Source organism: Callithrix jacchus, chromosome 1 (assembly GCF_049354715.1).
Source record: "Callithrix jacchus isolate 240 chromosome 1, calJac240_pri, whole genome shotgun sequence".
Lineage (NCBI taxonomy): Eukaryota > Metazoa > Chordata > Mammalia > Primates > Cebidae > Callithrix > Callithrix jacchus.
Genome location: NC_133502.1, coordinates 184,643,999 through 184,900,901, shown reverse-complemented (window position 1 = coordinate 184,900,901; position 256,903 = coordinate 184,643,999). Strand labels below are relative to the sequence as shown.

General features: G+C 58.4%; 9 protein-coding genes, 1 long non-coding RNA gene and 2 pseudogenes across 76 annotated transcripts; 8 read left to right on the top strand and 4 right to left on the bottom strand.

Moving 5' to 3' along the window:
• Window positions 1-2,707: 2,707 nt before the first annotated feature.
• On the bottom strand, window positions 2,708-16,149 carry PMPCA (peptidase, mitochondrial processing subunit alpha). The gene is made up of 13 exons (XM_035263066.2): window positions 16,052-16,149; window positions 14,310-14,512; window positions 13,948-14,027; window positions 13,602-13,684; window positions 11,662-11,756; window positions 10,402-10,502; window positions 9,289-9,552; window positions 8,034-8,126; window positions 7,781-7,899; window positions 7,542-7,632; window positions 7,361-7,423; window positions 4,753-4,897; window positions 2,708-3,348 (listed from the first exon to the last, which is right to left on the bottom strand). Exons 1-13 carry the CDS (start codon window positions 16,120-16,122, stop codon window positions 3,179-3,181), a joined length of 1,578 nt encoding a protein of 525 aa, XP_035118957.1. The 5' UTR covers window positions 16,123-16,149; the 3' UTR covers window positions 2,708-3,178.
• Window positions 16,150-16,223: 74 nt separating this feature from the next.
• On the top strand, window positions 16,224-25,364 carry ENTR1 (endosome associated trafficking regulator 1). Of its 19 annotated transcripts, none has more exons than XM_078332094.1 (10): window positions 16,224-16,449; window positions 16,580-16,687; window positions 17,382-17,450; window positions 18,197-18,309; window positions 18,591-19,196; window positions 19,899-19,972; window positions 20,801-20,912; window positions 21,323-21,385; window positions 21,826-21,965; window positions 22,944-25,364. In XM_078332094.1, the coding sequence occupies exons 1-10, from the start codon at window positions 16,380-16,382 to the stop codon at window positions 23,038-23,040; spliced, it is 1,452 nt and encodes a 483-aa protein (XP_078188220.1). In that variant the 5' UTR covers window positions 16,224-16,379; the 3' UTR covers window positions 23,041-25,364. The 19 variants fall into 19 exon arrangements, with proteins under 19 accessions (XP_078188220.1, XP_078188258.1, XP_035118998.1 ...); XM_078332132.1 differs by having other exon boundaries at window positions 16,538-16,687; window positions 18,591-18,992; window positions 24,145-25,364; XM_035263107.3 differs by having other exon boundaries at window positions 16,538-16,687; window positions 18,591-18,992.
• Window positions 25,365-26,794: 1,430 nt separating this feature from the next.
• Window positions 26,795-50,519, top strand: SNAPC4 (small nuclear RNA activating complex polypeptide 4). 32 transcript variants are annotated; one of them, XM_035262991.3, is made up of 24 exons: window positions 26,795-26,849; window positions 28,488-28,625; window positions 29,806-29,852; window positions 30,958-31,125; window positions 31,303-31,428; window positions 31,848-31,926; window positions 32,364-32,445; window positions 33,795-33,899; window positions 33,977-34,049; window positions 35,344-35,508; window positions 38,392-38,539; window positions 39,494-39,600; window positions 39,762-39,856; window positions 41,850-41,944; window positions 42,555-42,634; window positions 42,925-43,401; window positions 44,210-44,293; window positions 44,434-44,683; window positions 45,067-45,137; window positions 45,583-45,693; window positions 46,426-46,453; window positions 46,960-48,644; window positions 49,669-49,807; window positions 50,334-50,519. In XM_035262991.3, exons 2-23 carry the CDS (start codon window positions 28,496-28,498, stop codon window positions 49,798-49,800), a joined length of 4,338 nt encoding a protein of 1,445 aa, XP_035118882.3. In that variant the 5' UTR covers window positions 26,795-26,849; window positions 28,488-28,495; the 3' UTR covers window positions 49,801-49,807; window positions 50,334-50,519. The 32 variants fall into 32 exon arrangements, with proteins under 32 accessions (XP_035118882.3, XP_035118854.3, XP_078188053.1 ...); XM_035262963.3 differs by having other exon boundaries at window positions 42,465-42,634; XM_078331927.1 differs by having other exon boundaries at window positions 28,485-28,625.
• Window positions 50,520-52,568: 2,049 nt separating this feature from the next.
• On the top strand, window positions 52,569-62,610 carry CARD9 (caspase recruitment domain family member 9). 6 transcript variants are annotated; one of them, XM_078332051.1, is made up of 13 exons: window positions 52,569-52,654; window positions 54,118-54,317; window positions 54,754-54,891; window positions 55,064-55,368; window positions 55,502-55,681; window positions 55,780-55,923; window positions 56,331-56,456; window positions 58,616-58,807; window positions 59,196-59,237; window positions 59,575-59,623; window positions 61,375-61,451; window positions 62,045-62,121; window positions 62,206-62,610. In XM_078332051.1, exons 2-13 carry the CDS (start codon window positions 54,134-54,136, stop codon window positions 62,303-62,305), a joined length of 1,614 nt encoding a protein of 537 aa, XP_078188177.1. In that variant the 5' UTR covers window positions 52,569-52,654; window positions 54,118-54,133; the 3' UTR covers window positions 62,306-62,610. The 6 variants fall into 6 exon arrangements, with proteins under 6 accessions (XP_078188177.1, XP_078188170.1, XP_078188162.1 ...); XM_078332044.1 differs by having other exon boundaries at window positions 54,118-54,891; XM_035263046.3 differs by lacking the exon at window positions 52,569-52,654 and having other exon boundaries at window positions 53,821-54,317.
• Window positions 62,611-62,824: 214 nt separating this feature from the next.
• Window positions 62,825-67,472, top strand: DNLZ (DNL-type zinc finger). Of its 2 annotated transcripts, XR_013520166.1 has the most exons (4): window positions 62,825-63,061; window positions 63,733-63,872; window positions 64,698-66,057; window positions 67,103-67,472. XR_013520166.1 is itself a non-coding variant. In XM_035263118.3 (3 exons), the coding sequence occupies exons 1-3, from the start codon at window positions 62,834-62,836 to the stop codon at window positions 64,864-64,866; spliced, it is 537 nt and encodes a 178-aa protein (XP_035119009.2). In that variant the 5' UTR covers window positions 62,825-62,833; the 3' UTR covers window positions 64,867-67,472. The 2 variants fall into 2 exon arrangements, 1 of the variants encoding a protein (XP_035119009.2); XM_035263118.3 differs by having other exon boundaries at window positions 64,698-67,472.
• On the bottom strand, window positions 67,352-96,975 carry GPSM1 (G protein signaling modulator 1). 8 transcript variants are annotated; one of them, XM_035263017.3, is made up of 14 exons: window positions 96,799-96,975; window positions 90,203-90,424; window positions 89,053-89,188; window positions 88,117-88,259; window positions 87,648-87,771; window positions 87,253-87,368; window positions 86,524-86,679; window positions 85,456-85,564; window positions 84,289-84,412; window positions 76,668-76,738; window positions 75,681-75,857; window positions 71,004-71,160; window positions 70,319-70,527; window positions 67,352-69,566 (listed from the first exon to the last, which is right to left on the bottom strand). In XM_035263017.3, exons 1-14 carry the CDS (start codon window positions 96,864-96,866, stop codon window positions 69,309-69,311), a joined length of 2,070 nt encoding a protein of 689 aa, XP_035118908.1. In that variant the 5' UTR covers window positions 96,867-96,975; the 3' UTR covers window positions 67,352-69,308. The 8 variants fall into 8 exon arrangements, with proteins under 8 accessions (XP_035118908.1, XP_054094054.1, XP_035118928.1 ...); XM_054238079.2 differs by having other exon boundaries at window positions 67,352-68,999; XM_035263037.3 differs by having other exon boundaries at window positions 67,352-68,980.
• A 1,843-nt stretch (window positions 96,976-98,818) lies between these two features.
• LOC144578721 (uncharacterized) lies at window positions 98,819-100,166 on the top strand (annotated as a pseudogene).
• A 15,163-nt stretch (window positions 100,167-115,329) lies between these two features.
• On the top strand, window positions 115,330-166,564 carry CCDC187 (coiled-coil domain containing 187). Of its 3 annotated transcripts, XM_078331706.1 has the most exons (26): window positions 115,530-115,709; window positions 116,103-116,584; window positions 119,432-119,530; window positions 122,133-122,234; window positions 127,735-127,869; window positions 128,410-129,563; window positions 129,974-130,068; window positions 133,512-134,038; window positions 134,647-134,740; window positions 138,470-138,567; window positions 143,997-144,073; window positions 144,408-144,515; window positions 145,787-145,911; window positions 146,331-146,422; window positions 150,315-150,391; window positions 150,909-151,036; window positions 151,923-152,010; window positions 154,176-154,535; window positions 155,455-155,606; window positions 158,067-158,215; window positions 158,857-158,942; window positions 159,200-159,296; window positions 161,026-161,162; window positions 161,543-161,655; window positions 162,136-162,212; window positions 162,730-166,564. In XM_078331706.1, exons 1-26 carry the CDS (start codon window positions 115,591-115,593, stop codon window positions 164,277-164,279), a joined length of 6,321 nt encoding a protein of 2,106 aa, XP_078187832.1. In that variant the 5' UTR covers window positions 115,530-115,590; the 3' UTR covers window positions 164,280-166,564. The 3 variants fall into 3 exon arrangements, with proteins under 3 accessions (XP_035118731.3, XP_078187819.1, XP_078187832.1); XM_035262840.3 differs by lacking the exons at window positions 115,530-115,709; window positions 143,997-144,073; window positions 144,408-144,515; ... (12 more) ...; window positions 162,136-162,212; window positions 162,730-166,564 and adding an exon at window positions 115,330-115,438 and having other exon boundaries at window positions 138,470-138,732; XM_078331693.1 differs by lacking the exons at window positions 115,530-115,709; window positions 143,997-144,073; window positions 144,408-144,515; ... (12 more) ...; window positions 162,136-162,212; window positions 162,730-166,564 and adding an exon at window positions 115,330-115,523 and having other exon boundaries at window positions 138,470-138,732.
• On the bottom strand, window positions 147,967-150,969 carry LOC144576995 (uncharacterized). The gene is made up of 2 exons (XR_013520059.1): window positions 150,871-150,969; window positions 147,967-150,553 (listed from the first exon to the last, which is right to left on the bottom strand). It is a non-coding gene; the product is annotated as an uncharacterized LOC144576995 (long non-coding RNA).
• LOC108593593 (uncharacterized) lies at window positions 165,853-167,092 on the bottom strand (annotated as a pseudogene).
• A 4,096-nt stretch (window positions 167,093-171,188) lies between these two features.
• QSOX2 (quiescin sulfhydryl oxidase 2) lies at window positions 171,189-210,096 on the top strand. 2 transcript variants are annotated; one of them, XM_035262824.3, is made up of 12 exons: window positions 171,189-171,531; window positions 189,747-189,847; window positions 191,725-191,773; window positions 192,475-192,580; window positions 192,729-192,819; window positions 194,727-194,872; window positions 196,854-196,988; window positions 197,206-197,335; window positions 199,096-199,218; window positions 200,702-200,852; window positions 204,452-204,640; window positions 207,256-210,096. In XM_035262824.3, exons 1-12 carry the CDS (start codon window positions 171,204-171,206, stop codon window positions 207,801-207,803), a joined length of 2,097 nt encoding a protein of 698 aa, XP_035118715.1. In that variant the 5' UTR covers window positions 171,189-171,203; the 3' UTR covers window positions 207,804-210,096. The 2 variants fall into 2 exon arrangements, with proteins under 2 accessions (XP_035118715.1, XP_078187807.1); XM_078331681.1 differs by lacking the exon at window positions 171,189-171,531 and adding an exon at window positions 184,750-185,336.
• A 1,295-nt stretch (window positions 210,097-211,391) lies between these two features.
• On the top strand, window positions 211,392-220,189 carry LHX3 (LIM homeobox 3). 2 transcript variants are annotated; one of them, XM_017977396.4, is made up of 6 exons: window positions 211,392-211,550; window positions 215,683-215,854; window positions 216,576-216,778; window positions 217,413-217,564; window positions 217,663-217,831; window positions 218,718-220,189. In XM_017977396.4, the coding sequence occupies exons 1-6, from the start codon at window positions 211,472-211,474 to the stop codon at window positions 219,134-219,136; spliced, it is 1,194 nt and encodes a 397-aa protein (XP_017832885.1). In that variant the 5' UTR covers window positions 211,392-211,471; the 3' UTR covers window positions 219,137-220,189. The 2 variants fall into 2 exon arrangements, with proteins under 2 accessions (XP_017832885.1, XP_009003663.2); XM_009005415.6 differs by lacking the exon at window positions 211,392-211,550 and adding an exon at window positions 213,325-213,552.
• The last annotated feature ends 36,714 nt before the right edge of the window (window positions 220,190-256,903 follow it).

The window sequence follows — 256,903 nt, the reverse complement described above, 5'->3', positions numbered from 1 at the left end:
CCAGGAGTCAGAGGTTGCAGTGAGCCCAGATGGTGCTACTGCACCCCAGCCTGGGCAACAGATCAAGATTCCCATCTCAAAAACATAGGTAAGTCCTGCATTCCTAGTTCACTGCCCCAGAGATCAGCAGTAGTTGGAAAAGAGCCTTTTGAGGAAGACACAGACATAATACTTCAGACCTGATGAACCATGCTGGTTATCAACAATTCATCGAGTTAAAACTTTTATCAGCAGCAGCTTAAAAAGTACGGAAACAAGAACACTCAATCTCTTGATAAAAATCAGTCTCTGAAACAAGAAACACCCAATCTCTTGATAAAAATCAGTCTCCTGGGTTGGGGGCAGTGGCTCACACCTGTGATCCCAGAACTTTGGGAGGCCGAGAGGGGTGGGTCACAGGGTCAGGAGTTGAAGAAAGCTTGGCCAATATGGTGAAACCCTGTCTCTACTACAAATACAAAAATTAGCCGAGTGGCCTGTAGTCCAGCTACACGGGAGGCTGAGGCAGGAGAATTGCCTGAACGCAGGAGGCAGAGGTTGCAGTGAGCCGAGATCGCGCCACTGCACTCCAGCCTGGCTAACAAGAGCGAAACTCCGTCTCAAAAAAAAAAAAGTCTGATAGTAGTGGATGTTAATTAACTTAATATTAGTGTCAACTTTGGTATACAATCCCCCACTGCTAAATTTGGTAAAAGGAAAAAAAAAGTGGCCAGGTGTGGTGGCTCATGCCCGTAATCTCAGCACTTTGGAAGACTGAGGCAGACGGATCACCTGAGGTCAGGAATTGAGACCAGCCTGACCAAAATGGTGAAACCCCGTCTCTGCTAAAAATACAAAAAATTAGTCAGGCATGGTGGTGGGTGCCTGTAATCCCAGCTACTTGGGAGGCTGAGGCAGGAGAAGCCCTTGAACCCGCAAGGCGGACATGGCAGTGAGCCGATGTTGCACCACTGCACTCCAGCCTGGGCAACAAGAGCAAAACTGTCTCAAAAAAAAAAAAAAAAGTGAAATAAGACTGTGCGCAGGCGGTTTTAAAAATTCAGCTCTCAGGGCCAGGTGTGGTGGCTCACACCTGTAATCTCAGCCCTCTGGAGGCCAAGGCAGGCTGACCACCTGAGGTTGGGAGTTCAAGACCAATCTGGCCAACATGGTGAGACCTTGTGTCTACTAAAAATACAAAACTTAGCCAGGTGTGGTGGCACGCACCTGTAATCCCAGCTACTCAGGAGGCTGAGGTGGGAGAATGGCTTGGACCTGGGGAGGCAGAGGTTGCAGTGAGCCGAGATTGTGCCACTGCATTCTAGCCTGGGCAACAGAGCAAGATTCTGTCTCACACACACACAAAAAAGACAATTCAGCTCTCATTCTCTCAAGCATGCTCTGCCTGTGTCCTTCATTCAGCAAGTGTTTTCCTCACCCTGCTCCATGCCAGACGGTCTAGCCACCAGCAGGGATACTAGAATGAACCAAATGACCTGCCTGGGGTAGATGTCTGTCCTAAAAAGGCAGCGAGTGCGAACAAACTCAAGTGCACCTTAGTTCCTAAAAGCAAAGTGGGAGGAATGTGGTGGGAAGGTGTGCAGACTGCGGTCAGAGAGGCCGAGGCAGCGGTGAGGGAGACCCTGCAGTGGGCGGCAGGGAACACAGAAAACCCGTGCTGGCCTTGGCTTCCAAACCACCAGACCTGGAGAGCTAGCTGGTGGCAGTTTCTAGAATGTCCTTGGGCTACACAGCCTCTGTTGTAGCAGGCCCAGCTTCACTGGAGTCAGCTCACCCCCAGGCCTGACACCCACGGCATGGGAGCCGTGTTCCCTGCACCGTGAACATAGGGGGGCGGTGTGCTGCCAAGAGCTCTTTTGCCCCAGGTGTGGTAACAGCAGGATGTTTCTAACAAAATCCACGGTCAAGACATCGCCGTCCTCTGGCTCCAGCCCTCCAATCCCGCCAGGTGGGCGGCAAGCTGACACTTCCCACATGGGCAAAGTCAAGCAGTCCTCTTTCTTGGTATGTGTGTTGTAAAGGCACCAGATCTTAGAGAAACTACAATAGCCAGAGTACAGTCAGAGGCTGGGAAACCAGTAATGCTTCCAAGTTTTACTTCCTGAAAATATCCACTCCCTCTCCCATCTGTCCTGCAAAAAGGCCAGGCTTCTCAGCTACTTACTCAAAAGCAGGAGTAGAGACTGTTCTGACAAACGATGCCGCACAGCTCTGTGCAGTCCACGACTCGTGTGCAGTAAGCCACCCTGGACTGTGGCAGCATGGGAACCGGCCAAGGCAGCCCATGCAGGTTCCCAGGCCCCATCTCCCCACCACCCCTTGGAGCCTCTGCAGTTTCTATGGACATCTGAGAACTTGTATAAGTTTTTACACCACATAAAAAGTTACCCTGTAGCAGCTCCTCCCTAAGCCCTGTGGCCTTCCAGGGCTCCAGAAACACCGTCTGCGGCCACTCCTTGGCGTGGGGGGGTGCTCCTACCCGGAAAGCACCTGCAGGCTTTGCTGCGCTCGCCGCCACCCTGTCATTCCGCCCTGTGCACGCTGCACCACCTCTGAAATCAGCCCATCGCGCAAGCAAAGAACAGGCTTCACAACACTGGGTGAAAGCGGGTGATTCTCAGGAGGAAGGTTTACATCCTGGAAAAGCTGCGCATTCAGACGGCCTTTAAGAACCATGCCTCCCCAGGCAAGAAAGAAAACACGGCGCTAAGAAAGATGCCAGCTCTTTATTACCAGGGAAGCGGGCGTGCACATGCAGGATGGGCCCTTGCCTCGCCCCGTCTGTCAGTGAGTCCTGGCACCCTGCACAGGAACCCAGCGGCCCCTGGGAGGCTGAGATAGGCTGGCTTTGGCTGTTTCCCCTGCTCAGGGCCGGCTCCTCTCAAGGAACCTGAAGGGCTGCACGTGCCAAGAGCTCCTGAGAGGGGGGACCCGACCGACCTGGCCTCCTGATAGCAGCTGCGCCCCAGCCTCAGCACTTCCTGGCTTGCAGTGGTCAGGGGGTGACCCCACTGACTGACACGTTCAGTTCTGAAGGAACGCAAACTGTGTGGGTGCGCTAGTGACAGTGTGCTGTTTCTACAACCAGACGGCTTCTTACACTAAATTTGTGTTCAAACTAACGTGTGGGAAAGAGCTCTGGCAGCAGCTCCTGGGTCCATCCGGCCAGGCAGCAGCTCTACCGGAAGAGCCGGTACGTCCTGGGCAGGCGCCCATCCTTGCTGGACAGGGCGGTCTGGATGTGCTCGTAAGTGGGCAGGTCGGTCAGGTCGCCCAGGGCGGCCACCGCCGGCTTCCCTCGGAGCATCTTAGAAGCAACTCTCTTCACATCTTCTGGCTTCACGTTGCCTAGTGCAGAGGCAAATGTGCGTCAGACAAACATGCCACAGCCTCCATGCCAAGGCTACGTCACTAAATGCACAGGGGGGGCTGGTCTGCGCCACTCACTCACCCTGCACTGCTTCTGGGGGCTCCTGGGCCCAAAGGCAGCCACTGGCTGTGGCCAAGGGTGTGCCCAAAAGTGACAGAAGTGAGTTCTCACTAAATGAGGACGTGGCAATGATTTAAAACAATTTTTGGCTGGTGTGGTTGCTCACGCCTGTAATCCCAGCACTTTGAGAGGCAGAGATAGGCAGATCACAAGGTTAGGAGTTCAAGACCATCCTGGCCAACATGGTGAAACCCTATCCCTACTAAAAATACAAAAAGTTAGCCAGGCATGGTAGTGGGTGCCTGTAATCCCAGCTACTCGGGAGGTCGGGGCAGAAGAATCTCTTGAACCCAGGAGGCAGAGGTTGCAGTAAACCAAGACTGCACCATTGCATTCCAGCCCGGGTGACAGCGCAAGACTGTCAACAACAACTACAAGGAAAACGATTTGTAAATGCAGGACGCACCCACGGAAGAGGAGTTGTATTCAAAGAACTAGCTCCTCGTCTCATGAGTTAACTTCGCAATGGGCCTGCAGAAAAAAACCCAAGCCCTGAGGGGTACATGGAAAGAAGGTGGAGTCAGACAGAGGACAGAGGGCTGCACCCAGGAACCCCAGGACAGGGGTGATGGGGACCAGGAGGGTCTGTTTTCTGTGCACTCGCTGGAGGGTCTCAGTGGGGGCTCCTGAGTGGGAAGAACAAGGACCCACGGTGCAGGGGAAGGGCCTGTCCCCCACAGGACTCCACCCTGGCCAGGATATGCCCACGGGTGACACCATAGGCCCGAGCCACCCCAACTTAAGCAGCCTGTGCTGGGGTTTGAGCCTGGGGCCCAGGAGAGTCCCATGCACCCACAACTTGGCACACATCGTGAGGAAGTTCAGACCTCCTAAAGTCATTCCTAAGAAACCTGGGGCCGAGACTCCTACCGCAGCCACCGCGGCACAGCGCCGTCCCGAGCCTTGGCTGCTCCTCACACAACACGGCGGTGTTCACCTGAGCCCATTCACCCACTAACTCGAGTCCTCTTTAGCAACTCAGGGCAGTACTGACAGCCCCTCCCAGGGGCACAAAGAGTGGGCTCACCTGCCAAGGCATCCACAGGTACACAGTGGGGCTGAAAAGTGAGATCAGGTCTGCAACCCCACAGCCTGCCCTTGGCCACCCCCGGTTACCCCTGGTGAGGACAAACGGCAAAGGCCTCGGCTTCTTGGTATGGGAGACACAGCACAGGCCCACCACTGTCTTCGGGAGTGCGAGACGGCCCCCTCCGAGTCTGGCTGAGGCCTGCAGCAGCGCCACACTGCCCCTCAGTACTCACGGATGAGCGTGCACAGCTCATGCGGCAGCTTTCTGGAGCGAGTGGCCAGCACCTGCCTCCCCACGTCCTCGAAGATCACGGGCCTGGACTCCAGGTTCATCATAAGCATGGACGTTAGCTGTGTTTTGGCTCGCTCCAGCTCCACCTGGGGCCAGGGTCAGGTGAGGTGAGCGCACACCCACCGCGTGCTGCCTTCCATCCCCACTTGAGCGATGGCAAAAGGCCATCTCTGTGCCCAAAGCTGAAAATAAGAAAGGGAAGGGCCTCCCTACAGGTTCCAGGTCCCAGCCCCAACTCACAAGCAACCCTGCCGGTGTCCCCTTCGGGTTTTCTAGGGAAGGGCTGTGCTGCATGTCACCAGGCTTCCACCACAATCGAAGTAAGGGAGAAATGTGCCTCTTTTCCTTCTCACTCACTGTGTGACATGCAGCAGGAGAGGGCAAAACAGTAACCTCCTAAATGCCAGGACCCCAAAGTGGCCACACAGCAAAGTCGGGGGAAAACAAATGAAACAGTTTCTGGGGCTTCCCCAGACACCCTAGTGCAGGGCCCAGGCAGCTGAGTTTAGCAATGCCCCTGAGAGGTTCTTGGGGACAGCAAGAGTCACAGGCTGCGGTCTCAGGGCCCAGGTAGGGGTGCTGAGAATGACATGCTGGCAGACCCAGGAGCCAGCACACTGAAACAAACGCCAAAACTGACAGGCCTCGGAGATTCTACATTTTTTAATAGACACACGATCTTGGTATGTTGCCCAGGCCAGTCTTGAACTCCTAGGCTTGAGTGATCCCCCACCTTGGTCTGCCAAAGTGCTGGGATTGCAGGCATGAGCCACTGCACCTGGCCTCTATACTGTTTTTTTAAGTAATTTTTTTTCTCTAAGTAAAATAATTTTAATTTCGACAAATCTTTTTTAACTTTAGGCAAATACCTAAATATATTTCAAGTTGACTTCACAGTAGTGGAGAAAACTGTTTCTAGCAGTGCACTAGTGGAACTGAAGATTAGTTTTAAACACAATTTTTTTTTTTTTTTGAGACGAAGTTTCGCTGTTATTACCCAGACTGGAGTGCAATGGCATGATCTCGGCTCACTGCAACCTCCGCCTCCTGTGTTCAAGCAATTCTCCTACCTCAGCCTCCCGAGTAGCTGGGACTACAGGGGTGCACCATCATGCTCCTCAGCTAATTATTGTATTTTTAGTAGAGCCGGGGTTTCACCTTGTTGACCAGGATGGTCTCGATCTCTTTGACCTCGTGATCCACCTGCCTCGGCCTCCCAAAGTGCTGGGATTATAGGCGTGAGCCACTGCGCCCGGCTTAAACACAATTTTATTTCTTCAATAACACTTCTTTTCCTGAGAGGCCGAGGAGAGTGGATCACTTGAAGTCAGGAGTTCGAGACCAGCCTGGCCAACATGGTGAAACCCCGTCTCTACTAAAAATACAAAAATCAGCCACGTGTGGTGGCAGGTGCCTGTAATCCCAGCTATTCGGGAGGGTGAGGTAGGAGAATCACCTTAACCCAGGAGGCGGAGATGGCACCACTGCACTCCAGCCTAGGAAACAGAGCAAATCTCCATCTCGCGAGGAAAAAATAAATTAGCTAGGGGTGGTGACGCACACCTGTAATCCCAGCTACTCAGGAGGCTGAGGTAGGAGAATTACCTGAACCTGGGAGGCAGAGGTTGCAATGAGCTGAGATCGCACCACTGCACTCCAGCCTGGAAGACAAAGTAAGACTGTCTCCAAAAACAAAAAAAAACTTATTTGTACCAGTTCTGGTCCAGGAAGTAACAAGTTTTCCAAACACATAAAACATCAAAAACTAAGCTTTAACACTTAGTAAAAAGGCAGGCACAGTGGCTCACGCCTGTAATCCCAGCATCTTGGGAGGTCGAGGCTGGCAGATCACCTGAGGTCAAGAGTTCCAGACCAGCCTGGCCAAAAAGGTGAAACCCCATCTCTACTAAAAATACAAAAATTAGCTGGGCGTGGTGGCGGGCGCCTGTAATCCCAGCTACTCGGGGTGCTGAGGCAGGGGAATTGCTTGAACCTGGGAGGTGGAGGTTGCATGAGCCGAGATCAAGCTACTGCACTCCAGCCTCTGCGACAGAGCAAGACTCTATCTCAAAAAATAGAAAACAAAACAAAAGTATTGGCAAACAAACAGTTTCTAAGTTAAAATGGAGCCAAGGAAAGGCTGGAGACACCCAGCACTGCAGCTCACCTGTGGGAGCTGCTTCCCTGCCCCACAGTCATCTCGAAGGGACGGCTGAGGAGGACCCCAAACTCCTCTAGCTTTTCCCCAGCAAAGCGGAAAGGGTCACGTGGTCGGTCCCATGACTCACACAGTGGCTCAGAGGAAGAGGAAGTGGAAGTGGATCCAGCGCTGGGGGAGGGCACTGGTCTGTTTTCAGGGAAGAACAGCCCCAGTGGGCTCCCAGGTGGAGCAGCTCAGCCCCAGGCTGGGCTTCCTTGGCCACCCTGCCCTGCTGGGACCTTGGCCCTGAAGCTTGGGGACCAGGCTCACAGGTGGCCACTCCTACAATGTGGCTGTCTCCTGTCAGACACCATGGGCATGCCTGGGACTGGTGCCACACCTCACTTACCACGTCCACGGTTCCGCCCATTAAAATAAACTCCTTTGTGATGATTTCTACCATCTCTCGAACCTGCGAAGAAGGGCAAAATGATGAGTGTGGCCTGCGCCCACCAGGCTGCTGACCCGTCAGGCCAGGGACGCCCAGGTCAGGAAGGGCACTTGGAGGACGTGGCAGGTGGAGCCCTCACCTGTCTTGGGTCGGCACTGGCATGGATGCACAGGAGGCCAGTGTCCTCATAGCTGTGGTGATAGGAGGTCGCGTTATACATCCAGTGGTGCCTGGGAGGACACAAGAGTCATGGGAGGTAAGAAGGACTCGCCAATATCAGGCCACATGAAACTGGAGAATCATTGAAGGGGGCCTCGCGGTTCAAATACATGCCTGGCCTGGCCTGGCCTGGCCTGAGGGTACGGAAAAGCAACCAACCTGTTAAGCACGTTAAGGTAGAGCCTGGAGAACATGCCCTTGCCGGGCCCACCGGCTGAGAAGGAGCCGCCTCCCCCCATCATCATGTTCAGCACAGCAAAGGGGATGAAGTCCTCCTCCTGCGGGACGGAGGAAAGAGCTGAGCAGCCCACGCCGCGTCAGGAGCACCGTCAGACTCCAGGGACGAGGGCAGAGCTGGCTGAACAGCCAATGCCACGTGAGGAACGCCACCGGACCCAGCTCTAAGACTCACCATGAAGGAGCAGCTCTCCAGTCCGACCATGATGTGTGTGAGCTCGGGGATGGGGGTCGGCCCCAGGCTGACGTTGGACATGTCCCTTTCCAGCTGTAACCAAGAAAACAAGCAAGCATCGCCATGTGAGAGACAGCAAGGACTGGCAAACCCCAGATCAGGTCATATTCAGAGTGGTTATGCAGGAATCCAGTGCCAGCCGGGCACAGTGGCTCATGCCTACAATCCTAGCACTTCAGGAGGTCACAGTGGGCAGATCACTTGAATCCAGGAGTTCAAGATCAGACTAGGCAACATGGCGAAACTCTATTGCTACCAAAGAAGTTAGCTAAGCATGGTGGCACACACCTGTAGTCTCAGCTACTTGCACAGGCTGAGGCAGGAGGCTTGCTTGGGGCCAGGCTGCAGTGAGCCAAGATCGCACCACTGCACTCCAGCCTAAGCAATAGGGCAAGACCTGTCTCAAAAAAAACCCCAATTAACTGGATGTGGTAAAGTGTGCCTGTAGTCCTAGCTACTTGGGAGGCCGAGGTGGGAAGACTGCTTGAGCTCAGGAAGCTGAGGCTGCAGTCTGCTACAACAGCACCACTGTGCTCCAGCCTGGGTAACAGAGTGGGACCCATCTCAAAAAAAAAAAAAAACCAAGCCAGGCACAGTAGCTCATGCGTATAATCCCAGCACTTTGGGAGGCGGCGGATCATGAGCTCAGAAGTTCAAGACCAGCCTGGCCAACATAGTGAAATCAAGTCTCTACTAAAAATACAAAAATTAATCGGCTGTGGTGATGGGCACCTGTAATCCCAGCTACTCGGGAGGCTAAAGCAGGAGAATTGTTTGAACCCGGTGGAGGTTTCAGTGAGCTGAAATCACACCACTGCACTCCATCCTGGGTGACAGAGTGAGACTCCATCTGAAAAAAAAAAAAAATTGCAATGCAGACCCTGCAGATCCACCCCCTTAAGGTAAGAACGGTGGCCACCTTCTGCGGGGGTGGGGGCGCTGCACTCAGGCCCAGCAGTGAGCAAGCACCCTCAGCAGGGGCACAGTACATGCCCTGCTATGAACCGCAGTACGTGGTCAGGCAAAGCCACAACTGCAGTCAGGGCCCACTGCCCTCAGAATCAACACAGAGCGCGCCACCAACACCGGCCCAGGCACAGTCTACTACCAGAGGCCATGAGATGTTCCCGCCACCACAACACAGGCCCAGACACAGTCTACCACCAGAGGCCGTGAGGTGTTCCCACCACGTCACCTTGGCAATCCCCCCAGTGTACTGGGCCACGGATCTGTCGACATCCACGGCCTCCACGCTCCCCCAGGCCGGCAGGACCCGCAGGAGGTACTTGCGGGCACATTCCACCAGGTGCTCATGCTCCACGCCCACGCCGGCCAGCACCATGCGGTCAGGGGTGTAGTAGTTCCTTAGGTAGGAATGCAGTACTTCTCGACTCATCTTTGCTATGTTTTCTGCGGGGCAGAAACGGTGGAGGCCAACTGTGTTCTCCCTGTAAGCTGCCTAATGGGGAAGAGACAGACACAGGTGACTGAGACAGCACGACAGGCTTCCTCCGGCAAGCAGCACCACCACCCGCTCCAGCCAGGCCCTGGGAAAATCCTATGCAAGCTGGTATTTTAGTTAGTTTGGCAACAGCGGCTGTGTGTGTATTTATAAAAATAATAAAATCTGTCTCTCAAGAATAAAAATTCACAAAAACTGTAAGATTAACTGAAGTAAAAACCTAGTTACTATAAGAATTGGAAAATACAAACACTGCATAAATAACAGACTCAGAAATCAAGAGTGGGCCAGGTGGGGTGACTCATGCCTGTAATCCCAGCACTTTGGGAAGCTGAGGAGGGTGGATCACCTGAGGTCGGGAGGTTGGGAGTTTGAGACCAGCCTGACCAACAAGGAGAAACCCCGTCTCTCCTAATAATACAAAATCAACTGGTCATACTAGCGGGCACCTGTAATCCCAGCTACTTGGGAGGCTGAGGCAGGAGAATCGCTTGAGGCTAGGAGGTGGAGTTTGCAGTGAGCCGAGATTGTGCCACTGCACTCTAGCCCGGGCAACAAGAACAAAACTGTCTCAAACAACAAGAATGTTTTAAGCTGGGCGCAGTGGCCCATGCCTATAATCCCAGATACCTGGGAGGCACAGGCAGCAGGATCACCTGAGCTGAGCCCAGGACTGCGAGACCAGTGTAGGCAATATGGAGAGATCTCAGCTCAAAACACAAAAACTAAAGTGTCCTGCACACCCATAAACTGCAAGGACAAGAGAAAGGAGGCAAAGCAGCCCCTCCCCACCACCCCGGTGCCACTGATTGGGAGGCAGGGGCATTCGCCAGTTTGACGTTTTACTTCGTGAATCATCTCAGTGAGGAGTGGCTCTGGGTCAGGCCGCATGTTCAGGTCTTCCAGCTCAAACTGGACCGCCATCCGCGTCATCTCCACCTCTTCATCTGCAAGAGAACCCAAAGATGAGGGCTTGGTCTGCACAGGCACAGATGATGAACACAGCAGCGACCCAGAGCCTGTGTGCTGGGCTGAGTGTTGCTTGTTGGTGGCTGCTGGCAGTCACTCTGCCTTCATCTAGGGGCAAGCTGGGTGCTTGTATAAGTGAGGGGGGCTGCCATGGGGAGCAGGAGCTGGGGGGCTGGGGCCTAGGCCTCTCATCCCACCTCAGCCACGAAGCAACCACGTGGGCCTGCTAAGCTCTGGCTTCCCTGCTGGTGAAAGGCACTGATGATACTGACCTGTACATCCCAAGTGCTGCTATGAGGACACAAGAGCAGATATCGAGGTGCTTAGAAAGTGAGGCACATTCTGGGGACGGTGGCCCATGCCTGTAATCCCAGCACTTTGGGAGGCTAAGGCAGGTGGATTACCTGAGGTCAAGAGTTCAAGACCAGCCTAGCCAACATTGTAAAACCCCATCTCTACTAAAAATACAACAATTAGCTGGGCGTGGTGGCAGATGCCTATAATCCCAGCACCCCTGACATCTGTCTGTGCCTCTGTTTCGTTTTTTTTTTTGGAGACACAGTCTCACTCTGTCGCTCAGGCTGGAGTGCAATGGCACGATCTCCGTTCACTGCAACCTGGTTTCTGGGTTCAAGTGATTCTCCTGCCTCAGCCTCCTGAGTAGCTGGGACAAGTATAAGCAACCACACCCAGTAAATTCTTTTATGTTTTTTGTTGAGACAGGGTTTCTCCATGTTGCCCAGGCTGGTCTCAAACTCCTGGGCTCAAGCGATCTACCTGCCTAAGTCTCCCAAAGTCCTGGGATTCCAGGTGTGAGCCACTGTGCCCAGCCCCAGCCTGTTTCTCATGGATCTCACTGTCACTCTGTGTTGGCCTAAAGCTCCAATAACACAGAGCTCTTCCTCACGGCTGCAGCGCTTCCACAAACCTTTCTGGTCTTCCCTACGTCCAGGGATTCCAGGTGTGAGCCACTGTGCCCGGCCCCAGCCTGTTTCTCATGGATCTCGCTGTCACTCTGTGTTGGCCTAAAGCTCCAATAACACAGAGCTCTTCCTCACGGCTGCAGCGCTTCCACAAACCTTTCTGGTCTTCCCTACGTCCAGGCCCACCTCAAACACCAGCAGCTGGGATCCGCACCTGTTAGCCGGGGCTGCAGAACCACATCAGCCAGTAAGCCGACCACCGTGTCCAAGCCTTTGCTGTCAGCAGACACAGCATACATGGTAGTGTCTCTGTAAGAAAAAACAAGCCGACAATGCCGGGTCCTGAGCTCACACTCTGCTGAACAGGTGGGGGATATTCGGGCCTGGCATGCCAGGGGCACTTCCTACCCTTTTGTTGGGGACCAACAAACACCTTTCCCTTTCCCTTTTCCTGTCTTAAGGTGTAAATGCTTCGGAGGCAGGACTCACAGCTACACACAGCTTCAGTCAAAATGGAGCCACTTCTGAAAGAGGTTTTTCTAACTGCAGTCTCTCTCAAAAGGTCAAGTATTCATCCCAGCCTCCCGTTTCCTGAACGAGCCCCACTGGTCAGTGTGGAAACATGCCCGGCCTTGGATGGCTCGAGGGACAGCAATGGCTGGCTTATACGGAGCTTCTGTCTTGATTTAACATCTGTTCACGGCATGAGACAGTCAGAAGCGCACAAAGCTGGTCCGTGGAACAGGCACAGAATCATGGGGCGATCTGAGATCAACTGTGACCAAGTGAGACCATGCAGAACAGACACAACAGCCTCGAAGAAGAGGTAGTGTGGCAGGCAGGATGTGGTCACCAGTGCCTCTGAAGAGGAGACTTGGCTGGACCTTCACCCTGAAGAGGAGCCAGTCGCAGTGACCTCGGCCCACGTGGGGAGAATGGCAGGAACAAAAGCCTGAGCTGAGGGCGAGGGGCTGGGTCTGAGTCAGGACACCGGCCACCTGACCGGAGAAGGTGTTCATCTGGGGGGAGTGAGATTCAAGGCAAGAGTGGGAGGACCTCACACACCAGGCAGGGGCAGCCTGGAGGCAGGGGCAGCCTGGAGGCAGGGGCAGCCTGGAGGCAGGGGCAGCCGGGAGGCAGGAGCTATCAAGAAGCCTTGATTTAGAATGTATGTTATCTCCAAGCTAACTTAATTCTTGGCATTTAACGTGGTTTTTTTTTTTTTTTTTTTGAGACAGAGTCTTGCTCTGTCACTGGGCTGGAGTGCAGTGGCGCAACCTCAGCTCACTGCAACCTCCACCTCCTGGGTTCAAGCAATTCTTCCGCCTCAGCCTCCCGAGTAGCTGGGACCACAGGCACATGTCACCACGCCTGGCTAATTTTTGTATTTTTAGTAGAGACGGGGTTTCACCATGTTGGCCAGGCTGGTCTCCATCTCTTGACCTCGTGATCCCCCTGCCTCGGCCTCCCAAAGTGCTGGAATTACAGGTGTGAGCCACTGTGCCCAGCCATGTGTCTTTTATGTGTAATTTTTTTAGCATTCAAACTTAAATAATCAACCATTTAAAAAATCTGTATCCACCCATCTCACATCGCCCAGCACTTTCTGAGCAAGCTCCTCGCCTGGCATGCCGAGACCACTCCACCATGCTCCAGGCATCACCTCTCTCCCTCTACCAAGCAGCCAGCACCTCCCCAGCTCAGAGCTTTGGCCCCTGCTGTCTCCTGGTTGGGAATGCCTTGTGCCCACTGTGTCCAGCAAACTCCTTCGGAAACAGCCCGATCCTGCGTTTTCTATGATTCCCTTCCAATTCCAGACCAAGTCAGCTGCTCATCCTCCTGGTTCCTGCCACCCTTGGCTACTGGGTGCAGTATGTATGCAAGACCCTCTGCTCTCTCTGGGAACAGGGCCTGCTCTACATCCCTGACATGCAGCCAACAGCCCAGATCAAATGACAGGGGTGAAATGGGTTCCTGGGGACCGTGCTTCTCTGTGTAAGCGCTGCCCACCCAACTCTCCACCCAGGATGGGGCTCACTTCTCCCCATGAATCTCCACAGCCTCTCTGATGGGAGGGGCTCAGAGGGAATCTAACCAACAATGAGGTCAGTTCATACGGACACGAAGTCAATTTGTACATAAAAGATGGTGTACCTTGATGTCTGGCAGTCACAAATACCCCCATGCTTTTCCAACGTAAGCAGAATTTCATCTTTGCTGTCAAATCGAGCAGTAGACTAGTAAAAATAAATAAGAAAACCTAAGTAAGCAAACTTACTTAGTAAGTTGTTTTTAGGGACAATGTTTACTGTCCCTAAAACATAATTATTTTAAAAATTTACTTTTGCTTTCAAAACACACACACAAAAATTATCTTTTAAGTCTTTTATTAGCATTAATTTAGCAACTTAATAGTTTACTAAAATAACCATTAAAAGAAGAAAAACTTCAAACATCCTTCAAAAGTATAGTCTAAAAAATTATAAAACTGGACACTGACCGAAAATGCCAATTTTTCCAAAAAGTGAGCAATTCCACTAAGATATTTTGCTTCGTATCTTGATCCTGAATTAATAAGAACTAGTAGTAAAAAGAAAATTGACAGGTTAAAGCATATATTCAAAATAAGATTTATCAAGAGAAATGTTTTAAAATTTCAATATGATATGATCAGATTTAATTACATAAGTATGACTGTGCTGCTGACAGTTTCACAGGTGTATGTGTAGGTCAACCTTTATGAAATCATACACTTAGTTTCCACTCAGGGTACAGTTCACAACTGACAGGCTAACCAGCAGTCCACTAAAGCTTGTGCATGTTCAAACAGCAGGGCACCCACAGCAGCATGACAGTACTTACTTCCTACTGTACAAAACTGTCCAAACTTATTTTGAGATGCCACACGAAGCCCATTATCCAATGTGGTGACTTTGGTTTCAAACTTTTCCTGTCCATCAACTGTAGCAAAAACAGGCTTGGGTACTCCAGGTAAGGGAGAAGAGAGGGGGACGTTGGGATAGGCACCACCACTACTAAACCGTCTGTGCGCAGGAGGCCCAAACCTAAAACAGAGAAAGGGGCCCAGTCACAGCAGGCTTGGGACCACAAACCGGTGATGCCCTCTCAGATGAAGTTAGTTTTGTTTTGTCTGCATTGAAAGTGAACATTTGCCTTTCTAAAGGACTTATTTCTACAGACTTTGTGAGACAGCAGAGGCTAACAACAGAGGCTCAGCCACAGGACCTGGAACAAGCTGGTTCCACCCTTTGGGTCTTAGTTGTCATCTCCGTAAAACAAGGTTTATTAACAGCAGCGCGCTCCAAAAGTGCAGTCTGTCCACGTAAAGCCCTCCAACTGCATCCCTGAGGTCTTAGGTAGAAGCCACACCCCTTATTACCCTAGTCCAAAGGCGAGGTGTGACTTGGCCTCTGTCTCCCTCTCCACACTCATCTCCTGAACCCCCCAGACCCCCACAGGCCGTGGTCAACTGATTCTTCTGTTAATTCCTGGAACACAATTTGACTCATCACCCCCAAACCATTTTCACTGTTCCAGGCCTTGCCCTTTGCCCGTGCCTACCCCTTCTTCCATTCTTCATCTCTTCCCTTAAATGTCACCCTGAGAGAGGGCTACCCTCATCAGTCTACTCTTTCCTGTTCTTTTTTTTGAAACGGACTCTCACTCTGTCTCCAGGCTGGAAGTTCAGTGGCATGATTTCAGCTCAATGAAACCTCCACCTCCCGGGTTCAAGCGATTCTCCTGCCTCAGCCTCCGGAGTAGCTGGACTACTGGCGCGTGCCACCACACCCAGATAATTTTTGTATTTTTAGTAGAGACGGGATTTCACCATGTTGGCCAGGATGGTCTCGACCCCTTCATCTAGTGATCCGTCCGCCGCGGTGTCCCACAAGTGCAGGCGTGAGCCACCGCTCCTGGCCTTTCCTGTTATTTTCTATCACTAAAGGCTGCTTGTTTACTCCAAAGCATTTGCACGATTGCGGATATTTCGTTCACGCTCCTGGCTGTATCTTTCTCCTGGGGGCAGCACTTCCGCACCCCTGAAAAACCTCGTTGTGTGGGGAGGGGCGATGCCTGTACTGCCGGAAGAAAGTTCCACCGTGGGGAAAGGTAGGCCCGGCCACTTGGGCGGGAGGAGCGGTGGGGACGGAAAGGGTCCTTAAACGTCAGGGATCAAGAGACCAACGGACAGAGCGCCGCAAACGAGAGCCTGGATTCTGGTGTCAGAACCCTGCGGGTCTAAAAGAGCTGGGCCCCGCCGGCTTAGCCTCCAGAGGGAGCACGCCGCAGGAGAAGCGAAGCGGCAGAGACGAGACAGGGCCTCGGACAAGGCCCGTCGGCCCGGGAGGTGAGGGAGGGAGAGGACCCGGTAGCCAGGAGAGGAGAGACAGATGGGACTGCGTGCCCGGGCTCGAGGCCCAAGACAGAGCGGGGCTCCCGTCGCCTCGGGGACGACGACAGTGTCCCCAACTGGAAGCCCGTTCGACGGACGCCGTGTCTTCTATGGAAACCAAAGACGGAGCGTCCAGAAAAACTCGAGCCGCCGCGGCCCTAGGCCGAAGCACGGCTCGCCTCTGGCTCACCTCAACCGCGAGCGGCCCCAAGAGCCCGAACCCCGCAGCATCCGCGTCGCCGCCAGCACCACAGCCGCCATGTTGAGTCTCCACCCTCTGGTTCTGTCGCCACTTCCGCTTCCGCATGTGGCGCCCCGCCCCCTCGACGACGGCTCTAGGCGTTCGGGCACGCGCTTCCGGTGGTCGGAGCGGAAGCGGCAGCGAGAGGCTTGGAGGAGCGGCGGCTGCCGAGCGGCGGGAAGCGGGCGGGCAACGGGGGCCGCGGCCCGGGCTGAGCCAGGGCCATGGAGCCGCCGCTGCCGGGCTAGGCAGGTGCAGCCCCGCCGGGCCCGCGGCGATGTCGGGCTACCCGCGCCGCTTGGGCGCCACCCCGCTGTCCCGCGCCCGGAGCATCGTCATTCCCGACGGTAAGCGGGGCAGGGGCCGAGTCCAGCGGTCAAGGTGGGCGGCGGCCGCCCCGGCACGCAGTAAAGTCGCTGTTGTCGTTGCTTCCAGCTCCAGCGTTCTTTGAGCGCCGGTCTTGTCTCCCCCATCTAGACTGTGAGCGCCCTCATGGCAGGGACCTGGACTCCCCCTTCTTCGGCATTCGGCCGGCCTTTATGTGCTATGTGCCCAGCCTGGTGCTGGCTTCCGTGGGAGACACAGGTGAGAAACGAGGGCGCTGGCCCCGGGGACGCCTCCAGTTCCCGCGCCACCTGTGGCACCTCCGCTGCGGCCGGAGTTCGTCCATTGACCGGACAGTGAGCACAGCGCTCACTGCGCGCCACTCGGCGGAGGAGTCCCGCTGCGAGGAGCTCACAGTCTGGTTGCGAGGAGACCTCCCTTCAGACAGACAGTTCCGATACAGGATGGTCAGTGCCCAGGGAAGCACAGGAGCCCGCCCGCTTTCCTCGTGGAGCTAGAGTGGGGGTGTCTTCACCCATTGGGCGGTGATTAGAAACCCAGCTGGAGCAGTCCGTCTGACTCCCCAGCTGGGCAGTGGCCAGGTCTGGTTCATCCCTGTTCTACTCAAGAAGTGCTGCTGGGTGCCCGGGGTGTGCAGGAGTGTTTGTGCCAGGGTCTGAGGACATTCGGGGGTGTCACGAGGCAGGAGGACACACTGGCCCCAGCTGGGCTTCAGAACCTGCGGAGAGCCTCTTTCAGATCACAGACACCAGAGCCAGTCTGTGCGAGTCACACCATCTCCAGGGTCACAAGTCCGGGGGCTTGTGTTTTTTAAAGTTCCCTAGGCTGTCAGAACCACTGTAGTGGAGACTCCACGTGTAAAAAAGAAAAAAAAAAAAAGATGTGAGGTCATAAAGGCTTCCCACCATCATGGTGGATGACTGTTTCTTTGCAGATTTTGGCTATGGAAAGGGGAAATGTTCTAAGCAAAGCCCATCAGGAGCCCATCAGACACATTTTGGAGGTAGAGTAGTTTAGAAACCTTTTCTTCCTGTCTCCATCCAACACAGTGTAAGGCACGTGTCTGGTGGTGGGACAGTCGATGTGAGGGATCTGTGTCGTATCTGGAGCCGCATAGAGCGGGTAGGGGTGGGATTTCAAGGGTTCAGTCTTTACCCTAGAATAGAAGTGAGGTGCACGGGCAGAAGAACCTGAGCAGGGTGGACATCAGGGAGCAGAGAAGTCCCATCTCAGGGGCTGGACCACAGGAGCCAGCTTTACATGGATCTCACAGCTGGGAGGGCCAATTGTGGCTGCTTAGGTCCCTGTAGAGTGGGAAGGTGGGCATTATCCATGTTACCTAGGTGGAAGAGTCAGGAAGAGGGTTGAGCCGTGGCTTCCCCACTTGGCAGCCCCTGAGGAGCTTTGAGCTCCCAGCACAGTTTGTGCCAATACCACTGAACTCCATGTGTGCATGCAGTGGAGCGGCCTGGGTCGCCTTACAGCTCCCCAGAGGGTTCTTGTGGACAGCAGAGTGTGGGAGCAGGGGCGGAGGGGTGGAAGGAGAAGATTTCAAATGCAGATGCATGTCCACGTCACTGTCCACCTCCAGTCGCCTTCGTGATTCCCAGGGCTGCCTGAATCATGGGAGAAAGATTCACTTGGCTACCCCACCTCACATGTGGCCGGGCTCTGGAAAGAGGGGAACAGGAAGGTTCCCTTTCAACAATCTCCAGTAGCTTTATGCATTTGTGACGTCTGTTGTTTCAGATGACAAATTTGAAGATCTTGAAGAGGCAAATCCGTTCTCCTTTAAAGAGTTTCTAAAGACCAAGAACCTCGGCCTGTCAAAAGAGGACCCGGCCAGCAGAATTTATGCAAAAGTAAATCCACAGCGTTGTTGGCGATGGTTTGAGACAGAAGCAGCCTTGTGGGGCTGGTCCGTTCTGGCCTGCAGCCTCCTTTGGAGGAGGTCGTGCGAAAGTGTGGCAGGGCAGGGCAGGGCAGCGGCAGTGCTGGGGGCAGCTTTGGGCTCAGAAGCTGCTGGGCTCCTTCCAGTAAACGAGATGGGGCCTTTCTCCATGTTCTGAGGCAGAACCTAGAGATGGGAAGGAGTGCGTGGCTTCTGAGTCAGAAGCATGGCCTCTGTATTTTTTTTTTTAAGGAAGCCTCGAGGCATTCGCTGGGACTCGACCACAACTCCCCAATCTCCCAAACCGGGGCGTATGGCTTGGAGTATCAGCAGCCGTTTTTCAAAGACCCAACAGGGGCCAGTGACCTCCTGGATGAGGAGGAGGACGAGGACACCAGATGGAGTGGGGCCTACCTGCCATCCGCCATGGAGCAGACTCACCCCGAGAGGCTCCCTGCTGGCACATACCTTTCCTTTCTCTCCACCCCAGCAGAGCTGTCAGGGCCTGAGTCTCTGCCCCCTTGGGCATTGAGTGACACTGATTCCCGAGTGTCTCTGGCCTCACCAGCAGGGAGTCCTAGCGCAGACTTTGCGGCTCATGGAGAGTCTCTCGGGGACAGGCACCTACGGACGCTGCAGATAAGTTACGAAGCAGTAAGTGAGCTTTGTGGCGCCCTGGCACAGCACCTGTCTGAGCGAGCTTCTCCGGAGAGAACCTGGAGCTGCCCTGCTTCCTGGGTGGCCTGGTTTGAGTCCCAGGACAAGACGACTCTTGTAACAGACTACTATCTACTGTTCACTTTCCCTTTGACTTTGCCTTTGGTTACACATGGGAGTAGAACCGGCAAAAGAGGACTGGTGAGATAGAAACTGTGAATTGGATGCAGTTGAGCACTTAACGGGCTGTACCCTAAGGAAAGGCTGGCTTCAGTTGTCAGCCCAGGGACATCTTGCTAAGTATTCTAAGAGGAGGAACATGTTTTAAAAATTATAATCACCTAAAAGGTGGTAAGCTCTGAGTAAAACAATTTTTTTTTTGAGACAGTGTCTCACCCTGGTGCTCAAGCTGGAGGGCAGTGGCGCGATCTCACCTCACTGCAACCTCTGCCTCCCAGGTTCAAGTGATTCTCCTGCCTCAGCCTCCCGAGTAGCTGGGACAACAGGCACCCACCACCATGCCCAGCTAAATTTTTTTTTTTTTTGAGATGGAGTTTCACTCTTGTTACCCAGGCTGGAGTGCAATGGCACAATCTCAGCTCACCGCAACCTCCGCCTCCTGGGTTCTGGCAACTCTCCTGCCTCAGCCTCTTGAGTAGCTGGGATTACAGGCGTGAGCCACTGAGCCAGCCTCTTGAGTAAAATGAATTGGCATCTGTGACCACAGGTCTTTAAAAAGCTCCACCTCCACCCATGGTGTTCCTTTGTAGTGTGCTACAGGTCGACGCTGCACTGACCCAGGCATCTCTGAGTATCAGGAGGTTCTAGAGTTAGACCGCAGATGCGCACCCCTTTTTGAGTGAGACATGCCAGCTTTCTAATAGGGATGTTCTTTCTCCACAGCTGAAAGATGAAAATTCTAAGCTGAGAAGGAAGCTGAATGAGGTTCAGAGCTTCTCTGAAGCTCAAACAGAAATGTATGTAAACTTTTAGTTAGGAATGTAGTTCACAACATCTAACACGTAGGGAAAGCCATGTTTTGTTTGTTTTTTGAGAAGGAGTTTTGCTCACTTGTCCAGGCTGGAGTGCAGTGGCACGATCTCGGCTCACTGCAACATCCACCTCCTGGGTTCAAGCGATTCTTCTGCCTCAGGCCCCTGGGAAATCCATTTTTAAATGATGTTGAGGGAATCAGAATCAAACGATCTGGCTTTTAGTTTATTAAAAAGTTCAGCATGAAACACATTTCCATGTTCTGCATAAAATTTTCTTTCTTTCTTTTGAGACAGGGTGTTGCTGTGTCACCCAGGCTCGAGTGCAGTGGTGCAATCACGGCTCACTGCAGCTTTGCCTTCCTCGGCTCCAGCAAACCTCCCATCTCAGCCTCCCAAGTAGCTGGGGCTACAGGTGTTTGCCACCACACCTGCCTAATTTTTAAATTTTATTTTTGTGGAGACAGGGTCTCACTGTGTTGCCCAGGCCAGTCTCAAATTCCTGGCCTCAAGCAATCCACCCGCCTCAGCCTCCTAAAGTATTGGAATTACAGGTGTGAGCCACTGTGCTTGGCCAAGACAAAAAAGCCACCAGACTCCTTACTGGGGCAGCAAAGGTGTGAGAGCCCCTTCCTGCACGCCTGCCTCGTAGCCGCTGCAGCTCCAGACCTGAGGATGCCGCTGTCCCCCTCTGTGTCTGAGGCCCGTCTGTCACAGGCTCTTAGCGGGTGTTATTTGGCTAGTGAGGTATCCTTTTGTAGTACTCTTTAAAGTAGTTACAGAAATTAACAACTTGGGTTTTTCTTTAACAAGGGTGAGGACACTTGAGCGGAAATTAGAAGCAAAAATGATCAAGGAGGAAAGTGACTACCATGACCTGGAGTCAGTGGTTCAGCAGGTGGAGCAAAACCTGGAGCTGATGACCGTACGGGCGGCTTTCTCTGAATCGGGGGGAGCTGGGTGGGGCAGGAAAGCTCCCAAGAGAGTGCTGTTGTCCTCAGCAGCCGGGTGGGTGTTGTGGAGCCAGTGCAGACTGCCCTTGGGAGTGGGGCTATGTGGCTCTCAGGGACCAGCCTCCCTTGGTGTGGCTGTCTCGCTGTGTCCCAGCCAGCCTGGGAGGCCATCCATGGAGGGTGGGGGTGGAGCACAGGCGCTGCACGGTGAGCCCCTCCCATGAGCGGTCTCAGAGTAGGGGCAGGACTGGGTGGGCAGAGGCTGGGAAGGACCACAGCCACAGTGGGTGGCCTCCTGTTCCCTGGGTTGGGCCCATGTCCTGTATGGACGTGAGGACGTCAGTGATGCCTTTTCCTGTTTTTTTTTTTTCTTTGGTAACAGAAACGGGCTGTAAAGGCAGAAAACCACGTCATGAAACTGAAACAGGAAGTAAATTTGCTTCAGGTAATTAAAGGACCTCAGTGTTTTCCTCTGATTTGTGGAGGCACATAGATAAGAATTCAAGAAGAAACATGTGAAAGACCTGCTGGGATTTCCCGTGTCCAGGCAGATAAAGGACTTAAGACGGGGTCAATGGGGACCGCACCCACTTTCCATCAGGACCTGGAGCAGAGGGAGTGCTGGATCTCTGTTGGGAGTTTGGGATCTGGCACGGGGCGTCCACTGGCCGGAGTCCCTGTTTCTGTAGTCGGGTGCTGGGCTTATACTGGAGTGAAGGGGAAGCTGTTAGGTCCCCAGTCCCAGAGGCAAGCCCCCAGTTAGGCCAGAGCACCCATCCTGAGTGTGCCTGGCCCCCATGGGCAAGTCCCTACTTTGCCACGTGATGCACTTTCAGCTGGATGGCCTCGGAGATGCGCTCTCCTCAGCCCTCACCTTCACCCCAGGCGCAGGTCTCCAACTTCCAGCGAGAGAACGAAGCCCTGCGGTGCGGCCAGGGTGCCAGCCTGACAGTGGTGAAGCAGAACGCCAACATAGCTTTGCAGAATCTCCGAGGGGTCATGAGCGGTGCACAGGCTTCCATCAAGTGAGTGCCTGGGGTGCTGGGAAGCCTGGCAGAGAACTGGATGAGATTGGAGTGGCCATCAGTGGTCCTGGGTGGGGATCCAGGCTGAGGGAACCATGGCTGGCGGACTAGGGAGCCGCAGGGGGGAGCACCTGCTCAGTGGTCTGTTCGCTCTCTGGGTCACTGTGAGCAAACCACAGGCTCTCCGACCTGCTGGACAGTGTCCAGTCACAGCTGGGAGGTGCAGACAGTACTACCACCCGGAATTAACTCCCAGCTCTACCACCTGCGGACTAAAGCTCTGAGTAAAGCACGTAGTGGGAGTTTCCCTCCTGCTGAAAAAGCAAATTCCCAGAAGGTCCTCACTACTGTGCCTGGCTGGGGACACGTCAGCCACCGTCACTGTGACAGTGCTGAGTGTCTCTACCCACTAGGCTGAGCTCTGCAGGGTGGTGTTGGCCCCCCCAGAGAGCTTCCTGTGGACAGGGGAACCCGTTCTCCTGTGAAGTGAGGTATGGATCTCTTCACGGGAGGTGAAAACCTGTCGTTCTCCTCTGGAGCCCCTCCCTTTCTCCCCCCAGAACCCCTCAAAATGCTTCTCCCCAGAATGCTTCCCCTTTCTCCCCCCAGAATTCCTCCCATTTCTCCCCAGAACCCCTCCCCTTTCTCCCCAGAACCTCTCCCCTTTCTCCCCAGAACTCCTCCCCTTTCTCCCCAGAACCCCTCCCTTTTCCCCAGAACTCCTCCCCCTTCTCCCCAGAACCCCTCCCCTTTCTCCCCAGAACTCCTACCCCTTCTCCCCAGTACTCCTCCCCTTTCTCCCCAGAACCCCTCCCCTTTCTCCCCCGGAACCCCTCCCCTTTCTCCCCAGAACCTCTCTCCTTTCTCCCCCTGGAACCTCTCCCCTCGCCTTTCTCTCCCCCACCCCAACCAACCCCGTTGCTGCAGAGTAGCTGCTGAGTAGCTGTTGCCCATCCTGATATCTATGCTTGCTTTCAGGCAACTGGTTTCGGGAGCCGAGACGCTGAATCTTGTTGTTGAAATCCTTAAATCTATAGACAGAATTTCTGAGATTACAGATGAGGAGGACCCTTGAGGACCCCTGGGTGTTTTCGGCTGTGTGTATGCCCTGAGATCACCACCGCTTGTCTAAATGTGCAGTTGTGCCCTTGGAGTAAAGTGTTTATCGTGAGCGAGGTTCCAGTGTGGTGCCCTTGGCCGGTTCTGGCCACTGCAGCGGGAGCAGCCCCTGGCTGAGTTGCCCAGGAGTTTCTGTGCAGCCCTTCTTGGTGAAATCCCTGCAATTTTATGGATTCTAATGTGCTCTGGAAGACATTGTTATAAAAGCCAGTCATTTTAAGAAATTACTAAACACCAGAAGAGCGGTTCTGTCATCAGCGTTTTCCTTCTGATCCCAGAACAGCAGCTGTAAAATAACTACAATTGATTGTCCTTGATTTCCTAAGTAGAAAAAACACTCAATGAGCCTCAGAGGTGGCAGCCTGGGCAGGGACCTGTGCCTTCCGCTGGCACTCAGGGCTCCATCTGGCTCCCAGGTCACTCTCGCGGCCCCAGCGGGTGGTCTCTGCAGTCCTGGCCTGAGTGTGGAGGGGCCACCGTGTGGCTGCTGGTGTCCTCCCCCCTGGACCTGGGGACCAAGACCACGCATTCCGTGCTAAATGGGCCTCATTGGCTGGGGGTTCTAATTGTTTTCAAGCAACATTTTGTACGTTTCGGCTGAGAATTCAGGAATTTCAAGTATGAGCAGAGCCTGCCCAGGTTTGTATGAGGTCCCAGCTGCCTTTCTGACCGCCTCCCACAGAGGGAAGGCCACACGCACTAAATGCCTTTTAAACTATTTTCCTATAGATGTTTTTTTAACAAGTTTGTTTCTCCTCCTTTCCAATTGATAGCTTTCTTATTTAAATAAATTCTGCAGTTCACCCCAGTCTCTTCTCTGCTGACTTAGCCAGGCCTTGGAGAATACCTCAGCCGTCCATAGCTCCCCTGCTTCTCCCTGATGAGTGCCTTGCGCTGGCAGGTGCTCTCCAGGTCCTCAGCCCTTGGGGTCAGGGGCAGACTCAGACCACAGCTGCCTGGGCCTGAGTGCAGGGACTCACACATGATGCACGTTTCAGAGTTGGACAGATTGGATTCCAGCGTTGGGTCACTCTTTCAGATCATGTGGTTGAATTTTCAGACAAGGTATCTGAACCACGAGACCCCTGGCCTCAGCCACAGGTGAAGGTCAGCCTTCCAGGAGGCCCTGCGGAGCGGTCCTGCTGCCCAGCCCCGTGCGTCTGTGGTCCTGCCTGTCGGTGAAAGCAGAGGTTCTGGATTGTGCTGTGGTTGTAAGGTGCTGGAGTCAGCTTCTGAATGTGCAGGAGCTCTGGGAGTGTGGGCAACCCCACACAGGCCCGAGGAAGGGGAGCTGTGCAACCCCAGGCACAGTCAGTGTCTGGAGAATATCTTAGTTTATGGTGTTATTACACAGCTGTTAATATAATCCTGCATATATAATCGTGCATTAGTTTATAATCACAACTAGTGCCTGAAGTACAACTTACAGCTTATATATATCTAGCTTATGTAGTCATACTTAGTACTTCTATCTAGCATATTGAGTTCCATATAATGTTTCTATGTAGTCATAGTCTACATAATTATATATTCTATATAATCATACAGGCATTATAATCGGAGCTGTACAGACACATTTAGTGCTGATTTATAGAATCCTTCTATATAGCTAATAGTAGTCTGTAGTGGGAGGAATGCCTAGAGCAGTCACAGAACAGAAGCAGTACATGGGAAAACAGCCAGACCAGGACGAGAACCAAAGACCCAGGCCGTGGCGTCCCTGCCTAAAAGGGCATACGCTGTATGGCAGTCTTGGAGCAAGAGCCTCTCCTCCTGATAAAGGAGCTGTAGTACCTTGCATCCAGTTCCTGTGGAAGGTAGGCCTCAGGCCTGAGATCCTGCAAGTAACCGAGGAAGAAGAACCGCTCTGGTGTCATCAGTCACAGCGGCTGTACACACTGTCAGTCTTTTCTCACTTCTGTGCTAGCTCAAATCATCCTCCCATAAATATCTTAGAGAAGAGCACAGGTCTGTCAGCTCCCACTACATTGGCCTACAGTATCCTATTAGAAACACTGAAGTTTTCCAGCCCCCAGATAAGTGTTGAGCACGACACCTGTTGCACACAGTCCACCTCCTTGCCTTGGTGACGTAATGGGGGTGGACCCTTTTTTGTACACAGCCCTCTATTATTGCGTGTGGCCCACTGCTCTTCCTAGGTGACATAATGGGGTGGCCCATCGCCTGCTACTCAAATGATTATGTATGTCCTACCGTTAACCCTATAGATGACCTCACAACCCTTCTGCCTTGTACCTAATAAATACAGATGCTTCTGGATGTTCGGGGTCTCACCTATCTCTGCTCTTCTTAGGTGGCGTGGTCCCCTGAGCCCAGCTGCCTTTTCCAGTCCTTCTGTGTCCTGTCGCTTTACTTCCCGGATCCTGCGCCTCAGCACAGCTATAGGGGACACCCCATGACCCCATAGGGCTGAGGCCCTACATGGGAGCCCTGTAGCAGCAGGATTGGGGCTTCCAGCAAGGATGCGTCATGCCACAGACCTTCCTGGAGGCCCTGTGGGAAAGACAGCATTTTATGGGGTGGGGGTCACAAAGGCCAGATCACCAGCCAGGCCCCATCCACCAGATGCTTGTAAAGCAGGGTGGCCACTGGCCCTCATGCCCGCGGCTCATGGAGCAGATGGGGCCCAGGGAAGCAAGGGGGAGATGGACACACCGGTTTTGCACACTCCTCTCTTTTGGTGTTTGTGTTTGAAGCATTCTGTAGTAAGAAATTTAAAAATACAACTCACAGCTCTGTATTTAGGGCCTGCATCTGCCTCCACCTTTTGAGCCCTGCTCAGGCAGTTCCCAACGATGCAGGGACCTATACAGGAGGTACTCGAGGAGCCTATGGCTGTCTGGTTCCATCTTCTCTATCTGTTTCTTGCCAATCCTTAGCTCCCAGCCTGGCCTCTCCTGGGCCTAGCCCTTTGCCACCAAAAGCCCACTTCCTGGGTAGATGGGGCAATCCCCCTTTATAGTTCCCCAGCTGATGCCCCCAGCTCAAAACTCAGGCTGGAGTTGGGGCCCCCTCACTGGCCAGGCCTCAGGATGTCTCTGCAGCACCTGTGGTGCCCCCAAGCTCTCAGGAGCCAGGAACTGTAGGCCCTGGCCCAGCTCCCAGCGGAGTCAGCCCTGGCATGTTCCTGAAAGAATGAATACCCACTTAGGGTAGGGCCCCAGGGCAGGTTTCCAGGCCAGGCCACCCCAGAGGGCCTGGAAGTTGTGCATAGGTGACCAGGGAAGCAAGTGAGTTCAGCGTGGTGCGGGCCCCACCCCTTCTGGCCTCGGTCTCCTGCACGTGCCTGGATATTGGCCTGGCCTGGGCGTCCTGAGCATGCAGGACAGGCTCGGGAAAAGCCCTTCAAGTAGACTTTCTCCTTGGTTGTTTAACCAAACCCCAAGATGTCCGTTAGCAGAGGATGAAACAGGCAGAGAGAGGTCCAGCAATGGCCGAAGTCACAGCCAGTGAGGACCGGGCTTCCGGATCGTGACCAGGTGGCCAGGTGCCTGTCCCCGCCTGTCCCCTGCCTTGGGATCCCGCGTCCTCCCGCGCCCCTCCAGAGCGTGCGGAGGCGGTGCCCAGGACGGCCACGCGAGGGAAGCACTGAGCCGGTAGCCCCTGTGGTCCCGGGTGGCTGTAGCGGCCGTCCCGGCGTGCCCCGCGCATTGCGGCGGGACTTCCGGCGCGCGGCGCTCAAGTTCCCCAGCCGGCGGAAGCGTCGAGTCTGCGGTCGCCCGGGAGACGGCGGGGTTCGCGCCGGTAGGTAAGGGCTGCGCCTGTCAGGTAAAGCGCGGGCGACGCCGGCAGCTCCCAGCCTCTCCCCGCGGAGGGGGCGCTGTCCCAAGGTGCGGACAGCCGAGGCCCGGTATGGGGAGAGGTAGCGTCCAAAGTCTGGGAAACTGAGGCCCGGCGTGGCCCCGTCTGGCCGAGCCCGGGCCCGCGGGGATTCCGGCCCTGGGGGGCCCTCTGCTGGGAGCCGGCTGCGGCCCCCGCGGGCTCTGAGGAGGCTCTGGCGGGGCCGCCCCAGCTGCAGGGCTCCCGTGTGCGTCTCGGGATTGCGCGGCGGCCGAGCCTCGAAGGGGGCTTCCCCAGGTCCCGCAGCGAGCGGGAGGCGGATCTGGGCCTGGCCGGATGTTTCCCAAGCCGGTGCCTAAATGCCCACCGCCCTGGCTCTTCCTGGGGTTCCGTGGGCTCAGGCGAGTCCGGGTGGCGTCCCCGCAGCTGGGGCTGGAGGGGCCGCCTGCTGCGCTCCGTCCTGGTGGGCAGCCCTCAGGACCAGCCCGTGGGAGAGGGGTGCAGGCAGAGGGTCAGCCCCTTAAGTCAGTGGCTCAGGACGTGTGACTTTGACCTCATTCCTGCTGAATATCACTCACCTTAGCGACACGGGGAGGGGAGGCAGCAGCCTCTTGTGTGAGGCTCTCTGGGGAAAGCATCTCCGCCGGCTGTTAGCTGAGTTGTTTACAGGTTCACAAGCATTTGGGTCATAAGCAGGGGCCTTGTGCAGGAGTGAAGGCCCTGAGCTGCTGCAGCTAACGGTGCTCGAGGGTGGATGCTTCGGTTTTGTTCCAGCTGGGCAGGGCCCCTGTCACTCTGCGGCGCAGAGCCATGCCAGGGACAGGGGAGGGTGTTTCTCTGTTGGGTAGTTTGGGCTCCTGGGTCTAGTGCTGCTTTGAGATTTTCTCTGCTAACGCTTTATTCTTCCACACTGTCATCCAGAGTCCTACTCCCTCCACACTTCCCAGACCACCGTTCCTAAGAAAAAACCTTGACAAACATCTGTTCAGAGTCAGGCCCGACCGCGCTCCAGGTACCCCTCTGGATGCGCAGAGAACAGCCAGCCTTGCCTCTGGGAGCTTCCTTCCCCTGTCCCGTTGGTGCTGTCGCCTGGACAGTCTCAGTTCATGTCTCTCTGAAAGTTTCTCAGAGGTCCTCTGTGGGTCCAGCTCTGCACCATGGGAAAGCAGGATGGCCCGAAGCTGTGGCCGTGGGTTTAGTTTTCACGGGGGTCACAGGCTGTGTCCTTGCCCTGTGGTGACCTCGCCGCTGCACCACAAACCTTCTGCACTGGGTGTCGAGTTTCCGAGTGGCTTGGCGTGCCAGCAGAGACTGGACAGTGGGGCCTGTCCTTGTTCATCCACTCCCTGCCTGTGCTGGCTGTAGCCTCAGAGCAGGCAGGAGACGTTCTTGGGGCTTAGGCTCTTGGTGGAGCACATAGCAGGAGTTCGTGGGGTACACAAGGATCTGAGGTTGTAGCCCCAGGGCTCCCCGGTTCTGAGCCTGGCCTCTTACTCTTTCTCTGAGGAGCTCAGTGCCCACCGCCGAGCAGGCTCCTGCCATCCCCTGCGGGCAGGTGTGTTTGAAGGAGAGCGGGATCCTGGTATGGTGTTTTGGAAGCAGCCGAAGTCATGGACGTAGATGCTGAAAGAGAGAAGATAACACAGGAGATCAAGGAGCTGGAGAGGATCTTGGACCCCAGCTCCTCGGGCACGCGCATGGGAATCTCAGAGTCAAGTTTTGAGTCAGATTCTGAAGCAGGTGAGCCCCTTGCACCTGGCCTCCTGGGGCCTAGCTAAGAACAGCTGGTCTGCCCGCCCTCTGGGTTCCTCTCGGGTACATTAGGGTGTGATGGTAGCTGGCTGTGATCTCTCTGGCCTCTAATCCCAGGGACTACAGAGGCTGAGGCAAGAGGATTGTTCAATCCAGGAGTTCGTGTCCAGCCTGGATGTGACGCAGCAAGAGCCTGTCTCTAAAAATAATAATGATGATAAAATGATGGCTGGTGCTGCTTGGACCAGGCCCAAATTTTTACCAACACTGGTGTCTGCCAGCCAGAGAGCTTCTGACAGTTTTACCAACACTGGTATCTCCAGCCAGAGAGCTTCTGACAGTTCCTTCTTTGCTGGCCCCTGAACCTGCTGGCTGTGTGTGTACTGTGGGCTCTAGGCCTCCCAGGGTCTGGCACTGGCTGCCTCGGCCCTGTGCGGGGCTTCTGGAGTGGACCATCCTGGGAGGAGAGGGCGGGCCTGGAGCTCACCCAACGGCAGCATGGACAGTCCATGCCTGGATGGTCACCACAGCTCACACCCCCAGGATCTCTTCTCCTCTCAGCCTCCCCTCCCCACCTGACCCCACCCCACAGCCTCCCCTCCCACAGCCTGCCCTCCCAACCTGCTCCCCTCCCGACATGTTCCCCTTTATGGTCCCTTTGGCTTTTGAGCCTTCCCCCAACCCCACCAGCTGCTGCCTTGCTGGGAGATCTCCCAGCCTTGCTGCCCCCTCTCCCCAGACCCAGGGCCTGCCTCTGAGGCAACCTGCTGTCTTTCTCCTGTGGTCAGGGCTTCTGTGTCCATGCCTCCCCTCTGACTGGCTGAGCTCCAGAAGGACAGGCCCATTTTCCACTAAAGCTTCCCCGTCTGTCTCTTCAGTGCAAAACAGCCTGTGCCATCCAGTGAGCCCTGTGTAGCATTGTCCCATGTGCCTGGGGCTCCCCAGCATGCAGTCAGAGTCTTCTCTGTCTGGCTGACCCCGCCTTGGTCCAGTGCCCACCCCACTGTAGGGGAGGGAAGGTCCACTCACTGCAAGCTTCAGCCTGAGGCTCTCGTCACCAGACGGCCCCAGGCCCATCCTCCTCTGCCCTGCCCAAGAGGCAGTGGTGAGCTGCACCCCACCCCAACCCAATGCTGGTCCCACACTGTGTTGCTTGTATTTCTGACAGATTCGCTGCCTTCTGAGGACCTGGACGCTGCTGATGCCCTCATCTCGGTAACTGCTGCCTGACCTGGCTGTGCCACTGGGCCAGGCCTGCCACCACCTTCCCCAGTGGCCTGGGAGGAGGGGGTGTGGTTTGAACCATATTGGTGGTTTTTCTGCATTATAAGAATGATGTACCTTTGTTATAAAAGAAATCAGATAAAGCAACTATCACTGTAATTGTCCCTAGAAATAACCACTGTTAACAGCTTGGTGATCACATCCCTTGGCTTTTTTCTGAGCTTATACCTGTATGCCTCTATCTCCAGTGTGGCATCTGTCACTCATGGACAGCTGTGAGCCTTGCACCTGGGTCCTGCCTCTCACAGCTCACCTCTCTGTGCCTCAGATTCCTGTGGGATAGTGGGGACATTTACAGCACACATCAGTTAACACAAGCAGCTGTATAAAGCTGGTACAGTGGCACACACCTACTTGGGAGGCTGAGGCAAGAGGATCACTTGAGCCCAGGAAGTCGAGGGTCCAGTGAGGTGTGAATGCACCACTGCCCTCCAGCCTGGGTGGTGGAGTGAGACCTTGTCTCAAAAAAAAGAGAAATACACGAGCACCTAAACAGCACGTGGCGGCCACCCAGTAAGGACAGCCACTAGCAGCTGCCTTTTGTTTCCTTTGGAAAACGTTTGCCATTTGCTGCTTTTTTCCAGCAAGTCAGTAGGTACTGAGTTAGCTCACGTTTTAGCGGCCATGTGGTCCATCTGTTGGCGAGAGCCCACTGTAGCCAGGTGTTCATTGCATCTGCTTCCTGGCTCTGCAGAGACTTGCTGCCACACGTGCTTACTCCCCGTGCGTCGCTAGTGATGGACACAATGGCTCGGGGCAGACTTCAGGTTCTCCCCAGTCCTGGTGCGTTCCAGCAGGGGGCTCCACCTGCCGTGGACTAGGAAAGGCTCACACGGGCCACCTGGAGAGCGACAGGCCATTCCCAGGCTCAGACACCCTCCTGCTGCCCACTAGGACCTCTTCCTGCTTCCACATTGGCTGTTGCTGCGCCGGAGCTGCCTCAGTGTCCCAGAGGCCCAGCAGCAGGTGACTGGCTCCCGAGGACGGGACCATCCACGTTTCATCTCCTTATGTGCCGTTTCTGGCTCGTAACTAGGAAGAAGAAAGGTGGGGTGAAGCCAGCAATGATGAGGGCGACCCCAAGGATAAGACCCTCCCCGAAGACCCAGAGACCTGCCTGCAGCTGAACATGGTCTACCAGGAGGTCATCCAGGAGAAACTGGCTGATGCCAACCTGCTGCTGGCCCAGAACCGGGAGCAGCAGGTAGGATGGGCCGTGGCCCACAATGCCCACGCCTCCCCACCCCAAGAGCCTCCCACAGCTGGGCCTCCCAGGTCCAGAGCTCCCCAGTGCTCTCTCTCCCCTGCCCTGGGTCCCCTTCTCCACAGGCAGAGTTGTTGCTGCCGGCCCACAGGGGTCCTTGCCTTGTGTCTGTCACAGGAGGAACTCATGAGGGATCTGGCTGGGTCCAAAGGCACCAAGGTGAAGGATGGCAAGAGCCTGCCCCCAAGCACATACATGGGGCACTTCATGAAGCCGTATTTCAAGGACAAGGTTACCGGCGTGGTGAGTAGCCGAGGCCCTGCTCTCATCAGCGAGGCTCTGGGCCCCACAGGAAGGGCTCTTGTCCCCGGGTCCTGCTGTGGGGCGTCATGAATTCCCTTGAGTTCAAGATAACGTTGGTCAGCCTCCTTAAAACCACCTCATCGTGGTGGGCAGGCTGACCTCTGTGCTGCGTTGTGCTGGGCTCCAGGGCCTGCCCCTGTGAAGCGCTGCACAAACCCTCATGCAGGTGCCCATGTTGCGTTCGCAAGGCCTGACTCCTCAGCCTTGTTGGGGAGCCGACAGGGTTGCACCCCCTCAGCCTCAGTGGGGGCGGACGGGAGGCAGGGGCCCGAGTCCTGCTGTGGGCTCCCGAGGGATGCCCTGGGCCTGCAGGGAGCACGCGTGGTCTGTGCCTGTGGTAATGTGGTGTGCCCTGACAGGGGCCCCCTGCCAACGAAGACACGCGGGAGAAGGCTGCCCAGGGTATCAAGGCTTTCGAGGAGCTCCTCGTGACCAAATGTAAGAGCCCCGGCCAGCCCCATGGCACCCTGGAACTTGGCGACCCCTCACCACAGCCTTGCCTTCTCTGGTTTCTCCCCAAGATGTCAGACTTCTCTCTGCTGTGACCTCATGGTTCCTTCAGGCTTTGACCATTGGGACTGGCCCCTTGACTCCTGCCTTTCCCACACTGAGCAGGCCCTTTACAGAATGCCACCCCACCCTCTTGGTCTCCCTACCTCGTGTTGGGCCGCAGAGCCCTGGTGACTGTGCACTGAGCTGGCACCAAGCCTTGGGTGGAGCTGTGTCTGCTGGATGGAGGGGCTGCATCTGTGGGCCTGGCGTGCTGCTCACTCGCTGTGGGCCCCCCCACCGCCTCGGGAAGTGAACACTGACCACCGGGCTGGGCCATGGAGTGGACCCAGACCCTCAGTGATGGCACTGTGGCTTCTCCTCAGGGAAGAACTGGGAAAAGGCCTTGCTCCGAAAGTCAGTAGTGAGTGACCGCCTGCAACGATTGCTTCAGCCCAAGTTACTGAAGTAAGTCTAAAAACAAAGGTCAGAAACAGCCTTCAGGCTGGGTGCAGCTCATGCCTGGAATCCCTGCACTTTGGGAGGCCAAGGCAGGAGGATCTCTTAAGCCTAGGAGTTCAAGGCCAGCCTGGACAGCCTGGCTTGTGAAAAAGTAAAATCAAAAAGTAAACAAATGAGCTGGGTGTGGTGGTACCCGCCTGTGGTCCCAGTTACTTGGGAGGCGGAAGTGGGAGGATTGATTAAGCCCAGGAGGTCAGGAGGTCAAGGCTGCAGTGAGCCAAGACTGTACCACTACGTTCCAGCCTGGGCGACAGAGCGAGGCCTTGTCTCAAAAACAAACAAAACAGCCTTTCCCAGCCAACAGGAAAAGTCCAGGCCTGGCGGTGTGGGCTTGGTGGGGGTTCAGCTTAGCTGCATGCCTCTACCCTGCAGCGCAGCTCCTGCCAGCCATGGCAAGAGGCTGATGCCTGGATTTTTATGCCCTTTACCCCTCAAGGGGGCTTCCCCATGGCCAGGTGGCTAAGTGTGGGGTCAGTCCACACGGCCACAGTGAGGTGTGCAGCTCAGGCAGCTTCTCCTCTCTGGGCCTCTCTTTTCCCCATTCCTGAAACCTGTTTGCTGATGGGGTGATAAAGCGTGACTGAAGCGAGGCACAATGTGGCCTTACTGTCAGCGCTTGATGGCAAGTGCTGCTGTCTGGATGACTGCAGTCCAGGACAGAGGGGCTCCCAGAACCGGGAGACCCAGCAGCACCAGGCTCGCCGCTCCCTCAGCAGCGCGCGGTCCCCACGTATCTTCTGTGCGACCACCATGAGCTCTCTAGGCAGAGACGGTGCCGTGAGGATCGAAGCAGCCACGGCATCTCTGGGCACTGAGAGGCCTTTGCCCAGGCCTGGGGTCCCAGGACCCACCTGCCCCACGTGGCTTGATGTGGGGGGTCAAGGTTTGCAGTGGCAATCACGGACCCCTCCTCAGGCTCAGGGAGAGCTGGGTTTTCCTCCCTGGCCTGCACTGGGGAGTGGTTCTTCACTGTGGCCTCACAGCCTCCAGCCTCCTCACTGGGCATGAGTCAGGACATCTGCCCACAGCTGCGTCTCTGTGCCAGGCATAGGCTAGGAGCTGGGGCACTGAGGTTTGGGAGGACTGTGGCGAGCTCTGAGACATGGGGGCCAGCAGGCAGTAGCCTCTGCTTCAGCAGGCACTGCAGCCCTTCTGACTCGGGTGGCAGCCTAGAGATAGATGCCACAGCTTCCCTCATGGGTGAGGAGGCCGAGGCAGGGAGGGTGAGGAAGACTCAGAATCCCAGCCAGCAACCCTCAGGCCCATGGCCCCTCCACCTCTGTTCTGCCTCACAGGCTCGAGTACTTGCACCAGAAGCAGAGCAAAGTCTCCAGTGAGCCAGAGAGGCAGGCCCTGGAGAAGCAGGCCAGGGAGGCCGAGAAGGAGATCCAGGACATTAAGTGAGGGGTCCTCCCGGGAGGGCCCAGGGGAGCCCCCAGGCTAGGCATGGTGCCAATGCCCTGATCCCTTCCTCTAGCCAGCTTCCTGAAGAGGCTTTGCTGGGAAACAGGCTGGATAGCCACGACTGGGAGAAGATTTCCAATATGAATGTAAGTTAGGGGCAGCTCTAAGCCCCAAGCAGCTCACAGCGCAGCTGCTTGTAGCCTGGGTGCGGTTGGAATTGGGGGTTAAGGCCACACACCCCTGAGCCACAGTTTCCATGTGACCCCCCTGCCACCCTGGTGAAGTGCACTTCCAGAGGTCGGGAGTGGCGAGCGGCCTCATGAGGGCCTTCTGGTGCACGGCCCCTTCTGAGACAGTCGCAAGGTTCCCGGCCTTGCATTTGGACCCAAGTCTACGTGTTTGGCTATGCAAGGCCCAGTGAGCCGGACGAAGATTCCGCTTCCTGGCAGCCATGGAAGCCTGCAGCTGACTGGCGAGAGCAACGGCTCAGCCTGGAGCTGCGTCAAGGGCGCCCCTGGGGTCAGTGGCCTGCAAGGCTGTAGGGTCCAACCCTACTAGGGTCGTGGGGTGTCCCCTATCACTGTGCTGAGACACGGGATCCAAGAAATGAGACAGAACACCGAAGGACTGGATAGGAGCAGCTGGGCTCAGGGCCAACGCCACATACAGGCAGAGACAGGCGAGGTCCCCAGTGTCTAGGCGTGTCTGTATTATTAGGTACAGGTTGTGGGGAAGGGTAGTAAGGTCATCTTAAGGACAGTGATAGGGTCCAGACAGTCACGTGAGCGATAAGCAAGGGGTTCTCCCCCATGAGGCCACCGAGGCAAGGAGGTGGGTGGTGTGCAGCCAGGAGGGTGCAGTGTGCAGCATCTCTGATCTAGGGGCAGGCTACTTCTAGGCATTTCTACAGGAGGGTACTCTGAGTCAGCACAATTGCAACAGAGTGGACAGGGTGTAGGACCACCTAGGCGCGATTATACCGGAGGGGTTTTGAGCCCTCGGACATAACACGAGATTGCCAGCCTGAGGCCAGCTTTCCATAAGAACCAGATACAAGAAACTACAACTCCCTTTCAGGAGGAGTGGCTTGCTGCAAGCCTGCCATACAGCGGGTATCTTTATGATATTGAACGCTGCTGCCTGGGCCAGCCTGCCATGTAGCACATGCCCTTTCAGGCAGGGGCACTACCGCTTGGGCCATTGATTCCTGTCCTGGTGTGGTTGTGGTACCCTAGTTCGTGCTCTGCAATGATTCTGCTCTAGACACTCCTCTGACTATAAACTAAGGTGTGATTATTTATGAAGAGATATGTACAAAAAGAAATAAATGAGCAGTAAGATACTCTTGAGGCACCAATTGTGCCGGGGGTCTGCTTAGCTCTGCTTCCTCTGCCCAGAAGGGAGGTTACCACACAAGGCTGAATGTCTCTGTTGGTGTAGTTTGAAGGCAGCCGCAGCGCAGAGGAGATCCAGAAGTTCTGGCAGAACTCGGAGCACCCCAGCATCAACAAGCAGGAGTGGAGCAGGGAGGAGCTGGAGCGGCTGCAGGCGATCGCGGCTACACATGGCCACCTGGAGTGGCAGAGGATTGCAGAGGAGCTGGGGGTAAGAACCCACCCCGGACTCCGGGGGCAGGAGGCCTGAGGGCGTGTGGGCTCCATAGTGGGAAGCTGCCGGACAGGTGCGGGGTCCCCGGTGCTTGCTAGCCTTCAGGTTTCTGTATGTTGCCACCTCTAGGCTGTGGCCCTGGGGAAGGCAGCCCGCCCACCTCTCTGACACATGCGGCCATGCTCCCCTGGGCCTCTCAGGCAGCCGTGCAGGCTCAGCTTACCGGCGATTGTCGCCTTTCTTATTTTTACTCTTTTGTCTCCATCAAGCTCAGGAGTTGATTTTGTTGATGTTTCTAAAGAATGCTTTTTCCTGGTTTGAGTTATTTTTGCCATTTTTCTGGTTTCCTGTGTGAGGACTCAGTTCTTGACATGTGGGGCCTTGTGTCTTGATAAGGAAGGCTTTTCAGGCCACTTCTGCGAGCAGCTTGGCGTGAACCGGTTTTCCATGATTCCAGAGTAGCCGCCGTTTCCATTGTTACTGTCTCTTTGAACCCAGGTTCATCTAGAAATCTGTGTTTCCATTTTTAGATAGTTGGGTTTCTGGGAGTTTTTATGGTGGTTCTTTATCTGAATTTGACTGGAACTTGACCTAGGGCCATAATTGGTAGAATCTCCATTTTTCAGATGTGTTACTTTATGGCCGAGCACCTGATTATAGCAGACCAAGCTAAACTCGTCAAAACTGTTTTTAAGAGAAAGTTGTTTATCTCTGTACATAGGGCCTGGTCTATATCAGTTACTGAATTGAACCAAGGCTGGTCTTGAACTCCTGGCTCAAACAGTCCTCCTTGCCTCAGCCTCCCAAAGTGTTAGGATCACAGGCCTGAGCCACTATGCCCAGCCCACATAACTTTATGATGACTTTGGTGTTTTGGGATTTTTTTTTTTTTTTTTTTTTTTTGAGACAGAGTCCAGCTCTATTGCCCAGGCTGGAGTGCAGTGGTGCCATCTCGGCTCCCAGCCATGATGACTGTGTTTACTTTGCAAATTATGTTTTTTTTAAAAGTCATTATCGACTGGGCATGGTGGCTCACGCCTGTAATCCCAGCATTTTGGGAGGCCGAGGTAGGCAGATCACCTGAAGACAGGAGTTTGAAACCAACCTGACCTTCATAGTGAAACCCTGTCTCTACTAAAAATATAAAATATTAGCTGGGCGTGGTGGCATGCACCTGTAATCCCAGCTACTCAGGAGGCTGAGGCAGGAGAATTGCTTGAACCCTGGAAGTGGAGGTTGCAATGAGCCGAGATCGTGCCACTGCACTCCAGCCTGGGCAACAGTGTGAGACTTTGTCTAAAAAAAAAGTCATTATCCCTTTATCTTCCTTATTCTTTTTAAGCTTAAATTCCATCTTCCTGGTAAAGATGTTGCCACTCCTGCTTTATTTTATATTTTTTACCCATTCCTGTATTTTTGGCCCTTTAAAACGTCATTTGAGGCATTTTCATGAAAGCAGCATGTGGCTGGGTATTGTTTTGTCACCCGCCTGGCCAGCCTCTGGCTTCACAGGGAGGGTTGGTGTTCCTGGTGCCCTGCCTGGGTCTGGTGTGTTGAGCTGTGTTACTTTGTGGCCTCTTTCCCTTCCACTCTGTCTTGCTGGTTTGATGAAACCATGAGTGCAGTTTTTCTCCTTGTGAACCCTCTGGTGTCTTCCATCCCGTCAATGGCTTTTTCTCCTTGGAACATGCAGTCAGACATGCTTCTCTGTGAATATTGGAAATCGCGATGCCAGCAATTCCCCCACCAGATTCTTCCTCCTTCCAGGAAAGTGTTCTGGCCCTGTCACAGCCAGGCTAAGGCCTCGGCAGCCTCATTCCAGCCTCCTGTGGGGCCGCTGCTCTCAGCTCCCCCAGCAGGACCTGGGCTCTGAACCCCGCCTCACCCTCCAGTCCTGTGCCTTCCCAGATCCTTCGGCAGGCTCAGGATGGGTGTGAGAAGGATCTCTACTTCCACTGTTGGGAAGTGCCAGCTTGAGTGTAGGAGTACAGATGAGGCCTTAAGCCTGTCGATGTCCCCGGAAGTGCTCCCGTGTGGGCCTGGGGGCTGGGGGAACAAGGCTCACACATATGACTAGGATTGCCCTGTGGCTCACACAACTGGGGGCAGTGGTTTTCTTTGTGGTGAACGAGTCTCAGATTGAACTGCGCTGAAACAAGCTGGGAAGGACTTGATAGGGAAGAAAGCCTTGGAAGCAAACCTCACAGCTCAGCGACACCACGTCCAGCCCTGAGTGCCCTCTGTCACCCAGCAGCTCACTTTAAGAGAACAGGGTTCAGGTAACACTCATTAGCTCTTGGAAAACCCCTTCCAAGATTTGGGCACATGGTCTGCCATGTAGACGGAAGGTGGGCTTGCTGAACTGAGCCATGCAGGGAAGCTGGGAGAGTCATTTCGGGGCTCTCCCTTCTGAAGGCGTCTCCTGAGACATGGATGCCACACCAAGGGTTGTCCCTTACCTCCCCCCCCAACACTCCTTAGCTGGAGACACCCTGGGGCTGGAGAAGGGAGAGAAGGTGCTAGCACATGCATTAAAGAGCACACCACATGCAGAGCAGCACGTTTCCTGGCCCCTGCCCAGCTGCCAGTTTCTCTGTTGAGTGAGCTGCAGTGTGGTTTTGGAGTCACATCAGTCACCTCCTGTGAATTCTTCGTATTTTCTTAAGCAAAGGTTTGATTCTTCTCACCTGGTCTTTCCGGTCTTCTTTAGTGGGTGTAGTGTCTTCCCACCCTGGGGTGCGCTCCATTAGCCCACAGGTCTGCAAAAGGGTCACCCCAGTGGCTGGTGGGCCCACCTGCGGCCTGGAGCACTCTCAGAGCCAGATCTGGATGTCCTGCAGCGCAGTAACACCCATTTGCTTTTGTTTGGGCCTTGGGAAGACCAGCCGCAGCGCCTTTCAGTGCCTCCAGAAATTCCAGCAGCACAACAAAACCCTGAAACGCAAGGAGTGGACGGAAGAGGAGGACCGCATGCTCACACAGCTGGTGCAGGAGATGCGTGTTGGCAGCCACATCCCCTACCGCAGAAGTGAGACCCCCCACATCCCCTCCCGCAGAAGTGACACCCCCCACATCCCCTCCCACAGAAGTGAGACCCCCCCCACATCCCCTCCCACAGAGGTGAGACCCCCCACATCCCCTCCCGCAGAAGTGAGACCCCCCACATCCCCTCCCGCAGAAGTGAGACCCCCCACATCCCCTCCCGAAGAAGTGAGACCCCCACATCCCCTCCCACAGAAGTGAGATGCCCCCCCACATTCCCTCCCGCAGAAGTGAGATGCCCCCACCACATCCCCTCCCGCAGAAGTGAGATGCCCCCCACATCTTCTCCTGCAAAAGTGAGACCCCCCCACATCCCCTCCCGCAGAAGTGAGACCCCCCACATCCCCTCCCACAGAAGTGAGACGCCCCCATATCCCCTCGTGCAGAATTCAGATACCCCCACCACATCCCCTCCCATAGAAGCGAGATGCCCCCAACATCCCCTCCCGCAGAAGTGAGATGCCCCCTCACATCCCCTCCCGAAGAAGTGAGACCCCCCCACAGCCCCCCCTGCAGAAGTGAGACCCCCCACATCCCCTCCTGCAGAAGTGAGACCCCCCATATCCTCCCCTGCAGAAGTGAGACCCCCCCACATCCCCTCCCGCAGAAGTGAGATGCCCCCACCACATCCCCCCCTGCAGAAGTGAGACCCCCTCCCCCACATCCCCTGGTGTCCCAGCGTCTCTCAGGCTGTCACGGGCCCCACATCGGACAGTGGAGATGTGTGGGGGAAATTCACAGAGGGGCAACAAGTTGTGCCAAGGCTTAAACAGGCCTGGCTATTCCACAGTTCACCTCTTGATGACTAAAGTGACTCTTTCTATGTGACCCATCTGGAGGGTGGGTGTCTGGGCCCCATGGGACCCCCCTGTCCTTAGCTGTGTACAGTATGGTGTGTGACTTGGCCCCACGGGACCCCACCCCATCCCTCTGTTTCTAGTTGTCTACTATATGGAAGGGAGGGACTCCATGCAGCTGATCTATAGGTGGACCAAGAGCTTGGATCCTGCCCTGAAGAAGGGGTGTTGGGCCCCAGACGAAGATGCTGTAAGTATGCTGTGCCCTGGGAGAACTGGCTTCTGGGAAGTGGCGGGACTGTGCTCAGTGGCTGCGGGGCCCCAGTGGGCCCTTGTCTGACTGGGTCCAGGGTGAGGAGGCTACAGCCGTGCCTGCAGAGATTTCACTTGTCTGCCTGTCCCTTCCTGTAGAAGTTGCTTCAAGCTGTTGCCAAATATGGGGAGCAGGATTGGTTTAAAATCCGGGAAGAGGTGCCAGGTAGGAGCGATGCCCAGTGCCGAGATCGGTGAGTTGCACAGTGCTGGGTGAGGGAGGGTCTGGCGTGGGTTGAAAGTTGACCCTCATATAGGCCATGGAAATCAGGAGGGATTTGCTATCACAGGAGCAGAGCGCAGCCCATGGGGCTTGATGTGCTAGGGTTGACCTGTGTGGGAAGCAGGATAAGCTATTTTTTCTGACCTTGACCTCTTTATTGCGTGTTTGCCATGAGCAAGGCACAGGCTGCACTGGAGACAGCGCTCTGGTCAGCCTTTCTCGACCCTTGTTGTCAGACTCTCCAAGACTGCTGGTGGGCAGGGTCCCTGGGCAGACGCTGCAGCTCCCCGCTTTACTTGGTCCTGGTCCTTTCAAAAACAGCATTACTGAGATAATTCACATACCCTATAGTGCGTTCATTTAAAGTATGTCATTCAAAAGCTGGGCGCAGTGGCTCATGCCTATAATCCCAGCACTGTGGCAGGTGGATCACTTCACTTGAGGCCAGGCCAACATGGCAAAACCCCATCTCTACTAAAAATACAAAAATTAGCCTAGTGTGATGATATGCACCTGTGGTCCCAGCTACTCTGAAGGATGAGGCAGGAGAATCGCTTGAACCTGGGAGGCGGAGGTTGCAGTGAGCTGAGATCACGCCACTGCACTCCAGCCTGGGTGACAGAACCCAGGCTCTCAAAAAAATACAAATAAATTAATTACAATGAAGCACAGAGTTAAGTGGTTTTCAGTATTTAGTATTCGTTGAGCTGTGCGGCCATCACCAAAATCAACTGTAAAACATACCACCCCAAAAAGAAAGCTGTTCAACAAAAACCCCCAATCTCAACACGGGCATAGAACTTGAGTGGCTGTCTCTCCTAAGAAGATGCACAGGTGGCCAGCAAGCACGTGCAGAGATGCCCAGCACTGTGAGTCACGGGGGAGGCGCAGGTCAAACACGTGCATTGGGATGGCTGGTAATCTAAAAAAAAGTCACCGTGTTGGCAGGGATGTAGAGAAATTGAAACCATTGTGCATTCTGGTGGGAATGTAAAATGGTCCAGCCTCTGTGGAAAAGTATGGTGGTTCCTCAAAGAGTTAAACATAGAATTATATCCCCAAGATTGATAAGCATAAAATCCGAAAGAATTGAAAGCAGGAACTCAGATACAGCAGTGTGCACAGTGCATCTTTCACCAGAGTGAAAGTTTGGAAACAGCCAAGCATTTTTCAGCAGATGAGTGGAAAACAAACTTTTCATGCAATGCAGTATCATTTAGCCTTAAAAGAGTGGAATTCTCACCTAAATATACTTCTGCAAATTCTGGCACAATGTGGGTGAAGCCTGAAAACATTCTGAACATTCCCCTGCCCATTTTTACACAGACACGTTGTTCATTTCTCTTAGGTGTATCCTGGGAGTGGCATTGTAACTCAGTGTTTAACCTTTTGAGGAATGGGAGACCGTTTTCCAAAGGGGTTGAACTGTTTCATGTTCCCACTAGCTACGTCTTGGGTTTCCGGTTCTCCACATTCTCACCAGCACTTGGGATCCGTCTGTGATTCTTAGCCACCCTCTCTGGTGTGAAGTGGCGTCTCACTGTGGTTTTCACATGCGCCTCCCCGTGGCTAATGATGTGGGACCACTTGTCATGTGCTTGGTGACTATTCACAGAAATAAATTTTTAGAGGAATGTCTGTTTAAGTTCTTTGCCCATTTTTAACATTATTTGTCTTGGTGTTATCGACTTGTAAGAATTCTCTGTGTGTTCCAGATACAAGTTCCTTACCAGACACATGATTTGCAAACATTCTGTCCTAGTCTGTCTGCTGTCTTTCTACTTTCTCGACAGCGTCCTCTGGGACACAAAGCTTTGGACTTTGATGAAGTCCGCTTTATCTATAGTTTCCTTTTGTCGGTTGCACTTTTACTGTCATCGCCAAGAAACTATGAAAGAAGCTGGGGCAGCAGCGGGCGGCGTTTCAGTGTCCAACAGGTTCTTTTCTTTCCATGTCACTTTCAGGTATCTCAGGAGATTACATTTCAGTCTGAAAAAGGGGCGGTGGAATTTAAAAGAAGAGGAACAGTTAATTGAATTAATAGAAAAATACGGTGTTGGTAAGTTGTTGGTAACTTTTTTTTTTTTTTTTTTTAGAAATGAGATCAAGATCAAGACAGAGCAAACTCTGTCATCCAGGCTGGGGTGGGGTGGCATGACCATAGCCCACGGCAGCTCAAGCCATCCTCCCACCTCAGCCTCCCAAGTAGCTGGGACTGCAAGTGTGTGCCACCACCCCAACGAGCTGAGTGTTTTATAGCTAAGTCTGCTTATGTCTGTAATGTCTCCTTAGAGTAAATTCTAGCTGTGGTATTGCCATGTGCCAGGACACACCAGCTGCTAAGGCTCTGCCCTGTGAGAGAAGCACCTGTGCCCCCGTCCTGCTGCGTGGAGAGTGTGAATCATGGGGAGGGCTGAGGCGAGCAGATATGTGTGCTTGGGATGATTTTCCCTTCTCACATGTTTGCCAGAACTTTCCTAAGGGCCTGAGCATCCACTGAGAGTCAGATGCGCCCACCATGCTTGACCCTGCTTCTTACGCAGTGTGAGGGTGCTCAGGAGGCCCCATTCTGATGACAGGGCCCATGGCGAGTCTCCTGGGGAACAGCGAGTTCGTCTTGGGGACGAATCTTTGGATGACACCATTTCCATGGGGTTTGGCCTTTGTAGGTCACTGGGCAAAAATAGCTTCTGAGCTGCCCCATCGGTCCGGCTCCCAGTGTCTGAGCAAGTGGAAGATCATGATGGGGGTGAGGCACTCACTCGTTCTTTACCTGAAACCGACAATGGCCTGGTCCACTGGGGGACCCAGTAGGAGGAGGAGGGAGGGAGGTGGGTGGAGGGAAGGGAGGGCATTTGGTTTCTGGCCCTGGCTTTTCTTCTGGGTGGCCAAGGGCAGAGGGAGACCCTGACTTGGCAGCAGCTCTTGACTCCCGAGGCGCCCCAATTGGACCTCTCGCCGAAGGGCTGGCCTGCTTGCTGCTGTCTTCGGCAAACCCCGGGAAGCTGAGACCTCCAAGTAGCCCCTTCCTTTCCTCAGAAGAAACAGGGTCTCCAGAGGCGGCGTCGGAAGGTCCATCACAGGGTCCGCTGGAGCTCTAGCAGCAGCAGCAGCGGCGGCAGCAGAGGCGGCAGCAGAGGGGGCAGCAGCAGCAGCAACAGCAGTAGCAGCAGTGACGAGGAGGAGCCGGAGCAGGCGCAGGCCGGGGAGGATGGCCGAGCGCTGCTGTCCCCACAATACGTGGTCCCGGACATGGATCTGTGGGTTCCTGCCAGGCAGAGCACCAGAGGGGCAGGGGGCTGGCTGGGATGCCCCACTGCCTCCCCCTGCCCTCTCAAGGGGTCCAGTGCCAGCCAAGATGGCAGCAAGGAAGCTTCTGCCACACCCACGGCTCCTGGAGAGGAGAGGAGCCCAGCACAGGCCCCTGCCAGGGCCCACAGCCCCATCCCGAGAGCTGCCCAGGCCTCCCACTTGGCAGACACTCGACCAGCGGGTGCAGAGCAGCAGGCCTCCGAGGTAGGCCCAGGCCCAGGTGCACCATGGGAAGTGCACTCCTGGTGCTCACCAGGGCGGGTGCTCAGGGACCGTGCAGCAGCTGGGTCCCAGAGTTTATGTGATCAGAACACACTGCTTCTGGCTGAGCTCTGGAGAACTGTGGGTGGTGGGGAGCTTTTGGGGAAGCCTGCATTTTTCCCAGGTTGTTGAGGATTTCAGGGACATGGCTGAATGGGCACTTGGGCCTGGAGGCATTTCTGAAACATTTCACCCCTAAGCCAGGGTGGGGGAGGGCAGAGGCGGCAGCGGGAGGAGCCCCCTTCCCCGCCATGTGCCTGCGCACTGGAGACCCTTCTTGGGGTGGGCCTCTCCTCCGACTTGGGCCCAGCCTGGCTCGTGGTGTTTCTGCCTGTCTTGGTTGGTCTTCGCCATGTCAGGCCCTGGGCACAGGCCCAGCTCTGGCGGTGTCTGTGAAGCCATCAGAGTTGAACAGGCTGGTCTGTCCTGGGAGGTGCTGGCGAGGACAGTGGACACTGAGGCTACCAGCAGAGCCATGGGCATGGCACCCACTGCCGCACAGCCAGTGTCTCCCTGGGCTGGGGCCTTACCCGGAGGAGCTGAATGGGGCATGGGACCCTGTTACTGTCCCAGGAGCCAGGCCTTGGGGGAGGCTCTGCCTAGGGACCCTGTGCTTCCCATGGTGAACGTTCTGTGAGGCAGAGCTGGGCTCTGCACAGCCACACTTTGGAGCCTGGGTGAAGAGGCCACCATGTCTGGGCAGTGTGGGGAAGACCCCCGCATGCCTCACCTCAGGCAGGTTTTTCATCAGTGTGGGAGGCGTCTGCTGACGGTGCCCATGGAGACCGTGCTGAGGGTGCTCAGGGCCAACACAGCTGTTCCGAGCTGCACACAGGTGAGGCCTACTGTGGACATGCACACCCACACCACCACCGATCACACCCTGACGGGGATAGAGGGCAGCACTGGCCGCTGAGCAGGGTCCACTCCAGGGGCCAGGCCTGGCTAGGGGCTCCAGGTGCCACCTTCTTACAGAAAGAGCAGCTGAGGCAGCCACCCCTGCTCAGCTCATCCCCAGAGGTCAGCCCTGGTGACATCGTGGCCCGGTCCCATGTGCGGTGGCTGCGGCACAGAGCCGCCCAGAGTGGACAGCGGCGCTGGAGACAGGCTCTGCACCGGAGGCTCCTGGACCGCAGGCTACTCCTGGCTGTGACCCCCTGGGTGGGGGATATTGTCCTGCCCTGCACACAGGCTCCCCAGAGACCTGCCACAGTGCAGACTAGAGGTATGGCCTGGGGCTTCCTTGGGAGCCTCCTAGGGGCCAGGGGTAAGGATGAGGAGTACATCCAGCCTAGCAGATGGTGGGGTGGGCCCCACCTCTGGTGAGCTTTCTGTCCTTGAAGGTTTCCAGGGCACCCAGTCAGAGCCAGCCCTGCCTCCCTGCCCCACCACTCTTCCTGGGCCAAGCATGTGGCAGCTAGGCTGACTCTTTTGTGTGATGACAGGGCTGAGAGGGCCCACCCTTTGTCTAGCCATGGTTGTGTAGTGCTGCTGCCAAGGCCTCTCCTCCCAGCCCGGCCTGGCTCCGAATCCTGAGGGTTCCTGGAGCCTTCCCAAAAGCCACATGGGAGCTGAGGCTGCTTACCACCTGTCCCCCTGTGCCCGCAGCGGATGGCCTCAGGGAGCAGCTGCAGCAGGCCCGCCTGACCAGCACCCCTGTGTTTACCCTGTTCACTCAGGTAAGCCGCTCAGACAGAGCTTCATCTCCCTTTGCCTTGTAAAAAGATTTTGGTGAAGTTTTGAAATCTGCCGTGTATTCATTCCTTAAAATCCAATTACCTCGTTTTCTGGCCTTGAAAATGCACTTTCCATGCCTTACACTGTCAGTAAGTGAACGTGCAGGGGCGCCAGCTAGAGCCCGCTGCCATCATCGAGCCAAACGCTGTCTGGAGAGGGGCACCTGGGGTCCCACTGTGAGCAGAAGGCAGAGAGGGAGGAGAGCAGGCTGAGGCACGGGGGAGGCTTTGCTGGGTGTCCACAGCCTCAGGGCTACCCCAGGCTCTGCCCAGCCTCTGGGGCTTCGGAGCTGCCCCCGAAAGCAGCTGCAGTTAAGGCGCCTCCTGAGTCTCGGGCGTAGAGTCTGAGCAGGGATGGGCAGGGAGCCCTTCCACCTGTGTTTTTTAGTTATTCCAGATCGACACTGCCGGCTGCTTGGAGGTGGTCCGAGAGAGGAAGGCCCTGCCGCCCAGGTTGCCCCAGGCTGGTGCTCGGGACCCACCACTGCATCTTCCGCAGGTAACGGGCACTTGGGCTGAGAAGTGAGGGTGACTGCTGCCCTCCCCAGCATGGAGTGGGCTTCCATGAACACTCCATGCCTGCCCCACCCACTCTGCCACACCCCCAGGGAGGCATCTGCACTTCTCACCTGAGGGGACGCAGCCCTGAGAGGTCCCAGGGAAGTCAGGCAGTTGCAGATTGGGGCTGACACTGGGGTGCCCATGTGCCTAGCCTGTTTTCCCCCCTAACCCCACTGGGTGGAGGTCATGGACATGGGCGCTGTCTGCCACAGGTGCCTGGTTCTTGCCTTTCTGTTCCAGGGACTAAACTCACATGAGTTCACCAAGGCTTCACCCCGAGCCCCGTCACCTGGGGATAGGGGGGACAAAGCATTGTCACTTAGAGGAGCAGGGACAGCACTGGGTTGCCTCCTAGTCCTCTGTGCTCCCAGCCCCCTGCCTCTCCCTGTGGACCCCACCCTGCCCCCAACCTCCCAGAAGAACTCTTGAGGGCACCCTTGGGAGGAGCTGCAGGGGGACAGGAGGCTAGGCCTTTGCCTGCTGTGCCACACGCTTGGCCACACCCGTGGCCACGGAGTTCCTGCAGAGGCGTGTGTGAGGCCACACTAACCCTTGGGGCCTCGTCCCCGTTGCAGGGAGTGGCAGGGGACAGTCCGGATGCTTAGACAGGTGGTTCAAGCCCACAGATGCCACCTGAGCTGCTGACTCCTCTCCTCTCTTCCTTCTCCAGGCCTCTTCAAGTGCCCACAGCACCCCAGGTAACACCTCTGCTGCTCTGCCCTGGTGGGGAAGAGGGCTCACCGGCCCTGGCTCTCACTCACAGCCCCCAAGCAGCACAGCCTCTGGCCCCTGGTGACAGAGCCCCCTCGAATCCCACCACAGGGATTCAAGTCCAGCTGGGCCAGCGCCCTGCAGCCCTGAGGCTTCCCCCACATGGGGCCTGGAGGCAGGGGTCTTCTTGAGTGAGGGTCCACGCATGCTCCAAGCCAGCAGCATCGGGTAAAGCCTGGGCTCCCGGCTGGTCTCAGCCAACATTAAATGGGCTGGGCTTCCCAGAGTGCCCAGCAGCCTGGCTTTGGCCGGAGCACTGGGGTCTGGGGTAACAACTGTGACTGGCAGACCCAGGACATGCCACTGGACCCCCTCTTGGCTCCAGATCTCGGGCTGTACACATGGGTCCTCCTGATGAGGGATGGCAGCGAGGGGCTGTCCCTGGGCCACATGCGTGGGGCTCCTCCTCAGATGTGGTCTGTCTTCCCCATAGGCCGCCCCTTCCCAAACGTGCTGGCTCAAGAAGCCTCAAAGAGCACCAGCCACAAAGGGAGCCGGAGACAGGCATCCAGCCGGGCAGAGTGCACCCTGCCCCAGGTGTCCCCACTGGCTCCAACCGGCCCCCGGCCCAAGCCCAAGACTGTGTCAGAGCTACTTCAGGAGAAGCGGCTTCAGGAGGCCCGTGCCAGGGAGGCTGCCCAGGGCCCGGTGGTGCTGCCGTCCCAGCTGCTGGTCTCCTCGCCTGTGGTCCTCCAGCCCCCTCTACCACACGCCCCGCACTGCCGCCCAGCTCCCGGGCCCGCCATCTTAAATGCACCACTCTCTGGGCCTGGGACCCCCGCAGCAGCGAGGCCTGGCACTTCTGGCTTCCGGCAGGAGGTTGGGACTTCAGCCACGGACGAGAGACTCTCCACCCTGCAAGCCCTGCCCCTCACGCCTGCCTTCACGGGGGCCGAGGGCACAGCCCCTGCTGCTTTTAGAGCCTCTTCCCTGGGCCCCGGCCAGGTCTCTGTGAGCTGCCCCGGGAGCAGTCTTGGACAGTCTCAGGCCCCCGCTGCATCCCGGAAGCAAGGCCTGCCTGAGGCACCGCCCTTCCTCCCTGCAGCCCCCAGCCCCACCCCACCGCCCATCCAGCCCCTCAGCCTGACGCACGTAGGAGGACCAGGTGTGGTGGCCAGTGTCCCCCTGCCTGTCACCTGGGTGCTCACAGCCCAGGGGCTTCTCCCCGTTCCTGTGCCAGCTGTGGTGGGCCTTCCCAGGCCCGTAGGGACCCCTGGCCCCACAGGGCTGCTGGCCACTCTGCTGCCTCCCCTGACTGAGGCTCAGACAGCCCAGGACCCCAGGGCTGTGGCCAATATGAACGTGGAACCAAAGCCTTCCTGCAGGACAGATTCACCAGCCCCTCCCACACAGGCCCCCTTCCAAAGTCCTGCAGAAGTGGATGGCAGTGTGGCCTTTGTCTCTGGAGAGGCCCAGGTGGCCAGGGAGATACCTGCACCCATGACATCCACCCAGACTGACCCCCCTGAAGCAGAACTCCCCTGGCCCAGGAGGCTGCCAGACTTTGGTGGTGCCATCCCAGCAAGTGAGCCAGCAGGGACACCAGGGTCCCCCTCAGGGACACAGGAGCCCAGGGGTCCTCTGGGCCATGAGAGACCACCCCTGCCACAGCCTGGGCCTGAGAAGGGGGTCCTGGACCTGGGCCTGTTGTCCCAGGAGGGCGAGACGGCCACACAGGAGTGGCTGGGGGGTCAGCGGGGGGTGCATGTGCCTCCCCTGGTGAGCAGACTGCCCTACCAGCCCCCAGCCCTGTGCAGCCTGCGAGCACTGGCCAGTCTCCTGCTCCAAAAGAAAGCCCTGGAGCACAAGGCTGCCTCCCTGGTGGGCCTCCCGGCTGGGGTCAAAACTGAACAACCAACAGGAGCGATGCAGACCTCACGGGGGCTGGTGCGGGGGCAGCTCCAGGACAACCCCGCCTACCTCCTGCTTCGGGCACGGTTCCTGGCAGCCTTCACCCTCCCTGCACTCCTGGCCACTCTGGCCCCCCATGGCATCCGCACCACCCTCTCAGCAGCTTCAAGGGTGGGCTCGGAGAGTGAGGAAGAAGACCTGAGCGAGCTAGAGCTCGAAGACAGGGCCAGGCAGCTGGGTCCTGTGGTGGCCACACAGCCCGTTCAGGTAAGGTGGGTGCCCAGCCCCACTTCCCCATGGCAGGTGGCAGTCCCTGGGGCGCCCTCGCCCGCCCAGAGCGGCGGGGTGGGGGTCGGTGGAAGTTGTGGGCAGGAGGGCTGGCTGCTGGGTGTCTCAGGAGGAGGAAGCTGGCTCCTGGCCTGCCCAGTTGCGTGTAGATTCTGCAGAAGTTGCCGCCCTTTGGGGTAGTGTGGATAATAGGAGAGGGGCCTCATTCTCCTGCTGGTGCTGCCCAGCCAGGTCATCTTGTCTGAGCAAGATGATCTGGGAGCGGATGCTGACCCGGCTCTGAGCCACACATGCCACGCCGTGTGCTCCAGGGCAGGCCCCAGGCACAGCAGAGGGTGGGGGCTGTGTTCGTCCTGCATTTCTAGGGTCCCAAAGGTCCCTCTCGCTGTCACCTCTCTGAGTATACTTGGGAAGAGTTTTCCAAGTTCTGTAGGCAAAACCACATTCGGAACCCTGGAGGAGAAACTGTGAGGAGATGTGGCCTGGGAGGCTTCCTCCCTTGCCGCCAGGGTGTCAACTTGCAGCCACCAAGGGGCTGGCCTCCCTGAGAAACTGCCAGAAGCAGGCATCCTCCGCTGGACTTGTGGGCCTGCCGTGGGGAGGGTGGCAGGGGCCGTCCATCTCTTCCCACGGTTGTGCCTCTAGAGTCCCTAGGCTGAAGTGAGGGAGAAAGCACTGCCCGGGAGCAGGCTGAGGACCCCGGCCAGCCAGGGGAAGAGGCTCCCGTGCCACAGCCATGTGTGATAGCCAACCTGTGGGGGAGCAGAAGGCTGGCCACAGGGACGGCTTAGACGGGGTTGGAGCCCCAGAGGGAGGGAGAGTGCAGTGGGAAGTAAGTCATACGTGGCCTCAGAAGTGCCTGGAGCAGCTCCAGCCCAAGCTGAGGGGGCCCCATCTCAAGTGGGACACTTGCCCACAGGGCCTTTCCTCACTCCCTGCCCCTTCCCTGCCCATCATGGCTTGGGGGGTCACTCTTAGCCCCATTGCCTGGATTTTGTTTCAGGGAGCCCCAGACTCTGGCAAATGCTCCGCCTCCCCTTGCCAGGGTGCTTCTGATGACCTTGATGTTGACGACCTTGATGTGCTGAGAACCCGGCATGCCAGGCACACCCGGAAGCGGAGGTGGCTGGTGTGAGCAGCAGGTGAGCCCGAGTGGGAGGCCACTGCCCTGCAACCCAGGGGAGAGTGGCGTCTGAGCTGGGGGACGCCAGCTTTCTTCTGCTCTGTACTTTGGTGCTCACAGCAGGTGTGTTGGGTTAGGTGGGGGGGATTGGGACTATGCGGGCCTTGAGGGCAGGTCCAGAGTCATGGAGGCCCTCTGCAGAGAGAAGCATTGAAGCTGCCCGTGCCTCAGGCCTTGGCACCACTGCCCCCTGACTGCAAGGCTCATTCCCTGCCTTTGCTGAGGTCTTGGCTCCTCCCTGGCCACTGTACTCTGGTGGCACGCATTCCCGGGCGTCCCTCCATCCTCTCTCCACCATCACACTGGGGCCCTGGTTCCCAGATGGCAGGTGCCCTGGCCCTTGGCACATGTGGATTGGATTCACCAAGCAGACTGGGAGTGGCTGGCGCCACAGTGGCCTTGGTTCCCATCTGTCTGTCCCAGCACTGCTTGGGGTCTGGCTGGGCCCAGGGGTACCCCACCACCTGGGTGTTCTTGTGTTCCAGGACAGATACTCCCCAGAAACCCATGACCCTGCTGGCGAGAGGCAGCCACAGGCCACGGAGCTGCTGGCCGCTGACCAACCAAGTCTGCGGGGAACGGGTGGCCCTGCAAACTGAACGTGTGGCTGGTCCCCAAGTGCACGTCTCAGCCCTGGGAGGAATAAAGTTCTGTTTCTGACTGTAGAGCCAGACACAGGCTGCTGTGGTTTATTGTCCTGAGATACTGGGCAGTGTACAGGGAGCCTCTGCCCGGCCAGGGTCAGGCCACTGCCCGGTGGCCCCGCCACTCTAGTGCAGGCAGTCTGGGGACAGCAGGGTGCTGGGGCTCAGCGCTGTGGTCCTTGAGCCCCCTGTACCCTGGCTGCCCTCCTGGCAGAGACGCAGGCTTTCGCCCATTTCTTGGAAAGCATCTGTGGCTCTGTCCTTCAGACTGAGCCAGTGCCCACCCCAGACGGCCGCCAGCCTTGCGCTGCTCCGGCTGAGCCGGGGGTTCCCTGGAACAGGTGACCTGGCTACCCAAACACGGCATCCCCCCACCCACCTTCACTGTTCCTTTTGCATGGCCCTTTCTTGGCACAAGACCAGGCCTCATCTTCCCTTTCTGACCCCTTGCAGCCTCTCCTTTGTCTCCATGCCAACATCCTCAGGCTCTTGGTGCTCCTGTGGGCTTCACTCCTTCACTGGAACCATTGTAGGGACTCAGCTCTGGTCACCCGGGCAGCCTGGCTCCCGAACATGTGTTACTGTGCCTGGTTCTTTAGTAGCTGGTGCCTCATCTTCTGTGGGCCCCTGTGGCCTGTGGGTGATTTAGAGGTATATTTCATTTCCAAATACTTACGGATTTTCCAGATACCTGTTACTGATTTTTAGCTTACTTCTGATATGGTTAGAGAACATGATACATGTATTAATTCCTAAAGACACTCAACACAAGGAAGATACTAGGGTCCTTGTTCTACAAGCTGGGGAAACACTGGCTCATGAGGGCCTGGCACCAGCTTGCACCCACTCTCAGCAAGGCCCAGGATGGCACTTCTGCCCGCACACTCGTGCTGCTGGTCAGGGGCACAGCCCCCTGTAATGTGGCTTTCCCAAGAGCCCATGAGGACCCTAAGTGTTGGTCCCGAGAGCCCAGGATGACCCTAAGTGTCTACCCCGAGAGCCCGGGAGGACCCTAAGTGTTCACTCTGAGTGCCCAGGAGGACCCTAACAGACCACCCCGAGCGCCCGGGAGGACCCTAAGAGTTCACTCAATGCATGGTGTCAGGTGCTGTCCCTGCAGAGGTCTGAGGGCTGGAGGCTGGAAGGGCTAGGTGAGCGCCACACCAGCTTCCTGCCCTTCCAGCCTGGTGGCCCCTTCTCAAAGCTGCTGGGTGGCAACTTGGTTCAACCAGCTTTACCGGGTGAGCCAGGGCCTGGGGGTTCCCAAGCCTGCAGGGATGAAGCTCTGGCAGCCCACATGCTGAAGTGCACAGTTCAGGGCAGACTCTGCTGCCTGCTGTCGTGGATGAGGGCGGAGCTGTGCCCTGTCATCACCGGCCCTTCTTAAGCTGGTTTGGGGGACCCTGGGAGTGGCCTTAGTCCCCATGTGCATCCTGGTGAGGCAGGGATGCCTCATCATGAGCATAAATACCAAGGTCGAGTGACACTTCTGGAAGGGACGTTTCTCCCGTGTGCAGCGGGGGTGGTGGCTGGTGCCGTGGCCCTGGGCAGGCTGCAGTGGCCTCCTGGGGGTCATTAGGTGGGCTGCAGCCCTTTTGTGGCCAAGGTGAGTTCTGGTCATGCTGTGTGGCTGTGTGCTCCCCTGCACGTGCCCTGAGGGCATGGCCATATCAGCTGGCCCAGCCCTGCCCCACTGTCCCGAGATGCTGGTGAGGGCGAGGGTGTTTGCATACAGCATGCCCAACTGAAGAAGCCTCCAGAAGTCTGTGACCAGGTCAGAGCAACTGGGTGTGGGCCGACCTTGTCGGGCCCTCTAGGAGCCTCTGCTTTCTCTTTTACTTGCCAGGCGCCAGGGCTAGGCCTCTAAGGCAGCCCCAGGACCCCTGGCCACCAGACAGGCTGGGAGTGCTGGGAGCAGCTTCCCTGGAGGGCAGAGGACTTCCACTTCCTTCTGCCCCACCTCTTGGGGCCTCCTGGGCTGGGCGAATCAGAAGGCAAGCCACCAGGGACTGTCCCCCTGTGGGAGGACTGGCGGGACTGTGGAGTTAACCAGAAGCCATCAGGAAGTGCCCAGGCATCCCAGCGTGCTCCTCTTCCCTGCAGTCACGGGTAGCATCTCCCAGAGGCTCTGCAGCCCAGACTCCTGGTTTGTCTTCGGTCAGGTGGGTCCTGGACCCTCAGGTGGGTAGGTCTGGTGCTTTTCTGAAAGGTGGCCAGGAAGGTTGGTGTCAGTCTCATTCAGGATCCTGGCGCTGATGCCCCAGAGCAGCATGAGGCTTTCCACAGGGAGCCGGGCAGCCTCCATGTGCGGCCCCATCCGTTTCACGGCCACTGTGTACATTTCAGTGGCATTACCAGCCGAGGCAGGTGGGACTCTGGATTCAGGCTGGAGAGGCAAGGCAGGGGCCCAGTGTTCCCAGGACTGTCTGCCGTGTGGGTGGTGCTTCTATTTAGTCCCTTGTCTGTTTGTCAAAATTGGCCTGAATGGGAAGACAAAGCACGGCAGGAAGTTGAGAAAATCCTCACAAGACTAAGCCTGGGGCAACTGTCTCCAGGAGAGGTGACCCAGCTCCTTTGGGCTGGAAACCAGCTTTCCCAGCGGGGCTGGAGGCTGTCTGAGGAGCAGGGTCTTGCGTGGGAGGCAGGACCATGTGGGTGCTCCCCGCCTTGGCCCAGTCACAGTCCCGGAGGGAGTGGCTTTCAGTGGCGGAGGCTTCTACCATGCTGGCAGAAAGGGACAGCAGTGGCTGGTCCCAACATGGGTAGTTCTTTTGTTGCAGTGAGCGAGATGGTCCTGGAGGGGGTGGCTGGGGGGCAGAAGAGTCCAGGAATTCACTGGTGCCCAGCACCTAGGAACCTGGAGAAAATGCCACAGCAGCACTCCTGGCTGGCCAGGGCAACACTGACAGCCCCTCCCAGGGTTGTGGGGCCAGGGAGTGGGGGGGTGACAGAGACACACTCCTGTGGGCAGCTCTACCTGGCTGGTACAGTGACCCTGGCAGCTGTGGCAGGGCTGGGCGGCAACTCTTGCATCATCAGCAGCCGGCCATGGAGGAGGGAGGGCACAGCCCGGGATGTGAGCGGGTGTCGGTCAGGGGAATGAGGAAGTCCCAGAAGGACCAGCTCCCCCAGCTGCTGTGCTGGTGGGAGGGTCACAGGCCAACCTGCTCTCACCCAGCTTGGCCTGGCCAGAGTGCCAGGCAGGTGCTCACACCACTCCACCCATGGAGGTGGCTGTCCTTGCAGGCTCCAGGGCTCCAAGGTGAATTGGGAGTGTCCAGGATGCAGAGGCCAGAGTGGGGGTCATGCTGAAGGGGGGGTTCCTCTCTCGGACCCATCTGTGCCTCCCTGGGTGCATATCTGGGTGACAGGATGGCCAAGGGGCAGCAGCAGGGGCTAGGAAAGGCTGTGGAGGGACCTGAAGGGGAAGGTGTCACTGTGTCTCTGCTGCCTCCCTGGGGGATCTGGCTGTGGGAATGGGCACCTCTCCTAGACGCCCCTGGGCTGATCCCCTTGACAGCCCTGACAAGAGCCCTGGCCCAGCATCTGAGAAGGGAGTGGGAGCAGGGCCTGGGTGGGGGCAGGAGGCCGTGTCACGCTCAGTGGCTGCCCCAACTCTCCTCAGCCTGCCTGCTGGGGCCATGTCGGACTACGAGAACGATGATGAGTGCTGGAGTGCCCTGGAGGGCTTCCGGGTGACGCTCACCTCGGTCATCGACCCCTCACGCATCACACCCTACCTGCGGCAGTGCAAGGTCCTGAATCCCGATGATGAGGAACAGGTGCTCAGTGACCCCAACCTGGTCATCCGCAAACGGAAAGTAGGTCAGTGCTGTCCCACAGGCTCCTGGCCCCAAACCCAACCAAGGAGCCAGCTCGGAGGTGGCTGCAGGCTCTGCGACCCTGACCCTCAACTCCAGAGGAACCCCACCCAGCTTTGCCCCTGGCCACCCAGTGAGGCCCAAACTCAACCCTGACATGTGGCCGCCCCACCCCCCAGCCCTCTCTTGCTGGCTCGGTGCTGCCAAGAGGGGTCATGGGGCTCCCACCACAGCAGGGACTCCTGAGACAGCCAAGGGGTGGGTGGGCAGCACTGCCCCCAGCCTAGCACCTAGACCCTCAGGGTGCCTCTTCCACGATCCAGACAGCAGCACACCTCCTCTGCGTCCCAGCCTCCACCTCTCCCCGCCCCCGGGCCCACCCATCCCAGCCCTCTGCCCCGCCAGCACCCCGCCCCTTTTTCGGCCTCTCTGGCCTGCAGGTGTTCTCCTGGATATCCTGCAGCGGACAGGCCACAAGGGCTATGTGGCCTTCCTCGAGAGCTTAGAGCTCTACTACCCGCAACTGTACAAGAAGGTCACGGGCAAGGAGCCAGCCCGAGTTTTCTCCATGATCATCGGTGAGTGACGGGGAAGGCAGGGCCAGCAGGGAAGGCGGGGCTGGGCAGTGGTGCTCGGTCAACCGACAGGCCCACATGCTTAGGAGCCCTGAGCTCCTGCCACAGCGCGAGGCGTGATGGAGCTGGACTGCCAGGGAACAAGGGCCCTGTCTGACACTGGCCCGGTCCACAGATGCGTCCGGGGAGTCAGGCCTGACACAGCTGCTGATGACTGAGGTCATGAAGCTGCAGAAGAAGGTGCAGGACCTGACTGCGCTGCTGAGCTCCAAGGACGACTTCATCAAGGAGCTGCGGGTGAAGGACAGCCTGCTACGCAAGCACCAGGAGCGTGTGCAGAGGCTCAAGGAGGAGTGCGAGGCCGGCAGCCGTGAGCTCAAGCGCTGCAAGGAGGAGAACTATGACCTGGCCATGCGCCTGGCGCGCCAGAGCGAGGAGAAGGGCGCTGCGCTCATGCGGAACCGCGACCTGCAGCTGGAGGTGCGCCTGCTGCCCCAGGGAACCAGGGTGGCCCCCCTCGCCTGGCCTGGTGGGGTCTGCGGGTCGGGGGCAGCCCCGTGGGTCGGCTGTCAGCACCTGGAGTGGATGGCTGGGCTCACCCGGCCTTCTGCAGATCGACCGGCTCAAGCACAGCCTCATGAAGGCCGAGGACGATTGCAAGGTGGAACGCAAGCACACACTGAAGCTCAGGCACGCCATGGAGCAGCGGCCCAGCCAGGAGCTGCTGTGGGAGCTACAGCAGGAGAAGGCCCTGCTGCAGGCCCGGGTGCAGGAGCTGGAGGCCTCGGTTCAGGTGTGGCTGCGGGCAGGGCGGGCACAGGTGGGGCGGGTGCAGCCTGGCAGGGTGGCATGGGCCTTCCCAGCTGGGCCATTGCTTTTTGCCCCCTTCAGGAGGGAAAGCTGGACAGGAGCAGCCCCTACATCCAGGTGCTGGAAGAGGACTGGAGGCAGGCGCTGCGGGACCACCAGGAGCAGGCCAGCACCATCTTCTCCCTGCGCAAGGACCTCCGCCAGGGCGAGGCCCGTCACGCCCGGGTACGAGCGCAGGCGAGGACATGTGGCCCCTGGGGGCCATGCTAGGCTAGGTGGGCTGAGCTCCGCCCACTCTGTCTGGAAGGTGGGGTGCGGGGACCCCAGTGCAGCATCTCCACTCACCCACTCCTGGAGGCACAGTGGATGGTGATCACTCCTTGCTCACCTGCACCCCATGGCAAAGGCCATGGGCTCCTTGTAGCTGGGCACGGCAGTGCCTGAGGCCTGGGGAGAGCCCTGCGCTGCTGTGGTCTGGAAGGGCGGGGTAATAGGGGCCTGGGGGCTCCTATGGCCTCCCCCAACATCCCGACTGACCTGACCCATGTTCCTGAGCTCCTAGCTGGAGCACCCCCCAACTGGTCAGAATGGGGAGCCTCAGGCCTTGGGGGCTGAGCTGCTACCCCCTGCAGTTCGTGGAGGAGAAGGAGATGTTGGAGCTGCAGTGTCGGGCCCTGCGCAAGGACTGCAAGGTGTACAAGGACCGCATCGAGGCCATCCTGTTGCAGATGGAGGAGGTCGCTGTCGAGCGGGACCAGGTGGGTGCTCACGGTGGGGGCTGGGGAACAGAGTGCCCCATTCGAGGTGGGTGCACCAGGGCCACAGGCCTTGAGGGCAGTTGTCAGAGGGTTTTTAATCTTTATTTTGTTATTTTTGAGATGGGGTCTCGCTATGTCACCCAGGCTGGCCTCAAACTACTGGCCTCAAGCAAATCCTCTGGCCTCAGCTTCCCAAAGCGCTGGGATTGCAGGTTAAGCCAACACACTGACCTGTTTTTTAAGTAACAGAAGGAATATCTAACACTAAAAAAAAAGTAAACTGATGAAGTCAATACTCCCTCATCCCAGCCTGCTGTCAGGGGAAACTTCTACCATCCCGCTCCATCTTAACAGATATTCCCCTCCCCTCCCCCCCTTCCCCTCCCTGCCATCTTCTTCCTTCCTTTCTCTTTCTTTTTTCTTTTCTGCTTTCTTTTTTTTTTTCTTTTTTGAGCCAGAGTTTCGCTCTTGTCACCCAGGCTGGAGTGCAATGGCGCAATCTTGGCTCGCCGCAACCTCTGCCTTCTGGGTTCAGGCAATTCTCCTGCCTCAGCCTCCTGAGTAGCTGGGATTACAGGCACGCCACACCATGCCCAGCTAATTTTTGTATTTTTAGTAGAGACGGGGTTTCACCATGTTAACCAGGATGGTCTCGATCTCTTGACCTCGTGATCCACCCGTCTCAGCCTCCCAAAGTGCTGGGATTACAGGCTTGAGCCACCACGCCCGGCCTCTTTTTTGCTTTCTTCCCTTCCTCCCTTCCTCCCTCTTTCTTTCTTTTTTTCCCCTTTAACATGGATCATAGGAAAGAACCTTTTTTTTTTTTTTTTTGCTTTTGTTTTATGAAAATGGAAGCCTTCTGTCTTGTTTTACCAGTAGCTTTTTTTTTTTTTTTTTTTACTTTTAATTTGTCTTACCAGTAGCTTTTTTTAATCTTGAAAAACAATCTTGGCTGGATGGGGTGGCTCAACCCTGTAATCCCAACAGTCTGGAAGGGCGAGGTGGGTAGATCACTTGAGGTCAGGAGTTTGAGACCAGCCTGGCCAGCATGGTGAAACGCTTTCTCTACTAAAAATACAAAAATTAGCCAGGCATATTGGTGGGCACCTGTAATCCCAGCTACTCAAAAGACTGAGGCAGGAGAATCACTTGAATCCAGGAGGCGGTGGTTGCAGTGAGCTGAGATCGTGCCACTGCACTCCAGCCTGGGTGACAGAGTGAGGCTCCATCTAAAAAAAAAAAAAAAATTTGACATGGTGGCCCACGCCTGTGGCCCCAGATATTTGAGAGGCTGAGGCGGCAGCAAGGACAGGGCTGTGTCTGCTTCCCAGGTCCCGTCCCAAGTCCCATTCTGAGGTTGTTTCTGATGGACACCATTGCTGCTTCAGCGAATGCTGGACTGTGGTTTGCCTGAATCAGGAGCCTTAAAACGAGACCCCTGGGGCCATAAAGGAAGCCCCTGCCCCCGAGAGAGAAGCTCAGGCTTGGAGCTCCTGTAGGGGCCCCACCACAGCCTCACTCACACCTAGCCCACCCCAAGTTGGAGAAGAAAGGGCAGGTTCAGCTGTGCTGCGTGGGGGTTGGGGCTGCTCCCGAGACAGGACCTCCCTTGGGGCTGTGCAGGGAGGGGGAGTGGGCAGGGATTAGGGAAGCTGAGTGGGCAGGCGTTAGGTGAGGCCCTCTCAGCCTCTGCTGCGTGGGTGGTCAGGCCGTCTTCTGTCTGCATGTTTGCTCCTGTGCCTCAGCGTCTGCGGCAGGGACAGGGATGGTAAAGCATGCTGCGTTCATGAAGGAGTTTTAGCTATGGAGGGTCAGGTTCTCCATATCAAGCTGCATCCAAAATTCATCCCGTGTGCATGTGTAGGGGTGCATAGCACACGCTGTGTCCACCGGGGGTGCAGGCATGGGAGGAGACAGAGGAGGGCTGCAGGGCCTATTCTGAGGGTGAGCCTTCCTTATATTGTTTTAAGTGTCACCTTTACAATCCCTCAAATGCTGGCTTCATGTCCGCAGAGCACAAAAAGGGAGGGACTGGGGCTGGCCACTGCAGCCAGCGGCTGGATGTCCTCGGGGCCTGTGCTGGGAGTTGGGTGGTCAGGCTAAGGACCCAGGGTGAGCTTGGGGCCTCACTGAGGGTTGGTCTTGCACTGTCCTGTCAGGCCATCGCCACACGGGAGGAGCTGCACACCCTGCACGCCCGGGGCCTTCAGGAGAAGGACGTGCTGCGCAAGCACGTGCGGGAGCTGGGCGAGAAGGCTGATGAGCTGCAGCTGCAGCTGTTCCAGCGTGAGGCGCAGCTCCTGGCCGTGGAGGGCAGGCTCAGGCGGCAGCAGCTGGAGATGCTCGTCCTGGTGGGCCTGGTGCATGGGGCAGGGAGGGGAGCTGAGGGGGTACAGGGCTCGGGGAGCATGGAGCCTCAGGATACCCTGGCCCTGGCCTTCCTTACCCAATCCTCCTCTGTGATGGGCCCCAACCTAACGGAGCCCCTCCTCGAAGGGGGGTGAGGGCAGAGGGGCAGATTGGGGCCCCAGTAGGAAGTGGGCTGCAGGGCTGGGGTGGGGCCTGGGCCTGGCCATCAGGTAGCCTAGCAGGTGGTTCTGTTCATGGAGGGGGTTGTTGTGGCTGAGGGCATGCCCAGGGCCCCCCGGAGGATCCCACTCTTGTTCCCTGTCCACTCCATGTCTGGGGAGCCCTAGGCCCTCACAGCCTGCCTACTCACCCCATTTTCTATGACCGCAGAGCTCCGACCTGGAGGATGGCTCACCTAGGAGCTCCCAGGAGGTGAGTGAGACCCCAGCCAGCATAGGGCTGCCCCTCCTTCACCTGAGCTGCCACCAGGCATAACCCCACACTTCCCGTCACATGGTCCTCCTTGGTGGCCAGGCTGGGTGGAGGAAGAGCAAGCAGCCACACACTAAGGCCTCCGACAGCTCAAAGGGTAAGGACAGTGCCCACCTCCTGGCACCCTCATGGCAGGACCTTCCTGGCTGGGTGCCTGAGTCGCTGAGAAGCTCTGTGCAGGGGGTGACAGCGATGGCCAAGAGCTGGGGTGGGCAGTGTGGCCAGGTCCAGTCCCTGGCAGAGGGGCCTAACAGGACATCTCGCTTCTCTTCCGAAGCTCTCGCTCCCCCAGGACCTGGAGGAGGACACCCAGCTCTCAGACAAAGGTGAGGAGGTGATGGCTGTGCACCCGGAGGCCTCCCAGCTGCCCCAAGCGAGGCCCATCTTCAGTGCAGGCAGCCGTGCGTGACACACGCCTGTCTCGGCCTCTACCACCCTCACTCCACAGATGGGGAAGCTGGGGCTGGGGGATAAGTAAAATGGACATGGCACCCAGAGAACAGACCAGAGTCCAGTTGGAACCCAGGGCCCTGGTTGGTGGGACAAGTGTTCCCTGTGGTGGGGAGTGTGGTGCCCCTTAGGGCAGCCCCCACGGTGCAGAGTCCTGCCTGCTCCAAGCTTCCTCTTGGGCAGAGAGAGGTGGCAATGAGCAAATGCCCAGGTGCACGAGGCTAGGGGTGAGAAAGAAAGTAGGGTGAGACGGGACTCCCTGGGGCTTGAGGGACAGGGCCCAATGAAGGGGTGGCCAAGGGCCTGCTGTGTCCCGGGGCCATGGGGCGGGGCAGTGTCGGGGGCTTCTAGCGGTGGGGCAGGACCCCTCTGCCTGTCTGGAGAAGGACTGGGGTTGCTAGCTGGGAGCAGCCTGAGTGCCCAGAGTGGGCCGTGGTTATGGGGTAGGTGTTTGCTCTGAATGTGGTATCAGGCAGGGGTCGGGGAGGGCCCGGGGGAGGGGCCCTGGGAGGCTGCATGGGAGTCGGACAAGCTTCTTGAGCACCAGGCTGTGGCCTTCGAGCTGAGGCGGAAAGGGAAGATGGAGTTGCAGATGGAGAAGTGAAGACCAGCACCTTTGGCCGCAGCCCAGAACAGTTGAACGTGGGGATGCTGAGCCCCCACGTGGGCAGAGGCGAGCAGGACCCAGGAGTCCAGCTCAGGCACTACTTCCATCCCCTGGGGTGGCTGTGGCAGAAGCCCCAGGGGGCAGGTGTGAAGGTCAGAGGGTGAGCAGGGGAGGATACTGGCTCTAAGGAGGGGCTGCCAGCCACCAGGATGGCCCAGGTCTGGCCCTCCCTGGGGCATAGCTGAGACTGGACGTACGTGGTTTCTGCCCAAGGATCCTGATCCCTGGTCTGCCCAGGTTCTGGCAGGTTTTGAGGGGTCCAGCCACCTGAAGGTTTTCTCCCAATTGCCGCAGTACCCCAGCCCCCCCTCGGGAGGGCCAGGACAGCCAACGTGGCATCCCCAACCCTCTCCCCAGGGCTGACATGCCCACAAATGCTTTGGAGTGATGGGGGGCAGTGCAGCTCAGGCCCCACCCAGGCTTAAGCTCCCCTGAGGTCTGCGAGGCCTTCCTGCCTGGGGGGCAGCCAGCTCTCCGACAAAGGTAGGAGGTGGCAGCTGTGCACCCAGAGGCCTCTAGGCTGCCCTGAGCAAGGCCCATCTTCAGCACAGGCAGCCCATGACATGTGCCTGTCTCTGTTTCCACCACCCACACTCCACAGATCTGGAAGCTGGGGCTGGGGGATAAGTAAAATGGCCAAGGTCACCCAGAGAACAGACCACAGAGACCAGGTGGAACCTGGGGCCCCAGTTGGCAGGACAAGTGTCCCCTGGGGTGGGGAGGGAGAGGCAGTCACTGGTGGGAGTGCTGGGCCTGGGTTGCTGTCCAGCGGCCTCCTGGGGCAATGAACAGGCAACCTACAGAATGCAGTCTCCACTGGACCCACGTGGGGGTCCCACCAGGCCTTGGAAGACAGCCCCACAGGGTGTCAGCAATGCCGAGGAGGGGTGTGGCAGCCTGGCTGTGCGTGGCCCTGCAGGTGGGGTGGGCAGACCCCGCAGGAATGACTCTCCTTTCCAGGCGGCCTGGCCGGCGGTGGGAGCCGGGAGCAGCCCTTTGCAACTCTGCACCAGGAGCAGCTTTCACTGATTCCCCATGTAAGGCTGTCTCAGGATGGGCTCCCCCAGCTGGGGGCCTCAGGGTGACTGATCACAGGGAGGGTGGCTCCTCACCCTGGGCACCCCCTGCAGTGGTCCCAAAGGCTGAGGGGTGACCGACCACAAGGTCTCTGTCCTCAGTGCTTGGGGTGCAGTGTCTGGGATGTGAAGGGGACCACCCTCCTTTCTCGGGCACTGCAGCAGCTAGTGGAGGCTTGGAGGTGGATGCACCGGGTCCTGGTTTCTTGGGGGCCTTTACAGCAGATGCAGCATCAATCCTGAGTAAACTGGCACAGGAGCCCTGACAGCAAGGGCTGCCTCAGGCTTTGTTGTAGAAACGAAGGCCTGGAGCCCAGGCTGGAGCTGTGGCTTGGCCTCCTGGGTGTGTCCTGGCATCTGAAAGGCAGAATGCCCACACTGGCTCCCCTCCTGGGGTACAGGCAGGTCCCCCGGGGCAGACTTGGCCCTGAGCTGGGCTGAGGCTGTCTGGGCTCCCTGCTTCCCCACCAGTCTTCAGTTTCAGGGGCCAGTGGGGGGTGCGTGACAAGGGTGGGGTCCTTCGGGGTGCCGGCAAGAGCCTTCCCCTTCTCCAGGACGCAGGCCTGAGCAGCGGGGAGCCCCCAGAGAAGGAGCGGCGGCGCCTCAAGGAGAGTTTTGAGAACTACCGCAGGTAGGCAGGTGGCCCCCAACCTCCTCCAAAGTGGACTGGGGAGGGGTAGCCGGGTTTGCGCCTGAGACCCCTGTGTCTTCGCAGGAAGCGTGCCCTCAGGAAGATGCAGAACGGCTGGCGGCAGGGGGAGGCGGACCGGGAGAACACCACGGGCAGCGACAACACCGACACCGAGGGCTCCTAGCCACAGCAGCACGGGCCCGGCCCAGGGCACGCCTACCGGCCCTGCCACCCACGGGTGCCGACGCCCTGGGCTTGGAACCAGGAGTCTGGTGCCCTGAAAGCCCCAGCCCGGCCCCCGAACGTTGGGGTGTTCTGTTAAGCGACCTTCAGCTTGCGGAGCCCACGCGGGTGCTCGCCACCCCGTGCAGACGCATTTGCGTAATGTCAGGGTCTGTTCTATTTCACTATGTAACACACGATACATGCATGCATTGTATAAGTGTTAGAAAACGCGGCTACGTAAATAAATAACACGGGTGACCCGAATTCCCGCTCCCACGCTCGGGAGCAGCCCTACGACCGTCCCTCCTCGCTGCGGACCCGCGATGTCCTGGGGTGCGGGCAGCACGTGGGCGCAGAGCCCCCACCAAGCTGCCAGGGGGCGGCAGATCGCAGCGCGCCCCAGCCCGGAGGCCCAGATAGGCCGCTTCCGCCCGGTGCCCGCTTCCAAGATGGCGGGGGGGCGGGGCGGGCTGAGTCCGCGGGCGGGATGCTGCGGGCGGCGCTGGGCAGCACGCCGAGGCTGCTGTACCGCGTGCAGCCCCGGGAGTCCTGCCTGAGGCTGCTGTGGGGCCGCGGGGCCCGCACGGAGGTCGCAAGAAGGCGGCGGGCCTTGACCTGGGGCTGGCGGCGCTCAAGCTCCGAGCCTGGGCCGGGGCCCGAGGCGGTGCTGGGACGCGTGGAGGTGGCGCACTACCAGCTCGTCTACACTTGCAAGGTGGGCACACGGCGGGACGGAGCCGGGGCCAGACTCACACCTGGCCCTAGACGGCCTGCGGGGAGAAGCAGCCCGGTGCGGGGAGGTCTTCCGGGGGGGTGGGGTCAAGTCACAAGAAGGGGTGGAGCCATCCCTTGGGGTCTGGTGGGTGTGAGGCCTTCTGGGAGGGAGCGGGGTCGGACCACGAGAAGGGTTGAAGCTATCCCTGGTGCGGGGCCTTCCCAGGAGATGGTGAGGCTGGGGTGGGTGGAGCTATCACTAGGGAGAGGGGCCTTCCCTGGAGAGCGTGAGGTGGGTGGAGCTATCCCTCGAGGGGCAGGTCTTCCGGAGAGAGGGTGTGGGATGGGTGGAGCTATCTCTCAGGGGCGGGGCCTTCCCCGGAATGGGTGAGGCGGGTGGAGCTACCCCTCGAGGGGCAGGTCTTCCCGAGAGAGCGTGTGGAGTGGGTGGAGCTATTCCTCAGAGGCGGGGCCTCAGAGATTTTGAGGTGGGTGGAGCTATCCCTCGATGGGCGGGTCTTCCCGAGAGAGTGTGGGGTGGGTGGAGCTATCTCAGGGGAGGGGCCTCCCCCGGAGAAGGTGAGGTGGGTGGAGTTACCCCTCGAGGGGTGGGTCTTCCTGGGAGGGGCGTGGCGGTGCTCACAGCCTCACCAGCTGTCCTGTCCCAGCCAGATCTGTGGGACTAGGTCCTCGAAGCGCATCTCCAAGCTGGCCTATCACCAAGGCGTGGTCATTGTGACCTGTCCAGGCTGCCAGAACCACCACATAATCGCAGACAACCTTGGCTGGTTCTCGGACCTGAATGGAAAGAGGTGAGGCCTGTACCCTAGGGCTGGGCCAGGAGCCCACCCAGAAGGACCCTGGCCTCCCTCGGGGAAAGTTCCCCTAGTGTGGAGGTTTATAGATCCCACCTTGGCAATCCAGCCACCTTGTCAATACAAGACACACAGTTAAATGAGAATTTCCGATAAACCCCAGACAGCTTTTTAGTGTAAGTCTGCCCCATGTAGGGGGTACATTTTAGATGCTAAATCTTGCCTCATGGCCCTGCCTCTTTGCCTACCCTCTGCCCTCACTGCCAGCCTTGTCCCTCTCTGGTGTGGTACTTTCTTGCCCTCTGCCATCTTGGGATGGCTGGGCCATAGCGAGGCTTGGGGTGTGGGCCCTGGCTGCTGGGAGAGCAGTGGAGGTGGTGTAGGGAGCCTGGTCCGGGTCTTGCCTGGCCACCACCTGGCTGGGAGGTCTTAGGCAGTACCCTTTGCCCTCTGAGCTCCACGTTCCCATCTGAGGACAGGACAGTAACAGCAGCAGCAGGTCTGAGACCAGCATGCCAGGTGCTTGGTGGTGCCTGGCCCTTGGGGCTGGGGCTGTCCTCCCATCAGACCCAGGGCTATGTAGACTTCCCTCTGGCACATAGAAGGTGGGACTGGTTTCCTGAGGCAGCGCTTACCAGCTGAGACACAGGGCTGGAGGGGGTGCACAGGCCAGCGTCTGAAGTGCCCCTGTGGCCTGATGCCACAGGAGTGCTGGGCATGGCGCTCACAGCTCCAGCCTGGCCATGGGGTGCCCTGAGGGGACTGAAGTGCAGGGTAGGGGTAGGGGGACCTGAAGAGCCACATTGCCTCCCTGCCTCTCAGAAATATTGAAGAGATCCTGGCGGCCAGAGGTGAGCAGGTGCACCGTGTGGCTGGCGAGGGAGCCCTGGAACTGGTTCTGGAGGCTGCAGGGGCCTCCACATCCACTGCTGCTCCAGAATCGGGTGAGGACGAGGATCCCACCCGCCCTGGCAAGACGGAGCCGAGCTGACCCCTTCGCTCCCGGGTAGTGTGGAACTTCTGCCTTCCAGAAGGATATTTTGGTCCTGGGCCTCTCCGGACTTGGCCTGTTTTCTATCAATAAACAAACATCCCTTCCGGGTGCTGGGGCCTGAGGCCCCGGTGGCGTTTCTTTTTCTGGAGTTAGAAGGACTGCTCTGAATCCCTGGTGCTGCTGGGTGGGACATTGGAGCCGCAGGACCCTGGGCCTCACCCTGGTTTCTCCTACTCGGAGCCACCTTGCATGGGCCCACAAGGGCCATGGGTGTGTGGAGAGGGGGCTGGATGCAGAGTCAGACCCCCTCCTGGCTGTTGCTGCGTGGCTTTGGGCAGGTCACCACCCCTGTGAGCCTCAGCCTTCCCCTGCAAGCCCCTCGCCATCCCCTTGGACAGTGCTGCTAATCCATACTTCTGTGAGCCAGTGCAGACCTGAGCCCTAGCCCACACAGGACTAGCAGCTGTGATGGCCGAGGGTCAGGAGCTCCAGGCCCCTCCAGGGGAGCCAGCTGGGCCTCCCTCCCTTGGTGGGCAGTGTGCCCCCAGGGCCTCTGAGGCTTGTGGGGTTTGTCTCCAGCCTTGTTTGACTGCCTGCAGATGTCTCTGTGTTTATGAAAACGAGTGAGCAAACGCAGGGGCCTGTTTATTTGCAGAAATGTTCCATGCTTTGTGACCTTCAGCATTAATCACCCACCACACTATGGCAGGGAAGAGACGGGATGGGGTGCCGTGGGAGGTGGAGGAGGACAGCGCGACAGGGACCCAGTGCGGCCCCTCCCAGTGGGACCTGGCTGGGATTGCCAGCTCACAGCCAGCCGTGGGAGGCCAGGGCGCGGCCACATTGTCCCCAGTGAGCTTGTAGCATGGGATTTGCCTCGATCACCTGTCCTGTCAGCCAACAACCCTCTGTTACTCCCTCCTGGAGCCTCTGTGCCATATGTGGAAACTATCTTCCTCCGGGCTGAGCCCCCGCTCCCTGGCCTGCTCCTCCATAGAGGCACTGGAAGTGCAGGGGCCAGTAGGGCTGGGCTTGGCCTGGCTGCCTCACTGCCTCCAGAGGGCCTGGACCAGCATGTCTGGAGGTCCAGGGAGCTGTTCAGACCTGGAAGTGCAGAACTGGACGGAGGAGAGCTGCTCAGGCCAATCGTCCTCTTACAGATGGGAGATGGAGGCCGGGAGTTGGGAGGTAGACGTTACCATGTCTTTTTGTGTCTGATGCCGGCACCTCTGGGCCCAGGCTGGCCCTGGAAGGACACCCCTTCCAAGGCTGGCACATTCCTAGGGAGTAAAGTTCTATTCCACCCCTGAGCCAGATGTGTCCCACCAGCTCCTGCCTGAGGTACCCTGGAGCCCGCCATGTCCCTCTGCCCTTCCCTCCCCGAGCCCCACTCCCATAGCCAGGTTTCTGCCAGGGGGTTTGCCATCCTAATCTCCCCTATCTGCACCCGCCAACCCTCTGGGACATCCCTGCCTACCAGGGACGGCTGCTGGCCCAGGCATCTGTTGCTACGGCATGCCTCTCCAAGAAGGCTCCCCAGCCGCACCTTCAGAGGCTGTCCCAGGTGCCAGCCAGCCAGCAGCGTGGGGGCATGGCCACACCTCCCTGGCTGTGAGTGGTCCCAGGCCCTGCGAGGTTACATGGACCCTGTGTGCCTGGGCCACTGCCCACAGCTGGCTGGGACTCCAGACCTGGAGTACTTGTCCATTCTGGTTCCCAAAGCCCCTTCAGGGGTGAGGTGGCAATGGAGTCAACCAGCACACACGGGCTGTGGCTGCCAACCTGGCCACATGGGCTGAGTCGAGTGGGAGCCCGATTGCTCAGCTCGGCTGTGTGTCCCCTGATGGGGCCCCGTGGGGGTGCTGCCTGCCACAGGCATCGCCCAGACAAGCCCTGAGACTGCCCATCTGCCTCCAGCTCCTCCATTGCACCTCAGAGCCCAGACCCTGAGCCCAACCAGGTCAGGTCAGACTCTAGGGAAGGACCTCCCTCCCCTAATTGCAGGTGGGTGGCAGCAGTGGGGCTAACGGGGGAGGGGGAGAGGGGAGGGCTGCTGGAAGGCCACCCCCAGCAGCTCAGAGCATGTTCTGTCTCCCTAGGGGCCGGGGGCGTGAGGAGGCAGGTGCAGGGGTCAGTGGTGACAGCTAACAGCCACTTCACCCCTCTGCGCCCCAGCTGCCCCATGGGTTAAATGCAGTGGGAACTCCATTTTTTTTTTTTTTTTTTTTTTGAGATGGTGTCTGTCTCCAGGCTGGAGTGCAGTGGTGTGATCTCGGCTCCTGACAACCTCCACCTCCCGGGTTCAAGCAGTTCTCCTGCCCCAGCCTCCCGAGTAGCTGGGACCACCACGCCTGGCTAATTTGGGAGCTCCATCTCTCTGAGGTCTCCGGAGCCCAGACAGTGGTGTCTGTGGACACTGTGCTCAGTGCAGCCTCTTTACCTGGGCCAGGCCACCCTGGCACTAAGCCCACATGGGCCACACTCACTTGGCCAACTTTATTTTTCAGGAAAAAACAGAAAAACAAATGTACCTTTTGGGTTGGAAAGGACCCATTGACAACGTGGCACAGACATGTGAGCAATAAATATGCATGTACATTCAAGTATGCAAGTGCCATATCCGGGAGACCCTGTGTTTGGGCATCTGTCCCTGCCCTCGGGTGTGGCCCTGCCCCTCCAGAAGTGGGTCACCTCGTCAGTCCCAGGACTCCTCTCCACACCGGCCTGAGAGCGGGGCCTGGAGGCACCCTCCTGGATGGAACTGCCAGCCCTGGGGGGTGTGGGGCCATGGTAGGGCCTGAGGCACTCTTGGGAGGTGCCAAGGCTGGGCATGGACAGGATCAGGCGACCTCAGGCCCATCTCAGGCTCTGGCAGTTCCTTCAGGTCGCAGGGTCTCAAGCTTGGTGACCTGTGGGCCCCTCCCCATGGGGAGACAGCAGTGATGTCATCTCCCCCAGCTGGTGGGAGGAGGGGGTTCTCATCTGGGGTTCTGTAGGGTTGAGCTGAGTGAAGCCTCCCCAGCTTCCATTGACCCCCCACTCGGGTGAGAGTTACAGAGCCTGGTGCTGCCTCCCACCCTCACTGGGCACTGTTCCCGTTGCCAGCTAGCATCCCTAGGGTCAAACCCTGCCCTTCTTCCTAGCTGGGGGTTTTGGAAGGCCACTGTTCATGGCCGGCTGTTTCCTCTGCTCTAGAGACAGGCCCAACCCCCGTCAAGGCCCTGGCAGGGTACTGGGACTTGGGTGGGGAGACCCTCAGGGCTGCTGCTGCAGCCTGGTCTGCCATGACTGGTCTGGGGGGGCCTTCTGTGGTCTCTGACCTCTTCCTCCTCCAGCTGGGGCAGGAGTGGGGAGACAGGCTTGGAGGGAGCCCTGCCTGGGGACAAAGCCAGAGGGGAGGAGCATGCCTGCCATAGGGCCGTCCAAGGGTCAGCTTTGGGGGGACAGAACACGGTGACCCTGAAGAGGCTCAGAGACACCTTTGGGGAGGGTGGGGGAGACACCAGGGCTTCACGTTTGGCAGGGCAGGGCAGAGTGGGAAGGGCTTGGGGAAGAGGGTGGGGGAGTCTGCACAGCACCGGGTTGGGGCTGATATGCCAAAGGCCCTGTTTGGCGTGTGGCGGGGGCAGGGGAGGAAGCCAAGAGCCATGGGGTCCCAGCCCAAGATGGAAGCACGCCCTCCCTCCATGGGCAGCTTGGCCTGAGCCTGCCACCCTGGGTCAGGGAGGCCATGGGGCTGCATGCCCAGTGCCTGTCCTCGGCGATGGCCTCTGGAGGTCATGGCTGTGACTGTGAGCCCAGCATCCGGAAGTGGGGACAGGGTGGGCCTGGCGGTGGGCACAGGGCCTTAGCTGGTACCGGGCTGGCACTGCTGCTGGGGCTCGGGCAGGTCACCTGCCGCCTGCTCCAGGCCCCCCGCGAGGTCCACCCGCTGCTCGTCCATGCGCTTGGCCTGCACCCTCTGGATGAGGCTGAAGAAGTCCTCGTCAGGCATGGTGGGGCCCCGGGGCAGCACGTCGGGTGGTGGGCAGCGCTGGTCATCGATCCTGGAGGACTGGGTGGACACGTGCAGTTGGCAGCCTCACCCTCCCCAGGCCTGGTGGTCCGGGGGCTGGTGGACAATGGCGGTTCTGGAGGGCCGGCGTGCACTGCTCACAGGCCTGTTCTGGGCCTCCCCGTGTCCACCCAGGAAATTGGCTCCAGGGCCTGCCTCATGCTGGGGTCTTGTGCTGGGAGCCCGGACTCTGAGGCAGCTTCTGGAGGCCTCTCTCTCCCCGACCCCCAGGAGCCCAGGGCAGGCCCACCCAGAAAAGCAGGTCCAATGGTTCCCATTGGGCGTGGGTGTGCCAGGCCCAGGAGACAGTGACCAGGGCAGCGTTGGAGGCTGCCCAGCCCTGGAAGCTGGCATAGCCTGGGGCTGACCCGGCAGGCCTGGGGTCTCAGCTCCCAGAGCCCGAAGCATGGGACTCCCCAGGATTCCCCCTTAGGTTAGGTGGCCGACCCCATGGGCCTCGCCTGCTCCAGCGTGAAGGCCAGGGGGCCAAGGGGGCGTCTGGGCTTCTCTGAAGGACCTGGAGCAGGAGGGTCGGGAGCTGGCGCAGGCATGCGTGCGAACGGGGGGCTCTGGGCCTCTTGGGTGGGGCTGGTTTGGAGGTGGCTGGTCGGACGCCTTGCCCTGGGCCACGGCTTCCTCTCTGCTGTGGGGAGGACAGCAGACCTGGAAACTTGCTGGCTTGGTGCGTGGGTGGGCCAAGCTGCCTCCACCCCCAGCTTGCTCCTGAGTCTATGGGCCCTGAAACCCTTCCCAGCAGTGGCTGCATCCCCGCAGGGACGGCAAGCCCCCAGAGTTTGCGGCCCTGGTTGGGACAGCTTAGCTCAGCAGTCCCCAGTCCGGCCGCCCTACCTGGCTCCCCCTACACAGGTGGGGAGGGCACCCCCGGTGTGGCTGCCGGACTGGAGCCGCAGCCCTGGCTCTGCCCTCTGTGGCTGGACCTTCTGCCCCTGCTGTCCACTGCATGGGTCCCTGGATGGTCCCTGCCTTTGTCCTGACGGCCAGCCGGCAGCCCTGGGTCCCCCTGCCCTCCCCACTCTCGGGGTGTTTTCCCTGCTGGGTGTGGAGGCTGTGGAGGGATGGTGGGGAATACTGAGGCCACCAGATGCAGGACCTGTGACCACCCCAGTCCCCACTGAGTTCCTGTGCAGCAGGGGGGTGGCCCAGCCTGGGGGTGTCCTGGGGTTGCCTTCTGTGGGGATCTCTGGTCTCCCCAGCAGCCTGGGGCTCCCAGGAGTAGGGTTCCAGGGTCAGGCACCCCTGGTCATCTGGTGATACTAGCTGAGTCCCCCACACCTGGCCTGGGATGGAGGAACCTCACTCCCCAGGACCCATTTGCTGCCTCCACCATGGATGGCAAAGGGGCCATGAGCCAAGCCCGCCCCAGCCGCAGCCCACCTGGTACTTGATGAGCATGTTGAAGAAGTCATCCTCTGGCTCCTGGGGCTCGCCGTGGCCTCGGAGGTGCCCCGCATTGCTGTGGGTAATTCGCAGTCCCGGCAGGCTGCCCACACTGGCCCGCTGGTCGTCCAGTCTGCGGCTCTGGGAGCTAGCGATGAGGTCGAAGAATTCCTCGGTCTGGGGTGAGGCAGTCATCGAGGTCTGAGCTGTGGGGGTGGAGGGTGAGGCCTGGAACCCAGTGTGGGTCAGGTCTGGGGCTCGGGCTGTGGCCACAGTAAGCGCTGACCTCTGAGCCCAGCTCATCTCATGGTGCTCTGGGGCCCACGGCTCCCGGGGGAGTCTCCGCCGCCTGGCTTAGGCGGCTCTCAGCTGCTGCCCCTGCTTTGGCTCCCACGCCCACCTCCAGGGCTTTCAGGGGGTGACAGGAGGAGAATGCGGCTTCCCACAACTGCTCCAAGGCCGCTCATGAGCCCTGACAGCGTTTTCTGGAGGGCGGGCTGATTACACACTTCCTGGGATGCCGCTCTTTGGAGGCTGGGAGGGTGCACCCTATGACGGGTGCTCTGCAGCTGGCCTGCTGGTCTGTCCCCTGAAAGCTCCTCCCTGGAAGCAGGATGGGAGCCCTGGTCCTGGCCCCTGCAGATGAGCCCAAGGGGAGGGCCCAGCTGAGCAGGACACTCACCGATCCTGTCCTCCAGGGTGGGGGCGGCCGTGGCCTCGGCAGCCCCAGCCTGGCCGTCTTCCAGGGGACAACGCTGGTCATCCATGCGGCTGCTCTGGAACTTGGTCAGCAGGTCAAAGAAGCACTCCTCGTCAGAGGACGGGACCCTCGGGATGCTCTGGGGAGGCAGTGGGGTCACTGTGGCCAAAGTCCCACAGCACCCCCCTGCACAAGACTGGGGCTGCTTGCCAGGGCCACACACTTCTGAGACCCTGGCCAAGGTCGGGACCCGCACCTGCCCCCTGCCGGCTATCCCTCCCCACTGCTGACTATCCCTCCCCAGGACGTGCCACCCCCTGGCACCTGCTGACTCCCCTAGACTTCTCCCTTCCTGTGGCTGCCAGCTCGGTCCAGGCCTCTGTTGTCACCTGCCCACCCTCCCCAGACATCCTGGAAGCCTCCCTCACCTCCTGCGCTGTGCCTGCCACGCCCTCTGTCGGCCCTACCACCAGCTCCCTGCGTCCCTGCCGCACTTAGCCCTCACCAGTGTCTGCTGCATGAATGAACATGGAAGGAATGGACGCCGCCCTGGCCTCAGTCTACACATCCAAACAACGGAGGCTGGAGGGTGTGTCTCCTGTGGCCACCTGAGGGGCTCAGCCGAAGCAGGTTCACCCCGTGACCCAGCCTCAGGGGGCCTGGTCGGGACCCCGGGGCTGAGGGGTGGCTATGATGGTTCCAAAGCCCCATCCACCTGCCCACCAGTGCTGGCACACACTGCCCGGCCCAGCCTGTCCATCTTCCAGGCCCGCTCAGTGCTGGGCTCGCAGCTGAACGAAGTTATCAAAAGACACGATGTGGGCAGAGATGCTGCCTCCTGGGTGCCCCACGCTGCCTGGAACTCCTGACAGCTGACCCCCAGCCCAGGAGACAGGGCACAGGAGAGTGAGGTCCAGAGATGCATGTGACCTATCCAAGGTCACACTGGAGCAAAAAAGACCCCTGAGCTGAGCCATGGGCCCGTGGGCAGCCCTGTTTTAGGAGAGACCCCACAGGGCTCCAGGCTCTGGAGTCACTCCCCAGCTGTCACGGTTGCTCCTGTCCCTGAGGCAGAGCTGGGAGGGGGAGTTCTAGCACCCCCTTCTCTCTCCTTCGGCCTGGCTCAAGCCTGTAGCAACACCCCCACTGCCCCCATTCCCCAGCCAGGAGGGTGGGGAGAACTGCCCCAGGCTGCGGGGAGGGCCGCAGGCACAGGGCCGGGGCTCCGGGAGCTGCAGGTCCAGGCAGAGGGTGGCAGTGGGGGAGCCACACAGGTAACTCCCAGGGAGGATGTGGCCTCCTGGTCTAAAAGGGACTGGCTTCCCGGCTGTGGTGACCTTGGATACAGCTGCATCTGGCCCAAGCTCCGCTTCCCCCGGTGACGTGGGGCCCAGTGAACTGAGCAAGGGCCCTCCTGGGAAAGGCAGGACCCATCAGGGGCCATGTCCCAGGCGCCATGGCAGAGCCCCTCCCAGGGTCCCATGCCAGGCAGCCCTTCCCTTCCCTGAGGCCATGCATCCCTCACGTGGGCAGGGGTTCAAGACCATAGGTGCAAAACCTCGGCTGGTATGGGGAGAAGCTCCAGAGAGTTTTGAGCCCCTGAGGAGCAGGACCCTGGGCCCCAAGGCCAGCTGCCCCTGCATTTAGGTCCCAGTAGAACATGTCCAGGGGGACTTGGGGTCCCACCTCCCTGCTCTAGACTCTCCCTTGTCCAAAGCCCTGGCTCCCTCCTTCCTGAAGCTCTCAGAGTTCTTTCTCAAGTCTGACTCCAGTCTCTCTTGCTTTAGTGCAAGCCCAGTTTCTCCCACGGAGGGAAACATTCCCTGACCAGGTCCACTCCACTCGGCTTCACGGAGGATGTGTGCTCCTCGAGCCTCCACCTGTCAGGAACCCAGGTACCCTAGACTTACGCAGATCACAGGCTCTCTCCACAGCAGCAGGAGCCATGCTGGGTGCTTGACCACACAGAGCCCAGGTGGGACCCAGGGTGCCCAGGGCCACCACTGCCCTGCCCAAAGTGCCAACTGCAGCCCCGAGGCTGGGATGCCTGAGGCTTAAATAGGATCCTGGGCGAGGCTCAGCCCTCCTAGTACTGCCCCTCTCACTTGAGCGCATGCACACACTCGGGCTCACACACACACCCACGCACATGCAGGCTCACACACGCGCTCACACACACAAGCTCCTGAGAGTGTTTACTCCCCAGAGAGTGCAGCAGCGAGCCTCCCCCCACGCCTGTGGGCAGACATGCTGGAAGGCTGTGTGGGCGGACAGCCTGCCAAAGAGCCCTTTTTCCGATGACACCCGGGCCTCTGGGCCTCCCTCCGGAGCTAGGCCAGCTGGGGGAAGCCACCTCTTTCTTCAGCCTGACTCTGGAGACAGGTGCAGAGGAGCTAGGTGGGCTGCTGTCCTCCTCATCTGGACTCCTCTGTTTGGGCCGGCCCTTCCTGCCCCACAGCCCTTGATGGCTCCCCAGTGCCCTGGCTTGGGCCTCCCGGCCAGCTCAGCTCCAGCCTGCTGCCTGCTGCCCCTCTGTCTTGTTCCTGGCTGGACCCACACTGTCCCCAGCCTCTGAGGCCAACCCTGCCCTGCCCCCTGCCCTCCACCCCAGGATGAGTTCTCTGACCCGCAGACCACACCCAGCTGCACCTGCTTAGACCCCAAAGCCCTGAATGCGCTGGCTGCCAGGCCCCTGCACTGTCAGCACAGGGTGTGGAGGGGCAGGGGCTGGCTGGTCAACAAGAGCAATGGCACAGTGTCAGCATCAGCTGTACTTGACAGACAAGGACCTCAGCTCAGAGGTGAACACCCTCCCCTGAGGACCCCAGCAGAGGGGGCAGGGGGCCCACCCGGCCACCACTGCCCAGGGGTGTGTCCCCCACCCACCCACGCAGGCTGCCACCAGGGCGCAGACGGCCCTTACTAGGGGAGTACCCAAGGCCCTGACCTCAGGAAGGCCAGTGGGGTTCAGGTCAACAGAGAACCAGGAGGCCCTGGCACATCCTCAGAGACCCAGGGACCCGGTCTGTCTGGTGCCAGGATCTTGACTGGAGCAGCCTCCCGCTCCTTCCTTGGTGGCCCAGATATGATGGGCAGGGCTAGCTGTGGACAGGGCAGGTGCCTGGGTCCCAGTCCTGCTCCCCCCTCCAGTCCCAGAGAGGCTGGGGGCCACTGGGACCCCTGGGAAGGCCTGACCAGGTGCTCCCTGGGATGAACCCAGCCCAGAGGGTCAGGCAGTGCTAGGGTAGAATGAGGGGAGGGTAGGCTGCGCCCTGCTGGTGGGAAGGACAGGCATCCCGGCCTGGCACCCATGCCCTCTGCAGGTTGGAGCCACGGGGGAACTGTTTCAGACTCATTTCTGGTGCTTTGGACCCAGCCGCCCTGTTTGGGGGAGCTCCAGGATGACCTCTGAACCAGGACTTGGCCCATCTGTGTCCCTGAATGCCAACTGGCTCCCCTATGGCTGGAGAGGCCCCCAGACAGTGGACACCTGCCAGCAGTCAGAGGCCCGGCCTGTCCCCCATCCCCCCGCCATCCCTGAGCCTGACCCTCGTCTGTCTGTCTGTCCTGAATCCATCCCCCACACGCTTGGCAGTCAGTGCCACTGTCCCACCCCTCCCCCACTGCTGTGTGCTGCAGCAATGCAGGGGCTCCTGGCTAACCCTGAGGACTTGGGGTGGCCCCTAGGCTGCACTGCTGATGCTTGCTGGGCTCTGACCCTCTGCCCCACCAAAACCTCCAATGCAGCTCAACTCGTGACCCTGAGCCCGGGTGGGGCAGGGTGGGGTGGGGCCTCCCAGTCCCTGACCAGGAGGATCCCTGGGTGGACCCAGCCCTTGCTGTTCCCTCACCAAGGGCTCTGCAGCCATCCACAGGCCACGCAGCTGCATCCCCTCCACAAGCCCCCTGGCCATCGGTCCTGCCCTGGCCCCTGCCAGACTTGGAGAAGCCCCAGCACTGCAGCCTGGCTGGAGCTGCCGTAGCTGGTGTTTCCACTCCAGGGCCTGACCGTGGACATGGCTCGGGCGCTTCCCACCTGCCCCTTAGGTGCCCCACAGGCCCCTCTGCTCAGGGACCCCGGGATTCCCCCAGGGATTGCGGTGGCTTTGTCCACCTCTCCAGGGCCCTGCCAGGTACAGGCTTGACCTCACTGACCAGAGCCTCCAAGAGCTGCCTCAGGAAGGGGTACCCCATTGGGGCATCTGTGCGGCCTGGCTCTCACAGTGGAGGCAGCCATTCCCCTCTTTCAGGGACATGCTCCTGTGACTAGCAGATGGGTCCGGAGGATCACAACGAGGGAGGGTGGGGGCTGGGGTCAGAGAGAGAGGCCACCTGGAAACTGGGAAGAGCCAGCCCCCAACTGGTGAACAAGAGGGAAACTAAGGCCCAAAGAGAGACAGGGCTTTCCATGCGGAAGAGCCCAGGGAAGTCTCCGGGAGGCTCTTCGGTGGCCTGGGCCTGAGGCAGGTGCACCCACAATGCTAAGCCCACTGCCCTGCATGGAGCCCTACCAGGGTCCCGGGACAGCCCTGCGCCAAGTGTTCTGGGGAGGGACCCCTGCTCCTGGAGTGCCTGGCCTGGCCCCACCAGCTGGCAGTAGAGTTGGTGCCCGGTTGCCAAGCTCTCCTCTTGGCCTGGCTCTGCCGTCAGGGCACCTACTGTGCGCAGCACCTGCACCCGTACGTCGGCGCTGTCCAGCGGGGAGTGGCTGCCCTCCTGTGGCCTCCTCTCAGCGTCAGCGCCTTCCTGGTACCTCCTGCTCCTCACAGGGATGGGGAGCGAGTCCCTGCTGGGCCCCCGCCAGTCCCCCGAGTGCTGGCTGTCTCCATTCTGCTCCTGGGGAGGGGTAAGGCTGTGGGTTTCCTGGGCAACTATGAACCCATGTCCCCTCCCAGGACCCTGAAGGGAAGGCCAGACTGCCTCCACTTCATGGACACACATAGTAGGTGCTCAGTCTGCAGGGAAGCGGAGAGGCCTGGGGCTGTGGGCCCTTGGCTGGAGCCGGGAGAGGCTGGGGGGTGGTGTCTGAGGGCCAGAGGCCTCCACCGAATTTCAGCTGGCTTACACCAGCAATGACAGTGACCGAAGGCATCCTCCGGCCTTGTCCCCACAGCAGAGCCCCGACGGCCATCCACAACTGACCACATGCCACACCAGAGAAAACAGAGGCTCAGAGAGGTCAGGCTGCTGCCCCAGGCCACACAGCACCCGCCACTGGCAGGCACAGAGCCAGCCGGGCAGCCCCTGAATCTGTCCATGTGGGTTTTCTGAACCCCAGCTGGCATCTGCACCAGGAGCAGCTGTCCCCACTTTGGGTACAGAGTCCAAGAGGGCAGAGAGCAGGCAGAAGTGGGTGTTCCTGTGTGTGGACTCTGGGGGATGCAGTCACTTAGAGGCTAGGTGGGGCATGGGGGCCCAAAATGTGTGAGGACCACGCCTCACCTGGGGCACAGCTGGCCAGAGGCTGAGGGACGTGGGGAAGCAGGTGGCAGATGGGCCCTTGCAGGGCCTCAGGCCGAGGAGGGCACATTTGTCTCCCAGCAGACAGGGGCTGATGTGGGTGGCGGTAGTTTGGCCTCATTAACCCCGATGCCCATGCTCTGGCTGCGGCTGTGCTAACATCAGTCCCCTGTGTCCCCAGCTCACCCTCTCCAGGGGGAGTCTCAGCAGGTCCCAGGGCTCCGTGCTCAGCCTCTGCATCCTCTTGGGTCTGGCCCCTGAAGACAGAGGGGCCCAGTCAGTCCAGGGCCACCCTGGCACCTCGCATCGGCTGGGCCAAGCCAGGGTCTTTGGGGGGCCAAGGACCAGCCTAGCCATGGCTTTCTGACCGCCAGCCCTGCCCGTGGAGGCAAACACCATGTCCAAGTGTCCTCTGCATCCCCCCACTGTACTGTCAGAGCCAGACAAGCCAGCCAGAGGGGGACAGACATCGAGATGGGGTGCACCCAGGGTAGGTCAGGTAAGGTCTGGCTTTGCACCCCCTCCCGTCCTGGCTCTGGACAGGGCTGTCCCCTGTGACGCATGGGGCCTCCCCCCGTAAGCACCTGCTGTTCCCTCTGCCTAACATCCTCCCTGTGGACCTTGGCCACCCCTGTGAGGCCACCCGATCCCCCCTCCTAAGGGTGAGTCATGTTGTGCTCCGGAGGCAGGTGGGGTGGGCCTCTGGGTGTTCCCAGCTCACCAAGGCCAATCCAGGCCAGGGTGGGGGAGACAAAGGCCTCAGATGACTCCCCCAGACCACCTCTGCCGTGGGGCCTTTCCCTGGCTCCTGTCCATCCCTCCTGGCCCTGCACTCACCCTTCTGGCTGTGTGTCCACCCAAGGGACCCCTATCTTCTCTGCCACAGTGGGGTGGGGAGGCACAGCCATCTGACCCAACACTGGCCAGCTTTGGACTCAGTGGAGCCCCCAGTTCCTGTCCTGGAGCCCTCGGACAACCCCACAGCCAGACCCACCTCCAAGCCCGTCCCGGCACGGCCCTGGCAGAGGCAAGTGCTCAGCCTTGAGGGGCCTGACAGGATTTGGGAGTTTGGGAGAGTGGATCCTACCTCAGCCCGGCTGCTCCCTGAGCACTTGCAGGGGCCCAGGTCCACGGAAGAACAGACCTGGCAGACCAGAAATGAGGTGGCAAACAGAAAACAGGGGTGGAATCCAGGATGTGGGGAACAATCCCAACCAGGTAAGATGCCTCCTTGAGGAAGCCTGAAGTCCTGTGGGAGGGGCCTGAAATCCTGTGGGAGGGGCTTGGTGGCTTGTGGGAGGGGCTTGATGACATGGCTGGGAGCCAGGGTCTTTGGGCACTTCTCTGAGATGGAATGGGTGGGAATGTGGCCGCTATGGAAAAGGCAGCAGAACATTCCAGGCAAATGAGATGATGGCAGAACGAAGCTGACACTGAGGACCCTGTCTCTGCTGTCTCTACTCATGGCACATCTCCAGGAAGCCTCTTGCAGCCGGGAAGACCCTGGCTCTCTTCCCCTCCTGCCCACAGCCCCCAACCCCCCATGCCCACCCTTACCCAGTCTTCCTAGGAACCAAGCATCCCTCCACCCACAGGCACATGGGACATGAGCTGTACCCCACACACAGTGAGTGTGTGTCTGAGGGCGGGGACAGAGCCAGCCCTAGCATCAGTGGGTGCTGTGAGAATCCCATCCTGGCACCTCCAGATCAGCAGACTTGGCCCCATTACTATGCCTTGGAGCTCAGTGCCCTCCTCATCAGACTGGGCCGGCAGGGCTGGGCTGGGCAATTCCCCTCTGCTGTCATCCCCCCAGGGGCTCGGGTCCTAAATCGAAGCTGCTTGGTGGCCGCCTGTACCAGGCAGATGTAGGGGGGCAGGCCCTGACACCTACCTACCCTATCCAGGTCCCACTGCATCAGAGAGCACAGCCACCAGGGCTGGAGCACTCATCACAGCAGCATAAATGTCCAGGCAGGGCGCTGGGGCCTCAGCTGCACCCAGACCCCACGTTAGTCCTGGGTTCTGGGCCCGCCAGGGAACACAGTGTCCATAAAGGGAGGCAGCCGGCCCAGGTGGGCAGTCTCTCAGCCACTTCCAGCACCTGGCCCCACACACAGCCCCTCCCAGCCTCACTCACACCCCTGGGTCACTCAGCCAGCATCCCCTGCCCCTGGGCTCATCAGCACCCTGATTTAAATATGAGCCTGGCCCTGACCACGAGGGAGGGAGGAAATGCGCCAATGCCAGGGTCTCTGAGGGTCCCCCTTATAGGCCATGCTGCAGGCGAGTACAGGCCAGGGCTTGCTGGGGGGCCACTGTCTGAGCATCGTGCCTCCACCTCCCACGAGGAAGGGGGTCCTGCCCCACCCAGTGAACGGCAGTGATGAGGGTGTGTTGGGGGCTTCAGATGGCCAAGAAGGCACCTGGCGGGAGCCCCTGGCCTGGCCTGGCTGTTAGCACCCCTTCCCGAGCCTGTCCATGTGACCCGTTTAAAAGGTGAGCTTCCTAAACATGGCTGGGGGGAAGTGGACAGGAGCAGAGGGAGCCAAGGACTTGGGGCTCCAGGCTGGTCCTCTGCCTCCAGCTTGCTGGCTCCAGACCAGCCCACAGCGAATGTCTAGGGCTTCCTGAGAGCCGGGCAGGGATTCCAAATGTGGGCTGTGCGCTTCCCTGTCCCAGCTCTGAGGACACACCCTGGGCTGCTCTCCAGTGGCCTGGGATGGAAGCGTCTGGAGCCAGAGGCACACCTGGGGCTATCAGGGGCCTGAGCAGAAGGACGCCAGGACCTGAGGCTGTCCACTTCTCCTCCCACTCCCAACACCAACACCCCGGGCAGGGCTCCCATCCCCACCCTGTGGCCACAGTGGTCTGTGGGACTGGGGTTTGCTCCAGCACATTCAGGCTCGGCCGGGCACTGAGGTGGGGCTGTCCCAGCCTCGGATGGTGCAGCCTGAAAGGGATGAATGGGGCTGGAGTTGGCGTCCTGTTCTCTGAGGGGCTGCCTGCTGCCCACCCCTACCCAGATTAGCAGGGCAGCTCTGAGGATATTTCCCCACCCCATGCAGTTCGGGGCATGCTCCCACACCATGGAAATGACAGAGGGGGCACATCTGTGCCAGAGCGGGCCCTTTGGTACTTACCACACCCAGCAAGAGCCCCGCTCCGTCTCCCAGCATGCATGCCTGAGGGCCTGGCTCTCCTTCTGCCACCCCTCACTGCTGTGGGGGCCTGATTCAGTTTCCCCACTGCATCCTCCAGGTCCCGGGCCCAGCCCGGCTGCTTTTGCCAGGCCTGGCCCTCCACCAGGATGCTGCATGGATGGGCCCAGGCTGCGGCAGTGGCTGAAATGCCCTTCTGAGACACAGCCTGCGTCTGGCTCTGGGATGGGTACCCTCATGGCCAGGCATAGACGGCGGGCAGAAGGCCCGCTGCACCCGGCTCAATGCCCCCTCTGTCTGCAGAGTCGGCTGAGGTGTTGAGTCTGAGCCCCACGCCCTTGGCTGAGCTGCCCAGATGAGGTGCCCTCAGGCCTGGCCCTCTGGCTTGGCTTCCTGTCTCTCCCACCTACGAGGCAACGTTCGGAAACTTCTCCCAGCTCCGGCCCATGGCCACCTGGCACTGACCATCATGCTGTCGTCCTCATTTCTGTCCTCACCCAGCTCCAGATGTTTATGTGCCATGGCCAACGCCAGCCCACTGAGCCTCTCGCTCACCCTGTGCCTACCTGACCCCTCAGAGCAGCACCCGCCCAGCTGGCTTGGCTCAGACCTCAGCAACCCCAATTTTCAGCTGCTCCCCACAACATTCCTTCATGCCCACCTCTGGTCTGAGATCCAGGCAGTCCTCGCCTCACTGCAGAACCAGAGCCCCACCCCTCCTTGCCTCCCTGCAGCCGGATCACCTGCCCCTCACTGCCTGCTGCCCCAGCCATGTCCCTAAGTCCTCTCTCCAAGCAGGGACCGAGGAGGGGAGTGGTAAGGGCTCGCCCAGGCCTTGCTCCTCTGCTGGGTCCTGAGGATTCCACCCCACTGGACAGGGGCCTCACACAAGGGCCCGAGAGGCCTCCCTCCTTCAGCCAAGGCCCTCTCCTTGCTCCATCAGCTCCAGGTCTCCCCTGCCCCTCCACCCACTGGGCTGGCCCTGCCTCCAGGCCTTTGCACAGGCTGTTCCCGCTGCCCGGATGCTGTTCCTCCGTCTTAACTCGAGGCTCACTTCTCTCCAGTTCTACTCATTGCTGGAACATCAATGAGTAGAACATTAAAGCCCTGACTCCTCATGGGATGGTGTTAGCAGGTCCTGAGGTTTACATGAGGTCATGAGGGTGGAGCCCCTATAATGACTAGTAGCCTCAGGAGAAGCAGCATTCTTAAGCTCCCCCTTCTTCCTCTGTCTCTCTGCTATGTGAGGACACAGCAGGAAAGCACCGTCTGCCAGCCAGGACGAGGACCCTCACCAGTGCCCCAGCACCCAGCACCCCGACCCTGGCCTTGTGGGCTCCAGAGCTGTGAGGAGGCAACGTGTGCTGCTGCTGCCCTGGCCTGCGGTGCTTTGTGAGGGCAGTTGGAATGGACAGTCACGTCCCGAAGCCCACCTGGCTGCTGTAACCCACCTCCACGTTCCTATCCACACCGCCCCTGTGGGGCTTTTCTTCCTGCCACAGTCTTCCCTGTGGCTTGCTCCTGGGCTGCCCGTTCCTCACCTACCGGATGCTGGACGCGGCTCAGTGCTAGTGAGGGCCCCAGCAGTGCCTGGCACACGGCAGAGGCCTGCTGACCAAGCAGCAGGCATTTACTGTGGGCCTGATGCGTGCCGGGCCCTGTGTACCATTTTCCACGCACTGTCCCCTCTGAGCCCTCCTAGGTATGTGGACAGAGGGTGCACCCTCTGTCTCTATGGATGCCCAAGGGCCACTGGGCTGCTGGAAGGGGAGGATGGTGCTGCAACCACGCCTGCCGCGCCCGAGCATCACACCAGGGCCCGAGCGTCACACCAGGGCCCGAGCGTCGCACCAGGGCCCGAGCGTCGCACCAGGGCCCGAGCGTCGCACCAGGGCCCGAGCGTCGCACCAGGGCCCGAGCGTCGCACCAGGGCCCGAGCATAACACCAGGGCCCGAGCATAACAGGGTCATGGGCTCTCAGGCTGACTGGCCTCTTACTCCTGCCAAGCTCTGTTCCCAGCACAACTGGTGGGCCCCTTTCCCAGATGGGGACACTGAGGCACAAGTGGGTAAAGTCACTTTAGTTGACCAGGGCTGGGGCTCACAGCCTAAATCGCAGGGGACGTTATGCCAGGCACATCCTTGACCCTGAGGTCACCCACTGGGACGTTCAGGGAACTTCTTCCATGGAGGCTGGTTGTGTCCTTCCCCAGCAGCTCCTGTGTACAAAACTGCTGCTCCGAGCTCAGGATGCCCTGGGCAGGGCCCAGAGACTGTGGAACACTGTCAGCAGGGCCAAGGGCAGCCACACGCCTTGTGGGACACGCAGGGCCCAGGGGACCCACCGAGGGCAGGCAGTGGTCCTGCAGGGCTCAGGGCGGGCTTCCTCCTCCTAACATGCCAGTCATGCTGCCCGAACCAAGAATGGCAGCAGAGCCTCCATCTCCTGCCCTGCATCCCTGCTGGGATGGGGGGTGGGGCAGCCCAGGAGCAAGTGTGGGAGGCTGGGGCCTGTGCCCTCTGGCCAGGGAGGTGGGGGCTGGGAGCTATCAGGGTCTCACAGAGGCCACATACCCAGAGGAGCTGGACAGGGCCAGCAGCTGGCAGGGAGGGGCCCCCCAGTCACACTTCTGGGGCCTCTCTGCTGGGTGGGGGGCTAGCAGAGGACAGTGAGATTAACACGCTGCCTGAGCCCCGCCAAGGCTCTTTGTCCTCCAGCCGCACACAAGTCTCCCTGTATTTATCAACTTGACACCAAACCCACCGGCTTCGGCCACGCCCACCCTCCACAGCAACGCCACGCCTCAACCACGCCCCCTGGGTGAAGCCCCTCCCCCGATGACTTCCTCCTTCCCGCCCCTGCCCCGCCCACAGCCGGCTGGGCGGTGCCCTCCTGTGCCCCCAGCGCCCCCCCCATCCGCACGGCCAGGCTCTAGAGCGGCTCTGCACCCCCTTCCCTCCCGCAGCGCGCAGATCCACCCCGCGCTTCGCACCTGCCGAATGGGGAGGCTGCGTGGGTCCTTCCGTGGCGTCCCGACCCGCAGCGCCAAGTCTCCCGGCCTCAAGGCCTTGCCCCTGCCAGGCTCACCTGAGAGGGGGTCTCCCGCCCCCGCCCCCGGCCACCCAGACTCTAGGAGTGCAGCCGGCCTCCTGCAGCGGAGTCGGAGCTGCGGCCCCAGCCAGGAAGCAGGGTTGCCCTGGGTGGGGAGGAGGACCCTTCCCCAGCCCTGGGGCAGGAGGCATTGCCGGCTGGAAGGGGTCCGGCACGGAAGAGCCAGGGAGGGACAGAAGCTGCTTTGTCCCAGCGTCCTCCCACTCCGGCCCCCCTTTTCCTTGGCTCCGAGAAAGAAAACGTTAGGAGGACCTGGAGCCTTTCCAGAGCTGGGCCCAGTCCTGCCCCAGTTGCTGCTGGGGTCCTAGATGGTGGTAGTGCTTAGTCAGGGATACGGGAGGGGCACTAGAGATCTCAGCAGAGCTCCCCACCCTTAGAAAACCCAGGCTATAGGTAGATACAGGCCTGGACATCCTGGGGGGCACATTCCAACCCATTCTCCACCCACCCACTGCCATTGGTCACAGCATGCTGTCCCATAGGCTTGCTGAGAGCCCCAGAGCTCTGCTTCTTCCTCTGTCCTCAGCCTCTGTGGCGGCTGACATGCACCCCCAGTTTCCCAGTAGAGGTCATCGTCAGAAACCCACGAGCATCGTCAAAAACCAGGGGGACGGCTGGGCATGGTGGCTTGCGCCTATAATCCCAGCACTTTGGGAGGCCAAGATGGGAGGATCGCTTGAGGCTGGGAGTTTGACACCAGCCTGGGCAACATAGTGAGATCCTATCTATGTAAAAACATTTAATTATTAAAAATAAAATAAGAAAAAGAAACTGCAGAGGCCCAGTGCCATCTCCAGGACTGGCATCCCCAGCCTGGTCCTCAACAGGCCTGGGGACCCCAGGTATGTTCTGGGCAGCAGACATCCCTTCTCAGGGGCTGGGGCTCAACTCCCAGCAAACTCAAAACCCTCAGGGGTGAGGGACACAGGGGGCGGTGGCTGGCTTCCCCAGGCCTGCCCCTCATCCTCCTGCCAGCTGCCTCATGAAATCAGCCCAACAATGGCACCACCCCCATCACTTCTCAGTGTATTTACTTTACAGGGGCTGTCATGTGTCTGCAGCACTGCTGACCTGCGTGGGATACCAGCGGCCCAGGAATGAGGTTACCCCGTGGCCTCACCTTGCCTTTGGCTTTGCCTGATTACAACCCCAGGCACATGGGGCTCCCCCAGCCCAGCCCAGACCTCTAGCCTCCCAGCAGCTCTCCCGGACCCTGGTATGAGGATAGACACTCTCCCTGCACCGAGTGCTCCAGGGGCAACTGGGGGTGGGGGCCCTGGAGCGGCCAGTGGGGCAATAAGCGGCCACTTCCTGTCCTTCTGCCAGCAGCCCAGCGGCACCACTCAGGATGCGGGTGGGAGGGGCTCAGGGTAAACTTCAGGCCTGTGCTGTCCCTGAGGCCAGGAAGAACTGGCTTGCAAGGGGCATTTTCTGGCGGCTGCCCCTTCAGACATGCTGGCCATGCCTCTATCCCACCCCTCCCCAGTTCCCCATCCAGTTGGTGCCTGTGAGCCCCCACAACCCTAGAACTCACCCTGGGCCTCATAGCCAGCCAGGTCAGGCTTCTCTGAGGCTGCCGGGCAGCTAAGGCGGCTGAGTACCAGCTGCAGCTGTGCCACATTCATGCGGGCCGTGAGCTCCCCGTGGCGGTCCCCGATCTGTGGTGAGCGAAGTGGGAGGCAGAGTGGGCAGGTGTCGCTGGGGGCCCTGCTTTGGGATCCAGGGGGACCTCGATGGCCCTCAGCACACCGTTCCTGACCTTCTGGGTGGCCTGAACCTGTCACTGGCCCCTGGGCCTCTGAGGGAACCAGGACTCACTGTGGCCCCTGAGGTGGAGTCTGGGGGTCTGTCCCTGGGTAAGGTGGTCCCACAGGTCCTCAACAACCCCTAGTCCCACCCAAGAGATGCTTGGGGTCCCGGGCGGCCGGCCCTGTGCCCTCCAGTGGGCAAGGGGCCTGGTCCTGCCCACTGCACATCTCTCAGCCCCTGCCTTGGGCACCGAGGCTTCGTGGGGGACCCTCCCAGGAACATCCACATTGCTTGGGAGCCAACAGTTCGCTTAAGTGGAAGAGGGGGTGGCACGGGGAGGAGGGAACTGTCATGCAGAGCCCTGAAGGGCCCTGGAGGCTGTGGCCTGCACTCAGAGGGACTCGGGGGCTGCCTGCCAGCCGCTAGTAAAAAAACTCTGTAGACAAGGCCTTTGCTGGCCTTCACGTGCCTGCCCCTCTCTACCCTCGCCCAGGCACCTGCAGACCTCCCCACCCGGCTGCCTCCTACCCGGGCTGTGGGTCAGCAGGGGCTGGCACCGTCTTTAGCATGGATAGACTCCGGGTGGGCAAAGGGCGGTGGCATGGGAGTGTAAGGACAGGCCAGGATCTGGGAGGCCCAGAGTTCACCCGTGACGTCCCACTCTGACCACAGTGGGAGAGTGCTGGTGGGCAGAGCCCCTTGCAACCTCTCCAAGGAGGAGGAGACACAGCTGCCCAGGAAGGCACCAGCTGGGGGGTTGCAGGAAAAATCCCTGGGTACAGTAGACAAGTCACCAGCAGGCCTCAGAAGGACCCGGTGGCCAGGCAGCTGCAATGGGTCTGGAAGGATGGGGGTGGTCCAGGCACTTGAAGGCTCGATCGAGGCGGAGCGGACTCGCCCGTCTGGAGTGGGCTGGACGATGCCCGGGGCCTCTGGTGGCAGGCTGGCTCACCTCCTGGGAGATCTGAAGGTGCTTCTTGGCGAAGGTCAGGGCCTGCGCCGGGCGCCCCATTGACACGTAGGCATTCCCCAGGCTCCAGCACGCCCGGCCCTCTCCCACTCTGCCAGAGAGCGAGACCGTGTCCATACCTGCCCTCTCCAGGCCTGCCCCCAGCCCCGGCTGCAGCCCCTGGTGGTCATGGCCCCAGCATGACCCTAGCTTCGAGGGTCATCGGGGTCCCCCAACCAGGACCTCCCACAAATTCTGCCCCCTTCAAGAAGCCCCAGTCAGCTCTGCTTTTTTCCTTCCCGTTAAAAGGCTTAGTGCACAGAACCGGGCAGCCGGGCCTGTGGCCACCTCTGCCTTCCAGGCAGCTTCTGGGCCCTGGTACTCGCTCGCCCCTTGGCGGCCAGTGAGCCTCCACGCCTGCACTCCCTCCACCCCTAGAGGCACCCCCAAGTCACGGGGTGGGGGGTTGTTTTTATATTGGAGGGAGATGCATCTAACAGGAATTTGACCATTTTCGAGTGGATGATTCAGTGGCATTTTGTTCATTCACGCTGTGTAACTGGCACCCCTGTCTGTTCCAGAACATTCTCATCACCACCCCACAGGGGAAAACCGTGGGCTGCTTTTAAGCCTCCAGGCAGGGCAGCCTTTCAGAAGACCCCTGCTCTCCACTACCTTTGAAAGGCCACAGGCCTGTGGCTCTGAATCTCTTGTTCTGGCCACCACCCACCCCAGACCTGCACACAGGACAGTGCTTAGGGGCCTGTGGTTTGCCGGCTTGTCTCTCTACAGAGACTGATATTTATATACATACACAGGTGATGGCAACAGGGTGGAGTTGAGTGATGGGAGGGGGACCCCACCCCTTTGTGCCAGGGGTCAGGGGCTGGCCCAGTGTCCACACCATCTGGCTCCGTTCCCACAGTGGCATTGGCCCGTCCAGGTCACACCATGGTCAGTGACACAGCAGGGGATGGGACCCAGGCCATCTGGCCCGGGCCATGGTAATTCAGCCTGTGGGCTGGGCCGGGTCTGCCCGCCATGCCCATGCCCGCGCCCATGCCTGCTCACCTGTCTGCCAGCTCCTGGGCGATGAGCAGGTGCCGAAGGTGGTACTCAGCCGCACGCTCATAGTCCTGCAGCAGCGTGTAGGTGTTGCCCAGGCTGTAGCAAGCTTGTGCCTCCACAGCCTGGTCCCGGAGCTGCCGGGCCAGCTGCAGCGTCTTCCTGCGCAGAGTGGCAGGTCAGCCCCCGGGGAGAAGGGTTCCAGGGTGAGGAGGGGTGGAAGGAAAGAATGGGGACCCAGCCTGTCGATGGTCCCCTGCCCCAGAATCCCACTGGGGCCCTTCTGGGGTCAGGCTCATCTCTATCCTCAAATGGCCACAGAGCCTGACTGCTGGCCCCAGGTGGACAGGAAGTCGCCTGACCACCCTGAGCTGCCACTCCTCCCCAGAGGAGCCGGGACTGCTGTGCCCACTGCTTGGGCTGAGATGGGGTTAAGTTTAGGGCTGGGTCCAGGACGCAGTGCTGACAGCTAGGCTCCACTTGGCAGGCACTGCTCTGTGGCTCAGGCCAGGGGGCAGATGGCCCAGACCTCCCACAGGCGGGATCCTCCGCATCCGCCTCCCCATAAGCTTTGTCTGTCTGCCTTTCCTGGGGCAGCCTAGAACCCTACCTTGGCTTCTGGAGAGGGGAAGGAAGGGGAGGCAGTCAGACTCCTGCCTTGGGGCGGGCACCTCTTTGGCCTGGCACCCAGCCCCCCTGGCCTGTTGTCTCCTGGGAGGTGTGAGGACCACCTACTTATAGTACTCAGCAGCCACGTCGAAGCGCCCCAGGAAGACGTGGGCGTTCCCCAGGTTGCTGTAGGCCCTCCTCTCGGCCGCCTTGTCTCCAAACTCCTTAGCAATGGCCAGGCGCTGAGGGGACAGATCCAAGGCCAGGCGGTCATGGAGCAGCCCTGGGGCTGGTGGACAGGTGCTGCCTCCCTGCTCGGGTGGCCGGCCAGATGTCTGTGGGTCTGTGGCAGCAGCCAGGAGCCTCAGAACCAAGTGCAGATGAGGCCAGGGCTCAGTAGGGGGTGCCATTGCCCAGCCACACAACCCCACCCTGCTTTCAGGGACCACCAGGGGGTGGCCCAGCCCTGCCCCTGCAGCAGCCCGGCCCCTCCGCCCCATCGCCGGCCCAGCTTGGCTCACCTCCTTGTGGAAGGTCGTGGCCTCTGTGAAGTTCCCCAGCAAATAGTGGGTGTTCCCCAGGTTGCCGTAGGCCCTGCCCTGTGCCGCCCGGTCACCCAGCTCCTTCACCAGGGACAGGTTCCTCCTGGGGGCCGAGTGCCTCTGAGCCATGGTCTTCCCAGCCCAGGTCCTCACCCACCCCAGGCTTGAAGAGCAGCAGCCTCCAGGCAGCTCTCAGGGCCATACCCCGGAAAGAGGGTGGCTAGGGTGGGCTCCAGTGTCCTCCAACTCTGAGGTCCCCCAGTCCCTGGCAGGGGCAAGCTTGGGGTAGGGAGTCTACAACTGAGAAGACGCAGCTAGGCGGACCTGGCTGTCATTGCCCTGAAGCTGCTGGGAAGTGTGGGGCTGGGGCCGGGGGTCTGGAAGTGTCTGTGGAACCCAGAAATTCACAGAGCAGCCCCGGTCCCTGGGCCGGCCCTGCCCCACTCACTCATAGAACTCGGAGGCCTTGTACAGCGTCTCTCGGACGTCGGGCGGCAGGTGCCCGGGGTCCTGAGCGGCGTTCCAGGACAGCTGCTTGCCCTTGGCATGGTACACGTTCCCAATGTTGTAGAGGGCCCTCGCCTCCCCGACCTGTGTGCAGCATGGAGGGTTGGGGCGTGCCTCCACGGCCCCCCACAGGATGAGCAGAGCCGGCCAGCCGGTGTCCTCACTGTCCCGGCTCCCCATGGCAAGGACCTCGGGGGCTCCCACTGAGTCACAGACTCTAAGGCAGGGGTGGAGCCCTGAGGATGGGACACCGGGAAGCCAGGCTCTGCCCTTCCTCGACATCCCTCCTCCTCTGCCAATTGATGTGGCCAGGACCGCAGGTCCTCAGCACTCTCTCAGGCTGAGAGATCCAGTTGGGACCAGATGCTGCGGCCTCAAGCCCACTCAGCCACCTCTAGCTGCTTGATGAGGAGCAAGTCACATCCCCCTAGCCTGGGTTTTCTTGCCTCACCGGGCCATGGAGGGAGGTCGGCAAAGCCTGTCTCAGGTCCAGCACAAGCCAGGACGGAGCCACTCTCCCTGCTGTCACCACCACCATCAAGCTCAGCCTCCCGCCACCGCAGCCCAGAGCACTCCCTGCCTGCAGGGCCCCTCAGGGAGTGACTTGGGGTGTGGACAGATTCGGGGAGAGGTCACCGAGAGGGGCGGCAGAGCTGAGGGCGGAAGACGGGGGCCTGGGCAGCAGTGTCAGCAGGCGCTGGAGGGTCGTTTTGGGGGCCCGCACTCTCCCACGTCATGTGGGGTCTAGGGGACCGGCCTCCCTGTCATCCCTCCCATGAGGAGCTGGATGAGTGACATGTGACCCACCTGCCCCCACCGCGGATCTGGATGCCGGCATGGCAGGGTTGGGAGGCGCCAGTTCCGGACCAGCACCCACCTTGTCTCCCTGCTCTTGGGCAATGCTGAGGTGCCGCTGGCAGCAGACAGCAGCCTCGTCGAAGCGTCCCAGGACCTTGAGTGTATTACCCAGGTTTCCGCTGGCCTTGGCTTCTCCCATGCGGTCACCGATAGTCCTGGACAACAGGGAGGAGTGAAGGGGCTGGGCTGAGGACTGGGCAGGCCCCCCTTGGACCTGGGGCAGGGAGAGATTGAGCATGGGGTGGGGCAACTGGGCCTCAGGGGCTAGCCTAGGGCAGACAGGAGCCTACATCCCCTGAGGCACAGCCAGGCAGGGGCCTGAGGGCCAGGCAAGTGAGGACTTGGTCAGTCCTGGGTGTGGACCCTGCAGGGCTGGGTCTGGGGGACAGGCTCCTACCCACTGTCACAGGGCTGCCGAGGTGCCTGGGCCTGGGGCAGGGGGGCTGGGGTCTGCAGCTATTAGGGTCCGGGGGACCTGACAGTGGACTAACTTCCTGCTAACTGATTCAGAGGACACTTGCTGAGGGGCCACCGGCCCCGGACACTGGGCTGGGTGCTGAGGAGCCCGTGTGAGCTCACTGACAGTGCGGGAGGATTGCTCCGAGAAGCTCTGCCCTGCTGAGAAGTCAGGGCAGCTGCAGGCTGAGGAAGAGGGTGCTGGGCAGGGCTGAGTCGAGGGACGCGTGCTCCTGGGAGGCGCGGACTGGCAGCTGGACCCGACTGGAGACCCCAAGAGGCGGTGGGGAGCAGAGAGCGGGTCAGGGAGACTGGAGGGGGTGGCGTGGGCAGGAAGGAGGCTGTGATCGGGAGCTTGGGGTCGGCGGATCAGAGACGGCCCTCACTGAGCACAGGAGTGCACCTCACTGAGCACAGGACCACACCTCTCTGAGCAGCAGCTGGGAGTGCGCCGGGGGCTGGGGGCCAGGGAAAGGGTTATAGACGGGCCATGCACAGTGACGTGTGCTCACACACAGCCCAGGCACTCGGCGCAGACACACAGACCTACTCATGCCTGTCCGCTGAAACCCAGCCCCTGCAGGAACCCTGAGCCCTGGCCACCCTCCAGGTGACAGTGTCCCCACTGAGTTCCCTTATACCTGCTCGCCCGTCCCCTCCTCAAACTGTAATGCGCCAGAAGCGTCCGCCCACCAGCGGGGCTGCCCACTCACTGTGCCAGCAGGAGGTCGTGCTTGTGGTACTCCAGCGCCCGGCCGTGCTCCTTCAGGTAGAAGTAAGCGTTGCCCAGCTGGCTGTAGATGGCACTCAGTGTCTTCAGGTCCTCGGTGCCCACCTGCACAGCAGCCTCAAAGAAGGCCACGCCCGCCTTGAAGTCACCTGCCTTGCACAGACGCTCACCCTCCAGTGCCAGCTCCAGGCACGACGCCTCCATCCTGTGCCAAGGTACTTGGTGTCATGGCCCACCCCTGGCAAGGTCGCCCGGGGCCTGAGTGCCTTCGTGGGTTCACCACAGGTGATGCCCCTGAGTGAGCTGGGGCCCCAGTCACATCTGTGCTCACACAGCTGTGAGTCTTTTTGGGACAGGCTGGGAAGCAGGTGTGGGGCCCAAGGCACCCCAGCTGGCACTCCTCTGCCAGCACCTCCTGTCTGCCCCTCATGGCCAAGGTCAGGAACGCCACTGGGGCAAAGGTGTGGAGTCTGTGACCCCAGCAAGACCCTCAGGCCCAGGGGCCAGTGCTGGAGGGGGCGTGGCCCGACACCCTGCCTTCACCCAAATCCCAGCGCTATGAGCTGCAGGGGCCAGGCACCCCCGCCATCCCCCCAAGCGATCATGGCTGCTGGGAGAGGCCCCTCAATTCCCACCGGGAACAACTGAGACTCCCAGATGGTGTGGGGGTGCTGAGGAAGGCTACATGGGGGGTCAGCAGGGGTGGGGATCAGATCTCGGCCCCTCCCCCACTCTGTATCCTTCGGAGGACCCTCCACCCTCAAGCTCTCCCAGCCAGGGCCTGGGAATTCAGTCAGCCTCCAAGCCTCCAGGGGAGACAGGTGGGGGTGGTGATGGGGGGTGGGCGGGGCTGGGAGGTGTGCAGAGGGTTAGCCAGTCCCAGCCCCTCTCCTCCTGGTCCCCAACCCACAGAGCTAAGGGCTCACCACTGTTGGCCAGGATGGGCTGAGAACCCGCTGTTCCCGCACACTACCCGTCCCTGCCCAGCGCTGCTGTGGGAAGATGTGGATGGTGGCCCGTCCCAAGACAAACTCTGCCCCATGAGCTGCCCCGCAACCCCAAGGGCCCAGGCCCCCTTCTGAACACCAATGCCCTGACTGGCCCTGGTCCCCCACCTTCAGGCAGGGACTTCAGAGAAGAAGCCCCTCACCTTGGGCCCTGCACACCCCCAAGGACCGTGTGCATCAGCTGCCACCCTACCTCTGCTCACGGAGGGACCCCACCCTGGGCCTTGGGGAGCTGCCCTCAGCACGCAGCTGCCAGGGAGGGGTGTGGGGGGTCACTCCGTGGCTGCCTGGCTCTGCACCTCCCTGCTGCCTGCCCTGGGCTGGATGTGACCCTGGGCCGGGTGTCCTCCTCCATCCTACTCTCACAGGTCACGGGGCCTCAGGCTGCTGCCCAGCCCTGGGGTGGAGGGTTCTGGGGGGAGGGCACAGCCAGCAGATGCCATGGGGTGCCCAGTGTGAGCAGGCAGGCCCCCATCTGCAGGGTGCCCCCAAGGGTCAGAGGGTGAGAGGCACAAGACTCAGCAACCGGGCAGCCCCAGGAGGTGACAGAACAGAAGGGAGCCCCGGAGAGGACACGATTTCACAGACACCAGCAAAGGGCCTCCCCAGCCACTTGCGGCCAGCACCTCCTTCCTGTTTGCTTTCCATTGCTTTTATTTTTCAGTTTTAAAACTTATTTCACTATTATTATTTTTACAGAGACAGGGTCTTGCTCTGTCGCCCAGGCTGGAGTGCAGTGGTGTGATCTCGGCCAGGCCTCCGTCTCCCAGGGTCAAGCCATCCTCCTGCCTCAGCCTCACCGCCACCATGCAGCTCATTTTCTCTTTCTTGTTTTTTAACACTCAAGACTTGTCATCCAGTAACTTTTCTTTTTTTTGGTGGAGACAGGTCTCATTATGTTGTCCAGGCTGGTCTTGAACTCCTTGCCTCCAGCAATCCTTTCTCCTCAGGGCCAGGGCCTCCCACCCACTATCTGCCAGGCTTCTTGAAGCCACCTCACCCATCCCTCTGGGAATAACCGTCCGGATGCCACATGGGTCACAGGAGCCCATGGTCGCCATGGCAACCAGCCAAGCCCTGTCCTGTGGCCAGCACCACGCACAGGGCTTCTTAATTAAGGCCCGCTTGCCCCGCCCAGTCACTTGCCAAGTGGTCTCACTCGGCTTACTGCCCCTCCTCCAGGCTTCAGGCCTGAGGCCTGGGTGTTGGCAGAGCCCAGATACTGCTGCTCTGCAGATCTGATTATGGTAGCTGCCTCCCACCTCCCTCCCAACTGGAGACGTGGCATCCGAGGCTCAAGGCAATGAGGTTTCTGGCCTGGGAAAGACCTGAGCCTTAAAGTCAGGGGAGGGGAGGGTACACTGAGGGGCTCCGTCATTCTGTACCTCCAATCTGGGATCCAGGCAGTGCAGCTAGCCACCTGCAGCTGCACCAGTTGGGGTACCCCCTCCACACATCCCAAGACAGCCTCCAACCACCCACACGCATGTGCCCACCAGCAGCTGCCCGCGCACCTCTTTCTCTGCAGGTTTCGCATCTTCTGGACGTAGAGCCATAGCTCCAGGCCCACGGGCAGCAGCAGCGGGCGGGGACGGGGGGCACCATACACCACCTTGCATACCGCCTTCTCTGCCAAGCTCAGGGCCAGAGGCGGGCCCTCCACAGCGGCAGACGGCTTCGCCAGACTGCAGGCCCTCCTCCCCCATGCCAGCCCTCGCCCCACCACAGCCATGGGTCCTGGGGGATGAGCTGGCCTCAGGGTTCCCTGCCCCCTGACCTCCAGGGTGGTGGTTTAATGCTCGGCGGTCCCTGCTCAGGGACACCCCCCCTGCCCTCCAGCAGGTGCTCGAGGCCTCCCCAAGCTCTGATGGGGATCAAGGGATCAAGGACGGCTCAGAGGCTGGGTCAGCATTGTCAGCAGCAGGGCGGGGAGCCTTGGGGTAATCCTGTCAGAGGCTCCTCCAGGGATCGGGACCAAGCAGCACTGCCCTCCCACCCAGTCACCCGCCAACTCCTCTGCACACCTGTATCTGGTTCCCAGCAGAGGCTGCTCTGCCTCAGGAGCAGGCTCACTCAGGAGTGCCAGGCACATTTGTGAATGGAAAGAGGAATGGTGTGTGAGTGCCCCTGGCCCAGGGCTGGGCAAAGCTGGGATTCTGGGCAGCGGCGGCCCCTGGCCCCCTCCCGATTCTCCTCCAGGCCCCTGTGCCTCCCCTGCTCCACCCTTGACTCCACCTAGCACCCTCCCCAGCCTCCCTGGCAGCAGCCCACAGTGCCCGCCTGGGGCAGCAGGTGTGGGTGGCAGAGTCCTCACCATGCCAGCCCCTGGTCCGCCGGGCCCTCTGTGCTCTCCCTCACCTGACAGTCCAAGGTGCACACAGAGCCCCAGGTCTAATGGAGCCAGGGCCACTCGGGGCCTGGGCAGGGGGTGCTCCTCAGGTCATGGGGCTTGGAAGGCACGGGGCCTGGAGGAGACAGAGGTCTCCTCCCCAGCCTGACTCCCTTCCTCAAACTCTGCTAGCAACCCCCACTCTGCCCTGTCCTTCTCAGCTGGGCTCCAGCTCTTCCAGCCACCTGTGGCACAGGAGGAGGCTGGAACCTGACAGAGGTGGGGGACTGGGGAGGCAAGTTCTGTTCCTGAGATGCCCACCTGGTCTGAGCAGAGGCAGGAATCCAAGGACAGGTGGGGGTTTCAGGCCCTGGGCTCTCTCCTCCTGGCCTGGAGGCCTGGTGGGCTCAGGGGTCCCACTCAGGCTGGGCTATTTGTCCATCTTCAGGACAGCTTGGCCAAGGGGGTGGGGCAGGGCCTAGAATGCCTCTCCCTTGCTCAGCCCCCGTCAACAGACTGAACCCCCAAACCCTCCATGGTGGCTGGGGTGCCCACTACCAAGGCCAGCTTCCAAGCCAGCCCCCCAGCTTCTACCACCCCAGCCACCTGAGAGCTGTGTCCCTCAGCCCTAGCCCCGCTAACAGAATTGCCACCTGCCCCTCCCCATGGCCATCACAGACATGCTGGCCCCTGTGCAGATGCTGGAGACCCTGCTCACAGCTGGCTCTATATACCCCATCCCCCCAGCCAGACACCCCTGGGGAAAACCACACTGGCTCCCTTTCAATGGCCGGGGGAGGGGAGAGAGTGAGGGGCAAGGACTGGGTTGGGAGCATGGTGGGAGGTGGAATCCCTGGAGTGGGAAGGTGAAGGTCACCAGGCTGTAGGAAGCGCCTGGGGTCAGGCTTGTCAGGAATTCCTAGGGCCCATGGCCTTCAGGGATGGTGCCCAGGAGGGGGACAGAGGAGGGAGGAGGGACGAAGTGAGGTGGGGTACCATGGTCATGTGGCCAGAGGAATTGGGGGGCCAACCCACACCTGAGGATGTCCCATCTGGGAACTGGTGAGGGCTGCTTGAAGGGCGCCTCTAACAGGGTCACCCCAGGTGGGTTGCTCTACTGCCCCCTCCCCGTCCCAGCCCCGGGGAGCACTCAGCTGGCCTTAATGCTGCTGGGAGGCCAGGAGAGGACCACACAAGGCATCCCCACTTTCCGGGACCTTCTCAGCCTCTGGCTTGTCCTCACCAGGCCCCTTCACCTCAAAGCCCTGCTCTGGGCCAGGGGGGACCCCGTGCAAATGGGCCAGAGTTCTCAGCACTAACCGTTCCAACTGAGCCAGCACCCAGGGCCCTTCCGCTGAGCCCATCTGGGGACTTGGTGGATTCACAGGCACGTTCATGGCCTCTCAGTGTGTCTTTCAGGCACAGTTCCCTATTTAAAAACTGGAACTCCCCTCTCCAGGAAGGAATGTCAGCGTGAAAGGGGGTGGACGGGGCAGAGGAGAACTTGGGCCAACCTGGAGCCACATCCACACTGAGGGACCGGGGTACGGCCCCATGAGGAGCATCCACACAGATGCCAACCACCTCCAGGGCACACCACACCCACCGCCCACCACCCACACCAGCAGGGCACAGGGGGTTCAGGAGACCCGGGACTTTTTGGCTCTCCAGCCCCAGTGTGACAGCAAAGGGCCCTGCGGTTTGGCCCACAGCCTCCACTGGCCCAGCACGCCTCTAGGCACTCAGGCCTGCCCCTCTGAAGCCAGCTCTGACCAGGAACTGCCTGCCCAAACCTGGCTTTGGCCGAGTAATGGTGTGTAGACTCCCCTGGGGCTTCCCCAGGTCTGGGCCTGAGTCAGCCCTGGAGGTCAGCTGGACTCCCCGTTGAGGGGACGTGAGGCTGGGCCTGGGGTCTGAGTGGCCTCTCAGCACACTGCTCCTGCCCAGGGCTGGCTCCTGGTGTGTCCCCGAGGGACCCCAGGCTTCCAGATGGATCCTGGAGAATGCCCGACCCTTGGTCAGTTGTGCAGGGCTCACCCAAGGCTAAGGTCCTGGACACGAGACTCTCACAGCTCCACACACACACTTTCACAGTAACACACTCACACTCACGCACTCCAGCCAGGGCTGCCATCAACCCCTCACAGCACAGCCGCCTGAGCACATGTGGCCCCACACAGCCAATTCCAAGGAGGGAACCCTTGAGAATCCCTTAGGGCAGGCCCCTGGCAGCAGCTGCCAGCAAAACACTCTCACACCCCTCCCCTGCATGGGGCCCAGGAGCCAGGCTAGGGGACTCAGCGCTCCATCCAGGACCACACAATGGGGCCGTGTCTGGGACCAGAGCACAGAGCAGACCAGAGGCAGCAAGGCCTCCGTCCACCGCCGCCAGAGCCACATTTTGAGTGCCCCAGGCAGGGGCTTGCTGCTTGGCTGGGGCCACAGAATCCTTGGGGGCCAGGCTAGGCCCCCCCAGGGGTCAGCATCTGGGACCCCTATCAGACAGGTCTCCAGATTTAGGGATGTCCAGAGGACAATGGTGTCCCTCCCACTTTGGAGAGCCAGGCCTACCTCTGAGGGCAGCCACCCATTTGTGAGCCCCTGTCTGGACCTCCGGCCGTCTGGCTCTGCCTGAGGCTTGGCACCACCCAGCCTTACTTGAAGCATGAGGCACCTGTCCTGGCTGGGCCCAGGGCACCCTCAGGGAACAGGGGGAGTCACCAGGCAAGCATGCCACCTAGGGCAGGGCCATCCTGTCATCCCCACAAGGCGTGGGGCACAGAGCCCAGCCACTGTATCACACGGGAATGTGCCCGGAGGACAGGTGCCTTTTGCGGCAGGTACACACCCACCTGGCTGGCTCCGACTGGGATCATGGAGGGATGTTGAGGGGCAGAACCCCATTCACAACAGCCAGTCTCTTTGGCCATAATGTCCCTGAGTGCCCCGGACATGGCAGGGCCAGTCTTGGGGGTCAGTTCCCCACAGTGTCCCTGCCAGCTGCTGGGAGAGTGAGGCTGGAGAAGCTGCCCGCACCCCCCCCAACATCCGCCCCTGTCCCCTTGGCTTGGGGGAAAGAGGGCTGCAGGGGACGCCCACGCGGGCCACCCGCCGGACTGGGCTCGGCCTGGAGGGAGGGGCCGTCCCCGGCCACGCTGCGCGCCCGCGGGAGCCGCCTTTGTTCCCGGTTCCCGGCCGCCCCGGCCCCAGCCCCGGCCCCAGCCCGGCCCCGGCCCATCCTACCTGGAGTAGAGGCGCCTGGCGGCGGGGCCCTGGAGCTCGTCGGCCGCGGACGGGGTCGGGCCCGCCATGGGTCGGGCGCGCGGGAGCCGGGGGCCCCCCTGCGCCGTGGCCGTCCTCCCTCTGCCCGCCCTGCTGTCCGCCCCGCTGTCCGCCTGTCGGTCCGCGCCTGGTTCGCCTGTCCTCCCGGGGGAGGCGCCGAGGAAGTGATGTGCGCGGGGCGCCGCCGCCCCTCCCGCCGCCGTGGCCGTGATGTCAGCGCCGCCCGCGCGGGGAGGGGGCGCGGACCCGGCGGCCGCCGCCGAGAACCTCCCTCTGCGGGGGGGGCGGGGCAGACGTTGGGGGAGGGGCGCCGCCGGCCGGCAGTGCCCCGGGAAGGGGTGGGGGGTGCGGCCCCCAGCCCCCTAGGGTCGAGTGCAGGGGAGAGGGCTGGGGCCTGGCCTTGCTACGGGTCCCCTGGGGGCTCTGGGCGCCCGCGGGGGTCCCTGGGTCACAGTGCAGCCCGGCTGGCCTCAGACTCATTCCACCCAAGGCTGCCTGGTGAGCCCGGGCCTGGCCAGCGGTGGAAAGGAGCTGCTGAGCCTCCTTGCCTTCCTTGGTGGGCGCCCCCCTTTTCCCGGGGGTCCTCCCTCCTCTTCTGCGCCTCGCTGCACCCCTCCTCCAAACTCTGCCTCTGGCCATGGGGTGCCTGCCCTGGGGATGCTGCCTGCCTGCCTTAGAGAAACCGGGGCGCTGATGACAAATACAGGCTCTGCTTGGCCGTGGATGGTGGTAAGCCCTCCTACCGCTGAGACCCTGGGTGGCCACGTCCCCCTCCCAGGTGTCTCTGGAATGGGGATGAAGCCGGCCCATTCCTTCCTCCCGGCTGTGGAGGCTTAGGGAGGATGCAGGTATCACAGCAGGCTGTGGCTACCCTGGGTCCCGGGACCCCAGCCCCCTACCACCGCCTTCTCCTCTGAATTCCTGGAGCCCTGGGGGCTGTGCTGTGCTGTGGCTTCCTCTCCACCCACCCTCAGCTCCTGATGGCTTGAGGGGTCCTCCTCAGACAGCCAGGCCCGCAGCCGGCCTCACCCAGTTGTGTCCACTCCCCACCCCATCCTGGGCCTTCTCGGGGTGTTGGGGCCTTTTCAGGGGTCCAGGCCCCTGAAAGGCAGCTGTGATCCCAGGTGTGACTGGGACCAGTCCAGGAGCAGGAAATGGGCTGCACTCCTCCTCTGGGAGCCCCTCCCTGAGAGAGCTGCTCTAAGGTCAGGAAAGTGCCACCCTGGCCAGACCCTCAGCAAACACCACCCACGGGACAGTGGCTTCAGGCAGGCAAGGAAAATAAACACGAGGTTAAAACGGGGTCTGTTGGTCCCAGGCTGGTTTGTTTTTCCTGTGTAAGGGAGGCAGTGGGAATGAGAACCATCTGTGCCCTGGAGCGCAACTCGAGGTGCTTCTGGCTGCTGGGCCCACGTGCCCTCCCCCAAAGACCACAGAAGCCAGGCAGGGCCTTGCTCCCTCCCAGCTTGGGCTGAGGCTGCTGGCTGGCAGGGGCAGTGGGGCTGGCTGCTGGCAGAGAGCGGCCTGCCATTGGGCTCAGCCTTCAGGACCGCCTCCTTTGGGCTTTGGGCCCCCCTGAGCCGCCATGATTATAAGGGCTGGGGCTGCTGGGGGCCCTGCCTGCGCCAGGCCTGAGCTCAGCCCTCTTTCTCCAGCCGCTGCTGCCATCAGGGGGCCTACAGAGGGTCCACACCACCACTGTGAGCCCTGTGGGTCCCCTGGGTTAGTGGTGAGAACCTGGTGACTGGAAGTGGGGACAAATGAGGTTGCACGAATGGTGGAGGGAGGGAGGGGTTCGAGGCCTTGTCGCTGTCATTGCTGGGGAGCTTCTCCCTGCTCCTTCCGTGATACAGGGAGCCGGGAACCTGCATCCCCCGGCCAGGAGAACCCCAATGTTATATCAGAACTTGTGGGGAAGCCTGCACCCCTGAGGGTTCTGGCAATGTGAGGCTGAGCTGGGCTGCGAGGCTGTGTGACCTGCCATGAGTTGCTTTCCCTCTCAGCCTCAGTTCTGTCACTGGAGGACTGCCCTTCCTGCAGGCTGTGGAGGGTCAGCGAGGCGGGCATGGGGTCTACACAATGCTTCTCCCTGTGCCTGGCACACAGCGAGGGCTGCTGGGGTCGCAATTGTACCTGGCCCTGTTGGGCCCCTGCAGTGGGTCCTGGATGGATTGGGGATATGTCCCTGACACACCACACAGAGGGTCAGCTTCTCCTGTCCAGGGACCTGATTCTCTTGTTGAGAAAACCCACGAAGGGGCCCTGGAGATGGAGTGTGACAGGCCAGGTGACAGGCCTGACATGCGGGGTCCACATCCAGAGGGGAGATCCTGGGGGGATGGCCCTCCACTGCCACTGCCACCCACCAGGCTCTGGGCACCCTTGCGCCACCCACGTGCCCTGGTGCCTGCCTGATGCATTTCCCTCCACTGGGCCTACGCACCCCTGGGCACTGGTTACCCTCCACCTTACCCCCCAAAAGCCCGGGAGTGCAGCCCCTTCCATCCCTAATGGGCCTGGTGCCCAAAGGGCACGAGAGGAAGAAAAGCCATTTCCCATTGGACTCATCCTTCTGGCTACAAGCAGCAGCCAGGGCTCAGGGCAGGCCTCTGGCAGACACCATGGCTCTGTGGTCAGGGAGGCACCACCTCCCACGTGCCGGGGAGGGGCCCTCAGATACCCCTGCATGGCAGCAGTGCCAAGAGGTTCACGTCAGGCCAGGGCCCCGCTCACTGCTGGCCATCGTCAGCGCCACCCCCACCTTCAGGCTCCTGCCACGTGCCTGCCCTGGGTCACTCAGCTCTCCCTGGCATGCCGCACTTTGTCCACACGCCCTGTGTGTAAGTGGTGACACCACTGACAGCTCCTCCCCAGCCTCACCTAGCCAGCCAGCTCTACCCTTGGCCCTTCCTGGACCTGTTGCCCTGGACAAGCCTCTGGGAGGCAGCAGTGGGACAGCCACAGGGTTCTCGGCTTTGCCCCTGGGTGTGGGGAGCCTGGGCTCTGGATGGAGGCAGGCACTTGAGGCTGGTGTGGCCCTGTGGGTGAGGGCCAGGCTCAGGAGAGGCAGCCAGGTAGCCCCAAGCCACCCCAGGAACAGAGAACACGCCTCCACTGGTTTGCCGGTGCTGGGGGCAGTGGCAGTGAAGTGTTCCTGTGGTGGTGGTGGCATCCCACCACCCCGAGACCCCAGCTTCCTCCTGCTCCTGCCTCCCCAGGCTCCTTCCCAAACAAGCTGCTCCTACAGGCCCTGGGGGCCACAGCAGCTGCCATCACCCACCCTGGGCCTGACGGTCCCTGGCCAGCCTCAACTGTGGATTCCAAGCTAGGGAGGGAAGAAGCAGGCTGGGAGTGGGGAGAGAGAGAGGGAAGGAGACCCAAACACACGCACACACACGCGTGTACACATGCACACACACGTACACACACACGCGCACACAGAAAGAACACTTGGTCTTAGCATTGCCTCCCAATAATCTCACTTGAAAAGAACTCTTGGGCTTACCACGTCCACATAGCCTCGTTGCTCTGAGAATGAACCTACTTTTCCTCACAGCTCGGGCACACGTCTCTCCCCGTTGCCCACGTCCCCCCATGACAGCATCTCCCACTGTTGTGTCCTCTCCTTGGGGACCTCCAAGTCCCTGGAGTTTGGGGACTGCAGGGTGAGTGGAGAGGCCCATAAGCTCCACAGGGAGCCAGAAGGAAACGGTCTGTCCCACCCAGGGGCTGAACACCTTGCTAGGAGATGATACCCACACCCGGAAATAGCTGGAGGACTGCGTGAGGCCGCATGACACCCACACAGGACGAGACACCTGCCATGTGGCATTCCTGGCTGGTTGTTGGCAGCTGCAGGCTTTGTCACCCGGGTGATGTCCGCAAGGTCTGTGGGCAGGCAGGGCACACAGGGGCAGCTCATACTCACTCATGATGGCAAGGTGGGTCATGCGGCACTTCCTTGGTCTTCCCCTCTGTGCCCCACCCAGCCTGGCAGACGGTGATGCTGTGTGTGCCAGGGAAAGACATGCACACACGCACACATGTACAGGCAGGTGCACACATGCCCAGGAGAGTCTGTGCCTCTCAGGTTCTGAGGGCAGCCTCCGGGTCCCCCCAGGTCGGTGGTAGGAGGGGAGTCTTTTAACATTAGCCTAAACCAAACAGAACAAGAAAGGTAAACCTGCTGCCCCCAATAAATCCTAGGAAGTCCCTCCAAGGCAAAGAAAATGCACACCAGTTTTCACTTTTGGGGGTTCAAGTTGCAAGTTTCCCACATAGGGAGTGTGATGACCAGGTGCGCATCTTGGGGAGAGAACATAGGGAGTCTGATGGCCAGGTGAGCGTCCTGGGGAGAGGACGCAGGGAGTCTGATGGCCAGGTGAGCGTCCTGGGGAGAGGACGCAGGGAGTCTGATGTCCAGGTGAGCGTCCTGGGGAGAGGACGCAGGGAGTCTGATGGCCAGGTGAGCGTCCTGGGGAGAGGACGCAGCGAGTCTGATGGCCAGGTGAGCGTCCTGGGGAGAGGACGCAGGGAGTGTGATGGCCAGGTGAGCGTCCTGGGGAGAGGACGCAGGGAGTCTGATGGCCAGGTGAGCGTCCTGGGGAGAGGACGCAGGGAGTGTGATGGCCAGGTGAGCGTCCTGGGGAGAGAACACAGGGAGTGTGATGGCCAGGCGCCCGTCTTGGGGAGAGGATGTAGGGAGTGTCATGACCAGGCACTCGTCTTAGGGAGAGAAGCCGCACAGTATCGTGTGCACACCCCAGCTCCACTTCTCAGCCTGGAGGCCCAGGCGCGTTCTGTGTTCCCTGCCCATCTCTACCTCCAGGGCAGTTTTGAGGCTCAGCAGTTAGAATGGTGGCTGGCGTATGGGGGGCACTCAGTAAATGCAGCTGTGCTGGGCTGCGGGCCTGGAAGGAGTCTCGAGGGGCTCTTGTATCCATGACCATGCGCTGGCTGGCCGAAAACGACAATTTACTCCCTTGCAACTCGGGGGGCCAGAGCCTGGAATCGGAGCTCACAGAGGAGGGGCCGTGCTCACCCAGGCCAGCTCTGGGAGCTACAGCATCCTGGGCTGTGGCCGTGTCACTGCCATCTCTGCCTCCGTCTTCGTGCAGCCTTTCCTCCTCTCCCCAAAGCTCTGGTCTTCGTCTCGTATGAGAACACTCATCATTGGATTTTGGGCCTCCCTAATCTAGGATGGTCTTATCTTGAGGTCCTTAATTACACCCACAAAGACCATTTCCCAGATACACCCCCACGCGAGGTTCTCAGGGCCAACCTTCGGGCAGCACTCCCACCCCACTCACTTCTCTCTTGCGCTGACTGTCCCGTAACTTGGATCAGGTCACGCGTGTGGCTTTGCAGCTTTCCTGTGTCACTTAGCATGTCACAACTACTTCCCTGGGTGTCACTGCTGTGGTTTGAATTTGTGTGTCCCCAGCCTTCATATGTTGAAACCTTTTCATTTCGAGGTGGGGCCTTTAGAAGGTGCTAAAGTCACCAGGGTCCCCGTCGCAGCACTTGCTGACCAGCGAGGCCCTATGCCCTTTGTCCTCTCACCTTCTGCCAGGAAAGGACCCAGCGAAAGGCACCCACTGGGAAGCACAGAGCAGCCCCCACCCCCACCGAAGCTGCTGGCACCGAGACCCTGGACTTCAGCCTCCAGAAGTGTGAGAAATTAATGCCTATTTTGCATCAGTGACTCACGCTCAGGTATTTTGTTCTGGCAGCAGGAAAGGACTAAAATGCATCAGGGAAAGGTCTTCACAGCCAGGCACAGGGGCTCACGCCTGTAATCCCAGCACTGTGGGAAGAGGGCACAGGGGCTCACATCTGTAATCCCAACACCGTGGGAGGTGGGCACAGGGGCTCACATCTGTAATCCCAACACTGTGAGAAGCGGGCACAGGGACTCAGATCTGTAATCCCAGCACCGTGAGAGGCAGGCACCAGGACTCACGTCTGTAATCCCAGCACCATGGGAGGCGGGCACAGGGGCTCACATCTGTAATCTCAGCGCTGTGGGAGGTGGGCACAGGGGCTCACATCTGTAATCCCAGCACAGCGTCTCTCCCCTGAGCCTCTGCTGAGTGTTTCCCACCCTGGGCCCAGTGACCCACTGCTGGGTGCCACGGAAACCTTGAGATCTCTGCAGCAGCCCCTCCCCACTTCTGCAGGTTTAGGGGGCTCCTCTTCCCCAGGCCCAGGGCCTCTCTTGGTCCCTGAGAGTTTGCCTGTCTGCCACCGTGGCCACTTTGTGGGCAAGCCACTGGCCAGCAGGGGTGGCTGTCACCGGGTGGGCTGGACAGGGTCATGTGCTTGGCTGCTCTTTGTCTCAGCTGACACTCTCTGGAGGGTACAGACGGTGACACAAAGACCTCACCCTGTTCTGCTCCCAGGAGCCCACCCACACCCCACACACCTCTGCCCAGAGCTCCCGGGAGCTCACTCCCATCCCACATCCCTCTGCCCAGGCCTCCTTTCCCTGAGAGCTCCATCTTTTCCTGTAGGCTCCTAACCAGCCAGAGAGGCCATTTGCCACTGCCCATGACTGTGTTTCTGTTCTCCTTCCAGGCTGCTTCCCTTCCCTCATGTGAGGGTGACCAGGCGATACCAGAGCCCCCTGAGGGTGACTGTGCCGCTGCTTCCAGGGGCTCCCCCGAGGCATCAGCATGTGGTTGCACCCATTTCGGTGTTTCCTGAGCCCACCCATAACCCAGGCCTGGCCAGCTACCCTCCTCCAGTGGTCCGAGGAGCAACACCCTGGCCTCTGAGTGACACCCCAACCACCAGCAACACTCCGACCTCTAAGCAACACCCTGACCACCGAACAACACCCCAGCCACCAGCGACACCCTGACTTCCGAGCAACACCATGACTACCAGCAACACCCTGACCACTGAGTAACACTCTGACCACTGAACAACACCCTGGCCACCAGCAACACCCCAAACACCAGCAACACCTCAAACACCAGCATCTCCCCAACCTCTGAGCAACGTCCCATCCACCACCCCTCTAAGATGAGGCAGGTCTCAGAATCTCTCCAGTTTTCCAGCCACCTTGGCACGGTGGGTGAGTGCTGGGTACGCTGCTGCTGCTGCTGCCGCTGCCAGAGGCCACTGCCCTGTTGGGTGCGTGTGTCTCTGGAGGCCTTTTCTCACCCAGCCCTGCAACATCAAGTCACTGAGGGGCTGTATCAATGTGGCATCTGAGGAAGGCCCCAGTGGTCTGGGGCAGGGCAGGTACATATGGCCCCAGGGCAGGACGGCAAGCCAGTGTGGTTGGCCATGCCAGGTCTGGAGTGCAGTCCATTTCTGATCACCATAGAGACCGTGCCACACCCTAGGCACTGGCCTGGACCAGTGAGCTACATAGAGCGGTGATGGCAACCAGCAGCCTTGCTCCTCCTAGAGCCTCATCCTTTCATTTCCCTCCCCCGGGGTGGGGCTGTTTTACTTTCTTCTCTGGGCCAGGAAGGGGTCTAGTTTTGTGGGCTCCCCTTCGCCTTCCCCATGGGAATCATAACCAGAGCTCTTATGCTGCAGACCAAGGTTCCAGTGTGGGCGCCCCAATGCCCCCCTACCACATGTCAATTGCAGCTCCTCATTTAGAGCCCGGGGCAAGGACTGCTGCGAACTGCAGTTGGGCAGAGCTCCACCAATGGCTGCTCTGACATGGGGCCACAATGACAATCTCGGTCTCTGAGTATCCATGTCACCCACACCCCACTGTCCTCAATATCCAGCAGTCCCCCCATCCCAGCGCAGGTCCCATAAATCTTTGTGGAGAAGGGCTGGCTGGAGTATTGCATGTCTCTCCCAGCCACCTCTTCAGTCAGCAGTTCCAGGTAGGAAGACTGGCTCAGGTCCAAACCCAGCAAAGACTGTGACTTTTGATTGGGGCTACCGCCTTTAGTCCCCTGTCCTTAATTTACTCTGCTAGTACAAGTTGACAACTGCCTGTCTATCCTGCCCCAGGGACACCATGTTCTAGTCATCTCCATAACTCTCTGGGTTGATGCCCCTCTGACCCTGCCATTAATTAGGATATTTGCAACCTCCTGACATTTGGCAGTTAAGCGTCACCCTCCGGCCTCTGTTATTTTAGGATCTCCTCATCTCTGTTGCTGTCTGTAACAGCCCCTGGCCTACAGGGAAGTCCCCATTGACCTCGTTGGAAGTGCTGGTATTCTTCTGACCAGCGCCAGCCATATGGCCTTGATCAGTCATCAGTGGTTTACCCTGGAAGACAAGCCTTAGGTGGATCTTTCTGGTTACATGGTTCACAGTATTTCCAGCCTGGTATGCTGTAGACTTTTCAAGAGAACTCCAGGAGCTAAAGACAATGTGGAAAGACTTTTACACTTTTCCAGGAAAATGTCTCCCAATCTGGACTTCTATACCTAGCCAAACTAACCACCCAGTGATCACCTTGGGGGGTGGAATAAAGACATCTTCAGGCATGCATCCTTCCTTATGGGGCCACTTGAAGGACATGTTACCACCTACAAAGAGAAGAGGACACACAAGAGAAGAGGGGTACCCCTTGGAGGAGATGCACAGTGAACCCCAGAACAACCCAGCTGGGGAGATCCTGGGATGTCACCCTGCCTCTGGCATGAGCCAGTTTGTAGCAGGGGAGAAGATTCTGGAGGAATTTCTTCCAGTAGACTGAAGTGATAATGCCTGCCTCACACGTTTGCATGTACACAGGAAATTTAGGCAATGGAAAGAAAATTTGAGGTTATTCATAAGGCCCCAGAATTACACAAGCCAAGGGGAAAACAAGAGGAAAAGCATTTGTAGGACCCTACAAGGCCAGCTGTAAATAGTGTTTTCATGTACGTTCTGATTATGGAGTCTATCAAAGCATGATGCTAGGAGGATGGGGAGGGACACAGATGGTCAGACAAGCCACGAGGTGGTGGCACGGGGACCACCTAAACCTGACAGATCAATAGGAGTTTTCTTGTTACCAGCACAGAGTAAACACCAAAGGAGTCAGCTAGAAATAGAGTGCTTGCTTCTGGGAAGGGGGAAGGAAACTATTTTTCATACGAAGCCCTGTAGCATTATTTGGCTGTTTTGCAAAAACACTTGTGATACTTCATCTACTTTCTGCCCTGCCCCCGGGCAGGGGGAAGCACATCACATAGTCTGCACACACACACACTGTGGGGAAGGACTCACTGCAGCCTCTTCAGCAGCAGGAGAGCAGGGAGCAGGGAGGGCTCTCCTTTTTATTGAGATGGGGTCTCGCTCTGTTGCCCAGGCTGGAGTGTAGTGGCACGATCTTGGTTCTCTGTAGTCTTGACCTCCCAGGCTCAAATGATCCTCCCACCTCGGCCTCCTGAGTATCTGGGACCATAGGCATGTGCCACCACACCTGGCTAATTTTTAAATTTTTTTGTAGACATAGGGTCTTGCCATATTGCCCAGGATGGTTTCATACTCATGGCATCAAACGATCCTTCCCCGAACCTCCAAAAGTACTAGGGATACAGGTGTAAGCCACCGCGCCCAGCCAGGGGCTCTCTTCTGAGCAACACCGGGCCACACACAGCTCTTGCCAGAGCCCTATCCTGAACCGGCTGCGGGGCCTCCCCATGTAGACATGGAAGGAGGCCGCTTTGGGGCTGGCACGACTGCTGGAGTGCATGGGGACCCTCAGCCTTCACCTGGAACACTGACCCCAGGGCCTGGGTGGGAGTAGGGCCTGCTGAGGGCTGGGTGAGGTTTGAGCTCTGTGACCATGCAGGCTCTTGTTGGAAACGCTGTGAACCCTCATGAACCCAACACCCTGGGCAGTCCCCAGTGGCCGCTCCCTCTCGTCACAGAGCAGGTGAGTGTAGGGAGGAGCTGGCGTGGCCCCATGGCAGCTCCGGTGTCTCATCTTGTCCCTTTGGGGGCCATAACCCGGTGTGGAGGGACTCAGGGAGGGAATGGTCCGGACACGCTCCGTAGGATTTGCCTCCTCCTGCAGGTCCAGCTCTGTGCTTACCCTGGCCAGGTGGATGTCCTGCTTCTCTGACATTGACGGACAAATTCAGCCTGTCCCCAGCAGCCCACCCAGAATGACACAAACCCGAGCCCATTCTCGGTGGGAAAAAACCCGCAGGGGCCTCATTCGGGATCGCTGGACACCTCCCGGCTGTGTTGCGGAGGCAGAAGGTCCAAGAAGCTCCTGCAGGGGCTGCCCCTCCCCAGCCCCCTGCCCAGCGATAGGGGCCACCTCCAGCAGGGCCTTACCTGGGGCAGCGTCTAGCAATCTCTGGATGCCAAGGGACTGCTGCCCCCCAGCTGCCTGCAGAGGGGCAGGACACCCCAAGTGCTGGAGAGACTAGGCTATCTCCCAGCCTTTGGCCCCACTCCAGTCTGAACACCAAAAGGAGTTTCTTGGCAACAGCTTTGTTTTCCTAGGGTGCTTTTCTGTGTTGGAGGGACACATATTCTTGGGGACGGGTGATGGGTGGTAGGGACCCCACCCTCTCCATTTGCAGCACAGGCCTGCAGGAAACCCCGCCAGGACGGGGAGAGGGTGCCACCTGCTGGCACCCCCATGGCCATGCAGGTCCCCTGGGAAAACCTTGGATTTTTTCAGGGGTCAGACAGGCTGCCTGTCTGCAAGGGGAGCCCTGGGCCCCAAGGCACCTGCTTTGGGAGTGGGGCGGGGAGTGGGGGCAGCACATCCTGCCCCACCCTTAGTTGAAAAACTGAAGTCTAATGGCCTATGGGCAATTCGGGATCTCAGGACCCAGAGACCCAACACCCTGAGTAGGGGCAGTGGGGCACAGCCGGAGAGGGCAGTGGCCCCACAGCCCTCCTGTGGCTCCTCCTTCCCAACTGACAATCCAGCCTGGCTCATTTTTAAGTTTTTTTGTTAGTAGATAGGTTCTACCCCAGAGCCAAGTGGCCTTTGGGTTGGGTTTGGTGCCAGACTCAGCTGCGCCTCCATAAGTCCCTCGTCAAGCCTGAACTGCCCCACAGGCCCCCCCTTCAACCTCAAGGTTCAGAAGCAGCTCCAGGCTGGAAGCCTGCAGCGCAGGGCCCTGCTGGCTGGGTGGGGGGTCCCTGGGGAGGATATAGAAAGGAGGGGTGCAGCAGGCTGGGAGGGCTCGATGGGGGCTCTGGCAGCCCCACCATCCCCTGCTGTTCTTGGGGAGTATAGCGGGGACGTGGGTAGGGTGCTCCAGGTGCCTGCCTGGCCCCTGCCAGCCAGGGTGGGGTCCTCAGTGGTGCCTGGAAACCCTTCCCCTGCTCTGCCCCCATGGCCCCTCAGGATGTACTAGGGTAGAGTGCCCAGATATGTGCCCCACCCCATCCTGCCCACAGCGAGGCTGGGGGTCAGGGCCGGGGAGGGGGCAGAGCACAGGTGAGGCCCCTGGCAAGTGCTGGGGCTGCGCAGTGCTCTGAAGTCACCAGGGAGGAGCCCACACAGACGCCTCGGGGTTTCTCTGGCAACAATGTCCCTCCCCTCCCTGGGGGCTGCTCCCAGGGTTCTTACGTTCTGCAGGCAGTGGCGTTTGAGTCCTGGCTGCCTCCCATGAAGGACACGGAGCCTGGGCCTTCCAGCAGGTGAGTAGAGGGCTTTCCCAAGCACCAGCAGAGGGGCTTGGGACAGAAGAGCCAGAGGGATTGCTGGGTGGGGCTGAAAGGGCACAGGCAGGTGGGGAGGGGGCTTAGACTTTCCTTTTCCAGGGGCTTAGCCAGGAGAGACCAGCCCACGATCCTCTGTCCGGCTCCCCTGGGCAGGGAAGGGGGTCTTCCCACCTAGGGGCTCCCTCTGAGGGCTTGGGGTCTCCTCACAGGCAAAGGCAGACCACCCCGGAAGAAGAATTTCCCCCTCCTGACCAATGGGCTGCCCAGCCTCTGGGCTCAGGTCCCCATGTGGGGCCTTGGCATGAAGTCAGCCTGTAATGGATGATCTGTTTCCCCATCTGTGAAATGGGGATGAATACTGCCCAGCTGGATGGCGCTGATGCCCAACCCTGCATTTGGCCCTGCTGGGCAGTGTATTCAGTCCTGCTGGGCAGCGTGTTAGAGGTGGAGGCGGCCGGCCGAAGGAGGCTCACCACTGTACCCCACAAAAGGAGCCCAGCTGCCCGTTCTGCACCCTCGGGCAGGAGTCTGTGGCTCCTCTCTTGATGGCATTCCATGCCAGTGGCTGCGGGGTCGCAGGCTCCACAGCTGCACGGTCACCTGGGGAACATGCTGGGCACAGGGCTAGTTGCCCAGGGCAGCGCTGGCTTGGGAGACATTGCTATCCACAGCCACTCCGAGTAGGGTGTTGGGTGGCCTGCTGGGGGGCTGCTGCCCTCACGCTTTGCTGCTGTGGCTGTGGCCTCTCCTCGGCGAGGCGGACCGTGTCTCCCAGAAGCTGAGCCACCCCTGCGTGCTGTGGGCCAGGGCCTTTAATCAAGGGCCGCATCACCACACCTGGAGGCTGACTGAGGGCACTGCCAGGGTTGGGGCCAGGAGGTTGGAGGGGAGCCGGCAGCTGTGACCCCGGGTCCTACCTGTCACTTCTGGGAGGGCAGGCCCCCATCCATGATTTCTCTCTGTCTCATCTCACCCTTTCACTGTTTCCAGATGGCTTCCCCCACAGAGCCCTCTCCAGGGTCTTCCCAAATCACGGGCTGTTGTGCCACCTTGTTCCCACCCTTGCATCTGCCACCTCTGTGTGGCCCAGTCCCTTGTACCCGGCCCTGTCCCAGGGGAGTGGCTGGTATCTGCAGCCTTCTGCAGTGTCATGGGGCGGCCAAGGCTGGAAGGCCAGGTGCCCAGACTCAGTCACCCTAGCAGCCCAGGCAGGTGTGTGTGTGTGTGTGTGTGTGTGTGTGTGTGTGAATGTGTGGTGTGTGTTGTCTGGGAATGTGCATTGTGTGATGTGTGCATGTGGTATGTATGTGATGTGTGGTCTGTGTGTGTGTGCCTGTGTGCATTTTGTATTTTGTGTGTGTGTGGTGTGTGTGTCTGTGTATGTGCCTGTGTGTGGTGTGTGTGCACTGCATGTGTATGTATCTGTGTGCGCTATGTGTGTTGTTCATGTGTGCTGTGTGTGCTGTGGTGTGTTGAATATCACAGGGGGGCATGAGGTTTCAGGTGTGTGGTTCCCAAGGTGCCCAGGTGTCCTCGCCCCTTTGGGTCATTTTCCTGCACCTGTGTCAGCCCCTGGAGAGCGGGTGCTTCTGGAAGGGCTTCTCTTGGGATGCTGGAAATGTGCCCCTGTCCTGGGTGCCTGGTGGCCTCGGGGCATGGCTGAGGGTGCTGAAGTCTCCAGCCAGGATGCAGGGCCAGCCTGGTCTGTCTGCTGCCGGGGCCCACTGCTTGGCACCCAAGGCCGGGGCTGGGGACATGGAGGCTGGGCGCCACACTGGGTGCCATGCCCACGTCCAGGCCTGTGCCTGGCTACGCTGACTGCGGAGGGCTCTGTGGTGTCCCGCATTGGGCCCCATGAGGCAGAGGCGTGGCAGGCGCCTCTCCTTCACGGCCCACTGGCTCTGTCCCCCAGGCCTGCTCAGGCCTGCCCGGGTTTGCTTTTCTAGGGCGAGGTGGTGCGAAGTAAACAGTGTCGCTCATTAGAGCAGAGCTGCCACCAGCTTCCAGGAGGAAGCCCCCCACCCTGCCGCCCACCCAGCCCTGCCAGCTGAGATGCAACAGAAGCCTGGCATATGCCACAGGCTGGAGTGCCAATGGGCTTCACTGTGCCAGCCGGCTGCGCTTGCCGTGGGAGGCACCACCTGCGGGCTATACCTGTGCCGAGCTGGACAGAGCTATGTGGTGTGAGGTGTGTGGTGTGTGGTGTGTATGTCATGTGGTGTGAGGTGTGTGGTGTGTGGTGTGTATGTCATGTGGTGTGCCGTGTGTGTTGTGTGGTGTGCTGTGTGTGGTGTGTATGGTGCATGTGTTGTGTGTGCTGTGTGTGCTATGTGTGTGGTGTGTCTGTGTGTAGTGCGTATATAATGCACATTGTCTGTGTGTGAGATGTGTGTTGTATGTGTTGTATGTTCTCTCTGTGTGTTGGGTGTGTAATGTGTGTCTGGGTATGTAGTGTGCATGTAATATGTATGTAATGGCTGGGCGCAGTGGCTCACACCTGTAATCCTAGCACTTTGGGAGGCTAAGGCAAGTGGATCATGAGGTCAAGAGATGGAGACCATCCTGGCCAACACGGTGAAACCCTGTCTCTACTAAAAATTAGTCTAGGAAAAATTAGCTGGGGGTGGTGGCGTGTGCCTGTAATCTCAGCTACTTGGGAGGCTGAGGCAGGAGAATTACTTGAAACCAGGAGGCAGAGGTTGCAGAGAGCCAAGATTTCGCCACTGCACTCCAGCCTGGTAACAGAGCAAGGCTCCGTCTCAAAAAAAGTATGTGATGTGTGTCTGTGTGTGTTGTGTTGTGTGTTTGTGTGTTTGTATGTCTGCGTGTGGTGTGTTTGTGTGTGATGTGTATTGTGTGTATGTGTTATATATGCTTATGAGTGTCATGTGTGGTTTGTGTTGTCTGTGTGTTATGTATATGTGACTGTGTTGTGTCTGTGTTGTATGTGTGTTGTCTGTGTGTCATGTGTGTGATGTGTATTGTCTGTGTGTGTTATGTGATATGTTTGAAGTATGTGTTGTATGTGTGTGTTGTGTGATGTGTGTAGTGTGTGTTTCTGTATGTTGTGTGTGGTGTATGTGTCATATTGCTATCTGTGTGTGATGTGTGTCTGTGTGTGTATGGTGTGTGTGGTGTGTGCGAGATGTATGTTGTGTGTGTTGTGCATTGTGTGTGGCATGTGGTATTTCTGTTTTGTGTTGTGTATGTTGTGTGTGTGTGGTGTGTATTGAATGTGTTATGGTGTATCTGGTGTATGGTATGTCTGTGTATAATGTGTGTCTGTGTGTGTATGGTGTGTGTTGTGTTTGTGTTGTGTGTGGCATGTGTGTTGTGTGTGTATGTTGTACATTGTGTGTGGCATGTGTTTCTGTTGTGTGTTGTGTGTCTCTGTGTGATGTGTATTGTCTTCATGTGTGTGATGCATGTGTTGTGTGTGGTGTGGTATGTGTCTGGTGTGTGATATGTCTGTGTGTGATGTGTGTCTTTGTGTGTATGGTGTGTGTTGTGTTTGTGGTGTGTGTGGTGTGTGGGGCATGTGTGTTGTGTTTGTATGTTGTACATTGTGTGTGGCATGTGGTGTTTCTGTTGTGTGTTGTGTGTGTTGTGTGTCTCTCTGTGTGATCTGTGTTGTCTGCGTGTGTGTGGTGCATGTGTTGAGTGTGTTGTGTGTGGTGTGGTGTGTCTGGTGTGTGGTATGTCTGTGTGTGTTGTGTGTGCTGTGTGTATAGTGTGTGTTATGTGTGGTGCATGCAGTGTGTTTGTGTGTGCTTTGTGTGTGGTATGCGTGTTGTGTGTACTTTTATGTGTTGTGCTGTGTACGTGCTATGTGTGTTGAGTGTAGTATATGCTGTATGTGCTGTGTGTTGTGTATCACGGGAAGGCATGTGCTTGTGGGTGTGTGGAGCCCACAGTGCCCAGGCATCCTCAACCCAAGAGCTGGCGCTGCTGGGAAGGCTTGTCCTGGGCCCTGGAAACCCGAGGCTTCCTTTCCTGGGGCTGTGCTGCCCTTTGAGGACAGAGGTGTGGTCCTGCTCCCTCCCAGTGTCCTCCGACCCCCAGGAGCCCTAGCAGTAGGGGCTGGTGCTCTGCCCACTTTACAGAACGGAAAACTCGAGCCCAGAGGGTTGGACAACTGGCCAATGTCACTGGCCTTGGAGACAGCCACATGTCTGGGAATCAGGCTCTTGGCCTCTGGCCCCGACAGTGGCTGGGAAGGGGAGAGTGTGGCTCTTCTGTGGGTTTTTCCTCCTGGCCCCTCCCACCAAGAAGAGTGGTGCCGGGTTCCCAGGTGGCTGCCGCTCTTTCCTGGCCATGTGTAGGGTGTAGGGTGGCATGGCATGCCTGGCCTGCTGACCCTGCTGGGACCCTGGACACGTGACTTAGGCTGAGCCCCGCCCCCACCGTTAAGTGGAGGTTGCACCTGTACTTCTCTCAGGGGATGGCCCTGAGATGGCATCAGAGAAGTCATCAAGCTCTTGGCACGGCGCCGAGGCACTGGGGGCCTCGGAATGCTCTTCCAGCAACGAGCATCTGCACACCAGTGTGTGCTGTGGGCAGGGCTACCTCCTGCCCCCAGGGACTGTCCCCCAGGGAGGGAGGCCTGGGAGGGGTGGCAGAGGTCCCAGGAGAGGGGCTGCGTGTGCCTCAAGGAGCCGGACTGGAGCACAGTGGGCGGGGCTTCGGAGGGGCCAGGAGTCGAGGCGCAGGGTCTGAATGACCATAGATCCAGCTAGGTCTGGAGTGGGGCGGGGATGTGGCTGACTGGGCCTGGCTGCAGGGCTCCCGTGTTGCTGGGGACAGGGCAGACCTGGCCTGCCCAGGGGACACCCCTTGACCTGCTGCAACCTCTGCCCAGCGGGTCTCCTTGGTGCCTTGCTGCTCCTGTCCACCCCATGCAGAGCAGCCCCGAGCCTCATACCCCAGCAGACATGATTCTCCTGGGGGCAGGGCAGGGGTGCCAGCTGGTGTGGGCTGTGAGGGGTCCCCCTGGAACGGACAACATTGGTAGAGGGTCCTGGACAGGTGGACCTGCCTTCAGGAGCTGACGTGCATCTCCTGATTCAGAAGCATCAGCTGGTGACCAGGCCAAGGGAGCAGGCGCTCAGCTGTCCCCGGGGTGGGTGGGCAGGAGAAGGAAGGAAGCTGGCAGTGGGGGCGACACACAGGACCTCCTGATGCTCTGCTCGCTGGGTTTGCTTTTCTGTTCCCAGGTGTTTGCTGTCGTGATTTTGTTCTCATTCACAGTCCCGCACTTCCACGGCTGTGCTGTGCGTTTATGATGCAGCTTCTTCCAGAGAGTCTAGGCAGCTGCTGAGCAGCTGGGTGGCTGGGTGGATGGTTTTCCTGCTCACGGGAAAAAGGGAGCCACGAAGCCTGGCCTCTTCTGCTTGGGAGGGCCCTGCCCCTGTCCCTTTATGGGAGTAGGACTGAGAGCCCAGGACCACTGCCGATTTGGGAGCCTGAAGGCCTGGCAGGGAGGTGCCGACCCGTCAGCAAAGGGGCCAGGCCTGTGAGTCACTCAGATGACCCAGGGGCATAGAGACTGCAGAGGGACCCCCACCCCCGACCCCACTGGGCGTCTTGAGGCTCTGTGGGAATGGATGGAGGCTGGAAGCGGAGCTGCATTCTGGGTGCCTGAGAGCTGTCCAGGCTCTGAGGCTGGTGGGGTCCCCTTGTAACCCCACGTGTCCCCTGAAGCTTCTGGTAACATCCCAGATGTGCTCCCCAGGGCTTGGCAGCCTGAGGGCCATCCTTGTCACTGCCTCGTCGCAGCAATGAGCTCATTCCCTGGTGCAAGGAGGGTACGGCCAGACTGGGTGGGGGTGGAGCTGGCCGCACCTCACATTATGGGCAGGGCCTGCTTGTTCTTGGGTGGCTCCCCTCTGCTTCCCCTCCGAGGCTGCAGATGGCTCAGCCTCTGTGCCCTGGATGCCCGTGGCTGTGCCTGCTGGTGACCAGCCTGTTTGGCTCGGAGACTTTCCTGGGCCTATGTGGGGCTGGGCTTGGGCAGTGTCTCTGGCGTTTGCCCGGCAGTTCCCGAGGACAGGTTCCACGGAGCGAGCCTAGAGGAGGGCCTCCATCCTTCACGCCTGCCTAGACTTTCAGGGTCTTTTGTTGCAGACCCCTCTTCTCTGGGGACACCTTAAGGGCCACTCCTGGAACAAATCTGCGTACAGCCTGACCTCAGCTCCATACCATACCCATCCTCCGTAGGGGTAGACTCACCAGCCAGGCGAGCACAGTCCCCAGAGGCAGTGGGGTGGGTTCCCAGGCTCCCAGGTGGCACTGACAGTGGGGGTGGGGTGGGAGCTGGGAGGGAACTGGGATCTGAGTCCAAGCTACCCCTCGGGGACCACAGGGCCCGGTCCTCCCCACCAGACTGCCCTGCCAGGGCCCCACCCAGGTGTGCAGGGGCCAAGGAGGCTGACGGGGGCTCCTGGCCTGAGGCAGCACCTGGCATCTCTGCCACCATCCCTGCAGGCAAAGGGTGCCCTGGTTTGCACCAGGGTGAGCCCACAAGCCAACTCCCCCTCCCCTGCCTGGCCCCATGGAACCGAGAGACGGCGGCTGATGTGTATCTGTTGGAATGTCTGGGATGGGCTCAGTAGCTACTGGGACCTCTGTGACTGGGACTGAATCAAGCCTGACCTTGACCTGGGGTTTGGCCCCACCCCCGCCAACCGGAACACTGCCCAATACTGAGCCCACAGGCACAGCCCGGCCACAGTCCCTCCCTTCATCTCATTCTGGGCCTGGGAGGACTGGGTGAGGGCCGCTCAGAGTCCCAGCAGGAGCTGAAGGCCCAGGCTCTGTCGCTGAGTGACAAGGTTATTATGCTGTCACGGGCCAGCCGGAACTCTCTCCTGCCCCACCAGGAGACAGCTCATTGGGAAGCCCCCAGCTGTGGCAGCCCAGGGCCGGGCAGCCCACCGTGCCAGCCCAGTTTTAATGACCCACCTGAGAGCTTCCATCATGGGCCAGGGGAGTGGCACAGGCAGGCATCCAGAGCTATGCAGTGGCCAGCCCACCCTAGGCAGGGCTGTAGGCGGGGCTGTAGGCCTGGCAGCTGCCATGTGAAGGCATGAGCCACCCCGGGTAGGGCGGGTCGGGTTGGCCTTGCACCTGCTCACCCTCGGCCCTGCGGCCATGCCCACCCACCTGGGGGACATGCCTCAGCCTGGCCCTGACGACAGCCCGAGGCAGGGCCCCTTCTCCCACAGGGCCCCTGGGAGTGCAGTCTACTGGGAGGCTGGGGCCAAGCCCAGGTAGTGTCTGCGTGCACTCGGGCAGGGGCTGCACTGTGGCCAGACTCTATGGCTGCCCCGGGAGGTAGCAGCTCTGTGCGAGATACAAGGGTACGGGGTCAGAGTGCTGCACCTGCCTCTGCGCTGCCTTTGGGTGGGAGGCCTGGTCTCTCTGAGACTCAGTTTCTCCATCTGTAAATTGGGCCAATCACATCACCTGCCTCAGAGGGGTGTGGTCAGGGTCCGAGAGAGAACGCTGCAGCTGCAGCTGTCCTCCAGGTGGGGTGCATTCCTGCTGCCTCCTCTCTGCCTCCAGTCTGTGGGAGCAGGGATGCCGGGGAGGTAGGGCCAGTCCGAGCGGCTCTGCTGGGCACATCTGCGAGCCTGACCATCGTGTCTGCTGCTTCCTCCCAGGTTCCGTGCACCTGCAGCCAAGGATGACATGTCGGCCCTGAGGTGGCCCAGGCCCTCCTGGCAGCTGGACCCACCCTGGGCAGCTCCCCACATTGTTGGGTCTGATGACCTCAAGGAGCCAGGCTCCCAGGGGAAGGCCCACAGCCTGCCTGTGTGGTCCACAGGCCCAGACACCCGGGATGGGGACAGCTCAGTGTCATCGGGCCGGCTCTCGGGCTCCTCGGGGGGCCACGAGGGGCATGTGCCCTGGAAGAAGAGGCCACCCCAGGTGTTGGGGCCCCGGCGACAGGCCAGAAAGAGTGACCCTCGGCTGGAGCAGCTGAGAGACAGGATCCGGGCCCAGGCACGGTGGCAGGGGAGCTGCGTGTCCCTGGGTACCTCAGACCCCTCCAGCACCTCCGGCCTCCACAGAGCCTCCGTGCTGGCACTTAGGAGGAAGACCCAAGAGACAACAAACCCCCCTCCAGCCTCTGAATGCTCAGGTCAGTAGCGGCTTTGCCAGAGAGGGGTGGGAGGCCTCCAGGCCGCTGGGAGAGGGGAGAAAGGGCAGGATCGGGCTGTGGGGGTGGCCAGCCGGGTGTGTGCAGCCTGCCCCAGGGTGGGGTTAGGGTCCTGAAGGGGTGGGATTGGGGTCATGGAGGGGTGGGATTGGGATCCTGAAGGGGTGGGATTGGGGTCGTGGAGGGGTGGGGATTGGGGTCATGGAGGGGTGGGATTGGGGTCATAGAGGGGTGGGGATTGGGGGTCCTGGAGGGGTGGGATTGGAGTCCTGAAGGGGTGGGATTGGGGTCCTGAAGGGGTGGGATTGGGGGTCCTGGTGGGGTGGGATTGGGGTCCTGAAGGGGTGGGCTTAGGATCCTGGAGGGGTGGGATTGGGGTCATGGAAGGGTGGGATTGGGGTCCTGAAGAGGTGGGATTGGGGTCATGGAGGGGTGGGATTGGGGTCCTGAAGGGGTGAGATTGGGGTCATGGAGGGGTGGGATTGGGGGTCATGGAGGGGTGGGATTGGGGGTCATGGAGGGGTGGGATTGGGGTCATGGAGGGGTGGGATTGGGGGTCATGGAGGGGTGGGATTGGGATCCTGGAGGGGTAGGGTTAGGGCCCTGAAGGGATGGGATTGGGGTCCTGAAGGGGTGGGATCGGGGTCATGGAGGGGTGGGATTGGGGTCATGGAGGGGTGGGATTGGGGTCCTGAAGGGGTGGGATTGAGGTCATGGAGGGATGGGGATTGGGGTCATGGAGGGGTGGGGATTGGGGTCATGGAGGGGGGGGGATTGGGGTCCTGAAGGGGCTTCTGAGCCAGGGCCAAGATGAGAATCCTTCCCTGGAGAGGGCGGTAGGAGTGGTGGGGACACTAGAACCTGGGAGGGAGGGACGCACAGGGAGGACCTGCAGGGCTGAGAGAGAGAACCTGGTCCCTGGGCCTGGAGTCTGCACCTTTGTCCCTGCAGCCTCGGGGGGCTGCATGGTCAGATTTGTGGGGACTAAGGTCAGGAGCACACTAAAAAGCCAGCCTCAGATTTGGAAAGTGGCAGCTTCCCTCCTGCAGGGACGGGGGGGTGGGAATGAGGGGCAGGTTAGGGTCAGGGGTGGGGGTCAGGTGGGGGTGGTAAGTAAAGAACCTGGAGAGGTCTTCCGGATTGGAATGACGGTGAGAGCCAGTCCTTTGGCTTCTCTCGGTGTCCAGGTATTTCACTCTTTTCCTAAGAAAACAGGGAACTTTTTCCTCCTTTATTGTTTTAATTTACTTTTTATTTTTTTGAGACAGAGTCTCGCTCTGTCGCCCAGGCTGGAGTGCAGTGGTACAATGTTGGTTCATTGCAACCTCTGCCTCCCAGGTTCAAGTGATTCTCCTGCCTCAGCCTCCCGAGTAGCTGGGATTACAGGAACCCACCACCGCACCCGGCTAATTTTTGTATTTTTAGTAGAGACAGGGTTTCATCACGTTGGCCAGGATGGTCTTGAACTCCTGACCTCAGGTGATCCGCCTGCCTCTTAGCCTCCCAAAGTGCTGGGATTACAGGCGTGAGCCACTGCACCTGGCCACCTCCTTTATTTTTAAGATAATTCTGATTTTTAAAAAAATTGTAAAATATGCATAACATAAAATGCACCATATTAATCATTTTAAAGTGCATGGTTCAGTGTCACTGAGCACATTCACAGTGTCCTGCATCCACCATCACCCTCCGCCTCCAGAATGCTCCGTCTTCCCAGGCTGAAGCTCTGTCTCCGAGAAACACTCACTCCCGTCCCCTCCCAGCCCTGGACCCTCCCGCCTACTTCCTGTGTCTGTGGGTCTGACGACTCTGGGGACCTCCTATCAGTGGAATCACATAGAATTTGTCCTTTGTGACTTTGCTTTTTAAGGCAGTGCATATTTTTTTCGGGGGGATGTACAATAAGCACAAAGAATGGAATAAAAATCATTCCAACTTCCCATGTACCTTCCTCCCCCAGACTGTCTGAGCGAACACTTTGGGGTGCACCCCCTAAGCCATGACGTCCCTTTGCAAGAACAGAAGTTGGGGCCCATGCTGTGCTACCTCCTTCCCGGCGCTACATGTTCCAAACCACACTCAGTGCACAGCCTGGGGGCCTGCATGTCCTGACTCACTCCTGGGGGCTCCGTGGAGCCTCGGCCAGAGGCGGCTCTATACGAGATGCCAGCATTGTGCCAAGCACTGGTGCATGTCCTGATGGGCCTCATGGGATGCACTCTCAGCCTGGACCATCGGTCAGAGGTGCTATTGAAAGGTTTTTGAGGCCAGGCATGGTGGTGCAAGCCTGTAATCCTAGCACTTTGGAAGGCTGAGGTGGGCAGATCACTTGAGTTCAGGAGTTTGAGACCAGCCTCGACAATATGGTGAAACCCTATCTCTACTAAAAATACAAAAAATACACCTGTCTGTCATCCCAGCTACTCGGGAGGCTGAGGCAGGAGAATCACTTGAACCTGGGAGGCACAGGTTTTGGTGAGCTGAGATTGCGCCACTGCACTCCAGCCTGGGTGACAGAGCGAGACTCCACCTCCAAAAAAAAAAAAAAGGCTTTTGAAATACAAAAAGTAGCCAGCTGTGATGGTGGATACCTGCAGGCCCAGCTACTTGGGAGGCTGAGGCAGGAGACTTACTTGAACCCAGGAGGCAGAGGTTGTAGTGAGCTGAGATCACACCACTGCACTCCAGCTTGGGTGACGGAGTGAGGCCCTGTCTCAAATGAATAAATAAATAAAAAGGCTCTTGAGCTGCTGCCAAACTGGCACCTTCTCTTGGGGATTCTCTGTGGATGTCTTCTCACCCTGCCTTCTGCTTTTCACCCTGTTCCAGGTTTCAGCATCTTGAGGGCAGCTGAGCGCAGAGTTGAAGACAAGGCATCCTGTGGCCAGGGGCACAAGCTCTCCGGGCCCTCCCAGCACCAGGTTCCTGGTGAGTGGCTCTGTGGGTGGCTGCCCTGGTGCTCTGGGTTAGATGCTCAGGCCATAATGTGGGCAGCACATGCTGGGCCACATTCACAGACAAAGACACTGAGGGTCAGGGAGGACCCCAAGTGGAAAGAGGCCCAGTGGGGATTTGGAGCCAGACTGCCATTATCCAGAGCCTATGTTCTAAGCCTCTGCCTCTCCAGTGGGGCCGGAATCCAGGCAGGCCCTGCAGGGCAGGGGACCTGAGCAGAAGCATTAAAAATGTTTTTTTCCAAGAGAACTCCTGTACAAAATAGGCAAGGGGTTTCCTATGTGGCTACATGGCAGCCACAGGGAGTGGGCCTGGAGCTCTCCAGGTCCCTGCCAGCTCCTGGGCTAGAAGCAAGGGCCCCACCAGGTTTTTGCTCATTCATTTGCTTGACAAACGGGAGGGGTGAGGATGGAGCTGGCAGGAGCTGGTGCTGGAGGCTGGAGGATGTGGCCTTCCTCCCGGACAATGGGAGCCACGGAGGTCTAGGTGGGGAGTGGCCGAGAACTGGGCTTCGGCAGGCTCAGTCTGCTGCCGGGGCAATATGGATGCAGGGAGCTCTCTCCAGTCCAGAGAGAGGCAGATGACCACAAGATTCCTGAGACCCAGAATGAAGGAGGGGGAGGGGGCTTGGGAACCACGTGTGTCTTGTTTTCGTGGGGACAGTTGTTGCCCCTCCCAGCGGTGCGGCGCTGGCTGGGTGGGGCGGAGTTGGTGGATTCTCCATGAGGTCTGGTTGGGCAGCAGCCACAGGCACGCATTTGGGGGTGTCCCTCCCATGTGGTGTGTGAGCCAGTGCAGATGTGGGTGGGCTTCAGGGCTGGCCCCTCGGAGAGCAGGGGACAGGGTTGGTTCCCCAAGCCCGGTAGTTCCCGGCACTCCTGCCCCTCCGGATCTGGTTCTGCCTCAGCCCGAGGCCAGGGCCACCTTGTTTCTTCCTCCTCCACCTTCCAGGGGGACCCCCATGGCATCAGCTTGTCCAGGAGGTCACCCTTCCTGCCCCTGCCCAGGGAGGCCACTGGGGCCCACTGGTCAAGTTCAGGACCCAGCAGTGGGTCACTCAGGGATCTCAGCCACCCCGTCCTATTGGTCACCAGCTCCTGGCATCCTCGTTTTCATGCTCCCAGTTTGAGAACTCTCCAGAAGCAGGCATGGAGGAGGGCCTTTTTCTTTTTTTCTTTTTTTTTTTTTTGAGACGGAGTCTCACAGTGTTGCCTAGGATGAAGTGTAGTGACGTGATCTCGGCTCACTGCAACCTCTGCCTCCCGGGTTCAAGTGACTCTCCTGCCTCAGTCTCCCAAGTAGCTGGAATTACAGGTGTGCACCACAACACCTGGCTAATTTTGGTATTTTTAGTAGAGACTAAAAATCACTATGTTGGCCAGGCTGGTGGTCTCAAACACCCGACCTCGTGATCCGCTTGCCTAGGTCTCCTGAAGTGGGAGGGCCTTTTTCTAAGTGCACAGTTCAGTGGCACTAAGCACATTCTCAGAGCTGTGGAGCCATTGCCACCCTTCATCTCTAGAACTTTCCATTTTCCCAGCTGAAGTTCTGTCCCCACTGACTCCCCGTCCCCTCCCCTAGGCCCTGGCACCTGTCTTCTTGCTTCCTGTCTCTGTGGACCCGGCCACTCTGGTGACTGCGTAGAGTGGGGTCACACAGTCTGTGTCCTTTAGAGGACCTACCTGGCTCTTGAGGATCCTCCTGCCAGCAGGGTCGGGGCCTGGAAAACCAAGGGACAGGCCCGGCCTGGACCGAGTGGCATTTGGAGGCCCAGAGACGCCTTTGGACAGGGTCCTCCTCTGTGGGTTCCCACCTGTGGGAGACCCGTCAGAGACTGTGGCTTCCCAGATGTGCCCCCCGCCAGCCGTGCAGAGACTGCAGGAGCAGCCTCGGGAGCCAGCCCTCTGGGTGGCCGCTGCACTTGCTGTGTGACTTTGAGCAAACTCTGCCGCCTCGGCTCTCCATCTCCTTTGTCAGCCAGAAGGGTCCACCCGCGGTGCCAAAGTCCCTCCAGGTCTTGCCCTCCCTCCTCCTGCCTCTGGCTTCAGAGATGTTCAGTCTGGACGCTGCTACTCTGTGCATTCACTTGGGGCCTGTCCTGTCCAGTCATTCCTTCACTCAGAGAATAGTCCTGAGTGCCCATGGCCCAGCCCCCAGCTGGGCGCTGGATTCAGAGATTAGAAACTGTCTTCAGAACCTCTGGGCCAGGAGGGGAGGCCACCACACACCCAGGAGAGAATTTGAGTAGGCGTGCCCGGCTCTCTAGGGAGGAGTGCCCCGTGCCAATCCCCAGGGAGAGCTCTGCAGGGGACGTGACAGTCAGACTGGGTGCCCTGTCCTCAGCGTTAGCCACCTACCCTGGCTCTTGGCAGGGGATGTGACAGTCAGACCGGGTGCCCTGTCTTCAGCATTAGCCGCCTAACCTGGCTCTCGCCGACCGGGGAGTAGGACCGGCAAGTTTATGGCTCTCATGACTGTGCTTGCACAGGACCCCAGGGCGGCCGAGTGGTGGGGCCTGTGTGTGGTTTTACTGCTCTCCTTCTCTCCCTTCCTTCCCTTCTCTTCCTCACTGAAGTTCTAAGGGAAAAACCCAAAAGGATCAGAAGCAGTTCTTGCAAAAGAGAGAAGACCCCCAAGTCGCCCTCCCCTAGAAGAGTGGCCAAAGACAAAGACAAAGGTAAGGTTTGCTATTCAGGGCCCTGGCAGGGCTTGGGGAAGGGCATGTATAACCCTGGCACACTATGTAGGCAGACGGCTTTCATTTCTGGGGCTGGCCAGCTGGACTGCCGTGTGCACAGGCTTCCTCAGGGCACCTGGGATCGTCAGGCCTGGCGGGAGCGTCAGGACCCGTGTCCCAGGCAACTGGCGACCTTGGCCACCTCTGGAGCAGCAGGTGGTTCCTGTCCCGGCAGGGGCGTGTCCCTTGAGAAAAAGTGAAAGTCCACAAAACATCAGGCACTATTGTCCTCTCAAAACCGGGAAGCTGGGAGAGTCTGTAAGAAAACAGAGCTGTTCAACCACAGTGTAGCACACACCAGCAGCTCACAGTACCCGAAGCTCACGGGACCTGCAGTTCAGGGCACCCACAGCTCACGGCACCCACAGCTCAGGGCACCCAAAGCTCATGGCACCCACAGCTCATGTCACTTGCAGCGCATGGCACCGACAGCTCCCAGCACCCACAACTCAGGGCACCCACAGTTCCCATCACCCACAGCTCAGGGCACCTGAAACTCACGGCACCCACAGCTCATGTCACTTGCAGTGCATGGCACTCAGAGCTTCTGGCACCTGCAGCTCACAGCACCCGTAGCCCACAGCTCAGGACACCCACAGCTCCTGGCACCCACAGCTCATGACACCCACAACTCACGGCACCCGCAGCTCAGGGCACCCACAACTCATGGCACCCGCAGCTCCTGGCATCCACAGCTCAGGGCACCCACAGCTCAGGGCACCCACAGCTCTGGGCACCGACAGCTCACGGCACCCACAGCTCAGAGTACCCACAGATCACAGCACGCACAGCTCAGGGCACCCACAGCTCAGAATACCCACAGATCACAGCACCCGCAGCTCAGGGCACCCACAACTCATGGCACCTGCAGCTCCCGGCACCCACAGCTCAGGGCACCCACAGCTCACGGCACCCACAGCTCAGGGCACCCACAGCTCACGGCACCCACATCTCAGAGTACCCACAGATCACAGCACCCACAGCTCAGGGCATCCACAGCTCAGAGTACCCACAGATCACAGCACCCACAGCTCAGGGCACCCACAAATCCCAGCACCTGCAGCTCAGGGCACCCACAGTTCACGGCACCCACGGCTCAGAGTACCCACAGATCACAGCACCCGCAGCTCAGGGCACCCGCAGCCCACAGTTCTCCAGAGCAGTAACAGATACTGGCATGGATGTTCGTGTGGTGGGCAGCTCAGGGCGCGCTTGGCTGAGGGAGCCGTGCTTGCTTGCTTTGTCATGAGGCCGCATTTAATAAGCAAGCCCAGGACATCTCCTTCCAACTGCACACTTGGGGATGGGAAAGGGTCTTCCGCAGACCCCACTCTCTACAGTAGCTTGGGGACTCCATGCAGGTGCATGGGGGTGCGAGTCAACCATACGCTTCTTGCTTTGCGCTTAATTTCATTAGTGTTTCCTGGAGAGTGCAGTCAGGCAATGCTGTGGGTGGATCCCAGTGGTCAGAGGAATTTCTAATCCAGGCATCTCCTCCCTGAGGACCGGGCAGGGGTGTCAGTGCCCTGCAGAGACCCAGCGGCCTAGCCTGGGCATGGGTTTTGGAGCTGGCAGGGCAAACCTGAGAGCCACCCTTGCCCTTCAGTAGGGTTTCAGGGCGGGGGGGGCGGGTGGCAGGCAGCATCCCTCCGGGGCTTCCCTCTGGGGCGTCTTCAATGTCAGAGGAGTGGCGTGGCCAGCGCCCACACTCCGTGGGCTCACTGAAGCCTCCTGGTTCCCTGCTGAGGTAGGCAGTCTTGCTCCCATTCTGTAGATGAGACAACTGAGGTTCACAGAGGTTCCACGGCCTGCCCGGACCACACAGAGGCAGAGCTTCCCGCCCGTCCAGCCCGAGGCTGGCGCTCGTAACCTGGGAGGCTGGCCGTGTGCACCTGGGGCGGAGGGTGGGCAGCTTGCCAGGCCGCCCTCCAGGCTTAGGTCCTGGGCCACTGAACCACGGGGGCCGGGAACACCAGCGAGAGCCCCCAGGTGCTGAGATTGGCTCTGTGGGACCCTTATCCTAAGTGTGAGCAGCGCCAGCTCGTGGCCACTCCCGTGAAGCTCCATGCCTCTTTCCCCACACTGCGAGCAATCACAGCCCTGGGACCGTGGGGAGGGGCACCGCATGGCGTGTGCTCTGTCTGTGCCCAGGTGCTGAGCGTCTGTCTGGAGTCATCAGACACTGGCTCCTCTGCTCTCAGGCAGAGCGGCAGCTTCCAGCTGAGAGCAAATGGCTCTGTGCCCACGCCCAGGGAGGACTCGAGGGTGAGGTGGGAGCTCAGCAGGGCTGCAGGGCCACCGTGTGCATTTGGCGGGGCCAGAGGACATGCAGGAGGGGAAGGAGACCAGGGGACCCAGGCACCAAGAAGGCTCTGGAAGGCTGAGGAAACATGCGTAAATATAATAATTTTCGGCGTGCTCATCCCCTCCCTCCCCCAGGTCTTTGGTTTGTTTTATTTTCACGGCTCACTTGAAAAATGACCTGCTTCGTGCCTGACACTGGGTCAGAGGCCGTGCCACCGGCCACATTCATCATCGTAAGCAGCGTGTCACCCTGACAGTGCTGACCATTAGTTTCTGTCAGTGACAAAGTCACAGCTGGGCCAAGGAGAGATGAGTTTCGGTTCAGAGGTCAGAGCTGCAGGACTTGGGAATTGGATGAATTAGAAATTTGCTGTAGTTAACAAAAAATTAAATCACAATAGTTATAAAATATTCATCCATCCGGGCCAAAGGAAAATGAAGCCCGATATTTAATTTCAGATTATCTCACCTCACTCTGCATTTTTTATCATAGATTAGGCCAGCCCGGAACTGTGACAGGGCACTTGGGGACTTCATCCATTTCCACAGATTAAAAATCCTCTCGTAAAAAAATTAATTGCCGTTAAACTGCTCAGTGGAAGAAAAAATGTGCCCACCAGGACCCATTTATCGAGTGGGACCCTCTGGCGGGCTAATGGGGAAGCAAGTGGCCAGCGATGGAAGGGCCAGGCGGGCAGGTGGGCAGGCGGGTCCCTGGCCCAGCACCCCAGCAAGGGAGCCCGGCTGACTGTGTGGGGAAGCAGCTATAGGGACTAGGATGGAGAAACCTCACCAGGGCTCCCTCCACACTGGGGCCCCCACCCTGAAACTTAGCTGTGGGCAGTTGGGTCACGCTGGCCTCAGCTCCAGCCTTTGACACCACCCTAAGCCAGCAGAATCCTGACCTCCTTCCAGGCCCAACTCCCACAATGATCGTTGCTACCTTTTCATCCATGTGGCCCTGTGGGAGGTGCTGTGAGATATGCACTCCATTTTACAGAGGGGGAAACTGAGGCATAGATAAGTTACATCACTTGCCTGAGGCCCATGGCTGGTGAGTGGCAGGGCCAGACTTCAACCCAGCTCTGGGACTCCTGAGACCACGCCCTAAACCTTTCTCTACCTTGAGGTCCTGTCCTAGACAGGGTACAGCCTTAAGGGGGTCCTACCCTAAAGTGGGCATGGGTGTGAGGTGTGGCCTGGGGTCCTGTCTTGAAAAGAGCATGGCCGTGGGGAGCCTGTCCTTGGGGATGTGGCTCTGGGAGGGCATGGCCTGGTGGGGGTGACTGCACAGCCCATTCACCTTCTGGAGAGGTAGCTTCAAGCATGTGGCTGATGGCCAGGGGGCAGGGCAGTTCGGGGAGGGTGCTGTGGCTGGGGGGGCTAGGGAAGTCCCTGACTCAGTCCAGGAGCCTGCCCCTGGTTGCTCAGCTCTCTGGATGGTCCCTGCCCAAGGCACTCTCATTTGGCAGAAAGTCTCCCTTCCTAGGGGACAGGATGAGCCCTGGCTGATACTCCATGGTGGTCTTGACCCCAGGCCACGTGGTGGAACCACCCTGGGCTGGGCCTTAGGAAGGGGTGTAGGGGCCAGCAATCCATAGCACATGTGGTCTTGGCCCTGTGGAGCCAGCTGGAATAAGCAGCGTGTGTGTGTGTGTGTGTGAGTGTGCGTGTGAGTGTGTGTATGTGAGAGTACATGTGAGGGCGTGTATGTATGAGTGTGCACGTATGTTTGTATGTCTGTGAGAGCACGTGAGGGCATGTGTGTGTGAATGTGCTTGTGTGTGTGTGTGAGTCTGAGAGCATATGAGACTGGTAGCATGTGTGAGTGTGAGAACAGGTTGAGAGCATGTGTGTCTAAGTAGTGTTTGAGCATGAGACCATGTGTGAGCATGTGTCCGGATGTGTGAGCACGTGTGAATGCATGAATTGTGAGCATGCCAGAGCATCTGAATGTGTGCACATATATGACAGCACATGTGAGAGCATGTGACAGTGTGTGAGCATGAGAGTGAGTGTGCCAGTGCCTGCCAGCATTTGAGTGTGTGTGTGAGCCTGTGAGCATGTGAGTGTGAAGGTGTAGGATAGCATATCTGTGAGTGTGAGAGCCTGTGAGCACGTGAGGGAGTTGTGAGCATGTGTGTGTGTGAGCATGTGTGTAAGTGTATGTGATGGCATGTGAGTGTGAGCCTGTGAATACATGAGGGAGTTGTGAGTACGTGTAAGCACCTGTGTGAGAGCACGTGTGAGCATGTATGTGAGAACGTGTGTGAGTGTGTGTGTGTGTGAGAGCATGTGTGAGCATGTGTGAGAGCATGTGTGAGCATGTGTGAGAGCACGAGAGTGTGTGAGCATGTGAGTGCTTGTGAGTATGAGAGCGTGTGAGTCAGGGCCCACCCTGCTTCAACCTTTGCTGGGGCCCTCGGTGGGGGGCCTGTGGGTCTGGTGGGTCTGGTGTTGACACAGGTGATGGTGAGCTGGGCTAGGAAGTGCCACCTTGATGATCGGTGCTCGCCGTGTGATGGCGTTTGTGGGTGAAGGCTCACCTGTATTCGGGATGTGGGGCTGTTTGTGGCTGCAATGACCAGGACCCCCCTGTCCTGCTGGCCGGGAGCCTTCACTGCTGCCCACCTGTGTGACCACTGACTCTGCTGGCTTGAAAGCGGATGAATCTCCTGTGGCTTGACTCACGTGGCCCACAGCAATGGGACCTCCCATGCTTAGTGAGGAGCCTGGCCGAGGAGCCGAGGGTGGGTGTTGTCACTCCTGTGGCTGCTGCTGCTCCCGTTTCTTTCGAATGCCCTGCAGGCCTGGCCTGTGCTGAGAGCTTTGCCAGCAAAGCTGTGGGGGCAGGCTCTGTTCTCCCGGCTTTCCTGAAGAGGACTCTGAGGGTCAGGGAAGCCACTTGTGGCTGCCCTGAGACTCAGCCTTGCCCTGTACTGGCTGAGGGTCCCACTCTGCCCAACAGGGACCTGGACATGAGGGATTTCCCCCCTCCCCTGCTGTGCCCTTTGGGAGTGTGCCCTCTGGGAGGCTGAGGCCTCTGGGGCTGCACAGAGCTACCAACCTCCCTGCCTGGGCCAGTGCCCAGAGGGTCGTGGTAAGCCTGGCTGTGTGTGTGTTTTCTCTCTTTAAGATTTGGAGCTGGCTGGCATGTACGCCTGGAGGAAGGGACAAGCTCTGGTGAGGTCGCTACTTGGGCCCCCTCCCACCCTCCGCCGGTTCCAGAGCAAGGCCCCCTGCAGAGACCTGGCTCTTGCTGCGGACTTAGGTACTTGTGTCTTTGCCACGGGCTCTGCCCTGCTCTGCTGTGGCATCTGGGGGGCGGGGAAGGGGAGGAGATGCCCAGGCTCCAGGCGGTCTGCAAGCAAGTGGTGTCGGCGCCTCTCACGGCAGCCTGCAAACACCCTCCAAACCCACCATCCACACTGGACTTCGGGCAATATGTGTTTTCAAAGCCTGAGAACAGAGTTTCTGTCCCCGGGAGGCTCCCTTGCCAGCTCCCAGGGCAGGCACGCTGCCAAGGCCTTCTCTCGGCAGGAAGGCAGGGTGGGAGCTGGCAGGGGCTCCCCAGACACAGGCACCCTCCACCCGTGCTCGGCTAGCATGTGCAGAGTGACAACTCATCACACAGGCGCAGCACCCACCCTCAGAGGGCTTCTGCCCATGAGGATGGGCATAGTGGCCGGGGGTAACTGGAAGGGCAGGGGCCCGAGGGCCTCCTCGACCTCCCCACGCTCCTCACCTCTGGCCTGGTGGAAGAGCCAGCTTTGCTCTCCCTTCCTCACCCCTGACACTCCTGTCTTTGCAGAAGGCAGCAGGAAAGTCACAGCTACCAATCGCTCGCCTGTCTGTGCCCAGCGGCCCAGTGCCACCTCTGCCCACAGTGACCAGCGGGCGTCTGGGAACACACCCAGCCTGGCTTCCTTTGACCAGCCGGCGACCATCCAGACGGCCATGGCCATCCTACAAGACCTGCGCCAGCAAATCCAGGCTGGGCTGGAACTGGCCCAGAGCCGGGAGGGAGGCCGAGAGCTTGGGCTGTCAAAGCAGAGGCCGCAGGACGTGGCAGGCAAGGGCCCCTGCAGGGACCCGGGTGCACACAGCTCCTTCTCTAAGAGAACCTGGGCCATGACGGAGGGGAAGCATTCCTCTTTAGTGGGGGCTAGGAGTTTCCACTCCTGGCAGCCCCGGAGCTTCTCCACTGAATGGGAATCCTGCCCGCAGGGGGCCTGGAGGGCCCCAAAACAGGACCGCTCCTTCCAGAGGCCAGAGAGTCCCTGTGAGAGGTTGGGCCACTTCTCCCGGCGGCCCTTGAGTACGTTGGCAGGGCAGGCCTGCAGTCCACAGAGGGTCTGGGGGGCCCAAAGACAGGGCCCTGCCTCCCAGAGGCCCGGGAGCCCCCCTGAAAAGCTGAGCCCCTCCCCCCGGCAGCCCTGGAGTGCTGTGGCCACGTGGCCCTGTCCTCGGAGGGCCTGGACTGCTTGTGAAGACCAGGAGGCCCCAATCCCCAGTCTATGGAACCCTCTGGAAAGGCCCAGTCCTCCAGCCCAGTGCCCCTGGAGCAGCTCCTGCGTGCAGAGGGCCGGCCCCCTGGCCCAGGGAAGAGGCATTGGCTCTCCTGCCTCAGGTGCCAAGCATGCCCTGCCAAGGCCCACCGGGAGCTTCCCTCAGAGCCCACCTGGGAAGGAGAAGGATGCGCCGCGGCCCTGCCCCAGGCCCCGGGGGCTCCTGGGACACAGCCCCAAGTCCCTGCGGGAGTTCATGCGCCAGAAGGTGCAGGCGCTGCGGTGGCAGGCCCTGGAGGAGAAGGCGGCGGCCCTGCGAGCCCGGGAGCTGAGGAGCCAGAGGCTGCAGGAGGTCTATAGGCAGCAGAGGGAGGCTGTCCTTGGCACCGAGGTCCCCGTGGTCTCCCTGACCACCCCTGGCATCGTGACCTTTGTCCCCAGTTCTGCACAGTCTGGGGTACGTGCTGAGGGTGGGTTGCGGGGACTCAGCTCAGCCAGGGGCTGGAGGTTCAGGTGCCCCCGGTGCCCTCCAGGGAGTGGGCAGGTGAGGGCTGCAGCCGGGTCCTGGGGGCTGTGTGTCATTGCTAACACTGCCTGTATAAAGGGAGGGTGTCCGTGGATACCCCCGGTAGGCTCTGGTGAGGCACAGGGTGAGACCTGGGAGCCTTTGCCCCTGGGTACGATGGGGCTCCTGGGGGATGGACTCCCTTGCCTCTCACAGCCCCTGAAGTGGGACCCCCGATTCCTGCAAGGCTCTGGGGAAGCAGCCTGGGCACCCCCAGAGGAGGTCAGGGCCCAGCTCTGAGGCTGAGGCCAGGGCATGTGGTCCTTCTGCCGGAGGCTCTGATGGCACTGCCCCTATGCTAGGATCTGGAAGCCTCCGGGAGCCTGGAGTCACCCGTGCTGCAGTGGAGCAAGGTGACCTCTGGCGTGGTGCTGGGGGGCCAGGAAGCCCCAGGCAGGTGGGTGCGAAAGTACCGGCACTGTATGTGCTGGGTAGGGATGTGGGTGAGCTGCGCCGGGCTGAAGACAGTTCTGGGTATATTCTGGGGCCTCGATTCATTGCCTCATCACCAAGAGGCTCCTCAGATTGGATGGGCTCTGGCCACCCCCACCCTCAGTGCCACCCAGCTGCTTGGAGCAGGTTCTCATTGAAGCCAGAGTCATGTCAAACTTAAATCCACCATGTTAAAGTACACATTCCACGGCATTTAACACCCTCACCGTGTGTGCGCAACCACCACTTCCACTGCGTTCCAGAACGTTCCATCCCCCATGAGCCCCACCCTCAGGAGGCAGCCCCTCTCCCAGCCCCCGGGGTCACCAGTCTCCTTTCTGCCTTGATGGATTCACCTGTTCTTTTTTTTTTTTGAGATGGAGTTTTGCTCTTTTGCCCAGGCTGGAATGCAATGGTGCAATCTTGGCTCACTGCAACCTCCACCTCCTGGGTTCAAGCAATTCTCCTGCCTCAGCCTCCAGAGTAGCTCGGATTATAGGCATGTTAATTATTGTATTTTTAGTAGAGATGAGGTTTCCCCATGTTGGCCAGGCTGGTCTCGAACTCCCAACCTCAGGTAATCTGCCCGCCTCGGCCTCCCAAAGTGCTGGGATGACAGGTGTAAGCTACTGCCCGCCCCCAGATTTGCCTATTCTTGACACTTTATCTAAATGGGATCACTGGCTCAGGTCTGGCTTCTCTCGCTGAGCACGAGGTTTTCCAGGCTTATCTGTGTTGCAGCTTGAGCTCATTGAGTCCGTGGCTGAATAATGCCCCCTGTGGGCAGGTGACCTTGTCTTCACAGCCTCGTGGCTGATGGGTGCCTGGCTGCCCCACCTGTGGCTGCCCTGAACCGGGCACACGCACCTGCTTCAGCCACTGCTGCACTGTGTCTCTTGGTCCACGCCTGGGAGTGAGTGGCATCGGCGCAGGCATACTGTGTACAGCTTTCTCGGAGACTGGCACCCTGTTCTCCACAGCAGCCACCTGGGTTCCCATCCCCCGACAGTGCCAGGGTCCCGTTCTCCCTGCTTCCTCACTGTGCTGACTTTTCCGTTCTTTTCTGTGTTTCTGTTTTGCTTTAACTACCATGTATTTTAATTTCTGGAGACCCCTTCCCGGGGACATCGTGAATCACACATGTGGGGTCTGAAGACTGCCCCTCATTTGCTTGTGGGAGTTGAGCCTGGGTCTCACTGCAGGTGCGAGTTTCCAGCCTGTCTCTTGCCTGGGAAGGGCTGTGGATGGCCCCAGCTTCAGGCTGGTGGTAAACACTCTCTGGTCTGGCCTCACACTGGGCACCTGTAAGGAACTCATGGCCAGGCGTCCTGCGTGCCCTCGGTTCCAGCAGGCAGGGGGAGCCGGCTCAGAGGCCCGGAGGGGGGATCCCAACCGCCAGGAATGCCCCACCCTGAACTCCCTCGGGGCTGCCCATGGCGCAGCTTTCGAGGCTGATGTTGGGGGCTCAGGCTGGCCCCAGGAGCTCAGCACCCACCCTCTCTGCAAGACCCAACCCCTCTCTCTGGCTGCTTTTGGGTCCATTTGGTCTTGAAAGCGCTCGTTTGGGAATCAGTCCCCGAGAGTCTGGGTCAGCTCAGAGGCAGCGCCTGTCATTGTCTAGTGAGATGAAAACACAGGGCCTGAGTGTGCCGCCGAGTGAGCATCCCACATTGGCCCTGCTGTGCCACGCCTGCCCCAAGGGCAGCCCCTCCCCTGGTGCCCACCGCCGGGCTCTGTTTGCATGACAGGATGCTGGTGAGCTCAGGCCTTGAATCTCGAGTGGCTGCAGGGCCTCATTGCTCTTCATTGCAGCCTTGTCTTTTTTTTCCCACCTAAAACATTGTAGCCAGGCTCGGTGGCTCACACCTGTAATCCCAGCACTTTGGGAGGCTGAGGCGGGAGGATCACTTGGGGCCAGGGGTTTGAGACCAGCCTGGACAACACAGTGAGACCTCATCTCTATTCTCTCAAGAACTCTTCATCTTCCCAGCTGACCCTCTCCATAAAACACTGACTCTCCATCTCCTCCCAGCCCTTGGCAGTCGCCATTCTCCTTCCTGTCTCGATGGACTTGCCTGTCCCAGGGCTCCCACAGGAGTGGAAACACACTTCATTTGTTCTTTTCATTACTGAAACACCAGGGGTTTGGTTTCAGTCCTGCTCCTGCCACACAGAAGTCCCATCACAGAGACATCGCCAAGGGGATGGGGGCTTAGTCTCAAATCCAACTCCCTAACTAAAGGTGGGGGATTGCCTCTCAGGGAAGGAATGTAGCTCCATGCAGGAAACAGGCACTAGGGAGGGATAAAGAAGCAAGCAGGACCAAGAGGGCACTGGTGTCTCCTTGTCCAGACCTGGTGATCTGGTTCATTTCAGCTCCTTGACTCTGTCTGGGAGGCCTGATGGTAGGTTTCCTGAGAAAGGAACTCAGATAAGACAAACGAAACTTTCTCATGTGTTAAAACCAGCAGGGCTCATTTCTATGTTTATTCAAAAGAAACCATAACACAAGTTCCAGGGGACCATTGGGCCAGTTTCACTTTGTGCCTGACTCATTCTACCAAGGGCAATGTGGTCGCCTGTGTCGGGCCTGCTTTCCTTTTCAAGGCTCAATACTATGCCCCTGTCAGTGGACCTCATTTCACTCCTCCGTTTGTCCCTTCATGGACACTGGGTGGCTTCCACCTTTTGGCTGTTGGGAATAAAGCTGATGCAAACATGGGTGTGCCAGTATCTCTTTGAGACTCTGACTTCAGCTCTTCTGGGTACATGGCCAGAGGTGGAAGTGCCAGACCCATGGGGGTTCTGTGTTTGACTTCCTTTTTTTTTATTTTTGAGATGGAGTCTTGCTCTGTTGCCCCAGCTGGAGTGCAGTGGTGCGATCTTGGCTCATTGCAACCCTTGCCTCCTGGGTTCAAGCGATTCTCCTGCCTCAGCCTCCCAAGTAGCTGAGACTACAAGGTGCCTGCCACTGTGCCCAGCTAATTTTTTGTGTTTTTAGTAGAGATGGGGTTTTACCACGTTATCCAGATGGTCTTGATCTCCTGACCTTGTGATCTGCCCACCTCAGCCTCCCAAAGTGCTGAGATTGCAGGCTTAAGCCACCTCAACCAGTCTTATATTTGACTTCTTGAGAAATCACCAAACTGCCCGTCGCTGCACCGTCTTACACTTCCACCAGCAGTGCTCAGGATCCAGTTCCTCTGTACCCTCGCCCACACCTGGCTCTGTTCCTTGCAGCAGCTGCATGGTTCATTGTGTGGATACCATCACCGATTCCCTGGTCCTTGTGGACAGACACTGGGTCGGTCACAGATGCTGCTGCAATGCTCACCCCTGAACTTGCCTGCTTTGCGCACCCTGCTGGGGCCAGCCCGGGCTGACCTGTCCATGCCTCTCTCCCTGCAGCTTCTGCCTGTGTTTGAACAGAGCCTGGAACTGTGCTGAGACCCTAGAGCCCCCAGGGACAGGGGGGCCCCAAGATGGCCAGGGTGCCCCCCAGGGGCTGTGCATCTACCTGGACCGGAAGGAGGCCAAGCACCTGGGCACTTCCAGCCCCCTGCACCTCCAGCATAAGCAGGCATGGCTGCAGGCGCTAGAGACCAGGGCCAGAGTCCTCAAGCAGCGGGTCGACAACCTCACCACCAAGCTGCAGGGTGCTGAAGCACTGGACACGGTTGGGGACCCAGCCTTGGGCCTGCCACGCTCATGGCCCTACACCCTGCCTGCCACCCCCAAGCTTGATGCCCCAGCCTGCCCTGGAAGCTTGAGGCCCAACGGGGGCAGAGGGGCGCCCAGGGACTGGGCCAGTGTGCAGGCCCAGCCCCTTCTCCCTGCCACCTGCTTCCTGGATGGCGAGACACTGCCGTGGGGCCCCAGCTGGGAGCAACAGCAGAGCATGAGCCCAAGGGCCCACCACAAGAGCAAGCCCCAAGGTAAGCCAGCACCTGGGCCATGGTGACCGCTGGGTGGCCAGGGGTTCCTGTGGGCTGGGAGGAATGGGGGCCCCATTTTCTCTCTGAGCCTTGGTTTTCTTCCTGGAAGTGGGGATAGGAGGACAACAGTCAGGGGTTGTCCAGGGAATCTGAGCAGCACATTGTGCCTGGGCCCTCCCATGTGGCATGCATGGGCTCTCTCCTGTGGATGGTGTGTGTGCTCTCCCATGGTGCATGGTGTACATGGGCTCTCTCCTGTGGTGCGTGGTGTGCGTGGGCTCTCTCCCGTGGCGCGTGGTTTGCGTGAGCTCTCTCTCATGGTGCATGGTGTGCATGGGCATGGGCTCCCTTGCATGGTGCATGGCACCTGCAACAGCTGTTGCCCCTGTCTTGTCCTCTGGCAAGAGGAAGGGTGAAGCTGCTCTAGTGGCTCCTTCCCTCCACCTCCCTGCCCTTCCTCCAGCAGAGAGGCCTGAGGGCAAGAGAGGCTCCCACACCCCCAACCCATGTCAGGTGTGGCCCCGGCTCTCCCACTGTGGATGGCTTGGGTGCCCCATCCCGTGCTCCTGGCTGACCAGGGAGTGCAGCTAGGTGTCCTCTTCTCCAAGGTTTCCCAGAGGAGGGACTTGTGGACATGAAACCGGACAAAAGGCTGCAGAGAGGCGTGGCCCGCTTCCAGGCTCTCGGCACCTCTGTGGGGAGGTAAGCCCACCTGCCACCTGTGCTCAAGGGCTGCCTCTCATGTCACCCCTGTGTGTCCCCATTATGCTGGTCTAGAGGCTGCGGTCAGGGTGGTGCTGGCTTGGAAACTGGCTGGGGCAGCAAAGCCCCATGTCAGGCTTGCTTCCCCACAAACGGCGGGCCTCAGGGATGCTGTTGCCGCAGCTCCCTCTCATCTGCTGCTCCAGGCTGAGTGCAGGGGCAGTGAGTCGGGTGCTCCTTGCCATCCCAGCCGCCACCTGAGCTCTCAGGGCCCCTGTCCACAGAGCCTCACACCCTTCCTGGCTCCCATCCCCAGCTCGGGCTTCAGCCTCTCTGGGGTCACGTCACATAGATGCATCTGAAGCCCCTTCCCAGGGACACTGTGCCCATCCCGCACCCCAGGCCCCTCTCGGCCCCAACTCCCTTCTCCTGGGGAAGCAACTGTCCTACCCCAGCGCCTGCAGCCCCACCCAGTGAGCCCCAGGCTGAAGCGGAGCCCAGCAGGCTCAGTCCATGGGGCCTTCGCAGGTGGCAAGTGAATTAGATACTCGTGATGGAGGCTGTACTACCTGAGCCTCTGGAGCACCTGAGCCTCCTTGGCAGCAGCCATGGTCTCCAGTCCCTCCTGGGGATTTTGAACACTTCTGGATCTCCCTTCCTGAAAAACTCCCCACCCCTGCCAAAAATCTTCCTCTGAGCCCACCTGCCTGGCCAACCTCTGGCTCTTGCTGGGGTGGGCTGGGATCCAGGGCCTCCGGGCCAGCTTTGCCTCCCAATCCCCACGGCTCCCTGCACACCATGTGCTGCCAGGCATTCTTGGGTCACTCCTGGTCACTCTCACCCCTCTGTCCTTGACCTTGACGGAAGCGCCCTGGGTGGGGGACCCCAGCTCAGCCTGAGCAGCAGCTCCCCAGGCAGTCCAGGAACCCAAGCTCTAAAATTCAGCACTGTGGGCGGGGTGGGCAGGAGGCCAGGCTGGCAGCCGTCTCTCAGGAAGGCCTCTGCCTCCTCAGCATGTGACCAGGTCCACCAGGGACACTGAAACGTTGGCTCCCCGGACCCCAGGGCCTGCGTCACACCACCCACCTCCACCAAGCTGTCCTCTGCTGGGTGGCTGAGGGTGTGAGGGCAGATGCCATGCATAGCACTGGAATGGTAGTGGGCATCGCAGGCAGAGGGACTGTGGCTCAGAGTTCACACATCGGGGAAGGGGATGCCCCGGAGATGCCCCTCCCCAAGCTCGCCCTTCCCTCCCTTCCCCACCCCTCTCCTCCCCTCCCCTCCTCTCCTTCAGCTGGGACATTTCCTGGCCCATCCTTCTGAGGAAACCCCACCAGCTTCCTCTCCTGAAGACCCCCTTGACCTCAGGGATGGTGGGCTTGGTGCCTGTGCCAGGGCCTTTGAGTTGTACTCCATCTTGACCCTGATCCCACCCGCTGCCCAGGCCCAGCCCAGCCTGTGGAACTGAGTCACTGCCACCAGAAGAGGGAGCATCGGGCCAGCCCTCACCTCTGCCACCTGCATTTTGTCCAGCCCTTGAGAGGGGGTGGGGGTGGTGCTTGAGAAATGTGGGGGTGTGTGGAAATTTTTGGAGAGGTTAATTTCAGTGCCTCGGGCTCCTGGGGGACCAGCTAGATCTGCCTCCAAGGGCAGACCGAGGCTTAGGTCTCCATGTTCCTGGCCCAGCCTAGGTCCAGCCAGAGAAGCCAAGGTGCGACCCTGGTGCCCTGTGGCACTGGCACCAACGTTCCCACCAGAGCCAGGCACTGGGCTGCACCCTCCGCCGCTCAGCCCTGCCAAGGCGGTGGAGAGGCAGCAGGAGGCAGAATCATATTCATGAACTATGGCCTGGAGGGACCCAGGCTGGTGGAGAGCAGGGATTAGGGAGAGGCTCAGAGGCTCGCTAGGGCCTCCAAAGCTTCTGCCCCTGTTCAGGCAGCCAGGAAAGGGGCCTGGCCTGTTTCTTCTGAAACAGCCATTGCCATGCACCATCTGACAGGCTGGAGTTTCAGGAGAGGCTCACACAGCCTCTGCTCATTCCACCTGCAGCCCCCTCGAGAGTCTCCACGCTGAGCCTCCCAGGTGCCCCAGATCCCAGCCGCCTCTCAGACTGGTTTTTTTTCTTTTTCTTTATTTTTGAGATGGAGTCTTGCTCTGTTGCCTAGGCTGGAGTGCAAGGGAGCAATTTCAGCTCACTGCAACCTCCACCTCCCGGGTTCAAGCGATTCCCCTGCCTCAGCCTCCCGAGTAGCTGAGACTACAGGTGCACACCACCACACCCAGCTAATTTTTGAATTTTTAGTAGAAAAGGGGTATTTTCACCATGTTGGCCAGGCTGGTCTTGAACTCCTGACCTTGTGATCCACCCACCTTGGCCTCCCAAAGTGCTGGGATTATAGGTGTGAGCCACTGTGTGGGCCTCAGACTGATTTCTGAGTCGGGGGTGGGTCCTTGCTCTCTGTCCCGTAAGCGATCAGTGGTTGAGGCGCTTCCAGCCACCCAGCCCGGGTTCCGGAACACTCTTTGCCAGGCCTGTGCTCCCAGGTGCCATGCAGCCCCTCATGGCCTGGGCACACGTTCAGCTCCCCTGCAGCACCGGGAATGTGGGTGGGGCTGGGTTGGGGGGGTCATTGCTATCACCGGCCCCGCACAGCTCCTGCCCACAGCAGGTATGAGACAAACACCTGTGGGCTGCTGGGGGTGGGTATGTCCCCCTCCCACAACCCCTGGGCCACAGGTGTGGGCAGCATCTTCATCCATCCAGTGGGTTCTAGGTCCCTGTGTACCAGGAAGCACAGACAAGGCCCTGATGAGAAGCGTGCAGTCAGACTGGCCATGCTCTAGGACGCAGGCTCAGCACATGCCCCGCCCACACGCCCATCTTTCTGTGCACCCCAAAGTCCCCTCACCCCAGCAGCGCTGCCGGCCCACACCTGGCCGCTCTCCCTTACCACTTAGCCACTGACTGGGGAAAGGCTGGCAGCCACGCCTGACTCCTAGCTCTGTTAGCCTTGTGTGCTGGCTGGCCTGTGTAGGGGCAGATGTGTGGGTCCAGCTGTGCCCACCTTAGTGGCCACAGCCCCAGGTGCTCTCCAGATAGGTCACCCTGCAGCCTCCAACGCCAGCCTTGAGTAGTGGGGTGAGGGCCAAAGCTGATGCCGGACCCCGTTCTGCTGTGGGCCTGGCAGGCAGTGCCCTCAGGAGATGGCCAAGGTGGTCTTGATGAGCACGCTGGCCTCAGAGACTCTGATCTTCGCCCTGGGGCCTGATGGTGGCCTTGGTAGCTGACCCGTCCACACCTCTGCTCCCTCTGGGGACTGAGTGTAGAGCCCCGAGCAGCCGGGCTTGGCACGAATGCTTTGCAGATGAGGGCTGGCAGCCCTGGCTCATGCTGCCATGCTGGGACACATGCTCAGACCCCTCCCTCTTGCCCCTGCCACTAACTCACCCCTGCCACCCACTCACGCCTTCACCACCCCCTCGCCCCTGCCACCTGCTCACCCCTGCCTCCCGCTCATCCCTGCCTCCTGGACCCCAGGCCTCAGGCCCTTCCCCAACCAGGCTTTTGGCCAGCAGGTCCCACCCTGGGCACACTGTTGAGGGTCTGAGAGCTGCTCCAGGCCACGGGAACCCAGGTTCCTGCTCAGTGAGGAGCTGTCCCCCAGATTTCCCTGCCAACCACCTCCTCCACGGGCCTGGCCCTGCCACGAATGCACCTGTGCTTTCCAGCTCACACACGGACCCTATCTGGGGCTCCCTGCAACTGGAGGAGATGCTATTGGCCAGAAGGGCAGAATCCGTGGCGCCCTGGACCCCCTGGAGCTGCGGTAAGGGCGACCCTGTGGACAGGCCCCGGGCTGGCTGGTTGAGTGGCCAGGGGCATCTGCGGGAAACACTTTCGCTGCCTGGCACTCGAGCTTGGCCCCAAGGGGTAGAGAAACCCTTTTCCGTGTGGAGAGCATCCACACCTCGGTATTAAAGGTTTTGGAGGCTTTCGGGGCCCTCTGCGTGCTTTGTGCTGGCCACACCTGCGCGGATGGGCGCTGGGTGGAGACCAACGAGCTTATTTCATGACAGCCACGCCTAGCGTCCTGCAGTCCCATCAGCCCGGATTTGACTCTTCCTCCTGCTGCTGAGTGTTTTTATCCCGGGTTTCCAATGAGCAGCGCCCACTGCCTGGTGCCCACGAGTGGCCCAGACACTGCTGGGCTTGAGGGTCTTGTCCTGATGTGCACTGCGCTGTGGGGCCGTCCTGGCCGGGTGGGCGTGTTGGTGGGGCAGCTGGAGGGGCGGGTGCAGCCTCGGGAACCTAGCGCGGACTCAGAGAAGGCGGGGACTCAGAGAAGGCGGAGACTCAGAGAAGGCGGAGACTCAGAGAAGGCGGGGACTCAGAGAAGGCGGGGGCTCAGAGAAGGCGGGGACTCAGAGAAGGCGGGGGTTCAGAGAAGGCGGGGGCTCAGAGAAGGCGCAGGGGCTTCTGGGGAGGCGTGGGCTCTGCTGTTTCATCGTTATTTATTGATTATCTTCAGAAGAACAGGTTTTGAGCATTAGCGTAAAACACGCTCATGTCTGGCTGGGGGAGACGTGGCGGGAGGATGTATTCCGAGTGAATGGGGGCCCCCATCCCACCCCTACTCCGGACCACCACCCCAGGGCAGCCCCAGATACAACCTGTACCCTCCTCAGCTGGCAGCCGGGAATCCTGGGGGCGAAGGCTTGAGGGAGCCCCAGGCATTCCTGCTCCAGTTAGTCCTGGGCTGTGGACCCCCAGGGGCTGGGTTCAAAGCCTGGGGCTGGAGCCTTCCTGAAGGCTGCTTCTGAGAGCGGGGGTGGGGGGGTTGGGGGGGGGGGTGAGGGGTGGGGGCGAGGCGGTCACGGGTCTTCCAGGGCCATGGAGCCAGACCTGGCAGCTTCAGGGAAACTGTTCTCTGTGGACTGGCAGAGAGGGTCCTGTGTGTGTGCGTGCATGTACGTGTGTGCATGTTTGTGTGTGTGTGAGGGGCCTGTCGGGCTCAAACCTGGAGCCCTCTGAGGGAGGAAGGGTCTGCGTCTCCCTCACCCCGGCCCCTCCCCGAGGAGACTCTCCCAGTCTCCATGGTGTGAAAACCTCTGCAGCTCTGGTGTGCACCTGCCCTTCCCTTCCACACACACCCTCTGACCATCACTGCCTGCCTGGCACTGAGGGAGCAGGGCTTGGCCCTTGCAGCACCTGTTTCAGGGAGCGTGGGCGGTAAGAAGATGAGCAAGTGTGGGTACACAGAGTGTGGGATCTGAGGCATCACTGCAAAGGGAGAATTCAACCGGAAGGGGCAGAAAGCGCATGTGCTGGGGGATTCAGAGCCAGGACAGCCCTTATGGGCCTCTGGCCTTGGTTGTTTATGCTGCTGTAACAGAATCCCAGAGACTGGGTGACTTATGACGAACAGAAATGTATTGGCTCACAGTTCTGGAGATTGGGGAGTCTGAAAACAAGGAGCCGGCCTTCTGGTGAGGGCCTTCTTGCTGCATCAACATGGAGAGGAAGGCAGGAGGGTGAGAGGGGGAGAGGGCAAAAGGGAGCAGGACTCTCCTTTTTCTAACGAACCTGCTCCCACAGTGATGGCACTCATCCATTCACAACGGTGGAGCCCTCGTGGCTGAATCGCCTTGTGGCTGAATCGCCTCGTGGCTGAATTGCTGTGCATTTCAACGTGAGGAGGGACAAACGATCAAACCATAGCACCATCTTTCCTCTCCCCAGAAAGTGCAGCCCAGGGAGGTGTGTCGAGCTACCTGGGGTGCCCAGGGATGGGCTGGGATGGGGCTCTGTTCTCCCCCTGCTGGATTTGGTGACTGCCCTTCCTGAAGGCTGGATGGGCAGGAGCTGGCTGCTGTGAGCCACAGACAGTTCCCGATGGCCACAGGACAGCCACCTCTTGGCCAGGATCTCCCAAGTGGGTGAGGTCAGAGTCAGGCTCTGCCTTCTTCTTGGAAGGGGCAGCCTGAAGTGGCAGACTTTACCTCTATTCCTCATTCATCATCCTGTGGGCAGAAGGTGCAGTAGCCCCAGGGGGACAGGCAACAGGAGTCTGTTGGGTCTAGCTTTTATGACTGCAAGCAGCACTGTCCGAGAGAACCTTCTAGAAATAAAGACCTAGACCAGAGCTGTCCAATGGAAGCTTCTAGATTTAAACACCTAGACCAGAGCTGTCCAGTGGAACCTTCTAGACATAAACATCTATACCAGAGTTGTCCAAGCAACTTTCTAGACATAAACACCTAGACCAGAACTGTCCAATGGAAGCTTCTAGGTTGAAACATGTAGACTAACTCTGTCCAGTGGAACTTTCTAGACTTAAACACATACACCACACTATTCAATAGAACCTTCTGCGATGAAGGAAAAGTTCTGGATTCTGAGTTGTCCAGTATGGTAGCCACCAGCCACATGTGACTGTTAAGCCATGAAAATGTGGCCAGTGTGACTGAAGAGTGGCATTTTATGTTTTATTTTCTGTTAACTTAAGTTTAAATGTAAACGGCAGGTGTGGCTGCCAGCTGCCATGTTGGACAGCAGAGCCGTGGCTCTCTAACTCCAGAGCCCCATGGAGGTCAGGGGTCCTGTCAGCTTAATTCTGGTTTGAGGCTGTGGTTCCCCAGGACCCACACCACGTGACAGAACGTAGCTAGTTACATCATCCTCTCCAGCTGTGATGGCAGCTGCCACGTGCTGAGATCTGTCAGACTGTCCCATTGCATCCTCACAGCTACCAGGGACTTTGGGGTGGCAGGTGAAGCTAGACTCTTGGAGCTTCTCACCCATTACTAGGGGAGTTGGGGCACTCACTGGGGTGACTCCTGCAGTCTCTGTCCAGCCAGGACAGTGCTAAGCTTGGGACAGCTCACTTTCTCCTGGGTCACGACTCAGAGCTCAGGAACAAGCAGCTCATGTCCTCCCATGTTCCCTGATCTGTTGGGTGCCAACGTGGCTGGTGATGACCAGGACTCCCCCTCCTCAGGCCACAGCTGGGAGATCTGTGGGGACCTCAGGACTATGAGGCTCCCAGGTGCCAGAGGGGCATTTGATGGGGGCTGGGGCCCCTTCTCTGGTGTCAGCCTCTCTCAGGGCCGTGAAACAAAAGCAAAGGATGGTTTCTTCCCTTTGCAGAGAAATTTCAGTTCAGAACAGACGTTGAACCAAAACCAGGAAGTCTAAGAGTGTCTTCCCGTCATCACCAGCTGGATAGGGGGCCAGGGTGAGCCAACTGCTCAGAGCACTCCAGGTGGCCAGTGCCCCTGCTGCTCACACTGTCTGGGTGCTGTGGGGTGTCCTCTGCTGCTGTGGAAACACCCAGGATCTGGCCTAGCTGTGGTTCACGGCTGAGCTGCTCCATCAGGGAAGGTGGGCGGTCTGCTGGAGGAGCCGCGGTCTCGGGGCAGTCCAAGCGGGGATCCTGGTCTTGGCTCTGCCCATTCACGAGCCAACAGTGGCCAAGGGCTCATCCGACAGCGGTCATCCACAAGAGCCCCACCATCGCAGACCCCGCTGAGTACAGCACCTCCTGGTGGCAGCCTCCATGGGACCAGGAGCTCCAGCATGTGCAGAGTCAGAATTGGGACCCTGGGGACCACCGAGGAGAAAGAAAAGCCCCTCTGTGGCCATTGGGGACTTCACTATCCAAGGAGGAGGTGGAGGTTTTCATATGCATGCCTAGGGTCAATCACAGAAATTCCAGAGAGAGCCCTGGACTTGGGCGTGTGTTTATGTCTGCATTCACCCACTCACCCCATCAGCACCCACCCACCCCTCCCTCATCACCACCCCCCATCACCACCCCTCCCTCATCACCACCCACCCCTCATTACCACCCCTCCCTCATCACCACCCCTCTCTCATCACCACCCCTCCCTCATTACCACCCACCCCTCCCTCATCACCACCCCCCATCACCACCCCTCCCTCATCACAACCCACCCCTCATTACCACCCCTCCCTCATCACCACCCCTCTCTCATTACCACCCACCCCTCATCACCACCCCCCATCACAACCCACCCCTCTTCACCACCCCTCCCTCATCACCACCCCTCCTCATCACCACCCCTCCTTCATCACCACCCCTCCTTCATCACCACCCCTCCTTCATCACCACCTCTCCCTCATCACCACCCCTCCTTATCACCACCCCTCCCTCATCACCACCCCCCTCATCACCACCCCTCCCTCATCACCACCCTCATCACCACCCCTCCCTCATCACCACCCCCATCACCACCCCTCCCTCATCACCACCTCTCCCTCATGACCACCCAGCCCCTCATCACCACTCCCCCTTATCACCACCCCTCCCTCATCACCACCCCTCCTCATCACCACCCCTCCTTCATCACCACCCCTCCTTCATCACCACCCCTCCTTCATCACCACCTCTCCCTCATCACCACCCCTCCTTATCACCACCCCTCCCTCATCACCACCCCTCCCTCATCACCACCCTCATCACCACCCCTCCCTCATCACCACCCCCATCACCACCCCTCCCTCATCACCACCTCTCCCTCATCACCACCCCTCCTCATCACCACCCCTCCCTCATCACCAGCTCCCCATCACCAGCCCCCTCATCACCACCCCTCCCTTATCACCACCACCCCCGCATCACCACCCCCTCAGCATCACCCCCCTCAGCACCACCCCTCCCTCATCACCATCCCCCCTCATCACCACCCACCCCTGCACACCATCAGCAGCAGCTTCTACCTGCTGATTGAGCAGCCAGCCTGTATCAAGCCATCTCCTCAACTCTCACACAAGGGAAGGAGGGACCTCTGTGACCCCACTGGGCTCTGACTGACAAGTGATTTGTTCAAGGTCACATGGCAAATGCATGACGGACCCAGTCTGTCTGGAGGCAAAGCCCATGTCCTGGGCCCCACCCTCCCCACAGACTCTTGCCATCCGTCCTGGAGTTGATCGTGGCTGGGGTCAGGCAGACAGCCTTGGCAGGGACAAGGAGATTCAGCAGCCCTCTGTGCCCTTCTGTGCGGGTACAGCCCTCCCAGCCTTCCTTCACGTTTGGGGCAGGGACTCTTGATGGAGTGGATGCCAGCTGGGCTCAGGAGTCAGCGCGCCTGCATTCCTGGCCTCTGTGCCTCGGTCTCCCTGCAGGTAGAGAGGCTATGCTAACCCGCCATGCCATGGAGCGACGAGGCAGCGGCGAGGGGTGGCCTGGAGAGGGTCCCGGGCCACTCAGCTGCCCCCTTCGTGGTTCCACAGGTCAGCAGGAGGACGCATGCATGAGACGCCTTCCCAGCACCCAGCAAAAGACCTCCAGCTTTCTGGATTCTCTCCAGGTTTGCCCCTTTGGGCTCTTCTGCTAGGCAGTGAGCTGGGAACAGCCTCCGTCCCTCAGAGGCCAAGCAGAAGAGGCTCTAACACACAGAACTATAGAATTTAAAAACAGCTGGGCCAGATGAGAGGGAGAGGAGCTTGGAGGCGGGAGGAGCAGATCCAGGGCACCTGGCCTTCCAGGGTGAGGGGGAAGTCCCTGGCAGGGAGAGAAAGTCGGTGGGCTGGAGGGAGGGGCCCTGCCCAGACATAGGGTACCTCGGGGTGACCTCCGCAGAAGGGTTCCACCCACCCTGGCCGGGGGTGGCAGGAACTGTGAGCCGTGGGCTCTCCCTGTAGCTGGAGTGGCAGAAGCAGGCGCTGGCCCTACTGCGGCAGCGGGCAGAGCTGGAGGCCTGGGAGAAGAAGCAGGCCCTGGATGGGCTGCTCTTCAGGAGTCGGCTGGTGGTAGTGGTGCTGGCCGCCCTCCTGTCTCTGCAGGAGGTTGGGTGGGAAGGTCAGTCATGCTGGGGAGGAGTGCAAAGACTGCCATGGGAACTGCCACCTGTCCATGTCCCAGGCCTGGTAGGCCCCTTAGCCCTGGGCTCTCCACAGGAGCCTGGAGCTCACCACCCAAAGTGCATGTGGTGCTTACAGACCTGACAGGTCTCTTGCCAGAGGGAAGGGGCTTAGTGTCTCCTGAGCCGCTGCTGCTGGGCCGTCTGGTGCCAATAGGGTCCCCTCCAACAGGCAGCTCCCACTGTCTGGGGTGGCCCAGCACCTGTGACATGAGGGGACAGTGTCATCCAGGCCTACAAGTGGTGACCCTGGCAGAGCACTGACTGGGCGGCTGATGGCTATGGCGTGGCTGGAGGGGATGATCCTTCTGGGAGGCGGAGCTTTCTCCTGTGTTTGATTCAGGGGCCGCTGGTGGGAGGGACATTCATGGTACACATAGGGCATCTCCAGGAGTGTGATAGAAGAGTGTGCCTGCACGTGTGTGAATGCATGAGTGTGTGTGAATGCACATGTGTGGGAGTGCACAAGGGTGTGTGCACAAATGTGAATGCACATGTGTGGGAGTGCACAAGGGTGTGTGCACAAATGTGAATGCACATGTGTGGGAGTGCACAAGTGTGTGTGCACAGGTGTGAGTGCACGAGTGTGTGTGAGTGCGTGTGTGCACATGCATGTGTGTGTGTGCAGTGTGTGTATGTGAGTACACGTGTGTGCGTGCACGTGTTTGTGTGCATGAGTACACGTGTGTGCGTGTGAGTACGTACTTGGGCACCCTCAGACCCACCGCAGCGCAGATGCCCCGGCCAGCATCCCTGTCTGTTCCCTCCCTGCTCCCCCATCATGGGCTTTGCTGCCCTCCTGTGCCTGCTCTCCAAGCACCCCCAGCTGGGACCAGAGCTGGGGTTCCCTTTCCACCCATCTTCGGCACAGCTGGCCCCTGGCTCCCACACCCTCCAGCTCTGGCTGGGCACTGGCCACCCCAGCTTCCCTGAAGCAGCCTCTCTGGGAGGCAGGAGGGGCCTGTCGGCCCCACTTGGAAGATCGGCAAAGAGGCCCATGAGTTCAAGGCCTGCTGATATGACCACCTCTATCTCTTGGAGGCTTGCCCAGCTTCAGGCTCCTCCTTGGGACCGGGCATGGCCTGGCTGTCCAGACCCAATGCCCAGTTGTGGAGCTAACTCTTGCATCCTCTACAACGCCCACCCCTGAACTTCCCACAGCAGCTGATGGAGAGACACTCAACCCAGGCCAAGCCAGAGAAGGTGTCAAAGTTGGAGCAGCCTCAGATTTTCGAGGACAGAGAACAGACCACAGCCTCTCAGAGCACAGTAATGGCCACACCCAGGTAAGGCCTCTAGAGGCTAGGGCTGGCCACACCTTCCCGACGTGGAAATGATGGGTGGGAGTCTCTCAGCACAGGCAGTAAGGTGGGCATTGCAGGCACTGGTGTGGGGTGGGCACTGTGGTTGCTGGCGTGGGGCAGGCACTGTGGGCATGGGGTGGGTGCTATGGGTGCTGGCAGTGTAGTGGGCACTGTGGGCACTGGCAGTGGGGTGGGCACTGCGGGCACTGGCAGCGGGGTGGGCAGTGGGGGTGCTGGCAGTGGGGTGGGCACTGCAGGCACTGGCAGTGTGGTGGGCACTCTGGGTGCTAGTGTGGGGTGGGTACTGTGGGCATTGGTGCAGGGTGGGCACTGCCAGCGCTGGTGTGGGGTGGGTACTGTGGCACTGGTGCAGAGTTTCCCTGGCGTGTCCTCACCCACAGGTCATGCCCACCTCTGGACACAGACGCTGCCACATCCTTCCAGGGTCCCAAAGACAGATCAGAAATTGCGATGGCCAAACCAGCCTCTGCAGGTGACAGTGTCCTCAAAACTCCCCCCAGCCCCTGAGGCAGGCAGAGCCCTCAGCCAGTGTGAAGCAGAGAGGGGGGAACCGAGGCAGGTACAAAATGGGGAGGCACAGGGGGCCACAGCGGCTGCCCAAGGCCATGCTGAGCGGAGCCAGTATCTGCAGGCAGGTCTGTCTGAGTCCAGTGCTCACCTGACTGACCCTTGGAAAGCCCCAGCCCCTGGCACCCCTTGAGCCTGGGTAAACTTGGTTAGACAGCTGGCAGACACCATCTCCACCCACCCAGCCTGAGGGAGCTGAGTCAGGGTCTCAGCAGGAAAGCTTCCCTAGAGCTGGGGGACCAGCCCAACAGGGAGGGAGGTCCACAGCCCAGGGAGGACAAACACGGAAGCTTGGCCATCCAGGAGCACAGGCTGCTGTTGGCCCTGCTCTGGGACAGAGGGTCTCAGCTCCTCCGAGCTGGCGTGACCTCCAGGCTGGCCTCTAGATGGCTGCCATCTCCTGGAAGCCTGAGTACAACCTGTTTCAGCATCTTCAGGAACAGGGACCCTTCCCTGGCTCCAGGCCTGCTGATAGAGCCACCTCTATCTCTTTGAGTGGCTTTCCCTAATGGGAAGGGTCTCTGCACAGCCTCTCCATGTGGGCTGTGTGGAAAGCTGGTCCAGACTCCCCTCCTGTGTGATGTGTGTCAGCAAATAAGGGTCCACGTGCAGGCCATCGGGCAAGACCTCCACGAGATGCCTTCAGGCCTCAGCGTGATCATGGCAGATGCGTTGACTTCCCAGCCGGGCACAGTCCCCACATCTCCAGGCTGGGCTCCTGTGGTGCGTTCCTAGTTTGATTTCACTGTGTTCACAAAGCAAATTTGTGTGACTCTCATCATCAGACTCGGGCTTTAGCCTGGAATATGGTCTACGTCAGCGGGTGCTCCTTGGAAACAATGTACATCCTGTTGTTTCTGAGTGGAATATTCTATGACATGGCTTAGACCAGGGTGGTGGATAGTGCTCTTCAAATCTACTGCATCTTGGTGCATTTTCTGCCTAAGATTCCTCTGGATGAATAGGAGACGGTATTGTAATACCCGACTGTGATTTCCTAGTTCTCCCTGCAGTTTTTTTTATTTTTGAGACGGAGTTTCGCTCTTGTTACCCAGGCTGGAGTGCAATGGTGCAATCTCAGCTCACCGCAACGTCCGCCTCCTGGGTTCAGGCAATTCTCCTGCCTCAGCCTCCTGAGTAGCTGGGATTACAGGCACGCGCCACCACGCCCAGCTAATTTTTTGTATTTTTAGTAGAGACGGGATTTCACCATGTTGACCAGGATGGTCTTGATCTCTTGACCTCGTGATCCACCCGCCTCGGCCTCCCAAAGTGCTGGGATTACATCTCTTGACCTTGTGATCCACCGCGCCCGGCCGTCATCTTCTTGCCTGCATTGTTGGTGACAAGAAATTGATTGCCATCCACCTCCTTGATCCCTCAGCACATCACTGCATCTGTTTCTCTGGCTGCCTTTAAGACTTTCTCTTTGTTACTGGTTTTGAATGATTTTATTATGATGTCCTTTGTTATTGTTTTTCTTTCTATTTATTGAAGACTGAGTCTCACTCTGTCGCCCAGGCTGAAGTGCAGCGGCACAATCTCAGCTTACTACAACCTCTGCCTCTCAGGTTCAAGTGATTCTCGTGCCTCAGCCTCCCAAGTAGCTGGGATTACAGGTGCATGCCATGATGCCCAGCTAATTTTTGAAATAAGGTTTCACCATGTTGGCCAGGCTGGTCTTGAACTCTTGAACTCAGGTGATTCGCCCACCTCAGCCTGCCAAAGTGCTGAGATTATAGGCATGAGCCACCACGCCCGGAGTTTCTTGTCCCTGGGGTTTGCTGAGATTCTTGGACCTGTGGATTTATCCTTTTCTTCAAATTCGGAAACAATTCAGCCGCTATTTGTTCTTTTTGCTCCTCTTTCTCTCGCCTCTCCTTCAGGGACTCCAATTACCCATATATTAGGCCACTTGAAGTTATGAGCTGACTGAAGTTCTTTTTATTCTTTTATTTCTCTGTTTCTTTTTGGCCAGTTTCTAGTGCTGTATCTTCCAGTTTGTTTGTCTCTCCTCTGCCCTTAATCTCATCCAGTGTGTTTTTCATCTCAAGTGTTTTATTTTCATCAGTTCGCACATTCCATTTGGATCTTTCCGTTTTATATTCTCTGTGACTCTCCTTAACATCTCAAACGTGCGGGACACAGTTAGGAAACTTCTCATCTCCTCCTCTGCCAGTCCTCACACCCACATCAAGCCTGGCTCAGTGTCAATAAACTACCCAGCTCCTTATGGACTGGGGGTTCTGGTTTCTTTGCATATCTTCTGGACGTTGTGAATTTTACCTTCTGAGCACTAGATATTTTTGTATTCCTATAAACATCCCTTTCTTTTTTCTTTGAGATGGAGTCTTGCTCTGTCACCCAGGCTGGAGTGCAATGGTGCTATCTCGGCTGACTGCAACTTCTGCCTCCTGGGTTCAGCAATTCTTCCGCCTCAGCCTCCTGAGTAGCTGGGGCTACAGTTGTCCGCCACCATGCCCGGCTAATTTTTTGTATTTTAGTAGAGACAGAGTTTCACCATGTTGGTCAGGATGGTCTCAATCTCCTGACCTTGTGATCTGCCCACCTCAGCCTCCCAAAGTGCTGGGATTACAGGCGTGAGCCACCTGCACTCCACCCTGTAAACACTCTTAAGCTTTGTTCTGGAATGCAGTTACTTGGAAGTAATTTGATCCTTTCAGACTTTGTGTTAATAGTGTGTTAGCTTGCTCTGGATCAGTGCTCAGCCTGGGGCTAATTAGTTCCCACAGTCAAGGCAAGAACGTTCTGTGTCCGCTGCCTGCCCAGTGACCTGGCAGTCCTGAGGTCCTCCAGCCTGGCTACCATTCCCAGGCTTCTGGTCCTTCGGATGCTTCTATCCCAGCATCTGGTAGCTTCTGGATGTGCACATTCCTCCATTAGTTCTCTGATGAATATTCCAGGGGGACACTTCCTAGATCTCAGAGGTCCTCTTCTGTGTGACCCTCTCCTCTCTGACATTCTGCCCCCATGAACTCCAGCTGCCTTGGTCCCCTGAGACTCTGGGCTCTGTCTCCTCTACTCAGGGACTCCACCAGCTCCACCATCTTCACCTCCCTGCATGTGGCTTAGCAACTCTCTCAGGCAGTCATCTGTGAGCATCATTGGTCTCACCTCCGTTGTTTTCTGTCTCTCGGGGATCACTGTGCTATGTTGCCTCACGTCCAGTGTCTGGAAAACTGTTCTTTCATATATGTGTGTGAAAATACATACATACACCCACCCATATATATAACCACACATATATGTGTGTATATTTATGTGATTTTTTACTTGTGGCAGATGGGATGGCAAAGCCGAAATCCAGTCCCTTTTGCCCTCTCTTTGTGGGGAGGGCAAGTCTGTAAGTATCTTTTGAAGTAGAGGCTCCTTTTCCATCCCTCCCAGTATGGAAGCGTGGCCAGCAGAGGCCGGCAGCAGGGTGGCTACTTCCACTGGGGATCCGGCTCTGCTGTCATCTGCCAGCTCCTTGGTGCTGGACCTCAAACAGCCGTTCCCCCTCTCTGGGCCTCAGTCTCCCCTCCTGTAGAAGCAGAGTCGCTGGGCTGTCCTCCCTGAGCTCCCTCCACTTTTGGTCTGGTCTTCCCTACGATTGCTTGGTCACATGGGACTGCCGGTCCCTTCCTGCGTGGTCTGGTGAAGATTCTGTGTGAAGCCTTGTGTGTCTGGGAGGGGGTGGGGGCATGAAACTGCCTTAGACCTGCTTTCGTGAGGCCCTCCTGTAGAAATGGTCCCCGACCCCCCACATGACCCAACCATGGTGCCTCCTTCCTCAGACGTGGGGGGCCCTGACAGAATCCTCTCCCAGCTGTCCCTGGCCAAGCACCTCCCTCCGGACAACCCTGTCCAGCAGGTACGTGGAGAGGTCCCTGGGGGAGGGGCACAATTTCAGGGCCCAGCTGGACCCAACTGTCCCTCCATTGCGCAGCGCCAAGGCAGGTCCTGGGTTGGGTCTTCTGGCCATCGTGTCACCCAGTCTTCCGGCTGACAGCTTCCCAAGCCCGTTCCTCCCGCCCTGGGTGACAGAGGAGAGCATTTCAACTTGTGGCTTTGGGCAGACTTACCCCCGCCCAGGTTGTACATTTTAGGGCAGGTGGCTGGATCAGGGCTGAGCAGAGGCCGAGATTAGGAGGATCCTGCCTGCCCCGCCTGCCCCGGGAGCTCACAGTCGGGGAAAGACGGGCGCGGCATGGGCGACAAGGGGCGGGCAGTCCGAGAGGGCTTCTCGGAGGCGGCGGCCTGTGCCGGGAGCGGCTTAGAAGCTAGGCGGTGACAAGTCCCGGTTGATCGGCCCGCCCTAGTGGAGCCCCGCGAGGCCCGGAAGCGCCGAACCTGGAGCTTTAGGAGCCTTGGGCCGCTTCAAGCTGCAGATGTGGGAGCGGAGCCTGCTGGAGGAGGAGCTGCGAGCGCAGCACCAGGCCGCGTTGCTGCGCCTGCGCGAGATGGCGCTCCGGGAGAAAACGCTCGCCGAGCGGGCCTTGCTGGAGCATCGGAGAGGGTGAGCGCATGCGCCCAGCGCCGGCCCCGCCCCTCCCCGCCCCGCCCCGCCCGGGTCCCTCCCTTGACCCCCGACAGCGTTTTGAGGAACGAAAGGTAGTGGTCCAAATAATAGTAGGTGTTTGTGGAAACTTAGATAAGACAGTAAAGTACTCAACAAACAAAAACCCCATCGTCCCAAAGATGACCTCTGAGATAATCTTTGCCCATACTCTGTTTTGGGGAGAAACACGTGGCTAGTGTTGCAAACGGGCCCCGGGTTATAAAACCTTTCGGTGTGGCTCCCTGACACACAGGGTGCACCGGCGGCTCTGACTCCCTTAGTCTGTCCCAGGTCTCGGGGTTCTAGGTTGTCTCCAACTTTTGGCCATTGTTAACTACCATGGAGAGATCATATCCTTAAGGTAAAACCTTAGAAGTGGGATAACCGAGTCAGGGAGAGTGCATTTGGAAGCCTCTTGATAATGCCAGATTGGTCCCCAGAACGGTGATTCCAGTTAACATCCTCACCCGGTGTCTGAGCGGGCCAGGCTGAGGGTGTTGTGTTCTGTGTTGGGAGGCGACCCCCACCTCCCTCCCCAGAGGACCCATGGGCCTGGGCTGGGTCTTCAGGGTGGGAGGGGCTCCTCTCAACCTTTGTCTCTTTATACCCAAAAGTCCAAAAGTGGCTGTGAAGGGTGGAAGAGTGACAGCCCGGCCTGGGGCCATCTGGCCACCCCAAGGCTGCTGATTCTGTCCACGCTCGGCCGCCTCCTCCCCAGTGCCCACACCTTGGGAGAGCATTCCAGGTGGATGTGGCCGACCAGGGCTGGCTGTGTCTGTGACTTTCTTCTATATCCACTTGCACGGGCTGTCAAGATTGGCAGTGATGTTACCACCTCCCCCAGGTGCCTGGACAGCAAGAGGGACAGAGCCCTGCTGGCTGTGCTGGTGGAGAAGCAGCATCAAGCCCTCAGCAGATTTGAGAAGGAGCAGGTGGGGGCAGCACAGGCCTGTCAGGTTGGGGGAGGCGGCACATAGACGCGGTGGCCCTGCCCTCTTCCTGCCTGGAATCTGAACCTCCCCCAGCACCACAGCTAAAGAATTCCCAAGCCCTTGCTGCCCTCCGGGGCCACACAGGACCCTGCAGTACATGAGGAGTGTCTACGGCCTGAGGGGGCATCATGACCAGGGTGGAGCGAGGCCCCGTACACAAATATCTGTGGCATCATAGCCAGGGTCGATGGTGGCCCTGTGGCCTTGGCTCCAGTCCAGGCTCAGACTTTTGCTGGATGTCACCTTGGGCAAGTGGCTTTGTCTCTTGGAGCCTCGGTTTCCTCTTGCAACAGGAGAATAATTGTAGTACCTGTAAACAGGGGTTTGGGAGAGTTTGGTGCAGCCAGCACTTCCCTGAGTGGATGTGTGCCCATGTACGATGTCAGAGGACTTTCCTGTCTGCTCCAAGCCCAGTTCCCTCATCTGAAAAATGAGAAGCCTGATGTGCACATGCATGGGGGCTGTGAGGGTGGGTTGGGCTACTCCCGAGACTCGACTGGCGGTGGGGGGTCTCAGTCAGTGGCTGCTCCTGCCTTCCGGCCATCATTGTCACCAGATCTGGAGGAAGCAGACCCCCAGGGAGACTCAGTGCTGGGCGCACTCGTGGAGGTGGACAGCTGCCTGAGTCAGGGCTGTGCTTTCGGTGGAGAGTGAGACTGGGGAGCAAGCCTGAGAGCCAGGGCGAGGACCCTTGCCGGCCCCATTCAGGTCACAGGCTCGAGGGCTCCTCACAGGTCAGGCCCGCTGTGCCCGAATCCTCACTTCACTGACCCTAGGCTGTGGGGCAGGGGCTGGTGCCTTGGTACAGATAAAGAAACCTGGCCAAGTGAGGCAGTTCACACCCGTAATTCCAGAACTTTGGGAGGCCAAGGTGGGAGGATGGCCTGAGCCCAGGAATGTGCGACTAGCCTGGGCAACACAGCAAGACCCGGTCACTACAAAAAATAAACCTGCCACTACAGGTGGCCAATGCTTGTAGTCCCAGCTACTTGGTGGGCTGAGGTGGGAGGATCGCTTGAGCTCGGGAGGTCGAGGCTGCGGTGAGCTGAGATTGCACCGCTGCACTCCAGCCTGGGCAACACTGGGCAACAGAGTGAGACCTTGTTTCAAAAAAAAAAGAAAAAAGAAGCTGAGGCTGTGGTGGGGGACTTACTGACCCCAGGACCCTCCTTGGGGAAGTTGGGGTGTGCTGACTGGAATGCCCAGGATCCCCACCCTACCCTGGATGCCCTGTACATGCTGGGACTTGGGGTGTCAGGTGTGGGGCGTCCCAGGCAAGGGAGCTGAGGGTGGAGACCCAGCCACAGACCCAGGCGCGGATCCTCTCTGATAGAGGGAAACAGAAAAAGGCAGGCACCGCAGGGAACAGTGAGAGCCATGGAAGTAAAAGGGGCTTAGAAGGGGGTTCACCTGTCACCTGGCAAGGAGCAGGCCTGGAAGAACAGGCCCTGCAGGGAGCCCAGGCAGGAGGCCTAGAGCTGGCCAGGGCAGGGACACTCAGCCGTAGCCCGGCTGTCGAAGGCAGGTGCCGTGGTGGAGGTGGGATCTGAGACCCCCCACCAATGGGGCTGTGGATGAGACACTCCCTTGGCAGAGCCTCAGTTTCCCGTCTCAGTGATGCAGTTGCCATCTCCCAGGGTAGCTGTGCAAGGGCCTGGCCTGGGCTCTGTGCAAGGTTACAAAGGTGTGTCCACCAGGACGCTGTGGGGAACAGAGAGAACAGTCGTAAAAGGAGCGACAGAGTGGGGGCAGTGCCCAGAGCCTGGAGAGAGGGAGGGCAAGGCCCAGTCAGCCTGTGCCAGCCTTGCTCAGGCCCCAAGTATGAGTACCTGCCTCCCTCCTCATCCCGCCGTCTGCATCCTGCCCTCTGCATCCCGCCCTCCACATCCTGCTGTCTGAAGCTGCCTCCTCCACCAAGCCCAGGGAAGCCCAAGGCCATGGGGGTATCCTAGGCCTGGTAGGAGGGGTGCGCAAAGGCCAACTGGAGGGAAAGGAAGGCCCCCCCAGTGCAAGGCCAGGACATCCCACCAGATACCCCTTCCCTTTCATTGGCCTTTTCCCCTGCTGCGGGTTCTGCTAACACCTGCTCCTTTCACCCTGCTCAGAGGGAAATCCAATACCTGTGGCACATGCAGCTGCTCAGGCACCGAGATAGGATGCGGCTCCTGCAGCAGCAGAGGGGTGTCTCCACCCAGAGGCCCGAGGATGACCTCCCCACACCGAGGCCCTCGGGTGCCCTCCCCACGCTGAGGCCCACAGATGTCCCCTCCATGCTGAGCCCCATGGATGTCCCCCCTACACGGAGCCCCTCGGACATCCCCCCCACACCAAGGCCCACAGAGGTACCCCCCACATCGAGATTGGACGTCCTCCTTACACTGAGGCCTGCAGATGTCCCCCCAGCGCCGAGGCCCATGGACACCCTCCCCTTGCTCGAGCTGCAGGCCCAGGTCAAGCTGCCACAGGTGGGCGCTCTCACCTGCGCTGGGGCTCAGCCCAGGAAAAGCTGTCCACCCTGGCCACTTCTTGGGATCTTGCAAGTCCCTTGTAAAAATGCCTGTGGCCCCAGGCTGACTTGCTGGGGGGTGGGGTGGGGCAATGGAGGGAGGGAGGGGCCACAGCTGGGGGGCTGAGGAGTCTTCCTGGATGGGGTGGTCCTGGCCAGGCCCTAGAGCAGAGCCAGTCTTCAGGCGGGGGCAGCAGTGGATGGGGCAGGAGGATGAGCAGGACTGGGGATCTCGTGGGACCCAGGCAGGAAGGAGAGTGTGGCTGGGAGCTTCTCAGGGAGGCCAACCCGTTGGGGACCCCAAGCAGCAGCTATGTCCTTGGAGGGAGGCTCCTGCTCCCATGTCCTCTGGCTGACGGAGTGGGGAGCTGTGTGGATGAGGGTGGGGGACTGTCCCCTCCTTCTCCCATGTCTACCAGCTGACTGGGGAGCTGTGTGGACGAGGCTGGGGACCATCCCCAGCAAGCTGTGTGCCTCCCTGACCTGCATGTCTCCTCTGTAAGGTGGGGAGGGTGGCTGGCTCACTTGGAGGGTGGGGGTGAGGATGGAATGATATGAGCTCTCTGAAGCATCTGCTCCAGGCTGGGCTGCAGGAGAGGGGACCCCAGCAACCTGATTCCAGAGCTGGCCGTGGGGGTCTCCGGCTGGCCTTGGGCAAAGACTTCTCACTCTGGGCCTCCTGTCCACACCTCTCCATGGGGATGCAGGACCCCTGCTCAAAGAGGAGGCCCTATTTCAGCCTGGCATCCCAAGGGGGAGCAAGCGGCTGGGATGCCGCACCAGCCCTAGCTCGGCCACTGCCACGTGCAGCCCAGCCCCGGCTTTTCCGAGGAGGAATGGGCAGAGGCAGCCACTCCAGGCTCTCCTGTCTCTCACAGGGTCCCAGCCCCAAAGTCAAGGCCACCTGGGAGGGAAGCTTAGAGACAAGCCTGAGGCTGGAGCCCTCCCCATGTCCCGTGACACAGCACAGGCCCAGCAGCCCCGCCGGCCACCACCCCCAGAGCAGCCTTGCAAGCTCGAAGGACACACAGTGAGTTGGTTGGTCTGGGGGGTCCCGGGGCAGGGGTTCGGACCCTCACATTGGCCTGAGAGGCCTTTTCCACATAGGGTGGCTGGCGCTCACTCAGCCCCATTCCCACCTGTGCCTGGGAGGATGGAAGGGTGTGGGCATTGAGGGGATTGAGTGGGCCCAGTGGGTACTGGAGCTGCCCGAGCCTCACGGGAGGAGCCCCAGCAGCTGGTGTCAGGTTCCCAGCTCTGCAGCTGGCCAGAGTGTGGCCACAAGGAGGGACCTTCTCAGCCTGTTTCCTCGCCTGTGGAATAGGGACGGGGTGCTCTCCTGCCTGCAGCTGTGTGGGACACTGTGGGGCACAGCTGGTGGACAGACCTGATTCAGGGGCCAGGGGTGACACGTGTAGCCTAGGCACCCCCTCCCAGGGTGGCTTGGGGCGGCTTGACCTTCTCTGAGCCCTGGCCATATGGCCGTCAGCTTTGGTTTGCAGCAAAAGTGCCTCGTTAGAGGGCACCCGGGGCTCTGCCTGGACTGTCCCCATGGAGCAGGGGAGGGTGTGATGACAGGGGTCACCTGTCCGAGAGCCTGGCTGTGTGAGGAGCAGTGACTTTTCCCATCACTCGCCCCTGGCTTCCTGATGCTGGGAACAAAATGGCTCAAAATGACCCTGGAGGGCAGGGGAGTCCTTCTCTTCCCAAGCTCAGGCCCCTAGGGCTGGCAGGCCTCAAGACTCTATCAGGGAACCCCTAGAAGCAGCAAAGGCGGGGGGCAGTGCAGACGCAGTGGGAGCAGCCTTTGCAGGCCCCTGCTTGCCTAGGACAGTGCCCCAAAGCTCTTCCAGCCCAGAGGGGCCTCTGCAGGGAGGGGAGTCGGCCACTCAGCCTCGGCCATTAGCTCTGTGGTTCTTCCCGAAGCTTTCAAAGAAGCCTGGGTGCAGACTGATGAGGCATCCAGTCCTAAGAGTCTCTGAAGAGGCTTCCAGGCCGACTACCACCACGAGGTCCCCCAGAGTTTCCTTATAGGGCTGGAGGGGGCAGGGGCTGGTAGCCTCGTGGTTGCAGAACCAGACCCTATGGTGGGATCAGCCCATCCTCCTGTGTAGCCCTGTCCACAGCTGGAAAATAGAGAAACGTGAGGCATTCACAGGGGAAATTTGGGTTCTCTGGGCCCCCACCCCCGAGAAATCGCCTGTGGTATTCTGCTGGGGGTCCTGCCACGAGGGAGCAGGCGTGCTTCCCTCCTTCACTGCTTCAGTGGAGAGAAGCCCCTCGGGGTGTGTCTGTGAGCAAGTGTCTGCACCCCAGCACCAGGAGAGCCAGGGAGAAGCCACACAGAGCAAATGGAGCTGCCTTGGGGTCCTTGGCTGAGACACGTGTGCCGGGGAGGGTGCGAGGAGGGGAATGAGTACTTTAGAAGGGGTCAGGGGCTCCTGTTCCCATTTTTATTCAGCCTGTTCTGTTTCTGGGGCAGCTCTGGGAGCACAGTGCCTTGCTCTGCTTTGGGGGCTGGGTGGCGGGCCCTGGGGTACTGCCCCGTCTCCCTCCAGAGCCTGCGTGGGGCACACACTGGTGTTGAGGGGTGTAAGGCTGATGGCCTCCGATATGAACTGAGATATAATTATAGGTATATGTGTAGGGAAATATTCTTTAGGCACTCATACTATCAACTATTATATGATTATATATAGAGGATTATATAAAGGGATTTGTCAAGCCCTAATTCTATAAACATATGATTATGTAAAGGATTATGTAAAAGGAAACAGCTGAGTGGTAACACTATACAGGGAGATATTCCTCAGGCCCTAACTGTGCCAGAGTTCTGCTTAGCTCTCATTCCTCAGTGCCTATATGGGGGGTTACCCACAAGGGGCCCTCTGGGTCCTGCCCCAGTGAGAGTGCGGGCTTCAGCCCCTAAGCCATCTACCTCGGGAGACAGGGCTTCCAGGCCCTTAGGGCCCAACTCTGAACCAGCACCTCCTGCCCACCCCTGACTGCCTGTGAATCCGGGGGAAAGGCTTAGGGGCACCCTTGGATGGGGTAGCGAGCTGTGCCCAGGTGTGGCCAGTGCTTGGAGAAGAAAGGGAGGCACATGTCGTGTTGTGGGGCTGACACCTCAGAGCAGGGAGGCTTCTTGCTACCCCAGCAGTGTGACCCAGGCAGAGGCAGACCAGACGGGGGCCCTGAAGGTCAGCACAGGCTTCCGGAGCCCAGCCTGTGCACCTGGGAGGGACAGTCCATCTCCAGGCAGAAGCCTCAAGGGCCACACACTGGGGAGCCACAGGCCTCTCCCAGCTACCTTGCCCGGGCAAGGGAGTCAGAATCCTGTCTTCTGCTTGGCCACTGACCAAGGCCACCCCTGGATGTGATGTGAGTTTGTTCCCAGGGATGGGGTGCTGGTGGAGGTTGTGGCCAGGGCTGGACACCTGGGAAGGGGCAGCTGGGCAGGCAGTCACCTCCACTTGGCATGGTCATGCAGCCCTCCCGCAGAGCAGCCCCAGGATGTGATGATGCCCCAGACAACCTCCCACACGGACGGTCACCAGCAGCCTCCAAGGTCATCCTGGGGAGAGGACACACTGGACCTCTGGGGCCCACTGGTGGGGAATGGCAACTATGTCAGCCAAGGTAACAGAGCAGCCGTGGTGACCACCCAGGGACAGACGGCTGTGCATTCAGTGGGCCCTGGGTGATGTGGGTGGCATCAGGCTCAGGGTCAGGCAGGCCTGTTTTCTGGCCTGCTGCACCCCGAGTGTAACTGGGCCTCCCCTGGCCTCCCTGTCTCTGCGTCCCAGTGCAGTAGAGCACACACTGGGCCACCCTGGTGCACAGGCAGCCAGCATTCCCAAGACACAGGGCAGTGAGTGCTCAGGCCAGAGACCACCCAGACAGCTCAGAGAAGGGCTCCCAATGGGGAGCCCCCGGGCCACATGCAGGCCTCAGACTGTTGTCAGGCAGTTCCCAGAAACATAGGCTGGCAGAGAGCCTCTGCCCAGGGCAAAAGGAAGATTTGAGGGTCTCAGAGGCCGCCTTTTCCAGGCCTGGGGCTGAGTAGCCCCTTGGGCCTCCAGGCAGGGAACAGGGCAGGGCAGAGGGCTGGATGTGGCCCCAGGCCATCACCGTCTCCCTCAAGGTTAGCTTGTTTGCCGTCCACCCTGCCTGGAACAGGGCAGCATGTGGTGGCACTCTCCCCACTCCCCTCACAGTCAGCCCGTTCCTGGCCTCAGTCTGTGGTCACTGCTGGTGATTCCCAGGACTGTGTCTTTCAGAGCCTGGGGAGCAGCCTCGGGTCCGTCTGCCAGGCCTGCAGCACGAGAGTCCCCCTGACAGACGGCAGCTGGGCCCAGCCTTTCCTGTACGTGCAATCCCTGGAAGCCCTTTCCTCGCACCGCCTGTTTCAGGGACCGCCCTCCCGCCACCATTCTGCCAATCTGTGACTTGATATTGGTTGGGGGCCCTTGGTTCCCATGTCCCATCCTTGGTTCCTGCAGTGGGTCCCTGTCCGTCCCCACCTGTCCCTGTCCACCCCTGTTGGTCCCATGAACCCCAGTCTGTCCCTATCTGTCCCCAAACATCTCCATACATCCCCGGCCCTTGGTGCCCTCCCCCTAGGGCCCGGTGCCTTGTCTCACCATGGAGGTCGAGGAGGCGGAGGGGTGCCTCCCCACAGCTCAGTGCAGGCCGCGGGAGGCGAAGGAGCCGCGGCCAGGTAAGCACCCTGGAATCAGCATGTGGGCCTCTGGAGCACCGGACGTTCTCCCCACTTCTGGTGGATCCCATCCGAGGCTGGAGCTCAGCCGCCAGACAAAGATGAAAAGTGAATAAGACCGGCCCTGGTGGCCCGCCACCCTGGCCTTGGACCCCTTCACGGCAAGAAGAGTGGCTGGCTCCATCTCCTACCGGAGGTGATGCAGTGGCCTTTCTGGGGAAATTAAAAGTCGTAACTGGCTGGGGTTCTTTTAGCTGTAACTTCATTAATCTGTGGCAGATTTTTAAACACTTGGAAGCCAGCACTACCCAGACGTCTTCTGTGGATGGAGGTTTTTGCACCGATTACATTTTTCTCTTTCCGAACCTTACACTTGGCCCGGGGCCTCCCTGAGAGCCACGTCCCCCATTTGCAGGTTGGGCAGGAGGAGATGCGCTCATGGTGTGGGGGAGCCCTGGTAGCCACGGGCTGAACAGTGGGGGGGTCTTATGGCCTTTGATACCAACTTGGAGCTCCCTGACCAGCCCTGGGTGCCAAATTCAGATGGCCCCTACCCAGTGTCCACCCTTGGAAGCAGGGAGACCATTCATACCTGAGGGTCTGCCAGACTGGGGATTCCCTGCAGTTGGGGCCAGGGAGAACAAACCTCAGGACAGACAGGTTGAGATGGGAAGAGGTTGGAAACACTTGTGGGTTGCCCAGGAGAGCGTGGCTGGCGGTCAGTGGCGCTGGGAGGCGGAGTGAATACAGAGCTTGTTCCTCGGAGGCCTCCCCCTCAGGCGTGCTGCAGTTCAGGCTTCTGCACCCACCGTGAAACTTGCTCAGCCCGAAGCCTCCCTCACCACATGACTACTTAAACCAGCTCTCACCATTCTGGGGACCAGCCAGGCACCTGCACCCACCATGGGTGCTTGTGGCCTCTGGATTTACTTGCTCATTGTGCCCACCCTGCAGAGGAGGTGACTAAGGCCTGAGCTATGTTCTCAGGTGGTCTGGGGCTCACCCTGGGTCTGCCTGGCTGCAGTACCGGCCACTCTCTGATTGGAAGACTGCACTCGAAGGGGCCCCATCGTGTCATTGGGGTAGCTCAGGGTCATGGGCAAGAGGGCAGGTGTTCCCATTGATGAAACTTCCACCCGCTTCTGCTTTAGCCTCACAACTCTGGGTCCCTCAGCCAGGTGGCCTTGGCCCTCAGAGTCCCCAACCCTGCTGAGGCCCAGCACAGAATGAAAATCTAGGGAGATGGAGGCGAAATGTGGGGAGGTCCAGTGCTCCTGGGAGGGCTCTGCTGCAGCCCCACCTGCCCCATTTTCCCCCTTTTTGATCCCCAGCCGTGCACTGGTAACCTTGGTGTGTCCGAGGCATGTCCCCACAGCCCTCTGCGCCACCCTGCCTCATGTCAGAGTCTCTTTGGACAGCACTGAGGGGGAAGGACAAGCTCTGGCAAATGGTTTCCCCCAGGGAGGGAAAGAGGACCCTAACTTCCAAATGAGTTTTCTCTAAAACTCGTTGGCTGGGACTTCGGATCACTGACCATCCAATCACAGGGTCATTTTAGGAGCAAACTACCATGTAGGTTTCACCCTTGTACTAACCAAGCCCTGCAGAAAGGTGTGCGTCCACTGTGGATTTTAAGATTTGTTTTCAGGTGGCTTCAGAATTCCTGGGAGCCACTCCGTCTGCCCCCTGCTTCTGTCCCACCAGTGCTGACAATCCCTTTGGCCTACAGGAGACCCTCAGACCAAGCCCAGCCCTTCCTTAGCAGGGAAGCCCCTGGCTCCAACAGACAGCCATGTGGGGAGCTTCAGGGAACGCGGCCATCACTCCAGGGACAGAGAGGGTCCTTGTGGCCCCCAGGAAGCCAGCGTGAGTCGGGTGTGGCTGTGCACTTCCTGTGGGCTGAGTGGGGTCTGCCTTGCTGTGGTCCTGGGGGTCTCCTGCTCCGTCCCATGAGTGCCTCAGGGCCCTTCCTGGCAGCTACCTTCAGTGCTGAGCTTTGCCACTTCTCTGGGCTCACCCTAAGACTCAACACCTGGGCAAAAAAACAGATCTCTTTCCATGGTGGCTGGGCCCACTGAGGGTGGCGGGATCTGGCCAGTGGGGGTCTCCATGGCCCTCTTCCAGGGTGGTCTTTATTCCTTAACCACTCGTGGTTGCTGGAAGCACAGGGGCTGCATCCAGCTTCGGGAGGTGGACAGAGACAGAGGCCACACCCCGACCGTGTCTTTTCTCCTATGTGTCTCCAGCAGGTGACTGAGAGCAACATGAGCCGAGAAGGCTGGGAACTGGCTCTGGATTTTGCCGAGAGCCCAGTGGAGGAGTCCCAGGAAAGCGACAGCTGGCGACTGGGGGAGCAGAGGTGTGGGGCTGGGGTCTCTGGAGCTGGTGGGCCTGGGGCAGGGGTGGAGCCTGAGGCACAGAGACGGGTTCGGCCAGCACTGCCTGTCCTCCTGCTGCGGGTCCTCACTCTCTCCTGGCACCCCTGTGCTGCCGGGGCACAGCTGTGCACTCACCCTGAGCCCTCCTGGGTCTGACCCACTTTTGGAAATAAAGATATCACCCATGAATCGGCCTAAGGTCAGCAGAGGGGCCCTGGAACCCCCTGGGAGTGGCAGCCCCACCCCTCTCTGCCACCTGATCCGGTGGTTCTGAGACTAGATACCCCCCCAAAGACAAGCCCCCAGGCCCTTGTGCTCAGGGTCACCTCAGGTGGTGGCAGAGGACAGCTGGAGTGTTTTTCGGGTGTGGGGTGTGGACTGAGCCTGGCAGGGTCCCTGACAGTGGGGAAGAGGCCAGGAGGACTGGAATCCCCCACGGTTCTCCACAAATGTGCTTGCAGGATGGAGGCCTATCAGCAGGAGGTCCCCGGCATCTCCTCGGCTGGGCTGGAAGCTGCCCAGGCAGCTGTCTCCCCAGGTGATGCCTCAGCCCCCAACCCCTCCCTCAGCCATCGAGTCCCCACTAAGGGTTCCCCAAGGCCATTTCTCCCCACAGCATGCAGCCTCTGCCTTCCCCACTGCCCAGCTGGGGGCTCGCCCACGCACCTCCCCATCATAGCGGTGTCAGGGGAGGTGAATGACAACCAGGGATCCTGTGTCTGGATCCACCCACATCCCGAATGAAAAGAAAACAAGGCAAAATCAGCCAGTCAGTCCTTGAACCACCACTGCGGTGCTGCAAGGCTGGGTCCCCGAGGCTCGGCAAGGTCCCTGGACATAACTCATTGCATGTGGGTGGGGGTTGGGTGGGCGTGGTGAACCACTGTGTTGAAATCAAAAGGGTCGAACACACTGGCACCCTTAGTTGCTTTTTCTGTTTCACCTGGTGAAAACCAGGGTGTTTCTCTCTTCTGATCTCCTGACTTTGGGGGCCATGGGATATGCGGGGTTCCAGGGTGCAGAGGGTGACAACTGCTGATCGTCCCCTCTCTCAGCAGCTCCTGTGGCTCCTGAGAAGGCAGCACCCCCCATCCTGCTCCCAGGCAGTCCCCTGCTCCCCACCTTCTCCTCCTGGGCGCCAGGCTCTGAGTCTGCTTCTGGAACCTGCCCCGGGCCTTCAGAAGAAGCTCCAGAGTCATCCTACACCTCTCCAGCAGGCTCTGTGAGCAGCCTGTCCTGTCCCTTTCTCTGGGAGTTCCAGAAAGCAGCAGCCACCCTGATCCAGCTTTCTGACAGCTCCAGCTCTCTTCCTGGCTTAGAAGCTGAAGACCCCCCAGAGGAAGGTCTCAGCTGGCCCTGGGAGTTCTCTCCCCAACGCTCCTTGGAGGAAGCTGGGTTGCCTTTGTCCTGGGGGACAAACCGGGGTGAGCCTCGGCCAGGTGGCATTCCTGGGGGTGGAGGACTGCTGATCTGGCAGAGGCCTCGGGGCAGTGGGGCCGGACCCCTGCAGGGCTGCTCCGTGGACACGGCCATGGCAGGAGATTCAGAGTCTGAGCAAAGCCTGGAGGTGGGCCAGCTGCTGCCTTTCCCAGATGGCCTCTCTCCAAGGTCAGGGTCAGAACTGTCAGAGGCCTCCAGCAAAGTTTGGGGCAAGGACAGCAAGGAGGAGCTGCCGGAACCCTGTCCAGGTGCCGACCCAGCCTCGGGGAGCTCCCTGCCTGCAGGTGGCTCATCAGACCCCAAAAGTGGCATGGAGCCCCAGATGGCTCTTCCCTACACACAGCCCAGGAAGGTGCAGGAAGCTTCTGGGACCAGCAACAGCCTGACAGGGGTGTCAGACACAGGAGAAGCCCAGCAGGCACCCCCTGAGGCTGCCCGTGTGGTGTTCCCGCCCCAAATCACTTTCCCTGGTGACTCAGACTCACTGCCGGCCTTTCCTTTGGGGACCTCTGAGAGTGAAGGGGCAATTTTCGGCAGAGGAGGAGAGACTTCCAGCCGCCAGGAGGGGACTCGGGATGCTGAGCCAAGTCCGTCCACCAAGAGCAACCCCCCGCACCTCACACCAGAGCCCAAGACCCTGGTGACCCTGCAGGCTCCTCCTAGAAACCCTGGTAGGCTGGCACCCCCAGCAGCTGAGAGCTGGGCACCTGGGCCTGGCGGGAATGGAGCCCCTGCTGTCCTGGAGGAAGCCTGTCCCCCACTTGCTGGCGGCGTCCTGACTGAGATCCTGTCTCCTGTGGATGAGGTGCTGTCCTATGGCAGTGCCGACCTCCCGTCATCCATCCACAGGGAGGCCCCGCTTCCCCCACCCCCTCCCACCCCCCACGCACAGAGTGATTCGGAAGACACTACTACCCCAGGCTCAGATATCTTCCCTTCCCCGCCTCCAGGGCCCCTTGGGGAGGACACCACTGTCACCACCCAGGACTTGTCCTCCTTGTCTGAGGAGAGTCTGCTGGAGGCCCTGTTCCCCGGGCCCCAGGAGTCCGAGGCACCCCAGGAGTTGGGACTCTGCCCAGGAGCAGCTAGACCGGATGGAAGCCTTGAGGACCAGTTGGGAAGGTCTAGTTCTGTAGCAGGGGATGAGGCCGGAGGCAGCCAGTGACCTGAACCTGTCAGCTGGCCAGGGTCTCCCTCAAGTGCAAGGTCAGGCAGAGGCCCTGGAGGGCTCCCAGAGCCACCAGTGCAGCCCGCAGCTCCATCCAGAGTGGCCTCTGTGGCCAGGGAGGGTCTGTCAGGGCTGTTGGCTGCTGGCAACGCACACATGATGCTCCTCAGCTCCTCGGGGGAGCAGGATCCTGCTTTGAGCACAGGGTTCTGGGCTGATGTGGCCTTGGAGGAGGTCTCGGGCAGTCAGGGAGAGTCCTGGAAGGGAGTGCAGGGCTTTGGGTGTGCAGAGAGCCGGGGAGGGTCGGGGCAGCTCTCGGTGGGTCTGGATGAGCTCCTAGACACTGCTTCATCTGCTGTGGGGTCCCTGGGCAGCCAAGCCTGCTTGGCTAAGACCGCAAAGAAATGCCGGGTAAGAGCAGGAAGGCAGCCACACCCACACAGGCAGCCATGCCATGCCCCCAGCCAGCAGCTCCAGCAGCCTCTCCCCCAGGCCAAGTGCCCTTGGCCACCCAAGGACAGGCTGGGTCCCTTGAGCATGCTGGTGAGGACATTGAGGGAGGCCTGAGCTGCCACCTAGAGGACCTGCTTGGGACCAAGGGCTCACTGGGCAGAGAGCCACTCCTGGAGACAGATTCAGGCCACCGTGCCAATCTCCCAAGTGGGGTGAGAGACCAGGTGGTGGACTTGGTCTCCACGCAGCTCGCCAGGAGGGTCCTACTCGAGTCCTTAGCAGCTCTCTCCACACTGCCCCCCTGGGGCAGCCCCTAGGGAGTGTCTTCTGGAACTATAGAAATGCACAGGTGTCCTTAAGGTTGTTGTGAGCTGTGTGGCACACGCGTGCGCACCTGGGAACCTGGAGGCCTGGACCTTCCCAGGGTGGACCGGTGGGCAGCTGGCTGTGCGGGCGGTCACCTGAAGCCGGGCCCAGACGGCACACCCACTCCATCACATCAAAGCCATGAAGAGGCGTCCCAGAAAAGGCATTGCAGCCCAGAGGCGAGAACAGTCAGAGTCCTCTGGAGCCAGAGGCGGGATGGGGCAGAGCAGCACCTTTGCCAGGAGGGGGGTTGTGGAGATCCGAGAAGGCCAAGAGAGGAAGAGAGAGCATTCGGGGGAAAGAGGAGCCGGGGTGGGCCCAGCTGGTGCTGACTCGCACCCCTGAGCCCTGCTTAGAAGATAGTGGGGGGGATCTGCCTGCTTTGACTTTGGAGGTGCCCCCGCCATATGCACCCCTCACTGCTGGCAGATGATGTGTAGCTGGGGGCACTGGCATGGGTGTCTCACACCTGAGCTGAACGGACCAGAGGCAGCGGCAGCTCAAGGACCCGAGGCCATTTCCCCTGCAGCCCGCACCAGGCTTGTCCTCTGGGGATCAGTGGACCAAGGTCTCTTCCTGAGCTCATTCAGGACTCGCTGTACCTGGAAGGCCAGGGCATCCGATTTCTCCTCATGCCATGCACTTTTCTTTGCTTCCAGGGGATTCACTGGGACCCCTGTAATTTCTCTGGGACTCTTTTGAGTGTGAGGATCTCTCCTTGAATGGGGAGTTGATGAGCAGCATGTTGGCCTTAGGGACATCTGTGTCCCGGCACTGATCCCTCCAGGATGTGGCTTCTCTGGTCCAGGGCCTCAGGCTGCCTCCACTTTAAGAGAGGAGCGTACTCCAGGCTTCATGTATGCAGTCTGAGTGGGAGGCATCACAAAGCTGGCCTGGCAAAGCCCAAGGCGTCAGGTCACAGGACACATGGAGCTACCAGGGCCCTCTACCCCAGAGCTCTGCGAGAGACCCCAGGCCCCTAGATCCTCTTTGGGCCCCCTGCTTCGAGGCAGGAGCACCCGTCCAGACATCCCTCGTTGGGCAGCAGCTGGGTCCAGCCTGCCTCCCCGAGCCCCAGGGCAGCCACTCAGCCCCAGGTGCCTTCACCACAGCCAGCCTGTGTCAGGGCCCCCATTCAGCACGTGCATGGGGACCCAATTCAGGCCATGCACCTGATTTTGTGTGGATGCTTCCCAGCCCAGCCCACCCGAGCATGCAGGGAGACTTCGATCCAGTGGGGAATGTGTTCCTGCTCCGTGCTCACCATTTCAGAACAAACTTTGAGCTGAGCTACAGCTTTCACATTGATTCCCTTCCAGTCTTGTGAATGAATTAGTCTGTGATTTTTTATTTTTTCCCATTTATGGCTGACCCTTTTGGATTGATGAGGCCATGTGGGAGGAATGATGTATTTCACACGTACCTCTGGCATGGCAATAAAACTCCCCCACTGACGCCCCGCAGATTTGTGGTGAATCCGATGACTCCCCGGCTCCCCGGCTCCCCACCACATGGCTGGTGCTGACATGGGGTGTGGTGTGATGGTGGCTGCACTCACACCCGGAACCAGAGTGACTCCCTGGGAGCCTGGCAGGTGCCTCCTGTCACTGGCTGATGGCAGGTGCCCTTGAAGGGGGCTGTTTGTGAGGAATGGAGGAAAACCCATGCTGGGGCTTCCAAGGACAGTGGAGCTGGAGGGGGCCAGAGCCCTCAGGTTACTCTGACTGCAGGAGAAAAAGCCACTCTGCCTGGGGTGTAAACACAGTTAATCTCCCAGCAGGATGTAGACGGAGTGGAGGGCTTTGGCATTCAGATATATTGACCTGGCGAGATGACAGTCCAAGGTTCCTCCCCTTCAAGGTCTCCTGACATACTTGCCTGGGCTCTGATTTGCCATCACTGCTTGGGCCAATAAATCCTGATACCAGCCTCCAGAGAAGTCATTATCTTTCATAGAAAATGATTATTTCTCAGTTAAACCCTACATTTGATTTTCCCGTCATCTGTCTTTTTCAGCTTCCCAGCTTAACGGTTCCCTCCTGCATAAAATGCCCATGAACTCGTCTGCAAGTGCTCCGAGTCCCAAATCATCAGACAAACTTTACGAGTCCTTTTGATCCCTGGCCCCGGGTGGCCATCACAGCCACCATCATAAAACACACGTGAAGGGCAGGAGGCCCTCTATGAAGGTGGTGGCCGCATACTCTCCTGGGGATCTGGGAGCACTCACTCACTGCCCATGTGGAATGGGGTCCCTGTGGTTCATCTTCTCTGCCCCAGGGTCGAGCCTGGCCATTTCATGTCCAGCAAAGCCAAGCTCAGAAGTCATCCTTTTCCTGGCTCCCCAGCCAGCTTTGGGGTCCTGGGAGAGTGTCGGCAGGTCCCACAGCAAGTCCATGGGCCTTGTCCCGTCCACCCACTGCCTGGCAGCGTCACAGCAGGGGGCAGAGGATGGGATCACACCCCTCCATCGGCCCTTCCCTGGGGCTCCCTGCCCCTGCTTGCTGTAGCTGGTGCAGCACGGCCTGTGCTGGTGCTGAGAGCCACCTGTGCTCTGAGGTTGCCTGGGCCCTGCTCCACCTCTCACCAGGGGTCTGGCAGGGAGCCCCTGCCCCCAGACGTGTCTCCACGTCCACAGTCTCTGGAAGGTGGCCACCACCTCCTCATGGTGTCCTAGTGAGGACACATGGGATTGTTCCCGCCAGGCACTGTCTCCAGCATGCACCCAGTGCTCAGGGGCTGGTGCAGGTGTGCGGAACTCCTCCCCAGAATTTTTCCCGGAACGGGTGGTGGTATTAAGCAGCAGACCCCTCCATGCTCAAGGGGGAGACAGAGATAGCAGGGCCAGTCCCGGAGCCAGAGCAGCTGAAGTCTGTCTGGCCTCATCTCCGCTCTCCCCATGTGAAAAGCAAGCAGGCTGAGAGCTGGGGTCCTGCCTTTGTCTCCTACACGAGTGTCAGAATGGGCCCTCCTGGGTGCTGGGAGCCATGTGGACCTGAGACCCTCCCCTCTGTCACATACGTACCTGGCGCCCTTCACCTCACATAGGAGTCAGCCCTCTGAGCCTCAGTTTCCTCCTCTGTAAAACAGTAATACCAACACTTGTTCCACAATGGGCAGGCCTGTGCAAACCTGCCCCAAAGAGGCTCCTCTCAGAGGAGGCTCTGTGCAAACCTGCCCCAAACCTCCTCTCAGAGGAGGCTGAGAGGCAGAAGAAAGAGGCTGACAGGTGCAGTTTCTGGGGAAGAAACATTTAGTAGGGACTTAGTAACAGAAGCCACATCTGTGTCTCTGGAGGCATAGACAGATGGGGGGTCCCATCACCACCCCAGGCCCAGGGCTTACCTGCCATTGGGGAGGCTGGTTCAGAAGGATGTGCAGGAACCTGAAGTAGATGGCATCAGGGTTCTTTGCCCTGAGGGCACTCGCTCTACACAGGCAACAACAGATCAACTGGAAATCGTGGGGGCCTTCCCAGAATCAGGCTCATCAGGAGCCAACCCAGCAGGTGAGGTCCAAGACAGAGCTGCCTCCGCCTGCACAGCGCCTCACTCCATCGGGTCTGATGTGATCTCCCCACATTTTGATCCTTTGAAGCCAGCGCTGTCTCTCTCAGGGCATCTGAAAATGAGCACCGGCCATGTGTTTTCACGCTCAGTGGCACGCAGGCTAACCGTGCCTGCAGTCACCTGGCCTTAGCCACAGCCCGTGTGGACACCCTTCCTGCAGGTTGAGGGGCAGATTTCACGCGGGCTTTGGGCAGGATCTGACTCGGCACAGAGAGCTCTTGACTAGACTCCAAGATTCCATCCCAACCCCTTCCCCTCTCCTGCCCTGCCTTGGCCTGGAGAAAATCTGGTTGTTTTGGGGTGTGGCCTCTAGGTGCTGGGCTGAGCTTGGTCCCATGGGTGGCACCATTTCATTGAGCAGGTTTGGGGTGAGGTGTTGCCCTGACATTCTGAATGTGCCCCTCCCGTTGGGCTCTCCCCATCCTCTGTCTCAGCTGGGTCAGGCTCTTCTCCACTCCTGGGTCTCTGCACACGCTCTGTCCCCTGCCTCCTCACCACTGCTCCTTCTGGAGGCCTAGGGCTGAGTGTGTGGCCCTCCCCTCTGTCCCGCAGCCGCCCTGGGGGAGTGCAAGCAGCCTCAACAAACCCTCTGAGCTCCAGACTCGACTCCCCTTCCAAATCCCAACCTGACACCTCCCTTAGGGGCTGAAAAGTCCACTAACATGTAACAGGTCCGAAGGGAACTCCTGGCATCCTTCCCCGGCATTGCTCTTCTGCCTCGCCACTGCAGGCTTCTGTCTTGGCCGTGAGCAGTCACCTTCCTCCAGTTGCTTTGCCCCAAACTCTCTTGAGGTGACATCCTCTGTCTCCACCCAGGCTCAGTCGACCCTTCGGACAGCACTGCCACTCACCCCTCCCCTGAGTCCTGCTAGCTGGTGGATGGAGGCGGCGGCCCTTCCCAGGTCCCCTGCTTCCCCTCCTACCTGGGTCCCTGCACCCATCCTCCCATGGCTGCCCCCACATTCAGCATCAAGGATGCCCATATCAGTGTAAATGTATTTTACGTTCAAATAACAACATTTACTTATTTATAAGTTAATCACGAGGTGAACTAGAACGTGAGAATCTGAACTTCCAGCCGCTGAATGGCCACAGCCCGCTGGGACCAGCTCCAACATGAGAATCTGAACTTCCAGCCGCTGGACAGCCACGGCCCGCTGGGACCAGCTCCTCCTCCCTTTCTTTTTTGTTATGGGTACACAGTTCAGAGAAAATCTTGACATGTGTAAAAATTAGAAATAGCAACTAAAAAACCAGGTTTCCTGTTCAATGATGTAAAAAAGTCATACGATTTCATTTCTAAACCTTGAAGCTGCGTTCAACTAGAACACCCTAAAAAGCAGCATGTAAGGTATCTGACTTGGAGTGGGTGTTGGCTGCATTTTCTAAGCACTCAAACCTCAAATTAAAAAGTCGAGGTTGGGCCAGGCACGGCAGCTCACGCCTGTAATCCCGGCACTTTGGGAGGCCAAGGCAGGTGGATGGATCATAAAGTCAAGTGTTCGAGACCAGCCTGGCCAACAGTGAAACCCCGTCTCTACTGAAAATACAAAAAATTAGCCAGGTGTGGTGGCAAGTGCCTGTAATCCCAGCTACTGGGGGAGGCTGAGGCAGAAGAATCGCTTGAACCTGGGAGGTGGAGGTTTCGGTGAGCTGAGAGCCCACCACTGCACTGTCGCTCAGGCGACAGTACGGGTGACTCCGTCTCAAAAAAAAAAAAAAAAAAAGTCGAGGTTGGGTTGCAGACCCTCTCTCTGAAGCCCCGGGTGGGGTTGCCAGGTAAAAGAAAGAACGCTGGGATAGTTTTTTTATGTCTAAGAATGTCTTATAGGTCGGGTGCAGTGGCTCATGCCTGTAATCCCAGCCCTTTGGGAGGCCGAGGCCGGCAGATCACGAGGACAGGAGTTCGAGACCAGCCTGACCAACATGGTGAAACTCCCTCCCTACTAAAAATACTAAAATTAGCCGGGCATGGTGGTGCGTGCCTGTAATCCCAACTACTCGGGAGGCTGAGGCAGGGGAATTGTTTGAACCCGGGAGGCGGAGGTTGCAGTGAGCTGAGATCGCGCCACTGCACTCCAGCCTGGGCCACAGAGTGAGACTCCGTCTCAAAAAAAGAAAAAGAATGTCTTGTTAATTTGCATTTCCGGTATGGCACAGACCTAGGCTGAAAAACCGACTCGCTGTTTGTCTGAATTCACACTGAACCTGGCTTCGTGCACTTCCTTTTGCTAAACCTGGCGACCCTGGCCCGGCTCAAGGAGAGGGTCTGCCGGACGCGCGGCTAAGCGGGGCGGGGAATGGGCGGAGCCTGCCGCGCATGGGCGGGGCCAGGCGTCACCAGACTCTTGGGGAGGGGCTGCCACTCATGGGCAGGGCGGGGCTAGATGCGTGGGGGCAGGGAGAGGGCAGGTCCTGACGTGCGGGGGCGGGACGGGACGGAATCGGGCGCGCGGGGGCGGGGCCGGGCGCGCCGGCGCAAGCGACGGTGATTGCCAGGGTGAAAGTTCAGCGCGCCGGCGGCACTTCCAACATGGCGGCGTCCGGAGCGGCGGTGGCGCGCTGCCCGCGAGTCGGAGCGGGTCCTGCGCCGGGAGCCCGACGTTCGCCCCCGCCGCGGGCCGCAGGGCTGCCGCGGCTGCTAGTACTGCTGGCGGCTGCAACGGCAGGGCCGGGCACGGGCGGTGCGGCGCGGTTGTATCGCGCGGGCGAGGACGCCGTGTGGGTGCTGGACAGCGGCAGCGTGCGCGGGGCCACCGCCAACAGCTCGGCCGCGTGGCTCGTGCAGTTCTACTCGTCGTGGTGTGGCCACTGCGTCGGCTACGCGCCCACCTGGCGGGCCCTGGCCGGGGACGTGCGAGGTGAGGCGCACCCCCGCGCGGGGACCCCCGACCCCTGGGACCGCGGCCTCCGAGGACCCCCTGCGACAGCCCCAGAAGGCGGGTGCCTCGGCCCCTCTCAGGCCCCGTTTTTCCTTACTGCAGGGCCAGCTTCACAGGCACCCCACTCGGACCATCCCTGGCCTTTGCAGGGGCAGGGGACTAAGCCAGCTGCTCCCCACGTCTCCTCCAAGTAATCCCCGGTTAGATTCTGGCCAGTTGGGCTGTCTGAATTCAAAATGAAACCATTCTCCCGCCGCCCTCACCGCACGCTTGGGGATTGGGAAGCCCTCCTGTATCCCAGCTCTCAAAATTCCTGTTTTGAGCCCCAAGAACTTCATTGGCCTGCCAGGCCTCCTACCGTAGCGGTTTCCTGCCGTCCACACACCCCATCCCCAGTTATTCCACTTCAGTGCCTAGAATTCCTGTTGTCTGAGGATCCCTCATCTTATTCCACACTTGTCGACACCCCTTTGCCTTAAACCTTCATCATTCTCTTTCTGATTCGGATAGCTGGCCCTACAGTGGGTGCTCAAAGTGAACCCACAACTTAGCAATCCGAATACTCTAGAGGCTTCTCTATAAAACCCCAAAACAACCTACAAAGCATTTTTTTTTTTAACTCTTCGAAACATTTTATTGGTGGGTTCCTTATTTACAGATGCACAGCCTTTGAGAAATTTTTCGCCAAGCTACTGGCTTTGCACTTTTTTCTTGAGTGCTTTCATGTGGTCGCACATTGTTAATCAGTCACGAAGTTGCTCTCCTGCTCTACAGGTCAGGGTTGGCGTGGGAGCGGGCAGTCACAGCACCCTTTCCTTACAATGGTATTTAAATCACTGAAGTAGGAGCTCCTCCCAACCGGAGTGAGGTCTGGCAGGACTTCCTGTGTGTGCTAACCTCCAATTATGTGTTTCAGTGGGCAAGAGCTGTAACAAATTGCTACTCTTTATTCTAGCACCTTTGTTTTCTATGTCTTATACCTAGTCTTGCTGTATTTTTCTCATATCCAAACAGGTTTGTAAAGAAACTTTTTTTTTCAAGTCTAAATAGGGCTTTTGTATGTCATTGTAAATGGTTATCTTGTGAAAATTCATTCTCCTCTTATCTCAGGGTGCTAGGGCCTTTTGATTCTAATGGATTGCTTCTCTTTGATCTCATGTTTTCTTATGACCCTGTTGACCTGACTCAGAATAGAGGTCAGAGACTGGAATAGATGGACAGAGAAACTAACTCTTCAGTGGGCTTTTTAGACTCTGCTTTTGGGGAAACAAACCCACAAGTAATTCAGTAATCACGTAGAGAACTCCTCATTTCTAATGTGTTATTCAGTGGTGGAAACAGATATGTTCTTTAAAATGCAGGTGGCCCTTGCAGGGCTTTGTCACCTTTTTTTGTGGGTTTTGGTTTTGATTTTGTTTTTCGGTTGAGTATCTGAGGTCTAAAGATCGTAACCAGATTCCGATATTGCAGATTCTGTAGCTGAAGCAGCACATAGGGAGCCTTGAGAACTGTCCCCAGAGCTCAGAAGGAAGGTCACTCCTGACAGCCACACAGTAACGTCCCTACCCAAGGGTGTGTTAGCTTGCCTCAGTAAGGCTCCTTTAGAGGGGCTGTCTTCCCAGTCACAGCAGGAAGACAGGCTTGGCCTGAGACTGAGACTGGAGGAGGATATGGCTGAAAGTGAAAGACAGCGGCAGCCTGGCCAGGCAGCAGGGAGAGGGTCCTCTTGGCTAAAAAGCCAAAGTATAAAATATTAAAAGAGGTTTGTTCTGAGCCAGTGAGTAGCCATGACCTGGGGAACAGTGTCAAGAGGTCCTGAGGAAGTGTGCTCCAGGCAGTCACGTTAATTTCATATTCTACATTGTAGGGAGACAGAAGTTACAGGCAAAGAGACAAATCGGTCCATGTAAGGTGTAGGAAGGGGTGGGTTTTACAGATTGCAGGTGGATTCTGATTGGCAGTTGGTTGAAGGAGTTAAGCTTTGTCTAAAGACTTGAAGTCAACAGAGAGAAATGCTTGGGTTAAGCTAACTGGGCTGTGGAGGCCAAGGTTAGGTAGATGAAGCCTCACAGGTAGCAGCCTTGAGGAGAACAGAGGGTGAATGTCTGTTTTCAGACCTTGACACTGTCAGATTCATTAAATGTCTCCTAGATTGAGGAAAGACCTAGAAAGGGAGGGAGATTCTCTGCAGATGCAAATCTCCCCACAAAAGACAGCTTTGCAGGACCGTTCCAAATATGTCAAGATAATACGTGTATTTTGGGGTGAATGCTTTTGATTTCCTTCCGGGTTTGCTGTGTGTCATGTGGTGCTGTACCTGAGTCAGACTGGAGTTTGGTGGTGTTGCTGCCAACCTGGGTTGTCTGTCTGATCTGTTTCACTCATGCTGGTCAGCTGTGCCTAAACTTCAAAGGGAGGTGGTATAACTGGGCGTGTCTGACCTCCCTTCCCATCAGGGCCTGGAATTTGTTTTTTCAGATTGCTCTGGGGTCCCCTTGCCCAAGAGGGGGTTCTATTCAGACAGTTAGGGGACTCAGGATTTCATATTTGGTTGACAGTCCTGAGAGCCAGGCTGTGCCCAGAGTCTTGTGGGAGGCAGAGGCCGGGTAGAAAGGGGCGAAGAGCCCTCAGCACTGAGGAGACCCCAGAGCTGTTCTAAGGCTGTGGCTCTCAAGTGGGGCCGCTGGGGGACTTGTTAGAAATTCCTGCTTCTCTACAGCCCCAGGCCAGACCTGCCAGGTCAGAACTGTCTGCTTGGTGCCGGGCTCCCTGTCCATCATCCCTACATTGAGCTGTCCCAAGGGATAAGGTGCCTGTGACCCGTGGCAGTGCAGGGGTCTGGTGGCAGGCACTTATTTCCGTTGTCACCACTGTGGCCCTGGTCAGTCACCTGTGACTTAGGTCATCCTGCTGATCCCTGAGGGTACACAGGCCATGGCTAGGGCCCCCCCTTTGACCTAGAGGGTCCAGCTCCAGGCCCTGGTGCCTCATCTTCCATCACAAATCCAGCAGCCATCACTGCCAGGGAGATCTTCAGGAACACAGCAAGGTTTTGTTCTGCAAAGTAGCCAGCTCCCCCCACCTGCCCCGCTGGCCAGCACCTGCAAAGTAGCCGGCTTCCCCCACCTGCCCTGCTGGCGTGCACCCACCACACCCTGTGGTTTCCATGCCTGTGGCTGCTGGAGAGGGTGGTCAGGTATGGGCTCTGCTCCCTGGGAGCCTCCAGCTGGAAGGAACAGGACAGGCCAGGGCTGCTCCTAGAGGCCTGCTCCCCACAGCTTCGGGCATCTTTCTTTTCCTCAAAGATTTGGATTGAACTTTAGCTCTTGACTGGCTTTCTCAAGGTTGAGAAAATAAGTGTTTTTCCTAATAAGAAAGTGGCTTAACAAACAAAAGGTGACTGTTTGGTGAGACCAAATGTCATCCTAGTGTTTGTGATTTGACTGAAGTCTGTCACTCCTTAGTGCTGTGCAAAACAGAACTTTGCTGTGTTGCTGCAGATGTGCCCGGCAGTCATGGCTGCTGGATTTGTCATGGATGATGAAGCACTGGAGCCTGGGGCTACACGTTGGCCTGTCTGACCAGTGAAATCTCTGAAATAACTCTACAGAGACTTGAGTAGATGAGAGTGTGTACCCTAAAGGCAGGGCTTTCGTCCCCATGCGCCCTCTGTGTCCCTGGCACCTGCTACCTCCCATCTCCTTCACTCGGTCAGCCTGAGAAAGCAGGACAGACCCTTGGCCACTGGCCCTGGGATTCCTGGGGAGGGGTCCAAGGGGAGCAGGAGCCCTGCGAGCCACCCCCGACAACAGGCCGGGTTCTTCCAGCCCTGTCTTGCAGGAGTTAGCATGTTGCAGGCGTTAGCTCGTGAGTTTGCAGCACTAGTTACCATCACGTAGCTGAGTGACAGGCTGGGATGGGTGTCCCAGCATGGTGACCCTGGAGCCCTGACAGTTCATTCCTGTGTCTTTGTGGAGGACGGGTGGGGTTTGGGAGCTGGGTGCATCCTGTCTCCTGCCATTGCTGCCAGCTCCTCTGTCCCACTTGGTCTGGCTTCTTGTCCACTCAACGAGGCTGCAGGCTTCTTGGAGATGACTTAGAACTTGATGTTCCTGACAGGCCCATTATCTGTTTACTGGAAGAAGAAACAGGAAGGGCCGGAGGGAGGGGACATGCAGGTGTCAGCGGGCATCTGGCAGGGCTGATCGCCTGTGAGTGCTGCTGAGTGCTCACTGGACTCTCGAGGATGGAGAGGGTGGAGGGAGGAAGAGTGGGGCAGTGGCAGCCTCCTGTCTCCTTATAGGCCCAGGAATGGCCTAACAGCCCCGCTGTGGCGACCACATGGGTATTTTACAGAAAGGGTGATGCGTCAGAGCTGCCAGAGCTCCGCGCTGGCCTCCCTAGTGACTGTGGTTGGTGCATCTGAGACTCTACCAGGAGACCTGGGCCGCTTACTTGTTGTTGAAGTAAGACAGGGGATGGTTTGCTGAGAGGGCCTCACAGCCACGTCCAGGGAACCGTCTCCATTGTGTGAGGCTGGGCTCACGCCATGGCGTGACCCCGGTCACAAGCATTGCCTGGGCTTCCCTGACTGAGGGCAGCTCAAGGGACTGTCATTCCTTCCTGAGACATAAACAGCATTGGAATTGCTGTCACCCTGGAGCACCCTTCGAGGCTGAAGACCCTATAGTTTTGGTTTAACAGAATTGAGCTAAACACTGGGGCTCCAGAGTCCACGGGACCCAGCCCTGCCCTCAGTCCCCAGATGAGGTGACCGGAGTGTGGGTCTGGGTTTTCTCAGAACAGCCGTTGGCAGCTTGTAGGTGATTTGTATTAGGCTCTCCTGGTTGCTAGGTGAGTTATTCCAAACTTGTGACTTGAATTTGGTGCTTAGCTAAGAAGAACTTTGCTCAGCCAAGAGGGGGCTCCACTCAGAGAGGTCTTCTCCGGGTACTGGTGTGCAGGGTTCGAGATCCCAACGTGACCCTGGCCAAGGAAGGAGAGGCCGCAGTGCAGTTCTGTCCCTTAAGCACAGCTCCCTAGTTGCGTTTCAACTGTAATCCTTTTCTAGAACCGATACCTGACCATACGTCAGACTTTCATAGACTTTTTCATTAGAACATGACAAGCAATTGTAAAAGAGTTAATCTTGTTAGATTCAGTGAAAGAGTTATTGGACGAGTAAATTTGAAATAAATGTTAGTCAACTACATAGAGAAGCGTAATTATTTCACAAGTATTTTTAAAACTGGAGTACTAAAATAGCCAAGCTCTCGAGTGGAAGTGAGACTAGGCCTGTGGTCGGATTTCTGCTTCCCTTTGGAAGCGGATGGCTGCTGGGTGGGGCACCCCGCCCCATGCCTCTTAGCTGGCTCTAACCTGGGGGCCCAATGAAAGCAGGCCATTTGCATTCTGCCTTAGAGGCTCAGACCTAGACAGGTGGGCAGGGCAGGAGAAGGGGAGGTTCCAGTCGGAGGAGGCCAGTGCCCTGAAGCTAAGCCTTTTACGTGTGTTGTGTTTTATTTGATAAGATGGACTGCCATATCTTTTGTGTTGCCATGAATACCGTCCATCTGCTGGGTCTTGCTGGGACTGCTGGCGCCTGTTCAGCTGCTGAGGGCAGCCTGTGTAACTGAAATTCTCTCTCATCTGCTCTGCCTTTCTTGAGCACACGGGCTGGCGTTCTTTCAGGGACAGACAAAAGCGTCATGGGTGCCCACACTGCCCTTCTCCAGGGCCGACTGAGTGGGGTGGTGGTGTCTGGAGCGTAGCTCTACCAAGGCAGGTCGAGGTGCTGCCTCTGCAGACTCGGGGGGCTGAAGTTTCCTTGCCCTGCCAGCGTGCGCAGGGGCTCTATGTGAATTCATGCTAGGGGATGAATTTGCACTGCCTGCTTTCCCAGCCCTGGGCTTGGGAGAGCTGGGAGGAACAGCAGGGAACAAAGCAGGGAGGTCCCCGCCTGAGGAAGCCTGTGCTTGAGAGGCAGCAGCAGACAGTCAACAGGAAGACAAAACGAGGAAGTGTCTGGGGCAGTGGCTCAGCCTGTAACCCCAGCCCTGTGGAAGGCGGGAGGGTCACTTGAGCCCAAGAGTCAAGACCAGCCTGGGCAACATAGCAAGACCCCCGCACCTGTGGTCCCAGCCACCTAGGAGGCTGAAGTGGGAAGATCACTTGTGCCCAGGAGGTTGAGGCTTCAGTGAGCCATGATCGTGCTCCTGCAGTCCAGCCTGGGTGTCAGAGCGAGACCCTGTCTCAAAATAAGATAAAATAAATTAAACAAAATAAAAAGTTACCTCTAGGTTATAAGTCCTAGAAAAGCACACAGTCTGGTTAGAATGGAAGTGGAGTGGCCCTGAGTGGTAGAGTAAGGTATCAGAGGGCAGCGACTGGGAGAGGAGCAGTGAGGGAAGGCCCTGCCAGGGCCACGGCCGGCACAGAGGGCCTGAGACAGCCACGACTGCAGTGTCCAGGGGACCTTTCGTTTTAGAGACCGGTCTCCTGGTGTGGTCCGGGTTGGCTTTGAACTTCAGTGCTCAAGGGATTCTCCTGCCTCTGTGTCCTGAGTAGCTGGGACGATGGGCAGGTACCACCGTGCCTGGCTAAAAGGACTTTGATAGGTCCTTGGTCACTCAAGGGGGCAACCACGAGGTCCCTGAGGGCCTGGCAGCAGGCAGATGCGGGCTCAGAGCTGGGGGCCTCAGGAAACAACATTTGTGTTTTTCCTGAGCAACAGGGCACCAAATAATGAATTTAAGCAGGGAAACCTGGTTTCTAGGCAAAAATCTCTGGCTGCTCTCTGAGAACTGAGGCCCAGAAACCAGTGGAGGCACAGTGGGATGTGAGGAGAGAGGCCAGGCCGCTCGTGGCAGCTAGGGGCCCAAGGGGCGGAGGGAGGGTTGGCACAGCCAGGTGGGAGGAGGCCGCCCACCAGGTGTGCTCAGGGCGGGAAGAGGCATGAGGAGCAATGTCTTTGGAAGGTGAGCGTAGGGTTCCCTTAGGTCTGACGGATCCCAGGGAACAGAGGGGAGACTGTGCCTTTCTGGTAGAATTGTGGTTTCAGGTCATCTAGGCAGTTTTGGGCAAAAGTTACCAAAGATGATGTCTTGTCTCCTGGGAGCACGAGAGGGTACGGGGAAGTGGGCACATGCCCAAGGTGTGGAGCAGCGTGTTTCACTCCTGCCCAGGGCATGGCCCTTGTTCCTGGCCCCTGGCCGGTCAGTTTCCCTGTCTGGCTAGTTTTCTGCATCCTGCTGCTAAGGAAATAGGAGTTAAAGCCTGTACGTGTGACAGAAAGGTGAGTCTTGTCCTCTCGGCATCATGCTGTGGAGTTGCACAGGCTGGCTGAGGCTGTGACCTGGGGCATCTGTGTGTTTACCCTGTTGCTCACAGCTGATGAAGGGCCAGGCTCTGGGTTGCTCGGGAGCTCACAGACCTCCTGGTAGAGGTGTGAGCAGTGTCTGTCCGGTACAGAAGGGAAACCGGAAGGTTGTGGCTTTCTTGCCCCATGGAACAGTCTCTTTGTGCACCAACCCTGGGGGCAGGTAGCACGATTCTCTGTGCCCCTACCCAGCCTCCCTGCCTTCTTCAGCGGTCCTGGTGGAAGAATGTCCTTGGCACACGTTCATTCTGCATTTGTGTGAGAATCATGTGTTTAGTTTTTGGAAGATTCTACTTTGACACTGGCATAGGATGGGCTCCAGGTGCATACTGCTCATGCTGGGAATTCACCCGGTGTTCTGTTTATCAGAGGTGTCAAGGTGGAGTGTGCCCACGTGAGTCTTGGGGTGCGTGCTGCGTCTTGGAGTGCCCGTGTGGCCACCAGGCCTGTGGTTCGGGGAAGGTGGAATGTGCCCACATGAGTTTTGGGGCACGTGCTGCATCTTGGAGCGCCCGTGTGGCTACCAGGCCTGTGGTTCGGGGAAGGTGGAGTGTGCCCACATGAGTCTTGGGGCGCGTGCTGCATCTTGGGGCGCCCGTGTGGCCACCAGGCCTGTGGTTCAGGGAAGGTGGAGTGTGCCCACATGAGTCTTGGGGCGCGTGCTGCATCTTGGGGCGCCCGTGTGGCCACCAGGCCTGTGGTTCAGGGAAGGTGGAGTGTGCCCGCGGGAGTCCTGGAGTACACGCTGTGTTTTGGAGCACCCATGTGGCCAGCAGGCCTGTGGTTCGGGGAAGGTGGAGTGTGCCTGCAGGAGTCTTGGAGTGCACGCTATGTTTTGGAGCGCCCGTGTGGCCAGCAGGCCTGTGGTTCTGGTAATGCTGCGGTGCTGGCTCTTCCTGCCATTGTGAGGAAAGCCTCAGATTGTCTGAAACTCGGGGAAAAGCAAGGCGGGTTTTTTCTGTCTCCCCTATTTAAGCTGGCAGCTGCCACATGTTTCAGTGGGTGAGTTCCCCAGTGGATGCCCAGTCTGGCTGAAGGAGAAGCATCGCAGTTGCTGCCTCACCATTGCTGCCTCACCTCCCTGTCTCCCCGGGCCTGCCGTGCCCCTCCCTCTGTGCTTGGGCAGCAGCCAGCCCTGTCTCCGGGTGCCACATGGAGGAGAGCTGTCTCCCCGGCTCTCCATGGGGAGGAGGTGGAGGGTCAGGAGCCTTGGGATGACACCTGGGACAGCTAAGTGGAGGCAGCGGGTGACAGGTGGCTTGCAGAGTCTAGACTGGGAGAGGATGGGGTTCACTTGGTGGAGTGCAGCACCCCACCCCGGCCCTGACCCTGACTGCTGGTGACTTCAGACCCAAAGGGAGACTGGCTGCTCCCTCAGCTAAGGTAGCTGGGAAGTTCCATACACGATATTTAGGATGGAAGCTGCTCTTAGGAGCCCAGTTCCTCCCAGAGCCGAGACCAGAATGTTGCTGGTGAAATGTTCACAGAAGTGGCTTGCAGGTGCTGGGCTGTGAGGCCTGTTCTTTTCTGTGTAGCCAGAGTCCGTGGCCTTGAATGTGGAGAGGAGAGGGCTCAGCCTTGGCCATCATTAGGCCATGCTGCCTCTGTAGCCAGCAGAGCTCCACGGGTCGCCTGGACATGACCGAGCCCGAGGGCAAGGGGAGCTGGTGGCTTCCCGGCGCTGGCCGGTGCCCGTACTCTGTGCTCGCCGGCCACCCGCCTTCCTTCACTTGAACGTCGTGCTGTTTATCAGTTCTCCACACACATCAGTGGTCGCCTGTGGCTGTTGGGACAGAGAACAAAGTCCACATCAAGATCTGCAGCCTCTTGCTAACTGGCCTGGACCCTGTTCAGGGCTGCCCTTGTCTTCTCTGTGACGGTGTCCCTGACTCCAGGTGCTCCCGCTGCCACCTCGCCTCCTGCTCTGCTAGCCTGAGTTGTCTTCCCTCCTTCTCTCCTTCCTTGGTCATCACCCCATTATGGGCCTGGCAGCGTCCCTGGTCCAGCATCCCTGGCACACACTCGTCAGTCCCGCAGGTGTGACCTTGGTTTGGGCATAGCCTTTGAGTGAGCATGTTGGTCCTGTCCCTGCTCCGGGGCTTTTGCTGTGCCAGCGCGTGCAGCTCCAACCCAGCCGATCCTCACATGGCCCCTGGGGGATGGGTCTCCCTTGGCATCACAATTTTACAGATGGAGCAACCAAGGCATGAAGAGATTGTAATTTGCCCCAGTTCTCAAAACCCAGTAAGCAGCAGAGCCGGATGTGAAGCTGGACCACCTGGCTGGGTCTCCACCTGGAAGGAGGGCCTGCTGAGCATGGGCCATGGGCAGGGACCCAGTTGAACAGCGGTCAAGGTAGATTCCCTGAGGAAGCAGCATTCGGATGGAGATCTGGAAGGCACATAGGGATGAGCCAGTAAAGGGAGCTGGGTCCACAGTCCAGATGTGTGAGGACATGACAGAACCAGAGATGCAGACATACCTGTGGCTACCGGGTGTGGCATGGTGAGGCTGGGGCCTCGTGGAGACCAGCCTTGCTCCCAAGCTGGGGGTGGCTGTCGGGCTTCCTCCAGGGCCCTGCTCGTCTATGCTTGCTGATGCCAAGTCCGCAGGAAAGGTCTTGGTGACAGCAGCCTCATGCCCAGAAAGGCTCCCGGGTGCCAGCATGCTGGCCCTCAAGCTGCATGAACTCTGTCACCTTTTTCTCTACTAAGTGTCTCTTTGTCAGGCCAAAAAGAATCTGCCACCTTTGTACTAGGATGGTGCATTGTCAATGCTGAATTGGAAAAGGTGTGATAGGTCTGCCGGTTCTGTCTGGGCTGCCCTCCAGGGGTTAGTTAGAAGGGCAGCGCTCCCGTTACGTGTGCACTTGACCCTCAGATAACTCAGGGGCTGTGGGTGCCAGCTCCTGCACAGTCAGAAATGTGTATATGAGCTGCGACTCTCCAGAGCTGAGCTCATAGCCCACTGTTAACTGGAAGCCTCATGTTACACGTGTCTGTACTGTGTTCTTGCAGTAAAGCAGGCTAGAGAGGATAATTGTACAAAAAGCTCAGGAGATGAAAATGGGCCCTCGTGAAGCTCTTGTCCCAGGCGGCAGTGGCAGAGGAGGTAGAGGAGAAGGAGGGAGGCAGAGGAGGTGGAGGCAGTGGGGAGGGAGGCGGTGGAGGTGGGGGCCATGGGAAGGGAGGCAGTGGAGGTGGAGGCAGTGGGAGGGAGGCAGTGGAGGCGGAGGCCATGGGGAGGGAGGCAGTGGGAAGGAGGCAGTGGAGGTGGGGCCAAGGAGGGAGGCAGTTGAGGTGGAGGCAGGTGTGTTCCATGTCATTTCATGGAGCTATGTCATGACTTCTGTGTAGTCTTTTTGCTTTTTATGTCTCTAAACTGTCTCTGTTGTTCCAGTCCTCCTTCCACCGTTTGCTTTCATTTTAGTGTCCGCGTCTGAGAAGGGTCCCTGTCGTAAAAGAAGCCGAAAGCTGTCTTGAGTGATGAGAGCCCCTCTGCCAGGTGATGTAGTGCGTTTCTTTCTGGTACTGGTTAGGAGGCACTCAACTCCAGTGCATCATCTCCTGCTCGTGCCCTTGGAGTGGCGTCCTCTGGCGTGGCATCCTTTGTAGTGGTGTCCTCTGGCGTGGTGTCCTCTGGAGTGGCATCCTCTGGCGTGGCGTCCTCTGGAGTGGTGTCCTCTGGTGTGGCGTCCTCTGGAGCGGTGTCCTCTGGTGTGGTATCCTCTGGAGCAGTGACCTCTGGCGTGGTGTCCTCTGGAGCAGTGTCCTCTGGCGTGGTGTCCTCCGGCGTGTTGTCTTCTGAAGCGGTGTCCTCTGGCGTGGCATCTGTTGGCACTTGAATTTCTTTATCCCTGCCCTTTTGGCTGCATCCACAGTCTCTTTCGTGGCTTCCTTGACTGGCTGTCATAAACCCTGTGGAGTCAGGCGCATCCTCTGGACCTGATTTCTCCAGCGTGAGTGTGTTTTGGGTTTGACGGCCTTCACGGCTCTTCCTACAACAGCGATGTCACCTTCAGTGGTGCAGTCCTTCCAGTTCCCATGACGTTCCCTTGGTTGTATTCTCTGCCACAGCGCTGACTGTCCTGAGTGCTGTGTGTCATGTGCCCTGAAGGGCCCTGTGACCCCAACTTTAGAGTAGGGCTCATCGTGTTGGGGCACGTGGACTGATGAAGCCTTCGGTGTTGTGCTCATGAGTTCTTGGGACAGGGGCATTGAGCAAGGGGACATAGCTGTGGAAGGCAGCCCCTCGTGGAAGGTGTTTCCTGGCTTCAGGACCGTGGAAGCAGTCCAGAAAGGGTTTTTCATTGGCCGGGCTTCCTGTGCAGCCAGAAGCCTGGCAGCTGGTGGTTCTCTTTCTCCTTCAAGGCTCAAGGGTCTGCAGCTTTAGAGATAAGGGCTGTCCTGCTGAGAAACAGCACACTTGGCCTCTCGGCCCTCGGTGCCAGTGCTCGCTGCTCTTCCTTCCTCATTAATGTCCTTTGTGACATCTTTTTCCAGAATAGGGCACTTTCACCTGCGTGAAGATACCTGTTCAGGCAGATGTCCTTTCTCTTCCATGATTTTCTTTTTTCATTTTCATTTTCCTTTTTTTTTTTTTTTTTTTTTGAGGCAGGGTCTCACTCTGCCCAGGCTGGCGTGCAGTAGTGCAATCTGAGCTCACTGCAGCCTCGCCTTCCTGAGCTCAAGCAGTTCTTGAGAACTCAGCCTTCTGAGTAGCTGGGACTGCCATGCCTGGCTAATTTTTAAGTTTTTTGCAGAGACAGGGTCTCCTTATGTTGCTCAGGCTGGTCTTAAACTCCTGGGCTCAGGTGATCCACCTGCCTCAGCCTCTCAAAGTGCTTTGGATTATAGGCGTGAGCCTCCAGGCCTGGCTTATACTGTAGCCTCACAGTGATTTACCTTTCTCTCCACTGTGAACGGTGCTGTGTGTGGTCTGTAAGGGTGTGTGTGTGTGTGTGTGTGTGTGTAAGTTTTGAGACATTGTAACTTTTTATAATAGGTTTGTGTATCTTTTATGGTAGTAAATGATAAGCTAGGCCATGACCAGCGGCTCATGCCTATAATCCCAGCACTTTGGGAGGCTGAAGCAGGTGGGTCACAAGTTCAGGAGTTCAAGACCAGTCTGGCCAAAATGGTGAAACCCTGTCTCTACTAAAAATACAAAAATTAGCCAGGTGTGGTGGTGCGCACCTGTAATCCCAGCTACTCGGGAGGCTGAGGCAGGAGAATAGCTTGAACCTGGGAGGTGGAGGCTGCAGTCAGCCAAGATTGCGCCATTGTACTCCAGCCTGGGTGACAGAGTGAGACTCTGTCTCAAAAAATAAATAAATAAGATAAGATAGCCCCTACGTGTAGTCTATGCATTCATGACATACCTTTTCTAACTTTGTGGATATTTCTGGGCTATGTGGTTTATCCACAAGTTTTTTCAAATTGTCACATAGCTCCAAAAAATTTTCCAATGTTTGTTGAAAAACATGTGCATATTTAAGTGGACACACACAGTTTAAAGCCATGTTGTTCATGGTGACCCTTCCCATGCATCACGGAGAGGACGGGGCAGGAGGTGAGGGAGGCGGCCCACCCTGCATGGGCTCCGCTGTTCCTGCAGACTGCCCGGTGAAGCCCCAGGAATATGCAGGTCCTCGGAGAACGGGGCTTCCTTCAGTGTCATTTCCTCAGCACACTGATGAGGGAAAAAACTGCTTTTGTTGTGCGTCCTCCCACTTCAGGTTGCCGTTTCCAGGAGCCTGTCGGTGACAATGAGTGAGGGCTTCCTGTAGTTTTCTCTGCCTCCCTTTTGGTGTGTCTGAGGGTCAGAGGGTTGGACCGTTCTAGAGCGGGAGTCCTTGCTGGGAGAGCCTGGTGGATGGGACCCGCGGAGGGGGCAGAGCGCCGGCCGGGAGACTCACTCTTGGGCTTTGAGCTTGCTCAGTGTCCTCTGCCAAGTAGGAGCAGACATTGATGTCACAGCCTTCGATGGATGCTCAAGAGGGATAAGGTGGGCCCGAGTGCTGAACAGACTGCCCAGAGGCCATGGGGGCGGGCTGGGGAGGAGGGGTCAGCACAGGGCTGTGAGGCACTCCCCTGAGCATTGGCTAGGTCCTCCTGTATGCGGGGGACGCGCTGCCGAGCTGATGGGACATGGATCCCGGCCTTCGGAGGGCTGAGCCTTTTGGTCTGGTGGGGAGAAGGTGTGAAATATGTTGGGAAGATGAAGATCTTTACTTTCCCAGAGCATCGGTTTTCTGCATGTTTGAGGAGGAGCACGTCCTGCGGAAGCCTTTGTAAAGGGATTGGTGGAATGATTTCTTCTCTCTGTGGGTGTTTGTCTCAGGATGTAGTGGCTACACGTGGGGCTGCAGCATCTGACCTGCGTCACTGGAGTCTCCATGGCCACGGTAGGATGTGGGGATATTCGGGTCACGCACTAGTTGGAGTCGGGCACACCTGTTAGGGCGTTTGCTCTCCATGCTCGAGGAGCATGCTGTGGGGACATGATGGGCTTTGGAGCCTCCCTTGGCCTCTGCAAGCATCAGCCCCCCCCATCCCTCCCCACCCCCGCAGGATCCTGTGCTTGTCACCAGGCTACTCCCGCTGTAGATAATTTCGTTAGAAAGCTTTGTCAAGTGAAAAGGACTGTGTAAATTCACTTCCTGTGGAAACAAGGCTGGTGGGAGGCTTTTCCTGCCAATGAAACTAGGCCTGGGCAAGGGTCAGGGAAGGCCTCACTGTGGAGGTGCTACCTGTGTTCAGATAGTGAAATAGATGGGAAAGCGGCCAGGAACATCAGCGGAAAGAGTTCCACTAGGGAAGATCCGGGGCAGAGGCCCAGGGGTGCTGGGTGGGGGGTCAGACCTGTACGTGGCTGGCAGTGAGAGGAAGGACAGGTGAGCCGAGACATGCGGGGTCTGGCGGGTCCCGTGGAGGCCGGGCTCCCTCCCAGGTGCCTTCCAGCGGGGTCCAGGATGTTAGAATTACGCACTTAAGTCTTGATTTGAATGTTTACTTTCTTACCTTGGAAGAGTAACCGGCAGGAAAAAACAGACATTTGGTCTTGGGGAATGTGAAGGCTCGTTGGAGAGGCAGAGCCTTGAAGAGCCAGTGATAGGTGGGTTTGTGGCCGACGTGATGAGGGGGCTGTCATGGAGGCTGACTGCTGAGGGTCGTGTGTTTTGGGGCAGTGCCCTGCAGTGGATGAACTGGTAGATGGGAGGGGCACAGGAATCGGGGAGCAGTTGTGAGGCCTGGCTCAGATCGTGCCTCCGTTCCTGCCAGGCTCAGCCCTTTGGCACCTGGGATTCTGCATTCTGGGTCTTACAGAGCTGTTTACTGCAGGGCTGACAGCCATTCCCACCAGTAACATTTAAACTCTTTCCCTTTTCTCTAGCGCCCTGTGAGCTTCAGGAGGCTTATTTAAAAAGCAGCGCCAACTAGCCTGGGCCCAGACTGTCCAGGTGGCCTTCGACCGCGGGGCCAGGAGTGCTCTGCAACCGCTGTGCGGGGGCTGTGTTGCCACCTTGTACACGCAGGAGAGGGGGCCAAGGAGGACAGGATGTGGGGCGGCCAGCAAGTGCCTGGGGCAGCGGGGACATGCTTTATGTTTATTTTTGTAAGTGCCACGCACTAAGAGAAATCTGAGAAACCACAGATGGGACTAAGACCCCACCACGAAAACCAAATCGTGGCGAACATCTTGGAAGGTTTTCTTCCCATTTTGAGCTTCTGCTGTTTCTGGGCCGGCTCGATTGTGTGGTGTGCTGCGGTTCTGCGCTGCGCAGTGCGGTTCTACACTGCACGGTGTGGTTCTGCGCTGCCCACCGCAGTTCTGTGCTGTGCGCAGTTTTGGCTCTCGGAGCAACTTCTTGTTTTCTTACATGTTCTTTCTGGGCACACAGGTGCTTTTTTAAAAAAAGTCTTAAATAAAAATGTGTCATAGAATTTCTCAATACACAGAACGAAACCTTGTGGAATTGTGAGCTATATAAAAGGCCACAGAAGGCCAGGCGTGGTGGCTCACACCTGTAATCCCAGCAGTTTGGGAGGCCAAGATGGGCAAATCATGAGGTCAAGAAATCGAGACCATCCTGGCCAATATGGTGAAACCCTATCTCTACTGAAAATACAAAAATTAGCTGGGCATGGTGGCGTGCACCTGTAGTCCCAGCTACTCGGGAGGCTGAGGCAGCAGAATCCTTTGAACCCAGGAGGCGGAGGTTGCAGTGAGCCAAGATCGTGCCACTGCACTTCAGCCTGGGTGACAGAATGAGACTACGTCTCAAAAAAAAAAAAAAGCCCACAGAAATGAGACACTTTGCCAGGATGCATGGGCTGAGGAGCCGAGGCTGTGGGGGCCTCCCGGGAGCAGCCAACTGCGGGGCTGCTGGAAACGCCTTCTGTTTCCATGTCCTCTGCCGTCTCCTCGATGATTGGATGAGAGCATTCATGTTCTTTCTCAGTTCCATGTAGCCTGAGACTTCAGGAAAGTGTGGCCAGGGTGCAGGGGAGCTCGTGGGGCTTTTTCCCTCATCTGTTTAAAGCGGCCTGGAAACATGAATTGGTTTCACTTAGCCAGTGTGGCTGGGAGTGATATTTGGTCATTGTTTCTGAAAGATATTTCGTTTGTTTGTTTTGTTTTTAATTACAGAGAGAAAAGACCAGTATCTTAAAGCTGTGGTATAGTATGTATCTGAACCACCAACACACACAAGCCTTTGTGATTTGTACAGCATCTGGTGATGTTTTCTGTCTCTTCCAGGCATGCTTTTAACAGAACTCTGAGTTTGAGATCATAGCTTGTTCTCAGAGACTTCTTACTCTTTTTACATGATAGTCCAATCATTGCTTTAGACAGTGGTCAGAATCAGAATATAAGGCAATAGAGAGCCTCATCAGTATCTCAGTGACAGGCAGATATACGTTCCCATTCAGAAATCGCTGGACTCCCAGTTGCAAGGCTGTGCCAGAGCAGTGCCACGTGTGGCTGGCTCCATTCCTCCAAGCAGGTCTGTTTGCGGGGCACCTGGGTCTCACCTCTTCTCCCCACGGCACAGTGTGTCCTGCCGCTCTGCCAGCCAGCTCTGCCAAGGCCTCCAGGCTCCAGGACAGCCAGCGCCTGTCCCTTGCCCCATTGATGCCCCCTTAGGCTGTCCCCGGAAGCCCCAGGGCCTGGAAGGACCCCTACCAGGTGAGGAGCCAGGGACTGTTGGTGAATCGTTGGCAGTACAATTTTTACATCCCAGAGAAAGAACATAAACCTTTTAAAAAGAAAACCTCCTTGGTCACCTTGGGAAACCATGACTTTGACACTGGTGACTGGCGTGAGCCATGCCCTCTGCTTTCTCATGTGAGTCATATCTCTGGGTGGCAGTGAGGGCAGGTCTCTCTTTACAGAAGTGTCCCAGCTTATCATGAGCAAACAGGAGGAGTGGGAGATGACACACCACCATTTTGCTGCAGCCCTGGTGCATTAATGCATTTAGGTCATGATCACGAAGGAGAGAGGTGTCGCTCGCCTCTGAGCGGAAGCATGCCCTACTACCTACAAAGTAATCTCACCAAAAAATCTAGATCTCGGTACCGTGTTACAGAGAATCCAGGCATCCGGGGTGCTGTTGGCCAAACCCAGAGAAGGAAGGTACCAGGACCCGCTAGCAGCAACCAGCAAGCCTTGCTGGGATCTGGATTCAAACAAACTTTAAACAAATGGGGTCTTTTTTTTTTTTAAGACAGAGTCTCCCCCGGTCGCCCAGGCTGGAGTGCAGTGATATGATCACGGCTCACTGCAGCCTCTGCCTTCTGGACTCAAGTGATCTTCCCACCTCAGCCTCCCGAGTAGTTGGGACCACAGATGTGCGCCACCAATGCCTAGCTAATTTTTTGTATTTTTTTAGAGACAGGGTTTTACCATGTTGCCCAGGCTGGTCTCAAACTCCTGAGCTTAAGCGATCTGCCTGCCTCAGCCTCCCAAAGTGCTGGGATTATAGGTGCAAGCCACTGTGCCCAGTGGAGAGTCTTCATCTTTCAGAGGCACAGCTGGGTGGATTCTGTGAGGAAATAGTGTGCCCTGAGATTTGCTCTGGGACAGGTCTGGAAGTGGGTGGAGACTTGGCAAAACAGGGTTCACCTAGAGCTGATAATTACTGATCCAAGAGGTGGGACGTGTGGGGCTTGTTATATTTTTATCTCTATTTTGTTTACGTGTTAGAAACTTTCCATAGTAAACACTTCATCTAGAGATAGGAACAAAAACATGTAAATATGGCTCCTTTTAGCCCCCCAAAATGGCACAGGTGTCCAGGGTTTGTGGGCAGACCTTGGGGTGGTGTTGAAACTGCTTCCTGTGTGCCTGTAGAGGCATCCTTCCTGCAGAGACCCTGGTCAGATGCTGCCCATGCCTGCTCATTGGAGTGAGAACATGGGAACGTTCTCGCCATACAGCCTGGGCCACATCCAATTAATCTGCACGTGCTTGCTGTCCTGTGAAGTACTGGCGGCTGACAACTGCTTCTGTCACCGTCCATCAGGGTGTGGTTTAATTAGGGACCACAGCCTCATCCCTGCTCCATGACGTGCACGTTCAGCACAAGTCCGCTTGTTCTGTGATCATCTGTGGGAGGAGAGGCACCATGCTGCTGGTGGAAATCCTCTTCCTAGCTCCACACAGACACTGTGGAGAGGGCCTGACTGATGACCTAAAAGGGCTGGGGGCTGGTCTTTCAGGGGCGGCAGCCTGGAGTGGGCCTGCTGGGTCCTGGGCTTCATGGGAGTCCAGTGCCCGCCACACTGAAGGTCGTGCTCCTGCATTTTAGACTGGGCTAGCGCCATCCGCGTCGCCGCTCTTGACTGCATGGAAGACAAGAACCAGGCCGTGTGCCATGACTACGACATCCACTTCTACCCCACCTTCCGGGTGAGTACCGTGGGGGCTCTGTTAAAATTTGCCACACTGTGGTGCCTGCGTTTTGGCTGCTCTGGCTTTTGCTGCCTGAAACTCAGCAGGATTTGAAGGAGCTGATGTTTGCGGGGGCAGCTCTCGTTCACCTTGTTGTGTGGTGGAAGTGTCTGTGGGACTGTCCATGCACACATAGCCCTGCTCACATGGAGGGTGCGTGAAAAGACCCCTGCAGCCTGCACAGCCCTAGGGCATGAGGACGCTGGGAGTGTGAGGGCTGGCACTCTGGCCTGAGGCCACACATGCGGTCTGTGTACCACGGGGCTCCTCGGTGGACCACACACACATACTCTCACACATGCACACTCACACGCACCCATATGCATTCACACATTGCTCATGCACTCACACACTCACACCGGCCACGCACACACGGCCTCTGTGTTCCTGAGCTGAGGTCAGCCTACATATGACGCTGTGCCTATTGCTCCCACTAGGGGGCAGAGGTGCCTGTGACCTTGTCATGGCCGGTGCAGAGCTCACATGTACACACTGGCACCGCCACCTCCTGTACACCTGGATACGGACATCTCCAGGAATGTGGTGCCTTGGGCCCACTTCGCAGGAAGCTTTGTGACCCGTCCTTCTCAGCCCTGGCACCCTGCTGTGTGGTGTGGTGTCACGTCACAGTGGCTTCCTTGCTTCCTGGGCTACTGTTTTCACTGTGCTGGTAGCGCCTGTGGTCCTGCCCCGACAGGTGGCACGCTGGGCTGCCCAGTGTCAGCCCCACCCCAGGGCCTCTCGGGGCCTGTGAGGCACACTTGCTTGCCTGCCCCCAGCGTGTGATCACATCAGAATGGCTTCCTATTTTGTTTTAGCTTCAGACACAGGCCACACTGCTGTGTGGAAGCTTCTGGGCCTTCTTTCCGTTACTTAAGGGGATGTCCGTATCCACCATGATGCCCATTGGCTGATTGGATGGGATTGTCCGGTGGCGTCACTCTGAGGACCAGAACCCCTCGTTGCCAGGCGCATGGGCTTTTCCAAGCTTTGGTGGCTTTGAACTGCCCTGCTGTGTGCATTCCCCGGGTGTGGGAAGAGCTGAGGCTGGAAGAGAACCCCTGGGCCTCGCGCCAGGCCTGTGCTCGCCCACAGAACAGAAGCACTGGCGACTTTGTTTACATTTCCCCGGCGGCCGTGGTGCCTGCACAGCTGGCTTTGTGGGCCATGGGTGTCACTGTGTGAAGTGTCCGTTCATGTGGGTGTCACCGTGTGAAGTGTCCGTGCATGTGGGTGTCACCGTGGGAAGTGTCCATGCCTGTGGGTGCCACTGTGGGGAGTGTCTGTGCCTGTCATCTCTCTGTTTCCCTCTTGGTTCGAGTGTGCTTCTCTTACTGATTTCATCCCCGCCCATCCTGTAACCTTGTCTTGTCATTGTCTGTAATGTGCCTTTGATGCAGAAGGTTTTTAATTTTAACACAAGAACCCTTTTCATCCACTCAGAGGTACTGCATGGTGTCTCCTCGTCCTGTAAATTCTTTGTGTCGTTGCAGCTGATGTTATAGCTCACCGTTAGGGACACACTCACTACCCAGTCCCAGAGAGCAGTGTCCTGTATGATTCCGGCCCAACTGAATTGTGTGACTTCTAGCCCTTCTGGGTCAGAAAATGTAAATGATGGGAATGCTGTTTGGAAATCAGCCCTTTCGTAAATCTGATAGGAAACGCTCATATGCACAGAGATGTGGAGAAAGAAGCCTGTGGTTTCATCAGTTTATGAAAACTTTCTGAAGGAAATTGAGTAAAGCTCTGAGGTGACAGTCACTTTGTTGCTTGGACAAATGTGCAGATGCCCAGGGGGCTGCCTCTTACTTGCTCTCTGTTTTTCCTCTTAGTATTTTAAAGCATTTACAAAGGAGTTTACAACGGGAGAAACTTTTAAAGGTAAGGACAAAAGCATTTATTTTAATTCCTGAGATTCCCCTCTGGAACCTGCTGAAGACACACGGTCCCAGAGCCTGGGGAGCTGCCAGCCGGGTCAGCACCTTTGCCTCTGCTGACCTTTCTCCCGGTTTTCTCTTAAGAGTTCAAACATTAATAGCTTCAAAGAGAAGTTTTCATGCTATGCTTTGCCTTGCCTGGCAAATATAGTAGTAAAAACTTTTTCAGAATGAATTTGTTCTTGTAAAAATATTTGGAGACATGCACAGATCATATGTACACACCCAAGGAATTTTTACAAACGATCCCACCCAGGTGAGCATTGCCCAGAGTGTGAGCAGACCCCGCAGACCACATCCTCGGGGGGCTCTGGGTGTGAGTGACCTGGTGGCGTTGCCAGGCCTGCTCCTGGCTGTGCTGTGTCTCACCATCCGCTGCTGTTGCTGTATCTCTGAGGCCCATTCACGCTTGTGGCCCATCCACACTTGTCTCATTGCTGTGTGGTCTCCAGGCGTGTGAATCCAGCGCTGTCTATACCACACCTATGGGTGGCATCCTCACACAGCTTGGATTGTACCTGCCGCTGCCACCTGTGCTCTGCTGTCTTTGGGCCCGGGCGTGGGTGGGACTGCTATCCCTGGATATGGGGCTGCCCCGCAAGGACAGCTGCACACACAGCTCTGACCTTGCTGTGCTTCCGGCAGGACCTGACCGCGAGCTTCGAACAGTCAGACAGACCATGATTGACTTCCTGCAGAACCACACGGAGGGGAGCTGGCCCCCCGCCTGCCCGCCCCTGAACCCCATCCAGTGAGTAGCTCTAGGAAGAAGGCGGCATTAGGCTCACGTGGAACCGCACAAGAAACTTAATAGGTTTTATTAAGTGATGTGGCCACTGGGACGTGGTGGCCAGCTCAATGCTGTTGACAGCACTAAAAGCCTCTCTTTCTCTTAAAAGGCCCAGTGATGTTCTTTCTCTCATTGACCACCGTGGCAGCCATTACGTGGCTATTGTCTTTGAAAGCAACAGTTCCTACCTTGGACGAGAGGTATCGGTCTGCGTGGGCTGCGCGTGTCGCTGCGTGGTGTGACTGGGGGTGGCAGTGGATCGGGTGCTGGTCACTGCTTCAGCGTCTCGGCTCCTGCCCGTGGCTTTAGTCCTCGTTCATGATCAGAAGGGTAGTTGGTGTCACTCAGCAAAGTCACTGGTGTCTGGAGAAGAGTGTTAGGAGGAACGAGCTTGGCGGGGGCAGGGTTCAGAAGCTGGCCTCGCCCAGGTGTGAGACTAAGCCAGGGTTTTGCAGAAGAGCCCGTTTTTATGACCTATGCGTCTCGCCCTGAGGTCATTCTGGGTTTCTTATACGTTATTACTGAGATGTTCTCGTTGCTATATTCTGAACTCTTAACATTTTTGCCAAATCCAGGATTCTGTAAAACATGGTTTCTGTCATTGTGATCCTTTGATTTCACATGAACAGTCAGTTCTGAAGCCTTGCTTTTGGCCAAGTCTAAATAAGATCCAGGGACCAGGTGCAGGGGCAGCTCACGGAAAGTGGTTACTGCCGACCGTCTTCCCGGAGACGAGAGATGAGGGAAGGCCTCGTCGCATGCTCCTTTGCCCAGCACTCACCCTGAGCTGCTCCTCCTCCTCTTTGCAGCTTGCTGGGCGACTGGTTTTCTGTCCACTGCAGAGGGGCTGGCGGTGGAGGGAGGAAACATCCTTGCCCCTGGGAGGGCTTTTGCACTGGGGGGCCTGATGGTGGAGGGAGGGAACAGCTTTGTCCTGGGAGGGCTTTTGCACTGGGGGGCCTGATGGTGCAGGGAGGGAACAGCTTTGCCCCTGGGAGGGCTTTTGGTGGTGCACTTGGGAAGGAAGCTGCAGACACCTGCACTGTGGCCGTCTCATTTTATGCCCTGGCACCCCAGCACCACTCCTGCAGGCTTGGTGTGATGCCAGGATGCCTCCCCGGGGTTGGCTAGATTCTCTGTGGAGGACTGAGGAGCCGCTAGCGGTATGTTGTTCTCCCAGCCCCCTTGCCCCATCCCAGGGCCCCCTCGTGCACTCGCTGTCTCGGACAGGGCCTCCACACACATGCAGACCAGATGCAGGAGTTCCTCCGAGAAGAGGGGCGTGCAGGCCCGTCTTGCTGCTGGACCCGCTCTCCTGCCTCCCTGGCATGCTGGAGCATTCAGGGAAGCCAGGCTCCACCCATGTGGGAGGAGTGCTCTTCAGCACAGTCACAGCAGGGCCCAGGCCAGAGACCAGTGTGGCCCCAGAGTAGTGATCAGCTCTCAGCAGACATAGCCAGCTCAGGAGAGGCACGGCCACTCAGAGTGCGCCCATCCATTCCTCTAGCCAGGGCCCTGGATTTGAGAAGCAGATGGTTTTGTTGCTGTCTAAGAGAAGGAGAGATGAATGCCCCATGTGGCGTTGGCACACACAGGGTTTCTTCTGAAATCCTGAGATGCCACTCCTGTGGTCCCTCTGTCACAGACCCTATTGCCCCTTCAGTCTGGGCAAAGCCAAACAGGAGCAGGGTGGCTGGGGAGGAGCGGCAGATCGAGGCCTCCTGCCCTGGCCATGAAGCTTCCACACACGGGACAGGTGCGTGAGGCCATGGGGCATGGCTGGTGTGTGCAGAGCCCCACTTGACCAGTGTCAGTGTTGTGGGAGGCACACTGGCTTTAGAAAGTCAAGTGCAGATTCATTAATGTTTTCTTTGACTGGTCTGTAAAATTGCCAAATAAGACTGTAGTTTCTGCCCATGGTGTGTCCCATCAGTTGCCCTAAAGTGTGATAAAAATGAAGCTGTGAGTGAGGGTCTTGCCTGTAGTGGGAGAAACGTCCTGTCCGGTTGTGAAAGGCTGCCTGCGAGGCCATGTGTCTGCACAGCGTCTCGTTTTCTGGGAAAACTGTCCTCCCCTGTGAACGTATCACTATGTTCTCATCACCCAGGTGATCCTAGACCTGATCCCATATGAAAACATCGTGGTCACTCGAGCGCTGGACGGGGACAAAGCGTTTCTGGAGAAACTCGGGGTTTCTTCAGTTCCCTCGTGTTTCCTGATCCACCCAAATGGGTCATGTGGATTGATTAACGTGTGAGTTTCAGGGTGGGATCCGGGAAACCCATGCCGTGCGGAGTAGACAGGGCGAGTCTGGTGTGAGATCCGGGGAGCCCTTGGCCCCTCCGCCTCCCTTCCCCAGGCAGATTTGGGCCCTGGCCCTCAGCTCTTGGGTCTTGCTGATCTGCGCTGTTTTCATTTATTTCTCTTTTCTCACTGTTGTGTCGCTGCACCTGGGAGGAGCCTGTCGTGGTGACTCACCAAGAGCTGCAGAGTAAACTGTGGCTGAACCAGCACATGCTCAAGGGCTACTGGGCTGGGCTTAAGAGCAGCAGGTGCTCCTACACTGCTCCCCATGGACTCTGGGCTGCAGTATGGGCCGTGTCTGGGGCTGTCAGGTGAGCCCACTCCCCCACCTCTGCAGAATGAGAGGGAGGGTGGGCACCAGGCCCTGCACGCAGACAAGCCCACATGCCCACCTCTGCAGAATGAGAGGTAGGGTGGGCGCCAGGCCCTGCTCCTCTCGTGCTGCTGCTGTCTCCTCTGAGAGCCACAGAAGCCTGACAAGCCCTTTGCCTCTGTGCAAGTGCCTGTGTGCCCCTAAGATACACCCAGCTAAACAGTAGAGACGGCTACAATAAGGCTGGAAAAAGAAAAATGAGGCTGGGTACAGGTGAGTCATTTGAGTCTAGGAGTCCAAGACCAGCGTGAGCAACATTGTGAGACCCCATCTAAACTAAAAATAAAACAGCTGGGCCTGCTGGTAGACGCCTGTCCTGGGTGCAGGGACACGGCAGCAAGAAGACAGGACGTGTTTCCTGTCTCTGGCAGCTTCCAGACCAGCCTTTTCTAAAGCGACTGGGGTAGAGAGGGAGCCATGCAGAAGCCCTGAGCACCGCAGCTGCTTGGCTGGTTTTCTGTCCTTTTGAGAAAGAAACCAGGCGCTGTGGCTCACACCTGTCATCCCAGCACTTTGGGAGGCTGAGGTGAGAGGATCGCTTGAGCCCAGGGGTTTGAGACCAGCCTGGGTTGATAGTGAGACTCCATCCTATGAAAAACCATATCCATTAGCTGGATATGGTGGAGTGTGCCTGTGGTCACAGCTACTCAGGGGGTTGTGGTGGGAGGATAATTTGAGCCCAGGAGGTTGAGGATGCAGTGAGCTGAGACTGTACCACTGCACTCCAGCCTGGGCAACAGAGGAAGATCGTGTCTCAAAAATAAATAAATAAATAAGTGAAAACAGAAAAGATAAAGCTGCAATTCAGGGTAACCACAGGCCATTGAGCTTGTTGGGAGATGCTCTGAGTGCTTGGGGCCCTGCCCTGCCAAAGAGGTGGCCCTTCCAGGTCTGGGGCACCCCACTGCCCTTGGCACAGCTGCCTGAACCGCTGCCAGCTTTGTTCAGTGTTAAAAGTATCCTGTAGACAACTTCTTTATGTAAAATAATGTTGATGTTTTTATAGGTATTTTAATACTTTTGCAAATATTACCCTTCGGTTCTGTCTTTGGAAACAGCAAGCTCTGAGTCACCCTGAAGCGCCGGGTCATGGCATCGAGCATGTCCTCAGAAGGACAGCTCCATGCTGTCCACACAGGGCGGGCGTGCAGGGAGCTCGGGCGGGGGGGACGGCTGACATCCACCCAGGCCCGACTTCCAGATGCCCCACTCAGGCTGGCAGATTGTGGGCGCGTCAGCGAAGGCTCTTAGGCGTGTTGGGAACCGCAGTCGGAGTAAAGCTGATCTTGGCAGATGCTCAACCTGGCTTCACAGAACGCCTTAAGATCCCCACAGACATGAATGAGTCCTAGCACTTATCACAACTAGACCTGGTTGTAAATCTGTGGATTTGGTGTGTCTCCTCTTATCCCTCAGGTGGCAGCTCAGCCCGGCCCAGGCCCCAGTAAATGTCCGAAGGCTGAATGGGGTGGGCCAGAACTTCACCGAACCCCGGGCTCTGATTGTTGGATTTTATAACGGGGCGTCTTCTCAACTTTGCCTTCCCTTCTCTTGCAGCGCGAAGCCTTTTCGGGCCTTCTTTTCCTCTTATTTGAAGTCATTGCCGGATGTGAGGAAAAAACCACTTTCCTTGCCTGAAAAGCCAAACAAAGAAGAAAATTCAGAAGTCGTGGTTTGGAGGGAATTTGACAAGCAAGTATTCCTCTTGAATGGAAGTCCCCGGGAGACAGTGCATGCAGACTGAAGGCTGCGCATCTGCAGGGCGGGTTCGCTCAGAAACCCATCCCAGCCGCTGAGGGCCTCTAGGAACCCTCCCGGGGCCAGGGGTCCAAGGGGAGCAGCCAGGACAGGGAGAATTGCTGTGAAGGGAAAGGCCAGTGTGCCCTGATGCCGCCATGTTCTGTCCTAGGTCGAAGCTGTACACAGCGGACCTGGAGTCGGGTCTGCACTACCTCCTGCGGGTAGAGCTGGCGGCCCACAGGTCCTTGGCCGGAGCGGAGCTGAAGACGCTCAAGGACTTTGTGACTGTTGTGGCAAAGGTGCGGTCCGGTTCTGGTCTGGGCTGCTTGTGGGAATTTGACCCTGCACAGAGTGGGTGCCTGGGGCCGTCGGACACTGCGAGGGGCTCCACCAGCCTCCGTTGAGGTGTTCTCCACCTCGCTTTGTCCGCCTAGGCCTCTGCCCCAGCTCATTCCACCAATTTCCCAAGTGCTGTTCCCAGCACTGGGGCTGGAGCAGTGGATGTGGAGAGGGGCAGAAGGCATGAGCCAAGCACCTATTGGTTGGTAAAGCCCAGCTCTGGCTGGCTGGAGAGGAGACGGAGGCAGGAGCGGAGGCACACACCTCCGCTGGCTCTCAGGGGCCAGTGCACGGGGCTTGTGGGGAGAGGAGAGGCTGGGCAGTGCAGATCCAGGTGGGGTGTGCACCTGCTCCACTAGCCAGGTTCAGGGAGTGGTGCTGGGGGCTTCACACTCAGCGCTGTCACCAGCACAGTGTGGTGTCTGAGACCACTGAGGGGGTTAGCATGACCAGGCAGAGACACAGCCCAACAGAGCTCAGGCCTGGCTGTGCCCAGAGTACCAGCCAGGGAGGTGGTCAGGTAGAACTCCACTTCCTCAGTCTCTTGTTACTGTCTAAATGATATGGAGGCTTACACTTAAAATATTTCTCTTGCCAAAAATAAGATGCATGATAGAATCATTTATAGTGAGCACTTTGGGTAGAGTTTACTTAAGAGGTGCTTCAGATGCATGCATGAGCATTGCCCAGGCAGGCTTTTACCCCACGGTGCCATTCAGAGTTCAGAAATCTCTAGCTGGCCTCATTTCCTTTAAGAAAGTGTTCTGCTAATCTGTCCATCATATTAGCGGGGGACAGGGTGGCTCTTAGTGGTGGCCGCCGGCCAGCTAATTCGCTGGAGTCTCACAGCTGTCGAGAGACCGACCTGCCCTCCTCCCCCTCCTCTCAGTCTCGCCCCTGAGTCTAGCTGGGAGTTCTTATGCTTGTGCTATAGGTAACTCCTTAGGCCAGGGTATGAATAAGTTATTCTTAGTATTTTTCTAAAGTTTACTTGGATGTCCAAAATAAATTTGATACTGGTAAATGAATCATAGTACTTTTTAACCTACATGGGAGAAAATATATTGGACTGAGCTGAGGATGCCCACGTTTCTGCTCCAGCATTGCCATCGTGAGGTTTCAGCCCAGGTTTTAGGAGCTCTCTTGGTGACCTGTGTTTTGCAGTTTGTGGTGCAGCAGCCGATCAGAGTTCCTCATAAAAAGACGGAGCCCTGGGGTCTTCTCAGCCAGACGCTCCCCAAGCTGTTGTGATGTCGGCCAGTCTCACGGCCCACACAAGCCCGCAGGCAGTTAGTCCAGGCTGCCAGTGATGGCAGAGGGGAAGCTGAGTGGGCAGGCGGGCGGGGTCAGTGGAGCTCCTCATGAGGAAGGCAGAATAAAATCAGCAGGCCCCCACCAGCTCTGTGATGAGTCACGTACCATGACCTTGCCTGTCGCCTGGCGGGAGCAACTCCATGGGCACAGGTGGGTGAGCCAAAGACAGGGCTGGGGAAGGGCATGGCCATGGGTGCAGGCTGTCCTGGGGAGAGGTGCTGGCTGGATGCCCACCCCATGGCCCCTCAGGTTTCCTGCCTCCCATCAGAGTTCTTAGAGAGGTCCCCATCCTAGATTCAGTCCCTCTGTGGACAGAGGGCTTGTCCTTGGAGGTGCTATGCCCCCGGCGGTGGGGGCGGGCCCACTTTGGGCCTGTAGCCCTCAGGGTGGCTCCCTCCTCGTGCAGCTGTTCCCCGGACGGCCACCAGTCAGGAAGCTATTGGAGACGCTGCAGGAGTGGCTGGCCAGCCTTCCCCTGGACAGGATCCCCTACAACGCCGTGCTGGACCTGGTCAACAACAAGATGCGGGTGAGCCCAGAACCCTCACCAGCCGTGCTGCGCCCTCTTTCCCTCGCCCTTAGCTGGCACTGCTCCTCCCTGCTCAGGGCCCTGGCTCTGCGGTGAGGAAGGAAAGCAGCGACCATTACTGTTCCTGTTTCCCGTGACAGCGTCACGCCCAGGCCTCAGTGTAAGGACAGCCCACCGAAAGTGCACTGTGACAGCCTGTCCTTTGGAGAAAACAGGGTTTTCTCAAGCAACGTAGTACTTGGACCTTTAAAATTTTAGTAAAGTCAATTAACGAAAAATGGTGTGGCAGCCCTGCCGGAGCTTTCCCCAAGCCCAGGTGCCAGCAGGTGCCAGCCTCACTCAGGGACTAGCACCCCAAGAGGTCTGCACTGCCACCTGCCATTCCCTCCTTAGTCCAGATCAGCAGCTTCTCTGCGGCCCCTGGAGTGTTTAGTAGCGGGAAGCAAACCCGGCGTGCTGCTTGTCAGCGGCACACAGCAGATTTGGGAATCTTTTAAGGGGAATTTATCGTGCCATGATTTTGCCAGCCATGCCATTTGCTGGCTGCAGCTGAGCAGTGGACGGTGCTGGGCTCCTGGCCTGAGTCTCTCTTCCACCTTGAATCAACTCCAAGCTTGAGGCTGTGGGAGCATCCTCTCACGTGACTGTGATGTGTGACACCTCCCTTGAGAGCACAGCACAGGCTCAGGAGCCCTTAGGGAGGGAAACGTTGAGACATGAGACCAAACTGAAGGGACTCTGCCCGGGGCTTACAGCCCCACTTGCCAGCAGTCACCCGCTCCCATGGCCGCCTCCACCTCCTTGCGTCTTAAAAGTGAGCACACCTTAGGCCAGGCATGGTGGCTCTCGCCTGTAATCCCAGCACTTCGGAAGGCCAAGGCGGGTGAATCATGAGATCAGGAGTTCCAGACCAGCCTGGCCAACATGGTGAAACCCCATCTCTACAAAAATACAAAAAATTAGTTGGGTGTGGTGGGCACCTGTAATTCCAGCTATTCAGTAGGCTGAGGCAGGAGAATCGCTTGAACCCAGGAGGTGGAGGTTGCAGTGAGCCAAGGTTGTGCCACTGCACCTCAGCTTGGGTGACAGTGCAAGAGTCTGTCTCAAAAAAAAAAAGTGAACACGTTGTTTTCTGGCCGAGCCTTTTCTTTTAATACTGTCATTACAGCAAATTCTAATTTAGAAGAAAAGGTAGATATGTTTTATGCTTAACATTACTAGTTTATCAAATACAGAAAAACCTTCTCTCCAGAGGTTGACTTGAGAGCTGCTTTAGTGAAGGAAACCATTCCTCTCGTTTGTTTTCTTGAATTTAAATTGGCACTTGGTGGAAGGCGCAGATCTTATGTGTACAGTGGATACAGCTTCAGTAAACTACACCCCCATCACCATCTCCTTAGTCAAGACGGTATCTGTTGGCTGTTTTTAATTTCAACCATTATATTTTATTCTTTGGGTTTTTTTTTTTTTTTTTTTTTTTCAGATTTCTGGAATATTCCTTACTAATCACATAAAGTGGGTTGGATGTCAAGGAAGCCGACCTCAGTTGAGGGGTTACCCATGTTCTCTCTGGAAACTGTTCCACACTTTGACTGTTCAAGCCTCGGCCCACCCAGACACACTGGTTGGCACAGGTGAGCTGTCCCTGCACAGGCCAGCGGGGCTGATGGTCTGCCCCACACGCTACCCCAGCCTGCGTATGTGAGGCATGTTCTGTTATATGTGAGGTAGCGTGTTGCCAGGGCACCGAGGCGGGGAGCATCGCCTCAGACTCCTCACATATGAGCAGCTCACCCAGGGCTGTGCCCTCAGAGTACGAGTGCCCCTCGTTAGAACTCACAAGGATGTGCATGGCTAAAATGCAGGAAATAAACCACAGAGGAGAGAGAACCCTGGCTGGGAATTTCCCTGCAGTGTAAACTCCCTGATTTTGCTTTAAAAAAAAAAACGGGAGAATAAGTGAAATCTATTTGGAGTGGTATATTCATGATCAGCTGTTGCATGATGAATCACCCCAACATTTAGCAGCCAGAGAGCCACCCATGGTTATGAGCTTACAGTTTCTGAGGTCGGGCATGGCCTCATCCGGGTCCTCTTGAGGATCGGTGAGGCTGCAGTTAGAGTGTCAGCCAGGCCTGGAGGGCACCCAAGGCCCACTGGGAGAGAGTGTCTTCCCAGCACCCTCACGGAGCAGAGAGCAGGATGCGCCTCCTTGTACATGGCTCGCCTAAGGCCCTGAGCTCCAAGCTGGCTGCTGGCTGGAAGCCACGCCCAGGGCCTCTCTGTGGGGCAGCTCACATCTGGCAGCAAGCTTCGTCGGGGAGCCAGCAAGTGGGTGCCCACCCGAGGCTGACATTTTGTCATCTATCCCAGATTCTGCTCACTAGTCAGTCACCAGGCCCAGGCCATGTGCAAGTGGAGGGGATTACAGGAGGGGTGAGTTAGGTGGCTGGATCTGTGGGGGCCAGGACAGAGGCCACCCACCATGAGGGGTTAAAGCCTATAAAGCTTTTTAAAGTTGGATTTAATAATTTTCAATTAGTAGGAAATTGATAAAATGAACTGCTCTGTCCTTCAGAGAACACTGAAGTATATATTGGCTTCTTAATCCCCTCTGAATTTGGCTGTGTGTGCGCTCTTCCCAGTTTAAGCAGTGATTCAGGTTCAGTAACGTTTACTTTAAAGCCAAGCTGTAGTCTTTTACTCGCACAGTTCAATCCTGTTTCCAAGAAAATTGTCGAATTCTTTTACAGTTATTTTTTGCCATGTCACAAAGTAACCCAAAGTGCTGGGCTTTAAGCAGCCTCTGCTGTGTTTGCTTATCATGCTGTGGGTCAGCAGTTTGGGCTGGGCTCAGCTGGTGGTTCTTCTGTGAGGGCTGCTTGGGCTCCCTCGTGTGGCTGCCTTCATCTGGCGGCAGCTGGTCGGTCCAGGGGACCTTGGAATGCCTCATATTTCTGAATGTGGCTTCCCTACCAGGTAGCACCAGGCTGAGGCAGGACCTCCTGAGAGGCCTCAGTGTAGAGTCACATATCATCCCTTCCACCACCTCCCTTTGATCTAGCCTACATTTGTGCTAGGAGAAATAGATTCCACCTGGTAATGGGAGAAGCAGCAAAGTCACAGTATGGGAGAATCTCCCGGAATGGGAGCGCTGCAGTGGCTCTCTGAAAATCTCTTCTGTTCTGGCTTGCAGGGTAACATTGGATTACTGCTTCTCAGGGGTCTGGTTGGGAGAGACGGTGGTTTTTAACCTCAAATCATTTTCATAATCATACAGTAAAAAGAGGTGTATGTTTTTTGGGAGAAACCTTGGGAGCTGCCCAAACAGAAATTGAAATCCGAGCATCCACACTGCCTGAGTGAATGCCCAGCCAGGCCATATAAACCCAATTTTGGGCTGGGCTCAAGGCTCACACCCATAATCGCAGCACTGGAGGTTGATTGACAAGCCAAGATCATGCCACTACACTACAGCCTGGGCAACAGAGCAAGACTATGTCTCCAAAAAAGCTGCTTCTGAAACATAAGCCTGAGTTACGAAACCATGTTTGCATGGGAAAGTTGTGGTGAGGAGCTGCGCCATCACACCATCCCCCTTTCCATCTGCTCTGATCACACGGGCTGCTCAAAGGCAGTATGAGCACAGTGCAGACCAAGGAGAAGTTGGGGGCCAGGGTATTTGATTTTAAACTCTTCTGGGAGCGGCCCTAGTGTAGTGGAATTGTGAGAGCAGCATGACGGCAAAGCTCACCACTAACAAGACTCTCAGCGCTCCTTCCTCCCATAGCGTATTGGAAGCAGCCTCCAGGAGTAGCCTCCTGCCAAGAGAATTGGGTCAGAGGCAGCCATGGGATTAAGTCTTGGAAGGTTTTTCTTCTCTTTGCTCTATGTTTAAGCCCCATCCACTAAAATGCCTGCAAGGCCTCTAATCCCCCCACAGGTAGAGGTTGATGGTTCTTGTCCACTCGGAAGATTAGGGGGGCCCCGCACCCACGGTGATGTGGTGGGAAGAGGAGGGGGATTACATGGTGATGCAAGGCAGATGTCTGTGGAGCCCTCCTGGCGGGAGCGCAGGACAGACGGGCCGGGTGGCAGGGCCAGCGCCTGCCGTCCCATCTGTATTATCGCCCAGCTGCCCGTGGACACACTCGAGGTCAAGGAGGAGGTGGTGGTCTGCTCTGCTCTCACCTTCTCTGGGTGAAATAAATGAGAACCGTGACGATTACAGATCGACCTGGACACTGAGATCAGGGCCTGTGCACAGCTGTGCTCTCAGGGAGCCACGACAGGCGTCAGGCCTGCACCAGCGCAGGGAGCTCCCCCAGGGCCTGCTGTTGGTGAAGATGGACTCATTCTTGAAAGCATGTCTTTTTTTAATACTGACGTGTAATCTGTTTTAATCTCGTGGGTCTCCTATCTGTGAGTTCAGGCTCCTGTATTAGTTGTCTTGAGTGGGGACTGCCAAGCCCCACCCCGTGCTGCCCTCTTGGTTTTCTCAGGGGTTCCCCTTCGGTGTGGTGCTAGCCTCTTCTGCCACCGTGATCAGCGGTTGCTTTCCTGAGACGTGTGTTGTTCATTCACAGCGTCTATGCAGGCTCCCCGGCCTGTCCATGTCTGTTTTTACCTACTGTGGCACGAACTTTGGCTTGTGGGTACACCCATCCCTGTGCCCGCCCACCCACTCTGCATCCTCACGCCCAGGGCTGGTGGCAGCCTAGAGTCACTTCTTAAGGCCATGTCCCCACTTGCCCTGGGGCTTTCAAACACGACAACTACAGATTTAGAATGAACAGTGTCATTGCCCTGGCATCAGCCTCTGGGAGTTGCTTGTAGGGCAAGAGGGACTACACCCAGCTGGTAGATCCCAAGGAAGAAGCATTGCTTGGTGGTCCAGGAGGCATTCTGGCACAGACAGCTGGAAGCCTGGTGGGAGATTCAAGGTGCTCCTGGAAGGGCTCCCTGGGGCCTGAGTGGCTCATCCTTCTCTTGCTCTTCTGGCCTCTGGGCTGTGCACAGTCATCATGTCTCCAGAGCCTGCGGGACCTGGCCGTGTTGGACATCTGAGCAGGTGCTGGCTCCTGGTCTGTGCCCACAGCCTGAGGCCCCTGTGGAGACATGAGGGGGCTTCGCGATGTGTAAGAAGCAGTTCCCCCCAGGCTCTGTGGACAAGTGTGGGGTCAGGTGACCCCCACGCACCTGCTGTTGTCAGTGGCATTTTTTTCTCCTGCAGGCTTTGAAGATGACCCCCAGGCTGTGCTGCAGACGGTGAGGAGGTACATTCGCACCTTCTTTGGGTGTAAGGAGTGTGGTGAGCACTTTGAGGAAATGGCTAAAGAATCCATGGATTCAGTGAAAACCCCAGACCAAGCCATCCTCTGGCTTTGGAGGAAGCATAATGTGGTGAATGGCCGCCTGGCAGGTGAGAAGTGCCTGGGTGTGGGGTCTCAGCATGGGCGTGGGAGGCCCTGGTCCTGGGGACAGTGGGGATGGCATGGCCATGGCGGGGCTTGCCTCTGAGCTTTGCGTCTTCGTGCCACCTGCTGTGCTGACAGGATCAGGACTTAGGTGGCCGGGAGCTGCCAGAGCCACAGCCTTTCCCACGCTGCTTCTGTTCCTGGGTTTCCAGATGGTTCTCTCGCTCTGGGGAGGCTCTTGGGCCCTTGTGGACATGGGTGTAGCTTATTCTTCCTGTTGTACCCTCAGGTACCTCACTAGACCCTGAGGGTATTTGGCTCTGGAAAGCTTGAAACATAATTTCTTTTTTCTTTTTTTTTTTCCCAGTCTTTTTTTTTTTTAAATAAAGATGGGGTTTTACCATGTTGGTCAGGCTGGTCTTGAACTCCCAACCTCAGGTGATCCGCCTGCCTTGGCCTCCAAAGTGCTTGGATTATAGGAGTGAGCCACCACACCCGGCCAGAACATAATTTTTGATGAGGAATTTTAGTATGAAAATCTGTTGTCCAAATGTAAACCAAACCTCTCAGTGGTTTTGTTAAAAAAAAATTAAATAGGGCACATGTATTTTCTCAGAGTTAAGTACTTCAAACTATCCTAAATCAGTGGCAGATTAAAATTAGGCTTAAAAATAATTCCGATGAGAAATAAATCTTAATAGAGATGAAAAGAAAATGCCACTGAACTATGGGTTTTTATTTAATCCACTGTATTATGAAAACATATTACACTAAAGCACTAAGGAAAATGGGTTTTCTCTGCGCCGAGCCTGCCTGCCGGGGTCTGGGGCATGTGGCCGCAGGCGCCTGTGTCTGGGGGATTTGTTCCCAGGGTCAGCAGTGTCTCAGCCTCTCTGTCCTGGCAGCCTCTGCATTACTGCCACCCACAGAGTTCCCTGCACTTTTTCAAGCCCTCGGCTCTAAGGCAGTGGGACCAGGACCCTCGCCAGGCCTGCCTGGACCTGGAGGCCCTGCTGTTGCCTGTTGCCTGCTGGAGGCCCAGCCTGCTTGTGCCTCCCCCGCCCCCGTCATGAGGCTGCAGCAGAAAGGGGTCTTACCACCCAGCATGACTGTCACTCCTGAGAGTCCCACCCCACACAGTCCCACCTCTAGCCTGTGTATGGAGACCCAAGCTCCTGGGAGGCCCCTCGGAGATCTGCCCAGGGTCATCCCCCCAGGGCTGGTGCCTTACTCTACAGTCGTACTTGAGGCTCTGGCAGCTTCCCACCAAGTGCTGCTGGTCCATGCTTTGTCCCCGCTGTGAGAGGGGACTCAGCGCCCTCTTTGAAGAGTGGCTGAGCACTGGGCAGCAAAACCTTATGAAGGTGGGTCCTGTCTGCATCCCCTCCTGGCAGTCCGTGCCGGGCGTGCAAAGCTGTGTCTACAAGGATGCTTGCTGCAGAGTTGTGTGCATGGCCGCCCACAGGGAATGGGTCAGATAAACACCCAGAACACCCGTGCGGGCACACAGGTGTCGGAAGTATGTGGTAGGTTTGTGTTTAGCAGTGCGGAGCTCCGTGGGGGCACGGACCCCGGTAGAAGGGCGTGTGGGTGGTCTCTCGGCGGGACAGACGTGTGTCTTTGCATGTGCAGAAGGGACCCGAAGGCCTCTCCTATCACAGTGCGTCTGGGAGTAGAGTTGGGGGCAAGCTCTGCTTGTCTCTCTGCATGTCAGTATTTCTTTTCATCTTTCTTGATTTTTTTGGAGAAGTATTGATCTTGATTCAGCGTAGTAGAGGCTCTAGGTGTCCATCGCCTTTCAGCCTGAGAGCGAGCACACTGCAGAGACACACACTGTTGCCCTCCTCCTCCTCACGTCGCAGCTCCAGTGACACCGTTTTAATGAAAACGTTAAACATAAAAAATAGAAGTTTGAGGGTTTTTTAAAGGAGTGTATAAAAAGTCCCACAAAAGTTGTCAACTTTGTTCCTTATTCTACAAAGTAGCATCAGTAGTAGTGTGTGAGGTGATAGAGACCAACACAGCATCCTTTCAGAGGGGCCACTGGTGTGTCCTGCTGTTCCCCAGAGGGAGCATGTCACCACAGAAAGGGATTTGTAGTCTGGAAAGGGCCAGTGTGCCTGAAGTACAGTGGAAATGCATCACCACCCACTCTGCCCTTTCCCGAGGGTGCACCTGAGGCCCACTGTCCGTACAGTGCAGGTGGCCGGGGCGCAGAGGCAGTGGGCTTCAAGTGCACCCTCAGGAAAGGGCAGAGGGGCAGCGATGTGGGGAAGGGGCACACGGGCAGCACCATGCAGACAGAGGCCTCAAGGTGAGAGCTGTGTGCTGTCACCTGTTTTGGAAGTGGAGTGCTGGGTGGTTGGGGCAGGTGTGGTCCAGGAAGTGGCAGAGGCCGAGCCTGTAGCCTCTGCTTACTTGCAGGCCTGGGAGACGGTAGAGGGGACACATGCGCAGAGGCCTGTGGAAGCAGGTGTCCTCTGGGCCACACTGCAGGGGAAGGGTGGGAAGGGCGGGGAGGGAGGCCCGTGGCGGGAGGAGTAGGAATCTGCTGGCTGGAGGCTGCACCTGGCCTCACAGGCCTCCTCCCTCTGGCTCTTCTGCTTCCTTTTCTTCCTAGGCCATCCGAGTGAGGATCCGAGATTTCCAAAGCTTCAGTGGCCCACTCCAGACCTCTGCCCAGCCTGCCATGAGGAAATGAAGGGCCTGGACAGCTGGGATGAAGGCCACGTGCTCACATTCTTGAAGCAGCACTATAGCCGTGACAACCTCTTAGACACTTATTCCGCAGACCAGGGGGATTCTGGTGAAGGAGGACCCCTGGCCAGAGGTGAAGAAGAGGAAAAACGACTCATTCCCCCAGATAAGTCTCATGGAGACCAAGACGCCCAGAGCGTTCGTCCACCCAGTGTACTGGGCCCCAGGCCCGCCCTTCCGGAGAGCTTGCGCCACAGGCTGGACGTGAGACTGCAGAGTCTGGATGGGCCCAAGGTCCACAAGCAGGTGGAGGTGGCCGTGCCCTTCCTTGGGGTCGGCTTCTCCAGCCTGGACATGAGTCTCTGTGTGGTGCTGTATGTGGCTTCGTCCCTGTTCCTCATGGTGATGTACTTCTTCTTCCGGGTGAGGTCCAGGCGGTGGAAGGTCAAATACCACCACCCGGCTGTGTGAGTGCCCTTGGAGAGGCGGCCCCGCCCCGTGCCACCTGCAGCTTTTAATACTGGATCAGGGATTTTACACGCGGGCCTGGTTTCACATCCGATGACACCTTTTGGCTTCTGAGTCCTCGTTTTACAAACACTCTTCTGACAAGGGAAGAGGTGGGGTAATTGTGTGGGGGTGTTCGAATTCCCGGCGTACTCAAGTCTGTTCATACGCCCTTCACAGGTTCTACGGCAAAAAGACTTCTATGTTTCCTCTAAAAGAGGGTGAGGAGTCCAGGCCAAATAATGTTCCCCACACACTTTAATCTCAAGTTTCCTGGACTCCATCTCATCCTGCAAGACCTTGTTTTCCCCACCCCTCCAGGCTGCCAAGTGTTCTCCTTCAGCCAGGCGGGGGCAGAGCAGAGCCGGAAGTGCAGGCGGCCTCTGTGCCCCTCCAAGCAAGTGTGGCTCCAGTGACATCCAGTGTGCTTTCCACGGCTTCCCTAGGGAAGGGTTCCTGAGGGCTTTCTGCGCTCCTGCAGGTGTTTTCACTGTAGTTGTGGGGATTTGAACAGGGGAGGAGCCGAGGAATTTCGTGGCTGTGCTGCATTTCAGAAGATAACCCCCAGAGGCCTTGTGCCGTGGACTTGGGGATGGGAAGGATGGTGGCTTATTTAACTCTCAGAGGCAGCACCTATGTTTGTTTATCTGGTGACAAGAGAGAGACATGTAAATGGGGGCCATTTGGTCACCTGGTCCCCAGAGGGCAGCTCTGGGTTCAGCGGGCAGGTGGTGCTCAGAGCAGAGGGCCCAACGGGTGGGGAGGAGAGTGGTCTGCCCTTGGGAGCACAGGCCCCAGGGAGACTTCTAAAGCCCCCTCTGTGGTCTGCTCTTCACCCAACACCACAGAGGCCTGCAGGTTCCAGCCACACACGTGTACCTCGCCCTGGGCCCATGGAGGGGGTAGGGTGGCAGGCGCTGCAGGTCCCAGCCACACATGCACCTCGCTCTAGGCCCATGGAGGGGCAGGGGTGGCAGGCGCCTGTGCCAGGTTTCCTTTGCCTGAAGCTGCTTTGGGAAGGATCTCCACACAGGCACTGGTTTCCCAAGCTTTGGTCATGATTTCTTTTACCATTTAATAATTTTAAACATTGTTTTAAACCCAAAACGTTTAGTGGTCACTTACCTCTGAAGATTTAAACAAAAAAAATACACTATTTTGGGGAACATTTATATTGAGCTTCTTTGTGGCTGTTGGTGTGTCTCACAGGCTCAATTTGATTTGGCTGAAGTAGGCTCAGATGTGTGTGTGTGACCATCTGTGTGTTGCGCATCTCTGACAGTTGTAAATATTTCTTCTGCTTTGCCTCCTTGGTGTTGTGTACTCATGTGTTTACTAACTGTGGCGGATCACATGGTGTATTCGTAAGACCACCGTAATACTGATGTTATTGTTGCAGCTTGAGGAACACGGTCAGCAGCTGATTCCTTAAACAGCTGTCACAGGACGGCTGTGCTAAGGATGCCACCCAGAGCCCCGTAGCTGGTGGGAGAGGTGTCTGATGCCTTGGCCCCTGGCTTCACGGCTCACGTGAGCATTTCTTCTGGTTTCGCACTTTTAACCCGTCTGTGCTTGGACAGCCATGACGTTGCCTTCATTGCTGGTTAGAGGCCTGGGTTATTGAAGACACCAAAGTGTTTCTCTTTCAGCTTGAAAACCAGGTGGGTCTACTCATGAGTTTCAGTGTATTTGCCTTTGAACCCTTAACTAACCTGACTTTTGGCTAGTGTTGAATGTCTTTAGCTGGGGTGACCTGGGACAGCGTTAGGGTTACCGTCTCCAGCTTCAGCCTTTCCAGAAACCCACGTGGAGCACAGTGTGGCTGCAGATTCATCATCCTATTGCTGTCTGGGATCACCACTGTTTGGGGGACAAGCTTGCGACCTGCTGAGGGGCAGGGTTTTCAGCAGTGTCAGTGGTGGGGATCTGAGCCGCTGTGGAGGTGGCCCCAGGGGTCACATGTCCATGCTCTAACACACCTCGTGTGACCACTCAGAGCTGGATGCCACCTTTAGGCAAGGTTTAGAGTCTATTTTCTCAAGTTTTAAGTATTTTAAGAGGTATTGAGACTAATGAATATGATAGTTCAGTAATTTAAATGTTTATTTATTTTTAACGGAAGGATTTTTATTAAAAATAAGCTAATTGACATGGAAATGTCAGTGAAATTTCTTACCTGCAAGGAAAGTGAACATTTTGTATTTAAGTAAACTATAATGTGCACATTTTATGAATAAAGGAATCCGACATTTGAAAACAATTGTGATTCTTTTGAAATGTGAACCAGCTCTACCAATGAGAGTGGTAGGTGTGGCGGGGTGCAGAATAGACCCTTCTTTCTGTTTATGGACTGGACATCTGAAATTCTAAAATTTCTTATTTTGAACCATTGGCTTTTGGGAGACAACCAACGGGTCAAATGGAAAGTGAAAGATGGAAATCAGTGACAGATTATCTCCTTGGAGCTGATCTGGATGGAGAGACAGGACAAGCCCCTGGATTTTACAGGTAGATGAAAGGCAGCTGAGATGCATGTAAATTACACACTTTAAAGGGCACTCGCAGCAGCCCAGCTTGAGGGAACCTCAGAGGAACCCCAGCCTGCCTGAATAGCCACCCCTCTGCTTCCCAGGTGTGAGTGTCCTGCCATGGCTGAGTTTGCAGTCTGTGGAGTTTCGTTTTCTTTTGCCCCGCCCCCAGTTTTGCTGTGCCGGTGGGGGCGGGGGAGTGGTCTCCAATAGTCTTGTCTGTGGCTTTGGAGGACTCCCGTTGGCACCTCCATGACCAGACTGTGCAGAGACTGGCAGGGAACTCAGGCCCTGCTTATGCCCAAGGTTTTGAGTCCAGAGCAGCGTTTCTGTTAGGGGGACTGCAGGTGCCCCTCCTCCTGGCAACCTGGGGGACTCGGGCTGAGCTTTTCCCAGAAATTGGGGGCTGGGTTCAAGGAGGTTAAGAGCGGGAAGTTTCTTGACCAGCTAAATACCTGCATGAGGGCCTCAGTGAGCCCTGGGTTGGAGATTATCAGGCAAGGGGCCATCCTGGGGCATGGCCTGGGCACTGCCTTCCAGAGGTTGCCCGCCAGAAGAGTAGGCTCAATGGCCTCCTGTCCCGCGGCTGGACGACCCGCTTGCTGCGAATCCCGGCGCCTCAGCGAGGCCTGGAGCTTGGGGAGGAGCTGGAGCGGGCGCTGCTACCCCGAGTCTGGGGCGAGGGCGGGGACTGCCCTGAGTGCGCGTCCGACGCTGCCTGCCCGAGCACCGGGGAGGGGGGCAGGAGCTCAGCGAGGCCTGGAGCTCAGGGAGGAGCTGGAGCTGGCGCTGCTACCCCGGGTCTGGGGCGAGGGCGGGGACTGCCCTGAGTGCGCGTCCGACGCTGCCTGCCCGAGCACCGGGGAGGGGGGCAGGAGTGGGGGTGGGAACCGGGGCGGCGAGAGAGACCCCGGGAGGTGGGTGGGCGGGCGCGCGGGCGGGGCGGGCAGTGGGCGCCTCCTTCAGCACCGCGGACAGCGCCCGGCCCAGTGGCTCGCAGGTTCCCCGCTCCGCACCACGCGGCGGGACTTCGGAGCCCCGAGCCCTCCGGGGAACGTCGACCTACGAGGAGCGCGGCTCGAGCCACTCGGCCTGGTGGCCGCGATGCTGCTGGAAACGGGGCTTGAGCGCGACCGAGAGAGGCCCGGGACCGCCGCCGTCTGCACTTTGGGCGGGACTCGGGGTAAGAGCCCCGGGGTGCCCGCGGCCTCCAGCCCGGGCAGGACACCGAGGACAGAGACGGCAAGGGCGACAGAGATGCGAGGAAGAGGGTGCGCAGGGCTAGAGGCCAGGCCAAGAAAGTCTCACCGCTCTGCAGGCGGGACACAGAGATGGGAACACAGTGCAGGGAGAGAGTTGCCAGATCCCAGGGTGGCCGGGAGGGCCTGGCGCTGGCCTGCAAGAGAGGGACAGTGGTGGAGTAGAGACCCCAGAAAAAAGGGTGCATCGCAGGCACAGCTGCGGGGCGATGGGGCCGAGCGAGGGGTGCCAAGTTCCCCCGAGACTATTGCCCCTTAGCTCTTGCACACAGCCCCACCCAGGCCGCTGGACCCTACAGCAGGGAACCCAAGGCTGGGTCTCCCGCCTGAACCACTCTCCCCAAGGGCCATTCCATCACCACGGACGCTGGGAAATAATGGAGGCATTGTTGGAGGGCCGGCCAGATGCGAGCAGCGTGGGCCGCCTCCTTGACCTGCTGCCCCCTGCCCCCGTCCAGCCACACACGGCCCCTGCCCGCTTCCTCAGCAGCTGACACCCGCCTCCTGGACCTGGCACAGCCCGTGCACACTAGGCTTTGTGCCCTCGGGTCTTTGCCCTGGCCCTTCTCAGGTAACAAGTGCTGTGCAAAGTGAAGGGGCAGAGAGCTGGCTGCTGCATGGGGGGCTGCTCAAGACGGGCACATCGGACCTGCTGGGAGCTGGCAGGGGGACTGTGGTTTTCTTGCACCCATCCTTCTGGGCTTGGCCCCTGAAAGCTCACAGTCCAGAATCCATAGGCAGAGTGGACAGAGTATTACCGTCAGACCCGCAGGGAGAGGGACCGGGAGGATGGCATCAGTCCCTGGTCACCCAAACCTTCCTGGGTGTTTCTGCACTGCCAGGGCTCTCCTGTCCTCACCATGTCCCGTGCTGTGAGGGCCACTCACTGCTGTGTTCTTCCCGGGGTGGCTGCCCAGGGCTGGCGCTGGCCCAGGGCCCTCTGGGCAGGGGTGGTTGTGCCCCTCTGCCTGCAAGGATAGCGTGGGTTCTGGAGAGCTCGCCTGTGTGGACTGGGGCAAAGGGCTGGAATATTCGATAAATAAACTGTGTTCTGATGGAGCCAGAGAGCTGGGGGCTGGAAATGGAGGGGTGCCCCGGACTTCCCAGCACTGACGTCCACGACACGAGGTCTTAGCTGCGTGTCCAGGACACAGAGCCTGTTCTCTCTCAAGGCTTGCTATTCTCCCCTGAGCCCACTCCGGGGCCCCAGTTCCGGGTGGAGCCCAGAAGCCTGTTGGCATCTGGGATCGGGTCCTTGCGGTTCCGGTACGCAGCCTTCAGCGCCACACTCACCCCTTCCGCGTTTCGGGTTGAGCTCCTGTCGACCAGCTCCGGCTCCCGAGGCCAAACCTCAGCGGCGGGAGGACCCGGCTGCCTTCTCCACCCCTCTCCCGGGAACCTTAGCCCTCCTGGCGTGTGCTCGAGCCCAGGCCTCTGCCCGCGGCCCGCTCCGGCGCAGGAAGCTGCGAGGCGGGGAAGAACGCTGGCGGGCAGCCCTGACCTGAGACCTCCCCTACCGGTGCCCGCCCTCAGGTTGAGCACGCGGGGCGGCCTGTGGGCACCGCAGGTCCCGGCGCAAAGGCGCGCGAGTCCGCGGTCGCCCCGGGCTCGTCTCCGCGACCCCCGGCCCCGCCCCGCGCCGCGGCCCCGCCCCCCGGCCGCTCCGCCTTCAGCTCGGCCGGAGGCTCCGGGCCCCCCGGGCAGCCTGCGGGCGCAGCGCCCGGCAGCACCGGGAGTCGGTTAGACGCCGGTTCGGAGCCACTGCGGCGTGGCGTCGCCGGGTCCCGGAAAGTTCGGGACCGGAAGAGTGACAACGCCGGGCGGCGGGACCCATGGAGGCGCGCGGGGAGCTGGGCCCGGCCCGGGAGTCGGCGGGCGGCGACCTGCTGCTAGCGCTGCTGGCGCGGAGGGCGGACCTGCGCCGAGGTGGGTGACCGGGCCGAGTGGCTGCACCGGAGAGACCCGGAGAACCTCGGGCCTTTCCGGGCCTGACCGCGGAGACTGGCAGGAGCTAGAGGGCCCGGGCTGGAGTGGGTCCGCGCCTGGGCGCCTCCGCCTGAGTTTGTTTCGGGGCCCCTGGAGCTGGGTTGTCAGGGAGTGAGGCTGTGGCGCGGCACTGCTCAGGCCAGGAAGCTCTCAGGGGTCCAAGGTGGGCTTAGGAGACCCTCTGAAGCCCAGAGCCGGCCCCTGAGCTGGAGGAGGCGCAGGGAGCAATGGCGAGGCAGTAAGGGTCCCCAAGAGGGGAGCCCCGTCAGGACTCCTTCCACATTCCAGGGGAACAGAATCAGATGCAGGGGCCAAGGTCGAGCTGAACCTCGACCGTCAGTCTCCCCTAAGTCAGGTTTCAGCGTCTGCGTCCACAGACACTTGCTCGGGTTATCTCCGTCCCGGGCCCGTCGATAGCAAAAAACCTCTCTTTTCCGGGGCCCCCAATTTCCTGGAGGCACCACTCTCGCTCCCAGCACTTAGGTTCTTAGAGAACCTGGCAGTTCTCCCCGACTCCCGGGCCAGCTGGAGCCGCAGGATGGGGAAGGAGGCCCGGGACCGGTGGGGAGTGGGAGGGACCGGCCGGCGGGAAGGGGGTTTCATCCAGGCTGTGGGCGCTCGCGGTTCCCTACTTATTTATTTATTTATTTATTTTTCGACGGTTCCTGGGAGAGGTTGGCCGCGGGGGCTGGGAGGTGGAGAGAGGGAGGGAGGGAGGAGGGTTGAGCGCCTGGCGCTCGGGAGAGCTGACCAGAGCGGGCGGGCTGGCGTCCAGGCTCCGCCGGCCCCGCCATCCCCGAGAGCAGGAGACCCCTCCGGGGCCGGAGTCGCCATGCAACGTAAGGCCAGGGTCGCGGGCGCGGCGCGGGGTGGGCTGGGGCGGCTTTTGCCTGACGCGGGCTCCGGCGGTGCGTTGCGGCCGAGGCGCTGTCCGGTCGGAGGTGCTGAATCCGCGCTGCGCGGGCCTGTCCGGCCACCCCGCTCGCTCTATGCCGTGTCCTTGCCTCCCTGCGGTCGCTGCGCACGTTGGGGACCCCGGGCGCGCCGCGGCGTTTCTTGAACGCTCCTCACCCGGAGCTGCGATTTTGCTGGATGCGGGGCGCATTCATCACGGGTTTCCCGCTACTGCGGGGGGCGGTGGAGCCCAGTTTTCTCCGCCAGAGGTCGAGGGAGCCCCTTCCCATTTTCTCTCAAACACCGGGAGACGGGCTGGAGTCGGTGGGATCCACAGCCAGGGAGGTAGGTGCAATGTTAGGAGGTCCCAACCCCTCCGCCGGGCATCCCCCTCTTCCAGAGACTTTCTCTAAGTGTAGAGGGAGTCCTTAGCCCTTGGCACCTAAAAAAGCCACTCCTGGACTCGAGGCTCCCACGGGGCACCAGTGGGCCTCTCCAGCGTGGTTCCTCCAGGGGGCCTGCAGTCCCGAAGTGGGGCATGGGGGCAGAAGCGGCGGGAAGCCTGATGTTTGAGTAACTGTGACAGCGTTGGGGCACCCATGCCTGACACAAAGGCAGGGGATCGGCTTGTCCAGTCCACTCATAAGTACTTTTGCAGTCACCCAACGATGGGGCTGACATTGTCATTTTCCCTGCCGGCCTGCAGACAGGGCCACCAGGTGGGGCAGCCACATTTTCGGGGAGTCCCTAGAAAGAGTGGCCACGACGCTTAACGTGAAGGAGCCCTGGATGGTGAGGACCCGTTTCCCTATTTTTCCTGCCTGTCTTTAGAGAGCAGATCCCCCTGGGGTAGGGTTTTCATTTGAGCTCCACATGCAGCGTTCTTGGCACTTAGAACATTTTGTAATTGAGTATCTGGTCTCATGGAATGGTCTGGTCTGCTTTCCTTCTTCTCACAGACACAGTTTTAGACGATTGTCAGTTTCCTCTTAGCTCCCGCCTTAGGATGCGGTGCCTGTGCACTCCCGGAACTTGTGGGGTCACTTAAGCTGGCTGGGGAAGAGGGTGTGCAGGGACAGTAGGAGCTCTCAGCAGCCCTGGCTCGGCTTAGGGTGGTAAGATGGCTTTGCTGCCTCCTGGTCTAGGAGGTGACCCACAGCTTCCTCATGCCCACAGAGATCCCGCTGTGCGCCGGCTGTGACCAGCACATCCTGGACCGTTTCATCCTCAAGGCTCTGGACCGCCACTGGCACAGCAAGTGCCTCAAGTGCAGCGACTGCCACACGCCGCTGGCCGAGCGCTGCTTCAGCCGAGGGGAGAGCGTTTACTGCAAGGACGACTTTTTCAAGTGAGCCCTGGAGCCTCGCCTTGGTGTGGGAGCGGAGGGCACACCGGCCCTGGGGAAAGGAGGCCTGGAGTTCCGCCACCCCAGGACCTCCTCCCCTCAATCACTGAGGCCAAGCCCTCAAAGCCCACGTCTCCCGAGATCCCAGCCCCATTCTGTCACCCAGGCAGGGCACGCTGTGGCCCGGGCAAGCTAAGGGTGGGGCCTCTCCATAGGTACTCCCTGGGTGGCCGGGCCTGGCTGGGACATCAGCAAATATTATTTGGAAAAAAAGCAATTTATTTCTTAAATCACAGAAGCAGTCATTAGAGAAGATAAGCCCACATTTGTAGAATTCTATTGAATTTAGTCCCTCTGAAATTGGTGGTGTTTTTGTCCCTAATGCTGGGGACTCAGGGGCTCTGGCCCAGTGGCTTTCATGGCTCTACCTCTGGGGTCTGAGAAACTGGCCCCAGATGGGTCCTCTCTGTCCCGATTCAGCTTCCCAGATCCAGTATGGGTCCGGCAGGCAGTGGAGACTGGGCTCCCCGAGGTCCTCCTGACCAGAGATTGAGATTCCCTTCTCAGTGGTAGTGGGCGGCCAAGCTGGTTGACCAACCTGCAGGCCGGACAGAGCCTTCCTCCGGGACCGCCTCCCCAGGCACCCGATTGCCGCTCTCCGACCCGCTCGGGGCGAAATGAGCCTCGCACTGCCACGCTGAGCCGGGCCCTGTGCGTCCCGCAGGCGCTTCGGGACCAAGTGCGCCGCGTGCCAGCTGGGCATCCCGCCCACGCAGGTGGTGCGCCGTGCCCAGGACTTCGTGTACCACCTGCACTGCTTTGCCTGCGTCGTGTGCAAGCGGCAGCTGGCCACGGGCGACGAGTTCTACCTCATGGAGGACAGCCGGCTCGTGTGCAAGGCGGACTACGAAACCGCCAAGCAGCGAGGTCAGCGGAAGGGACGACACCCCCACCTTTCCTGGTCTGAAAAAGTGGGGCTGAGACCAGGCCCGGGGGTGGAGTGGGGTGGGGGCTTCCTGGGAAATCCTCCTGCCGGGGCGGTCCTCCCAAGCGCTAAGGGGCCCGGCCTAGGGCGGCGGCGGCAGCAGGAAGCCGAGGCCGGAGCGGCGGAGTCATAGACAGACCCGCAACCCAACCGACTCATTGGGTCCAAAGTGTGCGGCTTTTTCACCCCTAGTCGGAATTATTGCCCTAAATCCTTGGCCGCGAAGACTGGGCCATACCCACACCCTTAGAATAAAGGGGAGCTCGCGGGCGGAGCAGAGTGTTTGGAGTAGGGGGGCCAAGGCTGAAGGCGGGGGCGCCATCGAGAGTGGTGGGCTTTTAGGGAAGACGCCACCCCCCCCCAACAGAATCTGCCCTCCGCCCCGCCATGGGGGCCGCCGGTTTTCGTCAAACGTTCCCAGCGTCCCCGCGTTCCGAGAAACCCGTGCGGTGGGCTGGAGGTGGGCACCTCGGGGGGGGGGGGGCCGACGTCCCCGCGCGGGCTGGAGTGGGGCGCGCTGGGGGTCCGGCTGGGGCCAGAGGGGCAGCCAGGCCTCACCGATCACCTGCCGCACAGAGGCCGAGGCTACCGCCAAGCGACCGCGCACGACCATCACCGCCAAGCAGCTGGAGACGCTGAAGAGCGCCTACAACACCTCGCCCAAGCCGGCGCGCCACGTGCGCGAGCAGCTCTCTTCCGAGACCGGCCTGGACATGCGCGTGGTGCAGGTCAGCGCTTGCCCCCGCGCCCCTCCCGCCCCTCCCGCCCGCGGCCTTGGGGGCCCCGCAGAGCCCGGCGGCCGCTCACCCCGCCTCCCCGCCCGCAGGTTTGGTTCCAGAACCGCCGGGCCAAGGAGAAGAGGCTGAAGAAGGACGCCGGCCGACAGCGCTGGGGGCAGTATTTCCGCAGCATGAAGCGCTCCCGCGGCGGCTCCAAGTCGGACAAGGACAGCGTCCAGGAGGGGCAGGACAGCGACGCCGAGGTCTCCTTCCCCGGTAGGAGAGGGGATCGCGGAGCTCGTGGAGGGAGGAGCGCGCGTCAGAGGGGTCGCAGGGAGCCTGGGGGTCTGAATTTCCCACGGGGTTAGTGGACTCCTTAGGCTGTACTTTCAGAAACATTTCACTTACAGAACCTGGTCCCCCAGCACCCTCCCCACCCTGGGTGGCCATTCCGGACCACTGCTTTTCTCCTGGTGGGGACAGAATTCCCGTGGCCCAACCCATCCCCAAGCTGGGCGCCTACGGGGCTTTCTTCTGGGGAGGGGTGGGGTGGGCGTGTCCAGGCCGTCTCTCTGGCTCCTAGCCCTTGCAGTGATTTTTAGGAGAATGGGCAGCGCATTTGGGGAGAAACTGAGTCAAAGTCCAAGCTGCTTGGAATTAGGGAAGGGGGCTACCTGGGGTCAAGGAGAGAAGTTTCAATACCCTGCTGTGGAGCCTGAATTATTTATTTATTCTACGGCATTGAGGATGCTGCGCCCCATCCTGTGATGCCCATCCTCACAAAGGGTACAAGACGCTCTTCGATGTTCTCTGGGCTACTCACTCAGCCTCTCTGGAACTTAATTTCCTTGTCTGCAAAATTCAGGTGGTGGTATCCGTGCCCCTCCCTGGGCTGCCGTGGGGCTGGTCCTGAAAGCTTGGGCCCTGGCTGGGCTGTTCCTGACTCTGATCCCACCAGGCCTGAAACACCCTGGGCTGACTCAGGCCGTGGAGGGCCAGGGGCGGTCATGCCTTCCAAGAGCAGAAGGGGCCTGCGCTGATCTGTCATGGGCGTGGGGCAGCCACTCCTGCCCCGCCCAGTAGTGCGTCCGCCCGCAGGATGGGACTCTGAGGGGCCGCGGATGAAGGTCAGGCACGGACTGAGCCTCTGCTTTCGTTGCAGATGAGCCTTCCTTGGTGGAAATGGGCCCGGCCAACGGCCTCTACGGGAGCTTGGGGGAGCCCACCCCGGCCTTGGGCCGGCCCTCGGGATCGCTGGGCAACTTCACACTGGAGCATGGAGGCCTGGCAGGCCCAGAGCAGTACCGGGAGCTGCGCCCCGGCAGCCCCTACGGAGTCCCCCCATCCCCCGCCGCCCCTCAGAGCCTCCCCGGCCCCCAGCCTCTCCTCTCCAGCTTGGTGTACCCAGATGCCAGCTTGGGCCTTGTGCCCTCAGGAGCCCCAGGCGGGCCCCCGCCCATGAGGGTGCTGGCAGGGAACGGACCCAGTTCCGACCTCTCCACGGGGAGCAGCGGGGGTTACCCCGACTTCCCTGCCAGCCCAGCCTCCTGGCTGGACGAGGTGGACCACGCTCAGTTCTGACCCAGGCCCGGCTCCACCCAGCACCAGACAGGAGAGAGCTGCCCCTGCGTGGGTGGCTCGGGGCTGCTGGGGCCTCTGAGGAAGTGGGGCCAGGGCGTCAAGGGAGGGCCGGTGCCTTCGAGCCTCCCTCAGCGGACCGCGCAGCTCCCTCCCTGGGGGGCTGAGGGACCCATCTGGCCCCTCCTCCGACAAAGGGCTGGACCTTAGGTGGCCGCCCAGCAAGCCGCCTTTTTGTAAGCAAATTTCTCCCCTTTATTGACCAATTAGCTGAGCACTTGCTGCTGTTTCTAGACATGAAATGTCACCTTGCTGAGGCCCAGCCCAGCATAGCCCAGGGGCTGGAAAAACTTTCATTTTCAGAACTGAGAAATCTTCATGATCTCGTCTTTACTTCCCAGGCTCCATCTCTTTCGGAGCCTCCCTCTTTAGGTCGGAAATTGGCCTTGCCTATCCCGGGAGGAGGTAGCAGAGGTGGGGACACACATGAGTCCTCCGGGAGAGGCTCCCTCTTCTCCCCAGGTCAAGGTGGGGGCGGGGCCTCCCTGCCTCAAGCCCCGCCTTCCCTGGGAGCAGCTTTCCCCAATCCCAGGTCTCTAGATCTTTCTGTTCTTGAGTACGCTGTGGAGGAGGCAGAAAGGCCTGGGGCCCCTTCTTTCCAAGCTCAATTCTCTAAGCCCCTCGGGGTCTCCCCCCACCCCATCCCAGGCCCTCGGTGTCCAGGCTGCACCCACAGATGTCGGTTGCCAAACAGCCTGCCCTCCCTGCCGAGCAGGCTCGGCCAGCCCCGATGGGGATGTCTCCCCCTGGAGAAGGCTGGGGCTCCTTTGAGCCTGCCCTGCCCCTCCATCAGATTCTTTGGGAAGAAGTTTCTGGGAGGCGCCTGCAGCTGTGCGTGCCCCAGACACAAAGGCTGGCCCGAGTGTAAGTCAAAGTCACTCCCGCAAACCTCAATCTCGAGCTACCTATTGGTTCTGTGAATGTTCTGTGTCTTTTATTTATTCTCGGGTGATCAGCTTTTCCCAAGACTTCAATAAATTTGTCAGTTACGGTCAATGGAAGGCCCTTGTCTTTCTGAGGCTGCAGGGGTCCGGGGTTGGGTGTGGGGAATGTTCTTTGAACACTGAGAGGCAGCCCTGAAGGGGCCTTGGGTCCTCCCCAGTTCCTGGCTTGGACTGGCTCCTGGTGTGAATTTGGGCTCTCTTTACTCCTTGGCCACACTCCTGAGCACTGGAAGGAGGTGTGCAGGAACAGCCCATCCATGCCTGATGAAGGGGAGGGGTAGGGGTCTCCGCACTCTGTCCCTGGGAGAGGCAGCAGCTGGGATGTCCAGAGAGCATGACAAGAGTAGGGGGTGGGCCGTGTGTGCCACTCACAGCTTGCAACTGGCACCAGCCCCAGGGCAGGGGTGCTGGCACAGGCTCTAGGGTGACCAGCCTCATGGTTGTGGAAGTCTCTCCAGCTTGGATTCCAACCCTGACTCTTCTAACTTGCTGTGTGACCCTGGGCTGGTCTCCCACTCTTTTATCCCCAGCTCCCCTCCCTCTTCCCCCTCTTCCTTCCCCTTCACCCTATTCCCTCCTCTCTCCTCCCTCCCCACTCTTCCCTTCTCTTCCTTTCCCCCCTTCCCTCCCCTCACCTTCCCCCTCTTCCCTCTCTTCCCCTTCCTCTTCCCTCCCCTCCCCTTCCCCTTCTTCCTCCCTTCCCCTTCCCCCTCTTCCCTCCCCTCACCTTCTCCCTCTTCCCTCCCCTCACCTTCCCCCCTTCCCTCCCTTCCCCTTCCTCCTCTTCCCTCCCTTCCCCTTCCCCCTCTTCCCTCCCTTCCCCTTCCCCCTTTTCCCTCCCTTCCCCTTCTTCCTCCCCTCACTTTCCCCCTCTTCCCTCCCCTCACCTTCCCTCTCTTTGCTCCTCTCTCCTTCCCCCCTCCCCTTTCCCCTGGCCTGAGCTTTCTCTTCTGTGAGATTGAGGGAAGCAGGCACTCTGAGCCCTGCTTCCCTGCTGTAAAGAGAAGACAGTGGTGACAGTCCACTCAGAGGGCATGCAGAAGGTGTATGTGCCCCACCCCCACCCCCAGGTGAGTGCTCCTAGAGGGCAGTGGTAGAAGCAGGCAGGGTTGACTCTCCCACTTCTGCCTTCCCTCCTGCAGGATGACAGGTCTGGGCCTCCTCCCTGAGGGTCTCTCCCTCTGAGGGTCTCCCTGGAGCGGAGTGGAGGCTGGAGGAAGGAGCCTAGGTTTCCTATTTCTCATTGGAGGGGGAGGGACGGTGGAGGAGCCAGAGAGTGCCTTTCATGGGGACCCTGCACTGGCCTCAGTTCCCCCAGTAAGGGCAGGAGCCCCCTGCAGAATGTGGCCAAGGGAAGCTGCTCTGAGCTGCAGGACCAGAGTCTTCCGCCTTTTTTGATCCCCCCTCCATCTCTCCAGGACCAGCCATCTTTTGGGGGGAACTGGTTGGGATTTTTTGTTTTTGTTTTTGTTTTTGAGACAGAGTTTTGCTCTTCTCACCCAGGCTGGAGTGCAGTGGCGCCATCTTGGCTGACTGCAACCTTCCTCTCTCGGGTTCAAGCCATTCTCCTGTCTCAGCCTCCTGAGTAGCTGGGACTACAGGCTCCCACCACCACACCAGGCTAAGTTTTGTATTTTTAGTAGAGTTGGGGTTTCACATATTGGTCAGGCTGGTCTCAAACTACTGACCTCAAATGATCCGCCCTCCTCAGTATCCCAAAATGTTGGTAGTCCCCCGACACCCGGCCAGCTAATTTTTTGTATTTTTATTAGAAATGGGGTTTCACCATGTTGACCCCGCCAAGGGACCAGTTGTCTTTTGAGGGACATCCTTTTCATTCTTTTGGGATGAGCATCAGGCACGTCCTCTTCTGAGTTCCATAGCTGCTGCTTCCCTCAATCTCACAGAAGAGAAAGCTCAGTCCAGGGGAAAGGGGAGGGGGGAAGGAGAGAGGATCAAAGAGGCAGAAGGTGAGGGGAGGCAAGAGGGGGAAGGTGAGGGGAGGGAAGAAGGTGAAGGGGAAGGAAGAGGGGGAAGAGGGTGGGGAGCTAGGGAGAAAAGAGTGGGAGACTATCTTCAGCCTTGCAGGCCTGGGCAGCCCTGGGATCTGGCAGTGATGGGTTTGGGGCAAAGGGGCTCCGAGAAACATCATAGGGAGAGGATGTCCAGGGTGCCCTGACCCTGACCTCTGCTGACCTCTAGGTGCCCACAGATCCCAGGTCTGCTGGGCTGAGCCTGGCAGGGGCTCTAGTGGGCTCCTGGATCTGTTCACTCCGCAAACCTTTATAGAATTGACTGTGCTCCCCCATTGTCCCTGCCTGTGTGGAGACTGAGGCCCAGAGGGAGAAGGGGCCTGTCCTGGGCTGGGCCTCCCCCCACCGACAACCCGAGACTGTGGTGAAGGAGGGGTGCTGCCCAGGCCAGCTGGGATTCTGTCCTGTCCTCCCAAGCACCACCCGCCTCAGTGCCCCCCTCCCTCCCTGTGGCACGTGGCTTTCGGCCCACAGGTTCTGGCAGGCCCTCTGTGTCTAGAAGGCACCGGGCAACCCTAGGAAGCTGAGAGACCAGTCACCAGGGTGGCCCTGGCAGGGGAGAAGGGCCCCGACGGCCATGGAGGATGGAGGCGACCAGGGCCCAGTGGACACGCGCCGAGCGTGGAGGCCGTGGGGTTTGACGCGGGGGTGGCGTCTGGGGACGGAGACCCATGCGAGTAAAGGCGAAGGCGCGCCGGCTGGAAAGCGCGAGGTTCCGGGCGGCCGGGGGTGGCGGTGCCCCCAGGGCAAAGACCCCGGCTGGCGGCTCCGCCGCCAAGGACGGGCCCTGCGGGGACGACCCCAGACTCTCTTCCGGGGCAACCGGCCGTCGGCGGGAGACAGAGGCTCCGGGCCCAGGTCGGAGGCCGGATTTAGGGAGGGGCGCGGCCGCGGGGTGCAGCACGGGCTGGAGGGGCAGCCCCGAGGAGGGGGCGCAAATCCTCCAGCCCCACCCCCACCCGCCCCGGCCTCAGGTCCCTCCAGCAGGCCGCCCGGGACCTTTTAGGCGCTGACAGATTAATAAAGTGCCGAGTGTTCCCGCGGGGCCCCCGCCCGCCCGCGCGCAGCCCCCGCCGGAGCCCGCTCCAGCTGGCGGCGCGTCGATAATCCCGGAGCCCGTGGCTGCCCCCGCCTGGAGTGGGGGCGGGGCTGCACCCGACGCCCCCCGGGGAGCCGGGGGTGGGGGGCGCGGCTGGATCCCCGCGCGGGGAGCGGGGCCTGCGGAGGTGGCCTCGGCGACCGGAGACCCGCGGAGCCCTGGACAGCTTGTCTGCGTGACCTCGCTGGCCTCAGTTTCCCGATCCGAGCGGAGCGCGCGCTGCTCTGGCAGAATCTGGTTCCGCGCCGGGCGGGCCTCGGGGGGTGCCTGTGACCTCCCCGCGCCCAGGCTCCGACCTCCTCCGGCTGCCGTTCTGCACCCACGAGGGCGAACCCAGAATCAGATTTAGGGCGGCGGCCCAAACCGTGACCCCCGCCAGCCCGTGGGGAGCCCAGCAAGGGCCGCAGACCTCAGGCGGAGAGAGACCTCGGACCGCGGGGCTGTCTGCAGGCTCCCGGCGGTGGAGAGGTGAAGGGAGGGACAGGGCGAATCGGCATCATCCCTGGGCCCCCGCCCCAAGGACACCGACGCCCCTTCCTTGCAGGGTGGAGTCGTTTCTCCCGGACCGTGGTTGCTTCAGCTGCGCTCCTGCGGGTTATCAGCCCCGAATTCGGGGCTCCTGGGGGTTCGGGAGCAGATCGAAGGCTGAGGTCCCGCCCGAGACTGGGGTCTCCCGGTCTGGGACCCTGGAGTGGCGGGCGAGGCGGGGCCCAGGGGCGCGGTGGGAGAAGGTGGTCCGGGCGGAGGGAGACCCGGAGCTGGGACCTGCCCGGCTCTGCTGGCGTCGCTGGCCCAGGGAACTCAGAGGGCCAGGGTTCTGCGCGGCCCCGGGTGCAGAGAGCCTGGGCGGGGCGTGCGCCCGGGAACGCGTTTTGTCTTTATTTCCCGCTCGTTGGGGTCCTGGCCCGAGAGGCAGCGGGGGTCCCTGACCAGGTAGGGCCGACCCTGACCCAGGACCCCATCCCCCTTGCAGCAGGGGCGGGGGTGGGGGCACAGGGTTCTGGGTGGGGCCCCTTGGCGGGACGGGGGAGGAGCTTACCTCTGAATCAGGCAACTGTATTGCATCATCCAACTTTAACATCTGAATAACAAAATAATTTCAACCAACACATGAAAAGGGCTTCTTTTAGCTTAAATATGAAATTCATGCAAAGAGCTTCTTCCAGCCCAAAGGAGCTTCCCACAGCAGGGGGTGCCTCAGAACTCACAGTGATGCGCCTCCCTGTCCCTAGGAGCAGGGACACCCCTGTCCTCCCCTCCTCTCCCCCCTTACCATCTGCCGACAGGTCCAGCCCCCCTACCCAAGGGTGGACAGTAGCGGGTGGGGGCCCAAATCCTGGGCTTGCCTGATCGAGTAGCAGTTCTGATAAATCAGAGGTTTTTCAAGGGAATCAGCCCGCGGCGCTAAATCCCAGGGGCTGTAATGATCAATTCTTTAAGCCCATAATTGTTTAAATTACTCGGAGCAACATAAAACATTAATTTTAAGAAATTTAATAGAAAAAAGCTCTTTAAATCCACAACGAGATAAATGACACCCAGTATGGCGACCTTTTTCCATACCTTGGTGACATTGAATAATCTGAAAGTTATTTACATTTTCATTCTTCGTAGAAAATGTTGACAAGCTTTTGGCCGTGGGTGAGGCGCTGGAGCACCCCCTCCCCCCTAATTAATGGGGGAGCAGCGACTTCATAAGCAGAATTTTCATCAGTCTGCCTGTGCGACCTCGGGTGATGGCTCCCACCCTCCTGGAGCTGATGCAACTGCAGCTCATTTTTTACCATAAAAATATTCCGTCCTGACCAGCGGGGTCCCCTCTTGGCATTCAAAAGTAGGTGTGAGACGAAGATGCAGCTGTCATGTTCAGGGCGTAGGATAGAGCCCAAGGCCAAACCTAGGAGAAAACTCCAGATTCTGCAGTCCGCCCCCCCCCCCCCCCCCGCCAGAGTCCGCGCTGTGCGTGCTCTAGATTCGGCCTTGCTGTGGGGTTGGCCCTGCCTGGGAGCCACAGGCCCCAGATGCTACACAGCCCTCCACACCCAGTTCCACACACTTTCCCCCTACACCATCCTGGGGTGCCATCTCAGGTGGGCTGGGTCCCCCCAGGTCACACCGCCCTGGGAGGGTGGGTCCGGGAACCGGGAGCCGGGGTGGGACGCCCTGGGCAGAGCAGGCCCCAGAGAACAGCCTCAGAAGAACTGGCCCCTTGTCCTTCTTATCCATGTGATTCACCGGCCGTGCTGTGTGTCCTTGGGCGAGCAGCTCAGCCTCTCTGACCCTGTGAAAAGCAAGTAGAGTCTGCTTCCCAGGGTTACCGCAGGGCTTGCTGAGGCAAAGCCTGAATGGGGTGAAGAGCACACCCCCCACCTGCACACCCACGCACGCTTGTCTGCTCTCCAAGAGGGCACAAGCACACACTTCCCCCACATGCTCCCAGAGCACAGGTGCGGGGAGGTGGCGGCTGAGGAGTTTCCTCTCGAGGTGGTGGAGGATTGGAACCGGCCCTTGGCGATGGTTGCACGGGGCTCACTTGAAACTGGTTCATTTTATGTGATGCGAACTTTACCTCGATTTTAAAGGGAGGGTTACTCCCTCACAGGCGGCCCTGGAGGACGAGCCTGGCCACCAGCGGGAGAGGCAGACTGGAAATCTTGTGGGTAACCTGGAGCGGGCATCGTCCTGCCTGGCTCCAAAAGCTGCCATCTCCTGGAGCCGCTCCCCGCCTCACCCCTCCTGGAGTCTTGGCCCAGGGCAGCGGGACTGAGCCTCGATGGCCTCTCCTGCCCGGGTCAACCGCATGGATCTGGCCTGCAAACGGGGCTGGGCCATGGGCAGTGTGTCTGTGCCCAGCGCCTGGTCACAGCCGGCCTGGCTGTCGGTAACCCACCTACTGAAGCCCCAGGGCTTCCCCGGAAGGGTGGAATCTCCCCAGGTTTGCCTTAACTAGGGAGAGCCCACAGGGGTGGGGAGCTGGGGGCCTTGGGGCCCAGCAGGGATGTGCATTTCTAGCGCCCCAGCCCCACTGATGGGTGGTCATTTAGAGAGTGGCCCTGTCCTGCCCTCAGCCAAAAGGTCTGCAAGAGCTTTGTCCTTGGGCTGGCCCGGCCTGACCGCCGGCTTTGTCAGACCTTCAGAGCGGTTGGAGGTTGAGACCTGCGATGTAATAGGGTGACACCATGACTCCGACTTTTGCCCTCCTCCCCATTTTCTTCCTCTCCTTGGGGAACAACGCTGGCTGCAGATGTGGTGGGTGGCTGGGCATTAGGGGTGGCCACACTTGAAGGCTCAGCTAGGTCTGGCAGAGGACAGAGGTGGTGGGACCAGCCAGCCGCCACCTGCTCTGAGCCTGAGAAGGCTGGCCCTGGTTGAGGCAGGAGGTGGGGAGGACGGCAGAAAGGGCGGCGGTTCCTCACAGCACTTACTTACTCCCCCAGTCCTTCCCTGGGAGCCGCCATCCCGCTCCATTCAGCACCCGCTCCATTCAGGAGGGGTGTGGCCAGAGAGACCTCAAAGTCACTTTCTCACAGCAAAGTGCCAGGCCCGTCCTGGGGGCTGCCCGGAGGTGGGGGCCCTGAGACTCCTAGGCCTGATGAAAGCTTCCTTTTTGGTAGTGGCAGCCGGCAGCTGGGGTTTATCAGATCCTTCGGGCCTAGAGCGGCGAAGCCAGCCGGGAGCTCCGGCCTCTCCTAGGGTGGGGCTGGCTCCTCTCCCCAGCAAATGCTTTGTTCAGAGCTCCGTAATCCTTGGAATGACAAGGTTTAAAATTTAATTAGCAGGCTCCTCTTATGCAAACTCTCCTCATTAAACTAAGTGTCCCATTAGTTAAAGTGAAACCAAATGGGGTGGGATTGGGGTCGTGGTGGAGAGGGATGAGGCAGCAGGAGTTTTATGGGCGGGCGCCTTTCCTGTGGCCCAGGCTGGCTTCGAAACAGGGGTCCCCCCAGTCCTTCAGGTGACACTGGCCTCGGAACTGAGGGAGGGCTGGGCCGGCTGTGGCAAGGCGCTCGGGTTGGGGAGGGGCTGAGACATTCGGGCCCGGACCTTCAAAGCCAGGGTGTGTAGAGAAGCCACCGCCTGGAGAGACGGCATAGCCCGAGCCCTGACCCCACCGGGCATTTGAAAGGCAGTGTGGCTGGCAGGGGCTGTCTCCTTCCCCCCCACCGGGTGACCACTGGGTTCCCCCAAACCCATCTCCCAGGGCCGGGCTGGCCACACTTAGCACGTATAAACTCACATGCATGGTTGACGTTTTTTGTTACGACTGTAACAAATGCTCCTTGTGAAAAATTTGGAAAACAGAACCTGACGCTGCCCCACACGTCCCCCACCCGGACCCCATTCGCTGATGCTCCTCCCAGACTTTTCCTAGGCGGTGCATGTACATATCTTGCCCAGGGTGGGTTCATCTTTTTTAATTAAAAAAAACTTTTTTTGAGATGGAGTCTTACTCTGTCACCCAGGCTGGAGTGCAGTGGCTCGATCCCGGCTCACGGCAACCTCTGCTGCCCATGTTCGAGTGATTTTCCTGCCTCAGCCTTCCGAGTAGCTGGGATTACAGGCACCTGTCACTGCCCCAGGCTAATTTTTGTCGTTTTTAGTAGAGACCGGGTTTCATCATCAACCTTGGCCAGGCTGGTCTTGAACTCCTGACCTCGTGATCCACCCGCCTCAGCCTCCTAAAGTGCTGGGATTACAGGCATGAGCCACTGCATCCAGCCCAATATTTTACTTTTGTTTATTTATTTTGAGACAAGGTTTTACTCAGTTGCTGAGGCTGGGGTGCAGTGGTGCCATGATAGCTCACTGCAGCCTCCAACTCATGGACTCAAGCGATCCTCCTGCCTCAGCCTCCCAAGTAGCTGGGACTTCAGCAACTAAAACTGGGACCACATCCAGCTCTTTTTTTTTTTTTTTTTTTTTGAGACTGAGTTTTGTTCTTTTTACCCAGGCTGGAGTGCAATGGCGCGATCCCGGGTCACTGCATCCTCCACTTCCTGGGCTCCAGCAATTCTCCTGTCTCAGCCTCCAGAGTAGCTGGGACTACAGGCGCCTGCCACCACACTCAGCTAGTTTTTGTATTTTTAGTAGAGATGGGGCTTCATCATATTGGTCAGGCTGGTCTTGAACTCCTGACCTCAGGTGATCCCCCTGCCTCGACCTCCCAAAGTGCTGGGATTACAGGGGTGAGCCACCATGCCTGGACTTTTTTTTTTTTTTTTTTTGAGATAGAGTTTCGCTCTTGTTACCCAGGCTGGAGTGCAATGGCGTGATCTCAGCTCACCGAAACCTCCGCCTCCTGGGTTCAGGCAATTCTCCTGCCTCAGCCTCCCGTGTAGCTGGGACTACAGGCATGCACCACCATGCCCAGCTAATTTTTTGTATTTTTAGTAGAGACAGGGTTTCACCATGTTGACCAGGATGGTCTCGATCTCTTGATCTCGTGATCCACCCGCCTCGGCCTCCCAAAGTGCTGGCATTACAGGCTTAAGCCACTGAGGCTGGCCTTTTTTTTTTTTTTTTTTTTTTTTTTTTTTATAGAGACGGGGTCTCCCTTTGGTTCCCTGGCTGGTCTCCAACTCTGGGCTTCAGGCAGTCCTCCCGCTTTAGCTGCTCAAAGTGTTGGGATTATAGGCACAAACACCATGCCCAGCTGAGGGTTGGGTTCACAGGAGACGTATTGCTTTGTTTCGAGACAGGGTCGCTCTGTCACCCAGGCTGGAGTGCAGTAGCAGGATCTCAGCTCACTGCAGCCTCCACTTCCCAGCTCAGGCCATTCTCCACTTCATCCCCTTCCTCCCCACAAGTGGCTGCGACCACAGTCACACAACACCACACCCAGTTCATACTTAAAATTTTTTGTGCAGACAGGAACTCATTATGTTGCCCAGGCCAATCTTGAACCTCTGGCCTCACCATCCTCCTGCCTCAGCCTCCCAAAGTGTTGGGATTATGGGCGTGAGCCACTGAGCCCAGCTGTGATGAACAGCTTTGAAACCTCCTCTTTGCTTGAGTGTCACCTGTGAGAATTTCTTGGGCCATCAGTGACCCTCCGAAGATGGGGTGGCAGAGCCTTCTGAAGTTGGGTTGGCCCTTTAGGCCTCTCTCCCGGTTTCTACCGGGCAGCTGTGGGCCATGACCAGGCTGGGCAGGGTAGGGGCAGCTCACCAGTTCAACAGGGCCATGCTGGCAGCAACTGGGCTCACGAGCCCCCCACCGGCACACACGCAGACCAGACGTACACAGCCTTGGAGTGTGGGCGCTGGTCCAGGACTCGCCCTGGGGAACCAGCATCTCCCTCCCCAGGGCACCTCCCTGACTAGAGGAGCAATCCCCGGGGAGGACTCTTCACCTTGCAGCCTTCCACTTCATTTCTAGAATGTTCCCCTGCCCAGGCCACCCCCCCATCCAAAATCCTTCCCATCTCTGAGGGGCCCTCTGAGCATGTGGGGACCCCGTTTATGGTCAATATTGTGTCTCTGCCCAGCCCCCACTGTCCCTCCTTCCTTGCCCTTGTTGGGTGACTTTGAGTTTCTCAAACTGCAGCCAAGGGGCCACTGTTCCCAGTGTGTCCTGCGTGCTCTGCCAGAATCTTTAAAATGTTGTGTTTCGAGTTGATCCTGCCTGCACATTAGAACCACTTGAGAGGGGAGACACAAATCGCTTGGCGGCTGGGACCCCTCCCAAGAACCTCAGGATTGAGGTGGGGCACCCGGGGTTCCTACAGCTCCCAGGTGGCAGTGAGGGTGGGCCGGCTGCTGGGTGTGGATGTCTCAGGTTTGACAATGACTCGGCCGATGGAGGACAGAGCCTTCTTGTCACTGAAATTCGAAGTCAGTTGGAATGCCCTGTTCTGAATTTCACCCAAAGTTGTTTTGATTTTTTTTTTTTTTTTTTGAGACAGAGTTTCGCTCTTGGTGCCCAGGCTGGAGTGCAATGGTGCGATCTCGGCTCTTCACAACCTCCGCCTCCCGGGTTCAAGCCATTCTCCTGCCTCAGTCTCCTGAGTAGCTGGGATTCCAGGCATGTGCCACCACACCTGGCTAATTTTGTATTTTTAGTAGAGACGGGGGTTTAGCCATGTTGGTCAGGATGGTCTCAAACTCCAGACCTCGGGTGATCTGCCTGCCTTGGCCTCCTGAAGTGCTGGGATTCTAGGTTCATGCCCCTGCCCCGGCCGGCTGTTTCCATTTTACAGTTACTGAAGGTCACAGGCACCGGCTGTTCACCTGCCTCCTGATTTTCACATATTGAAATTATAATGAAGACAGCTGAGGTCAGCTTGGAGGACCTGAGGAAAGGTTCCCTCTGCAACGCCGTCCCCACGGCCTGGAGCCCTCATGCTTTATGGATGCGCCCCCGAGCAGCTGGCCGGCTTCATCACCGCAAGAACTTTCTGAAGCCTCATTTCCTCACCTGCAGTGTGGGGTCAGGAATTCATTTATCTCGTGGGCTGGCCTTATGGCTCAGGGAACAAATGCTGTTCCCAGCCCGGGAGGTGACCTTAACAAGGCAGCAGGACTCCTTCCAGTGTCAGAGGTCAGGAAGAGGACGAGCTGCAGTGATGGCTGAGGAAGACTCCCCTGAGAGGCTGTGCCTGACAAGGCCTGAGGCTTCCCTGTCCGGAGGACATCCTGGCGGGAGCTGAAGTTGGAAGAGCTCAGGGCCAAAGAGGCTGAGCCTGGGCAGGGTGGGAGCCCTGGGGTTGCCTGGAGGGCGGTCCGGCTCAGGACTCTCCATCCGGGCAGTGGGACTGTGGTTGGGGCCTGGGGTTGGGCGTGGAGGTAGATGTGGGTGGATGTGGTCATGAGCTTGTGAAGGATTTGGGGGGCACTGAGAGAAAGTGGGGGTCTCTCGGGGAGGGAGAAACTGAGGGAAGCCCATTTGTCCCATCCTGGGACAGGAGCCTGGGAGGGCCAAGGGGAGCTGTGTGTTTCGGATTCCAGGTGGGTTTTGGCAGCTTTGAGTCTGACCTCTCCAAGCACAGCAGCCATGTCAGGAGGTGCCCGGGGTGAGGACTGGGTGGAGGGGTGGGGAGGAGGGGTGGGCAGGAGGCGGGTCCTGGAGAAGGAGGAGAACCACGTGGTGTGTCCCAGAAACCGGGAGAGGAAACTCGGAAAGGCTGATGCCTGAAACCGTTTCCCACAGTAACGGCTGGCCCACGGCAGCTGCTGTCCATTGTTGCTACCAGTCCTATTAACAGCCCCATGGCCACTGCCGCCACCATGCCGGACAGTGCCCACCTGCCCTCCTGCTGCTCAGAGCTCACCTCTGGGCTCTAGGGCTCACACTCTGTCCCCTCCACCCCAGGAGGCACCCTGAGTGGCACTGCCTGCCATTGGCCCCGCTCCCTCCTCCCACCCTGATGCAGGCATGTGTCTGTGATGCAGTACCCTCAGGGGATGGGCTGGGAGGGTGCCCAGTGGGCCTGAGGCGCTGGCTCCAGAGGGGGGCTCAGTCACCTGCAGGGCAGGTGCGGCCTGGGTGGCCCAGGGACGAGGCAGGCGACTGGGAAGAAGGAAGGCCCTGGTGGCCGCCTGGCCCATCCAACCCCACGCCCATCCCAGCCACCCGAGCCCCCACGCCTGCATCTGGCTCTCCATCTGTCCCTTTGTGTGCCGGCCCCGGGCAGGCAGGCACTACATGAGGGTCTAGAAGGGTCGGACCCCCGAGGCCTGCCCAGACCCGCCCCCTGTCACTGTTCCTTCACAAACCTTAACAAACACTCTGAGGAATTTTTAAACGCAACCGTCTCCTTTCACTCCCCAGTCACAGCCCGCTGCAACAAGAGGTGTTAATGTGCCCAGGGGTCGAGGGGGTCGGCCGGCTGTGGGGGTCGGGGAGTTGAGACAGCCGAGAAGACCTGCTGCTTCTTTCTCCTGTTCCCAGGACTCCGGGACACTCAGCCTATCCCTAGCCCCCACCAAGGGCCGTGCAGGGGTGAGGAGGGGGCAGGAGCTGACCAGGATGGGGGTCAGGCTTTCCAGATGGGGGAGACGTTGGCAGACGTCGGGACTCAGACAGCAGCGGCTCCAGTTGGAGGTGGCGTTAGGAGAAGGCCAGGCCTCGGATGGGCTGTGACCGTTCGTGGTCCCCTCCGAAAGCAACTTGTCATTGTCGCACTTGGAGTAGGTGTAATTGAGAAATGGTTCCAGGAACGTTTCTGTGGGGTAGAGGAACCTGCCCGTTTGCTCACTTTCAAAAACCAATATAATTCTACTGAATAATCTTTTCTGTGCAAAAAAAAGAAAGAAAAGAAAAACATTCAAGGCCGTGGGATACTGATATTTAACAAATTAAATTTTTCTTTTAAAAAAATTTTTTTTGAGATGGAGTTTCGCTCTTGTCCCCCAGGCTGGAGTGCAATGGCGCAATCTCGGCTCACCGCAACCTTTGCCTCCTGGGTTCAAGCAATTCTCCTGCCTCAGCCTCCCGAGTAGCTGGGATTACAGGTACTTGCCACCACACCCAGCTATTTTTGTATTTTTAGTAGAGATGGGGTTTCACCATGTTGGCCAGGCTGGTTTTGAACTCCTGACCTCAGGTGATCCACCCACCTCGGCCTCCCAAAGTGCTGGGATTACAGACATCAGCCACCGCGCCCAGCCAACAAACTAAATTTTTCTTACGCAAACTCCACACTTGGGCTACTGGGTGCTCTGAGTTCTGTGGGTATGAGATGACAGTCCCCGCGCTTTCCTGCCCCCCCCACCCCCGCTTCCTGTTAGGGGCTTAACCGTGTCCCTAACCTCCCCCCCAACCCCCGTCCCTGTGAATGTGGCCTTATTTGGAAATATGGCCTTATTTTTTTATGAAAACAAGTTGCGATGAGGCCACACTGGAGAAGAGGGCCCTGATCCACTGCAGATCCTTCTAAGACTGTCCTTGCCCGGATTCCAGGCATTCCCTCTTCTTAGAGAGGGATTTGGACTAAAGACACGTGGGAGACATACCAGAAGGCCAAGTGATGGAGAGGCAGGTGTAGCCGAAGCCAAGGGGCAAATGCCAGCAGCCACCTGGAGCAGGGAGAGAGGGCAGGACAGGATGGTACTCCCCCAGTCCTCCGAGGGAGTCACTGCAGCAGGCCACCTTGAGTTCGGACCGTGGCCCTGGACTCCAGGGTGGCGCCTTTCTGTTGGCCAACTGTCAAGCTGGTGGCACTTTATTACAGCTGCCCCAGGACATGAACATGCCTCCAAGGAATGGATACTTTTGGCTCCCCCTCCCCTGGCCAGTCGCTGGCCAGGGCTGACTGTCCTGGGAGGTGTGGCCAGGACCATGGGCATGGTGCACTCTAGTCCCTACGTGAGACTGGTCACAGAAAACAGGGTCTGGTGCGGCCCTGAACAAGTCAGCCTGGGTGCAGCCTCCAGCCCAGGGCACCTGCTGGGGCCTCACATCTCCAGGGCCTGGCGCTGCTGCCACCTTCAACCTTGGCAGCAGTGACTCCTGCCCGCAGCAGTGACTTCTGCCCACACCACCAGCTGGGGCCCTTCCTTCTCCCCCTTCAGCCTGGGTGGGCATCTGCAGCTCCAGCTACCACCCCTCAGTGCCCTGACCCTCCCGGCAGCTTTTTATAGGCTGAGGGTGGGTGGGGGGTAGGGGTGCCCACCAGTGGCTTGGCCACTCCCTGAGGGCCCCCGAAACCCTGCCCTGGCCTCCCAAGTCCGCCAATATTAGAAAGGATTTGTGTCCCGATAAATAATGCAATATTAAATCACATCCACTGCGGCTTAAAATTTCATATTCCTATTCCTCATCTCCATAAAGACATTCCACTCGAGGGCCTCCCGGCTGGCCTCTGCCAGCTGCCGGGGACACTCCTAATGAAATTGCTCCTCCGGGTGGGGCAGTCCGAGGTGCTGGGCAGGGCAGCCGCCCGCAGGGGAAAAGGTAAAAGGCCAGAGTTCAAATTATTTATCTCCCTAATAACTTGATAGATTGCTGGAATGATGTCAGAGCCTGGCAGGCAGGCCTCCAGCCAGCCGGGGTGGGTCATCTATGAGGAGGTGGGAGGGGACCCCGCCCCAAGGCTGCAGCTAGGGCGCGAGGCAGAGCTGGGGACCCCCACATACACATCCAGGAGAGGTAGGTCCTGTGAGCTCAGCCCTTCCTAAGACCCCACACCCCCCAGGGTTGTGGCTCCTGCCCCAGCTGAGGCAGGGCCGGCTTCTACTGACTTTCTAGTGCTTTCTTGGGGCTAGGATCCAATAGGTGCTCGGGAACCATAGGATAAACGATGTCACCAGCCCAGGGTTGTGCAGGGTGCAGAGAGGAGGGAGCCCTGGGCCTGCCTTGAGGGTCCTGGTGTCCAAGGCAAAATCTGAGAGGCCTGAGGGTGAGGCAGGAGAGGGAGGAGGTGTGTCTGGCAGGGGAGTGGCCCCAGGAAGAAGGGGTGTGGAAAGGCCAAGGCACAGAGAGGACCCTGCCTTCCTCTCCTCTCCTCTCCTCTCCTCTCCTCTCCTCTCCTCTCCTCTCCCCTCCCCTCCCCTCCCATCCTCTCCCCTTCCTTCCTCCCCTCCCCTCCCCTCTCATCCTCTCTCCTCCCTTCCTCCCCTCCCCTTCCTTCCTCCCCTCCCGTCCCCTCCCCTTCCCTTCCCTCCCTTCCTCCCCTGCCCTCCTTTCCTTCCTCCCCTCTCCTCCCCTTCCTTCCTCCCCATCCTTCCTCCCCTCCCCTCCCCTCTCCTCTCCTCCTCTCCTTTCTCCTTTCTCAAGCAAATAACTAATTCTGTTAACATGGTAAGTTTTTCTCTTTTTTGGACATGGTAGGGTTTGGACCTCAAATATTTATCTTATCTGTTACTCAGATGAACCTGTAGCTGGACACCATGTGAACCTTGAAGAGTCTGCTTCCAGTCCAGTTTAGGGTCCAGCACAGACAGTCCCCACTCTCATCCCCCAGCCCCTCGAGGGCCTTTGCACATATCTCTTCCATTTTACGCTGAGTTCCCTGAAATGCATCAGGGTCTTACAGCAACTTGTACAGAATATGAGGATCTCATTCTCTACGAGAGGGGAGGACAGGCCTCCAAGGCCCCGAAAACCAAGCAAAGAATCTTGGGTAAAATTTAAATCACTTTTAATGATTAAAACAAGTGATTTAGTGACTAAAAGTATTTAATGATCAAACCCTGCCCCTGGTGTGCCCTTCCAGCCTGCAGAACACTCTGGCACCTGGAGGTGAGATGGTTGTTTGGGCACAGCGGCTCCTGCATCCCAGGCCCCTCTCTGCCAGGGACCAGGCTGGCTCAGGGGTTTCGGAGCCTCGGAGGCTGTCCTTCTGGGCCCCTGAACCTCTGAGCCCATCAAGGTGGGCCAGGCTGGAGGCAGCACCCCAACCCACCCTAACCTTGGCCTGGCACCCCTGGCTCCACCACGCCGGGTCCAGCCCCTCAGATGACTCTCCCTTTGGGGGAGGGAGCCTCCAACCCTGGTCAGACCCTCCAGGCCTCCTGCCTCCCTCTGGAGGTGCCAGGTACCCCCTCACCTCGTATTTATGGCCACTTAATCTGTGTGAGCAGCCAGCCCCCAGTATATCTCCGAGTATTGATCAGCTTTGGGCTGATAGAAGTTCAAGCTCAAAAGGTCTCGCTCTTTGACCCCCAAATAGGGTATGAATCTCCATCGAATAGACTGATATTCACACGGCTCCTACCCCGGGCTGGAGACCGCAGGAAAATCAATGGAGAGTGTTGGTGACTCACGATTTATAGAACACCTGCCATTTTAATATTAGAATAAATGTCCTATTGCACAGGCGGGGGTGCAGAGGGTCGCATGGCAAATATTTCTTAGAGAGCCTTTTCTGCTGGAAAATGATGTGCGTGGGATTTTATGAAGTCAAATTTATAGACCTCATTTAGGCTTATAATTTAAAACTCCTGATGAGAAAGACATTAAGTAGAGTGCTTGTGGGGGGGGAATGGGCTGGACAAGTGGGTGGTCCCGGAGCTGCAGTCTCTGGTGAGGGGTGGGGGCACAGGAGAGTGCAGGCTGGGGCCAGGGGCCAGGCTGCAGGTTCCACCCGGGCCTGGGCAGCTGGGCACTGGGGAGGCCACGGGCACGGGGAGTGCTGGTCTGCACAGGGGCCCGCAGGTGAGTCAGGACAGGGGCTTCAGGTCTGTCTCGTCCCTGGGGTCTCAGGACTCTGGAACTGGAGCACCAGGCCTGATGCCAGAGGGGCCCCAGGAAGGGGAGGGTGCCGTAGCCATCCATGAACACAGCAGGCAAGCAGGGGCTGCCCGCGCGGCTTGGGACACACACAGGGCCACGGTGTGCTCAGCTACACCCATGCACACGCACGCAAACGCTGCACACAGCCATGCACTCACACACATGCCTGTGCACACGCACACGCACACACCTGCCTCTTGCCAGGCCTTGCTTGACCTCCTCTCTCCTCCGAGGCCGCTTCTCCGATTTCTCTGCTGAATGAAGAACATTCTCAGCCTGAACTTCCCGCTCCTGGAGAGGACCAGAGTCACACATGTCCCGGTCCCGGAAGGTTTGCCCTCAGCATGGCTGTATAAACTTGCAAGAAAGCACTACTGGGTCACGGATGTTAGGGGGACACAGTTTTATTTTTTTAATTAATTAATTTATTTTCCATACAAAAAGACACACTTCAAGGGGTGCTGTTTTGTAGAAACTAGCTCAGGCCAAAGAAAGGGCTTCACCGCTGGGGTTGATTCCATGGCATGGGGTGGCTGTCCCAGCCAGAAGCAGCACCAGGGCCAGGCGGCCCTGCTTGAGGCAGCCTGACCTTCAGCGGATGGGTGGGTGGGGGAAGAACAAGGAGCCACATACAGGGCCCTAGGGGGTCTCTGAGGGACACTGGACCCATCCCGGCCAGCAAGAGCCACCCAAGGTCTGTGGTCTGCTAGAGGCTGGTTGGGCCCTCTGTAGGCTGACTACCTGCCCTGTAGCTTTGAGTGAATCCCTTCCCCCGGCCTCAGTTTCTCCAGCTGTAACTGAAGAGGTTCGGGGGTCTGTCTTTCCGTGCCAGACTGTCCCAGGTCTTAAGATTCCAAGTCCCCGTTTCTGACTCTGGAACCTCCCAGGGGGGCCCGTGGCCTGCCCTGAGCCCTCGAAGTCCCTCCTAGAAAATGCCCCTGCTCCAGCTCGCTCTTCCCTGGAAGTGGCAGTTTTAGGGAAGCCTGGGGCTTGGGAGCTGGTGTTGCCTGAGGGGTGAATTGAGGCTGAATGGCTTGGGCTAGCTTATCTCCTAAGGATGCCATTGTCCCAGACAGGAGAGCCAGGGACAGGGAGGTGGCCAGACGAGGGTCCCTCCAGCTCTGGGCTCTTCACTGAGGACTGGGGGGATTGTTTCAGGGATGGAGCTGTGGCAGCTAGGGAGGGGACAAGCCTGGGATGGTGGTGGACAGCCCTGCCCCCTCAGCCAGCTCAGCTCTGTCCCATCCTGGCCTTGGCACTGGGTCTGGCAGGGGCCGCTTAGGAGCCCAGGTCTGCCCGTGCTCTCTGTAAGGCCTGGAAGGGGATCCCTTGCCCCACAAAGATCTCCAGTGCCCCAGCAGCATCGGGGGCTCCCCCAGACTTGGGGGCATCTGGGGCTTCCTTGGCCCCAGCTCTGCCCACAGGGTCAGGGCCGACCTCCAATGTGTGGCTGAACCCCAGTGAGTTGGGTTTTGTGTGAGTGGTGGTGTTACCAGCTGGGGACCGGAGGTCGTAGAGTGAGGAGCTGGGGCTGGGGTGTGCAGGCTTTGGGGTCCCAGCACCAGGTGGCTTCACCTGTCTGAGACCTGGTGTTGCCCTTGCCCGTGAGCCGGGAGTAGGAAGAGTGCCTCATGCCTGGTCACTAGGACTTCGGGGTGGGACATGGTGGAGAGCGCAGCACAGGGCCTGCAGGGGTGGGATCTGTCCAGCATGAAGCCAGTGCGGCCCCCGCCTGCAGTGCTGACGCTCTCCCTCCTGTCTTCCAAAGGCTGATCTTCAGGGAGCCTCCAGGGCTCCAGCACCTCCCCAGCACCGCCTGTAGCCCCTCTCCCCATGGCCACCCCCACTAGCACTGCCATCCTAAGTGCCTGAGCCCCAGGAGGCCCCCAGTTGTTCTCCGGTCATGCCGCCTCCTCCATAAACTCAGCCTCGGGGCCCACAGCGCCCAGTGCAGGACGGGGCATATTTTACATTTTCAACTTTATTAAAGGAGCCAGGCGGGCCTGGGAAGGCTGCCTTCCTTCTGTGGTCAATTCTGCCCTGGGAGGCGATAAATCTCCAGGCCTGTGATTTGTGGCTCTGCGCTCCCAATAAATTAGATCTTTCCTGATGAAAAGGTTGGAGCGCCCAGCTCTGCTTTAGGTCACTGTGTTTGTTCAAAGTAAGCTGAGTGGGAGTCACTCAGCTCGGCCCCGCTGCCCACCCCACTGGCTGTCTTCCCTGGAACGCAGGAAGAACACGCAGCTCCCTAGGCAGAGCTGGGCCCTCCGCAGAGACCCACTCCTGGACCTTCCACCATCAAGGGCACGACCACTCTTTGTTGATCAGTCCCAGAAATCTCTGCAGCAATAAGGAAGGAAGCCATCCTTGCCCTCCTCAGAGCGCAGAGATGGGGACACACAGGGCCTGGGCTGGCGAGGCCCCTGGGAGCACTGTCCATGTCCCGCCTGTGGGGTGGCCTGGGGACTGTGCTGAACCTGAGGCCATCTGGGGCACAGGCAGAGGCCCTGGGTCAGAGCACTGGGCTGAGACAGCTCCACCCACTGAGGCCTTCCCTGGCCACTCTCAGAGCCTCCGGTCCTAATTGATGAAAGGAAGACAAGGCCACTGAGAGAGCTGGTGGGGCCTGGCATATGACGGGGGGCTGCTGCCAATGAGCCCCAAAGCCAGGACTCGGAACAGAAGCAGCAGGGCTGGGGATTCTGCATCCCGTGTGGATGGAACAGAGCCAGCGAGGCCACAGCCCTTGCCAGCCCCACTCCTGGTTTAAGTTGGAGGTTGGTGGCCGGGCGCAGTGGCTCACACCTGTGATCAAAGCACTTCGGGAGGCTGAGGTCTACAAATCACTTGAGGTCAAGAGTTCAGGACGAGCCTGGCCAACATGGTGAAACCCCATCTCTACTAAAAATACAAAAATTAGCCGGGCATGGTGGTGAATGTCTGTAATCCCAGCTACTTAGGAGGCCGAGGCAGGAGAATCGCTTGAACCCGGGAGGCTGAGGTTGCAGTGAGCCGAAATGGCTCAAAAAAAAAAAGTTGGAGGTTGGTACCCAGGAGAGCCTGGCCCTGGGCAGAAGGTCGTGGTGCCCTCTCAGACCAAGAGGGGTGAGCGAAGCCCATGTCCCAGGCCTGAGGTTGTGGCCTTTCCGCAGACGGCGCTCTCCATGGCTGGCACCCACAGAATCACTCAGGACGCTCAGTCCCACCGCCAGCCCCCTGTCATTTAATTCACTGCAAATCTGTGTCAGAAACCAAGAAGAATGAGGTCTGCATTTTGGAACAAAAGATTTACAGCCCTCGCTAACACTTGGTCCAGGGAAAGTACCCAAGGAATAGCTCTGCACAGAAGTGAAGCTTGCAGAGCCTGGGAAAAGCGGGGGCCGAGGCCCGGGAGCCAAAGTCAGCCCAGCTGAGCCTGCGGCTCTGGTTTCAGGGCAGTGGGGCTGGGCTGGGGTCCAGGGAGCCCACATTCCCGCCCGGGGAAGGGACTTAGGCTCTGGCACCAGAGACAAAAGCCCTAACCCCCAGCTTCCTCAGACAGGGCTGCAAAGCCATTAGGCTGATGAATGAAATCGCTTCCAAAGCTCTCAGCCCTTTTTGGCTGATTGCATTCGGGAGAGCCCCTCCTCAAAGGCCCCTCCGAAGTCCCATCTATTGATTCAATTTAAGTTTTGGTTGGGAGGGGGTGGGGAGCCACCTCCAGGTCACCCCAGGTTGAGGAGGGCCGGTGTGGGGACAGGAAGGCTGATGGACGTTTAATTGCTGTCTGGTGTGAGCCAGAGAGTTTAGCATCAATTCTCACTCGCTCAAAACAAAGGCACACCTTAGCCCTCCTCTGTCATGCTGAGCTCAGGGAGGAAAAGGAGGCAGGAAGTGGAAGGGGCCTGGTGAGGATCAGGAATGCGTTGGCTTCCCCCCAGAGAGTGCCTGGCTGAGGTGGCTTCACCCCAGAGAGTGCCCTGGCTGAGGGAGGGTCTGTCCAGGCCCCGGAGCCCAGGCCCTGCATGGCTGCCTCAGGGTGGTCAGTAAGGCTGGACGGCAGCACTGCACAGGCCAGCTGGGGGGTACCCTGGCCAGGGCTTTCTGAGCTGTTCTGAGCCAGAGGGAGGGTCCCCAGGGTGAAAGGAGCCCATGGGGAACATCCGGGGAAGATGCAGCCCCTGGCCCCTGGCCCCTGGCCCCTGGCCCCTGTTCACAGCTGGTACTGCATCAGCCAGGCCTGCCCAGCCCTCGGGGGTTCCATGTTGGCAGCAAGTTAGCAGCTGGAGAAAGAACACTCCCCCACAGCAGGCTCTCCACGTTCTCCACCTGTCCTGTTCCAGCCCTTCCAACCTGCCCAGAAACCCCAGATGCTCCAACCGCTCACTCTTTCCGAGTCTGTGGCCTCAGGGCCTTTGTACCTGCTATCTCCCAGCTGCACTCTCTTCTCCTGCTCCCTGAGACCCTGCCCCAGGCCTCCGTGACATGGGGTCAGTGCCTGTGACCTGCCTGGACTCCTTCTGTGAAGTCCGCCTTGGGTGGAGTCGCTTGAGTGTGCCAGGCCTGGGCTGTGGGGCTGGATCTTATGGGGACACAGTGGAAGACACTGCGGCAGGGAAAGGGCCAAGGAGCAGAGTAGAGCCACTGCAGATGGGGAGGGCAGCGAGGCTCAGGGTGACAGGGAGCAGGGACGCTCAGCCTGGGCCACACACCCGGGTGTGTGTCAGGGTCTCATGGGGCTGCCGTAACAGAGGCCTACAAACTACGGGCTTAAAACAGCAGGACCTGGATCCCTCCCCCAGTTCCAGAGGCCGGAAGTCAGAAACCAGGTGTCACAGAGCCACCTCCGAGGCTCCTTCCCTGGCTCTGGGGGGGATCCTTCCTGCCTCCTCCAGCTTCTGATGCCCCCAGCATCCCTTGGCTTGTGGCCGCATGGCTGCACCTCTGCCTCTGTCTTCACATGGCCCCTCCCTTCTGTGTCCCTCTGTGTTCCAAGGGCACCTGTCATTAGATTTAGGTTTTGCTCTAACTCAGGAAGATCTCAGCTCAAAATGCTTACCTTAATCACCTCTTTAAATACCTTTCCCAGATCTGGTCAACTCCCAGAATCTGGGGGTTAGGACTCGAACAAACCTTTTCTGGGGGCACATCCAGTCCACTGCATCTTGGGTCTGCTGCTCCTGGGCTGACAGTAAGCCAGGGTGAAGCCCACTCCGCCAGTGTCCTCCCATGGCAGAGAGTGGGCTGTAGCACTGTTGCCACTGTCGCATCGGCCTCCAGGGAGGCTCTAAGACTGTGGAATTCAGAGATATTCCTGCCTCCAAGGAACCCTCTGAGACTCTGGAATTCAAAGCAATTCCTCCTGACAGCCAGGTGGGCCCAGAACTTGGAGGACTTCTGGGTCGAATTGACAGCTGCATTTCCTGTTCTCCCAAGGGAAGCATTTTGGTCTCAGAAGGATGTCTCCAAATGTCCCCTGGTGCACCTGTGCCCAGCTGCAGGGACATACCTGCTCCAGGTGAGTTTCGCTGTCGAGGCATCAGGAAACCACAGATGTGAGGAATGAATGATCAGTCTTCAGTAATGAACCCAGCAGGGTGAGCAGCCACCTCTCCTATCATCTGAGGGGGCTGCAGGCAGTGCCTATGTCTCCCCCCGACCCATGGCCTGACAGGCCTGCACTGGCTGCTCAGCTCCACCTCCTGGGGGCCATCAGGCACTGGGTGTGGGCAGAGCCTTTGGGAGGCTGAGGTGGATGAATCACTTGAGGTCAGGAGTTCAAGACCAGCCTGACCAACATGGTGAAACCCCGTCTCTACTAAAAATAGAGAGGGTGTTCATGGCGTGCTGCCCACCCATATCGTGGGGACCTCAGGAGGGCTGCTGCATGCCAGAAAGGAGGACTTCCACCTCTGCACTGCACATTCAGAGGCTGCCCGGTCCCCTGGAGCAAGGCCAGGGCAAACCTCAGTGGCCTCCCTCCCCACAGGGCCAGTGTGTATGTGAAGGTCCCGTTCCCACCCACACACCCTTGTGCTTACACATGGGGCTCCCTAATCAGACACTATTACCAACGACCACAGAGCCGGCAAAGAAGCAGGGACTCCAGACATCTCAGCAGATTCTTGTAACAGTCTGTACCTTGGGACCACCAGCCCCGTTTACAAATGGGGGTGATACCGCGTGTTGGAGCTGGTCACACAGTAGCCGCCAGGGAGCCACATCGATGGCCCCGATGTCAAAGGCTGTGCTTTCCCCTCTCATCCTGTCTCTTACACCCAGAAGCTGAAGTTCCCTGGCAGAGTGGGAGACCCTTCAGTGGCCAATGTCTCCCCCGAGACCCCGCCAGCCTCCTCAGAACAGCCTCTGAGGCTCAGACTGAGAAGCAGACTCCCGAGGTCCCCTAGCACCCCTCACAACAGCAAGGGACCCACCCTCTGTCCAGCTGTGGCTCTGTCCCAGGGCAGGGGAGGGGCCCAAGGGCCCTGTTGCAGCCATGGTGAGGCTCTGCCAAGAACCTTGGGTGCCAACCGTGGACTCAGAGCTTCCTCATTGACCAGGGAGGCAGGGAGTCCAAGGGGCTCCTGGTGTCAAATTGCATGGAACGGAAATTAGACCTCAAGCAGCCTGCCTCTGAGAGGGGAGACGCTTTGTGTGCTCTTGGGGGGTAAATTCCAGCCCCTTGGCCTCTCCCCTGCGATTGTGCTGACTTAATTTGGGCTTTTGTCTGGGGCAGCCCGGGAAGGGATTACTGGAGGGTCCTATTACAGTTCCCAAGTCTGGCCCTGCTAATGAGTTCAGGGGCAGGTGGCAAGGTGAGCTCCGGGCTGTTTCCACGTCACCCTGGGAACAGCGTCCCTTGGACCAGATGCCGAGAGCGCTTCCTGGGTGCTGGCTGGGCAGACACAGGGCTGGGTTGGCCGTGGCCCAGAGAGCCAGGTGACCACACAGACAGTGTCCCTGGGCTTACAGGGCTGACGGGCCAGCAGACAGGCAGGCAAACAAGCCACATGTCAGCAAGAGACTCTGACAGTCTCAAGGGTGCTAAAGGAAAGGAACTGGGAAGATGAGACCAGAGGGGGCCTGGCTGGGCAGAGATGCAGGCCAGGGAGGGCCTACCCTGGGCGGGGGACATTTAAACCGAGGCTTTGATGACCCGCTGGAGTGGGTCACTGGAGGAGCCTTACAGCCAGAGCATAGCAAGTGCCAAAGCCCCGAGGCTGGGAGGAGCTGGTGCCCAGGAGTGGTGGTGCCCACCATGTGGAGGAGACAGAGTCGCCCAGAACCCAGGGGGATGGGGGGGAGCAAACAAGGTCTGAGGCTTGGTGGGGACAATGGATGGGGCAGAAAGGGGCATGGAAGGGACTGCAGGGGTCCTGGGGCCATGTCAGCACGGGGTTGCCAGGTGAGGGAGAGCTGCCCTGGGGGCAAGTGTGGGGGCCTCTGTGTCCCAGGGCCATGTCAGCACGGGGTTGCCAGCTGGGGAAGAGCTGTCCTGGGGCGAGTGTGGGGACCTCTGAGCAGAGGGTGGGTGGGCAGCCTCTGCGATGAGATGGGCTGCAGGGTATGCCTGAGCCTGGGTGGCAGCCAGGGGGCCGCAAAGGCCCCAGTGATGGGGGGACCAGGCCGTGCCAGGTGGGCTCCATTTCACAGAGGAGGAAACCGAAGGTCAGGGAGGGTCAGAGGCAGTGCCCTGGTGATACAGCAGGGGGGCCCAGGCAGGATCAGACCCTGCCTGGGGTGTCCACCTGCCTTGTGATGACCAGTGCTGGGGCCCACCCCTCCAGGGGTTCTTGATCCGGGCTGGCGCCCCGTCCCTCCTGGGCCTGCAGAGGGGAGCTCAGCCCCCGGCACAGCCAGGTCCCCCAGTGCTGTGCGGCCTCTACTGCCCCCTGGCTGCCACCCTGGCCCAGGCAGCGTCAACACAACCATCTACTACCTCGAGACTGTCTGCGCCCAACCTGGGATTTTGCAAACAGGTCCACCAAATTGTCAATTAAGTGAAAATCAATCTCTAGCCATTCATCACAGGCTGCTGGGGCCGTGCACGGGCCGCCATCGATCGGGGCCCCTGGGGAGCGATTGAGGCCAAGTGCAGCCCACATCTGCTGCATCAGGGCAGACGCCTCGATCCATCATCCCAAATGGCTGGAGCGCCCACTGGGGACCCGGGCTTGCCCAGGAGGGAGGGCAGGTGGCAGGAGCACGGCGCCCTTGGAACTTGTCCATGCTGTGGCCACGGCACGGGATCCCTGGAAGTCCCTCCCTCCCCACCAGGCCCCGTGGCACTCTCCACTCCCTCCCACCAGCCCTTCTCCCAGTGACAGGGGTGGGGACACTTTGACATCTCTCTATGAAGGGCCATCGCCCTGAGGCCGTGGCAGGGGCTGGAGGAAGTCAGGCGGAGGAGCACGGCCCTCTCCTCGCCCTCAGCCTCCCATCTCTGCTTACCCTGGGGGAGAGCCCTCTCTGCCTGGCTGAGCACATTGGGCATCCTGACTTCTCCTCCCTTTCACCATCATTTGTCCCCTCCTCTCCCAGCCTGGTGCAAGGCTGTGATCCCAAAAGGCACCTTACATGCACTGGGCTGAGCTTCATGGCCTCCCTGTCTGTGGGGTCAAAGTCGGGTGAGGCCCCATCTAGGGTGTCAGTGCCCAGACAGCAGGGCCGGGATCTCCCCCTGAGGGCCAGAGCTCTCCCTGAGACTCCCACAAGAGCACCTGCCCATGCTGGGGAAAACCACCAGCCTGGAAATGCCCAGATTTCTATCATTTCTTTATAGTGGAGTCCGCTGCTTGTCATTTTGATGTTGAGGGGAAGTAAAGCCTCCTGGCCCCTCCTGCAGACAGCCCCCAGAGCCCTCATGCTGGGGCTGGACCAGCCCAGACTTCTGGACTTGTCCCAGGCTTTCAGGAGCCGACCATAGGGCTGGGACGTGTCGTCAGCCTGTGTGTGGGCTGTGCCTGGGATGCTGATGGAACGTCAGGGAGAAGGGCTCCTTTTGAGCACCAGGTCTAGGGCTGACTGGCCATCTGACTAGACAGAAGAGGACATGGAAGGGAGAGCTTCCAGCCCCTCTTCCGGGCTGCATCGATGTGGAGACCAGCAAGGGCTGCTCACTTCCAGTGTCCCCTCCTCTCCTCGCTTCCCCCTCGGCCGCAGGAGTCCAGCTGGACACGATGATTTGTCCCACAAGAGCCAGAAAGCAGCTGGATCACATGGGACGAGGGCCTTAAAAGTGTTGAGACCTGCTGACCTTCCAGTTGCACTTCTGGGGTCAATTCCTCGCCAGCCATCTGACCTATTTGGGTCAGATACTGCAGACAAGGAGGCAGAGAGGATAACCCGCTCGACCCTCACGGCGCTAAGGCAATTGTCATCAGCCTGAGTTCCAGAAAAGCCTTTTGCTTGAAGCCTTCCTGGGAACATCATTCATTCATTCATCAAGGAATTGTTCTTAAACCATTAAAGGACTATTGCTTCTAATCATGGTGAAATTACAGAGGCTGTATTTGCGCTCGGACGTACAGCGCACTCGAACGTGGTTTTCTGACACTGGAAGCCGGGCAGCACAGTACGGTGATCCCCCGGAGACGGGAAGCGCAGGAGGCAAGCCCTCCAAGTCGCCCCAGCTCACTGCCAGGCCTCAGTGTAGGAAGGGAAACCCAAAGAGAGCCCACTGTCCCCTGTGTTGACAAAACAGAGTTGAAAAGCTGGGGAGACCAAGACAAAGAGCTGGAGGGGAGAGAGCAGGGTGAAAGGAGAGCGTGAGGCCAGGTGAGGCGGCTCATGCCTGTCATCCCAGCACTTTGGGAGGCCGAGGCAGGCAGATCATGAGATCAGAAGTTCAAGACCAGCCTGACCAACATGGTGAAACCCCATCTCTACTAAAAATAAAAAATTAGCCAGGTGTGGTGGTACATGCCTGTAGTCCCAGCTACTCAGGAGGCTGAGGCAGGAGAATCGCTTGAATCTGGGAGGTGGAGGTTGTGGTGAGCTGAGATCGTGCCATTGCACTCCAGCCTGGGCAAGAAGAGTGAAAATCCATCTAAAAAAAAAAGAAAGAAAGAAAGAAAGAAAAAGAAAGAAAGAAAGAAAGAAAGAAAGAAAGAAGGAAGGAAGGAAGGAAGGAAGGAAGGAAGGAAGGAAGGAAGGAAGGAAGGAAGGAAGGAAAGAGAAAGAAAAAGGAGAGAGTTGCACAGAGAGAGGGAGCACTCCCGAGACCTGCAGAGAATCCCCTCTGGCCAGCAGCTGAGGACTGACTAGCAAGAGCGTATAAGGAAACCTCCCGAGGCTGAGAAAGAACGACAGAGAAGCGGAGCAAGCTCTGGAATCACACAGGCTTAGAGTCGTTCATGTTTCTGTCAGCCACAATGAAAATTCCTCCGTAACACGTGGGGCATCGGGTGCAGCGCCCTGAAGGGTAGGCATTGTTTTAGGATTGGTGCAAAATCATCCCTGAACAGAAGTGTTGTAGCCTAACATGATAAAAGTCAAGGTCAAGCCTCCGAAGGATCAAATCCTTTCCAGTAATTTAGCAATGCGTGGAACAAAGCTCAGGGATGTTTATAGGAATACAAAACTATCCAGCACACAACAAGACACAATTCACAAGGCTGGCGTCCAAACACGAATGATCAGGCATGATCAGAAGCAGGGGAAACAACCCATCCTGAGATCAATCGATCAGTGCAAGTACTCAGAACTGGCACCGATGAGAGAATTAGTCAACGACGCAGAGCCATGTTCCATAGCTTCAGGAAGGTGGAGGGAAGATGGAGCGTGTTAAAGAGAGATGTGGAACACAGCAGAAGTCTTCGATCAAATTCTTAAAAATACACTGGGTACAATTAACAGCAGAGTCGACATGCAAGAAGAAAAGGTGAGTGACTCTGAGGATGTAGCAGGAGAGAAAAAGACCAGAAACATGGTACAGCCTCACGTGGCCTAATACACCTGCAATTAGAGTCCTTGAAGAAGAGAAGAGATGATGAGTAACTAATTTTACTCCTCACCATGGTTTTAAGGTTTTTTATTTTCCTGTGCCTCAGTGTCCATATCTCCTGTGGTTGGGATTTGTTGAGCTTCTTGAGCTTGTTGGTTTATAGATTTCATCACATTGGAGACGTTTTTCTTTTCTTTTCTTTTTTTTTTTTGAGACAGAGTCTTGCTCTGTCGCCAGGCGCCAGGCTGGAGTGCAGTGGCGCGATCTCAGCTCACTGCAACTTCTGCCTCCTGGGTTCAAGCAATTCTCCTGCCTCAACCTCCTGAGTAGCTGGGACTACAGGCATGCACCACCACACCCAGCTAATTTTTGTATTTTTAGTAGAGATAGGGTTTCACCATGTTGGCCAGGATAGTCTCGATCTCTTGACCTCATGATCCACCCGCCTCAGCCTCCCAAAGTGCTGGGATTACAGACAGGCGTGAGCCACTGAGCCCGGCCAGATTTTATTTTCTTTGATACAGGGTCTTGCTCTGTCAACCAGGCTGGAATGCAATGGCGAGATCTCAGATCACTGCAGCCTCGACCTCCTGGGCTCAAGCTATCTATCCTTCTACCTCAGCTCCCTGAGTAGCTGGGATTACAGCTATCACAACTGGCTAACTTTTGTAACTTTTTTTGTAGAGATGGGGTCTCACTATGTTGCCCACGCTGGTCTCAAACTCCTGGGTTGAAGCAATCTGCCTGCCTCCACTTCCCAAAGTGCTGGGATTGCAGGCATGAGCCACTGCACCTGGCTGCATATACTGTTACTTATACTGTACATGAAGTACTATAATATCACTTGAAGACAGATTGTGATAAATTTAAGATGTGTAAACCTGAAAGCACCCACTAAAAACACAAAACAAAGGGTTATAAGTAAAGCCAAGAAATAAGATAAAATGAGGCTAGGCATGGTGGCTCATGTCTGTAATCCCAGCATTTTGGGAGGTCGAGGTGGGCAGATTGCTTGAGGTCAGGAGTTCAAGACCAGCCTGGCCAACATGGTGAAACCCTGTCTCTACTAAAAATAAAAAACTAGCTGGGCATGGTGGTGGGTACCTGTAATCTCAGCTACTTGGGAGGCTGAGGCAAGAGAATCACTTGAACCCAGGAGACTGCAGTGAGCTGATCGCACCATTGTACTCCAGCCTGGGCAACAGAGCAAGACTCCATCTCAAAAAAAAAAAAAAGAAGAAGATAAAATGAAATCATAAAATACTTAATGAAGCCTGGGCAACAAGATGAATCCCTGACTCTACAAAACAAATAAAGATTAGCTGGGTGGGATGGTGTACACCTGTAGTCCTACCTACTAGGCAGGGCTGAGGTGGGAGGATCACTTGAGCTCAGGTGGTTGAGCTCTAGTGAATGATGACTGTGCCACTGCACGCCAGTCTGGGCAACAGAGCAAGACCCTATCTCAAAAAGAAAACAAAAAACAAAACAAAACAAATAAATAAATAAAACCACTTGATTAATTCAAAGGAAGGTAGAAAAAAGGGAAAAGGGAATAGAGAACAGTGGGAGAAATCAAAACAAGTAGCAGGTGATATCAATAATCACATTAAGTGTAAATGATCTAAACACCCAATTAAAAGGCAGTGATTGTTATTCGGTCATAAAAGAAATGGAATTTTGACACATACTACAACATGCATAAACCTTGAGGACATTTGTTGAATGAAATAAACCTGTCACAAAAAGACAAATACTGTATGATTCCCCTTACATGAGGTATCTAGAGGAGTCAACTTCGTAGAGACAGAATGTAGAACGGTGGTTACCAGAAACTGGGAAAGGAGAGAATGGGACTCATTGTGTCATGAGCACTGGGTTTCCTTTGGGGTGATAAAAAGTTTTGAAAATAGTGGTAGTAGTTGCACAAAAATGTAAATGTGTTAAACACCACTGAATTACACACTTAAAATGGTTACAATGGCAACTGTTATGTTTCACCTCAATTTTTAAAATTAATTATGTAATATGCCAGAACCCACTGAATTATACAATTTAAATGGGTGAATTACATGGTATAAGAATTATAACTATCAGCTCCCTGCAACCTCTGTCTCCTGTGTTCAAGTGATTCTCCTGCCTCAGCCTCCCAGGTAGCTGGGACTATAGGCATGTGCCACCATGCCTGGCTAATTTTTGTTTTTTTGTTTTTTTTTTCTGTAGAGATGGGGTTTCACCATATTGGCTAGGCTGGTCTCAAACTTCTGACCTCGTGATCTGCCTGCCTTGGCCTCCCAAAGTGCTGGGTTTACAGGCGTGAGCCACTGCATCCTACCAGAATCTATTTTAAAAATCATCCCATAGGTACTGTGTACCAGGCACTGTTCTGATACTGAAGATTGAGAAGCCAGCTTGGTGGAGCCCACCTGCTGGAGGTGGCATAGGCAAGAAGCAGGGAGTGGAAGGGAGGGAGGTGGCTCCCTGAGGGGCTCGGTGGGCCTCCCTAAATGGGACTCTCTGGCTAGGAGGGACCCCATGGGCACCAGGGAGAGACAGAACAGCCAAGGGGGCCGCCAGGCAGAGGCTGCTGCACTGGACCTGCATGGACATGTCATATATAAAGGCAAAGAAATAGCATCCCAGCCTGGCATGGTAGCTCATGCCTGTAATCCTGGCACTTTGAAAGGCCGAGGTAGGCCAATCACTTGAGCCCAGGAGTTCAAGACCAGCCTGGACAACACAGTGACACCTCGAGCCTATGAAGAATACAGAAATAGCTGGTGCAGTGGGTCCTGCCTGAGTCCCAGCTAATCAGGAGACTGAGGTGGGAGGATCACTTGAGCCCAGGAGGTGGAGGTTGCAGTGACCCGTGATCCCACCACTGCACTCCAGCCTGGGACAGAGCGATATCCTGTTTCCAAAGACAGAAAAGAGGGGAGGGGAGAGGAGAGGAGAGCAGAACATCCCCAAAAGGCCTGGAGAAAAGGGAAGCCACTCAGGTTTTTATGCTACGGCCCATCCCCTGAGTTTCTGTAGCTGTTACAAATATATTTTTGAAAAAGAGAAGTAGGATTGAATAACTTGGGAAAATGTCTGTTACATTGGGTAAAAAACAGAGAGTAAAACTGACAATGTGCTGCCAATGTGCCGCTAAAGCACAGCACATGCCCACACACTACTACATATGCACATGTGCCATGTACACACACACATGCACATACCACATACATGCATGTGTACAGAAACACTGCACCACACACATGCACACACCTACACACATGCACACACCCACACACCTACACACACCTACACACATGCAACCACACCCATCAATGCACACACACATATGTACACACACGTGCACATACCACATACATGCATGTGTACAGAAACACTGCACCACACACATGCACACACCTACACACATGCACACACCCACCAATGCACACACACATATGCACACAGCTACACACAGGCACCCACACATGCACACACGTGTACACACATGCGCACACCCACACATGCACACACCTACACACATGCACCCACACCCACACATGCACACACATGTACACACATGCATACACCCACACATCCACACAGCATACACCCACACATGCATAAACCCACACATATGCGCACACGCACACACATGTAGACACCCGCACACACGCACACATATGTACACACATGCACACACACATACACACATGTGCACACTCACACACATGCACACCAACCCACGTGTACACATCCGCATGCATACACACACACCTGTACACACCTATACATATGCACACGTACATGCATGCACACACCCACACACATGCACACATACCCACACACGTGCATACCCACACAAATGCACACACCCACATATACACACCCACCCACACACGCACACACACTCATGCACACACCCACACACATGCACAGCCACACATGCACACATATATGCACACAGACATGCAGATGCACCCACACACCTGTCATCTCCCCTGCAGATGAGAGTTGAGGCTAGGCAATGTGGTGGCCACTTGCCCAGGGGTAGAGAACTGTGTGGTGCCCTCTGAGTCGGTCCCCTCCCACTAGAGTGCCTCCTCATGGCTTCTCCCAAGGTTGACTCAGCCCCAGAGATCTGGTGACATCTCCCTGTCACCATGCTGAGTTCCTCCGATGACTGCCGATGGCTGAGCAGTGAGGCGCCAGCTGGGGACCCCAGCCAGGCCCAGGCTGTGCCCCATGTCAGGGCATGTAAACAGCAAGAGCTTGTCCCGTGCCCTCAATGCGCTGATCCTGCTGTCTCAGGAACAAATTAGAATCTTACTCGAATCCTCATAAATCTTCCGTTCCTGACAAATCCAAAGGAAGATGGGGGAGAAGGGCAGGGGGAGGGGAGGGAGCCGGAGTCCCTCGCTAATTCCTCCAAACTGCTGTTTATTGAAATGAGACACCAGGGATGAGCGGAAGCAGGATCAATAAAGGCCTGTCTAATACAATCAGCCGCCGCCAGCTTCCCGCCCTCCTTCCAGGGGACACAGGAGTCGAGGGGCCTGAGGAGCGCAGCCAGGCCTCCTTGCTCCTGGGAACCTCCCCTCCTACACTGCCCTGAAGAAGCCTGTTCACCTGTGTACACGGCCCACGGCATGTTCCTGCAGCTGCTTCTCCCAGCTGCCCCTCAGCTGGGCCAGCCTCCCTGCAGGTGTCCCAGGGAGACCAGAGGGGCCAGCTCGTGGGAAGCAGGGCCCAGGCCCAGCCCTCTGACCCCTGCTGTCTCCAAGCCTAGTCTCTGCAGCGCCCAGCTAGCTCAGTGCAGCCGCCACGCCACCTCCTGACACACCCCACACACTCCAGCTTGCCTGCCCTGCCTCCCGGGCACCTTGCTGGGCTGGGGGCCCTCGAGCAGTGGCTTTTCCTGAGTCATCCCCACACCAGCCTCCAGTCCATCCTGGGAATAACTGGCCACTACTCTTCCTGGGTAACTTCAAGTCCCAGACTGGGGCCTGGGCTCTGAGCAGCCCCTTCCCTGGTGCAGGAGCTCTTGGGGGCAGGAGGCTCACTCGGTGCTGGGCTCTTGGAAGGGGTTTTCGTTTTAATTAGACAAGCAGGGCTTGGCTGTCAGCCGGCTGCCAGCGGTGGAATCCCTGACACAGACTTCACCCAGCCCAGGCTTCCCGCACACTCTGACCCGGCTGGCTCCACACACTGGAGGCACCTGCCACACACTGGCGAAGGCCTCAGGGCAGCCACTTCAGGCTCCGGTTTTGGGGAGAGGGGCAGCAGGAAAGGGGCAAACAGCCCTCCCTGGCAGGAGTCTACGTCGCCGCGAAGTGGATTTGACTCTCTCAGGTGCACTAGGCTCTGGCCGCCTGGTCACATCCAGGCCTCTGACCCCTGCAGCAGATTCCGCTGAGGGACCCTGGCAACCCCGAACCCGTCTCAGCAGATCTGGAGAACGAGCAGGAACCCCTCAGACCAGCTTGGAAGACTTGGGGTCATCTAGGCTCCAGCTCCTGGGGTGACAGACCCCGCTACCCTAGCCTGCCCCCCACTTTCCCAATGAGGGTCCTGCTTTCTGACCGTCCCCCTTTCACCTTCAAAGTTGACATCTGAAAATAACTGATTGACGACCTCAGTAAGCCCTGAATGAGTGTTTTCGAGAGAGCATTCCCCATTCCCAGCTGTCGGCTGTGGAATTTTACAGGTGGGAGGAGAATCGGAAAGCCCCACAGTGCGGCAGTGGGTGATGTACGGCTGCGAACGTCGCTGTGGAACTCATCAATTGTTTGAAAAATAGACCTGCGTGCCCACGTGGCCTGCTCCACCGTGGCTCTGAAGATGCACCCGGTCCATCGTCTGCGAGGCAGTGGAAATAGATCTCTGCACGGCGGCCACGTCCTGGCCAGCACAGCCCAGGTGTGCAAATGTCCCTGTGAAATACACTGAGGGAGGTGGATTTCATTACAGAGCTGGTTGGCCTTGAATCACAGAGCCCTCGGCCATTCACGGTCTTCCAGGACAGGCCGGTGGGTTTGCCTAACCCCTTCCAGGTAAATGGGAGGGAGGCTAGTCCATAGCGTCTCTCACACATGTTTCGGTGCTGGGCTGGGTTAGGACTGGCTGCTCCGGTGCATAGGGTGAGGGTGGGGTCACCTGTGCTGTGCAACAGGCCGCTCTGGGTAAGGGGTCAGGAAGTTTCACGTCAGTCAATCAACCAATCAACAAATCCAATGCCAAGCTTGGATGGAGCTTGAGGGTCAGCACATCACCTGTGCTGACCTTGATGGGTGAACTTTGGGAAGCTTATTGTCTCTGTCCAGAGGGTCCAAGACAAATGTATGTGTTCAGCGTCACCAGCGTACATGGTTAAGGGGTGAACGCACAAACGCCCAAGGAGGCCAGTTTTTGAGGGCCCCTCAGCTAAGGGACGTGATAGCCCTGCTTCCTGGCTGCAGAAGCGGAAAAACAAATGGGTTGAGCCCCTGGCCGCGCTTCTCCCACAGGGCTCCATGCACCTGTTCTGGCAGATGCAGGCTTTTCTGAAGCCACCTGGCCCAGAGCGGGGGTGCCTATGTCACCCTGCAGGGACACAGCAGCAGAGCAGCCAGCAGTGAGGCACGAGGCCCGGCCTCCACCCATCACAGGGTGGTCACCCAGCGTCTTTGGCCCTTTCTTCCTCTAGGAATCATCGTCCCCATGGCAGGTCACGCATGCTTTCCTCCCTGTGGCTACAGGACAGTGCTACTGCAGATACTCGGTGACCCGCATGAAACAGACCCGGGGAAGGGGAGGCCACCTGGGCCACCCGGAGATGCTGAGTAGCCACCTCTGGGCTCCTGTTCCTGGAAACCTGGGCCCAGCACCCCTCACTGGGGCTCCCGCTACAGGCAGCAACATCCCTGGAAAACCCGGGAGCAGCCGCAGGAATGAAGCCACCTTTGCACTCTGGCTCCTCACCCCCGAGTTCTTTTGTCCATGATTGGCCCTGTGGCCCCTCCAGTGTCCCCGGGGCTGCCCTTGGCAGGCCCACATGGCCCCGAGGCCTGCAGCACACCCGGGAATGGCAGAGACTCCTGGCAGGTAGGACCCGGCAGAGCCACCCGGAGCGGCCCGGACGTCGCTCCCAAGGAGACCTTTTTGGTGGCTTGAGGGTTGAAGGGGTGGCATTGTACTCACAGAAAGTCAGGCACTGGGAGGCAAGGCCTCTCACACCTGGGACAGCTGCCTCCTACCCTTACCCAACTTAGTGGGCCTGGGAGGAGCAGAGCATCTGGGGGTCATGAAAGCCCCCAGCAGGGCTGGGCCTCAGAGGGAGGAGCTCTGACCCAGCCTTGGCCTTTGTGACTCTGTTCCCATGGTCTCCACAGTGGCCAGAATCCTGGGCTTGTGTCCACACCTTCCACTAAAGCCAAGCCCACCCTGGGTTCAGCTCCACTTCTGCCCATCTGGGGAGACCCTCCCCTCTGGCCCCAGATCCCCCTTTGTAGGGTGTGGGGATTGGGACACCTCTCTCTGGTTCTGTTGTACTGACGCTAATCACTAATTGAAGCATTGCTCGGCGTATCTGGGGGGAGGAGATGGTGCGGTTTCTGCAAGCTCAACGGAGAGACGGTGCGATGGTTTTGCTGGATGCTTGGTTTTTTAAAAGCCCCTGGTAACGGACAAGCTAATTCGGAAGTCTTGAAGAGAGAGGGCTGGGGGCGCGGGAGGCAGCCACGCTGGGAGCCGACCCCGTCAGCCATCAGTTGAGAAAAGACCCTCTCTAAGTAGACGAGCCGATACCAAGTGGGGAGCCCCCGACAGGTGCCCTGACAAAGAGGGGGCCCTAGCACTCGAGGGCCCCGGTCTCCTAAATGGAGATGGTGGGGGGAGAACAGAAGCTACGAGGAAATCAAAAGCAAATTATTTTCGGGATTATAGCTCTTGAGCCCCAGCGAGATATTACCCATTTTTCACAGCAGACAAAAACATTTTCCAAGGGATCAATTTTGCCTGCGGAAGTCGCCTTCTTCCAACCCACAATCCATCATATTTCCCCATTTGCAATTTCTTGGTGTCTGAGTGTTTTAAGTTTCCTATGAATTATTTTATAAAGCTTTCTTTCTTCCTGCTGAAATGAGGTGTTCTGGCCCTGCCTTGAGGGCCTGATGCCATTGGGTGGGGGACGAAGGGGCCAGCAGTGTCCCAGAGGGGACATGGCAGGACAGCTGGAGTGGACTTGGTCAGAATCAGCCCTGGTGGCCCCCAGACCACCCCCAGCTCAGAGCCAGCCTCCTGGGACCCAGGGAGGTATCCAGTGGGGACCAGGGCAGGGGGTCCCAGCTCGGCCAGCCGGAAGGGATGCAGGTAGGCACAGCCCTGGTGATTTCCGGGGAGGCCATCAGCCACTCGGGGCCCAGGGGAGGTGGGCCCGGGGGAAAGTTTTTGAAGAGATTTATTCTGATGCGCTGCTGAGGGGGACTCATCCTTCAAGAGGTGGCGTGTGTAAAAATTCCCCGGCCTGTTGATTGGTCTGTCACGGTGATTTGTAGCTCTTCCCCCGAGGTAATGGGAGCCACAGGGCCGGTGAAAGGCAGCCGGACAGATTGCTGAACAGAGCGGGCGGGAGGCCGCACAGCCGGAGAGATTTATTGACCTCAACCCACGGAGGTCCCTTCAAGGCTTTCAATCCCGCCTTTCAGCCGTCACTCTGGCAATGGCCACCCGGCGGGTCCTGGAGCCCCACAGCGAGGAGGCACCAGAGAAGGGTGCTGCACACTAGGGGGCCTCACCATCTGTCCCCTGAGGAGGAAGGGAGAAGGGAGGGCACCGTCCTCGGATGCCATGATTCACTGTTCCCTGGGGCTGCTGCTTTTTTGAACAACGGCTTTATTGAGATGTAATTCACAAACTGTACAAGTCACTCATTCGAAGGACACCATTCAGAATATGCTAAAGACAGGGGGTGTTCTGTGTATTCGAAGAGCTGTGCAGCCATCAGCACAGACCAGCTTAGAACATCTGCATTCCCTCAAAAAGAAAGCCCATGTCTTCCGTCACCTCCCCGGCCCTCCATACCGGCCCTGGCAACCTTCAATCTGCTTTCCACCCTATAGATGTCTCTGTCCTCAGCTCTGCCTGTATGTGGCATCTCACAGCGTGGCCTCTGCACCTTCTGGCTTCTTGCCCTCGGCGTGACGCACCATGCCCGCCAGTTTTTCCCGAGTGCCGATGCTGCGTCCTTTTTACACCTAAATCATGCCCCACAGCGCAGTTAGACCACACGTCAGTCCCCCCACCTGCCGGCGGATGCTTGGGCTGTTTCCTCCTTTTGGCTGCTGTGACTGTGGGTGTGCCCATCTCTGTGGGCCTGCCTTCACTCTCTCGGGCAGGCCCTGGGAGGGAGTTTCCGGGCTGTGCGGTGACCTGTGTTTAACGCAGCAGCCTGAGGGAACGGCTGGGTTGTTGACTGCTGGCCTCTTCCGTTTCATTTTCCACCTTTCCCTGATTATCAGACACGCTCATCATCCCAACTGTAAAATACAGAGAAGTGTGAAG

Excerpts from the sequence above, each read along its gene's own strand:
- CCDC187 (XM_078331706.1), top strand. The coding sequence starts at position 115,591 with ATGCCCACCCACCTGGGGGACATGCCTCAGCCTGGCCCTGACGACAGC. Across the intron at positions 138,568-143,996 it reads CTGGACCCCCTGGAGCTGCG|GTCAGCAGGAGGACGCATGC; the intron begins GTAAGGGCGACC and ends GTGGTTCCACAG. Across the intron at positions 152,011-154,175 it reads GCAGATTTGAGAAGGAGCAG|AGGGAAATCCAATACCTGTG; the intron begins GTGGGGGCAGCA and ends CACCCTGCTCAG.
- GPSM1 (XM_035263017.3), bottom strand. The coding sequence starts at position 96,866 with ATGGCGGGCCCGACCCCGTCCGCGGCCGACGAGCTCCAGGGCCCCGCC. Across the intron at positions 89,189-90,202 it reads CACGACCTCCTGCTGGCACA|GACTATCGGTGACCGCATGG; the intron begins GTGAGTGGGCAG and ends CCTGTTGTCCAG. Across the intron at positions 86,680-87,252 it reads GTGGCTGCTGAGTACTATAA|GAAGACGCTGCAGCTGGCCC; the intron begins GTAGGTGGTCCT and ends CACTCTGCGCAG.
- CARD9 (XM_078332017.1), top strand. The coding sequence starts at position 53,969 with ATGGGCACCTCTCCTAGACGCCCCTGGGCTGATCCCCTTGACAGCCCT. Across the intron at positions 55,924-56,330 it reads GCGAGGCCCGTCACGCCCGG|TTCGTGGAGGAGAAGGAGAT; the intron begins GTACGAGCGCAG and ends TACCCCCTGCAG. Across the intron at positions 56,457-58,615 it reads TCGCTGTCGAGCGGGACCAG|GCCATCGCCACACGGGAGGA; the intron begins GTGGGTGCTCAC and ends CTGTCCTGTCAG.
- SNAPC4 (XM_035262963.3), top strand. The coding sequence starts at position 28,496 with ATGGACGTAGATGCTGAAAGAGAGAAGATAACACAGGAGATCAAGGAG. Across the intron at positions 38,540-39,493 it reads CCACATCCCCTACCGCAGAA|TTGTCTACTATATGGAAGGG; the intron begins GTGAGACCCCCC and ends CTCTGTTTCTAG. Across the intron at positions 42,635-42,924 it reads AGTGGAAGATCATGATGGGG|AAGAAACAGGGTCTCCAGAG; the intron begins GTGAGGCACTCA and ends TCCTTTCCTCAG.
- DNLZ (XM_035263118.3), top strand. The coding sequence starts at position 62,834 with ATGCTGCGGGCGGCGCTGGGCAGCACGCCGAGGCTGCTGTACCGCGTG. Across the intron at positions 63,062-63,732 it reads AGCTCGTCTACACTTGCAAG|ATCTGTGGGACTAGGTCCTC; the intron begins GTGGGCACACGG and ends TGTCCCAGCCAG. Across the intron at positions 63,873-64,697 it reads TCGGACCTGAATGGAAAGAG|AAATATTGAAGAGATCCTGG; the intron begins GTGAGGCCTGTA and ends CCTGCCTCTCAG.
- QSOX2 (XM_035262824.3), top strand. The coding sequence starts at position 171,204 with ATGGCGGCGTCCGGAGCGGCGGTGGCGCGCTGCCCGCGAGTCGGAGCG. Across the intron at positions 191,774-192,474 it reads AACGGGAGAAACTTTTAAAG|GACCTGACCGCGAGCTTCGA; the intron begins GTAAGGACAAAA and ends TGCTTCCGGCAG. Across the intron at positions 200,853-204,451 it reads AGACACACTGGTTGGCACAG|GCTTTGAAGATGACCCCCAG; the intron begins GTGAGCTGTCCC and ends TTTCTCCTGCAG.
- PMPCA (XM_035263066.2), bottom strand. The coding sequence starts at position 16,122 with ATGGCGGCTGTGGTGCTGGCGGCGACGCGGATGCTGCGGGGTTCGGGC. Across the intron at positions 14,513-16,051 it reads TGGGGCCGCTCGCGGTTGAG|GTTTGGGCCTCCTGCGCACA; the intron begins GTGAGCCAGAGG and ends TCTCTGTTTTAG. Across the intron at positions 7,633-7,780 it reads TACCTTAACGTGCTTAACAG|GCACCACTGGATGTATAACG; the intron begins GTTGGTTGCTTT and ends GTGTCCTCCCAG.
- LHX3 (XM_009005415.6), top strand. The coding sequence starts at position 213,459 with ATGGAGGCGCGCGGGGAGCTGGGCCCGGCCCGGGAGTCGGCGGGCGGC. Across the intron at positions 216,779-217,412 it reads CGAAACCGCCAAGCAGCGAG|AGGCCGAGGCTACCGCCAAG; the intron begins GTCAGCGGAAGG and ends CCTGCCGCACAG. Across the intron at positions 217,832-218,717 it reads CGCCGAGGTCTCCTTCCCCG|ATGAGCCTTCCTTGGTGGAA; the intron begins GTAGGAGAGGGG and ends CTTTCGTTGCAG.
- ENTR1 (XM_078332074.1), top strand. The coding sequence starts at position 16,380 with ATGTCGGGCTACCCGCGCCGCTTGGGCGCCACCCCGCTGTCCCGCGCC. Across the intron at positions 19,197-19,898 it reads GAACCGGCAAAAGAGGACTG|CTGAAAGATGAAAATTCTAA; the intron begins GTGAGATAGAAA and ends CTTTCTCCACAG. Across the intron at positions 21,966-22,943 it reads GGTGCACAGGCTTCCATCAA|GCAACTGGTTTCGGGAGCCG; the intron begins GTGAGTGCCTGG and ends GCTTGCTTTCAG.